The sequence below is a fragment of the Sceloporus occidentalis genome, unplaced genomic scaffold (assembly GCF_023333645.1).
Source record: "Sceloporus occidentalis isolate IW3139 unplaced genomic scaffold, rSceOcc1.0.p SCAF_1, whole genome shotgun sequence".
Classification (NCBI taxonomy): Eukaryota; Metazoa; Chordata; class Lepidosauria; order Squamata; family Phrynosomatidae; genus Sceloporus; species Sceloporus occidentalis.
The window spans coordinates 184,529,439-184,817,796 of NW_028316981.1; the positions used below are offsets into that span (position 1 = coordinate 184,529,439).

At 42.7% G+C, this 288,358-nt stretch overlaps 5 protein-coding genes and 1 long non-coding RNA gene across 23 annotated transcripts in view; 4 read left to right on the top strand and 2 right to left on the bottom strand.

Moving 5' to 3' along the window:
• The first annotated feature begins 549 nt into the window (after window positions 1-549).
• Window positions 550-24,059, top strand: ICAM4 (intercellular adhesion molecule 4 (Landsteiner-Wiener blood group)). The gene is made up of 8 exons (XM_089535240.1): window positions 550-667; window positions 4,492-4,560; window positions 8,262-8,607; window positions 11,495-11,555; window positions 12,811-13,177; window positions 16,829-17,098; window positions 17,666-17,983; window positions 21,568-24,059. Exons 1-8 carry the CDS (start codon window positions 577-579, stop codon window positions 21,678-21,680), a joined length of 1,635 nt encoding a protein of 544 aa, XP_089391366.1. The 5' UTR covers window positions 550-576; the 3' UTR covers window positions 21,681-24,059.
• Window positions 24,060-41,077: 17,018 nt separating this feature from the next.
• On the top strand, window positions 41,078-79,340 carry ICAM5 (intercellular adhesion molecule 5). The gene is made up of 12 exons (XM_089486259.1): window positions 41,078-41,166; window positions 46,215-46,487; window positions 49,242-49,559; window positions 56,341-56,619; window positions 58,079-58,357; window positions 65,446-65,688; window positions 67,168-67,410; window positions 67,622-67,864; window positions 68,618-68,857; window positions 71,645-71,887; window positions 74,743-75,006; window positions 76,565-79,340. Exons 1-12 carry the CDS (start codon window positions 41,091-41,093, stop codon window positions 76,780-76,782), a joined length of 2,919 nt encoding a protein of 972 aa, XP_089342385.1. The 5' UTR covers window positions 41,078-41,090; the 3' UTR covers window positions 76,783-79,340.
• A 13,618-nt stretch (window positions 79,341-92,958) lies between these two features.
• DNASE2 (deoxyribonuclease 2, lysosomal) lies at window positions 92,959-104,017 on the top strand. The gene is made up of 8 exons (XM_089535376.1): window positions 92,959-93,051; window positions 93,832-93,952; window positions 96,504-96,570; window positions 97,723-97,900; window positions 98,784-98,862; window positions 101,258-101,422; window positions 102,591-102,788; window positions 102,935-104,017. The coding sequence occupies exons 1-8, from the start codon at window positions 92,959-92,961 to the stop codon at window positions 103,303-103,305; spliced, it is 1,272 nt and encodes a 423-aa protein (XP_089391502.1). The 3' UTR covers window positions 103,306-104,017.
• A 921-nt stretch (window positions 104,018-104,938) lies between these two features.
• On the bottom strand, window positions 104,939-192,358 carry LOC149323029 (SWI/SNF-related matrix-associated actin-dependent regulator of chromatin subfamily A member 4). Of its 16 annotated transcripts, none has more exons than XM_089486267.1 (36): window positions 191,956-192,142; window positions 177,035-177,123; window positions 174,261-174,510; window positions 173,047-173,179; window positions 171,036-171,428; window positions 170,623-170,721; window positions 168,437-168,695; window positions 166,944-167,070; window positions 165,068-165,241; window positions 163,074-163,247; window positions 162,757-162,924; window positions 158,783-158,833; window positions 154,303-154,433; window positions 150,718-150,775; window positions 146,872-146,990; window positions 137,812-137,962; window positions 137,477-137,640; window positions 135,468-135,534; window positions 133,704-133,814; window positions 131,551-131,793; window positions 130,075-130,188; window positions 127,726-127,833; window positions 126,612-126,698; window positions 125,439-125,485; window positions 124,606-124,772; window positions 122,979-123,142; window positions 121,948-122,175; window positions 121,642-121,740; window positions 121,090-121,167; window positions 117,531-117,749; window positions 109,768-110,021; window positions 108,521-108,629; window positions 107,130-107,231; window positions 106,256-106,388; window positions 105,596-105,735; window positions 104,939-105,024 (listed from the first exon to the last, which is right to left on the bottom strand). In XM_089486267.1, the coding sequence occupies exons 3-36, from the start codon at window positions 174,480-174,482 to the stop codon at window positions 104,992-104,994; spliced, it is 4,926 nt and encodes a 1,641-aa protein (XP_089342393.1). In that variant the 5' UTR covers window positions 174,483-174,510; window positions 177,035-177,123; window positions 191,956-192,142; the 3' UTR covers window positions 104,939-104,991. The 16 variants fall into 16 exon arrangements, with proteins under 16 accessions (XP_089342393.1, XP_089342392.1, XP_089342407.1 ...); XM_089486266.1 differs by having other exon boundaries at window positions 117,522-117,749; XM_089486281.1 differs by lacking the exon at window positions 121,642-121,740.
• On the top strand, window positions 108,568-127,944 carry LOC149323030 (uncharacterized). Of its 3 annotated transcripts, none has more exons than XR_016272366.1 (5): window positions 108,568-108,656; window positions 109,821-110,052; window positions 112,940-112,992; window positions 114,602-114,784; window positions 127,478-127,944. It is a non-coding gene; the product is annotated as an uncharacterized LOC149323030 (long non-coding RNA). The 3 variants fall into 3 exon arrangements; XR_016272364.1 differs by having other exon boundaries at window positions 108,588-108,656; window positions 109,501-110,052; XR_016272365.1 differs by lacking the exon at window positions 108,568-108,656 and adding an exon at window positions 110,285-110,500 and having other exon boundaries at window positions 109,898-110,052.
• Window positions 192,359-200,493: 8,135 nt separating the features above from the next.
• The window catches only part of VAV1 (vav guanine nucleotide exchange factor 1), an 89,818-nt gene continuing 1,953 nt past the window's right edge, over window positions 200,494-288,358 (bottom strand). Inside the window, exons 2-28 of the mRNA XM_089535511.1 lie at window positions 287,428-287,637; window positions 249,886-250,002; window positions 246,061-246,119; window positions 245,074-245,139; window positions 242,763-242,871; window positions 242,109-242,201; window positions 239,842-239,910; window positions 239,525-239,628; window positions 236,859-236,958; window positions 233,900-233,995; window positions 233,256-233,324; window positions 232,388-232,474; window positions 227,087-227,172; window positions 224,082-224,214; window positions 223,545-223,654; window positions 222,265-222,366; window positions 221,886-221,983; window positions 220,495-220,517; window positions 217,457-217,502; window positions 216,625-216,761; window positions 214,114-214,179; window positions 213,171-213,202; window positions 210,709-210,825; window positions 209,155-209,242; window positions 207,532-207,646; window positions 204,443-204,594; window positions 200,494-200,793 (exon numbers count right to left, since the gene is read on the bottom strand). Coding sequence (XP_089391637.1) covers window positions 200,740-200,793; window positions 204,443-204,594; window positions 207,532-207,646; window positions 209,155-209,242; window positions 210,709-210,825; window positions 213,171-213,202; window positions 214,114-214,179; window positions 216,625-216,761; window positions 217,457-217,502; window positions 220,495-220,517; window positions 221,886-221,983; window positions 222,265-222,366; window positions 223,545-223,654; window positions 224,082-224,214; window positions 227,087-227,172; window positions 232,388-232,474; window positions 233,256-233,324; window positions 233,900-233,995; window positions 236,859-236,958; window positions 239,525-239,628; window positions 239,842-239,910; window positions 242,109-242,201; window positions 242,763-242,871; window positions 245,074-245,139; window positions 246,061-246,119; window positions 249,886-250,002; window positions 287,428-287,637 — 2,538 coding nt within the window. The 3' untranslated portion in view covers window positions 200,494-200,739. The remainder of the gene's footprint in view (window positions 200,794-204,442; window positions 204,595-207,531; window positions 207,647-209,154; window positions 209,243-210,708; window positions 210,826-213,170; window positions 213,203-214,113; window positions 214,180-216,624; window positions 216,762-217,456; window positions 217,503-220,494; window positions 220,518-221,885; window positions 221,984-222,264; window positions 222,367-223,544; window positions 223,655-224,081; window positions 224,215-227,086; window positions 227,173-232,387; window positions 232,475-233,255; window positions 233,325-233,899; window positions 233,996-236,858; window positions 236,959-239,524; window positions 239,629-239,841; window positions 239,911-242,108; window positions 242,202-242,762; window positions 242,872-245,073; window positions 245,140-246,060; window positions 246,120-249,885; window positions 250,003-287,427; window positions 287,638-288,358) is intronic.

Genomic DNA, 288,358 nt, shown 5'->3' on the forward strand with positions numbered 1-288,358 from the left:
CTAAAGACATTCTGCTTTCCTCTTCATTGTCTATGTTGGCTGAGGCACCTGGGAGATGTAGTTTAATAACATCTGGAGAATCACATCATTCTCACCCCTTTTATTAAATGTGCCCAAGAATGCAGCCTTGATTACATGCTGAATTCTTCCACTGAAATAAATGACACTTAGGAAGCATTTACACTGTAGAAATAATGCAGCCTGACACTTTAAGTGCTTTAGTCCCATCCTATGGAATCCTGGGGTTTGAAGCTTTACAAGGTCTTTAACTATCTCTGCCAAATAGTGCTGGTCCCTCACCAAACTACAAATCCTAAGATCCTGTCAGATGGAGCCATGGCAGTTAAGGTGGTATCAAATGGCATTATTTCTACAGTGTAGATGCACCCACAGACTTGCTTAACTTTGGTTGGGTCATGCCTGCAATTTTTGCGGGTGGAAAAAATCCCTCCCCAAGCGTTGTCTGTGTAGAAACCCAACCTAATGGCTTATCTCCCCCAGCAGATATAGTATACTATCCACCCTGCACCACCAGCAGAAACGTGCTTGTCCTTCAACCCATAGAAGATCAGCCTCATGAATGCCAGCTACACTGAACTGAACTCAATTCGCCTTGTTTGGATGCCTTTTTTCCTTCTGGCCACGCTCATTATCATTATTACTTCAGGTAAGTGATCCACACATCACCTTGTTGTCATTTTGTGATCAGTGTGTAAGGGAGAATGCATGAACCCTGTACATGAAGCTAAATTGAATTGCCAGAGGTAGCTTGCATAATCTTCTTCTTGTTGTTGTTGTTGTTGCTGTTATTGTCTGTCTCCAAATCATTTTTTACTTATGGCAACCCTAAGGTCAAGCTATCATAAGGTTTTCTTGGCAGGTTTCTTCAGAAGGGGTTTGTCATGGCCATCCCCTGAGGCTGAGAGAGAGTGACTGGGCCAAGGTCACTCAGTGGGTTCCCATGGCTGAGCCAGGGTTCGAATCCTGGTCTGCACAGTCAAAGTCCAGCACTCTTACCACTAGGCCACGCTGTGCCATGGGTGATCTAGGAGCAGTCTATACCAGATTGGGTGATCTATACAAATATTATTATATTATTTTAGCATTTTATTGTGTTGTGTTTTATCATTCATTTTTATTGCATATGATTTAATATACTGCCCTTTGTTGAAAAAGGCATTATAATCATCATCATCATCATCAGTCATTCTTTCTCAATTTAACTTACCTCACAAGGATGTTGTGAGGATAAAAAGGGATATTCACATATACATGGTCCTGAATTTTGTACAGAAAGCCAGCCTGGAATAGTGGTTTTGAGTGTTTGACTTTGACTCTAGAGACCAGAGTTTGATTCCCAGCCTGGCCATGAAACCCACTAGATGACCTTGGGCAAGTCACATGCTCTCAGCCTCAGGGGAGGCAATGGCAAACCTCCTCTGAACGAACCTTGCCAAGAAAACCCCATGATAGGTTCGCCTTAGGTTCGCCTTAGGATCGTCATAAGTAAAAAGTGACATGAAGGCACACAGCAACAACAGGAGTTTTGTACAAGAAGGAGAAGGGATAAATATACAGTAAGTGAGTTGAAATGACTAAAGAAATTTATAATATTTGCTATTAATAATAATAATAAAAATATTTTTTATTTATACCCCGCTCTTCAGCCAAGGCTATCAGAGCGGCTTACAATTCGTAAATTTTTTAAAGCACAAAATAACATTAGCATTCTTATATGCCTACTTCACCTCCTTTACCAGGCTGCAGAACCCAGTGTTAAAATGTAAAATCAATGGGAGAAACGTTTTAAAAGCAAGCAAAAACCAAAAAAGAGGAGAAAAGAATTATATCCAAGTATTTAAATATATATATATTACACTCTATTCTTCTCCTGATAGGGAATTCAAAGCAGTTTCACTGTCTAAGGAATACAGATCAACAACAAAAGGTATCAAAGAGCAAAAATACACATTAATGACACGAGTATCGGTAGCAGCGATATGAAATATAGCACAAAAAAGAAGCAGCAGTAAAACCATGAACATTTTTTTTTTAAAAAAAATCCTGTCAAAGGGAAAAGTTTTCAGTGTTGGATGAAAAAATACCAGAGTGGGAGGAAGACAGCCTGACCGACCTTCACAGGGAAGGTGTTCCAGAGCTACACCTGGATAAGATAAATCCAATGGTGTGATTCAGCACAAGGTAGTTCCATAAATACCTGGCGTGCTAGTTTTACTTGCAATGTGCATGAGTGTGTGTGATGTTGTTATTCTTGTGTGCCTTCAAGTTGTTTCCAACTTATGGTGACCCTAAGGCAACTCTATCACAGGGTTTTCTTGGCATGTTTCTTCAGAGTGGGTTTGCCTTTGCTTGTCTCTGAGGCTGAGAGAGTGTGACTAGCCCAAGGCCACTCAGTGGGTTTTAACGGCTGAGCCGGGATTCTAAACCTGGTCTTCAGAGTCCTAGTCCAACACTCAAACCACAGCACCACACAGGCTGTTTATCGTGTGTGTTATACTCTCCAACATCTCACAGATAAAACTGGGACATGTTTACCTATGCAGCATCAGAATGTTGTCAAGATAGCAGATGTTACTAATAAGAAAGAAAAAAAAGCAGAGGCTTTCAGTCCTTTGTTCTCCCCTCCTGCTGAATTGAGTGCAAACTACCTTTGCACTTTGAACTCAGTTTGAAGTAACTGAAGTAAACTGAGGACAAAGTGGAAGAAGGGAAGAGAAACTGGGACATTTCAAAAGTAGCTGGAAAAGTGGGATGATGGGGGATTTATTAGAACTGTTCCTGGAAGATCAGAACAGTTAGTGGGCATGGTTTGTGTAAAAGTGGGGGTGCTGAAGCAAGGACAGACTTGTTTCCATACTTATTTGTCAGGACCAGAGTTTGGAAAGTTATTTGCCTGGGGTACAGTTCCCATAATTAGTGTGCTGGGTTGGGGACTTTGGAAATTATAACTCTGGAAGTTATAATTCCCAAATCAGCTTTTCCAAGCCATGGTCTTGACTCCACACTATGAAGCGCCAGCACCCCACACTTAGGGACCCAAATTATATGGAGTTGGACAGGTGCATCAGGCAGCAGATTTTGAGTGTCATGAAGGGGCAACAAATTGTTAGTTATAAATCATGAGTCTCAGCCTTCTTGTTATTGTCGTTTTACTGCCAGGAAGGGGGGAGCACTTGGTGGTGTTTTCTCCCACACATGCCGGAATTACTTGGCTACTTTTATCACCATAAGGGTGATGAAGGGGGCACCAATTGCTGTTCCAACTCAGAACAGAAACAAATAATATTCTTGTGGTAAGTCCCTGGAGAATAAGACCTGTAGTAAAAAGTTGCAGTTTATCTAGGAAAAGCCATATCAATTCACTCTCAAGGAGCTTAAAATTAATAGTGTGGATACATCTTTAAAACTACCATGGCCTTCCAGGTTTTATTATTTCACAGCTCCCAGGAAGGCAGCAAATGAACCTATTGTCTTCCCTATTCAATTTTCCTTCAGTCCCCAGATTTCTAACATTGAAGAAAGTGAGACAATGAAAATTCTTCATCTCTGCTGGATTCTCATTCCAATGGTCTATTTCCCTGTCTCTTTTCTTTACATGATTACACTGTCTTTCTAAAAGCACAACTGAAGTTTGGCCACCAAACCCTTGAAATTTGGGTGCCAAAGAAAATTTCACTTGGGGACCACAATTCTTTTTTGGGGGGCAGTGTCCTCAGCAGCTAAAAAGACCAATGCGATTCTAGGCTGCATCAATAGAAGTATAGTGTCTAGAATAGATCCAGGGAAGTAATAATGCCACTCTATTCTGCTTTGGTCAGGCCTCACCTGGAACAATACTGCGTCCAGTTCTGTGCACCACAGTTCAAAAATGTATCTTACTGCTGCTGAATTCAATTTCAACTTGGGATACCAGCTCTGCAAATTGGCCAGCTGAACTAGGATTCTAGCTAGATTTTATCCGGGATGCAGCCTCCCAAACCCCCCTCCCCTGTGGCATCAGGAGCAATAATCCATGTGATAAAATCCAGATGTATCCTGAATTCCAATTGAATTCAGCAGCACAAAAGATGGTTTTTTTTAGCTGTGCGCTAAGCTCCTCGGTCTACTTCCTCAGATGGATGGAGTGAACTGGTGCCCAGGAAGGAACTTTATAACCAGACCATATAAATAGTAACAGAATTGCAAAACCTGTGGCAATAGTGATGTGGTGACAAAAATGCTTCTCTAAAGCATAAAATACAACCTTGGATTTGTCGTTTATTGGGGCAGCTACTACAGTAATTAAATGGGTTGTTTTGTAAGTTAAAACCTTGCTTCTGTTTTTACCATGGTTTTTAATAATATTGTTATTAAAATTATTTTGTAACTTTTGAAAATTTTGATTTTAATTTATTCTTGTTTAAAATTTCTGGGAGAAAGGTGGGGCAAACAGTCAATAAATTATTAAATCTAAATCCTTCCTTTTTCCAGTCATGATGAGACCCTTGCAGCTCTGCATTGTTTTTCTGGGATGCATTGTGTTCTTTCCAACTGTTGCAAGTAAGTGTCCTGACATGTATACTATGCTTAATTCCAATTCAAAGTGCTGGTGCTGTTCTTCAAGACTCTTCACAGTATGGGGCTTTGGTTGTTGATGGATTGCCTCTTTCCCATATTTAATTATCTGACTCTAAGGTTGCTGCCACACTGCAGAAATAAAGCAGTTTGACACCACTTTAATGGTCATGGCTCTACCCTATGGAATCCTGGGATTTGTAGTTTTCTGTGGCACCAGAGCGCATGGACAGAAAAGGCTAAACATCTGAGCACACTACCAGTCCCAGAATTCCATAGCATGGAACCATGGCAGTTAAAATGCTGTCAAATTGCATTAATTCTCCAGTGTAGATACAGGCCGAGATCTTCATCTCTACACCAGGATGATGACGTGTGTTTACTCCACATGACATTGAAGCACTTTGGATCTGTTTCAGTTGTAAAAGTGTAGGGGGCAGTCATGAAAGTGTCCCTTTTGCCAAGCTGGAAAAATCCATTTGGCAAAAGGGATGGTTTTACCATGGTCTCCAAACAAAAGTGTTTTGGCAGCATGTGGAGACAGAAAGATAAACATGTTTTTTGAATACAATAAGGCTCTTAGTCCAATGCTCAAACTGCTATATTATGGTGGCTCAAAAATGAAAAGGTAGAAGTAATTATGATGAAGGGGTGCAGAGTCACATTTCAGAAATGACAACTAGCTTAAAACAAGATGAGAAACAAGGGACTTTACTAATGTCACAAGCAGCGGTGTAATGGAGCCAGAACATGCAGGAGGGAAGCTCTAAGACATTTCAATTGGCTGAAACTGACATCATATATCACTCTCCTTGGATTTGTCTTTTCCCTCTCAGCTTATTTGCAATCCCCAGAGTTTCTGAAGGAGAGATGGATTCTCCCAGCTATAACAGTCATCCCTGTTGTAGGCTCAACCACTAGAAAGAGGTCTTGCTCTACTGCTAATCTACTTCCATCAATAAGTCGCCTTCAGGGAGTGTCTCAAAGCCAAACTGTTATCACAAGCAGCAGGGAGCAATGTCACATGGGTAGAAGCAACACATTTCTCTAACAGACTGTGAGGAGATGTAGTACAGAAATAATACATTCTTATTCTCTGGTGTCATCAAATGGAACAATGTGCAAATGCACCAAAAGTGGTTGTTTTGCAGTCTGTGTCCAGATTTTCCACTAAGAAAAGTATGTGTAGTTTGGTGGATTTCCAAGGAACTCAAGACATCCTATGTGGAATAATCCAATTTTTTTTCCTTGCCATGAACCTGTGAAGTAGGTTAGGCCAAAAGAAAGTGACAGGAAGAGAGCTTTAGGGCTAAGCTCTATTCTTTGTATGACAATATGTGCACCGTTCCTGGAGATCAGTAAAACATTTCTCTCAGTTCATGTTTGAACAGAATTTTTACACCTTACAGACATGACTTCATTTGTGATCAGAAATCCATACATTTTTCAGTTTGCAGCCGAATATATATGTACACCTAAATGTGCGTGTCTGAAAATTGTGTATGAAAAAAAGGCACACATATTGAAAATGCATGTAAACATTTTTTCAGTCTTTTTGTGATTTGGGGGATTTGATGAGGACTGGAAGTACATTGGAGGTGTAAGGCTTAAATCAGGCATTTGCATCCTGTTTTAATCCAGTTTTGCCATTTGGGGCCAAAACAAAAACAAACAAACAAAAAACCGCAAAAAACTCTGCCTGAAAATCGGCACAGATTTTTAAAAGAAATCCATTTCTGGGAAGGTTGAGCACCACATAGTGTAGTGCAGGGCCCAAAGGGCCACATGCTGCCCACAAACAGCACTTTGCTCAGCCCTAATTTAACCAATGGAAGGAAAAAATATGCATTTTAAAATATACAGATTGAGTCTCCCTTATCCAGAATTCCAAAATCCGAAATATTCCAAAGTTCCAAGCTGCCAACATGAATGGCTGAGATAGTGACACTTTTGCTTTCTGATAGTTCAGTGTACACAAACTTTGTTTCATGCACAAAATCATTAAAAATATTGAGTATAAAATTACCTTTAGGCTATGTGTATAAGGTCTATATGAAACATAAATTAATTGCATGTTTAGACTTGGGTCCCATCTCCAAGATATCTCATTATGTATATGCAAATATTCTAAAATCCAAAATCTGCTCCACCACCATTCATGGGTCAGAACAGCAATGAGCAGTATTTCCAGATCTACTAACATACTGGTATCCACTTTTGCCTCATTTAAAAGATGCACAAACTGAATCAATATTGAACCCAGGAATTTATTTTGAGTACCAGCACTGAAGTGCATGTTGCCTTGGGTTCCATTTTGAAAGAAAAATGGAACAGAAATAATAATTTAAAAGAATTTGAGCCTACAGTCCTTCCTCCCTCAAAAACACTCCCAGTTAGACTCCTGGCTTCTCCAAGCTTTCTCAGTTTCAGCAAGATAGCGGGCCCTTCACATTTACTTGCGTTAAAAGTGCTGGACCCCTGTGAAAGTGGAAAAACTGCAAATAACAAAAACACTAATTTTTTTTAACCTGGGAGACAACCTATCTAGGAATCTCTAGGTACCCCAGCACATCTCTATGGTCAACATCTGCCAAAAGTTGACCATAGCATTGTGCTACAAATGCCTAAAGAAGTGTTCTCTCTAGGAACCTCTAGGTCCTCCAGCACAACTTCTGGCTGACGTTGACCATAGAGTCATGTTGGAGGAACTAGAGATTCCTAGAGAAAGCATATTAATCAAATCCAGGAATAATCAAATACACAAAAGTCAAAGCCACAAATGTGGAGGACCAACTGTATAATTTATACAGGTATGTGTCTTTTAAAAGAACGAGATCAACAATTATTGTTAAATAACTATTTGTGAGAAATCCTTGCTGTTATATAGCAAATCACCAGAGATCTGCCTTCAGCCTACCCTCCACCTGAACCCCACTTGGATCTGGAGAAACTAAGGACCAGGTCCTTTGGTTCCTCCTGTCCTCACTGCTGCAAAATGAATGGATACTGTGAACTCAGGAATAAATCAGTTTTAAATTCCAGCACTTCTGGTAAACAAGGGATTGTGGTTCAGCCCTGGAGAAGGGAGAGAAAAGGAGTGATGAAGTCTTGCCTTTTCCAATAAGTTCAGACAAATACAAATTGTTGCATTTTTTCCTAGCATGTGTATTGTTTCTCAGTAATAATTTTGGCCACCTTGCTCACATTTCTGTGAAAGGAAAGGAAAACTTATCGTAGATGTGGTGTACTCACTGAATGCACACCTGAAATGTTAAAATATGAATATACATGAATATGTGAATGAATATGTACACTAAGCAAACAAAATAATTTTATTTTTATTCATATAAAATAAATCTACATCCAGTTGGAAGTCAAGCAAAGGGGCCACAACATCTGGATATAGATGTAAAGGCGATCACAAGGTTAAAAAGTTTGAAAACCACTGATTTAAAGTGTGATTCCAATTGGATAAAAGAAGATAGATCTTAACAAACGTATTTATTTTCCTGGGAAGTGTAGTTTACCTCCTTACCTGCTGTATTCCCACTTCCTACCTTTCCCTCAAGTCCAATCTATCTTTCCTTTTCTCTCCTATTTCTTCCAATATCATTTTATGCTGGAATTTTATATCCCCTTTTATGATTGACTGTGTTTTTAAATGAATCACAACCTTTCTTTTTCAGGAACTGAGAAGAACTTTGTAAGAATTCGGCCAGAAAAGCCCGTGGTGGAATTTGGTGGCTCCGTTGTGTTGAACTGTAGTTCAAACTGTCAAGATATTGGTATTGAGACAACTTTAAAGTGGGTCTTCCTGGTAGGAAATGAGACTACTGAGATAAAATGGAAAGCCTTCAACCTCACCAGTGTTGACAAGTGGACAGTCACCCTGTTGTGCTTTGCCCGCTGTGCCACTGGGGCTGCAAAACCTCACCATGTAAACTTCACAGTCTACCATAAGTCATGTGTCAGTCAGAAGAATCATTCAGGGAAGGCTGACATTGCAGGGTGCTGCTCATCTTTAAAGAAAGGGCAATGAGTGGAACAAGGGAAGGATACTTCTTTGTGGTCTCTGTCACTCACAAAAACAGGTTACCTTGAGCCTGCACAGTGTCTCTTTTGGAACCATCTATACCATTCTGAAGAGTAGCCCTGCTCACTTCTTGCTGACACTGACAGTTCATTTTTGTCTGTCACTGCAGCTGTTTTGTTTTAAATAAATTTTTATAATACAAGCACAAACCTTAAAGCAGTGCTAATATTAACAAATACCAGCAAGTAAACAGATGTTAAATTTGAATCCGTATTTACATTTTACATCTTCCCATTGTTGCTTACATAACTTCCCATCTAGGCTTGTCAGTGGCTCCATGTAACATTTTGTTCTTCCAAATATTTCCCCCTTTTCCATTACTGTTCTCTCTACTTAAATTACTTTCCCTTTTGTTTTAAATCTCTTTGCTGTTTATTTGTTTTTTATTTATTTTAATTCATTATTTTTTCCCCTGAGTTTCTTTCTGGTTTTTCTCTTTTTCATCAGCCTACTAATCTTTCATCATACGTGTGTGTGTGTGTGTGTGTGTGTGTGTCCATTTTTCATTCCAGAATGATAGAACTGTTTTCCATTCTTTATCTATCTTCTTTCTAGATTTGTCTCTAAGCCAAGCATATCTACAAGTTTGATTTTCTATTAATCTGTCTGTGGTGGATCTTGGGATTTTCACTTTTGAGCACATAAGATTCTTGCTGCTGTGATCATATAGAGGATTATTGTGCAGATTCTTTTCCCCAGTTTTTTCTATGCCATCTGTCATATTCAATAAATACAGTACTGGTTGGAACAGAGGTTCTTTACAAATTATTTTTGTGATCAAATTGCGAATGTGTCTCCAATTTTGTTTGTTTTTTGCTACTGAGCATGTCTATCACATATGATGGAAGAATCCCACACTTTCAGCATATTTCCAGCACATATTTTTTCCTGGCCACTGCAACTGTTTTGAGAAGAATCATATTCATGTTCATTGATGAACAGGTTCTTTGGATTCATACTTCATTGGTGTTGGGTTTGGAGCCAAACTAGCTCTCTGGGCAACTTGGTCTCGCTGGTCTTTCAAAAAGTGTCACCTGCAGAACCAAAATCCTGGGACAAAGAGCCAGGAGACAGAGCTCCCTTTTGCATGTCGCTTGTGGTGTGAAAGCACAGGGTAGGAAGCAACTACATGAGATTCACCCAGGTTGCTTCTGAGCATTCTTTTCATGAGTATCTAGTCTCTACTGAGTGTGTAGTGTCTAGTTACTACTAATAACTAGTTACTACTAGGTACTAGTGACAAGTTACTACTGAAAACCAATGTAGTGAAGAGTTGGCTCCTGATGGGGAGATTCTAGAATCGTTTTCTGCAGATTTTTCAGGCTATGTGACCGCATTCTAGAAGAATTTACTCATGATGTTTCACCTGCACCTGTGGTTAGCATGTTTGGAGGGTGGTGGCATGGAAGTATGTGGGGTATATATACACTTGTGTGACTCTTGGTTGGGGGGAAGGGATTTACATGTTAATCCATATGTTGGTCTGTTATCGAATGGCAAGTCCTCAGGGTGGGAGGACATGCAAGGTGGATGTATGTCTATTTAATTAGCAATACATTGTCTGTGGGGAAAACCCCTGGCCCTAGGTGGTTCATTTGCATGAACCGAGTCTTGATTTTGGTGTTCTTCAGGACTGGTAGCTATACTTTGTTTATTTTCAGTGTTTCTTCTTTCCTGTTGATGTCCAGGTGTTTCTGGATTTCAATGGCCTCTCTATGCATTCTGACTTGGTAGTTGTTGGAATGGTGCAGAATTTCAGTGTTTTCAAATAGCATTCTATGGCCAGGTTTGTTTATGACATGTTCTGCTACTACTGATTTTTCTGGCTGGCTCAGTCCACAGCATCTCTTGCGTTCTTTGATTCGTATTTGGATGCTGCATTTCATGGTCCTTATGTAAACCTGTTCATAGCTGCACAGTATGTGGTAAACTCCTGTGGCAGAGAGAAGGTCTCTCCTGTCCTTCAATGAACACAGCATTTGATGGATTTTCTTGGTAGGTTTGTAGATCATTTGGAGGTTGTGTTTCCTCATCATTTTCCCTATTCTAGCTGTCACTCCTTTGATTTATGGTAAAAATACCTCCCCTTTAGGCGGTTGTTTGTCTTCACTCCTGTGGTTTTTTCTGCGTCTGGCAGCACTTCTGATGTCTGAGCTGGAGTAACCGTTAGCCATAGAGCCCAGTCTTAGGTGCTTCAATTCATCTTCCAGGAAGTGGGTTTCACAGATCCTTTTTGCACAGTCTACCAATCTTTTTATTGTGCTAGATTCTAGAATTCTAGACTCTTCACCTGTTATATGAGTGATGTTTTCACCATCACTGGTCCAGCTATCTGTAACCTCAAAGGCTCTACAGGCTTTACCTTTGCCCCATCACTGATGTCAACACCAATCCCGGTCCTATTAATGTTCAACGTCAAGATCTGCCTCTGATATGTCATCTTCCTATGGTAGATATTGTGGGGCACCTTGGGTCCCTTTTTGGAAGAAAGGTGGCATAAATATCAAATGATGATAGATAGATAGATAGATAGATAGATAGATAGATAGATAGATAGAGATATTGTCAACACAGATGGTACCAGTGCTCACATCATGGAGATAGTTATGGCTGGAGGTATCAAGGCCAGCACAGGGTCAGACATTCCTGGTTGTTCTCATTTGACACATCCTATTTGGGTTCCCAGAGTTCTTTGACATGTGATGGCTGTGTGTGGCTGACAATATACTTACTACTATAAGAATGATGCTTACCTGGGACATCAGACACACATGATACCATACCAAGTGTAAGGGACAGGTATCCATCCTTGCTTTGGTCCAGCAGGGTACAAGGGGAGATGAGCATGTCTCCTGAGAGGACACCTCTACTACTCAACATGAACCAGGTTTGTCTAAGACTGTACCCATCCAAGATATTATGAAGAGCATGGGCAAGGCTCATCCTTCTGCTCCTGCCATCTCAGTTTCTGATAGAACCACTGCAGCAGAACAAGCCACGCAGGCTCTAACAAAAACTGCTACATCTGCTTCAGGTTCAGACTCAGATTCCATGATTGTTCCTACCAGGAAATAACTGCCTATTCTGTAGGGCACTATGGAGCCTTCTTCTCCTACTTAGCATACGTAGATACTTGTGATTGAAGAATTTTGATGTGAATTAATATTTCTTTTTGTGGTGGGAATTTCTTTTGTACTTCCTCTTTCTTTCTCATTTCCTCCATTAGTCTTTTTGGGTGGTCTGTATCCCGCCACTCTTGCCCTTCTTTTAAGAAGAGAGAACATGCAGAGGAGGAGGAAGAAGGGTAAATGCTCATCCTGCAAGGCTCCTCCACTACCCTGTTTTCTCCTGAGGAGAGGGCCAGGCAGAGGATGAGGAGGATGGAATTAATATTAATTAATTAATATTGAATTAAAATGTATCTGCAGCCTGAAGAAGTTTAGCCTGGTTTAATTTTGGCCCCTACCTATGGCCAAGTTGTGCAGGTCTGCTCTAGAGAGCGTCAGGCAGAGATCTTTTCCACCATAGCTTCCTGGGATCCAGTAATTCAATGGTCTGGTTTCATTATTCATTCTTTAGAGAAGCCCACCCTGATATTTATTCCCCCCACTCCATTTTTCAGCATCTGTTTTCTCTAGGGGTTTGAAGTCCAATATTAATTTGACGTGCTGATATTTGATTTCAGTTTCCCATTTTAAACACTGTACAGTCTTATTGTAGATGAAATAGTTTTAGTTGCTTTTGGCAGTTTATTGAAAGCCATTTGGTAGCTGTTGTTACATACCTTGAAATCAATTAATTGTTTGCAACCCTCTGATAGGTTTTTTGGGGGGTTGGGGATAAGATTTGTTCAGGGGAAATTGCCATAGACTTCATCTTAAACTGAGAGAGTGTGACTTGCCCAGGGTTACCAAATGGGTTTCCATGCAGCAGGTTTTCAAACCCTGACTTCCCAGTATCCTAATCCAACACTGAAACTACTATCCCACACTTACTCTGTAAACCATTGCAAATTTTCATTGCAAATGGAGGGGGAAAACTGAGGTAAGGGGCTGGTTGGAGACAGCAGAGGCCTCGTTCACATTGTGTGGATGTATGTGTCATCCAATTTCCCTAGATTTAACAGTAAAGCTTGATTCCAGGGCCGTAAAATATTTTGTGGAACATTTGCCCTGTTCTTTTCTGTTCCAGGAGCTCCTGAGCATGTAATTCTGGATCCAGTGCCAAAGATGGAGGTTGGCAAGGAGTACAACTTGATATGCCGGGTTCCCAGTGTGGCCCCCATCCAGAACCTCACTGTGACCTTATTCAAAGGGGGGAAAGAGCTTCAGGTGAAAACATTTGAGAATTTTACTGACCCACAAGCCAGAGAGGTTGTGGTGACCCATGGCATAACTGTACAAAAAGAAGACCATGGGGAGAAAGTCATCTGCCAGGCAACTCTGGATCTGCGACCAGAAGGGCCACTCTTTGAAAAGACATCTCACAGTGAATCACTAACACTTGCTGGTGAGTTTACATTCACTGACTTGGGTCCTTTAAGACAGGGGTGGACAAAATGCACCACTCCATTGTGTTTTGTGGCCCTTGGCCTCTCCAAACTCCTCAGACCACTCTTTTTCTGAAAAAATAAATAAATAAAGATGAATTGTTTGTCTTAGGAGAATCACTAGTGTTTTTGTAATGAGTAGATCTGGGGAGATTGGATGATGCAATACCAAATCAAAGTTCCTGATCAAATCTCTCTGTGGCAATTTAACCCTGATGAAATTCACATTATCATTTGTATCATTTTAAAATGGAGCCGCCATTTCAATTGTTCTTGGGTTTTTAAAACTATCAATCAAATGATGCTCATCTATGTCACACTCTTTGGGGAAATGTCAAGCAAATCATTCACACCTTTGTCATACTGATGACATGAGTGTTTAAAGATGCTGTCTACTGTGGCCATGTAATAGCATGTAATAGCAAATATGTAATACTGTGGCCATGTAATAGCAAATATGTGCACAAACTATCAGATTTTATTTAAAAAAACAAAACACAGCCTAATGATGTTCCCAGGAGAACCCCTCTCTGGCTTTGGTGAGCTCTGGACTAGGAATGAGACATCGGGGCAGATAAGGGGATTGATGGGCAGAAAAGAAGAAAAGCTGGGCTGTGCTTTAAAGAGACCACTTTCCAAAGCGTGGGAAGTTTGAATCCACTGCATTTCTGCTTTTTTCACTCCCGCAACCAAGTGCTGAGATGGAAAAAGAATAGTGCTTGGCTGGCAGGGAGAGAACAAAGGCGTGGGCATGATATGCCCCCTGCACATGGGATTGGCAGTAAGTTCCTTTTGGCGGCACCTCAATAAAACCTGGTGTTTTGGAAAACAAATGGGGAAATTCCAGTTCCTGAAAGAAATGGGTTTAGGGGATTTGCCACAGTGCCCTCCTTGAATTCAGGGCAAAACCGGCACAAGTGTGACTGACTCCCTTTTAAACCACTTTGCAACACAATTTATAATATAGTGTGAATGCAGGGTTGCCATAATTGGCTGCCATCAAACTGGGACTAATTCATTCATTAATTAATTTTAAAAATTAATTTTTAAAAAAAAATGCAGGGAGGCCCAGGCTGAAGCGCTGAGCGTTGTGCTGCTTCCTGGGCCTCCACCAGCCCCGGGGAGGCCCAGGTGGCTGTGCAACACTCAGTGCTTCAACCTGGGCCTCTTCCAACTACGGGGAAGGCCCAGGCCTAAGCGCCAAGCGCGCCACCATCTCTAAGGTATCCTCGGGGCTAGCGGATGCCGCACAACGCTCGGTGCTTTGGCCTGGGCCTCCTCCAGCCACGGGGAAGCCCAGGCCGATTCGCCGAGCACACCGCTGCCTCTGAGGTTTCCCCGGGGCTGGCGGAGGCCGCACAATGCTCGGCGCTTCGGCCTGGGCCTCCTCCAGCCGCAGGGAGGCCCAGGCCAAAGTGCCGAGCGCACCGCCACCTCCGAGGCCTCTCCAGGGCTGGCGGACACCACGCAACGCTTGGTGCTTCGGCCTGGGCCTCCTCCAGCCGAAGCATCAAGCACACCGCCATCTCCGAGTCCTCCCCAGGGCTGGCGGAGGCTGCTCAATGGTCTGCGCTTTGGCCTGGGCCTCCTCCAGCCGCAGGGAGGCCCAGGCCAAAGTGCCAAGCGCACCGCCACCTCCGAGGCCTCTCCAGGGCTGGCGGACACCACGCAACGCTTGGTGCTTCGGCCTGGGCCTCCTCCAGCCGAAGCATCAAGCACACCGCCATCTCCGAGTCCTCCCCAGGGCTGGCGGAGGCTGCTCAATGGTCTGCGCTTTGGCCTGGGCCTCCTCCAGCCGCAGGGAAGCCCAGGCCGATGCACCGAGCACACCGCTGCCTCTGAGGTTTCCCCGGGGCTGGCAGAGGCCGCACAATGCTCGGCACTTCGGCCTGGGCCTCCTCCAGCCGCAGGGAGGCCCAGGCTGAAGTGCCTAGCACACCGCCACCTCCAAGGCCTCTCCAGGGCTGGCGGACGCCACGCAACGCTCGGCGCTTCGGCCTGGGCCTCCTCCAGCTGTGGGAAGGCCCAGGCCAAATGCTAAGCCCAGCTTGGTGGCGAGGGCTTCTGAGAGGCGGAGGATGCTCCTCTGCCTCTGGAGAAGGCCTTGTCTGGCCTGGGAACTGAGGAAGAGCAGGACGGGACCATGCCCACCTCCCAGAAAGAGGGATAGTCCCGCCAGTTCCCGGGATTTGGCAAGCCTATGTGAATGGCCCCAAGGAATGGCAATCCACTTTTGAATCAGTTGTATGACACATTTGAACTATCAAAAATGCCCTTCTTTCAAGGTGGAAAATGGACTTCAAGCTGCCAAAATGGGGAATGAGCTCCCAACCACTTCCTTTTGTTTTGTAAGGGAGGGGAATTCTTAGCATTCTTATGGCGCAGGTGTGTATGTGTGTACCAGTGTAGAAAGGGAGGCTCCAGAGCCACCACTGTTGCCCATTCCTGCTTTAATGGAGTGCCACAAGACAGAAGCCATACATTAATTTAACCTCTACTGATGAGCATCAATCTAGTCACAGATTTTGATGGCAAAGGTTTTTTTTCAAACTCAAGAAGTGAAAGATCTCCTTGCACTAGATTCAAATCCGCCAATATAGCTCTTCAAAGAGACTCTTTAGTTTTTTGTTTTCCATTCATGATGCAAATACTTCATTTGATTAATGAAATGTTGTTGTAATTGGAAGAGACCCTCTGTATTCCCAAGAAAGCATACAAAAACAAAGAAACATGCACACAAAACTTAGAGCTGATGAGACGCTCATTTGGCTCTTGCGTGATTTTGTTCAAAACTTATTTCTATTTGAGCCAATGCAGAGAGGACAGTAAGTGTACAGAAACCCTGAAACATCAACATCAGCTTTCCAAACAGGACCACAAATTGTGTTGTCATTGGAGTTTATCAAATGGGAGGAATTTCTCTTAAATTTGAATGAAAGGAAAGTGAGGCCAGAACGCATTCACTTAAAGTCACTAGTTTCACGCAATTATATGAATACGCATTGCATTCGAACTGCCTCCCCATTGCCCGAATTTGCATGTGGCAGTCTATCACACAATAACGTGAAACCCCATGATTGCGTTCGGACTGACTTCCCATTGCCCGAATTTGCATGTAGTGGGTTATCACGCAATAACATTAAACCCCATGATTGTGTTCAGATTGCCATCAGATTATACTTCCAATTCCCCTTGTCTGATAAACTTCATTGTGCGCCTTCAGGTCATTTCAGTCTTCTGTCTATCATGGGGTTTCTTTGCAAAGATTTATTCTTTGCTCTGAGACTGAGAGAGTGTGACTTTCTCAGTGTCAGCCAGTGAGTTTCTCTGGCTGAGCGGGGATGTGAACCCTGGTGGAGCCACTGTACAACACTCAAAGCACTACACCACTCAAATGTTGGTATGCCACTTTCTCCCTATTTGCCCACCTTCATATTCCTGCATTGGCCATTTGTGGCACATCATGGTTATTTGAAAGAAGAAAAAAAGAATCTCTCTTATAATTTAGAAAAGCTTCTTAGGCTAGTTGCCTGGCAGCCATTCTTACCATAGGTGAGTGGCTGGTGGCAAGTTTAGTGCAATAACTGAGCCTATGGTTTCTGTCATTCCAGGCACTTCTGAAGAGGTATTTGAGGTAACCCTTTCTCCACAGATGGTTGCTGTGAAGCAGGGAGTTTCTGTCTGGCTAAACTGCAGCTTCACCTGCAAATCCACCCCCAAAGTGAGGCTGGAGACAAGCCTTCGGAAGGGAAGAGTATTACAGGGACCTGGCTGGGTGTCCACTCAGCTACAGAATATCACAGAGCAGGCATCACTTGCTCACTGCTTCTGCACATGTGAAGGAAAAAGCAAAAAGGCAACAGCCACAATACTAACATATGGTGAGTGACTCCTAAGAGTGTGCATATGGGGGGGGGAAGCACCTATTGAGGAATTTTGGGGAGCTTACAACCTTCAGTACAAGCCCCACCACATCACACAGACACAGGGTAAAGCAGCCAGGGTAGTAAGTATACCTGCCTCCTCAAACCTCCTCAGAAAATTAATGGCTGTAAAGATGCAAGAAGATGTAATGGAGGATGTGGTGCTGCTGACTTATAGCTCACTCTAAGGCCTTGTCGGCACATGCCATGATGACGCATGCCGGGCACAGCGCCCAAACGGCACAGTGTGGAACAGGCATTATCATGATGCGCTCGTGCGCCTATGGTGCCCCTTTTAGGATGAAACAAAAAAGCCCCTTTTCTGGGCTTCTTTTTGCTAACTCTGGAGGCTGCAGCATGTGGTTACCATGGCCTGAATCTGGGGCAAACAGGGGTGGTGTCCCACCGCCCATCTGTACAGCCCCGAAGTCTCCTTGATTCTCTGGAATGGAAGCTGTCATTCAGTCACCCCAGTTACCTTTGTAATTTTTGTTTGAAAAAACCCTGTAATCTCATGTCTTCCAGAGCAGATGGACATTTTGCTCCAGAAATCTTCACCCAGTCATAGTCTTCACCAGGCCTACAACCTGACATGCCGTGTTATAAGGATAACACCAGTTCATAATCTCACTGTGACTTTGCTGAAAGGGACCGAGAAGGTGCATTCCTGGAGACTCCAGAACATCACAAGGCCTGGACCTCAGAGCTTTAACGTCACTCATGTCATTGCCCTTCGGCCACATGACCATGGACAAGAAGCTGTTTGCCATGTGACCTTGAATCACAATGCACATGAGGAGGCCCTCATTGCTACTTCCTCCAAATTGGAACTCAAGACCCCAGGTGAGTTTGTAGGCCCAATGTGTGCTTTTAGAGCAGCATTTTGAGTTCATTTTTAAAAAAATCTGACTTCATGTCCCACCCCACCCTCTTGTTCAAAGAGGACTTTCAACATTTAAAATGTTTTTACCACTTTGGGATGTAGAACCCTATTTTCCTTACAGCTAAGGAAATAATTCTCTTTCGCGATTTCTTAACCTCCATATACCCATGTTTGCCACAGATAATTTAACTGGAGTTTGGAAAGTCATGTTAGGGATTCTGGGATCTATAGTCTGAAAAGTTAACTGCTCCAAGCTCTACAATTGCCTATCATTGGTTCTTTTCTCCTGTACGTATTATTTTATCCAAGTGACATTAATACAGCCAACAATGTTCAATAGTGAAATAATTGCGCAAGGCTCAAATGTAGGCTGCTACTTAAATTTAATGATGAGAAAGTTTGTTATGTCTAATAATGCCAGCTCAGATTGATAACATCACTCCACAGTCTCAAACACAGATCAGTTGCTGGCAAGTGTTAGCCGAGGTCCTTTAAACCGGAGATGCGAGTGGCTCGTAGTAAGAACTGCTCTTTGCAGAGTGTGTGCTGGCACTGACCTTACTGTGATCTTAAAGACCACTGTGATCTTCAAGATTTTTAAAGTGTTTAGGGTCAAGAGTTCCATCAAGAAAAGTCATGACAATTGTTTCTTTTTAAAAAACAAAAAGAGACACCAGGACTTAGAACTGTGTGGGAGTCATGGCATCTGTGCAGGAAATCTCACCCCACAATTCCGTAGGAGGAACAGGCTGCATTTGGGGAATATGCACTAAAATGTGTCAGCATGTAGTTCTTATTTATAGTTCTAGCTAGACCACTGGCTGTGCCCATTTTTCAGGGCACTCCATTCCATTCTCATTTCCTCTTTACTTACTGCTCCCTGTCTCCGAATAGACTGGTATCATTCTGCACCCACAAAGCATGCACAGTCTTAATTTGGATGTTTGGGACCCCAAACTCCCAAGATTTATTATTGAAGGCTGGCATTCATTAGGCTGTTGCAGTGTTGTAAGCAAGGCGTACATTCAACTTTGTAACTGTTTGGTATTCATAGCCATGATTGTGGTACCATTGCCACAACCACAAATGCTCCCAGGCAGCCATACAGAGCAAAGAAGTTCTGCAGTATTTATATGCAGGTTGCTGAAGGGTGACACATCCAACTTCCTCCCACAACTAAGTGACAACATAATGAGGAATTGAGGCAGGACCCACTGCTTCTGCTTATTGTACCACTGTTTACTGCCAGGAGGGGGCTGGACATGTCAATAGCCCTTATCAGATGAGTCTGGAACTGGGGGTCTTCAGCACTGGGCGGTTCGAATTCACGTTATTTCGCACAATACCATCATACCAGCATTCGAATGGCCCAATCCGAACTCACGTGAATGCGCGAGATGCCGAACTGAATGCGTACTGGCTCCTCTTTTTGGAGCGTGTTGGCCAGTGCGCTGATAAGGGGATTGGCAATATCCTGGATTGGGGCTCTGTTCGATCTCAGTGCGAATGGCTCTGGTGTGACTACCCAATCCTGAATTCCATCGCAAGACCCCCAGATTCCAATTTTAACTTCCGGTGGGTCTTTCCTCTTGCCGGTTCCAGGGAAGCGGGGGGGGGGGGGCGGTTCCAGCGGCCTCCTCCTCCTCCTCCCGGCTTGGGAGCCAGCATAAGCTGCATCCCAAGAAGGGAAGAGGCGCGGGGGGCCGCTGGAATCGTGGTTCCGGCAGCCTCCTCCTCCTCCTCCCGGCTTGGGAGCCAGCATAGGCTGCATCCCAAGAAGGGAAGAGGCGCGGGGGCCGCTGGAACGGCGGCGATCGCCGCGATTCTAGCAGCCCCGCGCCTGTTCCCTTCTTGGGATGCAGCTTATGCTGGCTCCCAAGCCGGGAGGAGGAGGAGGAAAAAAGCATCCCCATTTACTTAGATGGCCATCCAGCCTCTTTGACAGCCGCTGGAACTGGTCCTCCCCCCCCCTCAGAATACATATTCACACACTCACACACACACACGTACAACCGGGCATTGCTAATTTGTTGCAAGGGAAGGTCATGGTAACGTTAAAACCAAGCAGGAATGTAGAGAGGAAACAGAGAGGAATGTAGAGAGGGCACGTTGTATCGCGATTGTTAATGTGCATGAGCTGGCTCTCCAGCTGTTTACCGGGCTGTCATGACGTGACCTCCCCTTTCACCCCGGAAGCGTTTAAGGTCGCAACCCATGCAGGGCACCACTGAGCATGTGCGAGGGGGCCGATACGAATCGGCCAATCCTCATGTTGAGCACCGGTGTGACAAAACATTCTGCACTGAATGCACTTCGCGCGAATGCGTATTGGCCAATTTGAATCATGCCAATTCGGAGGGGCTCCCAGGTATGATGGTATTGTGCGAAATAACGTGAATTCGAACCGCCCAGTGCTGAAGACCCCCAGTTCCAGACTCATCTGATAAGGGCTATTCTTTGATGCTTCACTCATAATCAGGGCTGAATGAGTGAAGCTTTTTCTCTACCATTCATTTGTATATTGTCTTTGTTTATTTCTTTACCATTATTTATAAGCCCTATGTGTGTGTGTCCGTGTGTGTGTGTATGTTTGGCTTACAACAACCGTTAAGCATAAATTACAAGATGACACATCAAATTAGTATGTAATAGCTTGAACTCTATTGGTTTGTCCCCCACTAGAGGAGACCCACATATGATGAATGGTGAATCAATGCATAAGTACATTCAACTGATTCAGTGGCTCTACTCTAGATTGAATGGGCTTGAATGGGCTGCATGCTGTTAGTGCATTACGACAGCATGATTCCAATTTATGTCATCATAACTAATTTTTTGTTGTGGAGATGAGAATTCTGTTCCAATCAGAGAATAACCAAAATCCTGCCAAGAAACTCTGCTTTTCAGCATGGCCCTTCTTAGCATGTTCATTTCCAGCAGAGAGCAGAGGCAGGGATGGAGAAGCATCCAGCTATTTTCCTATGGCTGGAAAGACAGCAGCAGGCATTCTCTGAGATTTGTTGGGAGTCCTCTGGAGATGCCTAAGGATTATGGCATTTCTGTGCATCTAGCTGTAGGAACACAGTCGGATGTTTCTTTGTAGCTTTTTCTGTTCCCTACTGGCCATGATAGCAGACAAAAGGGTTTTGTTTTTGTTTTTAAAAAAAGACGGAGATGCTGTGTATCATAATTACACATGTGCAATACATATCCCCATACAGGATCTCAGTTTAGGACTTAGGCCAACATCTGTGTTATCTAGAAGTGTTGGATACATGATAGCCTGAATTACATCAGGAAGATCTGCAAGAATAAGTCTTCCACATGCTCCTAAAAAGTCAGAGAAGATTTTATTTCTAATACCAGGTTTTGAAATGTAAAGTGTGCCCTGGTGAATCCAGTCCAGCCATGAATATATATTTTGCTTATTAATGTTATAGAAAACTTCAACCTAGCTCAGGGACATGATGATGAGGGCTGTTAGTGGCTGTCTTTAGATATTTTGCAAGCTACCTCTTTGTGATTTTCTGTTTCTCACTTTCAGAAACCTATAGGGGTGTGATTGTGGCCACTTCTGCTATAGGCACACTAGCCACTATGCTCGTGGGCATTGTCATCTACTCTCTAGTTGCAGCACATGGATCCCCACAGCTGTAAGAGCCCAGCTTGAGCCGAACAAGACAAAGAAGGACAGAATGATTCTGAAGATAAAAGAGTTGGATAACATTTGCGTAACGACAACAGACAAGACCAGAGCTCCTTCTTTATGAACATTTTGTACATAAGCAGTGAGTCATGATTTGTGAAACTACTGTCGATCACTTTGTATCTAGTAAAATGCCATGGGTTTAAAAATAATGACAGTGATAATTAAAAGTGAAGTCAGGCCTGGTTTTCAGTCCCATGCCTATGGAAGCTGGGGGTCAGAAAAGTGACCCCCCCCTTTTTGGCCTCAAGATTGCTGTACCACCACCATATGGTGTGACTTGCGTTATTCTTCCAAGTCTTCACAGTGGCGACATGCGCCATTAAACTTCATGATGTATCTAGCTGGGCTTCTCATAAGAATCAAAACCTAGTATGTTTTAGAGGAGTGACAAATCACACATCACAAATGAAGTATTACCTTCTTTAGGGAAAAATGACAACCTACTTTGATGTAGAGCCCCCTGAGTTCAGTGGGACTTACTGTCAGTTAGATCTGCATACTGCTGAGGGGGTGAGGGCAAGACTGTAAAGTAAGCTCCATCAATGGGACTTTTTCTTCAATAAGTATGCCTTAAAAACAAGCTTTACAATCAGCCCGTACAACAAACAAATATCTATATCTACCTATATCTATCTACATAAATTACAACTCTTATTATTACATCATTACAACACCCGCCCAACTAATATAGCCCCTCCAGCACCTTCAATCTTTTTAAAATAGTTAACCTAATATGTAATGCCTTTTAAACTATTTTGCAGGTTGCATTATCACCATGTTTTAGCATTCCAGAAACAGGTGCCATTTTGGCCAAATTAAGTGCATTTGGCCAGTTTTCAGGTGAAAATTCAATCCCAAATTGGTGTGAAATTCTTTTAAAACATTTTTTATTTGAATAGGTGCTTTGAGGGGCTGTATTTTGGAGTCCCTGTGATGCACTTTGCCTGAGTGTAGGATTACATACCCTGAATATAACATCAGATGTAGAACTACATCTTCTACTGACATAGCAAATAGAGTTACCAATAGACTAAGTCCCTTTGATACCAGAAAGGGAGATTTGCTGAAAAGGATTTGTTCTTGTGTACCATCAAGTTGTCTCTGATTTATGGTGACCCCAAGGCAAACCTATCATGACATTTTCTTGGGAAGATTTATTCAGAGGAGGTTTCCTCTGAGGTTAAGAGCATGTGACTTCCGAAAATCACCCATTGGGTTTCCATGGTCAAACAGGGATTTGAATCCTGGTCACTTTTTTTACCCACTTCCCCTCTTTTTCAGTGACAGTTGAATATCTTTTCTTTTTCTCAGTTTTTCACAGTACAAGACTGTAAAGTAAGCTCCGTTAAGTTCAATGGGACGGTCTCTTCAATAAGTATGCCTTAAAAAACAAGCTTTACAATCAGCCAGTGCAACAAACAAATATCTATATCTACCTACATCTATCTATATAAAATACAGCTCTTACAGTAGCTCAGCACACCAGACAACATTAACATCAACTCTGTAGGTTGCAATCTCTGTTTTCACTTTCAAATAAATATAACAATAACAACGCAGATTGCAATGACTGATTCATAATCTTTTGTAGACCATCACTCAGCTGTGCCCAGAATCTGCCCACTTTGGGATGGTCTAACCACATATGATTAAAACTTCCCATGGCTTTGTACCCATTCCAACAACTTAATAATAAATTTGGATTTATTAATTGTAACTTCTCTTGGGTCAAATGCCATTTCTGGGCAATTTCAAAAGAACATTCTTTACTACTACTACTACTACTAATAATAATAATAATAATAAAAATAATAATTCCTTAATGTGGGCTGAGATCATTCTATTAGGTTGAGCAGACCACAACTTACTCTATTAATTGTCCTTAAGAATTATTGAAATATCTACTTCCCAGGCTGCATTAACTCCATGTCTGTCTTTTAAGTTGATTAAACTTTTGTTTATATTGCCTTCTAAATGTTTTGTAGAGCTATCAGAGGAGGATTGTTGTAATCCCTTTGATTCCTTTGCGAAAAAGCGGAATATAAATAAATACTACCACTATTATTATTATTATTTCAAACTTTATTAGGGATTTGGGAGGGCTTTTGGTTATGTATATGTTGTTTGTAAATGTTACCACCTTGTAGCAATATGTTAACTTTCTCTCAGGTTAGTGTTATTTTGCAAATGGATCATGTTTTATTTTTGTAATGCTTTATTTGTTTTATGGCTTTATTTGCTTTTAATTGTTATTACTAGCTGCTCTGAAAATGCCTGCTGTCTGATGGATGGGATATAAAATCTATAAAATAAATCTTTAAAAATTCTCTGTGAGCTGCTTTGGGTCTGACTATAGGGGAAAGGTGGCATATAAATAATTTAAATTAAATAAAAATACTGTGAAAAATACAGTGAAAACACAATACTATGCAGTCTCTGCAGAAATGTATATCCCCCCCCCCCAAAAAAAAAAAAACATGAAAGCAGAAAGAAAGGATAGGAAAGACTATGGTTTTCGGAGACATTTAGCCTTCTCTGTAGAGAGCTCTGGTGCCACAATAAACTACAGTTTCCAAGATCCATTAGCACCGAACAAGGACAGTTAAAGTGATCTCAAACTGAATTATTTCTGCAGTGTGTTTTGGACCATAGATAAATCCAGTTATTCAGAGGATCTACTCTAGTTGGTACTACTAAGAGGATTCAGGTTTACATTTCTTTTAGAGAAGAGAACGGGAAGGAATATATATATTTGGATTTCAGAGTCATCCTTGGGCATGGCATTGGATTAAAGAAACTAGCAACAAAACCCCTGCTGTGCTATTTGTCTTGCTGCCTTGATGCAGTGGATGGTTTGGGCTATCCATAACTGTCCATGCTAAAAGAGAGCAAGCCTATATTTATCCAGAAGGTCACACTAGGATACAATCAACCTTCTGTATCCATGGATTCTGCATCTGTGAATTCAACCATCCATGGTTTGATAATATGTATTTTTTTAAATATCCAAAAAGAAAACTTTGATTTTGCCATTTTATTTAGGTGACACCATTTTATTATGCCACTGTATATAATGGGGTTTGAGTGTCCATGGATTTTGGTATCCATGAGGGGCCATGGAACCAAACCTCAGTGAACACCAAGGGTCCACTATATAACTACCCATACCACCATGATATTCTTTATAAGCAGACATTGTAAAAGACTAGTGTTAAACCCAGTGGCTGGTAAAAGTTCTGAAGTGCGTATGCTCACCATGACTGTCCCCACAGCCTAGTCTCCTCCAAGAAGGGTCAAAAAGTTCACACAGGTGTGATGCTCCATATCAGCAAAACAGTTTTAGCAGTTTTCATCTCCACCAGGAATTTATACACACACACACACACACACACACACACACACACACACACACACACACAGAAGTCAGGCTAAAGCATTTTAATTGCCTGTTTAAGGTCAAGCCATTTGAGGTGGGAGGAGATGCAGCCTCTGGAACAACTTCCATGGCCTAGTGTCAGGAAACTCACTGAAGTTTCAGGAAACATCATTGAAACATGCTAGAAAATATCTTATCTGTTACTAAAGAACAACAGCAACATGCCATCTCTATTCGAACCAGTTTAGGGCCAAATACAACACAGTATGCTGTTCAGGGTTTTCAAAACAGGATGCTTTTCTTTTGAAGAAAAAACAGCTGAAGAGCCTTGTTTGTTTTGGAATGTGCTCCTGGACTAGACTGGGGCTCCGTGCCAGTTTCCCTTCCTCCTACCCTTCATAAGCATGCACACGCGCATACACACTCTGCTGTTCATTCCCAATGATGCTTTTGTGCACTGGTGTTATGCTAGTGAAGTCAGAGACCGTGGCCTGGTGCCAAAAGATTTAAGGTTGCAATAAGGCAGGTTGCAATGAAGGACAGGACTGTAAAACAAGGGTGAGGGAAGTATGGCCTACCCCAACCCCATTTTGTGCACTCCCCAAGCCAGATGAGATGTCCCTTGGATCACCCAAAAATTATTAGGATTTTTCTCCAAATTGGTGGCTTTCTCCAAAGTTATGGCATTCAATTAGCACAATGAACTAATCAAATTAAATTTTGCGGGGGACAGTTTTTTAGAGGAAATCACCCTAACTGCCTGCAAATGTGATCTGCCTTTTCCATACGGTCTCCCACATCCCCTCAAGCAACTGAATATAAACCAGAAATGATATGACACTTCCCAATTTGCTACCGACACACTAGTATAACCTGCCAGTGGTGTGGATGTGAAAAATTGGCCTCGTCCTGCCGCACCCTATTGCTCACGCCTAATGGAAAAAATGGTACTCAGATTTCTTATCCTTGAAAAAATAAAAGGTGTCAACATATTGAGAGCTCCATAAAAAAATGAACAATTGCTGAGATTTTCTGCCTCTGCATGAGCTTCTGGGCTGGAACTGGTTTCAGTTCCACTCTCCTGAGGACTTTGTTTAGTACGGAAGGCTGACACATGTTATCTTTATTGGATAAATTTTATTGACGGCAATTGATACAGCAGGGGGTCTTCAGCAGAAAAGCATCCCAGTCCTTTTGTTTATGTGTTCCATTATGCCCTTATAGCCAGTGGTAGAAATCGGACCTGAAACAACAAATTCTAAACAGACTCATACCCGCCAACATTTCACACATGAAAAGTGGGACATGTCTGGCCAGGCAATGTCAAAGTGTGGTCAAGATGGCAGAAGATACTAATGAAGATGAACAAATATGTGAAGAGAGACTGCATCAGTTTCCTTTTGCCTGACCTGCTGCGAAGGACAAGATTCTGCCTCCTTCCTTGCCTCTCCCTGAGTGAACTGAGTGCAACCTGTTTTTATACTTTGAATGCAGTTTGCCATTATTGCAGTAAGCTGAAGACAAAGGAAAAAAGTGGAAGGAGGAAAGGGAAACTGGGACATTTTAAAAACAGCTGAAAATGTGGGACAACAGAGGATTAATTAGGATTGTTCCTGAAAAATCAGGAAAGTTGCATGCTATGGTATCTGCTATTGAACAATTGAAGGGCAGACTGTCCTACAGCCTGCACTCAAGTTCCCTTTGACTGGTTAAACAAGGTCCTTGAGCAGAAGTGCATCCTCACCTGGGGAAGATGGATTCCCAAAGTTGATACGGTGCAGAAGCAAATAAAGGAAACTGGATTGTGCATGTGTGATCTATCTCCCACCACAACAGCTACAAGGAGATTGGTAACAGGGGAAGGTCCCCTCCCACATTCCATTTCTCATACTTCATTTTGTTTCCCCAGTCTAAAGTAAAAGCATCTAACAAAACCTTCAAAATACAAATCAACCCTTTCAGCACCAATGGACAATGTTGGGCCATATTGCTAACAAGGACTCTAAAGCCCAATATTCCTGATGGCAGAGTCCAAACTCAATACACTGCCACAAGAGTGATATAATGAGAATGCTATTGCCGGACAATTCCATCAACACAGCTGCCTGGACCTCTTTTTTTTCCTTCCATTTTTGGGGGTGATAAATGTCAGGATTATCACTAGAAGATTAGGATTGTGTCGTAAAAGTGTCCCTTTTACCAAACTGGAAAAATCTGGCAAAAGGGATGTTTTTACCACTTTCTCCCATGCTTTTCGACTGGAAGAGAACAACGTCATGCACAGACAGAAAGAAGAAAGCTTCTCTCCATTTGTCTGCTGGGTTTGTTTTTAATGCGATATGGCTCTCAGGGAAGCCAAAAAGTAAGATATGGAGCACAGGAGACACCTCTAGGAACTAGAGATATTAACACTTTGGGAATACCATGGTTTTCAGGGTGTGATCTAAACTGCCCTCTAAATATCTTAGGCAAGTCACACTCGCCCAGCTTCAGAGGATGGCAATGACAATGACAAACCTCCTCTGAAGAAACCTGCCAAGGAAACCCCATGATAGGTTCCCCTTCAGGTTGCCATATGTCAGAAACAAGTTACTTGAGGACACAACAACAATGAGGCATTGGAGCTCTCTGGATGAGAATTCTAAATTGTTATTGTTAACTGCCCTCAAGTAAACCTTGACTCATGGAGACCCTATGTATGAGACATCTCCAAGACTTTCTAAATTTAGAATTCCACGAATACTAAATGCCCCTTCCTAAACTACAAATCCCAGGATTCCATAGGACAGAACCATGGCCATTGAAGTGGAACCACTGTATTATAAATAGGTAGTGTGCTAATGCTCTAGAGTAGCTTTACTACTCTTTCTACCAGCACACATAAATCACACATTAATCCTAAGGAAGAAGCATACAATATGCGATGTCCTTTGAGATTATAGCTGCACTTCAGTGTGTAATGTTTTGCTGCCTTCTGATACTGGCCATGGCAAATGTATGTGGCAGATCTGGGGTCCTTTATCTGGGCTGGCAGCAAAGTAGAGGGCTCTCTGTAGGAATGGATAAAATAAAAGCACCGATTTTATTTCCCGAGCTGCAAGAGAAAGCAAAACTCCCGAAGCTATGAAATTTCAGGGAAAGGCTATAAAGACTCTGTGTGATTGCACATTATGAAATTCCGGCATGAAAATTGCTCAAGGGTATGAATTAGCATGAAATCCACAAAGCGTTCACTCTGTCAGACAGTCTTCCATATGTTTTTTTCACTGTGTGCACAGATGGCAGGAAGGTGCAAATTGGCTAGAGTTCTTTGTGCGGTGTACAATAGACACCAAATGTTTCCACAAACAGTGAAATCCTGCTCCTACGTTATTTCACACATGGATTTCCACAGTGCTTTCCACATTGACATTCTGCAAAGGGTCAAAAGACCTTTAACAGTCAAAGACCAAGAATAAAGCTCTTGCCTCTTAAGGGAGATATCCAAAGAGTTCTTGTAGCACCTTTGAGTCTCACTGAGAGAAAGAAGTTAGCAGCATAAGCTTTTGTAGATTCCTTCATCAGATGCAGTCGGGTGCATCTGATGGTTGCACTTGATAGTTTAATCTTTTAAATCTGTTTTTTGCTTATTTAAATTCTTGTTGTTTAAAACTATTTAACCTGTTGTTTTAATGTTATTTGTAAGCTGCTTCGAGATCTTTTTGATATAGGGTAGAAGAGAATTTAATAATAATAATAATAATAATAATAATAATAATAAGGGCCACTTTAACTGCCATGGCTCTGTGCTCTGGCATTCTGAGATTTGTAGTTTTGTGAACTATTTAGCCTTCACTGTCGGATAGCTGTGATGTCACGACAAAGTACAAATCCCAGGATTCCATAGCAGGGAGCCATGGCAGTTAAAGTGGTGTCAAACTGCATTATTTCTGCAGTGCAGATTAGACCCAAGTAAACTTCAGAGTGTGATGCTCCATTTTAAAACAGAGGCTGGATGGCCATCAATCAGAGGTATTCCTGCATGGCAGGGGGTTGGACTGGATGCCCTTGTGGCCTCTTCCAACTTTATGATTCTATGATTCTAACAGTTTCCTATTCAGATTTATGATCCTGTTGCAAATGCCCTGGACACCCACCTGAAAATCTAGCCAGCTTCACTGAAGGGTGGAGTTCTGTGTTGATGGCAAGTGGGGTGCTGCAGGATGAGGTGACCATCTCCCTCCCACCAGTGAGCAACAGAGGAGGAAGAAGGAGAAGGAGAGACACCTGCAGGAGAGTCAAAACTCTTCATTGCACTGTTAAATGCTGGTGGGAAGGGGCTGGTCACATCCTGCAGCTCCCTGCCTAACAGTGCTACAGGACTCCATCACTCAAGATGGATAACTGGCTTTTAAGGTGCGTTTCAGAACTGGATCAAGAGATGAAGTGCAGCTATGGTCCAAAACACACTGCAGAAATAATCCAGTTTGAGACTGCTTTAAAAGCCCTGGCTTAATGCTAGGGAATTCTGAGAATTGTAGTTTGTTGTAGCACCAGAGCTCTCTGACAGGTAAGGCTAAATGTTTCACAAAACTACAGCTCCCAGAATTCGCTAGCATTGAGCCAGAGCAGTTAAAGTGGTCTCATACTGGATTATTTCTGCAGTATGTTTTGGACCTATGATGTCGTGCCTACACTTCTGATGCAGGATCTTGGCCCACATGTTTTTTCCATCCTGGTTATGATTTTTAAAATTGGTGGATGTTAATAAAATCTTATTTGAAATGGGGATGAAATTCTCACCTGATAAACAGAGAAGGAAGGGAGACAGATTATAGCCTAAATATCCAGAACCTGTTTGAATCCTGGCATCCTGAGCCTTTTTGGCAGTAGTGTGAGAAGATGGGATTCATGCTTAAAAGGAAAGCCCCCTGCTGCAACAGTGTGACTATGAATTCTTTTCTGATGAAGGGGGAGTGGGCTGAATGTGAACCAAGCTGGGCAAAAACTGCGGAGGCTGCTGACTGTGCCCAGCCTCTTAATCTCTTTCTTGCTAAAACACAGTTTGTGGTGCTTTGCTTTTGACTCACGGCACTTGTGAGTCACGCTCTCATGCTGCCTTGAATAGGCTTAGGAGGACCTCCTTTGCCAGGGTGTGACAAAATGGCACTGCAGGGCACACACTCAAAGAAATGTTAACTGCCAGGAGGGGATGTAGATTTTAGTGGGAAAAGAACTTGTGGGTGAGAGGCCAGATAACTGCAACTATGTATGTGTATGTGAGAGAGAGTGAGCATAGAATGAAAGGAGGTGCAGAAGAACTGGGCAATCAGTGGCTTTACTAGGGGGTACGAAGGTTGCGGACCACATCAGGTGGCACTCTAATGGGGGTGAGCCGCTACTTCCCAAACATTTGCTTTTGAGCAGGAACAGGTTGTGGCATTCACCTGTGTCATATTAAAATACTGAAGGGATGGTGTGAGTCGGGTGAGACTCATTGGGAGGAGAAAGGAGAGGCCCCAGGTTTATTGGTTTGTTTTTTAAAAAATTAAAACGCCAAATTTAATTTTTTTTAAAAAAAAAATTCTTTAAAAACACCACATTTAACCAAATTTTTACTTCAAGCACAAAAAGCTATGTACAGTGTGCCCATGTCATATGCAGACACCTTTTATTAGGCTTTCAGCTTAGGCTGAAAGCTGCACGACAGAAGAAACAATGGCATGCATGCCTGTGGCGTGCATGCTACACCACTCGTCATGCACGAGCCCCATTATATCCAATAGGGCTCAAGCATATGCACTATTTGCCTTACGCAGGGAAGGGGGGTCCAGAATGGATTCCCCACATAAGGCAAGAGTGCACTGTATATGTAAATACATTTAGGGTGTGCATATGATATTGTAATTTAAAAGAATAATTTTAATTGTGCTAGTTGTTTATGTCACAATTACCATTGCATTTGGTGATATATGGGAATTACAATTTATGAATAACATGACTACAAAAAATCTTACTAAGGATTCTGTATAGTATGGTATGGGAGGAGGAGGTCAATGGTGGGTGGGTGGGTGACACCATGAGTTACCGCACCGGGTGACACCAGCCGTAGTGACGCCACTGTAGGCAACTGCAGGTATGCATGTTCAAACACATACTTACCTACTAGGGTTAACCCAAAGCATTTAGGGAAATCCAAAAAGAAAAATCCATGGTCTCTCCCTAAGGAACATGGAGGACAATTATCATGCTCTTGCACAGCTCCCATTAATTTCAACAGACTTGGGCAGAAAATTGTGGTAAAACCAAACACTTGCACATTGATAAGTACCGAAGGGAATACATTCCTGTTTTCAAGCACATTTTGACTTGAGCATATGGATACTGTGGGGAAAGAGTGGCTCCTAGCTCTCTGACCATCATCTTGCCTGAACCTTTTTTTCAGTACCACAGCTCAGGTCAAGAACAGAGACATATTGCATCTTGTAGAATTGTTTACCTATAAAAACCATATAGTAATCTAGACCCTGATGTGACCCATCATCAGATTTTTAAGGACAGCCATAAAAAGGGGAAAGCGTTGTGAGTAAAAGAGTGAGTTACAAATGGAAAATGGCAACTGAGACATGTTGCTGAGGTGAAGGACAAAATGGCATTCCATTCCCCCCGTTCCACCTAAGTCACCAGGGCTAGCAGATGAATGTTCTTACAGCACTGGCAATGAGATAAACTCCTTCACTACTCTCAAGATCAGCAGCAGGACAGGTTAGGAGGTGTGACACATGTCACATTCAGTGATGTATTCAAGTCTTTTACTCTAAATCTGAGGTCACTATATTTTATATAAGTTTTACTCTAAGTCTCAGGTCACTATCTTCAAGTCTCAAATCGAGTCTCAGGTTCTTATAAGATAATTTCAAGTCAAGTCTCAAGTTGTCTCTCAAGTCTGGGAGCCAACATTTAACAGAAAAGAAAGGAGGCTGGGTGCATTACTTGGAGGGGAATAGCTAGTGCGTTAAGCAATGAGCTTGTTAGAAAGGATCTAATTAGAGGAATTTCTTAATTTAGTTCAAATTGCTGACTGGGAGGGTCCTACCGGAGGACCAAATGATCCCTTGAGAGACGACGCTGAGACAGACCGTTCCAATTAAATCTAAATATTTATTACAAAGGGAAACAAATACAAAGCAAGGACACGCACACACACACACGCACACACACTTCTCAATGAAAGTAAAGGAGAGAAATTCGGGAGAGAGAGTTGAGAGAGGCAAATCTATTGGAAATACTTACTTCCAAAGGATTCTCTGGGAACCCAATATGGATGTAGATGATGGAAAGACACGGCTGCCGAAACGTGGGGGAAATGGCCAAGGGAGCTAAAATCAGAGTCCGGTCTGACATGAAGCCAGGCTGTATTCTGACTATAGCACACCTGAATAAATGGATCTAAAGTCTATATAGGCAAATTCTAGCCTCTGGTGATGAAACTAATGGCTTGGCTGCAGCCAAAACAAATAACTTTATTGCACTGGCCCTGAAACAGGCCCAGTGGGTTTTAAATGTGCACGTGCGCGGGGGCGCATGAAACAGGATGGGGCCAAGAACCACATTTTATCGCACACTGGAATGCCGCCTTTGCCGCCGGGCAATCCAGTTGCATCCCTGTTCTGTCCAGAGGGCGCCATTTCTGAGAAAATGTTCTCAGAAATGGCGCTCTCTGGGACGGAACAGGGACGCAACTGGATCTCCCGGCGGCAAAGGCGGCATTCCAGCGTGCGATAAAATGGGGTTCTTGGCCCCATCCCATTCCGTGCACACCCCCGCGCACGCACGTTTAGAATGCACTGGGCCCGTTTCAGGGCCAGTGCGATAAAGTTCAAAGGGTGTAAAGACCTGGGCTTTTGTTAAGCCAAGGTGAAGAATAGCCTAATCAATGCACTTGAGTCTGGACACAATCGAGGAAGGCAAAAAGATGAATGAGTGGCCACTGATTTAATCACTGGGCCATCAAGTGTGAGTCTGAAAACAAACAGCCAGTATTGTGCTGGTTTTTGGAGGTGATGAAGTTTCCACCCATGGGTTCTCATCCTGCCATTTGGAGCAGCATATAATAACTCTGCTCCACCAACTTGACAGCTTTTCAAATATTTGAAAATGGCTAGGAAAGTTCCACTCAATCTCTTCTCCTCCTTGCTAAATATACCCCAGCACTGGATCAGACATAATTCCTTTAACTGAATCAATATGAGCACATGGAAAAAATTTGCAGAGTGCAAAAAACTCCCCCCCTCCCCCGCACCATTCCAGCCAGAGCACCGAGGAGTTTAGATGATCCAGGATGAAGACATTTATCCTTATACAATTGTATAGACATCTTTGACATATCCTGTGCCTTCTGACATTTAGCCAGCCTGCCAGTGACAGAGCATTTGGCCCTTATCTTCTATATTCCTGTCAAAACAGAGAGGTACCCAGCACGCATGGGTCTCCCTCTGGCAAGTGGTTTGGCCAGGGTGTCCTCCCTGTGTCCTCCTGTTTGCTTCAGTAGCCAGCCAAAGGCAAATTATAGTTGGAATTCTATCTAAAATGCTTAAAAACATTGGTCCAGCCTCAGGGGACAGCCTATCCTTCTTTCTTGATAGGGCTCTTGCTGAATGAGACCTGGGAATGAGACCAGAACAGCTGTTTATCCTCTGGCTGGTAGCTTTGGGGCCAGGTTGCCCTTTGCTGCCATGCTTAGAAATGCATCTGCTGAGATTATTGCAGGAAAAGCTCTTATTTCCCCCTCATTACCATCCTGCCTTCTGTTAATCATGCTTAATAATGAAGCTATCAGCTATTTCGCTTCCCTTCCCTTCTCCCTTTCATTGTCTACTTCTCTGCTTTCTTGATTCTCCTTCCTTCATTCCACCAATCATCCCCCCTACTGCTGTGCAGAAACACCTTTCCATTTACCTTTCATAAAAGCTGCACTTTAGTAAAAGGCTGAAATTGCCTCTCTGACACATCTGTTAACCCCCTTGCACTAGGAGAAAACACTTCCACAACGCTTACTGCGAAATATTGTCTGACCCTCCTGATAATTCCACTATATGGCTATAAGTGCCCCATCTCTCCCTCAAAAGGTTTATGTGTGCAGCAGAATCAAGAGTATTCAACCCAAACACCAAGAGAAAATGGGGTGGAATGGGAGGAAGATAAAATCAGAGCATTTTAAGTCCTTGTACATTATAAGCCGCCTTGAGTCCCTGTACAGGGAGAAAGGTGGAGGTATTAATTATTATTATTATTATTATTATTATTATTTTAAAAATCATTTCTTGTATTGTGGGGTATTTCTTCATCTGGGTGAACATCAACATCTACTACACCAAGAAATTTTGGGTCCCCTCCTCCCGTCTTGGGGCCAGCCCACTAGTGACCAGCATTTGCCAGTTCTGCTTTTGTGTATTCACAGGGTTTTTTCCTAAAATAATTACTTTTTTATCCATTTTGACAAAAAATTCATTCAACAACATAAGTCAATATTTTTGATGAGCCAGTTTTTGTCCCAGGAATTTGTTGTTGTTTTATTTAATTTTTTAAAAAATGGGCATGGCAAGTGACTGAAATTTGGAGATCTTGCCTGGCATCTTATTAGTGAATTACTATAACATAAGTCAGACTTACACCATTCTGTTCTGATCACACAATGGAGATTATCACACGATGGCCAATTCGACAATAATCGCGGCAATGAAAATAAAAAGCAGCACTTGTGCTATCATTCTCACTGTTATCACACTAGTCACACAATCGCACAATTAAAAGTAATATTGCAATAGAGCTTTGCACATATCCATAAATGAATTGTTAGCAAGCCATAATTGATTGTTTTGCACATGCACCGTTTCAGTGTGATGGTACATGGTACAAACAAATGGCTCCATGAACAGATCAAGCCAGAAATCTCCTTGGAAGCTAAGATGACAAAACTGAGGCTGTCGTACTTCGGACACATTATGAGAAGGCACAATTCATTGGAGAAAACAATAATGCTAGGAAAGGTGAAAGGAAGTAGAAAGTGAGGAAGGCTACAAGCTAGATGGATGGACTCTGTAAAAGAGGTCCTGGGTATAAGTTTGCAGGAACTAAGCAGAGCAGTAGAGGACAGGGCGTCTTGGAGATGTCTTACTCACAGGGTCGCCATGGGTCAACACCGACTCGAGGGCAGTTGGATGTGCACTGATGTTGTTGTTGTTTGTTAGTTGTTGTTTGCCTTTGCAATATATTAGAATAATAACAACAAAATGCCAGGATAACATGCTTCCATTGCAATTGTGCAGTTGCCCTGTTTCAGTCAGAGAGGGGGGGGGAAATATGAGGGTTGAAGTGGGAGATGACATGTTGCATTTTTAATTCTCTTTTTTCTATCACTTCTTTTACCTTTTTGACTTATCTGAAAAGGTTATGTTAAGGAAGGAAAGACAGAATAGTTGCATAATACTGGAAGGCCTCCATTAATGAGTATCTCAAAATCAGCCAACTGCTTTGTTAGAAAGTAGAGTAGATGAATTCACGTACAGGATGATGATGATGATGATGATGATGATTATTATTATTATTTAGGCCTGTTACAGACTGCCAAAATAAAGCTGCTTCGGGTCTCTTTGGAGGTATGCTATTTAAATGATGCATGGGTCCTAAGAGTCCAGAGGTCGCGCCAAAGCCACACTCCATTCCTAAGCACCGGAGTGCAGCTTTGGTGCAGCTTCCGGATTCTTCGGATGCATGCATCATTTAAACAGCATACCCCCAAAGAGACCCGAAGCAGCTTTATTTTGGCAGTCTGTAACAGACCGATGTTACAAATAAGAATAGCAGCTCTGGAGGATTCTGGGAACTGTAGCTCTACACTCACTTCACTGAAACAACACACCTGTACAGAGTACAAAGCTCAGTCTTCAGAACCATCTCACACTGTCAGTAGTTTTCTCACAACACCCATATATTCCTGGTCTATTATTGTTATTGGGATGCTCCTACCATCTGCTCCCACCCACTGCTGCAAACTATCCTTGAAGCCACATGTCTTCAGTTGTAGTAAGCCTTGCCGAATGTGATGAAGCTTATTCCTAAGCAACTGGGTTTAAGACTGCAACCTATGTTCTTTGAGGTGAACCCTTTTTAACTGTGTAGGTTGCAGAGGGAAAGAGGATGCAGTGTAAGGAAGCAGGAGGCATTGGTTTCTTTATTTATTACACTTGAATTTCAATAGATTTATAGACTAATATACTGGAATATGAATCTTCATGCTGATATACAACCTTATGTGTTATGTCCTCTTATATAACTTAGTTCATGGCATATACTGTAAGTTTATATTATTTATATCTCAGATAGCTCAGAAATGAATAATAGTCGTACTAAAAAAGCAACTCCTTTATATATTTATTTTTGAAGTATGTGAATTTCAAAATAAAATTCTCAAGTGGACATAAATCATATTCACAAAGACTCCATGTGGAGAAATGGGTGAAGTGTTGTCCTGGGACTTAGAAGATGCAGGTTCAAGCCTCCACTCACCACCAAATTCATTGGTTAACCTTGGGTCAAGTCATTTTTCTGAACCTGGCCTAATTCATAGAGTTGTTATGAGGTTAAAGTGTGGATGAAGACAACCATCTATACCATCTTGAGCTCATTATACAAGTGCAAGAAACATAATATCGTTTCTGCACTGGTCCACTGAGTCCGTATGCCAACTGGGAATGGGTAGTAATGAGTGCCCATACTTTAAACTCATGTCATGCCAACCATCATTATCTCTGGAGACTCAGAGAAGTATAGCAATCCCTTGAGACTTTGGCCAGCATCCTGAGACCTGCAACCTGTAATGGAGAGCTAAAGGTAGCAAAGAAAGATATTTCTCCAACTTGTTTACTTCACATACATGCATACAAAGGAAGGGACGATGGCTTGAAGAATCATTTGGCCCAAGATGGAAGCTGTCAGGGGATAGAAACTAAACCACGGCAGGGCCACTCCACAGCATTTTGCTGTTTGAGGCAGGAGAACAAATTCCACCCCGCCGATCCAAGTGAAGATACAAAGCATGTCATACCTAACATCAGAGTTGGGAAGCATTACATTCTGGGCTATAGCTCCCATAATCCCCCAACCAGTGTGGCCAATGATCATGATGGCTTGCAGATTCTATTAAAATAACTTTTCCAGGCAATATTCCCATTCCACTGAAATGGCATCCACCTTCAATCAAGTCTAAGTGCTTCGTATCCAAAGCCAGCCAAAGTATTTTGGTACATGAGTTATAACGTCGCAAATGGGGCAGAATCTCCCTTTTCCCTGTCAATAAAAATATAATAAATACACCGAGTCATTAATAAAGTGCTGGCTTTCAATAACATCTGTTGGCCAAAGCTGCTGCTCCCAAATTTCTCCCTACCCCAACTCCCCAACATTAGGTCCAGCCCTGGAGTTGGGTGCTCAGCATGTCTCCTAACAGTAACCTGGTTGCAACTGTGAGTCTGACAAAGTGGATGGTTTTGCAGAATGCTGAGCTCTTCTAAACTTTGCCTCATGGCCATCAGTGAAAGGCTAAAAAGGAGGACAGCAAAACACATCCAGGCAGCCATGCTTCTGTCTCCGGAGCATCCTTCCTGAAGGAAGCCTTGCCACGGTACCCTCTCCAGGAGCTGGCAAGATTCTCTCTCAGGCATTCAAGATCCAATATGGCTTCATACTTGTATACCTAAATGAGGGGCTAGCCATCTGTCACTGGAATGATGTCACCCACACCTCTTTTCGTCTTTGCAAAGGCTCCCCGGCATTTTCTGCAGGATATTCCAGAGCATCCTGCCCTTGTGTTTTAGATATTCAGGCTACTGGTAGAATGCACTTTCTCTCTCTTTCTTTCTCTTCTTTTCCCTCACTAAAGTATATCCAAGAACTAACAGTTTGGAATGTCAGTAAAGGCACGGTTCTGTCACTCAATACCACGTCATCTTTGTAAGGTTTCTTTCCGAGGCAATTTGGTGATAGACAACCTAGATTTTTCCAGATTCTCACCCTGGCGCTGTACCACCCATACAAAGCCAGTACAAATGCTACAGCTTTGGAAATGTGTGAAACTCTGAAGTGCGAGGGCAGAACAATATAGATGACAAGCACTACCACTACTGGAGCCAATGTGGTATAATGGTTTGGGTATGCAAAGGGATCTTGTAGCACCTTTGAGACTAAGATCCAAAGAACACAGCAGAAATAACCCAGTTTGATACTACTTTAATTGCTATGGCTTAGTGCTAGGGAATCCCGGGAATTGTACTTTGTTGCGGCACCAGAGCTCCCTGACAGAGAAGGCTAAATGTCTCACAAAATACAGTTCCCTGATATCCCTAGCATTGGGCCAGGGCAGTTAAAGCAGTCTCAAAATGGATTGTTTCTGCAGTGTGCTTTGGACCTTAGTGACACATTCCTTTGCATACTGATTTTCCAGACTAACACGGCTATGTCTTTGAATACTATCAAAACGATTTGGGTGTTGGACTAGAACTCTTGAGAGATCAGGTTCTGAATCCCTGCTCAGTCCTGGAAATCCACTGGGTGCTTCCTCCTAAGAAGAAATCAATGGGAAGCCTTCGCTGGACAAACCTTGCCAAGAAAACCCTAGGAGGAGATCACCATAAGTTAGAATCAACCTGAAGGTACATAAGAACTTACCATCCCCACCATCCCTCATCTATGTGTTAATTAAAAGGGGAATACAATCTCTTCAGATGTTCTATGCAACAGTCTTGTGGATATTTGCACATATCATTGCAAATATATAGAATTCAAAGACATACCCATGTTAGTCTGGGGAATCAGTTGCAAAGGGATCTTGTAGCACATTTGAGACTTAAAGAAAGAAGCCGGTAGTATGAGCTTTCGAAGGCTTCAGTCTGCTATGCATCTGAGAATGCAGACTTAAGTCTACAGATGCTCATGCTACCAGCTTCTTTCATTCAGTTAGTCTCAAAGGTGCTACAAGATCCCTTTGCAAATATATAGGCAGGGGAGGCAGGAAGCAAGCAAGCAAGCAGGGAGGCCCACACACAAAGAGGCAGAGCTAGTCTCAATAAACATCAAAAACCCTATTCCTCTGCAAGAATGCTCCATGCCAGCCAGCTTGAAACATTTACATGATTTAAATGTTTAGTCAGAGATTGCCCTTCCCCACCCTCTGCCTCAAATCACTAGCAAAGACAATAATGCTAGGAAAGGTTGAGCACAGCAGAAAGAGAGGAAGACCTCATGCCAGATGGCTGGACTGAACGAGGGAGGTCACAGGCATGGATTTGCAGGACCTGAGCAGAGCAGTGGAAGAATGGGGGGCTTGGAGGTGTCTCATCCACAGAGTCGCCATGAGTTGGGGTTAACTCAGGGGCAGTTAACAACAACAACAACAACAACAGGAAGTAGGGAGAGAGATCTTGTAGCACCTTTGAGACTAACTGAAAGAAAGAAGTTGAGAGCATGAACTTTCGTAGACTTCAGTCTACTTCCTCATATGAAGTCTACAAAAGCTCCTGCTGCCAACTTCTTTCTTTCAGTTAGTCTCAAAGGTGCTACAAGATCTCTCTACATCAGTGGTTCTCAACCTTCCTAATGCCGCAGCCCTTTAATACAGTTCCTCATGTTGTGGTGACACCCCCCCCACACACAAAATTGCGGAGTCTCAGTACCTAAGATCCCTGGAAAGATGTGTTTTCTGATGGTCTTAGGTGACTCCTGTGAAAGGGTCGTTTGAGCCCCCAAAGGGGTTGCAACCCACAGGCTGAGAACCATTGCTCTAAGTAGTGATTCTACAGACTAACCCAGCTATATCTTTGAATTCAATGACAACAAGTGTCATCATCATCATCATCACCCCAACATTCTCTGTCAGTGAGGCTAAATGGCATTGGCCAGAATAACAGAGCCAGTACAGACCCCTGTTTAAATATTTGAAGGGATGTCATATTGAGGAAGAAGCAAGCTTGTTTTCTGCTGCTCCAGAGATTAGGACACAGAGCAATGGTTGCAAACTACAGGAAAAGAGACTCCAGCTCAAAATTAGGAGGAACGTCCTGACAATAAGGGCTGTTTGACACTGGAACAAACCCCCTTGGAGTGTAGTGGAGTCTCCTTCCTTGGAGGTCTTTAAGCAGAGGCTGGATGGCCATCTCTCGGGGATGCTTTGATTGAGAGTTCCTGCATGGCAGGGGGTTGGACTGGATGGTCCTTGGGGTCTCTTCCAGCTCTATGATTCTATGACCTCTGCACAAGGGATTTGCAGTTTTGTCAACCACTGTCCAAAAGGCCCAATGGAGGGGTTGTACATCCAGATTGGAAGCTGACCCAGAAGGCTGAGAGAGAATCCCAGTGGGATCTGGGGGCTGCCATGTCAGTGTGTGGGGGTGTCTCCCTCTTAAAATGTCCCTCCTCACCCAGGCACCCACCCATCCTAATGCCAACGAGAAGATGAGGAGCACGGAGCCACCTAGCATGGGTCCTTGGTCCCCATTTAGACAGCGTCGGAATGAGCTGGCCACTGGAGAGCAGCCTCTTCCTGCCTGCCAACGGCGCGCGCTTGGTAACGGGATGCAGGAATGGATGGACCACTCGGCGGATGCTGCCACACAGAGCCGCCTGGGGTCTCTCTTCCTTATGAGTTATTGGCGGGGGCGGGGGGGGGGGGCAGGGATGGAAAAGACTGAAAAAAATGAAAAAGAAAGAAATTGGGTTTCCTCTGAGAGAGAGAGAAAGAGAGAGAGATCTCCCGCTGCCTCTGCGCTTGCTGAGCCGCCTCTGCTTCTTCTGCCTCCTCCTTAGATACCAAGTTACCAACGCTAAACCAATCCAGAGCCCCACTTTCCCCCTCCCCTCTTCTCTCTGGCTAATCTCTCTCCTCTTCTCTCTCTCCCCCCTCCTTCTCTCTCCTTCTCTCTTTCCCCAGCTCAGCTTTGCTTCCTCAGCCATGAAGCTCCAGAGGCATCTCTTTCACCCCTCCTGCTTTCTCCTCCTCTTCCTCCTCCTCCTCCTCTTCCAGGCCGGTAAGTGTCCAGTATCCCATCCTTTTCATAACCAACTGACCAGAGGACGATGCCCCATCCCAGCCTCCCCTGACCCCCCAGTCTCTGGTGATGGGGGCTTCCCTAGGTAGCAAAAGCTGTGGGGAGGGAGAAAGAAAGCAATGAAGCTTTGCCTTTTCTTGTTACAATGGGATCTGCTAGAGACAGATGCAGCTGGATGGAGTCTCCAAGGCTGAGCAAGGAGACCAGAACAAGGGGTGCATTCTCCATCCTTGTGTCTATCTCTGTGTGCAATTCCTCCAGACTATGCAGGCATCTCTGCCCAGATCTTTCAGGGATTCAGCACGTGTCTGTGGCCAGACAGCTTGTCGGATTTTTTATTTCTCTCCCTTCCTTGGAAATTCTCTCAACCTCCCAAGTTCTCTTTTTCTCTGCTGTGCTTTCCTTTCATCCTGAGAGGAAAAAAAATCCCCCAAGAATTATGACTCTTTGAAGCAATGTTGTGTTTTTTGCACTGTGGCAATGAGGACAGTCCAAGAGCGGTTGGTTTTTGAGGGTCAATATTTGGTAGGATGGGTGGATGTGTGCATGCCTGTGTGGACGCCTCTCAGAGTTGCTTCCAAGTTGTTCTTGCCATCAGGATGGATGGAGGCTCTGGGTGGCTGGGAACTTCGAGGAACCTCGCTTTGAGTTCCTTCTGAGATCTCATGACACTTGAGTTCTAAAATAAGAAATACTAGAGCTCCAGACCATCTGGATTGTTGGAAGACTCTCTTCCCCATCCTTTGTGTGCATAAGGTTGGTTCTGGTTACTCTGCAGTGCAAGAAAGACATTCTGCACATGGACAGTGGCAACAATCCTGACTTGTTTCAGCAAGACAAGCAAGGAATCCCTGCCTAGATTCATGCCATATCTATTGAGGTAGAGGAAAAGGGCAAGGATGAAGGTCAGGGTTCACAGGTTCCTGTCTTGACACAGTGATGGATTTAGGGTGGGAGATGAGACCCAGAGGGATACCCTTATTCTTACCATCTGGGATCAAACAGCTTGCCGTGTTTTAAAATTGCTGTCATTATATGCCTTGTTTCTTTATTTATGAAGACCCTAACCTATCATGGCGAGTGTACCATGGCAATCTCTTGGCAAGGTTTGTTGAGGGGGTGGGTTTGCCTTCACCTCTTTCTGTGGATGAGAGAGTATGATTTGCCCAAGGTCATTCAGTGATTTTCCATGGCTGAACGGGGATTTGAACCCAAGTCTCGAGAATTTTAGTCCAACACTCAACCCACTATGCCATGCTTATCTCCTAAATACATTCACATAGCTAGGGTGGTCACTCAAATGAAAAGCCATATGTGTGCGCGCAAAGGTGTGCATGCATACAGTTTTTGTAGGCAGCAACTTGTCATGCAACAGTGACAAATGTTGCTCCTGTCCTGTGTATTTATTTCCCACACATCCCAATAAACTTACAGGAACAAGTTATTTCTTCTGCATCAAATTATTCCACACCTATATACATATCACCGTAATACAATCATATACTTCTTGTCCAGTATTGATACATATAACTGAACAGATTGCATTCCTTCTCTTTCTTCCTCACACCTCCATCTTCCTTTCTGTTCTCATTCATCTCTTTTCTGATCATGTTTAGGATCCAAGTACGTTGGGTCAGGGAATGTTTTGTTGTTATTGTTTTGTTGTTGTGCCACATCCCTTGCATTTAATCTGTTTCACTTCTTCTTAATCAGCCAGAATGCATTGCCATAAACTCCTGGTCTTTTTGCTCCACTTGTGGAAGCCTCACCTCTCCATCATATTTGATTTTCTTTAATTCAGCTCTATCTATCTCTTCTTACATTTTATAGTGGAGGTTAAGCCACCTGCATGTTCCCTAGGGGTGTCTAGAATTTGGCAGCACACCAAGAATATAGACATCCCCATTTTAAGATTGGGGCTGAGAGAATGGAATATGTCCAGAAGAGGGATGACAAAGATAGTCAGGTGCTGGAGACCAAAGGCCTTTTCACACTGTGCAGTTCTAGTGTTACAATTACACTTTAAACACCATCCTGGGGTTTATAGTTTGATGAGGCATGAGAACTCTCTGGCTGAGAATTCTAAGTACTGTGCTCCTTTCTAAACTATAAACCTGTAGAATTTGGTTAGCATGGCGGACTGGTTTGAGTGTTGAATTATGACTCCAGAGATGAAGGTTCGATCCCCAGCTTGGCCATGAAACCGACTGGGTGACCTTGGGCAAGTCACACCCTCTCAGCCTCAAAAGATGGCAAGGGCAAACCATTTGAAGAAATTTGCCAGGAAAACCCCATGATAGGTTTACTTTAGGGTTGCCTTACGTTGGAAACAACTTGAAGGAACACAACGAGAACAACAACTATGGCAAATAAAGTGAAATCATAGTGCTATATGTAGACTACTTTTTAACATTTTTAAATGTTTTTTTGTAATGTGTTTGAAAAATGTTTTTATATTTGTGTTGTTTTAATTGTTTTTTGTGGGCTGGGTGGTGAAACAGAAACGCTTTAAATAAAAATAAAAATAAAAAATAAACCATGGCTGATAAGTGGAATCATAGCACTATAACTGTAGTGTTTGTGAGTGAACCCCCAGACTCCTGACCATCCCTTGCTTTGTCACCTCTCTGTCTCAATCTCTCTTTCTTTCTGGACTTTACCGTATCAGAAAAGAAAGGTGAAATGGATCAGGGCAGAGAGATGATATTACCACATGAGAAAATAAAGGTGAAATGGGCCAAGACAGTAGTGGCTTCTCCGTGCCACTCTGCATGCCATCTTAGCACTTTTGTTCTCTTCCCAAGGGGAAATGGTTGTCAAAGCATGCCTTCTGCCAAACAGATTTTTCCCTTTCAGCAAAAGGCATGCTTTGACTACCATCACCCCTAGGGAAGAGAACAGAAGTACTATGTGTGAATTGTATCATCTGCAGGCCACCGATTGCCTGCAGAAGTCCTGTTGGCTGTGGGCAACAGGTGGCCTGCAGGCCCTCCAAGAACTCCTCCATGCCCAGAAAGCCCCAACTCACCCCATCTATCTGGTTTTTGACATGTTAGTTGTCTGGTTTTAGAGGTGGAAGAAAAAGAATGAAAGGAATGGTGGAAGCACTGGGAAAAGATGGAAGGGTTACAAGGGAAAGACTAGTGATATCTGTAAAATTCTGCAAAATGAAACAGTGCAATTCCATACAGGTTTCCTCTGGACGTGACCCCATGACGGCAGCCTCAACGAGACAGATGTAGGCCTATGTTTTCTAAGGGTGTAGCTACACTCTAGAAATAATGGAGTTTGACACCACTTTAATTGTTGTAGGTTTATCCTATGGAATCCTGGGATTTCTGGTTTTGCAGTGTCTTTGGCCTTCCCATCCACCACTCCCTTCTCCTTTTGTGTCGTGTCTTTTTAGATTGTAAGCCCGAGGGCAGGGAACCATCCAATTAAAAAGATTGTATGTACAGCGCTGTGTAAATTTACAGCGCTTTATAAATAAAGGTTAATAATAATAATCTCTGTCAAAGAGTGCTAGTGTCTCACAAAATTATAAACCCTGGGATCGTGGCAGTTAAAGTGGTGTCAAACTGTGTTATTTCTACAGTGTAGATGCATCCTTAGTTATTGTATGGCCACAATTGTGCTTCTAACGTGGAATCTCCCTTTTTGTTAATTGCTTTCAAGACAGTGTTGACTTATGATGACCTTATGAATGAGATACCTCCAAGAGTTCCTGTCATCCACAGTGCTGCAAACTCAGGGTCATGGCTACATTAATTGAGTCTGTCCTTCTGTAATGTTATCTATCTCTTTTCCTACTGTCTTCATTTTTACTGAGCATTATTATCTTTTCTAAAGAGCCATCTTGTCTCATTATAAGCTCAAAATACAATAGCCCCAGTTGGGTCATTTTGGCTTCTAGGGGGAGTTCTGGCTTGATCTGAGAGAGCCGAGACCCTTGAGAGAAATATTATTTACAGTATCTTCTTGACATGTTAGCCTGAGATCTCTGAAGGAGAAAAAGAGAGAGCTGTATTGGGATTTTCAAGGATTACAGTTCAAGATGTTCCATTCTCTCTATGGTTTAGTCCTTCTGGGGCTCGTTTATATGTTAAGAGTATTGCTGCAGATTTTGGTACATTCACATTGGTGGTTAGTTGTCTTCACTTTTCTGTGCAAATTTGCACCTATTCGCAACTGTTCACTTTTCGTCTGCCGAAAATGTGCGGCTGTCTGAATCCATGCAAGCAGATGGACAGCCACAGATGTGATGATGCACATACCTGTAGATTTCCATGGATGCTCCCACAAAAACTATGAAGCCTTTTTCTGTGGAGTTTAAGGAGCTTATCACTCAGGATTTTAAACTGGCTCCAGCCTCCTGGGCTGGAGCTGGGACACAGGATGGAGGAGAGGATTGCTGTGGAACCGCTGGCCGCCTCAGCCTGGGCCCCAGCCATGCTCCACCAGTACCTTTTAGAAAGCTTTCCAATTTCTAAAAAGTGCTGGCGGAGCACGGCTTGGATCCTGCTGAGACCTGAGCTGATGGCCGGCGGTTCAGTAGCGATTTAGTGAGTGATAATCCCCAACTCCATCCTGTAACCTGGCTCCAGCCGGTTTAAAATCCTGAAGATAAGCGCCTAAGTTTTTTGGAAGCACCCTGAAAAAAGCCCCAAATCCTGTGAACTGTACGTGGCTGGGGCTGGATACACACTGCCGAAATAAACCAAGCTGATACTGCTTTAGCTGCCATAGCTCAGTGCTATGGAGTTCTGAGAATTGTAGTTTTGTAAGTCACTTAACCTTCTCTGTCAAAGAACTCTGGTGCCAGCACAAACTACAAATCCCAGAATTCCATAGCATTGAGCCATGGCAGTTAAAGCAGTGTCAAACTGGATTATTTTTGCAGTATGGATGCAGGCCAGATCACATTCTATTTGACTGGAATGAAGAACATTTTTATTGTGTAGGCCTGGGCTGCGCAACCCTTGTTTACCATCTTTCTGGCAAAAATGCTTGTGGATACATTATTTCAGGAGCTGAGCAGCACGTGTTTGATGTGACTGTTTGGCCGGAAAACCCTGTGGTGGAGCATGGAGGGTCTCTCTGGCTGAATTGCAGCACCAGCTGCCGGGAGGCAGATGCCAAGGGAGCCTTGGAGACGTCGCTGATCAAGGAGAGGAAAGACAATGGGACCGGCTGGGCAGCTTTCCAGCTTGTGAACATTACGGAGTGGGCGTCTGCCACCGAGTGCTCCTTCAGCTGTTACGGAGAGCAGAAATCTGCGCATGCAAACATCCTAGTGTATCGTAAGTGGCTACAAAGCAAAGATTTGACACTTATTTGTTACACTTGTTTCTCTCCAAGTAGCTTAGGACATCCTACTCCTTATTCAATATCCACCTAGGTTTGTGTCTACCCCTGATCAGCTTGGCCAGAAGGAACAACATCAAGAGGAAGGGAAAGTGGAGCTTGTGGATCACATATGACTCTCACCTCCCCATGTCCTTTTTTGTGGCTCTCCAAGACTCATATCTCCCAAAGACTATCAAATGATACCAGTCTTTTTTTTAATGGAGCAATTAAAAAAAAAAAGCTTTGACCATGTTGCGGACACACACACCAAAATGGCCCAAATCAGCTGAAAATTCAGGCAGTACAAGCAGGAAGTAGATTTCTAGGTTGCATGTTTTGGCTGTATTTCAGCTGAAATGTGATGGTGCAGACTCCATAAGTATGGTCAGGCATTGACTACCACCCCTACTGCATTTGCCTGCCCCAAATTCCATGAAGTGGATCAGACTGAGATTTTTCCCCCCATAAGTGACACAGACCGTCCTAAAATCCCACAGAGCAGCACTGGAAAGGCTATGTTCATAGAGAAAGTTTAACAGGGCACAGAGCTTATGTGTGCTGCAGCATCACAGCAAAGCATCCTGGGGTGTGTGTCTCAAATTGCAGGCAACATCCCAGTACCTTCAGAAGCAACAACTTGGGTTGCTCAGTAATTTGTGCTAATCTTTTACATGAGGTACTTTCAGAAAATTGGGAAACAGGTTTTGATAAGGAGCCTAGCTTCAGAAGTGACATTTGAGATGTATAAAGACATGCTGAAGCAGTGGCTGAATGATGTGTTGGAACCCTTCCGTTTTACAGCTTGATACCATATTCAGTCATAAAAGTAACAAGTGTCTTTGTGATACTGTAATCTGTCCTCTTAAAAGTAAATGGTATTAGCAAAATATTATATTCTGTCATCTTAAAACTAAATGGTGTCAGCATGATACCATATTCTGTCATCAAAAGTAAATGGTGACAACAAAATACCATATTCAGACATCTTAAAAGTAAATGATGACATCATAATACCATATTGAGTCATCTTAATAGTAAATGGCGTCAGCATGATACCATATTCAGTCATCAAAAGTAACTAATGTCTGTGTGATGCTATATTTGGTCATTTTAAAAATAAATGGTGACATCATAATACCATAAGCAGTTATCTTAAAAGTAAATGATGTCAGCATGATACTATATTTAGTAAATGGTGACATCATAATACCACATTCTGTTACCTTAAAAGTAAATGGTGACAACACAATACAGTAACATAGTCATCTTAAAAATGAAAAAAGGTGCTGTCAAACTGCATTATTTCTAATTATGTCTATTATTTATATTAGATGTGCCCATTAACATGAGTGCAAGAAGAGTGTGTGTCTGGGTATGGGTGCTGGCTGGTCTCTTCACAAAATTCTATACGCATTATTCATCATTAAATTTTTATCATGCTTTCAACCGTTTGAGATTTTTATAGTATCGTATCTACCATGAACAAATATTTAGGTAAGGCATTTCAAAGGATTTTTTTTTGAAAACTAAATATATAAAAGTGAGAGAAGGTTAAACTAAAAATCATCCTGAGATATTCTGGTTTTCTGTGTGCAGAGTTGCACAGCTTCTAGGGGGAGGAAACCCTCAGGCAGAGTTGGCAAAATGAAAGTGGAGGGTGGAGGAGGTTGAGCTGTTCTCTGCTTAGCTCACTGAGACCTTATGCTATTCGTTCAGCTTACATATACCTCAGGCTCTGTCCTTGTACAACCAGCAAGTGAAGCTTGGATCTATTCCCTGGCTTGCCTGGCTATTTGCAGCCACTACTCCTCTTCTCTGATTTGTCAATAAGGTTCCTAGATCTCAAAGTCTGGCCCTGAGTTTCAGAGCCTTGACTCTCTCCTAAGTTTTGAGAAAGAGAGGGAAGAGTCACAGGGCAAGAGCACTGTCTTGAAAAGTATGTCTCTCTGTGTGTTACGTTTGGTGTATTTTTAAAAAAACGAATGGCATACTTTATATCCTCCAACATTTCACCCATGAAAACTAGGACAGGTTGGCCAAGTAAAATCAGAATGGGGACAGGATTGCAAAAGTTATTATGAGGAAAAACACACAAACTAGAAGAGGCTGCACCTGTTTGCTTTTGCCCAAGTCTACTGGAAAGGGCAAGATTTTGGCCCTTTATCTCCTCTCCCTCCCTAATGAGTTAAGTGCAAACTACTTTTGCACTTCAAACTCAGTTTGCAGCAAAGAAAGCTGAGGACAAAGGGGAGAAACTGGAAAAGAAGAGAAAACTGGGACATTTTAAAAGTAGAGGGAAAAGTGGTATAACAAAGATTTAACTGGACCCGTCTCCTTGCCAAATCAGGACAGCTGCAGGGTATGACACTCTGTGTAACTGTGGCTGAGGTTTAATTTATCATGCTCAGTGATATCACCATAGGCTCCCCCTTGACACTGCAAGAGGTCATTTCCAGGTCTTACATTTTGAATAATTAAAATTTCACAAAGAACTCACAAAATGCAAAGGACAGAGGGAGAGATCATTGAAAAAAAGGTGCAGAAACTTTCAAAAGTATCTAGACGTGTCAAGACACCCTTTCTTGTTGGGGATGAGATTATATTTATGAAGATTCTTTAGCTCCCTATTTCTTGCCATGTAATTTATATTAGCAGCTAAGACTTTCATATACAGCCCCATCTCATTTGCCTATCATATATCTTTCCAGAGCTTCCAGAGCAGGTTGTTTGGGATCCAGTGCCAATGATGGAGGCTGGCAAGGTTTATAATTTGACATGCCGGGTTGCTAAAGTTGCCCCCCTTCAGAATCTCACTGTGACCTTGCACAAAGGGAAGGAGAAACTGTACGTGAAAACATTTGAAGATCACACTGCTCCTGAAGCCAGTGAGGTTGTGGTGACCCACTCCGTAACTGCTCAGAAGAATGACCACCATGTGGAAGTCAACTGCCACGCAGCTCTGGATCTCAGACCTGAAGGTCCACTCTTTGAAAAGGCTTCCCACAGCAAGATCTTAGAAGTCTATGGTGAGTTGCAAGCTTGCTATAGTTTTATATATCCTTCAGCTCCATTAGGCTGGAATTCGGTATTGAAATGATAGATTCACAACCTAGAGTTATGGATCTGTAACTGGCCTGTACAAGGTATTCACTAATTTTATATAGTCCCAGTCCAGCTAAATAACAACCTCAAAAGCCATTGATTGGATCAGACGAGGGAAAGCCAGTCGCCTTTCAGTTGCAAGGAGGAGGAGGAAGTCTCCAATCTTCTCATGCCAGTTAGTGGGACTGTAATAATTAGAAGCAAGACTTCTGTTGCATGTTCTTGTAGCCTTACTCCTTGGTGGAAGGGATGAAAACATCCTCCTTCTTAGATCCTAATTGAAAGATAAGCACATCGCCTTCACCTGATCTGGCTTCTGGCTCTTAAGGTCAGCTGGAAGCTACTGGAACAGGAGATATTATTTAGTTATGTCTTTGTAAGTAAGTAGATAATGAAGAATTCCAGCCAACAACTTTAATAATTATACATCATCATCATCATCATCATCATCATCATCATCATCATCATCATCATCATTTACTTTTGTGTAGACATGTTTTGAGAGTCAGTGTGGCATAGTGGTTTGAGTGTTGGACCACGACTTTGGAGACCAGGGTTCAATTCCCAGCTTGGCCATGAAACCAACTGGGTGACCCTAGGCAAGTTACATGCTCTCAGCCTCAGGGAAAGACAATGACAAATCTCCTCTGAACAAATCTTGCCACGAAAACCCCATGATAGGTTCACCTGGGGGTCACCATAAGTCAGAAATAACTTGAAGGCACACAACATCAGCCATGTTGAAGAATTGCACCATAAAATAGGGGAGACAGCAACCTTATACCCGCCAATATTTCAGAGGGTGTATCCACAGTAAAGAAATAAAGCATTTTGACAGCACTTGAATAGCCATGACTCTATGCTACAGAATCTTGGGATTTGTCATTTAGTGAGGCACCAGACCTCTCTTACAGACCAGGCTGAATATCTCGCCAAGACTGCATATCACAGGATTCTACAGGAGGGAGCCATGACAGTTAAAGTAGTACCAAATTGCTTTATTTCTGTAGTGTGGAAGAGGTAACAGAAGGAAACCAGGACCCATGTGGCCAAGTAACATCACAGTGTAATCCAGATGGCAAAAGTTATTCATGAAGAAGCAGATACAATCTAGAAGAGGCTGCAGGATTTTGCTTTAGTGAGAGTCTACTGGAAAGGGCAAGATTATGTCTTCTCTCCTCTCCCTACTGCTCTGTTAATTGTGTGCAAACTATTTATGCACTTCGAACTAAGGGCTTATTCCCACTTACAGTTTAAAGCACACTGAATTGATTCCTTACTGCACTTTGGAAGGCCTGCTCTTTTATTCTCACCTAAGGAACCTCTCTGAGCCAGAGAGAAGGGCTTCTCCAGATTAGCGATCTTAAAACCCTAATGGACTTATGCAGAGAGATATAATATGTAGAGAGATCTTGTAGCACCTTTGAAACCACAGACAGACCAAAATCAAGCTGCTTCAGGTCACCTTGGAGGTATGCTGTTTAAATGACACACACATCTTAAGAGGCCAGAAGCTGTGTCAGAGCTGCACTCTAGGACTAGAGCGTGGCATTGGCATGGCTTCCGGCCTCTTAGGATGCATTCAGCATTTAAACAGCATACCTCCAAAGTGACTCGAAGCAGCTTTATTTTGGCCTGTTTGTTCAGTCCCTCACTGAAAGAAAGAAGTTGTCAGCATGGACTTTTGTACACTTAAGGGGCTGTGCAGATGGGTGGCTCCATGTTGCCCATTTTTGCCTGGAAGGAGGCCATGGCAACCAGATGCCACAGCCTCCAGAAGGACAAAAAAGAACCCACTTCCCAGTGGGTTCTTTTTGCGTCGCTGAGAAAGCACCATTGGTTTGCTCACACATCATGATGACACCTCTTCTGCGTAGCACCATTTAGGCACTGTGCCCGAGGGACATCATCATGGCGCGCCCTGTGTGTATGGGCACACGCCAAGATGGTGCTCGGGTGCATGCTCCACCCTAGTTCAGACCTAGCACACAAAACACCGGTCTGTTCTACCTCTTAAATTTTCTTCCTCAGATGCATTTGGTGGAGATACAGGGAGATACAGTCCCTGATGGAGCCAGACTGATGATGCAAGTGATTTCCAATCTCAAGAAGATGGATCACTTAAGAAAAACATACTTGTTCTGATCAGAAAAAAAAGCACAGCCCCAGCTGACTGGATTTAAGGGCTCATCAATGGCTTGGAGGATCTCTAGCTCCTATTGCTCCTTCCTTTCAACCCCAATGAATCCCAGTTCTGTGCTCAGGAAAAGGCATTCTACGGCCAGTGGTGCATGCAGGAAATATGTAATTGTTATAATCCCATTAGTCGGAGTCTATTAATAACTCTGTGACAAAGAGGCTGCTTGTTCCCTTCAATCTCTTCCCCCTTTCTCTTCTCTCTATGCTCAGTGCTTTAATGACACTCCAATGGCTGGTTGACTCACGCAGGCTTTGTTCTGGTGCCCAGAGACAAGCCGCCCATGACCTTACCTGAGTGTTTGGAAAATACTCCAAATGCATCTTGAGTTGAGTGGCAGGTGGGGAAAAATAACTGCAGGTTTCTTCAAAGAGTTAGAAGCACACGGATGTATGTTTGGAGATAGAGCGGGAAGAAGACAGGCAGGGAGGGAGGGAGGGAGGGATGTTTATTTGTCACCTCCTTCTAGAAAAGTTCAACGTGATTTCTAGAAATAACCTTGTCGTCTAAATAAAACGCATCAAGCCCTACCAAAATATCAACTGAGAAGAACAAGGCAAGCAGCCATAAGAGCAAAACTGGGAATGAAATGTGCTCAGTTCTAAAAGTGTTGTTTATTTGTCACCTTTTTCCTCAAAAGCTCTAGGCAACTTCCAGAAATAAATGTGCTACATAATTAAGTCGCATCAATTTCTAGCAAAATATGAGCCGAGAAGAACAGGGAAAGCAGCCAGAGGAGCAGAACAGGGGGTGAATGCGCTGTGTTCTATAAGCCCGCTCCACATTTAGATTGGTTTCAGCAGATTGTGAAGGGAGGTGGGGATTCAGAAACAGACATCCCATTGACAGCAATGTGCGGTGGATGAACAGCACTGCAGGAAGCATTTCAAATTACATCTACGGCCAATAGTACAAATAGTTCATGTATAGAAGATGGATGGATGGATGGATGGATGGATGGATGGATGGATGGATGGATGGATGGATGATTTGGGAGACAGGTAGGCAGGTGAACCAGAGTGGTGTAGTGGTTTGAGCATTGAGACCAGGGTTCAAATTCCATTGGCCATGGAACCCATTGGGTGACATTGGGCAAGTCACACCCTTTTAATCTTAGAGGAAGGCAATGGCAACTCTCCCAAGAAATCTTGCCAAATCAGTCCTGTGATAGGTACTCTTTAGGACTGCTATAAATTGGGATTTACTTGCAGGGACAAATCAGCAAGATAGGCAGGCAGGTGTACATCCCACATTTTCTCCTGTGAGTTCTCTGCCTCTTCACTTTGTGCTTAGAATAATCTTGAAAGTTAGGCCTGTTAGAGCGAGAAAGTAACTCAGTGAGTCATCTGTTGAGTTTTCACAGTCTCCCAGTGAATTTCTTGTCTCAGTGGAAGACTCCCAAGCTAGGGTTGCCATAAGTCAGGACCTCCAAACCGGGACAAATGTAGGACAAATGTGGGACAACATTTTCAAATGTAGGGCACATTTTAAAAAATGGAGGACACGCAAAAATTTGATGATTTTTAAAAAATGTTAATATAAATGCATGTTTCATAGGCATGATCAAAATGGAGGACATTTTGGAATTATTCCTAGACAGATGGCAGAAATGTTCTTCCCTTTCTGGCCAAACCACCCCCCCTCCATTCCAAAACACACACAACAGCACATTTGTGCATTTCACATGGCTTTACTTAACATGGCCTCTTGCATATTTCAGAGGCTTATTCCATAACCAAACCCCTTGGGTTTAACATTTAGCATGGTTTAACATGGCTATGCATGTTGAACATGTCCAGGTGGTTTCATAGTTCTTGCACCAAGTGTACTTCTCAGAAGTGTGTACTTGGTCAAGGGACTTTCGTTTTCTTCACTGCGCATGAGTATGTAAAACTCAGAGCAACTTACATTGGCCATGCCACAGAGGCTTGCTGATATCAATATCACCATCGTCATCATCATCATCACTATCATTGTCCAAGCAAGGCAAGCTTGTTAGCATTCAAAGCACCAAAATGCACTATGGAAAGTTACACCATCTCGGCTTCAGAAACAGTGTGCGCATGCCTCAGAAGCTGACTGATATCAATATGATCATCATCACTATCATTGTCAAAACAAGCAGACTTGTTAGCATTAAAAGCACAAAAAATACACCAATCTGGATTAGATATCATTCACTGGAAATAAAAGTCCACAGAACATTAGCATTGAACCAAAAGCATTCTCTTGTGCCAGCAAACTACATGTCCCACTCACAAGTACGCTTAGCATTTGAAACAGAGCAGGCATTCTCTTGGAGGGGGAGGACTTAGAGAGAGGGGGGTAAATAAAGGGTTAGATAGAAGGGGGGTTAAATAAGGGGGTTAGACAAAGGGGGCTAGATAGACCAGTTATGGCCTTTTCTAGCAGTCAGTCCTGATCTGCTGGAATTTCTCAAAAGTGGCCTCTTCCACAGGGTTGCCATAAGCCAGAAATTCTGACATACTCCAGCTCCCAGAATTCCATAGCCTTGATTCAGAAAAGATTTAAAGCATTGCCAGCCAAACTGGGTTACTTCTCCAGTGTGGATGCAGCGTGATGGGCTCCCTCCTGGGCTCCCTTTTGCCTTTTGCCTGGTGCCTCCCCCTCAGCCCCCCCCCATGGCCCCCACAAGTCCTGGCTTCCCTCTTGATGGGAAATGCAGGCCTGGCCAAGGAGGGAATTGGGCACACAACAACAGCAGCAGCAGCAGAGGCAGAAGGGGGGGGGGGGGGGAAGAGACAAAAGAAAGGAAGGAGAAAGAAGAAAAGGAGGAGAAAGAAGAATAGGAAAAAAGATAAAAAGAAGAGGAGGAGGAAGAGAGGAAGAAAAAGAGGGTTAGATAGACGGGGGTTTAATTAAGGGAGTTAGAGAAAGGTTGGCTAGAGGCAGGGTTGCCATAAGTCAGAAAGGAGTTGTGCACACAACAACAACAACAACAACAGAGAAGGAGGGGGGGAGGAGGAGTAAAAAGAAGGGAAAGGAGAAAGAAGAAAAGGAGAAGAAAGAAGAAGAATAGGAAAAAAGATAAAAAGAAGAGGAGGAGGAGGAGGAACAGGGGAAGAAAAATAAGAGGAGGAGGAGGAGGGGAAAGAGGAAGAGAAAGAGGGGAAGAAAAATAGGAGGAAGAGGAGGGGGAAGAGAAAGAGGGGAAGAAAAAGAAGAAGAGGAGGAGGAGAGAAGGGGAACAGGAGGAAAAAAGAGGAAGCAGCTTGCCTGCAAAGCCCTCTCCAGGCTCCAGCCTTGGGCCCGTGCAAGGCTCGAAAGAGAGGAAGCTCCTCCTCCTCAGGCTGGCTGGCCAATGGGGAAGACTGAACAGGAAGAGCTCCTGCTCAGCCCTACGCGCGGCCGCCCAAGAGCGCGCAAGGCAGCCCAAAGAGGGCACAATGAAGAAGCGCCGGCTGGGGCCCGGCGGCGCACGTGAAGGCCACGCTGCCGCACCTCCATACACATACAAGGGCCAGGCCGGCAGGCCAGGCACGTGCAAGGGCCGCGCTGGTGGGTGGGTGTGCGCGCGCGAGGGCTGCGTTGGCAGCTGCGGCAGCAGCCATGTCAGTAGCGACAGCTGCAGAGTGGCTGTGGTTGCTGCTGCGGCAGCCGTGGCAACAACAGCCAAGTCCTGGGCAATGGCCAAAAGCGGGACGGGACGTTCCCAACCCACCAAAAAGCGGGAAAGTCCCGCCCCCAGGTGGGATATGGCATCCCTACCAAATCTTAATCCATAGTTCTAATCACTATGCCCACCTACTGTCTAGTTTTCTGCATAGGTCTCTTCTCTGGTGATGAATGAATTACTTTTCTTTAGAATTTGTGACTCTCCAGATGTTGCTGAACTGAGATCCCACTGCCTATGCTGGCTAGGGTTTCTTGGAGCTGCCATCCAAACATCATCTGTATAAAGCCACACAATTCCCACCCTCAGCGTAGACACAAGCCACAATGTACTGTACAACCAAAATCAAAACAAACAGAGTACTACCAAAAGTAATATTACAAATATAGCAGGGAAATCAAAAAACACAGAACAATACCTCAGAACATAATTTAGCAAGGGAGATAAGTACTGTGCAGTTCTGTTAACACTGTGCAGTGCTGTTTTTAAGGTTTATATATAGTCTTTTAATGAATTTTAATATTTTAACTTCATAAATTGTCCTGTCACTATAACTCTTAGATTTATACCTTTATTAATGACTTTATATAGGGTTTTTTATTGCATTGTTTTAAAATATGTTGTTAACTGCTTTTTTACTCATTATTGGGAGAAAGACGGGATATGAACAAATTAAGTAATGAATCAAATAAAGTGTATCTTCTACACTTAGCTCAGAGCTCGGAAGAGTTCCTTTTTAGGGACTACTGCTCCCAGAATCCACCACCCACCTTGTCTGTGTTTGAGAACTGCAGTCCAAAAGGGGAACTCTTATAGACACCGTATTAATGTGCACACTATTCATTCCATTGATGCCCTGGTTTTTCTCTTACAGATTTTCCAGTGGATCCACAGCTTCATGCGTTGCGCTATCTAGAAGCCAACACCACCATGGCAGTAGAATGTGATGCCGCTGGCATTTTCCCAGCTGAAGAGGCCCAGTTTGAAATGGCCTTTGCAGAGGAGAGACTGAACTTCAGCACTCATGTGCTGGGAGACACAGTAAGAGCCCAGGCTCCTGTGTCATCCTTATCAACTGGAAACTATACATTGAGCTGTGCAGTGTTTCTGGGACCAGTGACCAAATCTGTGCTGGAGACAGTGCATGTTTACAGTGAGTATCTGCTGAGATCTCTAGAGAAGTATGCTTTACATCCAAAGTGGCCTTGCTTGGGTTTTTTCTTCTTCTTCTATGAGACCATGAAGGTAAAAGATTTGCCACAAAGTGCTGAGTATGTTTAGCTTGCAGAGGTGAAAATTAAGCACTGATATGACAGCCATCTTTAAATAGCCCCAAAAGATGTCATGTCGATGGGGGAACAAGTTAGTATTTTGGTCCTCCAGAGAGCAGAACACAAACCAATGGGCTCAGATGGCAAGAAAAGAGATTCCACCTAAACGTTAGCTGCCACAGTGCAAAGAGCGGAGAAGGAGTTTAGAGCTGTATGTTCAGAGTGTTACCTTCCATGTGCATGATGCAGGACCTCAGATGCTGTTCCCTGTGCATAAATATTGCCTTCCCCCACCCCGGAAAAAGCATGTGCATGAATTAAGTTTACCAAAATAGTATCTAAGTGTGAATAGCCATGACAACTGTGAAGAAAAAACAAGTATTTGATGACCAACCATGAAATACTGAGACCAGACACAAGTATTTAGGTTGAATAAAGACCACTTTATTTTTAATCTTTTTAGTAAAAAACAAAAAGAACAGAAGATAAAACAAACACACACACACACACATTATCTCAAAATACCTTTTTATATAAATAGTGGACTGCAAAAGCTGACAGTACAACACATATACTTTACATCCTTCAGTTCCACTGCTGTGATTCTCTTCAAATCATTTAATCATTTTTACTTCCTTCCACCGCAGTGCTGGTTATTTCATAACATTTACATTTCCCCTTCCCATATTCTGTTCATATCAACTATTACCCCACACATCTATCCTGAAATTTTCTAAATTTTTACCATTTTGATCCTGAGTTTTATCATGCAAGTTGACTTACTGTATATACTCATGTATAAGTCTATAAATTTTAGTCAAAAAATTGATCCAAAGAAACCTAAGTTGACTTATCCATGAGTCAATGTAAGTACTATATTGATCCAAAGAAACCTAAGTTGACTTATCCACGGGTCAAAGTAAGTACTAACTCCTATATAAAAAGGAACCATCCCCTGGTGAAAGGCAAGAGCGTAATCTGTCCTGAAAGCAATAATGCCTTCTACTGTCCCATCCATCCACCCTTTGGCATTGTTTTGTCCTTTACATCCTTTGTTAAATGACTCTAAGTTTTACCCTCAACTTATCCATGTGTCATATTAGAATCCACAATTCTGGACCCAATTTATATATGAGGTCAATTTATAGTCGAGTATATACGGTAATCGCATGCATATATAAACCTACAGACATGTTCATATATATCGGACTTATGAAATATTTCTAGTTATCTATCTATCTATCTATCTATCTATCTATCTATCTATCTATCATCTATCTATCTATCTTTTAATGTTTTGAGATGCTGTAGGAATAACCATCAACTTTATGCTAACTGCAGGTTTTCTTCAGCCTTCCCTGGAGGTCCACCCGTCCCAAATCCTTGCAAACAACCCTGTGACCATTACCTGCAATTCTTCAACTACTCAGCCGCTCACCATTTCTCTTCAAAGCAAAAATGCTTCAGGGAGGATCTTGGCATCCAGTAACCAGCTCCCTCTGCAATTCACCTTGATAGCTCAGGAGGAAGATGATGGAAGGGAATTTGGATGTGAAGTGGAACTGACAATAGGTGGTGACACTATCATTAAGCGGACATCTGCCAATCTTACTGTCTTCTGTGAGTACAGAACCTCCTTTCTGGTAACACTGTTTTAAATTTTACATACAGACATACATATAGATATAGATGTATATACTACATAAGGTATAATGTATGTGCTACCTCTATGCACCTAGATCCTTTAAGTAGCAATGTACTGACTTTTAAAAAGCCCGGAAAGTCCAGAAAGCAAAGTACCAGTCTGGGATGCATTCCCAAGATACACTTTTTAAAAAATTGAATGAGACTGGGAATGATCCAGTACAATCCAGCATCTGAGGAAGTAGACTTAAATCTCTGAAATCTTACGCTACCACCTTCTTTCTCCTAGTTAGTCTCAAAGATCCTACAAGATCTCTTTGCATACCGATCCAGACTAACCCAGTTATGTCTTTTAATTCTCCCGGTGAAGTAAGATTCAAGTGACTTTTCTATGTGGAATGGAGAAGGAGGCACCATTTTTATCCTTTTCCTCAGGCAGCAAAATGTCTTGGGCTGGGCTTGATTGAGATTGAACTCCATCCCCCAGATGCCCTGACTAAGTTGCTCAATCCTAAAGCTTTATGTCAGACCCAGACACCTGGCAATCCTAGGGCACAAAAAGTCAGGTCCTTGAATGATCCTCATGTCTGTGGAATATTATTAGAGTATGAGGGAAGGGCTCTATGAAGGGAGAGGCCTATTGGAAAGGATTGGCAGGGGATGAATAGCCACTTGGTGGGGCAGAATAACTTGGTTGTGCCTTATGCCAAGATCAAGGCAGGCATGGCTGACAGACATGGTTATAGGATATTTGCATTCCATTGGTGAGGAATAATGGGAATTGTCCAGTAACTTCTCTGAGAGGTACAGGTTTCCCTAGCCCTGTTCTACAGATTAGAAGAATCATTGATTCAAGGATACAATGGGAGGAATATAAACAATAATGTCATGTTGGTAATCATAACCTAATTTTTTGGACGCCTGCTCTATTTTCCATGTTAATGGAACTGTCTAGGCTCCCTTTATGTTTCATGTGGCTTGTATAGAATGTAAACATGTCACTTTTGAGCAACAGATGGAGTTAAAAACAATGGTGAATAATTAGTGGTCTTTGTAGATGAACAAAGTTGTTCTTAAAGAAAAACTGAATGAAATGCAAGTTGTGATTGCTAGCATCTTGGTGGCAGGGATCTATTTTTTTATTATAAAACTATTGCCTGACGGCACTGTATAAAATAATTAAAAAGAACAATTTTTGACCTGTAAAGAAGCATCAAGCAACTAGTTTAGAAATCAGCCCTTTCCTGTGGAAACCAGCCTTCTCCAAACCCAAGAGCCAGTCTCACATAGGGCTAATCCACACAGACACAAATTCCTGTAGATTTTTGCACATTCACATCAATGATTAATTGTCATCACTTTTCTGCACATATTTGCATCTATTCTTCCTCGCTCTACTCAAAGTGCACAGCCATCTGAATCCATGTGAAGCAGATGGCTGGCCGCACATGAAATAATGCACATTTCTGCAGATTTCTGCTAATACCCAGCGAAACCTTTTGCTGCTAAGTTTAAGGAGTTTACACACAAATACACACAAAATTGAGCATCTGTGAATTGTGTGTGGCCAGATTGCATTCTATTTGACCAGAATGAGGAGCATTTTAATCATCTAGAGGAGTCCCGGGTCTTCCATGACACTTCTCCTGTAAGATAATGTGTGCAGAATTTAATAGCCCATGGGAATAAAGGAGACAGCCTCACCTCATTTGCAGCTTGGTGTCTGCCAGGAAAAAACAAGAAAATGTAATTATATGCTGCCTCTGTGTCAAGGACTATGTGAATTAGTACTAGTGGTTAAAAAGGGGGAAGGAAAAGAAGGAGTTCAGATTCCTGAGCTCAGCTTTTGTGTCAAACAGAGAGAAAAGGCAGCAAAGTTGGAATGAAAAAGAAGACAGGGGTTCATTTGGAGACCAGTCTCAGTAGCCAGTGGATGGCATGAGAAGCAGAACAGTGGTGGTCTAAGCATGGTCCTGTCATCACATGCGTGCACGTGTGCACAAACACACACACACCAGCTGGCATCATCATCATCATTTTCACAGTATTCCAGGTTTTACCACCTGGTCTTTTTGGACCAACAGATGTGCTGATTCTGTCCAAGAACCTAGGAATCAGTGAGCTACCATCAGACAAGGTGGCATGTTCCAAACAGTGCTGCTTTTTGTAATTGTCTATTGTGATCCTGTCTTTGGCCATTGCATTCAGATATTTTCTCAGTCCATTTGGAATTGCTCCCAGAGCATCTGCCACTACTGGAACCATTGTTATTTTCTTTCCCCAGAGGTGCTGAATTTCAATTTGTAGGTCTTGATATTTTTTGTCTTCTCTTTTCCCTCTCTTTAGGGCTGAATGCATGAGCAAAATGTCCTGTATTTCCCTCAGCCTGGCATCATTCTGTACAGGCAGTGCAGGCCAATGCCCCCGGCTGGAATTGACCAGACTGAATGCTGATCCAGCATTTCCAGACCAACCCCAGCCCAAAAGACCCTTAGCACAGTCTAAAAAGGCCAGTTGTTTGCAGCAGTGTTTCCTGGATATTCCACTGTAGGCAGACTATACAGCTGTGTACCCCTTACCTGCCGCTGCTGCCATGTTCATTCTGAAGGCCTGTCATAGCTGTGATGTTGGAGGAAGGCACCTGGACATGTGAATGTAGCCAGGCACCCTGTTTCTGCCCTTATGGGCCTCAACAAGGGCCTTCAGAGGGAACATGATGGTGATAGGTAAAGGGCATGGGGCAGCAGCAGCTCCACAGCATGGCAACAAAAGCCTGGAGAAAAGAGCAAGACAGAACCATGGGTGAAATACCATGGAATTGGCCTGTGACATCCTGCCTGTGTGTTTGGGCCTTCAGTCTTAAATTCTGCTGCTTCCAGGGACTGCCATACCTATAATCCAAACTTTCTTTTTCTCAACCAAAGTTATATCTGACACATGATGTTCTAATTGTTTGTCAGTTTGAATCTCAAAATCTCATAGGATATTTACAACACCATTTTGGGCATCTTTCTCAGACTTATTCATTTAAGGAACATAAGGAGGATGAGAAGAATGATGCCATCAGCCCTTGGGAGAAGCAAGGAAACATCCTCCTCCTTACACTCTGATTGGAACCAATCCAGCTGCTTATTGTTAAGAGGAGCTTGATGGGGATAGGGATGGGGGGTCAGACCAGGAAACATTACTTAGGCCTGTTACAGACAGCCAAAATAAAGCTGCTTCGAGTCACAGTGGAGGTATGGTGTTTCAATGATGCATGTGTCCTAAGAGTCCAGAAGTCGCACCAAAGCCACGCTACAGCCCTAAGGACTGGAGCATGGCTTTGGTGTGGCTTCTGGACTCTTAGGACGCATGCATCATTGAAACACCATACCTCCACTGTGACTCGAAGCAGCTTTATTTTGGCTGTCTGTAACAGGCCTTAGTTATGTGTAACTAAGGCTCAGTACACACGGCTGCTCTAGGTGGCTCCTTTTTTGCACCATCATAAGGGCTGTGATGAAGCCCTATGATGCCACGTGTGCTGACAGACATCTGTATGCAGCGCCACAGCTGCGCAGCTGTGGTGCCTGCTTGTGGATGGGCACGTGCACCTGTGACGTCACTAGGGCTGGTCTGGACGCCCAGCCCCATCGAGCCCTAATATCGCCACAAGGTGCCCGTCTGTACCGGGCTTAAGTAATGTTTCTTGGCCTGATCCCCATCATCACCCCTGTTGTGCAACAAGGATTTGCAACATAGGTGCTGCTTCTGATTGTCACAGCCTTGCTCACTGCCAGGAGCAGGTGGAAATGCCATCCTCTTTCCTCCTCAATTGGAAACTGAATGGATATTTTTCACCCAATCCAACTGCTGGCTCTTAAGGTTTGCTGGGGAGGTATTTACATAGTCTTACAGCAAGACTATGCCTGGTGGCGCAGTGGTTAAATGCCTGTACTGCAGCCGTTCACTCGAAACCACAAGGTTGCGAGTTCAAGACCAGCAAAAGGGCCCAAGCTCGACTCAGGCTTGCATCCTTCCGAGGTCGCTAAAATGAGTACCCAGACTGTTGGGGGCAAATTAGCTTACTTGCTAATTAGCTTACTTTCTGTTCACCGCTATGATCTTTGGAATAGCGGTATATAAATAAAACAAAACAAAAACAAAACAAAACAACTAGGTAGTCTGAAGACGTCATCACGCATGGCTTTTAAACCTCCATGAAAGTTGGATAATAGTGGTGTGGTGATACTATTTCACAACACTGCCATCAAAACCCCATCAATAAGCTCTCAGTAGCCCTGGTATAGCACTAGTACTCAGGTGTGGTAAATTACTCCTGTGGCAGTTCTGGAATTGTGTGATCATATTGTGTCAGTGTCTCCTCCTCTCCCCTGTTCCCCCTCCCCTTCACTATTTCAGAACAGCCATGTTTTTTAATTAACTGTCTTTTAAATTTTAATGTTTTATTTTGTTAGCATAACTTCAGAATTGCATAAAAATTCAACTACGGTCATTCCATTGTTTCCGCAGGGATCCGTTCCAGACACCCCCCCACCGAAAACTGAAACTCACCTATAGTCAAGCCCCATTAGCTTGAATGATGGTGTGTGCCCATGGGCACTTGTATGCAAGTGTCATAGGGGCACGCCCCATTTTGTCCCCCTCCATTTGCTCCCTGGGTAGCATGTTGGGTAGGGCAAAGAGCCATGAGGTAGGGTTGATGACAAGGGAAGACGAGAATGTGTGGGACCAGCTATAGCCCAGTTGTGTTAATAAAGGGATGTGCAATAAGGAGTGCTCCCAAATTAGTATGTAGGCACTTTCCTTCATTAATACAACTGCAGCTACAAATCCATAACTCTAGGTTACAAATCCATAACTACAATAATGAATGCTAGCTGTCATCATCCTTATTATCACTATCATTAATATTCAAGGCATTTCTTTATCACATCTCAACCTACCAGGGCATCCCAGGTGAGGCACAATCAATAAAAAATATTCTAAAAATATTAAATAAAGAACCAAAACACAATTTAAAACTATCCACACTCCTCTTTGACATGTTCTATGGCCCTCATCTTCTCCAGACCTCCTAGACTACTTTGTTTTTCTTCTTTTCAGGAAGAAGTGGGTCAGTAGCCAGGAATGGCTGTTCATCTTTTAAGTATCAAAATCAAAAGTTGACTTTCTTTTTTTCTTATTTGTTTGAGATTTTTCTGGCAGTCCATGAATTCCCTGATAGGTCCCAAGGGCAAAAAACTGATCCTTGGACCCACCGGAGTTGCCCACCTCTGGAGTAGTGACACATAGCACATGTGTGTTTTAAAGTGTGGGTGTTTCCAGAGACCGATAGCTAAAGGACCATACTAGAGTTGAAGCTGTGATAATAGCATCCAGACACATATAAAGGCAGGAAGAAGGAAAGGAAATTGGTTTTAGCACAATTAAGGTGCATGTGTGGTGGCCAGAAGTTGGAAGTAACATGTTAAACTGTAAGTGGTGACACTCTTTTGGCAGTACCACCTGCCTAACACTTTCTCCTGCAATAAAGGCAGCTAACAAAGCTCATGGATATCCTCCCCCCCCCCCCCCCAGAAAAGGAACAGAGATTCCAGCTATTAACCCATTTCATTCCAAGTCCTGCAGTATCCTCCACTCTCAAACTAGGGACGGGAGTCATGTGGCCCTCCAGATGTTGGCAGACTGAAGGTCCCAGCAGCCCCAGCCAGACTAGCCTATGGTGAGGGATGCTGAGAATTGCAGTCCCACAACATCTGGTAGGGGTTGTATGATTCCCACCCCTGCTTTAAATCATGCAGGTTGGAGGATTCCTGGACCTGTACCCCCTCAAAGGCCATGTTTGCAAGCTCTGCCTATCTGCTTCAACTTCCTCACTTGGTGGCACATGTGTTAGGTAGGCAATGAAGCATAGTACATGTGACAACCACTTAGAGGCAACTACTACTTATTATCTTGGTTTGGGTTCTGGCCTCTTTATATGATCAAAGACTAATTATGGGTTTGGGATTGCTTTCTGGTTCATCTCAGGTCATCCAATTTCTCTAAGAGAGCAAGGAGGGCAGCGGGATGTATATGCTTTCCCAGATTTTGGTATCTTTCTATTTGCTTGTTTGTTTGAACATTTCAGATCTCTGAAATGGTATATGTTTGTCTATGAAGGGGCCATATTGAAGGGCTCCTTCTGTATAGGTAAATGAAATTATTGGGACAGCTGGGACTTACATTTTCCCTGCCGCTTTTTCTTTTCCGAGGTGCTTCTAGTCTTAAGACCACCAATCCAAAGGTGTTGTGTAACTGTTCTGTCTTCTGCTCCTCGTCCCTGGAATGGCACCAATGTCATTCTGTTAGCGTCATTTTAGGGGCTTTTGGGAAAAGAGCAGGGAGGTCATGGCATCAGCAAGACTTTGTGTGCGGTGGTTTTTAACTTGTAAAACATTTAGGCAAAATGTGGCCTTCCACGTGTGGTTGGATTAAATTGCCCAGCTGTTCTCACCTACAGTCAACAACATCTAGAAGTAGGGACTGCCTGGTGCCCAAACAAGGAATTGTATTGCCCCCAAATATTTGAAATATTTAAAAAAATATTTTAGGGGGACTTGGAGGGATTTCCCCCCTTTCAAGCCAACCAGAATTCTTGGTTTGGTTCCCCATCTCCCCAAAGCCCTTAAGCCTCCCCAAAAGAGTAAAATAGAGGATAAAAGATGTCAAAAAGTTGCCAAATTGGTGGTCAGAAGTGGCATCATATTAGTACCTGAATCAGTGCGCTTAGGGGTCCGCAGGCCTTCATGTAACCCATGGGTTGAGCTTTGCCTCTCTCTATTTTAAAGATAGTCTAACCTTGCTGCCTGAGGAAATTACCTCCCTCTGCATCATATTAGCACCTGAAATATCTTCCTATGTCTTTGTCCATGTCAGGACAACTTCCCTTACAGTCTGCCCAATGATGCCCATAACGTGCCAGACCAGCATTCTCCAATATTAAACCTCCCCCTTTATTTCTTACCTAAAGAGAGAAGAGCCTGAACCAATGTGTATGTTCCCTCTGCACATTGCAGATGTGCCAGAAATGGATGAATCCGCTTGCCCCAGCAACCACACCTGGGTAGAGGGAACATGGCAAATGCTCCAGTGCACACCTAAGGGGAACCCCGAGCCATCTGTGGCTTGCATCAAAGATGGCATTGCTTATGACACGCAAAAGAAGGAGCAGGTCAGCCGGAGTCAGGATGGCATCTACAACTGCACAGCAACAAATGAGTTTGGCTCCAGCACAAAAGTCATCACCATCCATGTGGAATGTAAGTGACATTTCTGTGTCATTACCTGTGAGGGAAACAAGAAGGGATTGCCCATGTGTTACTCTGAGCAGCATTTTCTTGAAAAGTAGCATGATGTGGTTCAGATAGATGGGACAGCCTGTCATGTGCTGATCTCAAGACAGAACAAATTCCAGAAAGCACAATGTGATCAGCATCTTGGACAACTACTTACTCAAATGCAGGCTGAAGGGCTAGAGGTTAAGATACACACTAGTGCAGAAGGGAAGACATTTTGCTTTTTCAATCTGAACTAAGCTCACAGCAGGACTGATCCTGACTGGGGCCAGTGCATTCATGTAAGGGAGCTTATACCTTCCCCCTGCAAAATTTCCCTTCCTCACCCAATCTTTGCCCAGGTATTTTTTAAAAGAAAGAAAAACAACTGAACTGCCCTCAGAAGAGCTCATGCTCTTTTTAGCTTCCATGCCAGGTGTGGTGGTGGGGAGATCTAAAGAAAGGTATAAACCATGCCTGGTGAACTTTATCTAGATCAGTCCCACCATTTATTTGTTTCCGCAGGAACAGAAACATTTATCAGAACCTTATGAACTTAGCATACTATGTGTTTGGCACTGCCTGAGCCCTGAGATATTTTTCAGTCCAAACCACCTCCATCTCACTGGACTCTGTCCTGTTTGGGGAAATGGTTTCTTAAAGCAGGAATGGTCAACAACTTGAGGTTCATGGTGTGTGGACACCTCTCACCAAACCACAGAAGGTGGTACCTCATGACTCACCCCACTCTCTGAACTTTTAAAAATGTTTTAATTTTTAAAACTCAAAATATTCCCCTAGGCTCAAAATGTGAGGCACATGTGCCATACTTTTGCTTGCCCTATCCCCAGTTTTAAGCCCAGGAGAGGCCATTTTAAACCAGAAAGTAAACTAGAAGTCAGTTTTACAGGGGGATAGTTTGAATGTTTAAAACCCCGTTTTCTTTTTAAAGATCAGGGTTGGGGATATCTTAGAGACTCAAAAATGGCTTTAGGGACCATACATAGCCCAGACCCTACTTTCCCCATCTCCGTCTCAAAGGGACAGCTTCTTTATCTAAAGATAAGTGCTTCTATGTCTCTCACCTCCTTCTGTGTATGAGCAAATGCATTGTAATTATGTGCCTTCAAGCCAACTCTGTCTTATGGTGACCCTCTCATCAGGTTTCCTTGGCAAGATTTATTCAGAGGAAGTTTGCCATTGCATTCCTCTTGTTGTTCACGGAGTGTGATTTGCCCAAGTAGATCTCTATGGCTGAGTGGGAATTCGAGCTCTGATCTCCCAGAGTCCTAGTTCAACACTCAAACCACTGCATCCTGCTGCCACTTTAAATCAGTGAAGTCTCACTGCCATGACACACTATATAAAGATCACAGATAGTCCAAGAGGCCTTGTCCCATAAGGTGTATGAGTCTTCTTCCCCAGCCACCACTAAATGTATGGTCCACCTCATTTTTATTGCAGATGGGCCTCAGCTATATGAGTCTGGATGTCCTAGTAACCAAACATGGATGGAAAGTAGCCTACAGAAGCTCTATTGCCAGGCTGATGGCATCCCAGTGCCAGAGGTCTTCTGTGTGAAAGATGGCAAAATGTTTGATACCCAAAGGGTGCAGAATGTCACACAAAGCCATGCTGGCATCTACCAGTGCAATGCTACCAATGCACACGGATCAAGCAGCAAGACAGTCACCATCAAGGTAGAATGTAAGTGCAACTTGCACATGATGTGATGTAGGATATCTGGGCTGATATGGAAATCTCTTTTGCACTGTGGATGCTGGGATATATTCACTGGGGGTGGCAAGTTCTTTTCTCTGACTGCCCCAACTCTAGACGAAATGTGAGTTACTTGGGGCCTATGTGTTTATACATTTCCATTGTAAAACTGGATTCTTTCTTTTAAAAAATCTTCTAGATGAACCTGACATGGATGATTCAAGTTGTCCCTATAACTGGACCTGGACAGTAGGGGCAGAGCAAATGTTCACTTGCTTTGCCTGGGGAAACCCAGAGCCAACTGTGGAATGCACCAAAGATGGCACCAGTTATACTCCTGGGATTCTCCAGATTGTCACCAGAGAATATGCAGGCACTTACCTCTGCACAGCCACAAACAAGCACGGCTCTAGCTCCAGGGCTGTGAACATCCAGGTAGAATGTAAGTAAAGCTCTATATCCCAACTGAGTGGCCGTATTTGGGGCAGTTATTTTGACTGGCTTTTCATGCTGCTGAGTCCAAACTACTGATGGCATTGTGTGTTGTGCTTCCATGAGTATCCAGAAGTGCTTCTTATTTTAGATAATTTTTAAAAACACTTGTTGCAAACACATTCTTATGATTTAGATACTGTTCCTCCTCTTCCTCCCCCACTTTTTCTCCTTCTCAAGGCTTGCTTGGTCACATTTGTCCATATTGCCTCTTGACCAGAAGGTAATGCTGCCCGTACCTCATTCAGAACTTAATCAGTGGGTAGATTTAATGTAGAATGTATAGAATGTATAGCTAGTAACTAGCACAGTGGGTTTTAAATTTTCTAACAGTAGGAAAACATTCAACTCTTGTCGTGTGTGGCATGTTGAACCTCACTGTTGCGTTGCATCAGCCAAGAGTACACACTGTTCTCAGCCTTTGGTTCTTCATATGTTTTAGACTTCACCTCCCAGAACCCTCAAGTAACATCGTAGATAGTCAGGAGAGCTGTGATTTGTAGTCCAACTACATCTGGAGAGCTAAAAGTTGTGAATTCACAACCCTAGAACATGCATCCCAAACCTCCCTATATCTACATGTTCCAATGGAAGGGCAAATTGCCTGCCCTGTTTGATCTTCACAGTGAGGAATACCTGATAAATTTTCACCTCAGCAGCATGGGTAGAAAATCTCATATCACCCTTTCTTTTGATGTTTCAGATAAGCCAGAAATGGATGAATCCAGCTGTCCAAGCAACTGGACCTTGGTGGAAGGAGCATTGCCTACTTTTACCTGTACAGCTGAGGGGGTTCCACCTCCAGAGGTTGTATGTACTAAAGATGGCTTATCCTACCATCTTACTCAAGGGCAAGGGATCCCTCCCTACGGTGGAATCTTCTGGTGCAACGCTACCAACCGACATGGAACTGTGACCAAGACTGTCACAGTTGCAGTTGAAAGTGAGTGTTGATTAAAATCTGGAGCAACAACACCCTGAATCTATCAACCCCTCATTCTAAATTGGTTGAAAGAATCATCATAAGCCTTTCACTGGTTAATCCAAGTGATGGTCCATGTTTTATTGCTTGTGCCCTTTCTTGTCAGGTGAGAGAGAGAGGAAGAGTATTGTTGCTGTTGTGTTGTGCCTTCAAGTCATCTCTGGTTTATGATAACACTCTCATTGGGTTTTCTTGGAAAGATTTATGCAGAGAAGATTTGTAATTCTATTCCTTTTAGGCTGAGAGAGGGTAGCTTGTCTAAGGCCATGCAAACAGTTTCCATGATTGAGCGGTGTTTCAGACTCTGGTTTCCTAAAATCCTCGTCCAACATTCAAATCGTAAGCCCACACTAGCTCTTGAGAATATTGTATTCTGACAGACTTTTTTTCACATTTTAAGGCCCTTTGTTGTGGAAGGAGTGGGATTTTTTACTGAATGCTTTCCCCTCAAAGGTTGTGATTAACATTTCCCCCAATATTCTGATTCCAAATCTCTTTGTATCTCAGCAGTGTAGTTTCTAGTTGTCCAGAGGTGGTAGCCACCAGAACTGGACCCTCTCCCTTCAGAGTTTTTGTCACTGATAGACCTCCTGCACAACTGGAAGCTTTTGCAGGATGAGTAGTGGCAAACCCATGAGTGGATTCACTGTCTTTATGGCAGAGAACCCACCAGCTTCCCCTGGAGTTGTCTCTCAACCTAAGAGGGGCAGGCAAAAGTCAAGATGGCTTGTGCCAACTCCTGACCAGCAGAAATGAATGCTGCCAAACTGATATTAGTCCTAGAATGTATCCTAAATAGAAAGTTAAACTGGAAAAAAATACTGCCCCCCCCCCCCCCAAGTTGGCCAGGTGAAGTTTATTTAGGCTAACAGCACAAAATCTGTACAAAATATGTTATGAGACCAAGGTCACAATCCCACAGGCCCTGCCTGCATGGGTCAAATAAAATGTTCTCCCCCTATTTCCAAGGTGAGTAGTCCTGAAGAGCCCAATCTCCAGTTTTGGTGCAAACTGTCTGGATGATGTCTGATCAGTTCACCAGAAGAACCAGAAGATCTGCTGCAATGCTAGGCAGCTGCTTACGATATGTCCTGCTGTGCCACCCACTGCCACCGCTGCTGCCACACATCTCTTGCTCTGAGGTCAGAACAAGGTACACAGTTATGTGATTGATTCTGGATGCTTGTTCTGACCAATGAGTGAGTGACTTGTTCCAGCAATGGGGACAGTGGGTGTCACAGTGGGACATGTGTGTGATCAGCCACTTGCTGTCACAACAAAGTGTCCAAAGTAGCAGAGAGGCATTGCAGCAACTGGCTGCCCTCAGAGAATTCTGAACCATTCAAGCACCACCTTTGCCCAGCACAGTGTTAAGAATTATGTTATGGTTCCCCACTCCCCAACTTCAGGACTCATGGTTTTGCTGTGACAGCCCTTGAATGGTCATTCTTTGGTTGGTGGGGAGAATTGGAGAGGCATATTGCTATGTCCCACATCCAGAAATAGCCCTAAAACATTTTTGTACTAAGATCTTCTGAGTTCTCAGTGGATGGTGTCATCAAGCTACAATGGGCTATGTGGCATAACCAGATGCCTCTTTGACCTCCCACACTCTCCATCAGCTACAGAATGGCCATTCAGGGGACATGTCACAGCAAAAGCATAAATCCTGGTGGGGCTCTGGTCACTGTAGAGGGTGGAAGAGTAAATCAGCTTCTGTAATGACCAAAAGAAAAAGGGGGAAAAAGAAAGAGAGATTTGTAGGTATATGGTGAATTTACACTTGCGTAGATCACTAGGAAAATGCTGGGCGTTGTGTGTTAGTCATAGAGGATGAATGAAGCATAGCCTCTTCAATAAATCAGGCTTCTGTGATGCTAGTAAGTAATATTTCTTCCTTCTATAGTGATCACATGGAACATATTCCTACTTATGCCAAGAACAGGACTTTGTCTGGTTTTCGTAATTTGGGCTTCCAATTCAATCCATAACAGATAAAAGCATTGATGTATTTCAATTTTTTGTTTGTTTGTTTGTTTTTAAAATGTTTTTAAAATCAAAATTAAAGCACTCCCTAACCACCATGTCTGATTTTGAGAATTAAAGGTTTCATGAAACAATGTGGTCTTGGCTGCCTTTTGGAAGCTCAGGATGTGTCTACATGGGCCATTTAAACTGGTTTGCATTGCCCCCACCACAATCTTGACAACACATGGTTAAATCCTTGATTTGACTGCAGACGTTTTCACGGGGGAAGACCAGTTCCACTTCAAACCTGGACCATCCTTCCCTTTAACCTGCTTAAAACAATTTGCCTTTACTCTGGATCTTCCAGGAAAATCCAGATCACTTTGGAGTGATGCTGGACAACTGTTTACACAGCTTTTTACACAGCACAGCATAGCTGTGCTACCCAACACCAGTTCTGTTGATGTGAGTTGTTTGCTCTGAAGCTACAAGATCCCCAGTCATGTTGGGTACCTCATTTTTCAACCTCAGAGGGAGTAACTCATGCCAGTAGTGGTGGCAGGCAACACAGCAGGATGCATGTGTAGACATCCATGCAACATCATTCTAGAGTGCCCAGGTAATGGGGGGAAGTTGGGGCTACTTTGGGGTTGGAATACTCTGGTAGCAGCCTATACGATTCTGGCCAGAGTAGACCCACCCACAGTCAGGATGGAAACAGCTTGACTCCTCCTGGGAGCATGTTGGACAGTCAACTGTATTTCAATCAATGTGTTTCAGCCAAACCCAAGATGGACGACTCCAACTGCCCAAGCAACCAGACATGGATAGAGGGGACTCTGCAGTCACTGACCTGTGAAGCTAATGGTATTCCAACCCCAATGGTGTTGTGCACCAAACAAGGAGCCATGGAGGAGTTTTACAGTGACAGGAACATCAGCAGGAATGACTCTGGCATCTATCAGTGCAAGGCCAGTAATGGCCACGGGACTGAGAGGAGGATGGTGAATGTGCAAGTGGAATGTGAGTCACAACAGTTCACACATAGCCCCTTACCAGGAAGCCCACTGATGTTTGTGACTGGCTGGGTGGGGAAGTGGCTCTACTTCTATATCATCCCCGATTTTCACTATAGCACCTTCTCATTGTAATTATTGGACTACTCTTTATTGAATGAGGAGAAGAATGAAGGAGGCAAGTCCTCTCAACATGTGATGTCTCCCCAATACACAATTTATTCTCTTCCTATTTGAAAATTGTGTGTGTGATGCAGGCTGATGAAAGGGGAGAAGCAAGTGTACAAATTACTGGGGCCAGTTATCTGGAAAGGTCCTGAGGCCTCATTGTCTCGCATACATTTTTGTCTTCCTCTGTAATATCATTATTACTCAATTGCTTTTACCAATTAAAAATTGGGTACATTATGCTGCCCAACTTAACATCAAATATGGGCTTTCATCGGATGAGCTTAAGGGATGTAAACCAGTTACATTTTTTAAGAGATCAATAAGGGAAGTTGTTATACAAATGGACTTAAAAACAACTTATTTATCCCCATGTGCATCCCTATATTACAAATGTAAAGGAGCTCATGAAAGTGCTGATTATTTTAACAATTTCACATTTGTACAATTACAAAAGGCCTTTAAAGAGTTAAGGCTGAATATGATGGATATTGCCTCTAGAGATGGAAGGCACAGGGGTATTCTCAAAAACAAATGCTCTTGTGTTTGTAGCTGTCCTGAACTAGAGGACCTTATCCATTACATACTATTTTCTCCTTTATACAATCAGCCAAGGGCACAATCTGTGAAATCCCTAGTTGGTGTTGGTCTATGTCAAAGCCCACAGGACATGGCTTGTTATCTCCTAGTGGATAAAGATAAATTTGTCACTTGGCAACTTGCTTTGTTTGCTGTTGCTGCAAAAAAAGATCAGAAAGAAACACCTAGCAGAGATACATATAAACTGTAAAGGGGATAATTACATTTATGTTTTATTTATTTATTTATCTATATTATTTTCATTCTTTAAATTTTAAATTTTGCAAATTGTTTGATGATTATAGGTAGGATATTTAAAGTTTAATGCTTGAGATTATATGATTGATGCTTATATATTTTGTTGTTATCTTGACATCGTTTGATGCAAAGGCCTAATTTTTGACTGACTGACTGACTTAAAAATTGCTTTCGACATCCATGGTAAAACCAGTGAATTTCAAATAAATAATAATGATACACAGTCAGCTGGGGAGGCCCTCCTGACAATAAACTCACCAGGGCCTGAACCTGCAGAGGAATCAGCACAATAAAAAGGGCACTTTTATGTGAGTTTGCAGAGGTTTTATGGCTCTCTTTCCTCTACCAAAAAAAGAACTACCTGTAGATCTCTTTGCTGTGCTCCTTCTGTGTCTCTCCTATTGGGGGCAAATTTTGTCAGTTGCCATTAAGTTGGCTTCAACTTGTGGCAACCCGATGAATGTGGACTTCCAAGACACCACATAGTCTGTAGCCCTGTTCTGATCTTGCAAACTCAAGACTATGGCTTCCTTGATTGAGTCCATCCACCTGTAATGTTTTTCCTACTGCCTCCCACTTTACCACGCATTATAATCTTTTCCAATGAATCACACCATTTCATGATATGTCCAAAGTGCAATGACCTCAGTTTCATTATTCTGGGTGAATGCAGGGTTGATTTGCTATAGAGTCCATTTATTGGCCATTTCAGCAGTCCACCACATCTGTAGAGTCCTCCTCTGGCACCCCATTTCAAATGAGTTTATTCAAATGCCATCCTTCAAATGATGGTGGTACTCACCCTTGGGAATCATGTTGATTGGAATTAGCACATTTGGGCTTAGCAGCATGTCATTTGGTGGTAGAGCTTGAAATCATGGAAACAGACAAGAGACAAAGGAGAATATTTGTACAATAGTTGATGATATCATAAAAAAGGCATTATTATGGTTATGGGTCACTCATGGACTCAGTCCAGGCAGCATTTAAGGGTGAAGGGAAGCCATTGTCATCTGTGATTCTGCCCTTCCCTCTGTAGTTCTAATAAGGAAGAGGCTATTGTTGGGATTTTTCAGATGATAAGTAGATGAAACCCAATGATATTTTCATTTATGCCTTTCCAGATTAGACCAGATAAGACATTAGTGTAATCAGTCCAGACACTACTGAATAGCTGGTAACTATAAACCTCAGCTTGCTATCAGCTGTCACGTTTTATATTCCATCAAAAGGAGAGCCACTGAAAGGCAAAGAAGGAGCATTGTATTGTGATAAGACATGACATCAGGCTTTCTCTGCTGTGATGCACCAGTTGTGGAAAACCTTCCTTTTAGATGCCAATTAGTGCCAACACTGGTGTCATTCTGATGCCAAGTAAAAGCATGTGATTTTGCTAGAGGTTTTGAAGCCAAGTCGATCTACTTCAAATCTGCAACCTTGTATGGTTTTCAGTTGTTCTAATTGGTTTTGAACTGTTTACTTTTAATTTGTAAAATTGTTTCACTTGGTTTTAGACTACTTAAATTACTATTTAAAATTGTTCTAATTGATTTTAATTGTACATCACGCTAAGATCCTTGACTATAGAGTGGAAGACAAATATTTTCATAGAAGCCTAGTGTGGGAAGGGACTCCAAAGGCCATGTAGTCTAACCCCTTCCTCTTCAGGAATATAGAACTAACAAGTGATGGCCATCCAACTTTTCTTTCAAGGAGACCCTGCCGTTCTCCAAGCCAGTCCATTGTAATAAAATAAAATAAAACAAAATAAAAATCAGAGGAAAACAGGGAGGAGAGGACCCTTCTCTTGGATTTGCTGGTGACTGAAGCCACCTTTTCTTCTTCTTTTCTTTCCAGACAGGCCTGCAATCTCCATTCTGGCTGTCAATGCTTCTTTGCCCATCAGAAGGGGAGAAAACTTCACAATCACCTGCCATGCAGATGGGTACCCAGCTGCCAGCTATGCCTGGCAGGTCCCTCAAGCCCCCAACCTCAACTATGTTGGCAACAACAGCACAGTGACTGTGGTTGGAGCACATGGACAGAACAGTGGTGTGTATGAGTGCATAGCTAGCAACAAACATGGACAGCAGCACAGCCAGGTGGAAATCCACGTGGAAGGTAAGGCCCCAGAGGAAGAAGGTTTTTGAAATATAGAAGTTTATCAGACGTGAGTTTTTGGCGATTTTTCCTGCCTATCGCGCAATGTTAGCATCACCAACGTTGCGCAATAATGTGAAAGTGCGATGTTCTTCCAGATGCCATTCATTTCTATGGGAGCCCCTTGCGCAACGCTCCCGTAGTTTAAGCGTCATTCCTCCCCTTTTTGGGCATTGCGGGCAAAAGTGGAAGCCAGGCCATGGTCTCCCGTTATCTTGCGAAATGTGTTGCGAAATGGTTTGGTGTGGTAGGCAGCAGTGCAACGCAATGCTAAAGTTACTGATTGCAAAGTTCCCATGATGCTGGGCTGCTTTTTGACCCCATTCCCTTCCGGTGGCCTTCCTTTTCCAGGACAACCCCCGGGGAGGGGGGTGGCTCTGTCTTGCATGAACACCTAGGAGGCTGCCCCATTCCTCTGTCCTGGATGGACACCTAGGAGGCTGCAAATGAAAGGGGCCCCTAGGGGTCATCCATCCCAGCCCCATTCCTCTGTCCTGCATGGACACCTAGGAGGCTGCAAAGGAAAGGGGTCCCTAGGGGTCATCCATCCCAGACCCATTCCTCTGTCCTGCATGGACACCTAGGAGGCTGCAAATGAAAGGGGCCCCTAGGGGTCATCCATCCCAGCCCCATTCTTCTGTCCTGCATGGACACCTAGGAGGCTGCAAATGCAAGGGGTCGCTAGGGGTCATCCATCCCAGACCCATTCCTCTGTCCTGCATAGACACCTAGGAGGCTGCAAAGGAAAGGGGTGCAGTGACCTCTCTTGGGGACAAAGGTGATGAAGACTAGAGCAGAGGCAGCAAGACCTCAAGCCTGAAGGATATACTTTGGGTCTTTCTACAGAAAGCTCCAGTAACTGGAGCCAAGTGCAGATTAGCTATTTAGGAAAAACAACAGCCAGTAATATGCAGTACTTGAGAGTAAGAAGGCCAACTCAGTGTGGATCTTAGTGCAGACTCAAAGCCTCCTGAGACCTAAAGTAGAGTTGCTACACACTCCTTGGCCATTCCATGCTTAGTGGAGAGTAAGGAGACCAAAGAACCATCTGGCAAAACACTTGTAGCCAGATGCAAAATGATTACATCAGCTGTGGAGTAGTGGTGTCCCTGCCTAGAGTGTCACCTGGTGTGGAGGTAGGGCTTCTGTGGGGCATGGCCAAAAGGGGACTCCCCCCACATTGCTACCATGGCGCTTAGAATGGTACCATGGCAGCAAAGTGGGGGGCATGCTCAGCCGTCTCAGCAGTTGTTTATCTAATCTGATATTGCAAAAGAGAATAATCGAAGCGGCCCATTTAAAACAAAGGCCCATTTTTTTGTTTGAGGCAGGATGAATTTTTCAAAAAGGAACAGACTTCACCTTCATGCTAAATGAAATCTACCCAGAGGGGTTGGCAATGTTTGCATTTAAATTTTTAATCAGGTTTATGAAGGATTTCCCAGTTCTTATGTACACATTCATTTCTTAAGTCAGACAGCAGCTAACTATACTCTGTCTTCTGCTTCTTCCACTGCAGATCACTGGCTGTATATTATTGTTGTCATAGCAATTGCTGGCGCCACCATGTTGGTCTTGGGAGGAATGGCCGGGTTCATTTACTACCTCAAGTCCACAGCGTGTAAAAAAGGAGAGTACAATGTGCGCGACGCAGAGAACTCAACCGAGGCTACTTGTCTAAACCGGGAAAGACCTTGTGATGATGATATCTATGGTATACAGCTCACCAGGACCTGAACAAACCCTAGGCCTTGCTGGCCCAGGGAGAGAGAGGGAGGACATCCTTTTGAGGACAACCTCCTGCTACAGACATCATTTCTACCTCTGAAAGATGGATGTCTGAACCAAACAGTTCTTCATTTTGCTGTGGAATTTATTAGCAGCCAATTGATAGACACAAAGTAGAGGATTCTTCAGATGGAGGGCAAATTTTAATGGCTACAGCTTTGAGTGCTAGCCAGACTTTTACACAACACTTGCTCAGAAGAGTCTAAAACTATCCCTCTTCATCCAAGCTCCCTTTTGCTTCTTCAGCTGGAAATGTGGAACTGCACTGTTGTCTCTCAAAAACGTGCAACTTACTGCTATTTTGATAAAGGTTCTGTTTGTAGCTGTTAATGCCCACTTACAACCATCTCAGCTACATGCGACTTCCACTCGGGAAAGTCCCAGCTGATTGGTGCCTTTCCAAAATGGGAAACATCAGGTTTGGACCACAGAGTCTCATAGAAAGAGCAATTTTCACACTTTCTAAGAGAAGACGAAGATTGTAATTTTGGAGAAAATAAAAGAGCAACAAGGAACTTTAAGAGAATGCTGAATAAATGGAGTTTTGAACTAATGGTTATGCAGAGAGTAACTCTGGGAATTAGTCAACTGGATTAAGATACCATGGAGATATGCTTGATTTGGATTTATGTAACTTTGTTCCATTTTGGTTTAACTGTGATGCTAACTGATTTACACTGAACCAAATCAAACCCGCCAGGCTCTAAAATAAGGTTTAGTACAGTGGAAAACCAAGCCACACCATAGGAATCCTGTATTAATTAGAGCTTTTCATACATTTGATTTGATCGGTTTGCCTGTGAGGTCCAAAAGCACAGTTGTGACCACCATCATGTGTCCCCTCCCCATACCTAAGCATGTACAGGGAAGCACTTGTGCATTTTATGAATGTGCCAAAACAGTCTCTTCTTAAAGGTTAGTTAGCATGAGTTTTAAAAACCCACAGATTTCAACAGGATCATAAAATCTAAGGGCTTTGGGAACCAGGAAACCCTCCTGAGTAAGGAAAGCCCTACTGAATGGAAACAGACAGCAGGCAGCAGATGCTTCCTCAGCCATCCATCAGTGCATAGCAAGCTTTCTTGAAATGTCCAGAATTTCGCCTCCATGGCACTTGGGACGAAGAGGTTTCTTGAACACTCTGAGATGCTTTCAGATCACTCCCACAGATCAGTAGGGACAGAAATGTTTGTTCATGCCCTACACTGATTACATAGTTATGTCTATGTAACTAAGTAATGCTTCCTTATCAGACCCCTCCAGCCACCTTAACAGCCAGCACTCACAGGATGCAAAGGGAATGAAGTTTCCAGTCTCCTCTCATTGACAAACAAAACTGCAACAAGTGCCAGTGACAGGAGGTCCTGCTCCTGATTGTAACCCTTTGCTTTCTGGTGGGAAGGAGCTGGAAACATCCTCCTCCTTCTGACCCAATCGGTTGCAAAACAGACTTCCTTCGCCCAGGATTTTGCTGTTAAAGCAGGCATGGGAGGCATGTATATATATTTTACAAGACTATGTAGTCTTACAGAATACAGAGCAGTTATAGATCCATAACTCTCAGTAACAAATCCTTAACTGTAATACTGAATGCCAGTCTGTAAATGTATTTTCTTATCCTCATTGATGAGGAAGGGTTTCTTAAAACATTGAAAGGCAGCATTAGGGAGAAATGGTCAGCCGCCCCAAGGCTTCCCACCACTATCCAAGAATAAAAAGACCAGGGCCTTATTTTCAACAACAATGGGGATGGGACAATCTGTCCCCCCCAAAAAAATATTTTGTTCAAAATAGTCAGTTTTCAAAACATGTTGAATTTTGTGCAAAAAGCAACAACCAGATTTTTCCCTCAAAACAAGCACTGAGTGCAAAAAAAAATCTTGAAATGTTAAAATGAACAAAGATGCAGAAAACTCTTGCAGTCTTGCCCAGCAAAGGAGTAAAAGTTTGTCTTTTCTAATTCCAGTTTGCACTGTATGGTACTTTTGTCATCATCTCCCTTAGTACTTTTAAAAGAGACTCGACAAATGCATGAAAGGCTAAAATCTACCAATGGGTCTTCGCCATGATAATCAGAATGAATCATGAGGCAGAGGTATAGCCTTGAATATAAAAGACTATTGGAGCCCTTGGCTAGTTTCTGTGGAGTGGGGCGAAGAGAAGGAAAGGGATACAACCAGATTGGGAGGAAGACATGTGAGAAATCCTTGCCATCAGGTTTCCCCCTGATTTGCCCACTCCTCACCTCTCAGAAGGAGAAGTGGACCAGAAGCACTCTGTATTTAGCAACCAAGGTACTTCATAAGCAAAAATGTCAAACCCTCCCCCAAAAAATCCCCCCAAAATATGCATATTTTGGAAGTGTGCACAAAAAAAGTCTACATTTCTAACAGCCATAGAAACACAAACATTATTCAATGGATGTTAGCAAATAACATGTGCTATGTGCACAATATGAAAAATGTTGATAAAATAATGCATAAAGAAAGGATGGATTTTTATCTGCTAAAAAAAAGGAATAAAAGCTCTATCAGTTTGAAAATGTTTTTTATTTTGGGAAGATGCAAGAGTTGCACACTTTTGTTCTTAGCAAACTCAGTTTAATAAAACGTGATTAAAAAAGGAAAGGAAAAGATCCAGACTGGTTTAAACCGAAGTGGCAATGAGTGCAAGGTCTCCTAAGTGTGCTTCCAAGGGCCCCCTGCGCATGGCTGAGCCACTCTGGAGCCCATCATCCACAGAGGCTCCTTCTCCTCCTGCTGCCTTTTGCTCTGAGAGGGGCTCCCTCAAGGAAGGCCTCCAAAGAACAGAGCAGGAGATCAAGGACCAAGGATGGAGGCTCTGCTCTTCCTCAGGTCAAAGACCCCAAAGGGTGAAGAAACATTCCTGTCAAGCAATGGCCTCACTGCATGAAGTAAAGGCCTGGATAACATCTGCTCCACGTCAGCCATTGGAATTTCACTTTGTAATGCCAAACTTTCCACTCAAGTAAAAAACCTATTGAAATACAGAAGAGCCTCATAAGAAATGCCCACTTCCTTGGCCGCCCAGAGGCCCCTCTCCTTGGGACGTCCTTCGAGGCCAGAGTGAGACCTTGGCCTGGCCTCAGACCTCCCTCCACCTGCCTCCACCTCCGCTCCCCCTCCAGCCCCTCCAGCCCCCTCCACCCTTGGCCCTCTCCATGGCCCCCAGCCACGCCCTCCCTGCCTTCACAGCCTCCCCTCCAGGGGGACTCTGTGGCCCCAGGAGAGATTTTGGGGCTATCCTCCCTTCCCATTGGTCCAAAATTTGCATGGCCCCACCCTCAACCACGCCCACTAGTCATCTGAGCTTCAGGTCTCTCCTTGGTTCAGTTCCATGGCCACTGGGAGGGAGGCGGAGCATCAGCCTTGAGGGAAGGAAACAGCGCCACCACCTGGCTGGTGCACAGGAATTGCAAGACCGGCTGAAGAAATTACATTTTCTCCTCTCTCCTCATCTGTCCAAATTTGCATGGCCCCGCCCTTGGCCCCTCCCACCGCTCTCTGCCCTCTCCCCGCCTTCCATTGGGTCTCTGTCTCTGGGAGGGAGGCAGGGCCTCAGCCTTGAGTCTGGAAAGAGGGAAGCAGCGCCACCTGGAGGCAGGGAGGCTCTGTGCAGGAGAATGGCAGCTTCATGGAGATTGATTGATTATTCCCAGGAGCTCACCTCCCTTTTGTGGGTCCTTTTTTCTTTGCATCCTTTCCACAGAAGACACAGAATTGGAAATAATGTGTATCTCTCTCTCTCTCTCTCTCTCTCTATATATATATATATATATATATATATAAATCCATGTCAATCATCTGTGTATTATCTGTAATGTAAACAGCACCCCGGCTTGGGAACTATATATATATATATATATATATGTATATAATTGATAGATTTGATTCATTGGTTTTGCAACTACTTGTCTCACTATGAGCTGTTGTCAGATCGCCTGGGTAATTGAAAGCAATTGCAAAACCAATGAATCGAATCTTCTATCAATATATATATATATATATATATATATGCATGTATATATATGTGTGTGTGTGTGTATATATATAGTGTTCCTGAGCCGGGCTTCCCAGGTTGCTGCTTACATCCCCGATGACACACAGATGGTTGACATGCATTTTGAAGCAGCGCAAACTGTTGGAGATGACAACTGTGCAAAAAAGAAGTGATTAAAAGGGGAGAATGACAAGCTCCGCTTTCATGGTGGGAATGATGGGAGGACTGGGTCCGAATGTGGATTGCAAACCAGTTTAAACGTAAATGGGAATGAGCCCTAGGTCTTCCTAAGGGGCCTCCTGCGCATGGCTGAGTGACTGTTGCACCCATCATGCACAGAGAAATCTTGCAAGACAAGCAAAGCCAGCCAGGCAGCAGCAGAAGCAGCAGGTGCTTCCTCTCCCGCCTTGCTCGCCCTGGCCGAGCTTTTCCTGAGGGAGGACATATATATTAATCAAAACTGCAAATAATCAAACCTGGGAAAGTCAAAGCCGCAAATGTGGAGGGACAGTGGTAGTCCAACGTTTATGTAGTGTGTTTGTCTTTGTTTAGAGTTTGTAGAAACCACTGAATAATAACTTCATTAAATAACATCAAGACAGAAAGCATCTTATGTAGGTTACGTCAAGCCTAGTGTGGTTACATTAACAACAAACAATTATCAGGCTTTTAAATACTCGGTATCCTAATCTCTCGCTCTCAATAGGAAGACCAACCAGACCTGGCTAGTTTAACTGAGGCTGTATCCCCACTGCAGAAATAATCCGGTTTGACACCTGCCATGGCTCAATGCTATGGAGTTCTGGAAAGTGTTGTTGAACAAAATTCTACTCCAAATGCATCTCAGGAAGCAGAATGAAGTCTAGGAAAGCTCATGATGGCAACTTTTCTTTCCTTCCTTCCCTCCTTTCTTTCTTTCTCCAAATACATCTGAGGAAGTAGACTGAAGTCTAAGAGAGCTCATGCTGCCAAGTTCTTTCTTTCTTTCTTTCTTTCTTTCTTTCTTTCTATCTCCACATGCATCTGAGGAAGCAGAATGAAGTCTAGGAAAGCTCATGCTGCCACCAACCTCTTTCAGTGAGTCTCCAAGGGGCTACAAGATCTCTCTGCGTACCAACCCTAGCTGTGGATAGGATTTTGACTATTCCTTAACAGTGTGGGTAGGGTTGCCATAACCCGGCGGCCCCCGTGACAATCACGCTTTTGGGGGGTCCCTCCCGGTCCCGGTCAGGTTTGGGCCCCCACCCGTGCCTTGTTCCCGGTTCAGGGGCCCGCTCCGGCCATTGCTGCTGCTGCTAATGCGGCTGCTGCGGCGCCAACCCACCTCCTCCTTGTCATCTTCGCGGTGGGCAGCGCCAACCCACCTCCTCCTCCAGCTCCGCCTTCCTCCTCCTCCTTGGCGGCAGAAGCTTGCGCTTGCACGGGGCTCCAAAACTTGCTTTGGCCAGCCGGCCATTGGCCAGCTGGCCAAAGAGGACGGACTCCTCAGCGCTCGCCGCCCAGGCCTCAGCAGGGGCCAGTGGCAGCGCGTGCGCCTGCCCTGCTTCCATCTGCGCGCATGCGCGCGCCTGCCCCTCTTCCCTCCGTGCGCACGTGCCTGCCCCGCTTCCCTCCGTGCGCGCCAGCCATCGTGAGGAGGAGCAGGGGGGAGAGGAGGAGGAGGAGGAGGAAGGAGCCGGAGGAAGGGTGCCTGAAGGCCAGGGGAGAATTGGGCCAGAGGAGGAGGAGGAGGAGGAGGAAAGCTGAGTCAGTGGCCATTAGGTCTGCCTTGGTATTTTGGGGTTTTTAAATTATTTTTAAAAATATAAAATACTTATTTATTTAATTTTTTAATTTTTATTATTGCTTTTTATTTTTTATTTTATTAATTTTATTATTGCTTGTTTTTGTTTTATTTTATTAATTTTTATTATTGCTTGTTTTTTATTTTATTACATTAATTTTTATTATGAAATATATACACCCCTGCCTTGTTTTTTAATTTTTCCCCATTATTTTTTATTATTAAATATATGCAAGTGCATTTTCTGTGTATTTATGGCACTTTGAATGCTAACAAGTCTGCCTTTCCTGGACAATTATAGTGATGATGATGATGATGATGGTGATATTGATATCAACAAGCCTCTGAGGCACGGCCAATGTAACTTGCTGTGATTTTTACAAGCTCATGCGCAGTGAAGAAAAACCACAGTCCCTTGCCCAAGTACACACTTCTGAGAAGTACACTTGAACCCGAGGGCAAGTACATTTCTGCCATCTGTCTAAGAATAATGCCAAAATGTCCTCCATTTTGATCATGCCTAAAAAACATGCATTTATATTAACATTTTTAAAAAAAAACTCAATTTTTTGCGCGTCCTCCATTTTTATGAAAACGTGTCCTACATTTGAAAATGTTGCCCTACATTTGTCCTACATTTGTCCAGGTTTGGAGGTCCTCACTTATGGCAACCCTAAGTGTGGGCTGCTATCTGGTGTCTCTCTGTGTGTTGTGTGTGTTTGTGCATCTTATTGTTGTTAACTGTCCTGAGGTCCTCCCTTAGAGTGGCCAGGAGCTGGAAACGACTTGGAGGCACACACCAGCACTAGCCTCAGTAAAAGCAGGCAAGGCTTGCTGGCATCTGGTCTTTTGGAGACTCTCCAAAACCCTCCCCTAGTCCCAGGGCACGTGATGATGGCTGCCCAGCCTTTAGGGAAGTAGTGGGGCTCTGTGTTTCCTTTCCTTTCCTTTCTGCAAAGCAGAGCCTTTGGAGGCAGGTAAGGCAAGAAAAGACAGCAGTTGGCTGCTGGGGAAAGCCTGGGTCCCTCTTCTTCCTTTCCTCTGTTAGGCGTTTATGGAGCAGGGGAAAGGACTGATGAATGGGGGGGAGAGATTCCTTCCTTCCTTCCTTCCTTCCCTTTTCAGTGGGTGCATCTGCACTGCCCAAGCAGAGCTCTCTGGAAGAGAAGACTGGAAATCAATTCATAGATGAGAAAGAGTCTAAATATAAAAGACAATGCAGTTCCTAAAATGTATGTTTTGGAAACGGTAACAAATGAGCATTTAGAGAGAGAACATGGGAAAGTCATATTCTATATGACTATGGCCACTTGAGTGCTATAATTAGGCAAGTAAATGAGGGAGAAAAAGAAACATCCAAATGTGGAGGAATGGCTTCTTAAGTTGGAAACTGACAAACTGACGCAAATGTTAAAGTAGAAACCATTAGATAAATTTGAATTAGAATGGGAATCATTAATAACTTACTTTTAAAAAGCATAGGGTTGTACTTGGCTTATACTTAGATATAGTAATAAATGGATGCCGGGGAAGTTTGAGACATATAATTTTGGAGATACATGATAAGTGCTACAAGATTTAGAAGAAATGAAAACTGATCGGTTAAAAGAGAGGGGCGAAATCTGGTAAGTTTTGTTTGTGATAGATGTGAAGTTTTTGTTGTTGTTTTCAACCTCTTTTGTAAGGTGGTTTACAATTATATGTTGGTATATGTTTATGTTTATATTTATGTGGATGTGTTTTAAACATATATATATATATATTAAATTAATCGTCTTGGCTTCCAGGGAGAGTTCTGCCTTGATCTGTTCAAAGACCCATTTGGGTTTTTGACCATCCATGGGAACCTCAGCCCTTTCTTCCAGCATCGCATCTCCAATGAGTTGATCTTCTTTCTGTCTGCTTTCTTCACTGCCCAGCTCTCGCATCCATACAAGGTGATGGCGAATACAATGGTTTGGACGATCCAACCTTTATTAAAACTTCTCTTTGGTACAGAAGGCTAAAGGCCCCTTTAAAACTATCAATCCTAGGAGCCCATAGGATGGAGCGACAGCACTAAAAGGGATGTCAAACTGCATTATTTCCACAATGTAGATGCACCCAGTGTCAGCTGAGTCTATGAACCATGGGTCTATGATGCAAAAACCTCTGAGCATGTGCAGAGTGCTCAGTGTGCTGAAATGTGAGCCTGTACAGTGAGCTGGGAAGAAAAACAGTAGACTGAGGAGGCTACACATGGTGATGGATTCTCCATATTGTAATTCACACAGGCAGTCGCTGATAGATGTTCTGTATATGTCCAGAGGCTTTTCAGTATCAGCTAACAGGCTGTTCTGATGTCAAGAAGAAACTGTACCTGGTTATAATATTTATTTTAGGCTTGTTTTCCACTCAGGTGTGATGTGTATTTTGGTGCTTTGGGGCGAAGCATGTACCTGTGCACTTTATTATTATTTGTTTATTATATTTGTTTGTATCCCGCTCTTTGCACTGCTTCCTTCATTTTTAGCTCAGTGCTGATGTTTTCGAATTCCCTCACTGGCTGAAAATTGTAATTTATTTAATGCCAGGTTTTGAAAGGGAAGGACTAGCAAAATTCATGCAGGATTGGCAAGTTTCTGTCTTTATGAACATTCATACCTGGATTCTTCCCCCCTCCCCAACAGTCCTTGAATTCATTTTAATCACCTTATAGTTATCTGTACTGGCAATGAGTTTCAGACTTGCCTCTTTTCTTAAAATGCTCACACCTCAGATGCATCTGAGGAAGTAGGCTTTAGTCTATGAAAGCTCATGCTGCTAACTTCTTTCTTTCAGTTAGTTTCAAAGGTGCTACAAGATCTCTCTACATACAGGTATTAATAGATGGAAGTTAGGATGTTTGTTAATTAAAGAAATGATGTGATGGAAGACTATATGGAAGGTATATGAATAATATACATTTGTGTTGTGTTTTATAAGGTAATGTATGTAGGATGTTGTTATAGTGTGCCTCGAAGTCGTTTTCGACTTATGAAAACCCTAAGGTGAACCTATCATGGGGGTTTCTTGGCAAGATTTGTTCAGAGGAGGTTTGCCATTGCCTTCCCCTGAGGCTGAGAATATGTGACATGTCCAAGGTCATCAAGCAGGTTTTCGTGACCGAGCTAGGATTTGAACCCTGATCTCCAGAGTCATAGCCCAATAAACTACTATGCCACACTGTTTCCCCATGTATTTCATTTTTTTAAAATAGCAATTTTATTAAAATTTTATGTATGTAGGATAAAATTTAATTAAAATTATTATTTTAAAAAATGCTCTCTCTCTCTCACACACACACACACTGGCTTTTTTGGCATCCCAGTCAGCCTATATACAGTCAAACCTCCACATTTGTAGCTTTGACTTTTGCAGCTTGGATTATTTGTGGATTCAATTAATATGTTTTCCCTAAGAATTTCTAGGTCCTCCAGCGCAACTCTGCTGGAAATTGACCATTGAGTTGTGCTGGAAGATGTAGAGATTACTAGAGAAAACACTTCTGTAGGCATCTGTAGGTCCTCCAGCATGATTATATTGTCAGCACCTGGCATATATGCTGGAGGATCTAGAGATTCCTAGAGAGGTGTTCTCTCAGGTTAAAAATGTATTGTTTTCTTATTTTCCAGTGTTTCCACTTTCACGGGGGTCCTTTGCCCCTAACCCCAGCGAACGTGGAGGGCCCACTGTACTTTCCAGACCTCAAATAAGGGACATGATGAGGAACTCCTGGCAACCCTAGGTTCATTCATGGCTGCCTTCTCTTCCTCCTGATCCCAGTGTTTTCAGGAGGTAAGAGTAGTGATGAATCATTGTTGTGCGATGAAGAACAGCTAATCAGAGGCAAAGCCAAAGCCTGAGAAAGATACTTTTTGAACTACAAGTCCCAAAATCCACAGTCATCATGGGCATGCGCTGTGTTAGTTGAAGATTCTAAGAGTTTTTTTTAAAAGGTTTTTTAAAAAGAAATTCTTTTCCAAGGGGTTTTCTTTGGGGGGGGGGGGGAGGCAGGGAAACTATTAAGGCAGTCTTGTTGGAACAAGTTGGTGAGAACCGTCCTAACAAGTATTGTAATCATGCAGAACTCATATTCTTACTCACTGCTGTTGTAAAAGAGGTGAACGGCGATGAGAGGTGTGGCTCTTTCACATTACACAATGATAGCATTATGATCCCACTTGAACTGTTAGGGCTGCCTCTTATGGAATCCTGGGATTTGTAGATGAGTTGAGGTCAGTAGAGCTCTCAATCATACATAGGAATTGGAAATATAATGGCATGGACAATTCTAACATTAGTATTTCATGATATATCTTTACACATCAGTATCTTGTCTAGTCCTTCATAGCTGTCCTTTCAAGTCCTAATTTTCTTCTGATTTCTTGACCACAGTCCCCATTTGTATTAGTGACTGAACCAAGGTACAGGGAATCTATCTCAATGTCTTGCATAGACTTGACTAAGAATTGAGCAGTTCTAAAGGATACAGATTTAAGTGCATCAGATAACAGAACTGGCATAAGATGAGAGACCCTTAGATGTTTTTAAGAGAGGAGCAACGTATGTGATCTTAAGGCATTCTAGCGGAATGTGGATTTGATCTTCAACTGAAACAAAATTGTATCCACAGACTCTGTCTATGCAAACTGTTATAATGGCCTGTTCGGACTGCTAAAAGAAGGACATGTAATCTACCCTGAGTAATGCCTATCCTCAAATTAATATTTACTATGTCCACAATTAGGGTTGCCATATGTCCGGACCTCCAAACCGGGAAAAATGTAGGACAAAATTTTCAAATGCAGGACACATTTTTTGTGTGTCCTACATTTGAATAGGAGCCTCGCTGAGAGAGGCTTTCCCTCGCCACCTGGGCCCTGGGCCTCGGCGCGATCGCAGCGGGGAGCAGAGCCCAAGCGGTGAGGGAAAGCCTCCCTCAGCTTGCCATATCCCGCCCGGGGGCGGGGGCAATCCCGGGGGCAGGGGCAAACCGGGGCAGGACCGTGCGGACCCACCCCAAACCGGGAAAGTCCCGCCCCCAGGCGGGATATGGCAAGCCTATCCACAATGTATCTTGGTAGAGATAGGTACAGTGGGATAAAGGAAATATAGAACAGATTGATTTGACAAGATTTGATTGCTGTTATCTGTGATTGCATCTCAGTATCCTTAAGTTTTTGCAGCAATAAACTTTTGGCTTTATCATGGCCTTGAGACAAAAGAAAGGATATGGAGAAACCCAGATTCATAGTAGCCATTTGCATTTTGGACCGGGAACTTCTAGATGCTTTCCAAACAAAGGTTTTTAAAAGAACTTTCCCACCAGAGGCAGGCAGGCCTAGGAGATGCTGGTTAGGCTAGGGAGGCCCAGCTCCAGCTGTCCATCAACATCAAGGACTATATATCCCATCTGATTGTGAGTAGCTAGAAATGGATTAGCTAGAGTGGTTAGGCCTGTTCTGTTTATTTTATTTGGCTTGATGGAAATGATTGTATTTTCTGTAACTACATTTCTCTGCCTGTAGGACAATGAGGTCTTACATGTAAATTATATCTCTGCTGTAGAATTCCTTAGTTAGAATAAAGCTTCTCTTTTAAAAATACCTTGGCTTTCTCTGACACTCCTTTTTCATGCGCCTTTAGCTCGGCTGTTGCTTGCTTAAGTTAGCAAGGGTAGAAACTAGAACTCCCTAGCAAGTCCTAGTATGTGCTAAGGGATGCATGATAATCCACTAGGCAGTAGCAATTGGTTTGGATGGTCTCAAAGGGTCCCTTCAGCTCAGCAGGAGTGGGAAGGGTGACCCAGGAGACCAGGGATTAATGATCTACTGAGGGGAAAGAGCCAAAACAGGGAGGCTGTGCTTGGCCATAGGGCCCAGAGATCATCACAACTTGTCAAAAGATTAATTTTAACTAAAAAAGCAGAACCAATCTGAGATCTTCAGCTCTAATTGTCATGACTCTTAGTTCTGCCATGGAGGAGAGCTAGGTTTGTAGAGATGGGCACAGCCTAGGGATGCCATAACCCGGTGGCCCCCGTGACAAACCCGCTTTTGGGGGGCCCCTCCCGGTCCCGGTCCGGTTTGGCCCCTAGCCCCCGGTTCGAGCTTCCCCTGCCTCCTCCCCGCCGTCCTGCGTGCGGCTGTGCGCCTCTCCCCCCACCTGGCGCACTGGCGTAGCCTAGAGAGCAGCTCTTCAAAACATCTGCCACTCAGAGCTATTGGCCAGACCACTTGGTATATAAACCTTGCAAGAGGCATTACTTTCCAGGTTACAGTGAGAAAAGGAAAAAAGGCCATAAATCATTCATGTTGTCTGGGAGTTTAATTGCCTCATCTTTTAAATGTATACCACGTCAGTATTCTTGTAATTCTTTATCACAGGATCGTTTTTGAGGCCCTAAACACCTTTACTTGTAATATGCAAATTTCTCCCGAAGCTGACCAATGGGAAAGAAGCAATCAGCCCCCCTCCACTTGGGTTGGTTTTCAATGGCTTGGTGAAGGAAGAGATTTTGCTTTGGGGTTTGGGGTAGCAAAAGGCTGCAGAAATAGTTTGATCCCCCCTTAAACATCCATGGCTCAGTGCTATAGGATTCTGGGAATTGTAGTTTCTTGTGGCACCAGAGCTCTTTTGACAAAAGGAGGCTGAATGGTCCACAGAGGAGGCGTTGCCTGGGGGCAGAGCGGTGGAAGAGAGGAAGCTGCGATGATGAGGAAAAGCAGGGGCTCCTCCGCATGGTCCTGGCACTTCCCTTGGCTCCCTCCCTCCTCCTCTTCCTCCTCCTCCTCCTCTCAGAGTAGCCACAGCCTGAGCTGCTCATTCACACTCCCTGGCTTTTCTCTCCCCCCCCCCCCCTGCACTTTGAGACCCCTTTAACTGCCAAAGCTCAATGCTCTGGAATTCTGGGGTCTGTGAGGCATTTGGCCTTCTCTGTCAGAGAGCTCTGGTGCCACAATCAACAACAATTCCCAGGATGCCATAGCACTGAGCCCTGGCAGTCCAAGCAGTGTGTTTTGGACACAGAGATCCTCCAAATGAATCCAGTCCCTAGCTTTTATATCTCTCTCACACACTGCAGGAGTAATAAACCACTTTGAGACTGATTTAACTCAATGGTAGGGAATCCTGGGAATGCTAGTGTTTGGGAGACATTGAGACTTCTCTGTCAGTGATGGCTCTGAGGCCACAATAGACTACAATTCCCAGGATTCCCCAGCACTGAGCAGTCTCAAACTGGACCATTTCCTCAGTGTGGATGCACCTGGGGAGGCATTCTGGGCACTGCAGTTCAACTACGTTTGGAGGGTTATGGGACTCCCTGTCAGAGATAGCTCTGGGGCCACAGTATACTACAATTCCCAGAATTCCCCAGCACTAACCCAGGACAGTTAAGTCACTCTCGAACTGGATTATTTCCTCAGTGTGGATGCAGCTTTGGTGAGGAACTCTGGGCATTTCAGTCCAGCATTGTTTTATTTCTGCAGTGTATTTTGGACCAGAGACAAGGTGACCAGGCATCCTCCTCCTTTTCCAGGACATGTCCTCTTCTGTCACATTTCAAAATGTCCTCCATTTGGATCATGGCTAAGAAGCATGGATTTATAATTACATGGGTGTTTTTAGCTTTTATTTTTGGCCATGTCCTACATTTTTTTGCTTGGGTGCCTACATTTTGGGGTGAGGGCATTGGTCACCTTGGTCAGAGAGCTTTCCAGGGGTTTAACTGCCATTCTGCTGTGGAGCTGGAACAGAGCACCATTCCCAGAATTCCATAGCATTCAGCCGAGGCAGTTAAAGTGGTCTCAAACCAGATTATTTCTCCAGTGTAGATGCAACCCAAGCCTTTTGCCTCTCTTATGCCTGAGATTTCAAAGCCCAGCCTTGGCACCACAACAAACTACAAATCCCAGGATTCCATAGGATGGAGTGATGAGAGTGAAAGCAGTGTGGCAGCAGCCTAAGTGTGCTTAATGCAGTTCTTAACATGGTGCACTTCTTGCCTACAGAGTCTCCCAGGCCCCAGCGGGGCTTGGGAGAGGCTGTCTCCCAGGCCCAGCGAGGCCTTGGAGAAGGTTTAAAAATGTAGGACCTTTTTTTTTTTTGTTAATTTCCTGGCCAGGAAATAATAATAAAAAAATGCCCTACATTTTAAAATCTTGTCCTACATTTTCACCAGTTTTGAGGTCCTCTGGGATGGCAACCCTAGCACAGCCAAGAGACTGCAAAAACTTGTTTTGCACTTTTCCCATTTTGGCTTAGTTGGTTAAAGCCCATAATGGAGCTCCATATAAGAGCATAGGTAGAACCCTGGTTTTATAGAGTTCCAACGCCGGCTGGATCAAATTACTCCCTTTAGTAGAATCTAAATCCAAGTTCACCACAACTAATCTTGTTCTTTAAATATCCAGACTATGAATGATATACCTTTTTTTTTCATTTAAAGGCAACCTTTTATAAGTTCTTATTAGCTGCTCTTCCTTGGGGGTTCTAGAGATGCTAGGTAATATGGCTGGTAAAATGAAATTCTCCAATGAAAAAATTTGGCCAAAAAGGTCATTTGGAAACTGAGAGTTATTGGAGGACAGAAAAAGTAAAATAGGTTTCCTCACTGTATTGAAAATACTTGATTGGGAATAGTATTAAGGCGGGTTACAGACCGCCTGTTTGGGGCGGGCTGTACCCGCCCATTTCCCTGGTGTTTCGGGGCCTCAGTTGTTAGAACGGCAGCAGCTGAGGCCCCGATCCGCCGCTTTCCGGGCTGCGGGGAAGTGGCAAAAGGCCGCTTCCCCGCAGCCTGGAAAGGGGTGTCCTTGGGGCTTCAAGCCCCAAGGACACCCCGCGGCGGCGGGGAGGAGGAGAAAGGGGCCGCTTGGCCCCTTTCTCCTTTGGTCCACTGGGCGCAGCTGTGTGAAGGCTGCGCCCAGCGGACCAAACCAGGAAGGAGCTCCAAAACGGAGCTCCTTCCTGCTCCGCGCTAAGGCCGCACTAAGCGCCCTGGCACGGAGTGAGGACGTCATGTCTGCGCTGCCCCGTATAGAGGCGGCGTGGTCATGACGTCCTCATGGCGGCGGCCGTATGGAACGGCTGCTGCCATTTTGTGCGCGCAGAGAGCGCACTAGGGTTAGGGGGGTGCAGAAGCACCGCCCCTTTCTAACCCTAGTACGCGCTCTGCGCGTACTTTGTGGCCCGTATGTAACGGGCCCCAATCTGGCTAAGGAAACCTTCTTTTTCATAAGCATTGAGGGTACATTACCGGATGTAAACACCAAAATATGTTTTTGTACCAGGGAAGGAATAAACAACTTATCAATAGACACTAGATCTATTTCCTTTGGTGGTAGTTGTAGTGGGTGTAACTTAAATGTTTCTGTACAAAAGAAAATAAATTCCTCTGAACGAAACATTTCTGGTAAGGGTATGTGGTTAGAACAACCTTCTTGGTCCTTAGAGAAAAAGTTACAGCTGCCAGAGATTTTTTAACTGGCACTAGCTCAAGGGACTGTGCCAGTGCTATTGAGTTATATGTCTTAATGCCATAAAGCTTTCTAATAGGTAAAAACAGAGGGATTTTTTTTTTACGTTTAATATCAGTTATCAAGCTGTCTACTCTGGTTGAGATTGCTCTAAGTTACTTATAGATGTTTTCAGTGGTTAGAGTCACCAAGTTGTAATGCTCTTCCAAAAGGAGCCTACCATTAGGAAGACATGTGGCCTTTCCCTTGACTCCAACTGCATTCTCATTAATATAGCACCCATTAGTAGTAATGTTTCCAGAGTGGTAAGATTGGGGCTCTGAACTTTCCACTTCTAACACACATAATCTATTTGAGGCAGAAATTAAATGATAGGCTTACAGGTAACTAATACAGGCTTATCACATTTAAAAAACTCATCATTTCTGAATTGCTTGGAATGAGGATGGGTGGGATAATTTGAGTCAGAATTACTATGAATATGCTTTCTTAAACCGATTCCAGATGATAGTTAATAAACAATACAGTAAAAGGTCTCTTTAAATACTCACAATAGGTAAGACAGTGCAAATACATCAATAATTTACTGCTGAATTCAGAAAACTAATTTGCTTGAGGGCAATAAGTTTATAATTGTATAATGATATACAGTAGTAAAATAATACAGCAAGGTGATAATAATAACAAATGGCTAACCAGCTTAACACCATACTACTAGCAGAAAGCATCACAGACTTGGAACCATCACTAAAGAAAGTCAAAGAAGAAAGTGCAAAGGCAGGCCTAATGTTAAGCATAAAGAAACATAAAGAAACAAAAATAATGACCGTGGAGGATGTACATAAATTCAACCCAGATAATGGGGAAATGGAAATAGTTAAAGATTTCCCATACCTTGGATCAGACATTGCTCAGGTTGGAAACTGCAGTCAAGAAATCAAAAGATTAGGAATGGGAAGGGCAGCTATGAAAGAATTATACAGAATCCTAAAGAATAAAGATATACAGTTGAACATTAAAGTCAGAATTGTCCAAGCCATTGTATTCCCCATCACCGTATATGGATGTGAGAGCTGGACATTGAAGAAAGCAGATAGGAAGAAAATAAACTCATCTGCGATGTGATGCTGGAGAAGAGTTTTGAGGATATCATGGACAGCCAGAAAGATAAACAAATGGGTCCTTGAACAGATCAAGCTTGAACTCTACCTGGAAGCCAAGATGACTAAATTGAGACTGTCATACTTTGGCCACATCATTAGAAGGCATGACTCATTAGACAAGACAGTGATGCTGAGGACGGTAGAGGGAAGGAGAAAGAGAGGAAAACCACATGCCAGATGGATAGACTCAATCAGGGAGACCAGGGTCTGAGTTTGCAGGACCTGAGAAAGGAGGTAGGGGATAGGGGGGCTTGGAGACATCTCATTCACAGGGTCACCATGGGCTGAGGTTGACTTGAAGGCACCTAACAACAGCAAACAACAACCAGCTTAAGAACAATCACCAAGGATAAAAGGAAAGTGCAGGCTGATTGAGTTTAAAATTCTGTGGAAGTATAGTGTATGGTTTATGAAAACCACAAATAGAGCACCAAGATCCAGGCTGCTGTGTGCCGTGGAGTTTTCACTTTCAGTTCTCTTTTCTCGATTCAGCCTTATCTGCAAACAGCAGCCAACAGTTCCTTGACAGCAGATCTTACAGAAACACCCACAGACTGCAATACAGAGCGACCCGCCATCTAAGCAAGCCTCCAGGACCACTTTGACACAGTGGTTAAAATCCTTTGCACGAGGTAATAGAATCATTCCTCAAGGTAGGTGCCCCTGTTCTGCATGGTTGTGTGCTCCAGATAGAGAGCTTAACTCCTAGTAAATGAAAGGCTTTACTCGCAGGGAAAGGCAAACTAGTGAAACCACCCCCCCAAAAGGTTTCATCTGCTCCAGAATCTCTGGGGCTTTGAAATGTCATTCTAAATCAGTGGTGTCACTAGGATTGGTGTCAACTGGTGTGTGTAGGGTGGGGACTGCTTTGCCCCTGGTCTGGCCACACCACTGCCCCCCACGTAGGCCTTTAGAGTCCCATGCGGCAGCTGCCACACGGGACTCCGAAGGCACTGAACCACCACCATCAGCCACTACTGAGAGGGACAGTGATGTGGCCTTTGGTGTGGCTGCTGGGCAAGTGAGAAAGCATCTTTTCCCCCTTGCTCAGTGGCCATGACAGTCCCTTGGGCTGTAGCACCCCACTGGGTGACACCCCTCTCCGAGGTGTCACCCGGTGCAATCTGAACTACTGCCACTACCCTAGTGATGCCACTATTCCAGATGCCCTCTCTTAGCAATCGACAATCAGCAGCAGGGCAGCAAAGTGCATTTGGGAAGGAGTATTCTCTAACGAGATGTTTGACATCAAAACCAGAAATGTCCCCCATCTCAAGATAAAATCTCTCCCTCGAAAATACAAGGTAGCCTAACTTTCAGTGGTAGTCAGGCTGCTAGGGGGCAGAGTTAATTTGCTCTGTCGCATTTGTACTCAGAGGACTATAGCCTTTTAGCTCCTTTTCCTTTCTGTCTTTCCTTCCTTCCCTTAACATAAAAAAATATTAATGATAAGACAGAAATCGATCTTGAGCCTGCATCAGCAAAAGCCTGCGTCCAAAACAAAGTTTGTTGTTCATCAAGGAGGAATGTAACACAGGCTCTGACGAACCATAAAAGTTCTGTTAGTGGCCACTAATACACTACTGGCACTAACTCTAAAAAGAAAAAGAAAAATACAAGATAAGAACAAAAACCGTTGAGGAACTATTAAAAACTGTGAAAAATTCTGAGCCCAGATCTCTAAACTCTGAGAGTAACTCTAAAATTGTAAAACTACAAGGTAATAAAAACATTTCATTAGCATAATGAATTGTTTATCACAGGGTTTACCACAGGGTAATAGAATTGTAAAATCTAAAGATTAAAAAAACAACGCAGGCTGCAGAGCTCCAAAGAGGAGCTGCCTCTTTCTTCTTAGTCTGCAGCTAAAACTGAGCTGCCTTTGTTCAGAGGAGCTTTGCCATTGCCCTCCCCTGAGGCTGAGAGCATGCGACTTTCCCAAAGTTGCCCAGTGGGTTTTAAAGCTAAGTGGGGATTCAAACCCTTGTCTCAAGTTGCAAGCCAACAACAAACCACTTTGCCACACTGACTCTCTAATAGTATATAGTACGTACAGTATTACCATATACTATATGGAGAACAAAGCATAGGAGAAAAAGTTGACAGATCTGGTGTGTTCATTCTGATGGAGAAAAGACTGAGGGGGTGATATAACTGCACTCTTTCAATACTACAAGGGCTGTCACCGATGGGCAGGTTTGTTCTTTGCTGTCCTGGAGGGGAGGACCAGCTTCATTGGGTTTAAGTTACAGAAGGGTAGATTAAGGTTGAACGTTTAACATCTTGATGGTAAGAGCCTTAAAGAGGTGGTGGAGTCTCCTTCTGTGGACATCTTCAAAATAAGTCTGGACCTGCTGGACATGCTCTGGTTCAGGGGTGGGGAAAATATGGCCCATGAGTAACATGTGGCTCCCAGGGTCTTTGAGGGGCCAAAAATGCACTTGGCAATGGAGGGTATTTCCACTATATTCAGAGCCCCCCACCCCCAGGGTAAAAAAAAAAAACTGCAAAAGAAATCCCTTCAATGCTCCAAAATGTCCATTGCAGGCATGGGTTGCATTTGCACCATATTTTGCTGGCCCGCTATGACAATTTAGGCCAGTCAGCCAGGACTAGGTTGGCAACTGGCAGCCACAGTACTTTTTCTTCAGCCACCCCTCAACTGTGGAATGACCTGCTGGAAGAGATTCGACAGCTGAAGATGCTGTCTGAATTTAAAATGGTATTACAGATCAGTCTTTTCCAGTAAGCTTATCCAGATGATTTTTAAATTGTGAATTTAGATGCTGAATTTTAAATGTGGACTCTTTTAAAATGTGTATGTCTTATTTGACCTTTTAACCTGTTACATGTCTTAATTAATGTGTTATAACTGATGTTGTTCATTGTTGATGTGTTGTTGTGCCCTGCCTCAATCCATGGGGAGAGGGGGGAGGTGGTGGTCATAATAATAATAATAATAATAAACCCCAAACATGATGCAAATGCTCCCCTACTCCCTAGAGGCATTTAGGTCTCCTTGTGGACTGAGACATCCCCCTAGCCTTCCACGGTTGCCCACTCTGCTCAAGTTGGAGTTCTGCCTTTCAGAGGATTGTACTCAGTGGCCTATGGACCCCCTTCCACCTCTATGATTTTATGATTCTGTGTTCTTTTAAGGGATTGCCAAAGGCCTCATGTTGCATATTCTGGTCCTGTCCGTAGTCTTCCTCCACAATGCTGTTGATGGGAGTATTTCCTGCTATGATGACTCTGGAAAGCCTGTGGATTGGTGAGTCTGTTATACCTGGTTTATTTTTCATTCCATTTCAAATATTTATGTATTGTCCTCAAGCGAAGTTTCCAGGAGGGTTTGGAGCAGCTGGCCCTTCACTTTTTGGACCTCCCAAAATGCCAGCCAGCATGGGTAAGGGTGGGAAACTGTTGGAGTTTGAGACCAAAAAATGGATGTTCAAAGTTCCCCCACCCTGGGCTTACAAAAAGCTAAGATAAAATAGAGTTATCTTTTCCCTTCCCCTTTTCAGCCTTCTTTTTTTCTCTGACAGTTATGAGCTTTCTTGATGTAGCCTTTGCACAAATCTGCCATACATTTTTGGCATGGGTCCTGCCAGTTGTGTATTCAAATCTTTTACTCCAAGTATCAAGTAAAGTCTTGAAGTCTCTACCTTCAAGTCTCAAGTCTTAGCAAGATACTTTAAAGTCAATTCTGAAGTCTTGGAGCCAACTTTAACAGGAAGAAAGGAGGCAGTGATGGAGTGTGGTGATGGGAGGGTGGAGTTTCAGGAACTAGAAATTCAAGACAACATGCACAAAGTTAGGTAAAAAAAAATCTCAAAGGGGAACATCAATGCATTGGGCAACAAGCTTAAGGCAGAAGGATCTTTCGAAAGCTTTTCAAAAGCTTTAGAAGGCTGCTCTGATGTGCAGCAGGGAGAGGCTGCTGAGTAGACCTCACCCCCCCACCCCCCACCTCAAGTCCATTGCCTAACATTTGCTGTTTCTGGATGAAGTTAGACCAATAAATTGGTTGCTATAAATATACAAGTCATGAGTCGAGGTGAGTCAGTACATCATTTATTGCTGAGTCAAGTCCAAGTTGAATCACGGAAGTGACTTGAGTCAAAGTCAGTTGATCTGAGTCTACATCACTGTGTCCTGCAACCATGAGAAGAACAAATCTGCTTTCTGTGTTGACCTGGGATAAAACTGACCATATTACTGTTAGAATCCCATTGAGCTTCTCTGCTCCCAGAGTTCATTCCAAGATTTAACACCCCAAACAGTTAAAATCCCCTTTGTAGTCTCCTACCTTTGTTAATGTTACTGCCATGTTGCTCAACTGGGGCTAAGGGGGAAAATAAGTAAAGGCAGATGCAGGTTTATCTGTGGTAAATTTATAATCTGCAATGGGTTTGGGTTTCAGGTTTATTGTTTACAAGTTGCCACAACCCTGTCATAGTCCCCCGACAGGGGGCATGCAGTACATGTACCAAGATGAACATACCCAGGGCTGGGTGCAAGGCAGGAGTCTGATGAACACTACTAAGGGCGCTGTGGGCCGGACCCTGCAACAGCTGTACACAGAGGCAGTGCGGAGACAGGTGAGTCTGAGAGGAAGGGGAAGAACAAAGCTGCCCTAACAGTAACCTAAGCTAGGGGCAGCCAGTGGAAGACATGTTGGCAGAGACCCAATTTCTGACTTGATCAAGCTTCTGTTCAACTCAAACTAGTTGTCCATCAAAGGCAGAGCAGTTGGAGATTGTTGGTTTTTTGGGTGTAGAGAAGAGGTACCCTTCCAGATGATTTTGGTTTACAACCCCCTTCATCACAGGTGCAGTGGCAAATGGTGCTCTGTCACAAGTGTCCAGGAAAGAGTCAGTAGCATAGACTAGTCAGCTTCTGAATATGGAATTGGATATGAAATTTGGGGGGGGGGGGCACCATTTTTATTTTGCCCCAGCCCAAAATCTCTTGGGCTGGATCCTAACTGAGGATGCATCTGCACTGCAGAAATAATCCAGTTTGACACCTTAGCTGCCATGGCTGTGTGATTCTGGGAATTGTAATTTTATGAGATATTTAGCCTTCTCTGTCAGAGAGCTAGCATAGCATAGTGGTTTGAGCCTTGGACTATGACTCTGGAGACAAGGGTTTCGATTCTGGCTCAGCCATGGAAACCCACTGGGTGACCTTGGGCAAGTCATACTCTCTCAGCCTCAGAGGATGGCAATGACAACCCCCCTCTTAAGAAACTTGCCAAGACAACCGTATGATATGGCGCCATAAGTAAAAAATGATTTGAAGACCCACAGCAACAAACAACAGTCAGAGCTCTGGTGTCACAACAAACTATAGTTCCCAGAATTCCACAGCAGTGAGCCATGGCAGTTAAACTGGTGTCAAACTGGAATATTTCTGCAGTGGAGATGCAGCCTAACAGAGGAAAGTCCTTTTAACTATTCCTCCATTTTCTTTGGTTTCCAGGAGGAAGAAACAGCCTATGTCCTGTACAATGATGCTCCTCCAAAAACTGTTTCTTCCAGTAACAAGGGCCATACAAAAGGTAGAGCTTGAGCTCCAGATGCACCCTCAGAAACACACCAAAAATGTTTTGTCCTGAGAGTGGATGGGATTTCTTCTCCATTATAGCCAGTCAGGTCTTACAGTTGCTGTCTTTGGCACAGTCTGGTGGATTCCTTATGGCCTGGCCAGTTGTGAAGGCACCTAGTTGTTGCATTCCTAGGGCCTCTGAACTTATGAATCACAGAATCATAGAGTTGGAAGAGACCACAAGGGACATGCAGTCCAAACCCCTGCCAAGCAGGAAATCACAATCAAAGCATCCCTGACAGATGGTAATCAAGCCTCTATTTAAAGACCTCCAAAGAAAGAGACTCCACCACTCTCCGAGGCAGTGTGTTCCAGTGTCGAACAGCTCTTACTGTCAGGAAGTTCCTCCTAATGTTGAGGTGGAATCTCTTTTCCTGGAGCTTGCATCCATTGCTCCGGGTCCTAGTCTCTGGAGCAGCAGAAAACAAGCTAGCTCCCTCCTCAATATGACATCCCTTCAAGTATTTAAACAGGGCTATCATATCACTTCTTAACCTTCTCTTTTCCAGGCTAAACATCCCCAGCTCCCTAAGTCACTCCTCATAAGGCATGGTTTCCAGGCCCTTCACCATTTTGGTCACCCTCCTTTGGACATGCTCCACATCCTTTTTAAATTGTGGTGTCCAGAACCGGACACAGTTTTGCAGAATACAATGGCACTATTACTTCCCTTGATCTAGATACTATACTTCTATTGATGCAGCCTAAAATCACATTGGCCTTGTTAGCTGCCACATCGCACTGTTGACTCATGTTCAACTTGTGGTCTACTAGGACTCCTAGATCTCTTTGACACTAAGTCTCATTAAGCCAGATGTCCCCCATCCTATATATATCCATTTCATTTTCCTGCCCTAAGTGCAGTACCTTACATTTCTCTGCCTTGAATTTCATTTTGTTAGCTTTGGCTCAGCTTTCTAGTCTATTCAGGTCATTCAGAATTTTGATCCTGTCCTCTGAAGTATTAGCTACTCCTCTTAATTTGGTGTCATCTGCAAATTTGATAAGCATGCCCCCTATTTTTTTTTTTTTTATCCAAGTCATTTATAAAGATGTTGAATAGCACTGGGCCCAGGACAGATCCCTGTGGTCACTTCTCTCCAGGATGAAGAGAGCCATTGTTGAGCACCCTTTGGGTTTGGCCAGTCAACCAATTACAAATCCACCTAACAGCCACATTGTGTAGCCCACATTTTGCCAGCTTGTCTGCAAGGATATCATGGGGGACCTTGTCAAAGGCCTTACTGAAATCAAAATATGCTATATCTACAGCATTTCCTTCATCTACCAAACTGGTAATTTTATCAAAAAAAGGAGATTAGATTTGTCTGGCATGACTTGTTTCTCGGAAACCTATGTTGACTTTTTGTGATAATGGCATTGATCTCTAAATGTTCACAGACTCTCTGTTTAATAATCTCCTCTAGAATCTTTCCTGGTATTGATGTCAGACTAATTGTTGGGATTCTCTTTTTTTCCCTTTCTGAAGATGGGAACAACGGTTGCCCTCCTCCAGTCTGCTGGGACTTCTCCTGTTCTCCAGGAGTTCTCAAAAATTATTGCCAATGGCTCTGAGATTACATTTACCAGTTCTTTTAATGCCCTTGGATGTAGGTCATCTGGTCTTGGAGACTTACATTCATTTAACAAAGTACTCCTGTACTATGTCTTTACTTATTTTGTGCGGCATTTCCCCTATTGTGTCCTCTGCTCCATTTTTCTCAGCCTACCCAGGGCCTTATAATCCCTTATGATATTCTGAAGGCTGTGCCTTGTAGTATCATTGGTTCCCACATGAAGTAAAAGAAAGGGGTAATGGTCAGTAGGATTGACAAGTCTTGTCAGCCTCTGTCATATCACAGATCTTTGCCCTACGGATATAATACAGCTCTTATCAGTCCCACAATCCCCTCAGCAAGGAGTCCCCCACCACCACCACATGCCTCAGCGGCTTAGAAGTGACTATTTCCCGTGGTGGATCTCCCAGAGTCCTCTGCATTGTCCCTGAGGACTGTCCCTGCTGCTTTTCCTTGTCATCCCTGATAAGAGAGAGAGAGCTTCAAATCGATTCTGTAGCTGTAAGCTCACAGAACAACTTCCCTACTTATGCATGTCACCTTCCTCCAACTGTCTACCTGCTGTGTATGTGAAGTGACCTTCTCTGTAGAAACTGCCTGTATGTGTTCCCCATCCAGGACCGTCCATTCCATTCTGTCCAGGAAAACCTCTTGCTCCCTAATATGCTACCTGGGCCTCCAGTTGTGAGACCTTCTCTTCCAACAGGATTGCCAACTTGCACTAGGTGCAGGTAAAGTTACTTACAGTTCATTGTTTTTCCTTCTCTTTAGGAGCCATCCTTCTAGATCGAACCCAGGGCTTCTGGCTTCTTCACAGCACTCCCCACTTCCCTCCCAGTCTAGATGAAAAGGAGTATGCTTGGCCTCACAGTGCACTGCACTATGGGCAGACCTTTCTGTGTGTCACCTACCCATACAGCCAGTTCAAAGAGATTGGTAAGTGTGTTATATTCATGCACGAGGATATAAATGTGTACAGACTGCATCTTCTGTACATGACCTACGCAGAATAGTGGAGGACAGGGTGTCTTGGAGATGTCTCATATACAGGGTTGCCATGGGTCAAGATCGACTCAAGGATGGATAGCAACAACAACAACAACAAATATAGCATTATCCATGCAGAGCTTGGAGAATTACTTTTTAAAAGTAATTTATTCCAGTTGCTTTTTGTCATGGTTCAAAAGTAACTTGTTGCCTTTGCTCATTACACTATTGCAAAAGCAACTTGTGTGCTCATTATTTTGTTGTTTGCTCCTTCAGGGTAGGAAAATGGTGCATCTTGAGAAAGTCTATTGAAATGCCTCTAAAAGTACCCCAAGTAATTTTGAGAAGTAACTAGAAATCATTATTTGTGACATCACAGAAGTATTTGTGTTTCCACTCATTTTGTAACTTTTGGAATAGCTTTTTAATGTTCTTCTTTTAAAATTAATTTGAAAATTATATTATTTCCAATTTTACTTCCAACTGGTGCATCATGGTACAAAGTAACATGGAAAGAATAGATAAATCCTTGTCCCTATGATGTTTGCAAAGTGAAACAGGTCCATGGGCACATAAAACTGCCAACCTCCCTCCCCTCTTGAAAAACGTCCTGAAATTTTTCTTAGTCAGGAAGCCCCTGTAACCTATTTAGAAGGATTCCAAGACCAGCCATTTCCCCATTTTTGGTAGAAGAAAGTGAGTCTGGGGGCGTACCATGAAAATAGCTTTAGAAGAGGCTAATTTGGCTCCAGGGCCACACTTTGGCCACCTTTGATTAAAAGTCATTTTTTTCTAAAGAAAGTTCAAAACAACTTTGCCAGTCTTTTCTAGAAGGGCAGGATGTCATTCATCACTTCTTGTGTGCTGTTCTCTGCAAGTGTGGCCCTTCACATTTACAAAGGGTTAAATCATCTTGACTGGGTAGCTTCGTGTGCTTGGAGGGCTCTAGCATTTCACTTGAAATGGTTCCCTCTCCCTTGTTATTTTTGGGTGAGACCTGGAACATCTGGTTGCTGCTTGTCTTTCTAGTTCTGTTTCATGAATCCCTGTTTTGTTTCTGCATAGAACTGCAGCTCAACCAGCACACCTGGCATTCTCCATTGTCTATTTGTTCTAGGAAATCAGTTGCTCTTCACTGAACCTGAAGTCTATGATTCCCGTGTGGAAGGTACTTTTGCCCAGGATCTACCAGCCTTGCTGAATGCCTCGAAGGGGAAGCATGTCCAAAAGGAGCCGTGGAACTCCAGTGTCCCCCTGACGTCCCTGGGAGGCAAAGAATTTGTCAGCTTTGCCAAATTTCGCTTCTTCAGTGACGGTGGGTAATGGATTGGGATGAGTGAAATGGAAGTGACGGGAGCTATAGTGAAAGAAATGAAATGTAGAGGAGGGTGGGTATGACCTCCTCATGACATAAAGTGTCTCTTAAACTGTGTGTATGCATATAACTCTTTCCCTATCCAGATTTGTACTCTGGCTGGTTGGCCCAAGCTCTTGCCAGTGATCTCTATGTCGAGTTCTGGCACAGGTCTCGAGGGATCTTGCCTTCCAACTGTTCTGGAGACTTCAGAGTCTACAATGTGGAGGAAGTGGCCTTCCAGGAGCCATCCAAGCACTTCCCCTCCACATCAGACCATTCCAAGTGGTGCGTGGGGACAGAGAGTGATCCTGGCTGGGCCTGTGTTGGGGACATGAACCGTAATAATGCAGAAGAACAGCGTGGGGGTGGCATCATCTGCTGTCGTGATCCAGCTGTTTGGAAAGCCTTCCACTCCTTGGTACAGAATTATACTGACTGTGATGGTGCAGGGTGCCATTCATTATGTGGGCTGTAATTGTCCTAAGAGTCATAGTCATGTAAGGGGGGTGGGGTTCAATGAACTAGGACATGGGAATAGGGATGAGCTCAAGGAGTGGTGGGTGCTTAACTTCAGATACTGTGTAGTAAGAATTCAAACCTTGGTTCTTTTGAGAACAGATTACCCTTCAGGTTGAGTCTCCCTTATCTGGAATTCCAAAATCTGAAATCCACCAAAATCTTTTTCATGGGTAGCTAAGATAGTGACACTTTTGGTTTCTGATGGTTCAGTGTACACAAAATTTGTTTCATGCACAACATTATTGTGTATAAAATTATATTCAGGTTATGTGTATAAGGTGTATATGAAATGTAAGTGAATTTTGTGTTTAGACTTGAGTCTCACAGCCAAGATATTTCATTAGGTATATGGAAAAGTTCCAAAACCTGATAAAATCCAAAACACTTCTGGACCCAAGCATTTCAAATAAGGGAGACTGAACCTGTACTACTTTATTCAACCAAGGTTTTGGTGGAAATGATCCCTGGGATCAAAATCCCTTGATTTTCCAGCTAAGACCCCTTACCCTGTGTTTTCTATGCTTTACATTATGCTCTCTTCCATCAGTACCCCCACCCCCACCCCTGTTGTGAAATACTTCCAGGGAAACCCACATTTTGTCTGTTGCTTTTTTAAAAAAACAAATCAGTTTCCACTGCTAAATGTGAATACAAGTTAGTGTGACAAATGGGTATTCCCTACCTGTTGTTTTTTACTCTGTTCAATACCCTTACCCTACCCCACTAAAATTTACTCTTATTTGGTGATCGTATGGGTGGTTGCCTTACATGCAGCCATTTCTTTGTAATAAAACTGGTATCATAATACAGGCAGGGAAATCGGTGGGATTTAGTATGGGTTGTAAAAAACAAACCAAAAACATCTTGAATAGATATTCTGTGAGATCAGCTTGATGTAGTTGGAGTAGAACAGAAAGAGATAAGGGTTCAAATCCCTACTTGGCCAGAAAACCTACTAGATGAGCATGGGTAAGTCGCTGTCTCTCAGGTTCAAAGGAAGGTCTTGGCAAACCCCCTCTGAACAAATCATGTCAAGAAAAACATGACATGGTCACCATAAGGCAAAAATGTCTTGAAGATGCACAACAAGAAGCATAGTATGACAGGGGCAGTGTTTGAAGGAATAGGGGATCAGATGTCAACTTTGCTTTGCAATAAGGGAAAACAAACAGTTTTTTTTTTGTTTCTTTTTTAATTTATTACTATTTGAAATCCAGTGACACTGACACAGTTGCCACTGCTACCCTTCCTGGCTTGGTGGGCAGCTGGCCATTCAGTCTGTTTCATAAAATACAGTACTAAGAAGTGGACTGCTACACACATGCACCCACAGGTTAAAACTACAGTGATTCAATACTGCAACTGAAAATAGGACTGCCATAAAAAGAAAAAATATATATCAAGTGTTCCCCAATTCATAATTTTTTTTAAAACAGTTAATGCTGTTACAAATGCTACTGATGTGAGGACAAGGCAAGACACAAACAAGTCCTACATCTTCACTGCAGTATAAATATGGAAGAATTTTATACAGTTTACCCACATCTGACACTATGCTTCTTGCTACCCGTTGCAGCTAAGGGGATAGAGCATCTCGGCTTTGGAAGGACTGATGCTTGAAGTGTGCGCCATGGAATGTCACTTAATCATCTTCTGTGCCACTTCCTGAGCGATCCTGTGGAGAAAGGATTTTTTAAAAATGATATGTTTATATACTCTACCTGCCACCCACTCATCCCACATACAATTTATTCTTACAAGCCTATGAGTTGGGTAAGACAGTGACTTAACCAAGATCACCTTGGTATGGATGGATACATATTCAGTATTTTCTGCATTAGCCACATGCTGAATGGAAACATTTATAGCAAGAAGTGGGTCCACTTTTGTGCTTTGTTGTGTGCCTTCGAGTCATTTCCATTGCTAAGAAAAACCTATCACTGGGTTTTCTCTGCAAGATTTGTTCATATAGGGATTGTTTTGCCAGCACTGTGAAGGTGAGATTGTGATTTGCCCAAAGTCACCCAGTGGGTTTCCATGGCCAAGTGGGGATTTGAACCCTGGTCTCCGGTCATATTCAATGCTCAAACGGCTATGCTGGCTGTCACTCACTTTTGTGCTGCCTAGCCAAAATGAAGACCTCCCCCTTTTTCTTTCACCAATCACCACAATTGCACAGCATTCTCCAGAGTCCATTCCTAGGACCATTGACAACTGTTTTTGAGGAAATGAAACTGTCCAGTTACCTCTTCTTGTTCTTCTTCACTATCATCATCACTAACTACTGGCTTGGCCCGGGACCCACGGCTGGTACGTCTCCGACCCTTCATTCGGTCTTGTGCTTTCTCCTTTCTGCCCAGCTTAATCTTCACTTTGACAGAACGAGCTGGAGAGAGAAAGAGAAAATTGTCAGACTGAATACCTAGCCTAAAGAAGAGTCCTTCCTGTGCAACAGAACTTTGTAATATGATAGGCTCAATTTTCAGTTTCATACATACACGTCTGCATAATCTCTTAACCAGGAGAGAGGTCAAAAAATTAATGGGGTGTCAGATTTTTCAGTTGTTTACTCCTTCTCTCTGTGGATTAATATTCTTTAATATGTCATCTGAACTTCAGTATTTTTAAATTTCAAAACCAATACAGGCAGAATCTGAACAGATGCACATGGAAAGCCCTTTAACTTTTCTCCCCTTACCGACAATGAAGGCCTCTTCTGTTCACATCCAGATCAAGGATGGAACAATCAGTGGCAGAATGTGTACTTTGGAATTGCTTCTATGCCCCAAACCCACAAGTATCAAACTTAATCATTAGAGAACATATTTGACAGGGAAAATCCAAGCACTAGCAAAGACATGCATGCATAGAAACTTAGCAGAGAAAGTAAATACAAAATTACTCACACTCTGATTCAGATCCTTCCTCTTCTGCCTCCTCTTCTTCTTCACTCTCCTCACCTTCACTGTCTTCTTCTTTTTCAATTTTCTGTCTCACACTAGTGAAGACAGACTGCAGTACAATTGAATCCTCATAAATCTTAAGGAAAGCATAAAGGGAGATAGACATGAAAAATCACATTTGATGCAGAGATCCTAGTTCCACAAAAGTAGTTCTTAGATTGATCTGCATTTTAATACTTAGGACATAGCTTGCTTTTCTGAGCATTCAAAGCTCTCTTGTTAAAAAAAATTTCCAACAATGCTAAGGCATACTAGTGTTAATATCCATATATTGTTTGTGGGAGGGCTGAGATATAAGTAGCCTGTATGCTGAATTCCTAGAAACAGTCACATTTGAACTTACACACAACTAACAAGTATCAGAACTATTTTAAATGTTTTTCAGCTAGATTAATTGGATAACCTGTTTATGTAACTTCTGTTACATAAATAAGGAGAAAAGATCATAACAAAAAGAAGCAGTTTTATAATTTAAGGTTAAAAAAAAATACAGACTACTTAAGTCCAAAAAAATCTCTGCATCACAGCAAAGGAGTACAGTGCAGATTCAAAAATTGCTGCATGTATACTCTGCCCACACCTCCCTGGGAAGTGTCATCCTTGTTGTCTCATGGATAGGCAGCACATTTGTCACAATGATAAAGAGCTTCCCATCAAGTCTTTAACAGTTCTCATGCATTTTAGGGGGATGGGTGAGAGGTCTAGTTCATGCTTTGGAGGTACTGAGAGAGATGTGAGTCTTTCAAAAAAAAAAAAAAATGAAGGAAGGAAGGGCTTCTCCTAGTTGTATACTTGCCATCACTGAAAAAAGTCTTACCAGAGAGCCTTCAAGGTTGAATGTTTGTGCATTCTGGCACAACAACATGACATCCTTCTCCAGATCATTCAAGCTGCGGTACTTATGGTTCCGGATGCGTTCCTGAAGAGGGTGAAATAGCATAAAGAGGTTAGATTCCTAACATCATTTGCTCACTGACTACCAGCACCAGACGACCCCCTTTTCTTGTCTGCTGGCACCCTGGTCTCCTCACCAACCTGTTCAAACATTTACTTCATTAATATCCCACCTTTTTCCCAATCTGGGACTCAAGGCAGCTCGCAGAAAAGGTAAAACAAGCATACCTAAAACTATAATACAGTAATCAAGAAATAAATAACCATTCCTATTAAAAACAATAATTTAAAACAGTATTTTAAAAATGTACAAATAGTGAAGATAAAGGTACGACTCTTCCTACTGAAAGATACTTCTGCAGCATCCTGTAAACAATCATAAAAAGGTCTTTGCTGGCTGGAAGATAAACATAAAAGATTATATTGTACAGAAAATAATCCCGAAAATCTTAAGATCTGCCCACTGTGAACACTTTGCTTTGACTGGTCCCTTTCATTTGCCTTTGTGCAGATGACTGACATTAAGTTATAAAGCTCACATACTTTGTAATCTGACCTTTGAAATCAAGAGGGAAGAGAGGAACATGTCTGCACCTGTGATCAGGTAAGTAGGGCCCTGCGTTTCCCCAGCAAAACCACAATGCTATCCAAACTTTTTTCAGCACATGACAAATGCACACAAGTTGGGGAACCTCAGACCCTGGGACCAAATCTAGTCCTCCTTTGTTGTTACAGTCCAGCTGAGGTTCCCCCAAGGGTCACTGTTTGATGGTTTCCCAACATCTGTTCAGGATATTTCCCTTCCAAAAGTTTGAAATGTCCCCCAATGCTTTGTTACTGGCAATAAGCACTTTAAGCTAAAATATATGTTGTTTTTTTGGGGGGGTGGTAGTGTCTTATATTTTTCCTTTGGCTTCATCTTCCACTAGAATGTGGATCCCAAGAAGCTCTCTAAAAATGAATTAAGCCCTCAAGTTGGAAGAGCTTTCCCACCTGTGGCCTAGGACAAGACTGTAGCAATGACATTAAGTGCTATTTTCCTTTTTTACTTCTCACCTAAAGGCAATTAGCCCTTGAATTCAATTGCATCATGAATGACATAGGAGGTATATTTCATGTCCTCCTTTGGATGGGCAACAGAAATGTAACAGAAGTGCCTTCATCTGGCACCCATTTTTAAATTGTGGAAAGATTAGAACAGTAAGATCTGCTATAAGCAGTTTCCTTGTTTTAAGCTGCTTTGGGTCCCATGTCGGAAGAAAAGTGGATTATAAATTACATTAAAAAATGAACAAAAATAAATGAAAAAATTACCTTTATTTTCTTGAAATCCACTGGTTTGCGGATGAGTTCATAGTACTCTGGAAGCTCCTTGCGGGAAGGCAGTTGGATGAAGACTTCGCTGAGCTGGCGTCCACTGCTGCTACAAGCCAAGAAAAAAAGGAAAACGGTAAAAGAACACTGGTCTCCCTTGGAATAGGCCAGTTCACCTGCATTAGTTGTGAAATCCTGACAGCTTACACTAAAAAATCTGCTGGTGGCTCTAACCCAGGGGTAGGCAACCAGCGGCCCGTGGGCTGGATCCGGCCCGGCAAGGCCTTGGGACCGGCCCCAGCCCAGTCCTGCCGCCGATTGCCACCGGAGCCTTTGGGGGGCAATTGTCTATAGAAGCCTCAGAAACACGTATTTATATTAACATTTTTTAAAAAATTAGCAATTTTTTTCACATGTCCTCCATTTTTTTTAAACAAAGTGTCCTGCATTTGAAAATTTTGTCCTACATTTGTCCCAGTTTATTTATATATATATATTTTTAAAATTATTTAATTATTTATTTATTTTTTTACTTCGGCCCCCCAGTTGTCTGAGGGACAGCAACCCGGCCCCCGGCTCAAAAAATTTGCCTACCCCTGCTCTAACCTGAGGAACAAGGTTGTTCACTGAAAAATCGTTAACAATGTAAATGACAAGCTTTAAGGGTGGTTCACAATAAAGGAGAGAGATGTCCTGCAGGAAAAAAATGTACCAAGTCTGGAGATATATTATTTTCCTCTAAGCAACAATATAGTCAGTCCTTCTTATACACGGATTCAAGCATCCACAGTTTGAAAATGTTCAAAAAAAGTATAAATTTCAAATATCAAACCTTGATTTTCCATTTTTTATAAGGGACACCATTTTGCTCTGTCATTATATTTAATGGGACTTGAGCATCCACAGATTTTGTTATACACGGGGGATCTTGGAACCAAACCCCAGCATATAACAAGGGTCCACTGTAATGTGTTTGGCAGATGGACAGCCGGCACCCTGGATTGCCAGAATTCAGCCATGTCCCAGGGCTGCCAAATATTCAACTAGGCAGCTGATTTGAAAAAACCTTTATAATCACAATGTGTGACACATCCATTAGAGCACAGTAAGTTGCCTATCTATTTCCTTAAAGTACAGTGCACAGTAAACGGGTGTCCGGAAAGTAGAAACATGGATGGATGAAAACTATGACAAAAATAAATAAATATTTTTTTTTGGGGGGGGGGGAAATCCCCCTTTGCTGTTACCTGTCCTTGTATTTGATCACAGCATCAACTATTTTCTTCATTTTCTTGGTGAGGTTGGGTGGATTTGGTGAGAGCTTCTCCGCAGGAGGCCTGCCACGCTTCTTCTGCTTTTTGCTGTCCTCATCTTTGTCCCGGCTACGTGTGCTGGTGGTTGGGGTGGAAGAGCTGACGTCCACATCTCTCTTACGTTTGCGAGAGGATTTCTTCTGGCGCACCTCCTCCTCTATCTCCTCCAGGGTGCCTTCTTCGATGGCCTACAGACAGGAGAAGCAGCCAGTCAGCCAGGTACAATGAACAAGCCGCATGGACACACTACACTGTGAAATGGTTCAACACAGACGTTCACACACACCCAAGCTGTCTAGCACAGTGAAGAATGGGATGTCTACATGGGTTGCTTCCCAAGACACTACAATCTCAGGTTGTCCAGTTACAGATCATGGAAAGCTGCATCTCTATAGGTGGGAGAGGAAAGCTGGTTCTCTTACCAATGAGCTTTTCTTCTCGTGTTAAACAGGGCCAGCAGACAGGGACTCTGCAAAGTCATCTGGAGAAACAATGCAGAGCAGAGCCTGGGGGTGCCCCCTTCCAGCCAGCTCAAGTTGTAAATTCTTCCAAAGCTGCAAAGAGATCTGCGGCTCCTAACCACCAGTTAACAGTAAAGATTAATGCTTCAGACTGAACAACAGGAGAGGAAAAGAAGCGGGTGAACTGCAGGCCATGGATAACAGAAGTAGGAAAACTCACAAATGAAACTGCTTATTTTCCCAACTTTCCATCTCTTCAGACTTACATGGCTCGAGGCTCTCATCACCCAGAGTAAAGTAACCTAAGGTTACTATTCTGACACTACCTGTGTAACGGCAGCAAAATGGGGAAAGGTTTTTTAAGAGAAGAATGGCCTGCCAACATGGTTGTAGTAATCAATCCTTCACAGTTCCATCATTATTTTCAGTCCTTTACAGGTTTTCATAAAACGGAGGCCCAATTCTACTTCTATCATCAGAATTAGGGTACATCTGTGCAAGAGGGATGCACTGATTCTGATACCACAGGTTTCTCTCTCCTGTTCCTATTCTATACACTATCTGTGTCACCATTAGATAATGGGTCAAGAAAATATATTTCTGGTAGCTTTAATGTTGGGATAAAAAGCATTACTTTTAATTCCTAGGAGCCAATCGCAGAATTTTTAGAATCATTTAGCTTACTATTAGTATCAAATTTTAAGAATCCTGGTGACTGGATGTTTAACATTTCCCCCACTCCAGTTCTGCTTCCACATACAACACTTGTTACCTTAAGGCAGGGGCAGACAGAAAATCTCACTTATTCTATTAAGGTGCGCAATCCTCCACTATGTCTAGCTTCTCTTTATGGAAGATGGAGATTTGGGAGTTTAAAACTGAATCAAAACTGATTGCACTGCATATTCTGTATAGGGGACTACAAAGAGACAGGTGGTTTATAAACCTAATTAGTTATAATTAGTTCAATCTGTGCACTGCTCTACACTGCCCCATTTGTACCCCAATCTTTTGAGGTTTAAACGATGGGCAGGGGAGTAATCATTCTGACCCCTTACCCTGCAGAAGCACAGGGCTCTCTCTTCTTCCCCTCCTTCCATTTTGATTCCAAGTATGAATGTATACTCATGAACAGCCAGATACTACAAATATTATGGTACAGGATAGACAGTGGAAACAAATCTTTAGATTTGGGTGCTGTAGGCGTAACAGCATCAATTGCTGAGAAACTGAGAGCTAGTGCCTGCAGATCTCATACTGATTTTGGTCAATTTGGGTAACAGAGAAGGAACAATCAGGATGTAAATATACAGCTCTTAACTCGCTGTAAGCAAAAGACTAGCCTGTTAACACTGTCTTGATTCTTCTTTACAGTTTGGCCTTTTGATTAATATTCACTCCCTCTGCCTTTGGTGGTGTGGAGGTTTGAGTGTTGGACTATGACTCTGGAGACCAGGGTCTGATTCCTAGCTTGGCAATGAAACTCACTAGGTGACCTTGGGCAAGTCACATGCTCTCAGCTTCAAGGGAGGCAATGGCAAACTTCCTCTGAACAAATCTTGCCGAGAAAAACCCAGGATAAGTTTGCCTTAGGGTCGCCATAAGTAAGAAATGAAGGCATACAGCCCTTCCTTTGGTTCCCCACTCGCCCAAAATACAGAGGCATTGCTTACCTATATGCATAATTCTTGGCATGGTCCTCTTTAATCACACTCTGTGTACAGTATCTCAGTAAACAGTACCCAGGTCATTCAGAACTTATACTAATATTAAATGATACAGAACTACTGCTTTTAGCTTTTGCATGGCTCAGTCATAGCCATCCCCAGAGAACAGGGAGTAAGTGTCAATTTAAGACCGATTAAATGCATACCTGGAAAAGAAGTAGTAGGATGTTCAGAGCTATGAGACAGGATGTTTCCTTCCTATGCTATACTCTCAGGAGAGAGCATCAAGTCACTTAAATTTACCAGAAGCATGTGCTGAAAGCCAAGGTATATCCTAATGAATATGTCTAGCTAGGAAACCATTCAGCTATGAGTCATGGTTATAAACACTATTAACTGGATGGCTTCCTGGCTAAAAATGCTTATAGACCATCTAGGAAGCACCTGGTTCCTTTTCTTTGCCTCCTTAATTTCTGCCTAGTTTGCAGTAGAATAACACTGACTGTTTCCAGCTGCAAAGGCGGCTGCAGCTGCTCAGAGTTCCTACAGATATCAGGGTGAGATCTTGTTTAGGGTCTATGGCTGGGGTAAAATGTACTTTTGCTGTCAGTAGAATGTCTTGAGGGGGGTTTCTTGAGTATTTCTCTATTGTTAAACATTCAAGTGAATTATTGGTGGGTTGCTTCATTTTAGTGTATCTTTTTTAATATGAAGTGTTTACCCAAATGTTGGCCTTTTTAAATTCTGAGCTATATTTCTTCAGGAAATGTTATTGTATTTGATGGTACCATAAGCCACTTTCAAGCATGGCCTTACCATGGAAAAGTGGCAAATGAACTAACTATGATAACATTGATATTCATCAGAAATGCTGCTTGGCTCTAGTGGAAGGGGCCTTACAAGAGCACAAGTATAAAATGTTAACAGCAATGAAAATTCTTCAGGAGCTAAATGCCTTCCCTTTTCTCCCTTTCTTAGAAACAGAGTTCTTATCCAGCCATAAATACTGAAAATTCTTCTCACCTTTCAAGGTACATAAAACCCATTTCTTTTACTTTGGACTTCCCAAGCACAGACTTTAAAATATTTCCTAGGAAACACAGTCTTGCAAATTGTTTTGCCACTCTTCTGGCCAACATATCCACTGCCCAGCTAGGAGTGTCCAAAACATGAGTAGGCATAGCCTAAGCTGCATGTGTTTTGTAGTGAAGAGGTGGTGGCGGTTGAGCAGGGCTTGTCATCAGCTGGTGGTGCTGACATGGAGAAAGGGGCACTAGGGTATCTATGCTGGTACAAGGCAGATGCTAGCTTCAGCAAGGTTTCGGAAGAGTCCTACGACTCGCACAATATGGACTTTCCTGAATGTAAGCCTCAATAGGATCTGGGTTACTGTCTCCTTTACAGCCACAATTCTCTTGGATCCATAGAAACCACCAGGATGAGTCCCAAGTCTCCTATTTCCTCCAACTGTAGGCAGCCTAAAAGGTGTAGGCTCCAACCACTGAAAAGAAGCTTTCTGGCCACACCACAATGTGGTGCAACTGCCTGAATTGCCTATCAGACCAGTGGGGTCTGATGCACAAGCTTGATGCAGGTCAGTTTAGGCCTGATCTTACCTGCTAAGTGTCCACACACCACAGCCAGGTTTATTAGAAAGAGAGCCTACACAAAGATTCTTTAAAAATGCCTCTCTCAACCAAAGGAGGAAGAAGGTACCCACCAGTTTTGCAGGAATGGACTCCCCAGGATGCTGAAGCATGGAAAAGGCATGCCCATGAATGCTGCATACTCTGCAGAAGGGCATATATTTTCTAAAACAAAGTTGATAAGCAAACCATCTATATGTTGCCAAAGCACTGTCTAAGAGACACCTCTATGATCAGTGGGCCTGATGACCAATGGATTTGCCGTCACATTTCTTCTCAGAGATAGAAGCCATGTAAGCCCATCCTGTGCTGTCACAAAGTAGAAAAAAGTGGGCAGCAATGCACATAAATGCACGTACACACACACACACACACTTGTATAGAGGAGGAGAACACAACTATGAGTGGTTTCTTCACTGCAAAAACATTGTGTAAGTTTGATGCTAAGCTTCACTGATGCTTCATACAAAATATTTAGTGTACACACTTCATCTACTTTTGCATGTGAAGTAGCTAGTAGTGTTTTCTTCATGGCTTTCTTTAACTTTAGTTCCCCACACATCTGTAATTTTAGTGGAAGAAATGACCCATTCCCAGGTGTTTCCACACCACCATCTTGACCTTCGGCTTTACCCATCAGAGGAATTTGACCCTTTTCTACAAAAGCTTATAAAGCAATTAATCTACACAGAACAACAACTAATCTGGCTACTTGTCTGGAGTTTTTTAAAAGGGAACATCAGATCAATTAAGAAAGAAGAAAAGAAGTGATCTACAGTAAAAGAGCAAAGGCCATAATAACCTTGCTTGGCAGGTCATTCTGATTTCTTTCGTTTTAACGGAACAGATGTTATTCATTATCCTTTACTAAAACCTCTAACTCATGAGGCATTTTGTGTAGAAGCAAGAAGGTTAGGTTATTTTCTCCCTGCCACACTCAAACATGGTGTAAAACAGAAAACTTGGTCTTACCTTCTTCGTTTCTACTTGTTAGATAGGCAATGGTCCAGACATGGGGCACCTTCCCTACTCAGCCAGTAGGAGGCAGATGTTGAAGAATATGTCTCTGGGCTGGAGTAAGAAAGCATCTCTTCCTCTGGACATCCAGTCACTCCTAGACTATCTTTGGAGACTCCATTCAACAAGCATACCACAGACAACAGGTCCTCTAACAAAGGTAGGTTCTGGGTTATTGTGCATTAAATGAGCAGAAGGGCTATTCTTAATTAATACTACATTCCCTGTTCTCTCTGGTGTTGGGCTGTGGTCTGATCACTGTGGTGGTCTGGAAGGCACTTAAACAATCTTACATATACAGTTGGCCCTCCTTATCCATTGATTCTTTATTCATGGATTCAACCATTCATGGCTTGAAAATATTCCAAAAAAAAAAAAAATACCTTGGTTTTGTCATTTTATATAAGGGACGCCATTTTACTACACCATGATATATAATGGGACTTCAGCATCCACAAATTTTGGTATCCATAGGGGTCCTGGAACCAAACCCCAGTGGATACTACTACAATTTTTCTCCAAGCGGTCCACAACAGCTTCCTGAATACGCCTGAATAGTGCCCAAAACATCTGGGGGGCAGCCATTTGGCTATCCCTGATGTACCAAGAGTTTTGCAGTGCCATCTTTACTCTTGGAAGATTATTTGATTCACTGACAACTGCTAGACACATTTTGACTTCTACCTCCATCAACAGCTATTTTACAGCTTTCAGGAATTAAATACATACCATCTATATTCCCACAGAATTACTCTCATCTTATTTTAAGAAAAAAAGTACTGTTATTCCCATGAATCTTTAATGCTAGATCTCCCAAGTGAAGATATATTTTCTCCTTTTTTCTAGAGATAATAAAATTCACATCCAAAGCTTTAAGATGTTAAGAATGTTCTCAGCAATGTTTCAAATTATTTAAAACCTAAATTGTGGCCCGCTTATAATACCCTACTTGGTAAAAGTGGTCTCCTAAGTTAGTTGGGGAGAATATGAAAAAAATCTCTGGACTGATGTACAAATGTTCTCTATAGAAGCACTGGAACATTATGCTTGAGTACATTCTGAAAGTGTTGTACTCCAGCCTTGAAAAAACCCTGGACTGTAAGTATCTTACTAAAATGTCCAGAGTGAACTGGCCAAGCCAAAAAGCAGTATTCAGTAGAGTAATCTGCTTTGTGCCACATCAGGGAAATGGCCCTTGTAGTTCAGCAGTTTATGCTGAATGCCAGGAACTTTCCAATGTTTCAGGTAGAGGTTTCGATCCAGTATGTGATCCATCTATGATTCTTCAGCTGGACTGAATCTGAGGCTAAGTATGCTCCTCCACAGAGCCTCAGTTCCCTTCCAAGGTGATCATTTCAGGAAAGAGAAATGGTTGCAAAATAAACCATGACAATGACTTGCAAGATAGGCAAATCTCTCTCCACCACTGACAATTACAAGGAGATGCTGCCTTGTACTGAGTCAGACTGCTGGTCTACGTATCCCAGAAACATCTACTCTGAGAAGGAGCCACGTTCCCAAAGTCTCAGGCAAGGCCTTCATAGCATATCTTGTCTCCAACATGATAGATGAAATAGCACACAAATGTTGGCATTGTTAAAAGTCTGTAGACATCACAGAGTTTCTTGAAGATGGAACACTCTTCTTTGAGAAAATAGTTTCCTCTCATGAATTTGCAACCACCTCAATGAGTCTTGACAAACAGGAAGAGAATAGCTCGCTCAGCAAATATCAGAATTTGCACCAGTAAATTTATATCAGTATGATCTGCAACACTTCAAATTCTTAAGGCAGGTTGGGATGTTTCTATTGATAGACACCATCTTAACAACTATATCTGTAAACTCTAAGGATCTTAAGGGCAGATTCATCTTTCTGTGGCCCTGGTCCAGAAGACTGGATGTCTCCCTTGGGCAGCAAGCAGGAGTCTATGATGAGGAATGCAGAATCTTCACGTATTTTAGGTATTAAGAGTAATAGAAACTCTGGGTGGGACAGACCAATGATGAGTAGTCTCCCTTATTTGGCGTTATCCCTAAGAAGATGTAGGAAATATTCTGAAATGTTGTCTCATGGAGATGCCTGGGACAGAAGGATGGGATGCAGAAACTTCAATACTGAATTTCATAACAAGATCCTTTGGTTCCAGGCTTGCATACTGATTCTTCATTAAAACCTCTAGGATGGCTGAGCAAAGAAGCACGTCTTCTGTGCTGCAAAGTTTTGCAGCTTGAATTACTTCACTTTCTTCTAACTCAACACCTGGGTTACTCTACAAAAGAAAATGATCCTAACTAACACACTGTTCCTGCAATAGCAGACATGTGACTAGCTCTCAGAAGGAAGGGTAATGCCTCCTAACTTAGCTCAGAGCCAGCTGCTTCTTCTCCCACCCTTCCCAGCAAGGTTTGCCTCCTACTGGCTAAAGAGAAGGAGCACACCCAATGTCTGGATAACTGCCCAGTAACAAGTAGGATGAAATGTTTGCTGGGACAGCAAGAAGAGGGTACACTCAGCTGCATAGCAAGTAGGCTTTCTGCATCTGAAATGTCTGACATCTGTCAAGGAGATCAATTGAATTTAAGTTTAGCAACATGGTTCCACACAATTCAGTTGCTAATACCCAACAGAAGTTTTGTATGGTGAATTAGGATTTTTTTTTTTAAGTATGAAGGCTTTAAATGCAAAAAAGAGGTTGGATTACCAACTGAATAGCTACACAATATGTTTCTGGTGATATTGTAATGTTCCCAAATTGGTTATTTGTTAGCGCCATCTTGGATAACCATCAAAACTTCTGATACTGGGTATTTTCTCAACATTCAGACACACAGACAGACAACATAGACACACATAGAAATAAAAATATAGAAAACAATTGGAGAACGATGCTGTACCATGTATACCTTGAGCCACTGCTTCTCAGTCAGCGAATCACTATAGTCCACTTCCTTACGGTGACGAGAACCCCGCCCAAACATTTTCTCTTCCTCTTCTTCACATGTGAGTCTTTCCACCTCAGCATCATCTTTAATGATCCAAGATGGCAATTCATCCTCTTCCATTAGACGTGGTTTTCGCTTTGGATTGCGAGCTTCTTCTCGCCTGCGATCCAAATCCATGCGCTGTAAGGAAAAGTATGCGGTGAAGGCACCAAACAAGACTGTACTGACCATTTTGTTTATGAACTCAAAATCCTTGGCTTGGGATGGTGTGGCTTTGCCATTTAAAAATATCAAAGTCACATGCAGCTGAGTGATCTCCCAGCACAGGAAAGTCATCAATGCATATGTAAATAAAGCTGCATTAGGAATATATTGACCAGTCTATTAAGAAAGTAGCTGGTAACAAAAGCAAGTAAAGAATCTTAAGTTTCTGAAAGAGTCTGCAACAACTATTCCAGGGACTGGAAAGAAAAGACTGACAAGCAGTACTGCAGAGCAACTGTGTGTAGCTACAGTATGTGCCTCCAAGTTACCTGACTTATAGCGAGGCCATGAATTTCATAAAGCAGCAGAAGAAAATGAGGGCTAAAAATACAGTTTGTATAACTGGCTGCCACTTGTTCACAGCCTGAGTGACATTTCTGCCCAGTGTTAGCACAGCTACATTAGTATGCATCTTGTGTGAGATGTGCCACCAAAAGCAGAAAGAGCCCATCCACAAGGTCTGCCTATGAAGCAATCATGTCATATGCTGTGAGCAAAGCTACAGCCATTGCTGGGATTTTGCAGCTATCAATTTTCCTCAGCTGCTGGGTCAGCACAAAGACAAGAAGGCTGCTGATTTTCTGTGAATCTGAGATTGGGAAGAATATTGTGTGTCCCTACTGAGCACCAGAACAGGGAATCTGGCAGGGCAGCGCTCCATCAAGAAACATCACAGCAGTCCTTGATGTGAGTGGATTGCCTGAAGGGCCACATTGAAGCTCCTGCAGCAGCTGGCACTCTGGTGGTTACTTAGCTTTTACTTTACTTTACTGGTTACTCAGCTTACCGCACATAAGTTTTCCTGCACTCTGGTGATTTTACTCAGCTTTACCCCACATGGACTTTCCTGCTGGTAACTCAGTCAGGGCAGATTTGCCTACTCTACTCCATCATCTGAATGGCAACAACAAGGGAAGAGCACATGAGTGAGTGATATGTGCAAAAAAGTGCTGACTTGGTCACAGAGAGCTTTACCTGTCCTGTACCTTCCCGAATAGGGGAGAATTCCAGAGAATGATGTACTGAGCTGTACAGGCTTCAGAAACACTAACTGAGGTTCACAGATGAAATGGGAGCCAGCTTTTCTTCCACATAATGGGAAAGCAAGGGGGAGGAGAGCAAAGCAGTGACAATTCACAGTGGCCTTGAAGATTCTCGGGACATATGGCCCACTCCAGAGTTTCCACTTCCTTTTAACCTTTCCTAAGGGAAAGATCAGAATTATGGGTGTGTGGCCCATGGAAGCAGAATTCTTCCCAAGCTGTCTCACGAACTAGACTGGGGAGCATCCCAGGCTAAATTAGTCCCATGCAATGGTTGATTCCCATCCTTGTACAAGAGAATACAGTAAAATAGAAATCTAATGTAAATCTAAATAAATGAACTGAATTCCTGTACTTGGTCTTTCTTCATCCCAGTTCTCAAGTGCCTCTAGAGCAGTGGTTTGCAAACTGTGCCCTTTAAGAGATTTTGGACTTCAGCTCCTAGAAGCCTCAGCCATGTTGGCCAATAGTCTGGGATTCTGGGAGCTGAAGTCCAAAATCCCTTAAAGAGCACAGTTTGGAGACCACTGCTCTAGAGTCATTCAGGATCCTATCCTGTCTTGCAAGGCCCTCTCTTTCCAATATGGCCAAAAACCATAACAGAATTAGATACAAAATAGAACGTATTCCAATGTGTTAGATTTTAAACAAATGCTCCTACAGATCACATAAGCCAGGCATAAATGATAGGCTTTTCATAAGAAAGATGGCCTGAGAAACAATAACATGTAACTTTATGCCATCCAATTATGACTACAGCTTTCATAATCCCAGACCACTGGCATGGGGGCAAATTATGAAACAGCAGTAGCCTCAAACATATGGAGGGCACCGGGCTGCCCACCCCCAGCCTGGAGAATGCGGGTTGGGTATATGTAGTCCTTAAGTATGCTTAGAAATAAGCCTCACAGAGGTTAGCAAGCTATACTGCCAAGCTAACTGGATTCAACTGTTGGCATGCTCTTAATGTCAGAAATGTTTATATGAAAAATTCGAAATGAGCTCTACCTGAAAGAGCTCTGTTCCTATGAACATCAGTCAGAGAAGTCCAAACACTGGGGCAAACATACCACTTCGGAATTATTAGTTATATGGACAGCAATGTCCATATACTTACATTAGGCACTGCAGATAGGGGGTAGTTTCTCTAGAAGCTCTCAGCATACACTTCCCATCCCCTCCAGTGTATGCAACAGCAAGAAAAAGAGAAAGTGGGGATCCCCTTACCTGTTATTATCCCCCATCTTGAAGAATATTTGACTACTGTTATATAGATTTACATACACTGGAGGGCAGTGGTTTTTCTCCTCCCCATCATTTACTAACTTTCTTTCCATGTTCTGAAGGAGAGGGGAACATAGTTATAGAGAAAGAGAGGAAAGAAAGGAATTCAGGCATTTCTCTGGTTAAAGTTGCCTTTCCTGTCCTGTCCTGGTGACAGGCTCTGTGGAAGCAAGAAAGATAGGTTACCAAAACAACACAAGGGCTCCAGATTTGGTCTTTTCTGTTCTATTGCTTGCTTGGGGTCAAGTTACTGGCAGAAAACCAAAAGGTGCTCAGCAACTACCAAGCCCTTGAGACAAAATAATCTGGCCTAGAGGAAAACAGCTGTAATGTATTACTTGCCCCACGTCTTCAGACAAGAAATACATTTATATATAAAATAAATGTACTCAGACAAAAATCTTTGATTAAGAAACTTGCTTAGCCTTGTGGTTCCTCGGTCTTTAGTTGAATGTTTTCACTAAGACAGTTCTCTTCTCACTACTCCCCACCAGCTCCTTGCTCTCCCATTTCTACAGTAGGAGGCCTAGGCAAGCAGTTCTCATTTCCTCTCCAACACACACAGAACACCACAGACATGCAGGAAATGTTTCTCAAGTAATTTCTTTTTGTAAAGGAACTTATGAAAGATATATTGAGGAGTGTGGTTCCTGCTATCTGCCACTCAGATATTTCCACCAGTAGAATATTTTCCACCAGTTAAAAGACTGTGGCCTATTTTACAGGGATGCCTGTCATGTCACACTTGTACTAGAAGGGAACGAACATGGAGGCCTTGTTCAGAATCTGTGCAAGGTTCCCTCCACTCACTTCCATTCGCCTTACATTTCTCTCTACTTCATGCTCTGACTTCCAGACCCAGAAGCATGTTTTTACTTAGGTCTCCTTTAGAGTATCTTAAAATTAGGCTGATAAAGAAGGATTCTCACCATAAAAAGATCAAACTCTTCCTCATGCCGAGCAATCATCTGGTTTACTGTTTCATCATCAGGAACTTCATCTTCCTCCTGAAAGATTTTAAGATTCCCCCATTTATCTTGTGTGGGCAGACAATCTGGTGGCTCACATGTTGTGAGTTTGAAATCAAATGTGGTTTTACTATCTCAATATCTGATTTGGCTACTCATGTGATAATGAGTTAAGTGGTCTAAGTCAGTGGTTCCCAACCTTCCTAATGTCGTGACTCTTTAATACAGTTCCTCATGTTGTGGTGACCCAAACCCATGAAATTATTTTCATTGCTACTTCATAACTGTAATTAAATACGTGTTTTCCAATGGCCTTAGGCGACCCCCAAAGGGGTCCCGACCCACAGGTTGGGAACCACTGGTCTAAGTGGACAGTTATTCATGTGGCAGAAGCTCAACTTCTGAGCTGACAACTTTGCTGACAATCTTAAACAGTAAGGCTAAAATTAGCATGTGGGATATTAAAGGATGCTAAGGGCTGGGCAGGCGCGGCGACTGAATGACCCCTCTCACCTTTAAAGGTGGCTCCTCCAAGTCGGAGTTGAGGCACAGGGATGAGGCAGTGTGGGGAAAGCTTGCGCTGCCACTGCCGCTGCCCGTGCTGTATCTGGTCTGTGGATAGATAGAGGACTTCAGTCTCCAGGGCTGTCAAACCCAGCACCTTTCACTGACACTCAAATTCACTTCCTGGGATGACAAGAATTCATGCCATTTCCTTCCAGCCCACAGTCCCTTGCCTCAAGATCATACAGAGCACAAAGCCAGGCAATGTATTCAGCAGTCACACACTGAAGGAAAAGAAGGTGAACTGCCCCTTACCTCATCTTGCTCTTCATGTTCTAAGATAGCTTGGAGGAAAGCTCTTCTTTCATGACTGGAGGATTTCTGGTCAAACATGCCAGCCTGGATAACCTTCTGATCTACATTCAGCTTATACTTGGCTGCAGCAAGTATCTTCTCTTCCACACTGTTCACAGTGCAGAGGCGCAGCACACGCACTTCATTTTGCTGACCAATACGATGGGCTCGATCCTGGGCCTGCAGATCCTGGGAGGGAATAGAAAAACACAAGTGTTCTCATTGTCTATAGCATGGTTAGGATTGATTTTAACATGCTTTTGCTTGTAAAATTAACATGTGGAATTCACTGAGTTGGCAGGACCTCAGCAGATTATGTTGCCCCTACATGAATTTTCACCATAGCTAGATATCTGACTTACAGACTTCATGTAATGGACATGCTAATGGCACTAAGATGTCTATGGGTGGGGAGCATTTTAACCATTCTCCTCCAGGCTTTTCAGACTCAGCACACACTTTTAATTCAAACATGTTTTAAAATTTAGCCCCATCCATTATTGTGGTGGCAATGCTGCTGTTACAACCCACTTAGCTCAGCTTGCAAACTAGCTACATATCTCAGTCCACCAGCTGAAGATAAACATCTTATTGTGTGAACCATTTTAGAGAGCACCTGTCTTGTCATAGCTGTGCTCAGTGAGCAAATTATAATCCATCACAGTTATTAGATAGTTCTACTTTTCCTCCAATATTCTTAATGGCAAGAACCTGTATCTCCTGACTCCCAGTTCAACATTTTAGTAACTCCATCAACCATGCCAAAAAGCTTTATAATCTAGATAAATTAATCTATAAGAGAAATTTAATGATAAATAAATCTATGTTTTCTGTTTTCTGACCAAATCAGAGCAAGGCAAACAAATAATTTTCTTTTGTATTAAAAATGGATAAGCATGTCACTATTTTACCATTATTCCTCCACACCCACCTTCCACCTTCTGTTTCAAAGCTATTTTTTTCTGAAGCTGGGTAATTTATTTATTTGTTACCTGATGAGGATTCCAGTCACTGTCAAATATGATCACTGTATCAGCGGACTGCAGGTTTAGTCCCAGGCCCCCTGCTCGAGTGCTCAGCAAAAAAATGAAATATTCAGAGCCCGGCTCATTGAAGGTTTTCAGCAGCATGCCACGATCTTCTGCTTTAGTGGTCCCTTTAAAAGTCCAGAGAATAAAGGATTTTTCCTCCTGCTATAAATAGTTTATTTGCATGTAATGGCTGTCACTGGAGAAAATTCAGAAGTCTAGAGGAACACAGCATCAGTCCACAGGGGGAAAATATTTTATGCTGGGCACTAGAATAACTGAAGAATGTCTGTATATAAAGTGTAAATGCAGGGCAGGTTTCATTGACAAGGGAACTTCTCATGTATCTGAGGCAAAAAGATAACCTCAAGGCATAGGTGGAAGCCCCTTGTCACATACTGAGACATAAGAAGACCCCTCATCAATGACACCTGCCCAGCATCTACCCTTTATACACTTTCCCTAAATGTATAAGGACTAGGTGTCTTCCTCTTTTAAGTTTTATATCTTTGGCAGCATGTATTGTGTGCCTATATGGTTGTGAATTCAGTCAGGCAGAGGCTTCTTTTGTAACAACAAATCACAACTTTTTAATAACACATAGCAAGAATGTAGGTTCAAATGTGGTGTGGTTACAATAATTGAACAGTGCAGGCATTTTCCCATTCAATTTCTGTTCACTGAACTCCCATAAATAGATCTCTGACCTATTTCATTTGCCTGAACCGTCCTCTCCCTCAACTGAACTCTGAACTCAATCAAAGGAACTCTGCACTGTACTTCAACTACATTGCACTTCCTCCAACAACCCAGTAATCCTATCCCTGGCTGAAGAAAAGAAAATGGGGAGTGGAGGGGGGGGGAGATGGAAAATGAAAGGAAGGGTTCTCTTAAGCCTGCATTCTATCACCCTACTTGTTCAACTTGTATGCTGGAACTATAAGAAAAGCCGAGCTAGAAACAGAAGGAGGAGGAGTGAAGACAGGAGAAAGGAACATAGACAATCTAAGGTACACGGATGATACCATAATAATGGCGGAAGACATCACAAACTTGGAACGGTTACTAAGGAAGGTAAAAGATGCAAGTGCAAAGGCAGGCTTAATGCTGAACAAAAGAAAACAAAAATTATGACCACAGATGAGATGTATAAATTCAATCTAGACTATGAAGAAATCAAAATAATTAAAGAAGCCCTGTACTTTGGATCAAATATTGACCAGAATGGTGACTGCAATCAAGAAATAAAAAGAAGATTAGTGATGGGAAGTTGAACTAAGAAAGAATATTTGATCCTGAAGAGTAAAGATATACATTGAGCACAAAAGTTAGAATTGTCCAACCCATCATATTTCTCATCACTATGTATGGATGCTGGACAATAGAGGAAGCAGACAGAAGAAAAATCAACTCATTTGAGATGTGGTGCTGGAGAAGAGTACTGTGTTCCACTTTTTTACAAGTTCCACACAAACCTTACTGAAGATATATAGAACCCCTTGATCAAATGTATCTAACTAACCATCACCAAGGTTTGAACAGGTACAAAGCAAAATTAATACGAAGTTGTAAGTTCTAATATTAAACTCACCATCTAGCCTGAGGTATTTGAAGCCACGGTAAGCAAAATAGTCTTCCATGATGGTCATGAGGGAAGTCATCTGACAGAACAGCAGCACCTTGTGGTTGGTAGCCCGTAACTTGGGAAGAATTCGGTCCAGGAGTTCAAATTTCCCTGAAGCACGGTACAGGTCAAGTCTGGATTGTGCATGAAGAGGAAAAAACAGAGGAATTGTGGCTTTCCCCCCCACCACAGTAGTTTTCAAACATTCCAACCTGTGGATCCTCTTTTCACATTGGCCTATCTGCTGTTTGGGTATCTGCCATGAAAGACATGTATGTGCTTAGGGAATTCTGGGACAATTTCTAAGATACACAGGTCAAGCCTACTGGATATCATTGTAATGAACTAACAGGGCAGCACTGGAATATAACTAACACTGCACCTAATATTTGCAAGGAAAAGCCGGAAGTGACTGACAACCTGATTTGCAGGGAAGTTTTCTGATTATCTTGTAATGAATGCATTTCAATAAGGTTTGCATATACTGACAAAGTAACCCAGATCACAGAATACCGTTTGAAGGTCAGTGCTCTAACATAGTAAACACATCTGAAGACACACATCATAAATTCCCAGCTAAATCATGCCAGAAATGCAGCCCCCCTCAGTTGCAAGGAATGGACATCCAAATGCTTCTGGAAGCTCACAAACAGGACATCAAAGCAACATTTTGCTACTCTTCAGCATTGTTTTCAAATATTGCCAAGCAAAATCTTTAGCTCCATTACTGGCTCAGACTATGGAGCCTGTCCTTAAGAAAACGTAACATGCATACTAAATGTCTGGTGTGGCCAACTTACCCTTGCACAATGCCTCCAGTGAAGCCTAAGTGCTCAGAAAAGGATTCCTGCAACAAATGTATGAAAACTAGTGTAATGATGAAGAAACCAGGCCAAACTCAAGTGCAGATAGTGTTTCCTCTAAAAGACAACTGTTAAAATTGTGAATGCCATTTGTGTGGAGGGACTGTGCTACACAAAATTACATTGGCAGCTAATGTAGTAGGTCTTCAGTTTTTAAATGAATGCAGTAAAAATGTTCTACAGATAAATAAGACATATTGGTTGCATGTAAAAGGTGTGAATATTTTACAGAAGTACAAGGCAAACAAGTATTGCAGGATCTCATAGTTTTAAAATTTACAAATCCTCCTATGTGACAGTACTGCAGCATTCAGTCATAATTAATGTAGTCTCTACATTTCATAAACACTGCACTAAGTCTATCCACAACATTAATATCTGAACAGTTAAACTGGCTTCTCCAATTATGTGGTGAACCTGCTGGGGCAACATTTGTGGTGTGGAGAGAGGGAAATGAAGGTGAAGACGCTTGCAATAGCCAGATGTTAAGCAGCTGGAAATTGCTCCCACTCCAGGCACAGATTTCTAGAAGTACCAGTCTGGAGATGGAGCTGTGACCTTCAGCTATCAGATGCCAGGCAGGGCATAACATGGGGGAAGCTGTTAATTCAAACTACTGGACCAACTGGCCCAGCAGGATCCATACTGACTAGCAGCAACTAGTCCAGGGTTTCAGGCAGAGGTGTTTTTCAGCCCTACTTAGCAATACCAGGGCTGGAACTTGGGTTCTTCTGCAAGTGCTCTACTAATGAGCACTCCTGCCAAAACAATCCTTAACACCTACTTGTACCAAGCCACAGTTTCTTACTTGTGGCAACAGCACTAATATGCATGCAACTGCCTGTGAGAATCTGCATAAAACTGTACAGTAGACAGGACTGAAGGGTTCCAGAAGTCAGAATGAACTGGGAAGTGGAGTTGAATTCAAAAGACTGGAGAAACAGTGGGCCAGCCTGCCATCTACAAAGCATCCCACACTAAAACTATATGGAAGAATAATCAATCCAGGCATTGGTTCTGGCCCATCACTTTCACTCTAGTTGCTCTCGGTGACTTACTACATAGAATAGGCTGAAAATGTCTTAACCACGCATGCTTTTTCTTCTTTACCTCTATGTGCTGAAACATGTATGGATGGTTGCAAATCTTTCTCAGCTGCATTATAGTGTTCATTAGTGTTTTTGTACCACCTTTTCCCTGAAAGAATAAGAGAGCACAATTCAAAATCTTCTGGTTAAGCAAACTACAGTGATTATATAAGTGAATGCAAAACACTGAAGGAGATAAATGATTTATTAAGTAAAATATAACTCCATTTCATGACATTATTGTTATTTCCTTTCTGAGGATCAGACCGCAATAGAGCTAAAACTGGATAGTAAAGGGAGCATGACCAAAACTTTAAAAAGGGATTTGAGTAGTCCCAGATGTTCAACTTAGCAAGTCTTAGTTTCCAAAATTTAGGGGGGGGGTTTTGTTTTTGCTTGGGCAGTAGTTCATGTAAAAGACACTATCAGCTAAATTAAGTGAGTTAAAAAAATATTTAAGTGTGCAAACATTCACATCTTCACAAAGTTCCTCAAGTAACTATGTTACAGCATAGCACTGCTAAGGAAACATCATTTCAAAAGTGCATCTCTGGGGGTGGGAGGTGGGGGTAGAACACATCCAAAAAGAGTATCTGAAAATATTACTACCACAAGGAGAAAACCTCCCATAGTGTTATAGCTTCAAATTGGGAGGCTAAAGAGCAATTTAAATATTATTGTCTAAAATAAGATGATAATCAGAGGCAAATCTGGTTTAGTAGCTGGCATCATGTGAGCCAATGGGTCTTGGTTTAAGAATCTGAAGGCCATCATCCTTTGAAAAATGCATACATGTGCATAAGCACCTTTCTGGAGTTTATTGGGGAAACTCACATATTCAATATCCATCCATTTTCTTGCTGAAGAAACATCTTGTGTTTGCATTAGAGTGAACTACATAAAAGGAGAACCAGAAGGAAGAGCCATCTTATATGACATCTCTCATTTCCAAGAACTCCTCCACTCTTGGCCTATATGAAGCTCCTAGAAAAATAAGTTACCTTGCAGCAAAGAACTGAAGCTTTTCCTCCCTCCCTCAGTATCACGAAGACGACTATAAAAACTTTTAAGGAACAGATCCAACTATGTTATGCCCATCCCTATTGCATATTAAAGGGAAAATATGTCATCCAAACCTTTTTGTCCTTCTCTGATCCATCTGTAAGAAGCACTCCTTTGGCCTGCATATGTCTATAGAGTACCCTTTGTAATGCAGACATATCACACTTAATGACATATTCTACCTGTTATGAGTAGAGAGAAAAGAGAAAAAACTGGTGAAAGTCTAACCTGTCTTTGTAATCCATGTGTCCAAATAAAATGTATTCCCAAAATAAAGATTGGAAGAATGCCAACCTCCCCAGTGATCAGGCTGTCTGCGGGATTCTTGGAGTGACAGTCTCCAAAAGTAGTTTCTCCAAGCTCTGTCTCCAGATAAAGGCATTCCATTGTGTTTTAGACTTGTTCTTTAGCTTCAATGAGTGTTTTATTTTCAGAGTCATCTCTGACATCTCAAATGAATATCTTTAAGTTGACACCTGAACAGCTGTTTCCAGTGTCTTTATGGACAGTAGCCTCCCAAAGTTTCATTTGGGGGCTAGGTGCTAGGCAGACCAATGCAACAGCAGCCTCTCTGTTTTTCTGTTGCTTCCTTCTCCCAAACAAGAAGAAGTGAAGAAGGGGCTGTTATTCGCATTGGAATGTCTTCCAACAATTTGCAAAAGTGTTTTTGGAAACTGTAGCATATCTTGCATTACACCAAAAGTGTGGTAAGTTTTTCAGCCTGAAGGCCACATTCCTACCTGGCTAGTCTTCTGGGGACAGCATGTGAATGGCAAGGGGGTCTAGCTCACACTCTTGTGCACTCCTACACACACACACACCCCTCTCTCCCATGCACACTTTCTCACTCTCATAGCCCATGAAGCAACTAAGTCTAGGGGAGAAACACTTCCTGCTGAAGTCAACTCTTTTTTCCCCAAGCCTACTTGCTACATGCATGTTGGGGCAAATATAGCAATGAGTGGGGAGGGTAAGTGGCAACGTTAGACTGGGAGGCCATGAATTACATTTGAACTCCAAGTGGTAGTCCATGGAAAGAAAGAAAAAAGCTTGCTAATCAGCACAACATGGTACCAGTCCCTGGCACACTTGGGGCGGGGGGATTGCTGATACCAATATCAGATAGCTTGAAATGCAGTACACTGGACAGTGCACTGACAGAAGCTTTAGAAACAGCTTTGAAACTGAACGGCTCCCTCCTCCATGGAATGACTTAATAGGGTGGCCTTCTTAAATGATACACCTGACAACTGTTTGCATATATTTTTCTCTGATTTTAAAAATATATTCTGGATATTATTATAGAACATAGTTTTATAAATGAGTTGGTGAGAAAGGTATTGTTGGCTAGGTCCTGAGGAAGGGTAAGGCAAATTAACAGAGTTGGGGAAAGTCTGAGATGTAGCACCATTTTAAAGATGTTCCCATTAGTATTAATCATAAGTACCATCATATACATTCAGGTTAATTTCTCCATAGACTGGTATGAGAGACAGAGAGAATATATGTGTGTGTTTCTAAAGGTTGGTAGATTCTCAGTAAATGTTGTATGTGATAACAAAAATTTCCCAGTAAAACAGTATTTTCATGAGGTCAAATTTTATGACAGACTGTCTTTTGTGATGGGGTGTCACATCCCTTGGTTCTGTGTAACGATCAGTTAGCAGAAAAACCACAAAGTGTGGCACAAAAAAGTATGTGACAACTGCACCTTAGCAGCAGTATTGCAACCTTCTTCTATACTACACTTTATTTTCTACAAAAATGTCAGTGGATTAATGCATTCCTCTTCACATCACATTTGCTAAGTCAGGCCATTAGCCTGATTAGTCTAGTATACTCTACTCTGGTAACAGTGATTCTCTAAGATTCCAGGTTCAGGCCATTCTCAGTTCAGCTGCTCAAGAATCTTGTACCTTCTGATGCAAACCAAATACTGTACCAATTAGTGATGGCTTCACTGTTGATATTATATGTGCTTCCTTTGATCAAGAGGCTCTCCAGCAGACTTTTCAAAATAAATGAATTGGTTATGATCATACTCCAAAGGGACAGCTTACAAGAAGTCTTTCCATTAGCAAGAGAGATTTATGTATGTTCAACTACTATCTGCCTCAGTATGTAGAGAGATCTTGTAGCACCTTTAAGACTAACTGAATGAAAGAAGTTGGCAGCATGAACTTTCATAACTTCAATCTACTTCCTCAAATGCATTTAATGGAGTGGAAATGAGGGACAGACAGACACACACACACACACACACACACACACACACACACACACATATATACACACACACACACCATTGGTATGTGAAAATGTACATTCAGTTAGCCTCAAAGGTGCTACAAGATTCTCTACATACTGATTCTACAGACTAACATGGCTATATCTTTGAATACTATCTGCCTCATATGTGTTACCTTTTCAGGCAGCTGTGCTTCTACCTCCTTCTTTAATCTTCTTAGTAGGAAGGGACGCAATACTTTGTGCAAACGGCGGATAATTAGAATTGTTTCTTCCTCATTCAAATCGACCTGGTTTTAAACAGACAGAGATGTAAGGGAACCATTATTTTTTCTTGCTTTAAATTTTATATAAAATTTTATATAATTGTACATAAAAGCCCATGACATCAGTTGTAATTTTAAAAAAGTATCAACATATGATACAACAAAGATTTTACAAAATTATAAAGCATCATGGAGATTAAAAAAGAATGGTGCAAAACTGAATAATAACAGCTTTACTTTTGTACCATTCTTTTTGAATCAAATGGTATTACAATTCAGTGTGGGAAACCAGATATTATAAAATTGTCTTATGTTTGGTAATTTTTACGCATATAAGGATAATAAAGATTCTCAAATATAATTTTTAATATGCAAAATAAAAAAAAATCTGTTCTATCATTAACTATATAAACTAAAAGCAAATATTTTAATATGAATGAGATAAATGTGATAAAATGTTGAAACCTCAAGGACATTTGGTAGCAGTTTTACTAAAAAGCTGGGAAAGGGCTAATAAAACATGACTATCAGCAAAAACAAGTTAAGTGAGCAAAAGGAGATTTTTTTTTAATCATCAGGAAGTATAGCAATAGCAATAGCAAGTACATTTCTATACTGCTTATCAGTGCACTTAAGCACTCTCTGCGTGGTTTACAATGTGTAAGCCAATTGCCCCCAACAGTTGGGTACTCATTTTATTGACCTCAGAAGGATGAGTAGACCCTGAGCCCCTGGCTGGTATTGAACTCACAACCTTGTGGCTTGTGAGTGGGTGGCTGCAGTACAGGCATTTAACCACTGCGCCAACAGGAACCAATCTACACTGTCTGAGTTATAAAGGGCCTCTCCTGGGTCTGAAACAGTAAGGGGTGAGAGAACTACCCCTACCCTCACAAACCCTAAAAGGTAGGGGGAATGACAATATAGGATGCAAAAATACTAACCTTACCATTGACCTTTTGGGGGAGTGCAACCCCTTTCACAGAACTGATGGATTGCTGTATTGTTCAGCAGGCAAATGATCCACTAATAACATTTAAACCAAACCAACATACATGTTTTAGAGAATAATGGATGACAAGCCCAATACATTATAATAAAACTACCAGTATATGGAATCATACAATGTGACAATATTTCCTTAAATCAGAAACAGCCCCTCTGTTTTGTCAAGGAATGCTGGGAACAGGTTATTACTTTCTGAAAAACCTTGGTCATTTTCTTGTTGACTCTCCCATGCATAAAGAAACGTAAAGACTGGTATCAAATTGGGGCATCTAGCCAGCACATGAGACTAAAAACATCCTGGGTAATGGTTATAGAACCCAAAGGCCCAGGGAACGCTAGCTGAAAAAGAATGACTTAGATGCTTCTTCCTGTCCATACCTTTTCTCCAGTCATGGCAAATGGAGCATTAAACCACTGTTCAAATGTGCTACAGCTTTTGAAGATAGTTGGAAGGAGGAAGTTGAGCAGAGCCCACAATTCTGGGAGCTTATTCTGTAGTGGCGTCCCTGTCAGCAGCAAACGACGTGGGGCTACGTAGTGTGTGTTCAGGACCTGGGTCAGCTTGCAGTGGTGATTCTTCATCCGGTGGCCTTCATCAACTATCATGTACTTCCAACGAATCTGAAGATGGAGGACATCACTGGTGTTAGAGTCTATGTGAACATACTTCACAGAGAATGCACAACTCCCTTCCCATGCATGGTTCTGAAGTACAGGCCTTCACAGTAAGGAAATCATTCAGATGTAGCAGGCTTCCATTAACCCAGTTCACTAAGCATAATTTTCACATATGAAAGATGTATACCACTAATCTGTAGAAATTACAATGCAGAACCAGGTATTTTAAATAAGAAGGAGAAAGTATCCTCTCTCTTCACAGAGGCTTCAGAGAAATACTTTTTGTAGATTACCTCATATTATGTGCTTCAAACTAGTGGTATGCCCAATATGAACAGTCACTCCCTCAGTTTAATTGAGGCTTTAAAACTGTGGGTGAGCAACCATGAAAAACCAATATCTGAAACATCTCCTGAGACACTGCCGCAAAATGACTAGAGCCCACTGAGCAAAAAGAACATCTCCCACCCACTCAATTGAAGTTGAAATTAGTGAACTATGAAAGGCAGCTGGCATGTGGGTTGAGAAAATCTGCTACTTGCATGTGCCTTTTGCACTGGCTGTGCAATTTCTTTCATCACACATTTCCTTCCATATCCTTTTTCTCTCCCTCTCTCTCTCATTACATGTAAGTGCTTGAAAATTACTTTCTAGTTTTTCTTAATACGGGATGGAGATGCCTGCAGCTTTAAATTGCTTCAGAACAGAGACTGACATAACTGACATGATCTGTCCTGACGTTTAGTGCTACACAAGAGATGGAACTGTACCATCACTGCTTAAAAGAACAACAGAAGAATTCTCTTTGTCATTCAGCAGGATTACATAAACCTAGGCCTGTTACAGACAGCCAAAATAAAGCTGCTTCGAGTCACTTTGGAGGTATGGTATTTCAATGATACATGCGTCCTAAGAGTCCAAAGGCCGCACCAAAGCCACACTCCAGTCCAAAGGACTGGAGTGCAGCTTTAGTGAAGCTTCCAGACTCTTAGGACTCATGCATCATTGAAATATCATACCTCCAAAGTGACTCGAAGCAGCTTTATTTTGGCTGTCTGTAACAGGCCAATGAATGCTTCATCCATGTTTTCAAATATTCACAAATGCCTATTATTTAAGTTGCTGGTTTTGGAAAAAAAAAACCTGCCTAAATATAGCATTAGTGTAACACAGACCTGAAACACATGGGCAAAAAGCACCAGCTTCCAGCCAATCCGGGGGTGTGGTGTGCAGATCATGCATGACCCTAGACTGTTTGGAAGTTAATGAGACCCAAACCCAGCCACAAAAGGAGCACAAAAAACCCACTCCTTGCCGGCAGTCTGTTTTGGATAGCTTTACCATTATGATGTTGCTGCATTTTTGTGATTTCTGATTATTGGGCTGCATGCTTTCTCAATGTTAGTGATGGCTGCTGCTGCTGCTGAATTTTATTGTGACTGCATTTTTGGCATAATTATGACTACTTTGATATTGCTATTGTTATTGCTGCGTGCGTTCAAGTCATTTATAAATTACAGCAATCCTACTGTAGCAATTTTTGGGTTTTGTTGTTGATGTTTTCTCAAAGATTTGTTCAGATGGGGTTTGCCACTGCCTTCCTCTTTGGAGGCTGGAGAGAGTTTGACTTGCTTAATGTCATCCAGTGGGTTTCCATGGCTCAGCAAGAATTCAAACCCCAGTCTTCCAGAGTCCTAGTCTAACACTCAACCACTACACCATGCTAGCTCTCTATTATTATTATAATATCAATTCAATACTTATTTAATTCAATAGAATGTACCAGCAAAATGTCCTGATGAATGTGAAATCAAATAGGTGGCTTGCCCCCCCCCCGCCCCCACCTCTGGTTTATATGAAAATTTAATCCATTCAAGCACAATTAAGGGAGCATATGAACAGCAAAAACTCACTTTTGCAAGGATGTGCTTATCTTTGATGATATATTCATATGTAGTGAGCAAAACATTAAATTTTCCACTTCGAAGCTGAGGTACAAATGCCCGCCTTGCAGCTGGAGAGCCCTAAAAAAAAAGAATTAGAAAAATGAAGCATAGCTTTTGGCAAAGTTATCTATACCACATTGAGCTCATGGCCATCACACTGATTGTCGAGGGCGAGAACACTCCAAATGATAAGAATCCTAATTTCCTGTAGCCCAGTTAGAATGGAATTAAAAATTCTCACAGGCATTAGGGACAGGAACTACTCTGTGGGACTGTCCAAGGGACTGAGGAAGCCAAAACAAATAGTTCAAAGACAAGGGGTTTCAAGGAAAGCTGCAAAGCAGAGCCAGCAGTAAGAAACAGGAACATGAAAAGTAAGTGGAAGAGGCTTGAGGGGAAAAGGAGGAAGAAAATGGAATGGGGGGAAGGTGAAAATACATGGAAATCTTAGTGAAAGCAGACAACATTTAAAGAAGGGAGTGAGATAGCATGGAGCTATGCTTGTGCACATCAGTCCAATGACAGGAGGCACTGGCAGGAGAGAAGCAGACAAGCAAGGAGTTGGGGGTTAGTACTATGGATCAGGCAAGAAGCATTTCGAGCCTGAAGAAAGCAGATTTTCTTAAAAGAATGTTTTTTAAAGTAAGGGTGGGCAACTTCAGAGGGTTCAAAAAACATTTTTCTTAATCTCTTGATGTTCCATGTATCACAGTATCTCCACTTTATGGGGAAAACACTCCTGGTTTTTAGATTAAATAATGTATGTGGAGAGTATGCACTGTTCAAAAGAAGCAGACTTCCTAGAGACACTTGGAGGTGTGATTCTCCTGATTTTCACAAATATGGGAGACAGAGCTCTGAGGCCCACACAAATGTCTCTGAGGGTGTATATGGGGCTGGTGAATCCTGTGACCTCCACCATTTAAAAGTCACTAAAGCAACGTTATAAAATAAGCTCCACTTGATATGAGGAGCCCTGCCAGACCCCTCCTCTGTGACTGGTCAGCAAAGGGCAGTTCAGGTAATAGGAAATTGATCTTCCTATATTTGAGAGATGTGTGGCCCATGGACCGCATATGGCCCCTAAACGTAATTTTGCAGCCACTAAATCCCTTTGGCAATGTTCCAACATAGAAAAAACAAGATGCAATTTTTGGATGGCTCTCCAACCTGAAAACCACCTCAAAATGTGTACAAACATGGCAGTTGCCTAGTCATTCTAATCCCCCCCCCCCTTTTGGACATTTATTTTTTGTCAAACAGCAATGAAGTGACATGATGTCACTTATGAAGGTATGGCTCATCCACACAACTATGAAACCTTGCCCTGTAATACAGTTAGCCCTCCATATTCACGGATTCTTTATCCACAGATTCAATCATCCATGGTTTGAAAATATTTTAAAAATATGTAAATTCCAAAAAAGCAAACTTTGATTTTGCCATTTTATATAAGGGACACCATTTTACTATGCCATTGTATTTAATGGGACTTGAACATCCACAGATTTTGGTATCCACCGGGGGGCGGGTGTGTGTGTCCTGGAACAAAACCCCAGCAGATACTAAGGGTCCACTGTATCACAGCTGCTCTTGAAAGACATATTCAAAATATTATTTCTTATACCTCTGATGAAATTCTTTACCATAAACTTTCAACTGACACATCCTTCTATATTAGCAAGGTTTTTGAATAACATTTGAAATGGAAATCTGAACCACCGCACTTGCCTTATATGAGACCTTAACCACAGAAGGAGCCCACTTGTCAAATTCATATGCCCAATTTGATAGTGTCCTATAAGAGAAAGAAAATGAAGATTGTTTTGTATAGTCACTTTTTATACACATATATAATATATGTAGGTACACTCCTCAACTACTTCAACAATTTGACTACATAGTTAAATAATGAAGTCATAAAATGCAGAAATGTGTGTAAAATTTCAGAATATCAGAAGTGCAGTGCAAAGTTGCATTCACAGCTTCCAGATGATCTGGTCCTGGTCTCACCATATAAGAGATATAGGTTGCTGCCACACTGAATAATTTATGCAATTTGACACACTTTAATTGGCATGGCTCCATTCTATGGAATCTTGGGATTTGTAGTTTTCTGTGCCACCTGAGCTTTCTGTCAGAGAAAGCTAAATACAACACTACAAATTCCAGAATTCCACAGCACTGAGCCATGGCAGTTAAAGTGGTGTCAAATGGCATTAATTCTGCAGTGTAGATCCAGCCATAGACAGTTCTACTAATCTTGAAATTCCCATTAAGAAAGAATCATTAAAAGCCTTGGAAGAATAATACATTGTATGGAAATTCCTTATGCCATTTCAAGTGAAATATTTACATATTGAGATATCATTTTGCAAAAGTTCTGATGACAAGGTTTAAGCCAAAACACGTATACAGAGACCAAAAAAGGACCAAATGACTCCCTTTTGGGAAACTTTCCTCTATCCTCTGCCTCCTCACTCCAAAAAACCAGCCTTATGCCAGAGGAAGTAGGGAGGTTTGGCATGACTAAAACAGCGAAGAGCACTCCAAAGGTTTCCAAGCAATCATATCCTCAACTGGAAAATCCCAAAGAAACAAACTAGCACAGTGGTCCTCACAGTTTTTACCTTTGGGAGCCCCTTTTAAATGTATGAATGTATGAATAAAATTATTTTGTTTATTTGGTGTGCATATTTTTATTCATACATTCATGGATATACATATTTTAACATTTCATAAGGAAATAACATTGTTCAAATTAGAACAGTTTTATTTAAGTAAATTCAATATTTAACTCAACACATTTGTACATTTTACACACAAAAAGTTTGGGAAGAGGCGACGGGGGGATCAGGGCCTCAAAGTCTCGAGCCCCCTTTGAGCAACTCTCATGCTCCCCAGGGGTCCTGAGCCATCATTTGAGAACCACTGAGATAGCACATGCTATGCTGTGTTGTCTGCAAGAGAAAGACAAAGTCTTTCTTTGGGATTTGCCAGATAAGAAGAGTGCAAACCATGGCGGTACATAATCTGTTGTTTGATTTCTACACTGAATTAGAGCAAATCAAGTTAGTGTGTTTGAAATGAGCCATACTTTCAATGGAAAGACTCTCTCAGTCTTTTCTTACTATACTTAAATGCTCTACAGGGGTGTGAGAGGTGAAACCTTCAAACCACATGCAGCTCCTGGACCTCTTTCATGGCTCCTGAAGCCTGCTGCCAAGCCACCAAAATCCTCCAACCCTTTGGGGTGTTTTTTTAATGACATGATTTATGTCTGAAAAATACACATAAATAGATGTCCAAATACACAAAAACATCTCCAGTACCTCTGTTTTCACTAACGTCTTTTTCAGACTGGTGACAGGAAGTGACACAATGTCACTTCAAATTTCCATTTTGAGAGGGACTCTGAAAAAGGTATTTTGGCATGTCATGGGAGTTTGGTAGGGGGAATTCACCTCTAGCCCCCAACAGGTTCTCCCTCCATTTCTAATCTTTAATGTTTCCAATCTGATAATTACTACAGTACCATACAATGAAGATGTTCCTGTACATGCTCCTATCATGATTTCATAGAGGTGATGTCCACTGATTGTTTCAACTTTTTGAGTACAGAGAAATATGCTGACTAGCATATTCTTTTTAAACATAATAAAGGTATTTGACATGGTACAGAAATTTCTGAACCTGATCATCTTTCTGCAGTGCCAAATGAATCCAACAGAGATACTTACGACAGAGGTACTATAATGAGGAAGGGTCCATTGATACGTTTGTGCTCCATGAGGTATGTAATTAAAGCAATGGTCTGGATTGTCTTACCCAGGCCCATTTCATCTGCCAGGATTCCATTTAGATTATTATTATATAATGACACTAGCCACTCTAAACCTTTAATCTATAGGAAAAGGGAAAAAAAATACACACCCATTACTGGACATATGGAAAGAATATGATGTCAAAACCTGTTTTCTGTTCTGCAATATTCACAGCAGATTAAAGCAGCAGGCTTGCTCAGCTACATTTGAGCAACTACACTCAACTAAAGGTCCTTCTTTCTGGTTCTCACCTGATACTGTTTGAGGACACCATTCACCATAAGTGTGGACTGTTTATCCACCCTTTCAGTAACTGCATGAGCCACAGCATAGTAAGACTGCAATCCCCTTGCCAGAGCTTGAGATACTCCGTACTCATCATCAACATCTTGCTTAGCATTCCTGAGAAGGGAGGGAGGGAGGGAGAGAGAACAGAATTGGATCATGCACTTTGCTAGCAAGGTCATTATCATCTTAGCAGTGGCATCAGTAGGGGGGGGGGCTGCACTAGGTGAAACCCTAAGAGGGGGTGACTCCACTGCTCCTCAAACATCTGCCTTTTGGCAGAAACAGCTGTGGCTTTTGCCTGTGTCCCATTAAAATGCTGAACAGATGGGGTGAGTGTGGTGAGGCTCAATGGGAGGAGAAAGGAAAGTCCAGAGTTTTTTAATAAAAATAAAATTTCAAATTTCAATAATAATAATAATAATAATAATAATTTAAATATATTTTTATTTTTTAAAAAAATCTTTAAAAACATCACATTTTACCAGATTTTCACTTTAAACACACGAAACTATGTACCATACATACTCGACTATAAGTCAACCTCATGTAAGATGAGGACAGGTTTGAGGAGCAAAATTATGTATTTTAATATGATGCGTGGATAAATCAAGGGTAAAACTTAGGGGCATGTAACAAAGGATATAAAGAATGAAGCAAAGTAAAACAATGCCAAAGAACTTACAAAATTTCATCAGGCATAACTGTTTGTGCTCACACTAAGGTTGGATGGATGAGAGAGTAAAGGTGGGTCAGTGGTTCCAGGACAGATTATATTCTTGCTTTTCACCAGGGGATGTTTCCTTTCTTAATAAGAGTTAAAGTATAGAACTTACACTGACCCGTGGAAAAATCGACTCACTTTTTTGGGGGTCAATTTTTGACTAAAATTTCTAGATGTATACATGGGTATATACAGTATGGACAGGTTGCTTACCTGTAACAGTATTTCTTCGAGTGGTCATCTGCGAATACATACAAATGGGTTTCACTGCGCCTGCACAGTGCTGTTCGGAAACTTCTGGAATCACTGGGCAAAGTTTACTTTGCAACATAAAGAAACTTTTTGGCGGTAACTCCGCCCACCCGTTATAAGGCCCCTGCCTTCCCGCTCTTTCCCCAGTTCCGCATTTTTCCGCCAAGCAGGCGATGGAAAGAGCCAATCAGAGCAGGACACTGAGGGGATGGACGGGTGGGATTTGTATGTATTCACAGATGACCACTCGAAGAAATACTGTTACAGGTAAGCAACCTGTCCTTCTTCTTCGTGGTCTCTGCGAATCATACAAATGGGTTTAGACTGACAAGCTTAGGTATGCGGCGGAGGGAGTGTCCTGAGACCAAAGCTATGGTAAACCAAAGGTACATTTATTACAACAATGAACACCTTGAACTATAAAAAAGAAGTCAGCCTTTTTGTTCTTGCACCAAACAAACATAGCAACAACACTGCTAAACCTGAGAAGGGGAGATAAGGTCGTGCAAGACCCATCCCAATGAAAATGTGCAAGCCAACATTCAACAGAATGCAAACGCAAAGGTATTATATACACAAATGCTGAAAATAACCATCAGTAGTGCAATCAGTGCAACCCTGAAACCAACACAGCCCTCCCGAAAGCTGCGTCTCGAATGGCTCTGGTGTCCAACCTATAATGTTTGATAAAAGTCAGAGGTTGGGACCAAATAGCAGCCTTGCAAACATCCTCTAAGGGAATCCCCGACAGGAATGCAGAGGATGCTGACACTGCTCTTGTAGAGTGGGACCGAACTCTACCAGGGAGAGGTTTGCCCAGGAGTTCATAGCAGAGGTGGATGGTACCGGCCACCCATTTGGAAAACCTCTGCGGAGACACAGGCAACCCCTTTTTCAGTTCCGAGTAGCATTGAAAAAGTCTCTCGGACCGACTGGAGGCATCAGTTCTGTCCAGGTAAAAAGCCAGCGCCCTCCTGACATCAAGAGAGTGCAGGCTCCACTCCGCATCCGAAGTCGGGTTGGAAGCGAGGGTCGGCAATACAATGTCCTGGCACATGTGGAAAGCAGACACAACCTTAGGCAAGAAAGTAATGTCTGTCCGCAGGACCACCTTGTCCTTGTGAAACCTCAGGAAGGGCTGGTCCCTCCGTAAGGCACAGAGTTCGCCCGCGCGGCGGGCAGAGGTGATGGCCACAAGGAAGGCGGTTTTCCAAGTCAGTAGTCTCAAGTCCGCCGTGGCCATTGGTTCAAAGGGCTTGGATTGGAGTGCGGACAGTACCGCCTCCAAGCTCCAAGCTGGCGCCGGTACCGACACAGGAGGATGTAAGTTGGCACATCCCTTAAGGAACCCCTTCACCAAGGGATCCCTAAAAAAGGAAGCCCTCCCCCCGAATTGGTACTTAGCACAAATGGCAGACAAATAGCACTTGATGGATGCGAGGCACAGCCCCTCATCCAAAAGCGCCATCAAAAACTCCAGCACCACTGGAGTGGACACCTGAGCAGGAGACAAGCCCTTCCGATCAAGGAAGAGGGTAAACCTCCTCCATTTCAGGGCATAGGACCGCTGGGTGGAAGGTTTCCTTGCAGCCAGGATCACCGTCCTCACCGCCTCCGGCAGGGCAGTTAGGGCTGTATCCTCCAGGCCACCAGCGGTAGGCTCTCGATGTCAGGGTGGAGAATCCGTCCGTCCTGGATCGACAGCAGGTCCGGGCGGGAATCGAGGCGGAGAAAGCATCTCCTGGAGCGGTGGAGAAGGGATGCGAACCAGGGCTGTCTCGGCCACCATGGGGTGATCAGGATCGCGTGTGAACGGTCCGTTGTCATCTTGGACAACACCCTGATGATGAGAGGGAACGGAGGGAAGGCGTAGAGGAGCTCTCCCGTCCAAAGGAAGGCGAAGGCGTCTCCGAGGGATCCGTCCATTCGTCTCCTGGAGCAGAACTGGGGACAGTGGCTGTTCCATCTGGTCGCGAAGAGGTCGATCCGGGGAGTTCCCCACCGGTCGAAGAGGTCGCTGACCGTCTCGGGATGGAGCCTCCACTCATGGCACACCGACGGAGGTCTGCTGAGGCGATCGGCCAACTCGTTGTCCTCTCCGGGGAGATGAATCGCCTGGAGGAGGACCTGCCGTTGGATGCACCAGTCCCAGATGCGAAGAGTGAGGTCGAGCAGGGTCCTGGATCTGGTGCCTCCTTGCTTGTTGATGTAGTACATCACAGTGGTGTTGTCCGTCCTCAGGAGGACCACCTTTCCTGCGACAGCGGATTCGAATGACCTCAGTGCCTTTTCCACTGCCAGCATCTCCAGAGCGTTGATGTGGAGAAGCTTGTCCTGGGCAGACCACTTGTCCTTGACGACCAGGTCGAGCAGGTGGGCGCCCCATCCCTCCAGGGAAGCATCTGTTGTCAGAGTCAGTTGGGGCTGAGGCTGATGGAAGGGCATCCCGGTGGACACGTTGCGGCAGTCCAACCACCACCTTAGGGAAGCGGCTACCAGTCTCGGTACCGTGAGCCATTTGGACGGGGGGTCCTCCATCGGGGAGAAGACCGAGAGGAACCAGGACTGTAGCGGCCGGAGGCGAAGTCGTGACCAAGGCGTGACAGACGTTGTCGATGCCATGTGCCCCAGGGCGACCTGAACATCCCTGGCCCTCACCTTCCTGTAGGAGATGAAAGGCTTGAGTGACGCCGCCAGGGCCTGGAAACGGTCTGGAGGGAGAAAGGCGGAGCATCTTTCGGAGTTGATGATGGCCCCGATGAATTTGACCTGTCTGGTGGGTGTGAAGTGGCACTTTTCTCGGTTGACGACCAGTCCCAGGGAGTCCAGGAGGTGCAAGGCGAACGAGACCGCTTCCTGCAGTTCTTGTCGGGACTCGGCGGCGAACAGCCAGTCGTCCAGGTATGGAAAAACCATGAGGCCTTTCTGATGGAGATATGCTACCACCGGTGCCATGCACTTCGTGAAAACTCTGGGCGCCGTGGCCAAACCGAAGGGAAGCACGTTGTAGTGGTAAGAAACGGGACTGACGGCGAAAGCGAGGAATCTCCGGTGGGACTCCCGAATCCCGATGTGGAAATAAGCGTCCTTCAGGTCGATCGTTGCGAACCAGAGGCCCTGATGAAGCAAGGGAAGAATGGAAGCTAGGGTTACCATTCGGAAACGCCGGTAGTCAAGACAGATATTCAGATCCCTCAAGTCCAGGATGGGTCTGATGCCTCCATCCGATTTCGGTACCGTAAAGTACCTGGAGAAAAAGGCCCTGGAATATTGGTCGGGCGGTAAAGGGGAGATTGCCCCCTTGCTAAGCAAAGTGCGCACTTCGTCGAGAAGGGTGTCCGAGGGGGGGGGGGTGGACATGAAAACTCCGGTCTTGGGGAGTTCTTGGAACTCGAGGGCATATCCCCTACGGACGATGTTGAGTACCCACGAGTCCGTTGTGATGGAGGCCCAGGTGGTAGCAAATGGCCTGAGTATGTCCAGAAAAAATGGGGAAGAGGAGACGAAGCGCGCTAGACCCCATCAGTCTCTTTTCTTACCCTGATCACCGTCCTGCCAGCGGGGCTTTCGGTGCCGGGTAGGAAAATTCCGTCGGCCAGGGGAAGATGATGACTGGGACGCGTGCCTAGATCGTTGAGCGCCCTGTTGGTGAAATTGGCGGTCCTGGCCAAATGGCCTGTAGGACTGGCCTTGGGATTGCCATGGGCGCTGCCTCTTGAGAAACGGGGCTGACACCGAGGATGACATGCCATGTTTCCTCGCGGCTGCCTTCATCTTAAACTTGCGATTAAGACGGTCGTCGGTGTCGGTGTTGAAGAGCCCAGACTCATCCAGAGGCATCTCTTCGATAGCCGACTTGACTCCAGGAGTGAGATCTGTGCCCCTCAGCCAGGCGTGACGGCGGAGCGCCATTGACGCCGACATCGCCCTTCCCACACAGTCAGTGATGTTGCGGCATGCGGTGATGAGCCATCCCCCTATGGAATGGGCCTCATCTCTGACTTCAACCAATTTCCTCTGGACATCATCCGGGACATCGGGGATCAGGGGGGAGATGGTCTCCATCAAGGACTGCACGTAGGCCCCCATACATGCAGTGTAGTTAGTGGCCTTGACAGCTAAGCAAGAAGCTGAATAGTCCTTCTTAGCCAATCCGTCGATCTTGCGAGCCTCCCGGTCTACTGGAGAGGTGGCCTGCTTGTGGGTGGAGGCGAGCTGCGAGCCCTCTACAATGGCTGAGTTCTGTCTCGGATGGGTAGACAGCCATGGACAGGATGTTGGCGAAACGCGGTAAAGGGTTTCCACCTTCCGCGAAGTGCTGACTAGGGCCGCCGGGCTATCCCAGGACCGCTTGATGATGGTCTCCAGGGACGGAAGGAGAGGGATGCAGGGTGGGGTTGGAACCCGACCATGGACCCTTTGTTCTACCGGATCTCGGGCCGCCTCCTCAGGGTAAGCCAGCTCAATGTCCAGAGCCCTGGACATTTTGATGACGTGCTCACTGAAGGATTGGCGATCGTCAGTAGGAGACGCTGGCTCAGGGTGGTGCATGACCTGTGGAGAGTCCTGCGGCGACAGGTCATCATCAGAGGGCGAGTCAGGTGAGGTCGGCGACGGTATCGGCACAAGGTCCGACTCGGTGTCGGAGTGGATCACCAGGTGCTCTAGTCTCTAGTTCAGGACGGTCCCGGCCGGGCCCGTGAGAGCGTGATCCAAGCTCAAGCCTTGATGAGGAAGGCTTAGCTGCTGCGGTGGAGGGCTTGGAGGTGACCACCGTGGCCTTGTCCCTTGGGGCCCGATGACGGCGACCTTCATCAAACTTGCGGAGAGCCGTCTCTCGCGGGACAGCCATGTAATAACGGTCTACCTCCGAATCATAGAAGACATCGAGGTCCTCATGGGCGACATCCTCGGACGGTACGGTCTCCGGACATGGTACCGAGATCGGGGAGCGGACAACCATCGGGGAACGCTGAGGCGGAACGAGTTCCTCATCATCTGAACCGACGAACTCGGCGGTGGTCAGCCCAGAGAGCGGCGGAGCTAGACGTGGGGCATCATCCCACCCGGAAGAGCCCTGTGGCCGCGGAGTGGGAGTCTGGAGGGTCGGAGCTGGTACCGAACGCTGCGGAGTAAGAGGCTCAGCATCCTTACGGCGGCTGTGTCCGTCGGAGGACTTTGAGGATTCCTTGCGAGACTTCTTCTTGGGTGGCTCAGAAGAAGCGGAGTCAGAATGTTTAGCTTTTTTGACGGACCTGGGCGCCTCCGGAGGAAAGAAGGGGTTCTCCTGGAGTTCCCTCATCCGGGATGGGCCGGCTGAAGACACAGAAGCCGCCGGGGCAGAGGTCGACGGAGTGGAGACTGCTGCCGTCGGAGTGGTGGGGTCTCCTCCCTTAGCCTTTTTGGAGTGCTTGGGCTTACGGGACGGAGCCGAGGTTGAGCGGTCGGTCCCGACCTTGGAGGCGGAGCCAGCAACCGATGTCGAAGCCATTGAACCCTCGGTCCCCGACAGTGGGCAGGGGCTCTTTGAGGGTTTGGTGGTGGTACTGGACCTGTCTGGGCCGCTGACCACGGAAGACGACTTGGTGGTGGCACTGGGCTTGTGGGAGCCGCGGTCCACTTTGGCAGGGGTTGATAGCGCCGGAGGAGCCGAAGCGGCGCTTATAGGACTCTTGCGCGGGGCCGAGGCGGGAGCGGCAGCTGGGAGGGAAGGAGCTGAAACTGGGCGGGAAGTCTCCCCCTGGACCTTACCCTGGGCAATCGCCGACGTCAGGCGGGATTCATGGTTCTTACGCGCCTGCGACGTCACAGATTTGCAGAGTGAGCAGGATTTCATGTCGTGGTCGCCGCCAAGACAGAGAAGACATGAAGAGTGAGGGTCTTGGACCGGGAGTTTGCCCCCGCAGACATCACACTTTTTAAAGGGAGGTGACATCGTTCCGGAGAGATGGAGAGGAGACGAAGTCGAAGTCAAAAGCAGTCCGAAGTCGAAGTACAATGGGGGCAGTGGTCAAAGAGAATGGTCAAGAACGGTCCGAAGTCAATAGCCAGTGATCCAATAACCGAAGCAAGAGCGAAGTTCCCTGAAGCAGCTAGCGCGGCGGAAAAAAGGAACTGGGGAAAGAGCGGGAAGGCAGGGGCCTTATAACGGGTGGGCGGAGTTACCGCCAAAAAGTTTCTTTATGTTGCAAAGTAAACTTTGCCCAGTGATTCCAGAAGTTTCCGAACAGCACTGCACAGGCGCAGTGAAACCCATTTGTATGATTCGCAGAGACCACGAAGAAGAAATGCAAATACATTGAGGTTGTGTGTATGATTCAGTGATATATGGGAATTACAATTTATGAGTAACATTAATAAGTAAGTAAATAAATAAATATTATTATTATTATTATTAATACAAAGAACATTACTAAGGATTCTGTATGATGTGGTATGGGAGGAGGTCAAAGGGGGGGGGGGGGGTGACACCATGAGTTACTGCACAGGGTGACACCAATTCTAGGAATGCCACTACATTTTAGTACAATTGAGGGAAACCTTAAAATATTTACAGAGGCAGGCCACCAATATTAACATGCTTCCAAATGTTAAGGCTGTAAATATTTTTTTTAAAAAAACACTTGCAAAGTGTACCATTAGGATTGGGTTGGCTGGATGTTTTTTATTCATAAGGATATAAGGAAAATCTCCAAATCATTTCTTCAGCATATTTTTGATGTTTGGCTAATTTAGCAAGGATTATCTCTGTACTGCTGTGTTAAGGTTTTGTGAGATGTACCTGGGGGAGGGAGGGCTTTTTAAAACCCAAATGCGCCACCTCACCCACATCTGTGTTTAAGTGGGGGGGGGGGGGGATGGAAAGCTCTGCAAAGTTTGATCACAGCCCCTCTGGCTTATATAATTTAGCCCTGACTCTTTATATTAGATGATGATAATGAATTTTCTGGGTCTACAACTAGGATCTGGTTTGTGTTTTCTTTTGCCATTAGGGTAAATTCTGCTTGCTCTTCTAGTTTTATGAGTGGGTGGCGACCTCCTGTAGGGGCATGCTAGTGGGGAGAGTAACAGGTCTAATCGTGGCTTTCCTCCTTTGGCATAATTCTAAGGGATACTTAATCTTTTCTCTCTTCAGGGTCACTGTCTGAGGGCTTTGATACTGCCTATCCTGATGTGATCATGTGTGGCACATGTGAACAAGAACCAAACTAGGGTACTCAAATTTCCTAACATTGTCCCACCACAGCATTCATTAACTACCCCAATGCCCAAGAACAGGCAAGGAATGCAGGCTTTCCCTCTGCTCAGGTGAGGAAGTGCCACACTCATAACAACCACATCACCTGGTGCTACATGATCCTGGTTACTATCCCCTGGGATGCCATTTCTCATCATCATTCCTTCAGAATCTTGCCTTGACAATAATTTCATTGTTCTTACGTATAAATATTCACTTACTGCCAGTTGATCTGGACAAAGAAAAATGCCTACAACAAATCTTGCCCAAACTCTTTCTCCTGGAGTAGCTTGCAATTTGGCTAACTTTTAGTTCTGCCCAAGCAAGAGCACTTCCAAGGCTTGAAATGTTTTGACCCAGAGGTTTGTGGGAAGCATTCCCTGCTGTCTCTTTGGACAATGTGCAGCAGAGGAAATTGAGAAAGGAGGAGGAGAATATAGCAATCTCTGATCATCCCTGTTTAGCTTGCACTCCCTCTCTTTCTGGTGCTGGCACTTGTATCTTGTGTACCTGTGCACATCAGTCATATCTTGTGTACCTGTGCACTTTACATATGAACTTTATCACATTAATATATTTTTCTGAAGCATGTGTCTTTTTGAGAAGGGAAGCAGGAAGTTATCCTGGGTAATGAGGGGTGAGCCTCCTCCTCCTCCACCCTCCCAAATCTGGGGGCAGCTTTTCTGGATACAGAAGACAAGCCTTTCCCACTGCTAGCTGCCCTTCTCCACCTGGGGGTACAGCTCTGTACCAACCACATTTAAAGGAGAACTTAATACAAGCACAGACTCTGACAGGTAATGTGAGCCTTACTCAATAATATGCCTTGCATCCACTTCTGATACATCATCACTATCTGGATCTGGAATCTTTTTCTTCTCTTCAACAGGCAAAGCAGTCTGAGAAGGCTGTGGCTGTTCCTCATCTTCCTCCTGTCAAAAGTTGAGATCTAATCAGTCCTTATCGCACATATAATATGATCATCTACAATGCTTGGAGAGTACAGACTCACTCCATCAACTCTGCTGATAGTATAACTCCACTGAGTTTCTGCCTTAAGCAGCAGCCATTCCATCCCTCTGCAGCAGTGGAAGACTATAGGATTTCCCCATTGGCTTTGCTAAAAGACCAATTCCACAGAGTTAATCTTCTCCCTGGACTCATTCTATTCAATCTGGAGGCTGTAAGAACTTTGCAACTTGAAAACAGAGATGGGGAATGTGTGGCCCTCCAAATGATGGTGCACTGCAACTCCCTAGATCACTGACCATTGGGTAAGCTGGTGAGGACTGATAGGAGTTTCACTCCAACAACTAGTCACACGCTTCTCAGCCTTACTTATAGAACTGTGGCCTGAGATTGTTTCCCATTTTTTCTTCATCAGTCTTTTCTATTTGCAACATGTCTTTTAAACAATAAGCTTGTTTCATTTGCTGCTGAACTTATATAAACTTCTCCTGAAGCTTTCTGGACAAAGATGGGGGCACAATTTTAAAAAATAAAAATAAATGAACAAATAATATAATATTAATGAATGCAAAAGAAGCCATACAATCTCACTCAGCTCTTCAGCTTGTATGTATCACAACAAACCAGAGGTTATGTGGATATAATTTGTTGGCAATGGCCACAAAAATACAAATGACTGTCACAGAACAGACAACATGTAGATTAGTTGAAACAATGTAGTATTTCCTATAAAAAGGAAAACAAACCTGAGGTGCATGCAAGATTGCTATTCCATGCCTGTATGTACAACGATCTTGTAGCACCTTTCAGACTAACTGAAAGAAAGAATCTGACAGCACGAACTTTCGCATTTAGTGCAAAAGCATCTGAGGAAGTAGACTTAAGTCTACAAAAGGCCAAAACAGACAGCCTTGAAGGGGGCAGCTTCACGCTGCCTCTTTGAACACCGAATCAGAGCCATGGCCACAGCCCCAATCGGGCTATTTGCTGGCTCAAAAAGAGGTGGCAAAATGCCGCTCCTTTTTGAGCCAGCAAAAAACAAAACAAAAAACCCCCCAGCTTTTCCTGTGCTGTCATGGCTTTGTGATGCTTGGGCACAATGTGGCATCTAAACGCCATGCTGCCAGAGTGCCGTGAAGCTAGCCCACGCGTGGGCTGGTGGGTGGCTTCTGGGCGACATTGGGGCATGCGTCAAGTGTACCACCACGCCCCCACAGTACCCGCAAGTGGGTGCCAGTCTTTACTGGCCCAAAGGTTCATGCTGCCAACTTCTTCCTTTCAGTTTGTCTCAAATGTGCTACAAGATCTCTTTACATACTGATTTTACAGATTAACATGGCTATATCTTTGAATCCCATGCCTGTGTTGCTGTTACATCACAAGCATTTTTAGAGACTAGAGAAAATGGATGGGAAGGTAGGAGAGCAGACTCAAGCTAAGAGGCAGGATATGGTTCTAAATGTCACTGAAAATGATGACAAAAGGTAGTCTAAGGAAAAAGATTTGAGGAGACAGGGCACTGGAGTTGGGGCTAGGCTGAAGAGACAAGGCACTGATTGAGGTGTAAAGCAGTAAGAGTCTATTACAGCAGCAGCATATTTTCCCCTCACTCACTGTTGTGGCACTGCTGAATTCAGTGAAACACTACTCAGTATTGGTAGCTCAAAAGCATAGTGGTTAAACATGTGACACCACTCAATTTTTGACAGAAAACAATATTGCCTAAAATGACCCCTAGATCCCGTGGAGGCACTATTGCCCTTCTGGGTCTATTTTAGCCCTTGGAGATGCCTTTTTTTAACCACAGGAAGTGACCTAGAGGTTGATATATGGGTCACTTCCTATTGAAGAAAAACTGCACCTGAGACTAAAACAGTCCACAGGGGGCCAGAAAGCAAAACTCCCCTAGGATGACTTGAGAGTTTATTGGAGAGCATTTCGCAATTGTGGGGGAGGACAATGTAGGGTGCAACACTGTCCAATGTCCTTTGTGGGGCCAAATGCAGACACTTAGCACAACAGTTGCCCACCTCTTAAAATGTGATGTCTAAGAAATCTGAAGAGGGGGAACCCACCCTCCATTGCCAAAGAAGGGTACACTCCTATCTCAGATGGCTGTCATCTTCCATCAAGTACACAGCTTTGGGAGGGACAGAAGGGGACACCTGTCTAGCCAGGCAGATCAGCTGAATCAACCCAGGCAGTTCAAAACAATTTTCCGAGGACAATTTTGGGACTTTCCCAGGGCACTCCTGCTTCACATTTAAGACTGCAAGTTGGGCTACCTTCAGTTCATGTAGAGTTCACATGAAACTGTTAAAATATTTTAAAGAACTGGCCAATTTTTCTGGAGACCGTTAAATTTTGCTTTTGGCACTTTAAGAAAGGAGCTAGTATGCCTTTGCCTGTTTTACAAATTTATTCTTTGCCTTCACTAGAAATCATTAAGATGTGGGATATAAAGAAGGTACAACTGGCTATTTGTCAATTAATCAAGATGTCAGTTTGGTCCAGCGCTCAAAATTTTCCATGTGGTACCCTCATTTAAAGAAAAATATATGTCTCTTTTGGTACCATTGACCTTACTAGCACCCCCCTACAGAAGCATTTTCCAGTCCAATTTTCCAAAGTATGCTCACTGCATACCTTGAGGGCAGGTTTAATAAGTTCCCTGCGAAATGGCAACTGTATTCCTGTGCTGGGTCAAGAGGAAGGCATTAAACATGAAAGCTTTATATTGTCATTTTTATGGCAACAAAACAGTTAGATTTCTGAGCCAGATTATACTAAGATTGTCACGTTCCGAAGAGGAATATGTCAACTATTTACCGGCAGATGACCTTCTGCATGTTACTAATCAAGTGGCAAGTTTTACTTTCTTATCCCTTAAAATCAGAAGGAGAGCTCTTCCGTATGCATCTTTGGCCATACCGTAGCAGTCATTTTAGATTTCGTATATTCATTGTTTGTTTAGATTATATGTTGTAAATACCATCTTGTATTTATTTAATTGGCTCTGAAGTTGCTGTTTGAATGTTTATGCATTTCTATCACTGCATGTTATGGCTTGGAGTTACTACATTAATTTTCTTACACTCCCAGCTGCCTTGTCAACTTGAATGTTGGTGGCATGCAGTGAATTGTGGTGAGGTGACTGTAGCAAATAGAAGAATCCGGGAACCTAAAATTGGGCCCACCAAAGTTGCCACTCCTGGTCTATCAAGTCTGCTTTAATCTGATGTCTACTTTACACCTTTCCCACAACTGGCAAATCATGTGCCTGCCTGGGGAAGTACATCTCTCGCCAACATTGATAGAATAGACTGTCTGGTTAATATACCACACCCATCAAATTGTGCCACCAAGGCACATAACACAGTAATCTACCTTAATGAAGCAGACAGAAGTTTTATACGATGAAGCTGCCTAGAGGCAGTTTCACTCTTGTGGCTTGATTTACGTGTTACTTAAGCCTAAGGCAGCAATAAGAAATAAGTACCACCCCATGAATTATGTCTTCTGTGCATATAAGAAATCTTTGTCTGAAAAAAAGAGACAGAAGAGCAGAAAACACACTGAAGTGACACGTATTAAGCAAAGTTAAAATGTCTTCAGTACAACATACTTTTATATTTCATTTTGCTTCCAATAAAAAGAAAGCAATAAAGAAGCCAGATCATTTCTTCTTACCTCTTCCTCCTCCTCTGATCCACTTTCTTCACTATCAGATCTTGGTGCTACTTCATATCTATTTAAACATATATTGAAATTTAAGATTAATAATACTGGAAAAATTATTATATATGAAAGTTTTATGCCTGCTTATAAACAAGGAACCAAACTGAGTAAAGTTGCTATATCCTTCTTTGTCATTTGGGAATTTCAGGTAGAGGAGGGAGAAGAAAGAGACTATGGGACTATACAGACGGGTGGCTGAATGCCACCCCTGTATGCCCTGGATTGGTGCCACAGCAGCTGCATGCTGCAGCACCGATCCACGCCCCCCCAAAAGCTGCTCTGAACAGCTTCCTGGAAGGAATGTCATTGGCGCGCTTGTGCCCATGATGATGCGCCTTCCAGCCAGTGCCGTTTGGGTGCTGCATGCCATGGATGCCATCATGGATGGGCGCGCACCCTGTCAGAGAATACCATTTTGTTATTCTAGAAACATTTATTATTATTATTAACCTTTATTTATAAAGCGCTGTAAATTTACACAACGCTGTACATACAATCTTTTTAATTGGACGGTTCCCTGCCTTCAGGCTTACAATCTAAAAAGACACGACACAAAGGGAGTGGTGGTGGGGAAGGGGCCTCTCTAGTAGGATAATACATATAAAATACATAGCAATACAGGAAATGATTCAGTAAAACAGGCAACAAAAGAACATCAAATAGCAAGTGACAATTATGCAATGCCTGGGAACGCTGCCCTGAACAGGATGGTCTTCAACTCCGTTTTGAAGCTGGTTAAAGAGGTGATGGCTCTTGCTCGTGGGGGAAGAAGGTTCCAGGAGTGAGGGGCAGCGAGTGAAAAGGGGCGAATCTGAGATGGGGCAGAGGAAATCCTGGGCTGAGACAGCAGACCTTGACTACCAGAACAGAGGGCCCGAGTGAGAAGGTGAGGAGAAATAAGGTCTGATAAGTAAGGAGGGGCCAGTCCATGGAGGGCTTTAAATGTCGACAGCAGGAGCTTATACTGAATGCGGAAAGGGAGGGGGAGCCAGTGAAGGGATGCCAACACAGGAGAGATATGGTCACAGCGGTGGGCAGATGTGATAATGTGTGCAGCTGAATGCTGGACAGAAATTAAGGGACGGAGGTGAGAAAGAGGAAGCCCTGCCAGAAGGATGTTACAGTAATCAAGTCATGAGATCACTAAGGCATGGACTAGGATCTTGGCAGTAGAGGCGGAGAGATAAGGTCGGATTTTAGCAATATTGTACAAAAAGAATCTACAAGCCTTGGCTGTGGTCTGGATCTGAGGGATACACGACAAAGAAGAATCAAAGATAAAACCAAGACTGCGGGCTTGTTGGACTGGTTGAATAGAAATGTTGTCCACAGAGACAGAAAAGGGGTGTTGAAGGGTGGGCTTAGGAGGAAAGACAAGAAGCTCCGTCTTGGACATGTTGAGTTTCAAACGCCAATGGCGCATCCACTGTGAGACAGCTGTGAGGCAAGACGAGACTTGCTGTTCAAGCCTTGGAGAAAGGTCAGGGGTGAAAAGATACAACTGGGTGTCATCGGCATACAGACGGTAGGAAAAACCAAAAGAGCTGATGAGTTTTCCTAAGGACAGCGTGTAGAGAGAAAACAGAAGGGGACCCAGAACAGGGCCCTGAGGAACTCCAACAGATAAGGGAACAGAGGACGAAGTCTGACCACCTGCAACCACTGCAAAAGATCTGCCAGACAAATAAGATCTAAACCATTCAAGAACAGAGTCTGAGAACCCAAGGTCAGAGAGTATGTCAATTAGGAGAAAGTGATCAACGGTGTCAAAGGCTGCAGACAAATCGAGAAGGATAAGAACAGAGTAAAGGCCATTAGCCTTGGCCTGTAAAAGGTCATTCGAGATCTTAGTGAGAGCTGTCTCTGTAGAATGCCTTGGGCGGAAACCAGACTGAAAGGGATCAGGGATGGAGTTGGCTTCAAGAAACTCAAGACAGCGAGAATAAACAACCCGTTCCAAAACCTGAGAAAGAAAGGGAAGAAGAGAAATCGGACGATAGCTAGACAAAGAGGAGGAGTCAAGAGAAGTTTTTTTCAGAATTGGGGAAATGAGAGCATGTTTGAAGTCTGACGGGTCTGACGGGAAGGCGCCTGTAGAGAGAGAGAGAGATTGAAGATATGGAGAAGCGAGGGCAGAAAAGAGGGAGCTATAGAAATTTGGCATAATATTGCAATGTTCTATATATTAAAAGTGGGGTGTGTCTGTGTGTGTCTTACGAATGAAGCTACAAAGTCCTGAACTGCTCTTTGCTTTTGCCAATCTGAGGAACAGAAAAAATAAAATAAAATAAAATAGAAGAAATAATCAAGATTAGTAAAACAAAGAAAATTATTTTATCCCTTCTAATCCTTTTTAATGCCAGACAAATATGAAAAAAATAATAATTAGTATAAAAGGAAATGAGAAAAGGAAACCAGGTCAAGACATTTTAATGATCTGATACTGTATATATTCTACATAGTTTTTAAAAATTATTTTGGGGCAGTAAGTATGTGAATACCCTGTCTTAGACATTTTATTCATCATTCTATATGAAAATATTCTATAGTCTGGTTTTTCCCAATTTTTCTGCAAAATATGGCTTTTCAGGTGAAAAAATAGAACAGCTTAGTTTTGTGTAATATGACAAGGCTCTGAGATAGTTATTCTATCTTTAATGGAGTTCTTACAATAAAACCTTTGGGGGTTTTAGCCATTGATATCTTTACTCCTTAATCAGAATAGCTAGCTGATGTACAACTATGTCATAACATTGTAAGGTTTGATATATTAAAAGTATAGTTTATTCAAAATATATTAATAAATTATTGTGGATATATTGTCAGACCTCTAGATCCATGGGGGATCTGTTCCAGAACACCCACCCATCCCATGAATACCAAAATCTGCACATGCTCAAGCCCTGTTTTTAATAGTGGTCTGGCACACGTATGCATACCTGCTAGCATAGTCACACACACGCACTGCCATTAAGAAAAAGGGGGGCTTGCCATCTCCGGATGGTTAAATCCATGGATTGCAAGTCCACCGAGGGCAGACTACATATATATATATATATATATATATATATATATATATATATATATTGCTACAAATGAAGCTACAAGGTCCTGGACTGTTCTTTGCTTTTGCCAGTTTGAAGAACAGGTAAAAAAAACCAAAACACTATCACAGAAAGTCTACTACCACTTTATAGGGAAATCCAAAGCTATTAACCCATACTCCATGAATTGTCTAATGCCTTTTCAAAATCATCAAAGACAGACCAACCTATAGGCTAGCAACTCTTGAAAATCACTGAATATAATAACAAAGAAGAAAGGTGACCAAGTTTCAAAATATCTTCCAGTACACATACTGCATTCCCCCCCCCCAGCTCTTCTAGCTTTTCTAGAACCAAATCAGGGCCACAGTTCAAAATATGGGGATAGTGGACCATCACATAGTATGATATAAAAACAAAGAAAACCAAAAGGCTTCATTTACATGTGTTTTCCTGTTAAAATGTTGGAGTGCAATATCTGATGGAACCTTACCCAGGATTCATTTCTAACCAGGTATCCAGTTGTCCTGCCTTTGGTGCATCTGTTCCAGTAAGAATTTTCCCACTCTCTACATGGATCACTTTCACAGGAAGGTCACTCATTTGGCTGGTTTCATCTAAAGGCTGAGAAAGAATACCTGTATGTTAAATGTATTTCTCTCACTTCCATAAAGAAAGCATTGCCCAAATAAAGTCACCCACTAATTTAAATCTGTGACAGAAAGGGAGAAATGGACCTAGAAGGGAAGGGAGAAAGAGCCAAAATGGCATCATTTAAAGTAAAGTAGTATAAATAATGTTTAGACTTGGGTCCCATCTCCAAAATACCTCATTATGTATATGCAAATATTCCAAAATACAAAACAAACAAAAAACCAGAACTAAAATACAAAACACTTCTGGTCCAAAGAATTTTGGACAAGGGAGACTCAACCTGTATAGGATGTGGTGTTGGGGGATAATTGCCAATGTATGCCATTCTAAATTCCTTGGCAAATTCAAATTAGTAAAGAATAGAATACCATTAAGGAGATACACCTACATGATAGACCTAAGGAGTTCTTAGAGCCATTATGAGTCAGCTCAAGAGTCAGCGTATTGGTTTCAGCCTCTGACTATGACTTTGGAGACCAGGGTTTGAATCCCTGATTGGCCATGGAAACCCACTGGGTGACCTTGGGCAAATCACACTCTCAGCCTCAGAGGAAGGCAAAAGCAAACCCCTTCTGATTAAATCTTGCTAAGAAAAGCCCATCACCATAAGTTGGTAATGACTTGAAGGCACACAACAGCAGTTCTTAGAAATTACCTTTAAGCATTAAGAATAATATACGAAGCACATAATCTTATATTTACTCAGGGGTCTAATTGAGATCAATAACATCTACTCTCAAGTAAGCAGATATAAACTTAAATCTTAGGGCTCTGCTACATTTATCTGGAAGTGAATTCAATTAAAGTCAATTGGACTTCTGAGCAGAAATCTTTTGGACTGACTGAACTTGCAAGTGTATCCATGGCATACATTGGACACATACTATTAAGGAGCGGGTTTGTGTCCCATAGCAAATTGTGGAACAAGTACAGCAAAGTACAATGGGCCCTTGATATCTACAGGTGTTTGGTCCAGGACCAAATCTATGGATTCTCAAGTTCCATTAAATACAGTTGTTTAGTAAAATGTCTCCCTTAATTTAAAATGGCAAAACCAAGGTTTGCTTTTTTAAATTTTTATTTTTATTTATTGACTATTTTCAAGCTGTAGATGGTTGGATCCATGGATAAAAAAACCCCAATGGATATGGAGGGCAACTGTATATGCACACATTGTGGCAATGCCATATAGGTTTGTAAATTAGAAAGAATTTCTAAATGTATTAGAATTATATTGTTAGCCACAGATTTTTTTTATCAACAGATTCAAGCATCCATGGTTTACTTCTAATGGGGCTCAAGCATACACGGAATTTCTTTTACGCGAGGGGGTCCGGAACAGTTCCCCCGCGTAAAAAAAGGGACCACTGTATATAGCAACCATGTCTTTTTATTCATCTTGGCTCATGCTTCCAGCGGCATGTGTACACCATGTGCGCATGCCCCATTACTTATTCTGGCGTGCGGCAGCGCTTCTTCCATCGCTGCTTTCAGCATATGCTGAAAGCAGCATATAATGCGCCCATGCAGGTGCACTATATACTCTCAGAGGTGAAAAGGATAGACACTGAGGGTAGAGCGAAATAGCAGAATGCGATGGATTGTAATATTATGTCAGTGTAACTGCAGAATAGACAAGAATGAATGACACTTCCGCCATGTAAAGATATGATCTTGTTGATTCCCTCTAAGGTGCTCTAAGTAATGAGATGACTGACACTGGTAACCCCTGAAGAGCAGGATCCTCCAGGCTGTGAGTTGCAATGTGTCTAGATCTAGATGAAGAATTTTGCTCTACACTGGGTCAGTAGGTTCTGAACCTACAGTGTGTTATGAATAAACTGATGTTCCTCAAGTCTAGAATGGGACGAAGCTCCCCTTGCCATTTTGGGACTGGGAAATATCTTTAAAAGAAACTTTGGGGAACGCTAGGTGGTGGCACCTCTTGATAGCACCTTTCCTTAACAGAGTGGATATTTCTTCCTGTAGAACTGGCGATGCTTGTGTTGGTCAAAAAATCCCCTAACAGGTGTAAGCTGTCTAATTGGGCTACATATGTCCTGATCATTATATCAATGACCCACAAGTCCATTGTGGTGGAATCCTGCAGAAGGAAGAAAATAGAAAATAGAAGGAAGAAAATGGGAAATACAGTCTCCAAAAAGTGGGGAGAGGATGGATGAAGGTTGTACACAGGCAAAGGCAACATTTAGAAGAATCCTTTCCCCCCCTCTTTTTAAGAAGAAAGGTATTTACTGAACAACTAGGATTTAGATGATGAAGATGCTTGGGAATGCAGCTTTTGATAACAAAAGCAGCAAATGGGAAGACTGGGAAGAAGATCACCACGGCAATGACTGTTTTTGCTGATATGCTTGCTACTTCAGACCATACTTCTTAGCAATGGTGCACATCTTCTGGGCATGCTCCAACTTTTTGTTAGCCTTACTGTTCAAAAGACCTCATCAAAGGAGATACCTGAGATAAGTGTTCTTCCTTCTGGAGAAAGGCTTGATGATCTTAGCCATGCTTGATGCAGAAGATAAAATTGACCACGTAATAATAATAATAATAATAATAATAATAATAATAATAATAATAATAATTTTTATTTATATCCTGCCTCTCCCTATGGATCGACATGCCATCACTATCTATTGGGCTGCTAGTTTACGTGCGTCCACATGGAAAAAGCCCACAACTCTCTTATCTTCTTCAGGCAGGTGTTCAAAAAGGGGAAGCATCTTTTCCTACAAAAATTGCTGTAGGCTACTATAAGAACCTGACAGTTCACAATATGAAGAAATAATTAAACTGAGGCTTAGGCCTTGACCGCTGCCTTGAGCTTTCATCCCTCCTTATCTGAAGGAATAGAATTAGGGTTCCCCAATGACTTGGACAGAGTCGCTTCAACAATAATTAAATTGGGTTTAAGGTTTTTTAAAAGCTTGAAACAGTTATTATCCTGGACCTGACACAAGTTCTCAATTTTTCCTTATGAAAGAGGAATAAATGACTGTGACTTCCAGAATCATCTTGACCCTCTAATAAAGGCGGAAGGAAGAAGGAGATTGTTTCTGGAGGTAAGGACTTTGATTTGACCCTATAAAATACAGGGTCAGAAAACAGACAGAATACATTGCTGAAAGTCCAGTTCCAAGACCTAAGACATCCACTTATTCTCTTATGCAGAGACTGTCCTATTTGTCCAATGCAGAGGGCAGAGAGGCATTGTTGACATGGGATGACATATGGGATGACATATCATATTGGAGGATAAGTAAGTAATGCACTTCTGACATTGTGGGTGACATTGGCACAGTACACAGCACCTGATTTTCCTTCACAGGCAAGCCGCCACCGCCAAACCTGCGAAAAGCAGGTTCTATTTATGCCGTGGCGGCAGCATAACAAGTGCGCCACTGGCACACCCGTTACATAAACACTATATGGCGCCATGCGGATGCCGTGCGACACTTACGTAACAATGGTGGCACCCATGTATACAGGGCGCTGCCATTGTTACGCCTTCGTCACGTGTGAAGGTTACGGGGCATGTGGGTGCTCTGCCCCCAGGCAACCCTAGCACGTGACGCCCATGTGTACTAAACTAAATGCCCATGTGTACTGGGCCATTATTAGTAATGCTAATGCTGCTCCCAGAACAGAAATGAGGGCAAAGTTGGCATCTGGCTTTGTAACATGATCTTCTGCCTATATTACCACTATATTACCATATTATATGTTATTCACTATTGTTAGTAAATAGTTATTTAAGGTTGGGATGTTGCATGTAGGCAACTAAAGCCTGCCACTTAGAACCTCTGTAGGTGACAACTAGTGATGTTCTGTCTTTTTCTTTTTCTCGCAATTTAACTGGCTTGGATTCAGAGCAACTGAAATGTCTTGTTACAGCATTTTAAATATGTTAGTCATTCTAACATACACACAAAGTCCAGTATATCTAATGTTGACAGAAAGGGTTGAATTTGTTTGTTTCTTACTGCAAAACAATTTACTTAACTAATAATTCCCGAGTGTGTGTCTCTTTTTAAGAGTGTAATTTGTCCAAAATACTGTCCAAATTAGGAATGTTTTCTAACAGCACACATTTGTAATAGGACATCAGAACTGTGCCACAAAGACATAAGAAGTCAATAATTAACCTTAAGGGGAGGCATACAGTGACTTCCAATCTGGTCCCTTTCCTCATTTGAGAATCCAAAGAAACTGGTTCTTTCCCCCACTATACAAAACACGTTCCTAGTAAAATAGAATCATTTCAATTCTGAGTTGCATTTTTTTCTCCAAAATCTTACTTCACCATCTGGTCCAATTGCTGCTGTCTGCCCTTCTGCAGTCTCAGGCTTCTAAAAGGAAAAAGATATAATTAGTAGCATCCATTGTTGACAGAAATATCAGTCACAGGTATTTAAAACAGAACATTTTGGAGAAATGCTCTTTTTCACTGTTAATAACAATAGTAAGTATATGTCTAAACTGATTATTAGTGAACTTAGGCACTCCCTGAGCGGTTTACAATGTGTAAGCTAATTGCCCCCAACAAGCTGGGTACTCATTTTAACAACCTGCAGAAGGATGCCTGGCTGAGTTGACTCTGAGCCCTTGGCTGGGATTGAACTCACAACCTTGCGAATTATGAGTGAGTGGCTGCAATATAGGCATTTAACCACTGCTCATCAGGGTTAAGGAAAAGCAAACTATAGAAAACTCAGTCAAAACCTCATTTTAACAAATGTTTAAGAACATCCTCCATCTATCTTCATTCTCCTGTTCTAGTTAGAGGAATTTCCTTTCCCTCCACAGAGAAAGTGCTGTGACAGTAGTATATAAATCAGACAAAAGGAATAGAGAAGAGGGAAGAACTGCAATAAAGAACAACAAATACGAGATCCCAGGTATGCATGTACTGTCAACCAGCAAAGTAACAGCAGAGTATTTTCAGATGTGTAGCAGTGGTCAGAGTGGCAGTAATGCTTAACCCTTTCTACTACAAGCCCTCCCCTCTCAGTGTCTTCCTCTCCTCTTGCCTAGAACCACATCTGGGAATCCTTCCTGTGGAAGGGGAATCCACTAGGGAATGATTTGCTGAGAATTAATACTGTATAGTGGAAACATTAAGCTCATCCTCACTTCTCCCCTATTATATGCGTTTTTGAATTATATTTGTAGGTGTGTTTTTTTAAAATGAAGGCTTACAGGCCACTTTGATTTCTAGATTTCAGAACAAGGTACAGTAATAATGAAACATACAATATAAACAGTACTTTGTCCATTAAATATCATCATCTTTACCACCACGACCACCACTTGTACCCCACTTTTTCCCTCAGAAACAATACTCAAGGCCATGATGAACTTCCCAACGAACTACTCAAGGTTTTATTGTTAGTTGTACTGTATATGTTTTACACACTGACTAGAGTTATGGAGTGGCTATATAAACTGATTTATTGATGGATGAATAAAATCATGCCAACATTAGATATTCTGTAAGAAGCAATAAGGCACTCTGTGTCTAGATCTACCCTAATCTATAGTCACATTATCAAAAAGAAAAAGGTGTTTTGTATTACCTGTAAGATTAACAGGTTTATAGATCTGTCTATCTTAAAGGTACCAAAAGACATCTTTTCCTCCCTCTCCAGTTTTCCTCCCTGTTTTCATTCTTGTCGTCTATTGATATTGAAACAGACTTCTTTGAAAATGGAAAATCTCTGTTTCCTGTTCAGCAGAGGTGGTCACTTCATGATCAGAAACCTTTGCAGTCCTGTACTGCTTGTTGACTTCCTCTAGATATCTTATTTGCCTTTGTGTGAACCACGTACTGGATTACACAAATCCCTCCTTAGATCCTACAGGGCTGTTCTTCATAATGTATGAGCATACTAGAGAAGAACCCTTCAAGCACCACCTACAAAAATACCAAATCCTCTATACCTCAGAATACTTTGTTTCTTGCACATGTAGCAATTATGCAAATTTTCCAGTCTCATCCATAAGATTTCACCCTGCGTATTCTTGAAAAAGTGATCTTATTTTCATTTTCATGTGTGTTCTCTCCTAGGCACAAGGCATGGGTCTCTAGATCTGAAGGAGCCCAAAAGCTAACTGAGACAACCATATCAGACACCCAGGTTATTCCAAACGAGTTATCAGCACTGCTTTTGTTCCCACTGCACATAACAACTATACCTACAAGTATCACCACTGCTTTTCTCCACTGGAATACTTACCGAGTATTATTGCAACAAAGGAAAGGCAGGAGTGATGGCAGAAACAGGACTTAAAGTGACTAGGTGGGGAACAATGTAAAGGCCTCAACTAGATGCTCTGCAATCTAGACAAACCACTGTTTCCAAATATGTTGTGAATGCAAAAAAGTCCCAACTGTGGAAATGTCAATCTGCAAACAGATTGGGGAATGGCTGCATGTCCAGATGCTATTGCTACTAATCATTCTGCTGTCACACTAGCAATTCCAGCAGAAGACAGTCCTGTTCAACATCAGTTGATGAAAGTCAAAGGCAGTATGGTTGTCATTCTTGGTTTCTAACCAAAGCTAGCAGGAGAGATGTGCTTTAATAGACTGACATAATTCTCACAAGAGTACATTCTGTTAACAGTCTCCTTAAAACACTAAACAGAACTAAGCACACTCAGTACAGTGGACCCTTGTTATACGCTGTGGTTTGGTTCCAAGATCCACTGTGGATAACAAAATCCATGTATGCTCAAGTCCCATTAAATATGATGAAATAGCAAAGTGGTGTCCCTTATAAAAAATGGAAAATCAAGGTTTGATATTTGAAATTTATACTTTTTTTGAACATTTTCAAACCATGGATGCTTGAATCCATGTATAAGAAGGGCCGACTGTAATTCACAAGTGGCCTTGTGGCTATTTGGTCACTGTTTACAAGTCCATTTCCTCCAAACGCCATGCTGGAAGCTTGTAATGCCAATCAAACTTTACCCGATGCTGAACCAGGTTTTCTACTGGGACTGCTTACTACACAGTCTATTCCTCTTCATCTCCTCCTCACCAGACTCACCCGGAAGACTGAGCCAGGTTTACACTACTGTTTCAGATCCTAGTCTGGAGTAAGAGGACTGGACTATGCCTAGACACCTCAAGATGTTAGGATTTGACAAGATAAGAAGTGAAATCACCACCTGAGTTCTTTCTGAAATAGAATATTGTTTTCTTATTCTACTTCTTGCTCAGATCATCCAGTTTTAAATACATGCATCTTGGAAGTGCTTCTAACAAGAAGCTTTGCACAGCCCTCAAACATTTAGCATTCTACTACTTAATTCTGCAATTTGAGAAAGAAAGAAGAGCTATGCCAGACCAAAGACCTATTTAGTATTAAAACTAGAATTCTGTTCTTATAGATTCCAACCAAATGCATTTAGGAAGCCTACAAGCAAAGCATGAGCATAACAACACACTACTATTCACATCATCTGTCAGCTAATCTATAGAAGCACACTGTCTCTGATACTAGAGAAAATATGCAGCCATCATGACCAGTTGCCATTGATAGCTTTATCAGTCAGACTGCTATGAATATGTTTTTATGCTTGGTTAAGAGTGAAACACTACTATTATTCTAACCAAACTTTGGTTCTATAAACAGAGATGGACCCTAGTCAGAGGCAATAGAAATATGAATATGACAATGAGAAGCATATAAGCCAGGTACTTGAATCTTGTGATCTTCCACATGCTGCTGGGATGTCCACTACCATCAGCCCTAGTCAGCATGGCCAATAGTCATTGATAGTGGAGTGTAGCCCAACACCACCCAGATGGCCACTGGTTCTCCACTCCACTCTAATGATTTAATCCAGTGGCACTCAAGCTTTTTACCCTTGGGACCCCCCTTTACATGGATATGTGGACATCACACCACTCCCTTGACAGAGTATATAAATAAATATATTTGTTTATTTAGTGTGTGTATTGTCATTCACACATTCATGTATATTCATATGCTAAGATTTTATAATAACATTGTTCAGATTAGAACAGTTTTGTTTAAGTAAATTCAGTATTTAATTCAACACATGAGTAACTTTTACACATAAAAAAGTTTGAGGAAGAGGAGGGATCAGGGCCTCCAAGTCTCACATTCCCTCCCCCCACCCCCCTTGAGCAACTTTCTGCCTACCCAGGGTCCTGCCCCACTATCTGAGAACAACTGATCTGCCTACACACAGATTTGGTTTCATCTGCATTACTGAACTTAAACTAGTCCCATATTACCTTCTTTTTCTTCTTCTTTTTCTTCTCCTTTGCAACTTGTGCAGCCTTGTGCTGCCTCACCAGCTCTGTGAGGTTGGCCACATATTCATCTGTCTGCTGAAGCAGGTAGGCTAAGCGTTTATCTTTCTTTTGATCAATAAGCTTACGGTAACCTTCTTCATCTTCAGCCTTTTAAAAAAACCACACATACAGTATTTAATTTCTTTAGACTGGGGAAAAAAACCCTCCAACCATTATCAAACTGTAGCCTACACAACTCAGCCAGGTACATTTTATGCATAAAAGCTTAAACCTGTGACAAAAACAAAAAGCCTTACCATTAACCTGCGCATTCTCTCCTTCTCAATTCTTTCATTCTCCTTTTTTTGCTCACGCTCAGTATTGGCATGATAAGTGGCCACAGCCTTTGTAAGTTTTTGAATCTTGCCAGTGACAGATCGGTGATATTCTTTGAAATCCTTGGCATGTTGGAGAATGCTATTGAGGTACTCCTTTAAAACAAAAGGAATGAAAGACAGGAAGGGATTTTTTAACATATGTACCAGAACTTGCCATTTTTTAATATACAGAATTTTAGAACTGCACTATCAGCAATCATAAAAGTATTCTCTCCAGTAAAGAGCAAAGCAAGAAAAAGGACTTAAATATTTATTGGTGGGTAAGAAGCTTTTTCTGAGAATCAGTGTAGTGTAGTGGCTTGGGCATTGGATTAGGAACTTGGAGACTAGGGCTCGAGTTCCCGCTTGACCATGAAAACCCACCAGATGACTTTAGGCAAGTCAGACTTTCTCACCCTCAGGTGAAGGCAAATCCATTCTGAACAAATCTGGCCAAGAAAGCTCCATAATAGGGTTGCCTCAAGGTCACTAAATGAGTTGAAGGCTCCCAAGAGCAACAGAGAAGCTTTTCTTATTCCTTTCCTCTGCATATTTCTTCTAACTAAATTGGTCACCAAAGCTATTAGCCTCAGCACAGAAAAAAAAGTAGGTTTGGGGTTTATAGGCATCTTTGCTGGGGCAATCTTAACTGGAAAAAATGGTGATGGTGGTGGTAGAAAGATTAATCCACTACAAGTATGGCTGTTTAGATCACACTTGGAGCCTTATGCACCTGCTTTTCAGTAAAGCATTAAAAATATGAGGAATTCCTATTAGATTTCCTGTGCCATGTGTTATTTGAACCTGAAAGCACATGTCTCTATGGTTCCCATGGATCAGACCCATAATGCTCTCTGTCCATCTCCAATGACTTGACCACTTTATTTTCTATGCACTTTAAATCCACAAATGTCCTCAGGCCACCTCCTTCCTACTGTCTCTGCTATATTCCATCTCAGCATTTCAGCAGCTATTAAGACTTTCCTGTAAACTAAATGAAAAGTCAGGCATCTTGTCAGCAACTTCAAAAAATATTATTTTTGAAATCAGTGGGTAGCACTGGATCACTATCTCTCACCCTATAATCTACCAAACACGAAAACAGTGAGAATGACACACAGGCAACATTCCTCAGCAAAACAATGCAATGCATTTTTCAATTAAATCCTAGGTTATATGTCTGTGTCAATGAAACTTCCCAGACATTATCCTCCAGATATGCAGCACTGTGGTAACAGGTTTGATTTTATAGCACTGGAAATTTTATCTACCGGTAGCTCCCTTTGTGGACAAGGGTTCAGTAATAAGTTAAATCTCTATGCTAATCAAATAATTACCTACAATAGGAGAAATACATAAGATGTGCAGCTTTGTATTTTCTGCATATTTCTTAACAATGATACCCTCTTCTTATTTTCCTCTTCTCTTAACCTTCTCACATCTAGAGAATAACACCTTTCCCACCCCTGCACTAAATCATGTGTTAGCATGACATAAATAAGCCTAGATTAGTCTTGGGCTTGTGGACCCACCCATTCCATCAGAAATAAGAAAAACTTCAGATTCAACTTAACTGTTTTTATCCCCGTCTATTTTTTACTTAACCATGATTTGCAGTTTTGTTCAACCCAATAGGGTTAATGTTAACTACTAATTGTTTGAAACAAGCCAGCCAAACTGTAATGGCCATAGCTTCTTTTCAAATCCCTAAGAAACCATAGTTAACATTAATCACAGCCCATTGAAGCAAATGAAATGGAAACCCATGTTTAAACAGACAAGAAATCTTTGGAATTCCTTCTTCCAGCCACATGACAACCTCCCAATACCAAATGCAAATGCTATTTAATAAATGCAAATACTCTCTGGCACCTCAGATTTCTGTCATCCTTTTGCCTAGCATAATTTTGAGTAAAAGTAGAAGAATGACATACTTGATGTTTTTGCCGGCGTTTACGTTCTTGTTCAATCTTCTGCTGTTTCTCTAGCTTCTCAGTGATGCGAGCTTCCCTCAGGGATTGCCGTTTGCTACGTTTATATGCCTTGGCATTCAGTGCTGTCTCCAGAGCAGTATCTCTTCTCATGCATACCACCACTTCTTGACGCAGCTGTTGAACAAACATTTTAAACCAAACATTGAACCCTTAGCTACAAGTCGAGAACAGAGAATAGACCAATAACATGTCAATCCTGTCATCCAAGACACTCCGACCACGCACTTTATAGTGTCCCAAGGGCTACTGCCAGTGTATGAACCAGGCTAGATGGAAACTTTGATGTAACTGATACAGTGCTCCCTTGCCTTACGCGGGGGTTCCGTTCCGGACCCCACCGCGTAAGGCAAGTTCCACCTATGCTCGAGCCCCATTGAAAATAATGGGGCTCGTGCACGCAATGCGAGCACCATACAAAAAATGAGGCAGGGCTTTCAGCATAAAAGTGAAAGCTGCATAAAAGGCACCAGCATATGATGCAGGCGCACTGTATAACTGATATAAATGCACAGGTAAAATGAAAGGAAACAGAACTACATCAGATATCCCACCATTGCCACCTTTTCAAGGGAAAAAACAATATATAAAAACTAAGGCCAACCACAGACCATGATAATGTCATAACCTAGGAATAGAATCAGAAAAATTAAGACTTATATGAAGTGGAGATGCAAGGGTTAATGCTGCACTGACAGCAACACCCACTTAAACAGTGTCAACATAACTGATATTTTTAACAATATGAAACTGTATTAATTTTTACTGTACAATAGCTAAGACACCTGCCAATTTCTAGGTATGTTTTCTGATATATAGATAATTCTTGAAGCTATTTTTTACTCTCACCTTAAGCATAAAGCGACACATTCTAAGTGACCCATTGGTTGAACCTCCTAACATTTCTCTTTTGACTAAAAATACAGGGACCTGAACTGAAATGGCCAGAAGGCTACACCATTAACCCACTCCTACCATACCATCTAAAATTCCTTACGAAGTTGTTATTGGCTACAACTGGAAAAGTGAAAGATAATACCTATAACAAGAGTGCTTGCTACACATAAGCTAATAATACTCTCTTTTTCTGCTAAAACAAGGTGTTGGGATGAATTATTTCTTTTAGAGAAGAGTGGAACATGCTGATAGTGAAATTCTCCTGTTTGGGGAGGGGAGGATTATTTTACTGGAAAATTGGGGTGGTGGCAGGGATCCACAAAGATGGTTGCATGCAGACCGAAAGGACACATGATTCCCATCCCAGAATTTAAACAACATCCATCCAGCAGTGAATGAGGTCAAGCTACCTCCAACAAAGCAGGATGCAACATTTTTTTGAGAAATCTAGGAAGAAACAAGATTTTTAAAATCTAGACCAAAGGAAAGAGCCAAGAATATGAGCAACCCAGTGAAATGCTGGGTTCCGGTCTCTTCTCCTACACACGTCTGCAAGCAGAGTTTTAACTGAGATGTTGCAGGGCTGAAATTTGCCAGCAAGTCATAGCCTCTGACTTAGAAGTTCCACTTTCAGTGAGCACTGATAATTATAATGGCATGCTGCTGGAGGAAAAGCATTCAGCCTCTGCCCACAACCACTCTCAGCCACACATTAGTATTATTATCTACACCTCTGCTCCCAAACAAACAAACAAGGTCTCAAGTTTGGTTTCATTTTTCAAAAAATTCTGATTTGATTTAAATGAAATCATCCAAACAGAAACATTGTTTCTTTTAGATTACAGACGTCTGAATTAATGCCTCAAATTCTAGTTTCTCAAATAGTCATGAACAACAGTATTAAATCCATGGCACAACCTACCTGCCTCTGGAAATTGAGCAATCGTAGTGCTTTAAGTTCAATGGTTGCTTTGGTTCTCAGGTCACCAGCCAGGGACCCAGGAAGGTTTTCAAGTTCTTGGATTCTGTGGGCAATGCGAGCCTGCAATCTGTACACCAGAAAGAGTCAACATGAGTTTATAAAGCTTTTATATCTAACAAGAGATTTCAGAGCAGTGATTTATCAGTCTAGGCAACAGGGCACACTCCAGATGTTGAGTTATGTTTCTGTCCGTGCCAGCCAAAATGGCCAATTGTCAGGGGAAATGGGAACTATTATCCAGACCATTTGGAAGGCTTCAGACTAAGTAAAGACTTCCAAATAAGAAGCAACAAAGTTTCTAAATTACTCAGTCCATTCCTCTCCAATATGAAAAAGTTTAATAACCAAAGTTATAATGCTTTGTTTAAGTGCAACACAGGCTTGCTAACAGGGGCCCCATACAGACTGGCCAAAATAAAGCTGCTTTGAGTCACTTTGGAGGTATGCTGTTTAAATGATGCATGCGTCCTAAGGGTCCAGAAGCCACGCCAAAGCCACGATCCAGTCCTAAGGACTGGAGCGCAGCTTTGGCGCGGCTTCTGGACTCTTAGGATGCATGCATCATTTAAACAACATACCTCCAAAGTGACTCAAAGCAGCATTATTTTGGTCTGTCTGTATGGGGCCAGTCTCTCCTGCCTGTGGCAGAGCAGGCAATTTAATCCAATTAAGCCCAAGATTAGGTATAGTAGTTCCAAGAGCCCCAAACAAGTTACTCATCTTAATCAGAAGTACCAATGGGTGGGAGGTTAGGTGGGTGAAATAATTATAACTAATGTTACGTTTATATCTGAAAATGGGAAATTACATTCCAACTGAAGATGATGTAAAATATTATTTGAATAAGGCTTAATAGGACAGATTAATACAGATAAGAAAATGTACTTAGAGGCAAAGGAAATGAAGAGGAAATGAAGGCCAGATAGATTTATGGTGTGCACCCAAGCTTCCAGAGAAGGAAGTTCCAAATAATTTACATTGTTTGTACTCCATCAATATGAGAAGCTGTGTAACTGTTGTTTGTATGAAGTATTGGTTTGAGGGAATAATTGGTTAGTGTAATTGATAATCTATTTGTGTAACTGCTGAGATATAAATGGTTGTGTCCTGTTTTAAATATTAATAAAAATGAATATATATTGGGGGAGGGGGAAGACGTCCCAGTGAAGTTGTAAAAGCCCTAGTGGCACAGTGGTTAAATGCTGGTCCTGTAGCCACAATGTTGTGAGTTTGATTCCAGGGCTCCAAGGCTGACTCAGCCTTCCATCCCTTCATAGGTCAGTAAAATGAGTACCCAGCTTATTGAGGGAAATTGGCTAACACACTGTAAGCCATTTAGAGTGTGCTGAGTTCACTATTAAGCGATACAGAAATGTAAATCCTATTGCTATTGCTATTACAGAAGATATAATTTAAGTGCCCCACAGTTTTACCGGTATTCTCTCTCTTGAAGAATTTCCACAGGATCAAGTCCTCTTGGTTTCTGGATTGGGGTGATACGATTCTGCTTCTGATGGAGCTGTACCATTGGGGCAGGTTGGGCTGGTTGCCCTGGTGACTGAGTTTGGGGAGGCATTACAGGGGATGCTGCTGGAGGTACCGCTGGAGGTGCTGGTGAAGGACGGCCTGTTGGCTGAGGAGGAATCAGTTTCTGAGGTGTGCTAGTAGGGGCTGCAGCATTTGCCATTGGTCCTATTGAAATACATAATAAGCAAGAAAACAGTAAGTCCCTCTTCTGACAGCATGATATGAGCACAAAATAGTCAAAGCCAAGCTTGTCTATTTCAATGACCAAAAAAGATATTTTATGTTCATTACATTTAAAGCCATCCTTCTTCCAAAGAAGCAATATACACTGGTGTCCCCATCTCATCTCAAAACATTCCAACCTTACAACCTGGGTGAAATAAATTAATTTGAGAGACTGTAACTGGTCCAAATATCAATAACTGATTTGATCTTTTCCATAGAAACCTGTCTTTCTGTCCAGGACATCATGCTGATACTCAAGATAAAACATGATCTCAGATGCAGTTTCCTATGAACATACTCTATGCAGAGATGTCTAAAAATGAAAGTTACAGAAAGGACAGTAAATATCAATAATTATTTCACCACTATCTTGAACATATAATGGCTTCACAGCTTGTTGCTTTCTGGTCATAAGGTTCCTCTAAGCCACTGAAGTAAGCTGCAGGGATGTCATAGAATGTTTACAGATTTCTAACTTGACAGAACATATCTATGCAAGGTAAGTGAACCAGCAAAGACGACTCTTCCCAAACAATAACATGTCTCACAAAACTGCAAACTCATCTGGCTTGTTGTAAAACATAAGGGTTAAGAAACAAAAGGAACTATACGGTGATGTGGGTGCAAGGAAGTCAGAAACAGAGCCCAAACTATACAATGTAAGTCATCAGTGAGCAACTTCTTAGGCTATGGGGGACATTTTCACCATTTCCACCCAGCAGGTGGTACTCATATGTACAAACACAGCAAGTAACTTCACCCACAAAATGGAAAAGAGCAAATATACCTACCTAACGAAGCCTTGCAGGAGTGCAATATTCCATTCATCACCTACTTTGGGATGCTCAGGGTGTATTTCAGGCCTGATACAGCCTTCTATGGAAATAGGGAATAATCTTCCATCTCCTCCAGTTTTTTAAAGCTTTTTTGGGCCTGCCTAGACACAAGATGAACCTCCAGCAATAGCCTTTCAATAGCAACTGTGTTGCCTAAGGGCTTAGAGAGGGGCAATTTACTATTTTTAATTCCCCCACAAAAATCTGAGGAAAGGAGGGGACAAAGAGCCAAACTAGGGGCACTGGTGGGCTACATGCAACCCATTATTATTATTATTATTATTATTATTATTATTATTATTATTATTTTATGCTTTATTTATATAGCACTGTAGATTTACACAGCACTGTACATATAATCAGTAAAATAGATAAAAAAACAATCACGCAATGCCTGGGAACGCTTCCCTGAACAGGATGGTCTTCAACTCAGTTTTGAAACTGATCGAAGAAGTGATGAGGCCATGGGACAGCACTTTCCCATTCCTGATTTCCCATCCTGCAAGTCCAAACATTTAACCTTCCTGTTGGTTAAAAAGGCTTTAAAATTCTAGGGCTCAGAAGTGGTGGTGGTGGTTCTGAAACCAATTCATCTTTTTTGAGGGTGCCAGTGGATGCAGTCCCCACTCATCGCCATTCAGTTCCCCAATCTCTAAGCAAAATATATATTTGTATCTCCTAAATAAATAAATTATACACACACACACACTTTCTGATAAATCAGATATCCTTGATCGTTGAAAATATGTCTCTCCCCCTCCAAACAACCCATTTGAAAACATACAATAACACCCACCACAACCTATGATTAATGAAGAAGAATCAACTCTGAAATTTAATGCCATTTTTCAAACAGGTAACATTTTTTATGTTAACATTACTGTGCAACCATCTCAAGAGAGGTCAGTTCAATTTCCTGCAAAAATGGCCAAACAGGTACTACTGAAAGAGTGTGATATGCCATCTATGTTTTATGGATATTGCACTGGGGCAGCTTTGTTGGTCTGCCCACTTCCCACTGACAATCTCACCTTCAGGCCAGGGCTTTGGGGGTCCACCAGGGGGCTGTCCTGGCATTCCTGGAGGAACTCCTGAGGGTCCAGGAGGAGGCATGTTAGGCCCTCCCATACCTGTATAGACATTAGACAGAAATATAAACAAAGTAAGACTTATTTCTGAGACAGTCAGACCTGAGTTCGATCCCTGTTTGGCCACAGAAATTCACTGGGTGACCTGGGGTGAGTCACACACTCTCAACCCCAGAAAACCGTGTGATAGGGTTGTCATAGGGTCACCATAAGTTGGAAATTATTTGAAGGCATACAACAAGACTTACTTCTACACAGTTTACTTCTGTTCCTAAAACGAGAGGAAGCCATTGTTCTAGCAGTAGAGAGACAGGTCACAAAGCTTCAGCACTCACCCCAGGAGGGTTCTGACTTACCATGAGGTCTGTTGTAGTTTGGAGGTGTCGGTCCCGGTGCAGGCCCTGGGCCTTGCACTGGTCCTGTTCCAGATACAGAAGGTGGAGGTAGAGTTGGCATTTGCTGCTGCATTCCTGGCATTGGTCTTTTTCCCTGCACTGCCATGTGAAGATGATCAGGTAAAGGCTGTCCTCTGGCAAGCATCTTGTAGGCCATGATTTGAGCCCTCAATTGATGCAGCTGATTCTGGTTAAAAGGAGTAGGGCCCCGATTCTGCTGCCCCAGTGCTTGTGGGTCAGTACCATCTAATGGGACTCCGCCAGGGCCGGAGGGCATCTGGGGGCCAGAAGAAGGACCATTAGCTGGAACTGGGCTTGATGCATGCTCAGAACCACCAAGTGGAGAAGGGTAACCTAAGGAAAAGAGATAGACATTCATTTTCAGTGTACTTCCTGTCATTTAAGTTAAAACAGAATTTTAAACATACTTGTGCATGTTAATAGACATACTGCTTCTATTTTCTAACTAACATTTTAAACTGAAAGTAATTATACTTTTAGTGTCTGCTAGGATTCAAGGTCTATAAACATTCAAAATATATATACGAGAAACAGAGTTTGCAGAAGATTATCTAGATACTGAGCTTTTTCACACATAGCATTACTTTTTGGTACAAGACATTTGGGCAAGTGTTAATGAGCCTAACATCTGACTCACCCCCAACACCCCTCTCTCTTTCTGTAAAGCCAGGTGCAGGACATCTGTGAAGTTTATTTTTACTTTTAAACAACAATCTCAGTTTGTGTTACCTCTGAGCCCGGGATCCTGCTTCAAAAACAAACCCTAGTTTAAAAACCAGCTTCAGAATGTGTGGCTTGAAATTGGCTTGTTTTTACAGTGACAAAAGGAGCAATTATATTTGGGAGGGAGAGAGGATAGAGGGACTTCCTTTTCTTATGTCTGTTGAGCTAGGGGGTGGGGAGAGATGTCTTTTTTCCTTTTTATTTGGCCTTTCACATACATTTCCCTTTTGGGGGGAAATGTTTCCCTTCCACTGTCCTCAGTGGAAAGGTACTAAACTACACCAGCTCCAGAACTGATGTAGTTTTCCTTCCATCTCAGGTACATGTCAGGGGGACAGGACAGCTTTGGATCCTGCATATCCACAGCCTCCTCCAGCATATCCCCTGGTGCACCTCCTTTTTGTCCTCCTTCATGGTGAAGTTGTGATGCCTGAGAAGCATCAGTTATCCACAGCTACATGTGGGAGATTTGGAAAGTTGGATCTTTAACATTGTGGGTAGACCTGTCTCCCTCCTCTTAGTGAAGAAGAACTGAAAAAATTATAATGCCATTGTCCCAAGGAACATAGAACTACATCCCATGGTTCATTTTAAAATTGGGATCCCTTCCTGAAACCTAAGGCTAAGCCAAGATCTATTAAAATGGCACTAGCCCTGGTTATGCAGAAGGAAGTGAGTGAGGTGGAAATATGTGTACAATACATCGCTCAGATTTGTTAGTATGTATTTATATACACCATGATCTAGGGCAGTGGTCCACAAACTGTGCTGTTGAAGAGATTTTGGACTTCAGTTCAGAGAATCCCAGACTATTGGCCAACATGGCTGAGGCTTCTGGGAGCTGAGGTCCAAAATCTCTTAAAGAGCACAGTTTGGGGTTTTAGATCTAGGCCCTTAGAGCAAACACTGGCAGAAAGCAACTGCAGTACTATTACCACCTGCTACATCTGCCATTCCACCCCATCAAAAACACATTTTTATGATGTCCTGACACACTGATTTCTTGCTAAAACACTGCTCTCCTATACAGCTTTGATTGATCAACACAATGTATCACATCAATAGCAACACAAAACTGAAGACTGAATGGTCATGGAATAAAAATGATTTATACACATCGTGGCAATTTTTCTGTTCTTGCCATTTTATCTCAAATTCAGTAATTTCTATCAACAACTCACAACTTAACCAGCAATTTGACCCACATGAATCCTGAAGGAAAGTGTACCTTGGGAATGCTGATCCATAGGGCTTGGAGGAGGCCCCATTCCTGTGTGCCCACCAGCCCTCATCCCCATGCCTTTCATTTGGCTGTAACGAGGGTCTTCAGATATTCCCTTTTCATGCATGGAATCCATTGGCTGCAACAACAACAACATAAAATCAAATTTCTAGAATCCATGTAAACAGAATCTATTCTAATGAAGGAGCTAAACTACATCTGCCTACAGGACACAACCACCAATTCAGCAAATTTTCACGTGAAACTGCTGATAAATAAATCTTAGGTATTCTAGAGAAATCAAGATTCAATCTCCATTCCTGAAACTAAGTCCTACTGTATACAATGCATTGTAATAAGTATTCATGAATATGGGTGTATATGTTAAGCTGCTGGGGAGGAAAAAAATTCTTACACACACACCACATACATCTCAAGATATTCTTATTTCCCCAGTATCATGTGACTGAGGACCTAAGTATTCCAAAGGCACCAAATCCCATCAGATCATGGAACCTGAGCAGGATCAGCCCTGGTTAGTACTTGGATGGGAGACCGCCAACAAATACTAGGTGCTATAGGCTTTATTTTAAAGGAAGGAACTAGCAAAACCACCTCTGAGGATTCCTAGTTTAAGAAAACCCTATGAAATTTATGAGGTTGCTGAGGGGCAACTTGAAGGTATGTACACACGCACTACACCATGTGATTAAAATATATACATTCAATTGTACGAAATACATTTAATATTATTTATCATGTTTAATGTATTTAACATTTAGTCTTAAATACATTTAAGATTAATAATCTCCTAATGTCCTGTGCTATTGTTTTAACATCAGACTTTACTATTCCAACGGAAATGCATATACTGAAAACAAAAAGAATAAGTTGAATGCTATTGGCTGGAGAAAGCTTTGTCTAAAGAAAGACACCAGAACTCAAAAAACAAACAAATAGATAACTGTCTAAGGACAACAAAATAACAACAAAAGCAGATTCCAAAGGGAAGTAATTTCCCGAAGCCCTATGTACTAAAGGCAGAAAGATAAATAACTGATTTTCTCATCATAATAGACATGAGGGGAGGGAACAAAACCTTCAACAAATAAATTCTCTACACAGAAAGATAAGACTGAGAATATATTAAATTCTATTAATGACAACAGTAGAGCAAAGCAATTCCACCAAATATACATGCAGATGTTATGTTTTACTACCTTATGCATCTGGTGCATGTTGTCCTGAGAATAACCTCCAGGCCCCTGAGGTGGTATAGGGTGGCCTGCCGATGGCGGCCCTGGGCTGGGGCCCATCATGCTGTGTGCAGAACCAGGGGATGGTCCAGGACTGGGTCCCAGCATAGCACCAGGAGAAGGCCCAGGCCCCGGAGAAGGCCCAGGACGAGGTGTCCCCCCCATAGGAGGATCAGGAGTAGACATTTTCAATGAGGGTATTTAAAATAATATCCTAGTGGAAGAAACAGCAGTATTAGGGGACAAAAAGCCACAATTATTTCACATCTCTCAACAAAACACAAGCAGTGATTTACAACAGTGGTTCCCAAACGGTGCTGAAGGGGAACAGGAGACTTGGATCCAAAACACATTGCAGAAATAATCCAGTTTGAGACCACTTAGAATCACAGAGTTGGAAGAGACCACAAGGGGCATCCAGTCCAACCCCCTACCATGCAGGAAATCCAAATCAAAGCATCCCCGACCGATGGCCATCCAGTCTCTGCTTAAAGACCTGGCACAATGCTAGTGAATCCTGGAAACTGTAGTTTTGTGAGTCATTTAGCCTTCTGTCAGAGAGCTCTGGTGCCACAATAAGCTATAATTCCCAGGATTCCTGAGCACTGTGCCAAGGCAGTTCAAGCAGCCTCAAACTGGATTATTTCTGCAGTGTGTTTTGGACCTTGGTGACCCTGATCTTTCTTCCTTCTCCTTATCTTCCCAAATTTTTGTTCCTGGAGGAGAAGAGAAAGGCAAGGCGGGTGCTTGGAGCCTCTGCCTGAAGGAAGAGGAGAGCTATTTCCTTATAAAAGGTTAAAAAATTTGAAAAATATTGAAAAATTCAATATCCAGTCCAATACTTATAATAACTGCAGATAAAAGGAAAAGAAAAGGATTACATCGTTGGGACTCATATAAAGTAGCCTTTACACTTTTTTGTGTACTACAAACCCATCTGTCTGCATTACTACTGCTTTATGTACCGCTCTCCTGTTAGATTATGAGGTGAATAGGACCACCTGTTTGTATTCTGGAAAATGGGTTGCATAAGTTTAGATTCCCCCCCCCCCAGCTTTGTCAATTATTCATCTGACCACAAAAGAACATGTGGTTAAAAAAGTCTACCAAGCTAGAGAAGGAGTTCAGCTGTATCTGCATTGCAGAATTAATGCAGTTTGGCACTGCTTTAACCGCCTTGGCTCAATGCTTATATGGATTATACCATTATCTACCAGAACATCGATTTACAAATTTCCCAACATTTTGTAAGAATTTGAAAAGACTACCGAGGCGGATTGTGTTTTGGGGAAATTATGTTGCATTTTCCTCAGCAAAGCTAGATCTTCTATATGTTTAACAATTCTAGCATTAAGTTTTTCCCCATGTCTACTTTATCAATCTGTTTCGTGGATCTTTTTCAAAATTATTATTGTATCCCAGTGAAATAAAATAATTAGGCTTGGCTTTGGAAATGGGAATGGAGAAATCTTGCACTCTGCAGGCCACTGAGTTGGTGCCAATTATTCAAATACCACAAAGGTGTGAAAAGCTGGAGTTAAAAGGGCAGCCAAAGTCTAGTTGAATTTCTTTCACAGCAGTTGAACTCTGTCAGCCCATTCTGTTACAGTGTCAAGCAAGCTTTGGTATTTGCATGCTCTATCTGCTGAAAGGGCACACCGCTTGAGTGCATGTACTTTACCATGCATAGTGGCAAGCTGTAATTGGCAGCTGGTTCTGCACTGTTTCACACAATAAAACAGAAGTGTGTCACATGTGCAGGTTCTCTCTTACATCTATGTATACTATTGTAAGAAAAGTAACATGAAACAATCCTTACTGACGTACAATAAGAAAGTGGATACATTATCATGCATTAGAACATTTAGGGCAGGGTGAGCAGTATGTGTGGGCTTAAGACAGGGTGAGAAATGTGTGGCCCTCCAGAGGTTGTTGGACTACACCTCCCAGCATTCCACACCACTGACTACATTGCTTAGGGCTGCTGGGACTTGGGAGTCCAACAAATTGCTCACTTCCAGCCTGGGGACTGGTCATTAGCCCTAAGATCTTTTGGGGTCCAAATAAAGTGCACATTTAAAAAAATAAATTTGGAGCTGTTTGGATGTCACCTTCGGATTCTGACTTTGATTTTTGGACAATGTGTGCTTTTTTGGAGGGGAGGCTGGTCTTGAATAGTGGGAAACATTGAATCTCTTTTTAAAAACCTGGAGCCTTCTGAGAACGAAATCGCCTTTTTTGCTGGAACAACTACAATTTTAGGGCAGGTGTCTGTGGATCCAAAGGCTGCAGTCCAAAGGGGGCCATGCAGTCACTGGGCCTCAACTGCCCAGTCCTGGAGTGAAAACTTTCCTTTCCTTTCCATTTCCCACATCTGATCTTGCTTGCCACTGTTTTTCCATTTAGGAAATCCCCAAAATTCTACTTAAGGTTATGCCCCATAACATTCCCAACATATTTCTACATATATCTAACAGTTTCATATTTTGGGGGAAAGCATAATTAATGTCTGTTTATAACAAAAACAAGTAACTTTGGCTTAATTGTAGTAAACTACTTAACACAAATCACCAGCTTCCTTCACTATCTATAAAGAATTAGTAACATACAATTTTCATTATTTTAGGAAAGACTTTTCCAATGCTTCAGTCACTACCAACTCATTAAAAAAATTAAACAGTATATACATAATATTCACTTCATAAACAGCTCAAGCCTAAATTTGAATTTTCACCTACCTGTAAATCCCAATATGCTTCTTAACTCATAGCACTGGTCCCAAGAGACGATTAAGGTTTTCTCCAAGTTGCCAAAATCTATTCCAACACTGTTAGGGAGGGGAGAAAAAGTTGTGTTCATTATTCTATTTCTAAACTCTGCATTCTGCCTGCATTTGTAGATGTAAAATGGTTGTCTTCTGTATATCACAAATTTAACATATCAGTCTATGTATAAATGTTATTTATACATAGGGCCAGTGCTAAGAAATGCTACAGTCCATTCTAAGAAGCACATACATACACAATCATATACAAACAAGCCTATTCAAAAGTAAGACTGATTGACTTCAGTAGGACATTTCCAGGTCAGTGTGTATAACACTGCAGACTAATAACATAGAAAACCCAAAAATGAACACCAGCACCACACATGTATACTATTTCAGATACATCTACAGCAACAACATTCTTAATAAACATACTGAAAGAAATTATGTTCACATTAATAAACCCATACATTGGGATGTGCAGAGGGGCGGGATAAAAATAAGTTTTATTATTATTGGTATGCAACATTATGCACATATCATAGCAGTTATCTACAAAATGAGCTTTGTTCCTCCTCCCCCACCTCAAATATTCCCTAAGAGGATCGTGGGGCAAATAAAAGTAAAAGAAGGCATCCGTATTTCTCTTCAATTCCATTTACTAAAATATAAATTTTGCAAAATGTTCTGAGTGCTGGGTAGCCTGGATAGAGAAGGGGAAAATAAGACCTATTCATCTTGGAAATTATAGCATGCACCATAGGTCACCTTTCCTTCCTTGTTCATATACATCCTCAAAATTAGTTTCCCATGAAGTGTCCCATTAGTTACCTAAGCACAGATCCTGCATTTGCTAATATTTATCTCTTGGACTCTTTTCTTCATCTTTTCTTCTCTCCCTATACCTATTACCCTCTCATTTTGATCACTCACATCCCTCATTTCTTGTCACCCTTAGTGTACAAATTTGGATCAAAAGACTGGGGTAAAGACCTGACCTGCTTTACTTAGTTATTGTCAGAGATATGATGGTCTTGGGGGGGGGGGGCATCATTTCTTCCTCATTCCCCTCACCCAATTCTTTTATTTTCTAGAAAATTTGAAAAAGTAGACTTGGGATATTTTTTTAAAAATGACTGTAAAATACTTAAGAAAATTAGTTTGCACATTTTGTTTTGTGTTTATGAACTTCCAAAACAACTCTGATTTAAGCTTTTTTGCCAAGGTTTATTCAGAGGAGGTTTGCCACTGGCTTCATCATAGGTTGTGCCCAAAGTCACTCAGTGGATTTTCACAGCTAAAGGGAGCTTCAAATTCTCGACTCCTAGTCCAACACTCCAACTATTACACCATGCTGGCTCTGTTCATAAATTTACTCCCCCAAAATTACATCGAAAACTATATTAACAGAAGGTGTTTATGTAAAAGAAGGCACAGTATCTAGTCATTGCAATTCCTGGTCTTCATCTCCTTTTCTCAGTTCATTCTATGGGAATAATTCTTTACGTCTGCTTGCCACTATGGAAAATGTGTTGTTGTTATCTGCCACTGAGTCATCTTCAACTTATGGCAAGCCTATGAATGAGTGACCTCCAGCAGCCCTGGTCATCAACTGTCTTGCTCAGGTCTTACAAATTCAGGACTAAGGCTTTCTTGGCTAACTCAATCCACCTGCTACTACATTCCAATTTACCAAGCATTATCATTTCTCATTATTCTTATATCTCATGATATGTTCAAAGTAGGACAGACTCAGTTTAGTCATCTTGCCTTCTAGCAAGAGTTCAGGCTTGATTTGTTAGAAGGACCCATTCATTTCTCTTTTTAGTGGTCCGTGGTATCTATCTGTAGAACTCTCCTTCAGCACCACATTTCAAATGAGTTGATTCCCTTCCCATCAGTTTTCTTCACTGTCCAGCTTTCACAACCTTACGTAGAAACAGGAGATTCTATTTCATGGATGTTCCTTCTCAGATGTCTTTCCAAGCTTTAAGTTTTCTTCTAAATATTGTCTCCATTTTGATTAATGACTAAGACAAAGCACTGAAAAATCTTCATTACTCACTTTAGTATTACTCTCTAAGGTCATCATTTTCTTTTTCTTGATATTCAGCTGTAACCCTGCTTTTGCACTTTCCTCCTTAATTGTCATCGAAAATCATTTTAAGCCTTTGCTATTTTCTGTAAATAACAGTGTCGTCTGCATATCCTAAAATATCGATGTTCCTTTCCCCAATTTTCAAACCACCCTCAACTGAATCTAATCCTGCTTTATATGGAAGGCTAGACGAAACAAAATAGTGTGGGTTGTTTTACTAATGCTGATGGTTTCTTCTGTGTTTATTGTTTTGTGCATGCTCCTAATAAAGTGGGAAAAGCAAAGAAGTTCATCAGACTATGGCTCTGGAAACCAGTGTTCAAATTACCCAATACAGCCATGGAAACCCACTGAGTGACTTTGGGCAAATCACAGTGTCTCAGCCTCACAGGAAGGCAAAAGTAAACCCTTCCAAACAAATCTTGCCAAGAAAACCCTTAGGGTCACCAGAAATCAGAAACAACTTGAAGTCGCACAACAACAAAATTATCAAATGCTGTATTTCCTGCTGCAAGCTTCTTAAGAATGAGAATGCAGGAGATAATCCTATATCTTACAAAGACAGTCCACTGAGCCCATTTCAATGAGTCTGTGTTCTTAATTTCTACCTCTTAGCACCCCAAGCTGTGCAGCACTTATCTCTGCAAAGTTCTGGTCTGTTAAGTATTTAGGTAAGGCCAAAACTAATTGTACCATGCAGACATGTGTACCAGAGCCACACACCCATTTTGAACTGGAAATATTGCTTTGCAGTGAGTGCACTGGGGAGCAGACAAGCAAGGGAAACCATATCCACCATCCTGATCATTTTCAAAATAGCTCCTTCTGCCACAACATTTCAGATGTCCACAAAATCTGCCCTTTGAAAACAGAATTGTGTCCTAAATCTATGGCTCTTTATTATGCCCACTGATGCATATTGCAGGACTTCCTCAAGGGTTTCCACACCATGTCAACCGTCATCCAGCCACCAAAGCACTGTTAAAGTACTATTCCTTTCAACGGAAGTGATTTTGCTGTTCCACCAAACCAGTGCAACTTAAAAGTGCTTGCTTTTAATTTAGTCTATCTTCTCTGGAGTGAATGGGAAAGTCTTCTCATAGGAGCATTCCATATCCACTTAAGACTGCAAAGCACTGGATTACAGAAAACATTCCTGATTACAGAAAAGATACAACAGCTGTTCTGATATTCTTTAGCCTCAGCATGCAGAAAATTATGTTCATTTTGATCTTCTCTCTAACATCTAACTGTTGAGTTACAACCTGACAACCTTATAAACTGGAGTATTTAGAGAAATCCCAACAAGCACCACATGTCTAGAGACCTTATGTCCTTCTCCAAAACAGTAGAACCACTCAGAATGTCCATCTAATAAAATGATTTTATATCCACAAGCAGAACACAGCTGGAAAAGTACTTTCAAGGCCACCTGACCAAGGTGTATTATTATTATTATTATTATTATTAAACATTATTTATATAGCGCTGTGGATTTACAAGAAGGGGAGAGCAGAGAAATAAAGATTATTTTATTTATTTATTTATATAATAGCCATTGTAAAATAAATGTCTTCAGGGACTGAAGACATTTATTTTGCAATGGCTATTAAAAGTAGAAGGAAAAAATGAAAAGAAGAAATGGAAGAGTAAAATAAAGAGATGTGGAGAAAGAAAAAATTCAACTACTGAGGAGAAGAGTCCTAGAGATGCAACAAGTGCAGCAGATGAAAAATGAACTGAGGAAAGAGAAACTGAAAAACACGAATGCAGTTGCAATGTAAAGGTAGGGGCAGTGTTTCCACCAAAGGTCACTCAGCAATGGAATGCTCCAAAATGAGCTACTGCACAAGTGTCAAAGGTTGCCATTTGTCCCAGAAAACCTGGAAAATCCCAGACTAAAGGGGGAGTAAAAATGTCCTGGGCAGCTGGGCCAGTTGAAGCAGTAAATCCCAGATTCTTCCTTTATCATAGGCCAATGGATAAGTTAAAACACAGCTGTGGTGATGAAGCAGGAAACTGCAAGAGGACTGGCACTGGAAGGAGTCTCATCCCGTCCTGCAGGCTCTGGTTGCTACTGCAAAGGCATAGCATTGCCACCGTGTTCTTCCATTCCTTCCTCCTTCACTTAGGAAAGGAGGTAAGTAGAGATGGCCTTGTGTTGTGCAGTGAGTGTGTTGGCTGCTTAAGCCTAGGGCTTGGCAGCATGGTGGAACTTCACTTCCAAGCAGCCTGGAGAGAATCAAGGTAGTCCCTTTACTCTCTTGGGGCTGCTTGGAACTTTCCCTCTTTTCACACCAGCTAGGGCAGGGATGGAAAACTTATGGCCCTCCAATGTTTTGCAAACTACCATTACCATCACCACCAGCCAAGCTGAAGGAGGTTTTAGCCAGCCTCGTGAGGGCTTGGTTGTAGTTCCTCCCTTATAGTAATACTACAAGTAGGTTACCATGATGAGAGTGCTAGTTCATCAGAACCTGGAGGACCATGGGTTCCCAGCCCCTGAACTAAGGGAAAAAGAAGAAGAAATGAAGAGCTCTTAGACTGGTACTGGTACTAAGGTTGAAACAGTATGGTAGGAAAAATACAATGATTAATGTGTTGAATTTTGCATAATCAGAGTGCATAGTTAGGTAAGTTTCAATCTGTGTAGCCGGAGGATGTGGACAGGATCCTTGGTGAAGTGAGGGGCACCACATGCATACTCGATTCTTGACCTTCCTAGCTCCTGAAAGCAGCTAGAGGGGGGCTGGCCGAGTGGGTAAGGGAGTGGCGAATGCTTCACTGCTGCAAGGCAGATTTCCATCCTTTCTAAAGGAGGCTGTGGTGAGGCCACTACTGAAAAAAGCTTCCCTGGATCTCGCCATCCTGGATAACTATCGGCCAGTCTCTAATTGGGCAAGGTCCTGGAACGAGTGATGGCCTCCCAGCTCCAGGGGTTTCTGGATGAAACAGATTATCTAGATCTATTTCAATCTGCCTTCAGACCTGGCTATGAAACAGAGACAGCTTTGGTCGCCTTGGTGGATGACCTACACAGGGAGCTGGACAGGGGGAGTGTGTCCCTATTGGCCCTGCTGGATCTCTCAGCAGCTTTCAATACCATCAACCATGGTACCCTTCTGGGCCGCCTTTCTGGGATGGGACTTGGGGGCACTGTTATGCAGTGGTTCCAGTCTTTCTTGGAGGGGCGAACTCAGAAAGTGGTGTTGGGGGACTCCTATTTGACTCCTTGGCCACTGGCCTATGGAATCCCACAGGATTCTGTTTTGTTCTCCATATTATTCAACATCTACATGAAAATCCTGGGAGAGGTCATCTGGAGATCTGGAGTGCGGTGTCATCAATATACGGATGACACCCAACTCTATCTCTCCTTTCCATCTGACTCCAAGGAAGCTATCTTGGTACTGAACCAGTGTGTGTGGTCAATAATGGACTGGATGAGGACAAACAAATTGAAACTTAATCCAGACAAGGCAGAGGTGCTCCTGGTCAGCTGTAAGGCAGATCAGGGAATAGGGGTTCAGCCTGTGCTGGATGGGGTTACACTTCGCTGAAATCTCAGGCACACAACTTGGGTGTGCTCCCGGACTCCATTCTGAGTCTGGATGCCCAGGTTTCAGCAGTGGCTAGGAGTGCATTTGTACAGTTAAAACTTGTGTGCCAGCTGCACCCATTCCTTGAGACGTCAGATCTGGCTACTGTGACACATGCCTTGATTACATCCCATTAGGATTACTGCAATGCAATCTACATGGGGTTGCCTTTGGAAACTGTTCGGAAACTTCAGCATGTGCAAAACGCCGCTGTCAGAATGCTGACTGGGGCCAGTGATAAGGACAAGAACAGGAACCAATTCATGTCTCCCTACAAGGGTGGACCCATCCATTCCTTCTACACAACCCGAAAGGATTTCCCCCATTGTGCAATCAACCATTAACTCCTCATCAGAAGACAGCTTTCTAACATCTTCCTGGTAAAAAGCAAGCTGGGTCTAAGTGAGGGGTCTCACCCTTAAATGTTAGGATGAGGTGCCCCCAACCATGATTGCCAAGGTAGGAAGCAAAGCATATTATAGATAGATAGATATTATAGATATGATCAAAATTACACTGAGGAGTTGTTGTATTTGACTCAAGGGAGAAACAAAACCTTTCTCTTCACCCAGTATACAAAAAAAAAAAGAAAAAAATAGAATTGCAATGTTGAAAACTATAAAGAAATCACTATTTACAGACCTCAGAATACTTCCAGCACAATCCTGTACATATCACTCAGATGTACAAGTGCAAGACTTAATGAACACTGTTATTAGAGACTTGTAACATAATGCTTTAAGCATATATAACTTTGCCCATGGCTCCACACCCTACTGCCAGCCAAAATCTAGGGAACAGATTAAGGCTTCTCAGGCCACATCATCCAGGCTGTGGAATTACTGGGACGTTCATTTGGTCCCCTACATTAGCTTTTCAGTCCTCTCTTCAAAATTTCTTCACCAAGCCCTTAAAATTGATTTCACCTCCCCCCATCCGAGTCTGGAGTTGTAAGTTACGTTTTTAGCCTGCTCTGGTCTGTGTGCTACCTTGGAGGCTTTCTTGAGTCAAATGATGGAATACAGATTGTTTTATAATAAATATTCACATTCTGAACTCTGTTGTATACAAGTGAAAATGTTCTCACATTTCCATACCTGCTTTTTAAAAAGTTGTAACAAAATATGTTATCACAGGTTGTGTCTCCATTACCAGAGTCATGCACTCCCTACTGCAGGGACTGAAGACATATGACACTCCAAATGTTGTTAGGAGTGCAATTCTCATCATCCCACATTACCATCCATGCTGGCTAGCACCAGTGGAAGTTGTAGTTCAGCAACATGAGAAGGACCACAAGTGTCCCAGACCTACTACACTGACCTATTCAGGGTGATTCAAAAAGACTGATGCAAAAGTAAAGCTGGCTTTATTTGGTTTTGCACCATTCTTTTAGAATCACCCTGTATATTGATTAAAATAAAATTAGCTATGCCAAATTTATCGTGTTACAGTCAGCCCTCCTTTTTTGCAGGAGATCTGTTCCGGACCCCCCACCCATCCCCCACCCCGCAAAAACAGAAACTCACAGATATTCAAGCCGCATAGGCTTGAAAGTGGGCAGGTGCCCGCAAGCAGCCTCGGGCATGTGCCCCATTTTAACCCCCTCCGTTTGCTCTTCATGAGTAAGTGAGGGTCACAGATCTTAAATCTGCGAAAAGGGGCAACTGTATAGGGCTTTTAGGAAGCTAAAAAGACTGAAAAACAAAATTGAAGATAGCATAAGATGTTTTATAAGCCTCTTTTTTCACCTTCACTGTTTAAAAGGACAGTGTGAGAATTCTGTTATTTTAGAATAGTGAACCAAAATATCCAGCTTAATGTGAATGGTATTCATATCCATTATGTTACTAATTAACTTTATTAAACTAATCATTTTTAAAAGTGGAATACTTTCCACAGCCAAAAAGAAAAGAAAAGAAAAGGTAAGTAACTACACTAGTTGTTGCTGTTAAATGCCTTTGAGGTTACCTCAACCCATGATGACCTTATGTATGAGAGACCCTATCCCCAACCTCCCTGCTCAGCTCCTGCAGATTCGTGACCATGTCTTCTCTGATTTGAATCTATCCATCTAGAATGTGGTCTTCCTCTTTTCCTATTGCCCTCCATTTTGCCAAACATTATAGTCTTTTCTAGTGAGTTTTTTCTTCTCATGAGTTCTCTCTTCCCAAAATAAGACAACCTCAGTTTAGTCATCTTTGCTTCCAGGAGATCTGCTGTATGACCCATCCATTAGTGGGGTTTTTTTTAGTGGTTCATGGTATTCAAAACTCTTCTCCAGAACCACATCTCAAATGAGCTGATTTTTCTCCTATCAGCTTTCTTCACTGTCCAGCTTTCATAACAATACATAGAAATGGGAAATATGATGGCATGGACAATCCTAACTTTGATATGTAATTATATATCTTTACACATCAAGAACTTGCCTTCCAAGTCCTAGTCTTCTTCTGATTTCTTGATTGCCATCTCCTCCTATGGAAAATCTTGAACTATTTCTATCTCTTCTTCATCATCTACTTTAAACTTATGTAGATCATCTGTGGTTATACATGTCTGTGAATGTCTGTGTTTTCTTGACATTCAGCTGTAAACCTGCCTTTGCACTTTCTATCTGGAGCTTCTTCAATAATCCTTCCATATCCCTGATATCTTCTGCAAGTATTATGCTTATCTTAGATTGTTGATGTTCCTTCCTCCAATTTTCACGCCTCCTTCCTCTAAGTCAAATCCTGCTCAGCATACAAATTAAATAGGGTGACAGAATACAGCCTTCCCTGTGCCTCTTTCCAATTGGAAACCATTCCATTTCTCCATATTGTCCTAAAAGAAGTCTCTTGTCCTGAGTAGAGATAAGAATTATCAGATGTTGTTGTACACTCATTTCTTTAAAAGCAATCTTTAGTTTCTCATCATCTATACAATCAAATATTCTGCTATACTCTATAAAGCACAGGCTCATCTTTTGAAAGGCCATAGTATGTTCCCTTATCCAGCGTATGTTTGCTATATGATCTCTAGTTACCTCTTCCTTTCTTGATCCTTACTTAAATATCTGGCAATTCTCACTCCATATATGATAAGACTCTTGTAGAATTTTAAGCATCACTTTGCTTGCATGAAAAATTAACGCAAGGCTTCTTGGATTACTGCAGTTCCTGGTGTCTCTTTTCTTGGGGATTGGAATATATACTGAGCGTCTCCAGTCTGTGGTGAAAAGTAAGATGTTATAAGGCAAGGGGATGGTAGCACTATGTTTCTGAGTCTATTAGTTACAACAACCTGACAGGCTTGTGGAAAACAAAATGGAAAATAGGAAGAGGATATTTTATAACCTATACCATCTTCACGGGACAGTGCAGATAAAGGTGATCTTCAACCAAATTAATATATGTCTGAATATCACTCTTTCTCTTGTATGAAGTTTTGCTGTTGCATCACATTGTACATGACATCTATGTCACATTACACAGTGACCCAGTTTCAACAACAGTATATATTAGTGTATACACTGGATTGATACACTGTACCATACTCCCCTGCTCTCTATTCCTCTGGTGTAACTGGTATAATATAAGATCAGCATTTCCTACAAACTGGATTATTTCTGCAATGTTTTTGTACCTTTGTAAAGGCAAACACAACCAGTGTTACTAACTATGATTACAAAATTATATTCATAATCTAGAAAGTAGTTCAAATATTTCAGTTTTCTCAACAACAACAACAAAAACAAAAATTCCATCCGACAGAAGCGTGAAGGAATTCTTGGGCTGAAGACAAAGAAAATATTTCTAAAAAGTAAAATGTTCTGGGGAAAGAATGAAGGACAATGGTGACACAGAAGCAAATCCTCTTGGAGAAGACAGCGGAAGGAGGACTGATGAGCCAAGGAATCGGGGTGGAGCGGGGAGAAAAATAAGACAAATACCATCAGGTTTAAAAATGTAATTTTATCAACAAAAGCAAGGGAAAGGGGGAAGCAGCGAGCAAGAAGAAGAAGCTGGAATGAAAAGGGCACTGTCTATGAAGAGATTCGGGAATGATAACAAAAATACTCATGATTCAGAGCGGCAAAGCACCTGAAAAATAAAAATAAAAAAAGAGCTGGAACACAATTCCTAGGAATAAAAAGACAACCCAAATATCACAGAGATAGCTGGGTGTGTACATAGCAATAGCAATAGCAAGTACTTAGCTTACTAATAATAATAAATAATAATAAATAGCAAGTAATTAGCTTACTTGCTAATTAGCTTACTTGCTGTTCACCGCTATGATCTTTGGAATAGCGGTATATAAATAAAACAAATTATTATTATTATTATTACATTTCTATACTGCTTATCAGTGCACTTAAGCACTCCCTAAGCGGTTTACAAAGTGTAAGCTAATTGCCCCCAACAAGCTGGGTACACATTTTAGTGACTTCCTCGGACGGATGCAAGCCTGAGTTGAGCTTGTGTCCTTTTGCTGGTATTGAACTCGCAACCTTATGGTTTGTGAGTGAGTGGCTGCAGTATAGGCATTTAACCACTGGCCAGGGCTCATGGCTACCATTTTAGAATGGTTGAATTTGTCAAATGCTATATCTCAGTGTCTGGTAAGGGACCTATCTAGCCTTACACAGTACAATCATGGGCAAAACTGCTCCTGCTGTCTGCTGCAAATAGCAGGTACCGTTCCCAACTCCTCTGAGAGTGACAAGACCGTTGGAGCAGGGAACAATGGGGATTTCAAGGTGACAGATCATGCACATGTATTAGCACAGCAACTACTCTTGGATGGAGAAGCTGTAGTACTTTGAGCTACATTCCCAAGGATATCAAAGCAGCATGAGAACTTGCACTCCCTCTGACATCACCAGGAGCCACACACAGAGTTTCTTCTTCAAATGAGGCTGGTATCCCTATTTCATCCACAGCTTACATTAAGAGCAGAGAAAGGAAGGCAGCAAACACTCATGACTTCCAACTTTCTGGACATTGGACACCAGGCAATAAGGGACCTCATTCTCCCAGAGCCCTTAACAATCCAGAAGATGCTGGGAGGATGCATTAAAGTCATATGAACCAGGTGAGAGCTTGCCGAAGAGGAACAGAAGAACGGCAGGAGAGCATCAGCAAAAGGAAGATAGGCTCAAAAGAGAGAGAGAGTCCAACTCCTTTGAGGAATACAAACTCAAAAATTAGAGAATATCACAGAGGGACTAGACAATATCATAGAAAAATTAGAGAATATCATAGGCAAAAGAATCAGGGGAACACAGAAAACCTCCACCCTGTGAAGCTGGAAATGAGTCTCTTATTGGTCCAAAACACACTGCAGAAATCATCCATTTTGAGACCGCTTTAACTGCCCTGGCTCAGTGCTAGGGAATCCTGGGAACTGTAGTTTATTGTGACACCAGAGCTCTCTGACAGAGAAGGCTCAATGTCTCACAAAACTACAGTTCCCAGAATTCGCTAGCATTGAGCCAGGGCAGTTAAAGCAGTCTCAAACTGGATTATTTCTGCAGTGTGTTTTGGACTAAAAACACCCTGTTTTTAGTCCAAAACACAGGAAATAGAGGAAGGAACGACAAAATGGACATGGATTGAGGCAATGCTGGGATGACAGGACATGAGAAGGGATGGGAAAATCTGTTCTTTTTTCCCTCTCTCCCGCCTACATTCAGATTTTATAAAACATTGAGTTCTTCTCATTTTAAATATGCAATTTGGGAATTTGGGTAAATTCCCCAAACTGAAACAAAATTCTCCCCTCCATGCCTCAATCAAATTCAATACAGAGAGCTAGAAGGGGGAGCAGCATGTTATTCCTGTGGGCCAAATGGATATAAAGGAGGAGAGGCCTCCCCAAACAAAAGAATGGCCACCCTAATTCAGAACTAAAATGGTTGAAGACACACAGGGTTTCAAAGCCACAGTCTTAGGGGCAAAACAAAGGCCTGGGCCTGGATAGATTAATCAGTTGTTTTCTCTCTCTCCTACATCTGTACCTTTTAAATCTCAAGGTTTTTCTCCAGCTGTGAATTTGATAAATCCTAATTTTAAAAATGGACCGAAATGAAATTTCTCACCAATGCCTGGGCATGAGCCAACAAACTGTATAAAAAGCAAGGTGGCAGTAGGGAAGGAGGAGAGGAATGAAAGAAGGAGGTTTTCTTCAGTAAGAACATGTTATGTTCGGGGGGGGGGGGGGTCATATTAAAAGGAAATATTCAGCAGCCTTTGGGGTTCAGAGGCAGAATGTGTGACACAGAAAAGTAGAGGTGATTCGATTTCAGTCTTGCATTGTCTGACTTAAATAACATAAAACTAGAATGTTGTTTAAACACACAAAGCAGGAATGCATGCATTTAACATTATAATACTGTAGTTTACATTCTATTTTAACAGTCACTTTTGGATGTTTTAATTGTGTGTGTGTGTGTGTGTTGCGTGCCTTCAAGTCATTTCTGACTTATGGCTACCCTAGGGCCTGTCCCCTATCATGGGGTTTTCTTGGAAAGGTTTGTTCAGGTGAGGTTTGCCCTTGACTTGCCCTGAAGCTGAGAGTGTGTGACTTGCCTAAGGTCACTCAATGGGTTTCCATGGCTGAGCTAAGAATCGAACCCTGGTCTCCAGAGTTATAGTGCAACACTCAAACCATTATGCCACAATGGCTCATTTTTAATTGCACTGTGCTTTTAAATTATAAGCCACTTTGAGTCCCAATATCGGGAGAAAGCAGGGTATAGATAATATTAAAATCCCTTGAAACATAAAGCACAACTAAAGCCACACTAGGAAATCCTTGGTGCATATTCTTAAATGCATAAGACAGTATCAAAGAGCTGCTTTAACTGCCCTGGCTCAATGCTAGGGAATTCTGAGGACTGTAGTTTTGTGAGACATTGAGCCTTCTGTCAGAGAGCTCTGGGGCCACAAAAAACTACAATTCCCAGGATTCCCTAGCACTTGAGCCAGTGCAGTTAAAGCAGTCTCAAACTGGATTATTTCTGCAGTGTGTTTTGGACCGTGATCTGCTTAGTCCAACATCCTCCAGGGAAATCCCAGTAGACACTAGATGGTCCACTAGCTAACACAAGCAGTCTATTTATTATTATTATTATTATTATTATTATTACTATTATTATACACACTGCAGAAATAATCCAGTTTGAGATTGGTTTTAACTGCCATGGCTCAGTGCTAGGGAATCCTGGGAACTGTAGTCTATTGTGGCATCAGAGCTCTCTGACAGAGACTGCTCAATGTCTCACAAAGCTAGTTCCCAGAATTATTATTATTATTATTATTATTATTATTATTATTATTACTATAATAATAATAATAATATTTATACCCTTCTCCCCCTCCTATAATTGGGACTACAATTTCCCTTTTACTCGGTGAAATCAATGGATAAGAGAGTCAGAAGCTAAAGAGAATTGCTGATGGTAAAAGAAAAAGCAAGTGCTGCCTCCAGAGACTTTGGGGTTGGCCTGGCAGGCGATGGGATGTAGCAGGGGATGACGGGAGTTAGAATCATCAAAAGGTCCAAAGGAGGAGAGAACAGAAGAGGCTCACTGGCAAGAGATGGGCAATGGTCAAGGAAGACTGGCCTTGGGCTGGTTTTTGACTCTGCAGTTAAGGGGGAATGGGTTTTAATGATGGGATTCTTATTCTCATTCTACCCCTTTATCGCTTTTATCTGAGCCTCTGAAATATGGACAAGACATCCACACTTATTTGGGATTTTTATAACACAATGTTCAATGCTGTGAATGTAAAAAACGATACCCATCTTTCTTTCCCCATCCCTTCATTTGTAGCTCTGCACCAACAGTCATAAGTATTTGTCATGGAGGGTAGAGGAATAAGTAGGGAGACAATGTGGTACAGTGGTTTGAGTATTGGACTATGACTGGAGACCAGGGTACAAATCCTGGCTTGGTCATGGAAACCCACTGGGTGACCTTGGGGCAAGTCACACTCTCTCGGCCTCAGAGGATGGCAAAGGCAAACCTCCCCTGAACCAATCTTGCCAAGAAAACCTCACGATAGGGTCGCCATAAATCAGAAATGACTTGAAGGCACATCACCATAACTAGGTAAGTCATACACGCTCAGCTTCAGGGCAAGGCAAAGGCAAACCTCCTATGAACCAATCTTGCCAAGAAAAACCGGTGACAGGTTCACCTTAGGGTCGCCATAAGTCAGAAATGACTTGAAGGCACACCACACACGATAAAATAAGTTGAGGGTCGAAGTCAAAGAGTGGGGTATATGTATGTGATATATACATAGTATATGTGTGTGTATGTACATACACATATACAGTATATATAGATATACACACACACAGTATATATGTGTATGTATATATATATATATATATGTGTGTGTGTGTGTGTATTATACACAGTATATGAAAGATCTGAAATAATACAAGGCATGCATGAATGAAGCCTAAATGATGTTGTGGGGGAGGCTGGGATGAGCATCCAGATATTTAGAGATTGGTTTTTAAAGGGTTTTTGTTGTTGTTTCTGTGTGTCTTCAAGTCATTCCTGACTTATGGCAACCCTAAGGCCAACCTATCTTGGGTTTTTCTTGGCAAGCTTTGTTCAGAGGAGTGTGTGACTTGAGCTCTAGCAGTCAGGTGCCTTAAAGCCATTTCTTATACTGTATACATACATACTGTATATATTATGGGAGAAGCTGTACCTGGCAGACTGGGGACCTTGTTGTCATTTGGTATATATGGCTCCCAATCAACTCTGATTTATAGTGACCCTACTATCATGGGGTTTTCTTGGCAAGGTCTGTTGAGAGGGGGTTTGCCATGGCCTTCCCCTGAGGCTGAGAGAGTGTGACTCACCCAAGGTTAGACAGAGGCTGGATGGCCATCTGTCAATGGGGATGCTTTGACTGAGAGTTCCTGCATGGCAGAATGGGGCTGGGCTGGATTAGGGCCCTTCCTGGGGTCTCTTCCAACTCTATGAAGGCCACCCAGTGGGATTCGAACCCTGGTCCCCAGAGTCCACCTCGATGGCCTTCATCCAGTCTGATCTCAAAGGATGCTTAAAGAGAGGATAAAAGAAGGATGCTGAAGGGAGGAGGGTGAGGTATGTTGGTAGAAGGGGGAGGGAGAACAGGGGACACACACAGAGAGACACACGCAGACACGGGTTTATCTTCTTACCCTCAAAAGGCGAGGTGGGATTTCTGGATTCAGCTGTAAAGGGAGGAGGAGGAGGAGGATAATGGTGCTCTCTTCCTTGCTTCCTTCCTTCCTAGTTAAGGTCCACCTACCCAGCCACCCACCCACCGTCCTCAATCCCGCGATTTCCACACTCCCGGGTGCGTTCACACGAGCGCTCGGACACGCGTTCATTCATCGGTTCCCCCCTCCTCTCGCGCGCGTGCGCAGTATACGCACCTTTCCCTCCGCGCGCGCTCCCGCCGCACTGAGAGTTCCAAAGCGGCTGAACAAAGGCGGAGCCGCTCCCCCTCCTCCTTTTGGCCCGCGCGCCCCCGCTACGCGCGCGCGCACCTCTCGCCCTTTCTTTCCTCCTTTCCTTTCTTTCTTCCCCGGCTTCTAACCGGCTCAACCAGGGCGAGGGAGGCGCGCGCGTTCCACACCTCCCGCACCAATGGGAGAGGCTCTCTCAAAAGGTTGTAACGCCCCCCCTCCTCCTCCTCCTCCTATAGGTTGACCTCCAAGTCAATCAAAGGAAGTAAAGCGGGGCGGACTGTATAACCTGGAGCATGACGCTTCTCCCGTCGCCACCAGCCAATCGCGAGTCGCTTCACATGTCTATGCCGTCAAAACGAGCCAATGGTTGTTGTGTGTGTGTGTGTGTGTGTGTGTGTGTGTGTTTTTCCCCCTAGGCCTGTGACCTGATTTGTTGAGAGCGTTCTTGTATGCAAATTTTCTTTTTCCTCTCGCCCACAAATCCTCGCCTCTTTCGCCTCAGCTTCAGCCAATGAGGAGGAAGGCTGAGCGAGGGAAGCGGGGGCGTGCCTAAGCGAGGCGAAGGGACGCGCGCGCCCGAGGTCTCTCTCAGAGACAGCTTTCTTTTCCCATCCCCCAACGAGCGCTCGCAAGCCGGCGACGGCCCCTGATGCGCATGCGCAGTGCTGGCATCACTGCGGCTGAGGGAACTAATGGGGGGAAGGGCTTTTCTTTTTCTTTTTTGTGAGGCGAGCCATGGAGGCTAAATAAAAGGGAGCCCTCCAAGAAGGAGGCTTCTCTGGGTTTAGTCCTCCCACAGCCTCTGCCTTGGCATCCTTTGAGGCCCACTTCAGCTGTGAATCCCTGAAAATACGGGAAAAAAATGTTTGCCACCACATTAGGGCACATTTTTAGGTGTACTACACCACATAAAACCAACAGATAAAATACAACAGGGTTGGCTGTCCATTTTCATGGGGGATCTGTTCACCTCCTGCGAAAACAGACTCGCAGATATTCAAGCCCCATAGACTTGAATGGAGCATGTGCCCGTGAGTGCACATAGCGCATACGCTGCAGGGGCGAGCCCCATTGAAAACGATGGAGGCCACCATTCAAGACTGGGTCTCAAGTCCACAAGAAAGGATGGGCGACTGCTCTATAAGGCCATTAAAATACATACGTGGGTGCTCTATACACAGCTTTCAGCTTACACTGAAGTTGCGCAACAGATGGCGCATGCATCCGTGGTGCAGCGCACCACTGCACCGATGTGCCCGCGCCGCATTATATTCAATGGGACTTAAGTCTTTGTGTTATTCACCTTATGAATAATGGGGGGGGGGGTCCGGAACAAATCCCCCTCATAAGGCAAGGGTCCACTGTACACTCATAGAATACATTCTTTAAAATATAACGATTAAAAAAGTCATGATTTATAACTGACAGGGTAGGCCTTCCGGAAGAGAAAGGTCTTCAATGCTGTTTTAACGGCAGCTGTCGTATCTCCTCCTCTGAAATAGCCAGTTTATAGAACCCTTTCCTGTATTGTTGTGTATTATTTATATGTATTATGCGGTTATTTCTTAGCTTGTACGCCATGGGCAGGTTTACTCTTATCTGTTTTATTGTTTGTATGTACAGTGCTGTGCAAATCTATAGTGCTATATAAATAAAGCATAATAATAATAATAATAATAATAATAATAATAATGTTGTTGTCAAGGTAGGTCCCTTGAGGCTGGAATCGACATAACTCCTTCACATAGCAGTGTGGTATGAACGACATACAGAGGGTATTTGCCAGGAGGTTGGGAATGAAATAGCATTTCCCTTTGGAGATGTCACTTATTTGCGTGAGACATTTGAACTACCGTTTCCACATATTTCTGGTCATTCCTCTTCCTGGAAAAACATTCTCAAACAACTGAGAAACCGCCCACATTTTGCCCAGAAATATGCCCATTTGTGCACCTTCGATTTAATCTAGTTTAGGACCAGGAAGGTACTCTGCCAGATTTTAGCGTGACTCCTCACTGTCACTGCCCATCCCCAACTTTTTAGGCAGTGTTTTGAGCAGTGTTGCCTAAAACAAGCCTTGAAGATGTTCCCCAGAATGTTTTACCAAAACTCCAAAATCCCTGGAATTCCCCAATATTTACTGGAATATTCAGTCAAAATCCCCGGAAAGAAATTAATTAAATTCTCCGGATTCTGGGGAATTCCCCGGAAACTGGCAACCATGCCTAGCCCAGAGGCAGAAGAAAGACACTTCTTCCATTTGAACAGCCATAGCCATGGCCTCGGAGAAAGAACAAGAGGCAGTTTCTGTTGGACTTGGTTGTCTCCCCCACTGCCATCCTCTTTCTTTGTGTGTCATGTCTTTAGTTTGTAAGCCTGAGGGCAGGGAGCTGTCTAATTCCCAATGTGTAAGCCTCTCTGAGAGTATTTGTGAAAAGCAGGCTAGAAATGCAATAAATTAAATCAATAAATTTATTCACCCATGGAATACATTTGTGGGTGCCCTTGGATTTTGGGTAACAATAGTTTTGCAAAACATTTAGCCTTGTCTTGTGCCACAACAAACTACAAAGATTCCATAGTATTCTACCATGGCAGTCAAAAGTGGTGTCAAACTGCATTATTTCTGCACTGCAGATGCAGCCACAGCCTTCTTATGTGCCTCCTCTGAGCTTGCAAGTAGTAAGAAACCACCTTCACACTATTTGCCTTCCTGGGCAGGAGGAAGGATTAGCCCCCAGCAGGAGGTAGAGCAACCTCAGGATTTCTCTAGGGTTTTCTTAGGCAGGGAAGATTCATAAGTTGTTTTGCCAGTTCCTGCTTCTGAAATATAGCCTGCAGCACCTGTTGTTCATTGGTAGCCTCTCATCCAAGCAGTGATGTAGACTTGAGTCAGTTTACTTAAACTCAAGTTGCTTCAGACTTGGACTTGGCAATAAATGATGCCATGACTTGACTCGACTCAAGACTTGTATGTGTTTACTGACTGACTGGTCTGACTTCATGCTGAAATAGTAAACATGTTAGGCAATGGGCTGGAGGCGGAGGTTGAGGTCTACTCAGCAGCCTGTAACACACACATTGGAGGAGCCTTCTAAAGCTTTTGAAAAATAAAGCACTAACCCTACCGCAACTGTTATGTTCATAGCGTTAAAGCCTCCGTGGCTCCACCGATACTGAAAAATAAAGAGATAGGTCATGTAGTTCAGCGCAGAAGTGGTAACTTTCCTGCAGTATGAGCAGGCAGTCCTTCATGCTGGGTCTGGCCCTTCTCTCATGCTTCACAGGTAGAGTTTCTGATCTGCCAGTCATCCATATCATCCAAAGAAGGAGAGTCAGTCCCACCTTCCCAATTCTGTCCTGCCTCAGCTCAGATCAAGGCAGGGCTTTAAGTGCTCCATTTAAGTTTGAGGTTGGGTCAGGATCACTGTCCAAACATTGTTGTTATTACCTGGGCCATTAGCAGCCTATGTCTCAGCTCTAGGATTTTCTTTAATTGGTTTTGGAACCGTTATTTACATCAGTCTTTAATGGGCATGGTCAGTCTAGGTGTCATAGTAAGTGCACACAGTTCAGATTTCTCTTCAAATGAGGAAGTCTGTAATTGACTGTGGTTGCAATCCGCACTGCAGGAATAATCCAGGCTGATGCCACTTTAACTGCCATAGCTCAATGCTATGGAATTCTAGGAGTTGTAGTTTGTTGTGGCCCCAGAGCTTCGACAAAGAAGGCTAAATGTCTCACAAAACTACAGTTCTCAGAATTCCGTAGCATTGAGCCATGGCAGTTGAAGTGGTGTCAATTTGGATTATTTCTGCAGTGTGGATGCAGCCTTTGAGCAAGATCTCACAGGGTCTTGTTGGTGGCACTGAGGTGGCAGTGGAGGGTGGCATAGCTTCACATGCTGATGCAGGCTGTGTGAAGGGACTGTCTGGTGTGACTTCAAGTATGTATGCGCGTGTGGTGGATGCTGCTGCTTCCCTCTCTCCGCTGGTTATTAATGGTCAGGGGCTTCCTTGGGAGTTGTGGGACTGGATCTCCTCCATAACCAGGGAGGCTGTGGGGTCCAGGGAATCAGGGTGTGCGGGGGAAGCAGCAGTGTCTCCGTCAACCCCAAATGGCAAGCACCACAAGAAAAGGCACAGAAACAATCACAAGTCTGGTAAGATGCAGCTCTCTCACACTCATGAGTGCTCTAGTGGTCAGAAGAAGTTAAACATCCCATAAAACATTCCCTCTCTGAGTCTTCATCCTCCTTTCATGAGGAGAAGGGGGAATATGTGAAACATACTCTTCAGTGGTTTCCCACGCACTCCCTAGAAAGTGCAAAGAACGATTAAACGTGCCTCTTCTCTTCCATCTGTTGTTGATGCCGAGTCTTCTGTTTCATTAGGGTTGCCTGACAGGAGGGAGAGCTATCCCCAGATGAGGAGGGGGATTTGCCTGAGTATGTTTCTTGCCATTTGTTTGAATCAGCAAATTCCTAACCTGCTACAGAAAACAGAAAAGGCTTTGAGTTTCGCTGCTGTTAGTAAGGATGCTGGTGTTGTTGTGGAAGGAGTAGTAAAAACCAGGGCTAGAGTTGAGTCAGACCATTCTGTGGTACCTTTGCCTGAGGTTTGTACTGAGGTTCTGGAAGGAGAATGGACTCATTCCAGAATGGCATGGTCACCTCCAGCTTTTGCAAGACATTTCTATTCACTATCACCCGAGGTGATGGAAAAGTTAAAACTACCTATTATCCATGCCCCTATTGCTGGTTTAGTCTCAGATTCTCTGTTTCCTAAAGATGGAGAGACCACATTTAAAAATCCTGAAGTAGAAGACTGGATAATTTTTCTTATGAGGCATTAGCTTCCATGGCATAATGATTTACTAGGATTTATATTTCTTGGGTGAAGGACTTGCTTTCCTTTGTTCCCAAGGAAGAGACTAAGCTCTGCCAGGGAAGTAATAAATTGACCAAGGCATCAACTTTTATGGCAGATGCCAGTTTGGATTTGCTGCAATTTGCTTCACAAGCCCTGGCACCTGATGTGGCTAAAACATTGGCACATGGACAATAAATGCCACTACATTTGATTGTCCTGATGCCTAACCTGTACCATCAGAACTGAATATAGAGAAACAGAATGGTTCCCAAGGCTACACACTATAACCCTATTTATTCAACTTGTATGCATAAAATATCATACAAAGTGCAGGCTTAGAATCAGAGGAAGGAGGAGTGAAGGTTGGAGGAAGGAACATTAATAACCTAAGATATGCAGACAACACAATACTACTACCGGAAGCTAACAAAGACCTGGAGTAATTACTGAAGAAGGTTAAGGATGACAGTGCCAAGGTAGGCTTAATTCTGAACATTAAGAAAACAAAAATAATGACCATGGAAGATCTGCAACAATTCATCCTAGATAATGAGAAAATAAAAAGAGTCAAAGTGTTCCCATACCTCGGATCGAACATTGGTCAGAACGGAGACTACAGTCAAGAATTTAGAAGATGACTAGCATTGGGAAGGGCAGCTTGGGAGCCCAAGCTAAAGGTTCTACTTTATGAGCAGACCTTAAAACCATCTATGCCTCCTATCACCTCCATTGCTGTGCCTCCAAGGTCAGCTTGGGAGGCTAAATTGCCCTGCCACTCAGCAAAAACATCAGCATTGTGCTGATACCGACAGACCCTTAAAATGCCCTGCTGAATCCAAGGAGCACTTGAAACCACATAAGTGCAAACGTACTGTTTTGAGCCTCAATACCAACAAGGTGCCTAGGAAAGACTCTATTCCTCCTTCTCTGCCTTGGGGCAACATCCTACAAATCTGGTTCAGTTCTTCTCTCTCGATTCTTCTGTCTCTCTTCATTATGGGGAGATAAGAAACAAAGAAGAAGCACTCCAAGCACTCATTTGAGGATGAGACGCATTCCAGGGTGCATAGGTTTCAACCGACTGAGCTGTAAGAGGGCACAAATCCACATCGATCCCCAAACCATTTTCTCCTAATGGATCCTTCCAAGTGGTCAAGGTTCAGGTGCTTTTGGCCTCGGAGGGTGAATTTGTGGATTCTCCTCAGTGTGCAGCTTCTCCATGGATGAGGTCCCCTGTCCAGTCTCCTGTGCTGTTCATGGTACTGACATCATCCAGGACACCTCAGGGGATTCTCTCGCCTCCTTGTCACTTGCTGGATCATTTCTCAGCCACATCTTCCTCCTGATCTCCTTCACTCGGTACCAAGGAGTCTCATTCCAAGGGCAATTCTGGCACATGTAGGAGGTTCTGTAATGATTCTCAGGACCATCAAAATGTCTAGAACTCCCTATGAATATGTGGAATGGTCATATCATCTCTCTCAGAATATTTTTTTTACCATCAGTAAAATCAGAAGAGGAGGATCCCTTTAACAGCTAGCCTGGATTTCTTCCCGACATCCTGCTCTTGTATGGGCAGCAATGTTTTTTTTTATTATTTTTCAGGAGGAAAAATAACATGAATTTACAACCTGATATGGTATACTGTTCAGGGACAACTTTTCTCTTTAATTCTGCTGAATGTATGAAGGCCGGCTCCTCCTTATTCTACCACATAAGACATTTTTCTTCTTTCACGTGTCAAGCTATGAAACAACTTAGATTTGTAAAAACTGAACTGCTCTCTAAAGATAGTACTATAGCATAGTGTACAATAGTATGTATGTATGTACGTATACACACACACACATGCAGGCATACATGTTTCCCACCTATTTTAAAGTAATAAGAAGAGTGTTCATATGTCAAACTGAATATTAATTTTAGGGTTAGTTGATAAAATGTTGGTCTTATCGATATGAGAGCCTTTTCTTCTAGGTACTAACAGTAGTACTTGTTGATGTTCTTTATTTTTGGCACATGAATATTTTCCAGTGTCTTGCCCTATATAATTGAGTCAGCCCACTATAAGTGGAAAGCACAAAGGACAGTATGGAAAGATCACTGGTATGCATTACCAAAACCAGCTGTATTAGTGCCCTCAAAGTATGTATCTGCACTGCAGAATTAATCCAGTTTAACACTTCTTTAACTGGTTCAATGCTATGAAATTCTAGGAATTGTATTTTGTGAGACATTTAGCCTGTCAGAGAACTCTGGTGCCACAACAAACTACAATTCCCAGAATTCCATAGCATTGAGCCGTAGCAGTTAAAGTTGCGTCAAACTGGATTATTTCTGTAGCGTGAATGCAGCCAAAGAATTCAGGCTGCAAGCAAGGCAGAAGTTTTTCTGGATATACCAGATAAGGAGAAAGTTAAACTTCCAACCTAAAGATTAACTTTAAAGTCAAAGAATTGTGGCATTGGAAGGAACCTGAAAGGTCATGCAGTCCAAACTCCTGCCAATGCAAGAAATCCAACAGTGTTGACACCTAATAGATGCCCATTCAGCCTGTGCTTAAAAACATCTAACAAAGGAGAATCCAACACATTCCAAGTCACTCCAGTCTGTTGCAAAGAGTTGATACCCATCAGAAAGTTCTTTTTAAACATTAATTGAGATCTTTGGGTAGGAAGTAATTTAAGTATTGTAAGTGACCTTGGTAGGATAGTCTACATTGAAAGTTAATTTTCAAAATCATTAAGTAAATAAATGCAATGAATTAGTTTGGGTTTTATGCACTAGAGCAACAGGGAAAAATACTGCTCCATCAAATATATTTTTGAGAAACCCACTGGGTCACCTTGGGCAAGTCATACTCTCTCAGCCTCAGGGAAAGGCAATGGCAAACTTTGCTCTGAACAAACATTGCCAAGAAAACCAGTGAGAAATGACTTGAAGGCACACAACAACAACAAAATCATTGGCATTTTACATCAGAGGTGCAGGGCATCAGGATACCAGACTTGATGTCCTAAGGTGCATAGCTGGGTGAAATAGGCTCCAATTCAGCATGACAAAAGGAACTTATTATGGGAAGGTGTGGATTGGAAATGCTGCTGTATTGAACAGTATCTCCTTCAGGCTTTGGAAAAACTTTGAAACTACTGGTCTTAATTAGTTCAATAATGGTTCCTCTCAGGATGGCTATTCAAGATGAGAGACAGAGAAGAGTAAAAAGGAAATGTGAAGGTGCCTATCTCTGAGTCAGATCACAAGCCCATGTTGCCTAGTCATCTCTCCACCAATCTGAAGGAACCTCCACAGGGGTTCAAGTAAGGACACTGGGAGTCGAGCCTCAGACTTGTTTAAAACAACTTTTCATAGAGGAGTTTTATTTTGATCTCCCCAAGATTTTGTGCTTTGTCTTTTTGGTGAATTCATACTCAGGTTCTCCTTGTCCACCCACTTTATTTGACACAAAAACACACAGCGGAGAGGAATTGATGGGAGATGGAGCAGGGGGATGAAAGAGAGTTCATAAATAATTGTAGTTTTTCAACAGCGATGGCTCTTGGAAAGAGAGAGACTGATTCTGCTTATTGTTCCTGGATGCACTGCCAATGAATCCCTTAGCGTACCCATTCAAGTGGTACCCTCAGCAATACTCTGAGTAATCCTCCTCCACATAATTTGCTGGGAACCAACCAACCTGTGGAAGAGCACATTGAGACAAAGAATTACTAGAAATGCAGTAAACAAGGAAAATGCCATAAAATCCTACTAATCATTTTTTTCTGATACAGATGCAGTCTTGTGAACTATGAACTATTGGTAAATATTAGGGATTAACTATTCAATGATATTCCATCATCTAGACCAGGGCTGGAGAACTGTGGAATGGCAAGATGCCTCACTAGGCCTCCAGGTCTTGGAAGGTTGCATCCACCGCTGCACCCATTCCCACAAAAAAGGGTGCCACAAAATGGACCTGGGTGGTAGATGCAGCCCAAGTGCTGCATTTTGCATATCTCTGTTCTGGGCCCTAATGTTTGCAGCCACAACCTAATCTCATTCAATGTATTACTTTTTTAGCTGGAGTCAGCTAGCAATGATGACGTTTTGTGGATTGACAGAAATGAAAAGCAGTCCTTTGCCTATGGAGATTATCGCACTGCGTTCTGAGAACGTTCCTATCATCACGTGATGAGAACTTTCCTGGAACAGATATTACTGCATTAGTAAACTAGAACGTGATCAGACCGTGATCAGAACTGCATTTTACCGCACAGCGATTCCTGAAACCGTTCCGAGAACATATTCCACCAAGGCCGCCTCCGTCTCCTGATTGGCTGAAAGAATGACAGGCAGGGAGGCAGGAAAGCAAGCAGGCGAGCGACTGCAGTGAGGGAAGGGGGGGGTGTGAGAGAGAGAGGGGGGAAAGGAGGAGGGAGGGAAGGGAGGGAAGAAGGAGGGATCGGGAGAAAGAGAAATGAGGAGAGATGAGCCTTGCCAGTTACATCCCAAATCTCCTTTGCAAGGCTGGGAAGAAGGAGGAGCTCCATGCAGGTCTCTTCAAGCCGAAGAAAAGCAAGTTGCCAGGGAGGGGACTGGGCCAAGGGCAGAGCCCCGGCAGCCATAGCAGCTCTTTAAACCGGTTAGAAAAGAAGAGTCCTCTGCTGTCATCCCAATTCCCCATTTTGGCTGCTTGTCAGCCTTTTGCCTCCTGTGTGTGTGCGCATGTAATGTGTGCCTTCATAGAATCATAGAAACATAGAGTTGGAAGAGACCACAAGGGCCATCCAGTCCAACCCCATTCTGCCATGCAGGAAATCACAATCAAAGCATCCCCAACAGATGGCCACCCAGCCTCTGCTTAAAGACCTCCAAGGAAGGAGACTCCACTACACTCTGAGGAAAGAGTGTGTTCCACTGTCGAACAACCCTTACTCTCAGGAAGTTCCTCCTAATATTGAAGTGGGATCTCTTTTCCTGGAGCTTGCATCCATTGCTCCGGGTCCTAGTCTCTGGAGCAGCAGAAAACAAGCTTGCACCCTCATCAATGTGACATCCCTTCAAATATTTAAACAGGGCTATCATATCACCTCTTAATCTTCTCTTCTCCAGGCTAAACATCCCCAGCTCCCTAAGTCGTTCCTTGTAGGGCATGGTTTCCAGACCTTTCACCATTTTAGTCGCCCTCCTTTGGACACGCTCCTTTTTGAATTGTGGTGCCCAAAACTGGGCACAATATTCCAGGTGGGGCCTGTGAGCTTCCCTCCCCGCTTTAATTCTTGTCTGGCTCTTTGCTATGGAATTCTGGGAGTTGTTTGCTTGCTTTTGTGTGTTGCTCCAAACAGAGGAGCTTTTGTGGGTTCCTTCCTGGAGGGAAGGAGGAGAAGGTCCTGGGCATTCCTGCCATCCTTGCCTCCTGCAGGCTGCCAGCACAGGAGCCCCGCTGGACATGACACTAGAGGCCCCCCGCAGAAGCAGCCAGACCCTCTCCCTCTTGATCTCTGCTCTGGCCCCCCTGTTTCCCTCTCTCTTTCTCTCTCTTTCCCTTCTTTCCTCTTCTCTCACTTGTCCCAACTTTCCTCCCTTCCCTCCCTCCTTCTTTCCCCCCTCACACACACACAGCTTCCCTCACTGCAGTCGCTCGCCTGCCTGCCTCCCTCCCTGCCTGTCATTCTTTCAGCCAATCAGGAGACAGAGGAATGCGAGAACGGATTTGAGAACACATAAGAATACCGCACACACCTCTGTTGGAACGTTCTCATCCCGTTCCAGCTCTCTGGGAACACATTCATATCTGTACCCTCCTGGAACACATTTGGAACGCATTTAAGCGTTCTGAGAACCCGATTGGAACACATACTGTGCGGTATACTCAAATGCGTTCCGTTCTCATCACGTGATGAGAACGGTCTCAGAACGCAGTGCGATAAACTCCTATGTTTTCAATTCAGGAACAACACTACTGAGCAACATAAGAGTCTAAAGATTATGTAGTTCTTGTTATCTCCTAACTTTGATGGTATGTGTATTGTTTGTTTCATTCAAATCTCATTCTCTCAAAACCCTCCCACAACTGATTAATACATTCATGCAGTGTCAGAAGCAACAGGGATTTGAACCAGGCATTTCCTGGGTTCTGCATTGATGTCACACTACTGTAGAGTAAAGAAACAGTGGGCAGTATCTTCTTATTGGATCTGACCACAGTGCCAACTTTTATGGCTTGACATGGGTTCTACTGATTCTCCCTTTGCCATAAATAGACTAGGTTTCCCTGAATAATGCTTCATTTTACTCTGGCCTGCAATCTATATTCCATACTTTCTATTCTATGCTTCTTGGCTCCTTGGTTGGAACTATCTGGCTTCTAAACTTGGCTCTCCTTGACTGTTGTTTCCCCTCCTTCTAGTTATTGTGTTCTGACCATCATACCTGGCTGCAGCATCTCATCTCTTAGAATCCTGAATCCAGCATGGACATTGTCCTCTCCTTGGTCTTGTTTGACCTAATGAATGTTGTTGCTGGGCTGCTTAACCTATTACAGACCTTGGCTTGTGAGTGACTCTGCTTCAGTTCCAATCCTTCAGTAACCTTACTCCCGGGGTTGAATTCAGCTTTCCTTTCAATCCTGTTGGGACTCGTGCCATGCTTCCACGTCCTCAGTTGTCTATGAGCAACACTTGAACCACATTGGCATGGAACCTTCTCGTGGCAAGCCATTTTTGTGAATGGCTTCTCCCTACTATTTATTCAATTATATCTCACCTTCTCCCCAATAATGGGACTCAAAGTGGCTTACAAATTATTAAAATAAGTACAAATTCAAAATATAAAAACTGATTACACACACACACAATGTGTGTATAATGCATTTGTCCATTTTGAATTTGCACTGGTTTTAATCATTCGTAATAATTACTTTAAAAACTACCAAAATTTCATTGAAGACAGATTATAGAAATAAACAAAACAGCCCACATTGCAGCTCATAACAGTCAATTCCTGAGAATGTGGGATAGTAGAGTTTCCAATTGCCGGTCTTCACTATACAGGATTTGAGTAATTCTAACCATCTCAGCATGTAGTGTGAAAAAGTTACACATTCCTTTGCTTAAAATTATGTATGGAGCTCACACAAACGGCTCGCTGCATGCAGCTCCCTCTGCTGAGTTGTATTTGTCATATCATGCTACTATTGCAATAGCGCCTAGAATCAGAACAGCAGCATGATGATTCTTCTGGCCTCAAATCCTTTTATTTTGTGTGTTCATATCAGTTGCATTTCTGTCCAAAGCTAGCACATTCTTAAGAAGCAGCTTAGACATATATGGGTAAAAAATGCTCACCCGGCCATAGATTTCTCCTTTCCACCACCCTGGCTGCCCTTTCTTATTCAGAATCTTTATGATGTCTCCCTCTGTGAGGGACAGTTCGGTCCGGTCTCGTGCACAGAAATTGTAGCGAGCCTTAGCTGAACCAAAATACTTCAAGCTTTTCCCTGGCAAGAAATCAATGGGTATGTTAATCATGGACAAGAGGAAAGTGTGTTTGCATCACAGCCATGGAAATGCTCACAGGTTCTATCTTATCCTACCATGCCCTTGGCATTTTATGAAATAACAGCTGGAAGGCAACGGTCAAACACAATGTATAAAGTGAAAGCTGTCATAGAATCATAGAATCATAATTGGAAGAGACCACAAGAGCCACCCAGTCCAACCCCATTCTGCCATACAGGAATACACTGCAACCAAGTTTAAAATAGGTTGATACCTTTCCTGTGCTAAACTTACAATCATTCATCCTCTGGAGGGGCTTTTTATAATCCAAGAGATAAAAATCCACAGCCATACTAGTCTCCCTTGGCTGTTTATTAAAAGTGTGGGAATGTCACCATAACAACCAAAGCAAATGCATCATTGCTAATGACATTTCAAAAAGGCCCCAACTATTCCCAATTCAAAGAAACAAACATTCCCTCTCTTACAGCTATATTCCCCCTGCAGCTGGAGATTCTCTTCTTAGTAACTACAGTCACCAGGAGCCTATAATCAATAAGTGAAGGAGGGCTGATTTAAAACACACAAATGTGCAGAGAAGTAAGCATTACATGACTCGCACCTGATGCTATGCACAGACCAGAGGATCTCAGTGTTCCAGTTCCTGCTTATCTCTCATTAACTCAGATGAATGGGTTAAATCAGAGGCCAACTAGCTCTGTCTGACCATTGCTGTCTTACATGGAGAATAGCCAAGTGGATGTGTGAGGTCAAGTCTATGTGAGAGGAGGAAGGAAGGAAGGAAATAGAGGCAAATAAGGAGCCAGCATGTTGTAGTGGTTTGAGTGTTGGACTATGACTCTTGAGACCAGGGTTCAAATCCTGGTTCAGCCATGGAAACCCACTACGTTACCTTGGACAAGTCACATGCTCTTAGCCTCAGAGGAAGGCAAAAGCAACCCTCTTCTGAAGAAATCTTGCTAAGAAAGCCCCATGAGAGGTTCACTTTAGGGTTGCCATATATCAGAAACAACTTGAAGACACACAACAACAACAGAGGGGAGTGGGAGAGCAGCAAATAACAATGAGAAAGCTTTTTCAAGTAAAGATCGTTTTTTGCAAAAATGATGTTGTTATATAAAAAAACAACAATATTAAAATGTTATCATTACCCTCTAAGGACCCTTTCATAAAACACCATTACAGCACTATGATTTCACTTGAACTGCCCTGGCTGCGTCCTGTGGAATCCTGGGATTTCCTGGGAAGCACCATTGGAGCTCTCTGTCTGAGGATTCTGAATGCCTCTCACTGAACTGCAAACTCCGGGATTCTATTATATCTTTTCCATGCAACGATTCACTATGGAATCATAGTGAATAATAGTGTAGTGTGAAAAGGCCCTGAAACACAAGCCCTCATCAGACGTGTGTAGAACTGGGGTTTTTGCGCACTGGGTGGTTCGAATTCGCGTTATTTCGCAAAGAACCATCATACCTGCATTCGAATGGCCCAATCCGCACTCACGTGAATGCGCGAGCTGCCGAACTGAATGCGTACTGTCTCCTCTTTTTGGAGCGTGTTGGCCAGTGCGCTGAGTAAGGGGATTGGCGGATATCCGGATTGGGGCTCTGTTCGATCTCAGTGCGAATGGGTCTGGTATGAACGCCCAGTCCCGAACTCCGTCGCAAGATCCCCAGATTCCAATTTTTACTTCCGGTGGGTCTTTCCAGGGAAGCGGGGGGGGGGGGGGGGGCGGTTCCAGCGGCCTCCTCCTTCTCCTCCCGGCTTGAGAGGCATCCCTGGCTGCATCCCAGGCAGGGAACAGGCGCGGGGCCGCTAGAATCGCGGCGATCGCCACCGGTCCAGCCGCCTCCTCCTTCTCCTCCCGGCTTGAGAGGCAGCCTAGGCTGGCTCCCAAGCCGGGAGGAGGAGGAGGCGGCTGCTGGAACCGCGATTCCAGCGGCCCCCGCGCCTGTTCCCTGCCTGGGATGCAGCCAGGGATGCCTCTCAAGCCGGGAGGAGGAGGAGGAGGCTGCTGGAACCGCGATTCCAGCGGCCCCGCGCCTGTTCCCTGCCTGGGATGCAGCCCAGGCTGGATCCCAAGCCGGGAGAAGGAGGAGGAGGAAGCCGCTGGAATCACGGCGACCCCAAGAAAGGCCATCCAGTCCAACCTCCTTCTGCCATGCAGGAACTCTTAATCAAAGCATCCCCATTGACAGATGGCCATCCAGCCTCTTTGACAGCCGCTGGAACTGCTCCTCCCCGCCCCCCCAGAATACATACACACACACTCACACACACACACGCAGAACCGGGCATTGCTAATTTGTTGCAAGGAAAGGTCACGTTAAAACCAAGCAGGAATGTACAGAGGGAACAGTAACGGGCACGTTGTATCGCGATTGTTAATGTGCATGAGCTGGCTCTCCAGCTGTTTACCGGGCTGTCATGACGTGACCTCCCCTTTCACCCCGGAAGCGTTTAAGGTCACAACCCATGCAGGGCACCACTGAGCATGTGCGAGGCGGCCGATACGAATCGGCCAATCCGCATGTTGAGCTCCGGTGTAACGAAACATTCTGCACTGAATGCACTTCGCGCGGATGCGGATTGGCCAATTTGAATCCTGCCAATCCCAGGTATGATGGTTCTTTGCGAAATAACGCGAATTCGAACCACCCAGTGCGCAAGACCCCCAGTTCCACACTCATCTGATAAGGGCTACAGTAACGACATTGCAACTTATTCTGTCACTTTTAAAAAGTAATGAGATGACTTATAACATGTTACTTCCAACTTCCAGACTATGCCTAGATTATTGTCACAGCAATGTATCTAGCCTATTTTGCTTTTCTGGGAGACTTCTTGCTTATTATTGACATTGCATTTCCCCATAATCTTAAAATGGTAGAGATGTAGCCCAGATTACATACCAGATGGCCTAGCCACATTTTTCTTCTCTGGCTCTTTGAAAGCAAACTGGAGCACAGTATCAAGGGTCTTGAAACAATCCTTCAGGGAGTTCTCTTGATAATACTCCACCAGTTCCTGGAGAGAGAAAGGAGAACAGCTTCTTCACACATGCAGTATCATGAAACATGCAGAACATGACCACTGGGGGGGGAGGGAGGTGTGCTTGGAAAGATGTATCCAACCAATGCGGTTAAAAAGAAACACACAGAAGGCAAGGTAGATATTGAGAACTATTTAGCTCACAAATGGGACATAAGAGCAAAACTCTTAGGCCTGTTACAGACTGCCAAAATAAAGCTGCTTTGGGTCTCTTTGGAGGTATAATGTTTTAATGATGCATGCATCCTAAGAATCTGGAAGCTGCACCAAAGCTGCACTCCAGTGCTTAGGAATGGAGTGTGGCTTTGGCGCGACCTCCGGACTCTTAGGACCCATACTGAAGGAGGGTTATACAGTAAGCCCTCGCCATACGCGGGTTCACTATAGGTGGCTTTCAGCTTATGCTGAAGCAGCTCACCAAAAAGGAGATGGGGCTTGATCCTACATACTTTTTGCCTTACACAGTGTGTGTGTGTGTGTGTCCAGAATGGATCCACTGTGTAAGGCAAGGGCCCACTGTATTCACCAAGCAACACAGTTCACCAGTACTGTTTGTTCTTGTTTCTGATCACAGCTTCGAATTACAGTCAGCCCTTCTTATACACAGATTTTTAATACACGGATTCAAGCATACATGGTTTGAAAATGTTCAAAAAAAGTATAAATTTCAAATATCAAATCTTGATTTTCCATTTTTATAAGGGATACCATTTTGCTATGTCATTATATTTAATGGGACTTGAGCATCCATGGATTTTGTTATACACGGGGGATCTTGGAACCAAACCCCAGTGTATAACAAGGGTGCACTGTTTAGTGTCTAAATCAATGGAAGTAATAGTGCCACTATATTCTGCTCTGGTCAGTCCCCATCTGGACTATTGTGTCCAGTTCTGGGCACCACAATTCAAAAAGGATGTTGAGAAACTGGAGCATGTCCAAAGGAGGGTGACTAAAATGGTGAAGGGTCTGGAAACCATGCCCTATGAGGAACAACTTAGGAAGTTGGGGATGTTTAGCCTGGAGAAGAGAAGGTTAAGAGGAGATATGATAGCCCTGTTTAACTATTTGAAGGGATGTCATATTGAGGAGGGAACAAGCTTGTTTTCTGCTGCTCCAGAGAACAGGACACGGAGCAATGGATGCAAACTTCAGGAAAAGAGATTCCACCTCAACATTAGAATGAACTTCCTGACAGTCAGGGCTGTTTGACAGTGGAATGCACTCCTTCCTCGGAGTGTAGTGGAAACTCCTTCTTTAGAGGTCTTTAAACAGGGGCTGGATGGTCCTTCTGGTCTTTTCCAACTCTACGATTCTATGATTTTATAATCTTATGAGAGATCTCAATTCTTCCAAATCCAAAATCATTAAGCTTTCACCAAGCTTTCTCTCATTCCCCTCTTCCTGATTCCCTCTCTCAACTTGCATTTTTTTGTAAGTTGGTACAACACTTGTGAAAAGCACAGAAGGAAAAAGATGCTTACTATGAGTCCTTTGAAGGCTTTCTTTTCTGTGATGCGATACAAACTATCCTTGGTCTGGATTTTGATATGCTTGACTTCACTGTTGAACCTGGGGCACAAACATCCCCATAATTATTTGTTACATGTTGCTCATTTTAGCACAGAAATTGCTGTAGATTTACAGCCCTACTGAAAAACTGGCAGCTCTAATTAAAAACACAGAATTAAGCATTCAAACAGGCTAGGCACACACATTCAAACTGAGTACTAAGAAAGGCGATGGTACCATTTGAAACAAAGCAACTTTTCAACTGTGAAGGAAGAAACCAAGGCAGAGCTTTAGACTGGCAACCCTCAGACAATTAATATATGTCTTCATGTATTACTGTCATATTTTCAGCAAATAGATATCAAAATATATTTCAGACATGCATATTTACAAACATTCATATGTATAATGTCGTGTAGAGAAATGAATGTGCGATTGGGATATGGAAATCTTCCATTTTAAGCCACAAAACTCATGAGGTAACCTTGGGCCAGTTATCTTCTCTCAGCCTGATGTATTATAGGATTATTCTGTGGCTAAAGTGGGGAGGACAGCTACATGTCCCCACCTTGATCTCCTTGGAGATCATAAATCTCCTTTAAATCATAAATAATAAAACCATTTGAGCTGTGACTCATTTCCCAGTGAGAGAGGGGGAACTACTCAACTCACCTGTTTAGAAACAGCAAAGTTTCTAAACGGAGGAGCTGCGGAGTTGTAAAGTAGCTGTTTATTTAGTAAGAATCCAGCATATCTGTATATAGGAGATGGAAGCTGTACTTGCTTCTGATTCTCATCCTGGCAGTGACCTGGACAGGTGGTTGTATGAGTTGTCCCCTCTGCCTGAATTGATAGATATGTGGCTAGCAAGGTACTTTGCCATTGGCTCTGAAGTATTTCAGCTGCATTAGTGCACTGTCTCCTTTGCTTCTACGATCCACTGGTTCTATTGGTCCACCAAGCTTATTATACTGAGCCAACTTGGATCCCTTTCTGGGAGAAAGGGAGCATATAAATGAAATAAATAAATAAATAAATAAATAAATAAATAAATAAATAACTATATTTATTTACTCAGATCCATACAACTCTGACAGAGAAATGCCTTTCCCAACCATGCTGTTTCTTTTAACTCAAAGGACAAGAACTGAAGTTGACAATCTTCTGCATGCAAAGCATGCTGTATGCATTATTCACTAACATCCAAATAAATCTGTACCACTGAATCTAGCAAGAAGGACACTGCGTGTTTGTGTTGGTGCAGATTTATTTGGATGTTAGCGAATAATGCATACAGCATGCAGAAGATCGTCAGCTTGGGTTCTTGTTTGTGTTTGTGTGTGTATGTGAAAAGAGAGAGAGAGTGTGTGTGTACTCCCTTCTATCCACATCAACTCTACCACATTTAAATGCTTCTTTCTTTTGTCTTTCATTCATTATACCAAAGATAGATATCCCCCAGAAGCTTCTCCTTCAACCTGGCTTGCTAGTGTGAAAAGTTTTTCTGGAGTTATAAAAAGGATTACTTGATGCTGATGGCAAATTCTGTTGCATCCTTGATTCTCTGCCGCACCAGGTAAGTCCCATCTGAACGACTGGAAAGGGTTTGTTCTGCTTCTGCCCGCTCCATGGGCCCTGCGTACCTGTGTGAGAGTATAAATCTACATTTATTTCATTCTAGCACACAAGAATATGTAATTTCAAAATTTTTCTCCCCACGAGGAGAGATGGCAAGAGTTTGTGTACATTTTAAAATTACTTTTCTTGTTTTGTGTGGGTTTATTTGGAAGAAAAGCTGATTGTGCATAAAACTTGGAGAAAAAGTATACTTTGTGCAAAGCACAGTGTTTTCCACACAAAAAACATTGTATGGGTGTTTCGTACAAAAGTATGTTTTTTGTCTGATTTTTTAAAAGCACCCCCTCAAATGGTATCTGGTCAGTGTGTTGAGACACTCTTTCTAGTTGAGGGCAAGGAAGTGTGTTGATTTTATATTTCAATTTATACCTGAGCAAGAAGGGGGTGTTTATTAATTGTAATTCATCATTCAGCCGCTGGGTGTCTCTATACTCCAGGGGTCGGCAACCTCCAGCCCATGGGCTGGATCCGGCCCGCGGGCGCCTTTCTGCCGGCCCCCGGTCCCTCCCGCCGCTGAAATTGCCACTGATTTTGGCGGCTTCGGCCACCATTTTGTCCTTCAAAATGGCAGCAAAATCTCTCGCGACCAAAAAGGTTGCGTGAGATTTCGCTGCCATTTTGAAGGGCAAAATGGCAGCGCCCATTAAGAGGCCCGCTGCGGCCTCCGGAGCCCTGAAACCGGGCTCCAGCAGCCACAACGGGCCTCTGGGAGGCCCATTGCCATCACTGGGGCCCTCCAGGAGGGCTCCGAAGGCAGCAGCGGGCCCCTGGGAAGCCAGTTGCCGTCGCTGGGGCCCTCCAGGAGGGCTCCTGTGACGGCAGCGGGCCCCTGGGAGGCCAGTTGCCATCGCTGGGGCCCTCCAGGAGGGCTCCAATGGCGGCAGCGGGCCCCTGGGAGGCTCATTGCCGTCACTGGGGCCCTCCAGGAGGGCTTCTGCGACGGCAGCGGGCCTCCCAGAGGCCCGTTGCCTTCGCCGGGGTCCTCCAGGAGGGCTCCGACGGCGGCAGCGGGCCCCTGGGAGGCTCGTTGCCGTCGCTGGGGCCATCCAGGAGGGCTCCTGCGACGGCAGCGGGCCTCCCAGAGGCCCGTTGCCTTCGCCGGGGTCCTCCAGGAGGGCTCCAACGGCAGCAGCGGGCCCCTGGGAGGCTCGTTGCCGTCGCTGGGGCCCTCCAGGAGGGCTCCTGCGATAGCAGCGGGCCTCCCAGAGGCCCGTTGCCTTCGCTGGGGTCCTCCAGGAGGGTTCCGGCGGCGGCAGCGGGCCCCTGGGAGGCCAGTTGCCATCGCAGCGGCCCTCCAGGAGGGCTCCGATGGCGGCAGCGGGGCCCTGGCGTCAGGGGCCAGCAAAGACGGGGAGGCCTCCAGCGCTGGCGGTCCCCGCCGGCTCTTTCCTGGCCTCTGACAGGGCCTGGGGCCCTGTCAGGGGCCAGCAAAGAGGAGGTGGCCTGGCCCCTGGGGGTGGAAGCTCCACCCCCAGGGGGTGGAAGCTCCACCCCCAGCACGCGGCCCTGTCCCTGAAGGGTGGAAGCTCCACCCCCCGGCTTTGGCCCCCCAGTTGTCTGAGGGACACCAACCCGGCCCCCGGCTCAAAAAGGTTGCCTACCCCTGCTATACTCCATAGTATTTACAGTATGACTACCCTAAGTGACTAGACATGGATGAAATATTGTTTCAGTGTGAATTTGCACACCCAGAACTTAAAAACAAATTAGAAAACAAATATTTAGATCCCGCCCTAGTATATACTTTTGTACCATTTGTGATGCAGTTTGCAAGAAAAATAAACAAATACAATTTTGTATTTTTCTGTAACGTAAGAGTAATGCACACATCTTGAAAATGTCCATAAAAATGCTGTTTTCCAGTGGGGGAAAAGCGCTTAAGGAAATGTATACATTTGAAAATGTGCTAACAAAACATATCAGCATTTTTAAAAATGCGTACAAAAATGCATATTTCTAACTATGTCTTCAAAAGTACACACAAAGTTTTGTGCAAGTACGATAGCAATCTGCAATCTGATGCTAAAATGAGACAGAATGAGCATAACAGTGGAAAGATTAGTTTTTCTCAGCCTGACGATAGCTTGAAGCAAAGTTGAGTGTGTGTGTCTGATCTTTATTCAAAACACTTATATTCTTATAAAGGAACTTAATTAATGGCTAATCTTCCACAAAAGTTTACTACAACAGTTTGGTGTTATAACATTGAACTTGAGACATGGGAGTTTGAAGAAAGCCTTTAAAGCAAAGAGACAGTATGAGAAAGCCCTATAACAAACGCTTAGGAAAACCAGACACATTAACTACAAATAAAAACATTGAAATTGTTTAATTCTGTGGCATTACATACCAGAGATAAACCAATAGATCTGGAGGAGGAGTCTGGGAGAGAAAAGAGAATATTTATTTTCATTTGGCATAAACTTTTATTTCCTGCAGAAAGTCCTTTTTTCAGAATCGTCCAGGGGAATCCACCCTTCACTGACTAGGTAGACAGTAGTGACATATTAAGCCCTCCAGTCACAGAATGATGTGGAAAGTTAGACTATTTAAATCTAAAGGCATAATCTTTTTCCAGTCTTTGGCATAAACCTCAAGCTGGATTTTCTTCCACTTTACCAAATACAGAGTATAGCATGAGCTTGCAAGATCCTTTCTTTGAGATCTAAGCAAGAAGGCTTTATCTCTTATCCATCCATAAAATTATCAAGGGCAACTTACTGCACAGCATGATGCAAATACATCATTTAGGACACAGGTTGTCAACATAAAGGCCATAGGGCGTCTACACCATTTTGTGGCATTGCAGCCAAAATTGCATTGCCAAAAACAGCAGTGCCACACAGCCCTGATAAAACCCTACTGCAACATTTATTTAACTGGGCTTTTAATTTTTCTTACTTTGGATAATCCCTTGCCAACATCCTACTCTATCTCTGAGAAACTTTATTTTCTTTCTGTTCTTCTTCCTGCTTCTCTAGACAAGGTGCAGATGGTTGCTTTACCAGTTCACACAATTATAGAATTCTGGCCACAGCTGCACTGGTGACAGCAAATTCAGTGGCAGCCCCCCAAACCCAGTAGCTGTTAGCAGCAATGAGCTGTCCATGGGTTACAGGAGATCCAGTGCATCCTTCTGATCCAGGGGATCTATGGAGATCTGTGTGATTAACCAACACACTGTGTGATTATCCAAGCCTCAGGAAAGCATACCACTAGTTTTAGGCATCCTCTGATTAATCAAAGCACAAAGAAATAAATCCCACCACTATCATCAGAGAAGTGTTACTCACAGAGACATAAGGCTTCACTTTCTTGCAAGGAAACCAGCCAACCTCGTTGGTAGATGTGTTCCTTCCCTACAATCCAAGGCATAAAGAAATGGTCACATCAGATAGAATGGTCACAGGACTGATTCCAGTGTAACGCAGCATCTTATTTATGAAACAGAGTATGACTCTCCCAGAAATGGCCAACTATGGCTCTATAGATCAATGAATCAATGGGGCCAAAATGAGCTTTTAGCAAATGCAAATAGCAACTGCAAAGGGGACTACCCTGGGGACTATGGCATTCTCAGAGGATTACCCTCCCTTATTCTAAATCTATCACAATTACAGATCAAGGTTCCTGAAAACATTGCTTAGTTTATAACAACAACAACAAGAACATTATATTCTAATCTGAATATAATCATTTTTCAGTGTTCAGGGGTGGAAGGGCTTTGAAAATCTGGCTGAGGTGTTCTGGTGCCAAAGTGGGAAATGGACGGATGAGCTGGGATTGTTGGCAGGACAGGGAGCAAAGAAAAGGGGAGGAGGCAGTGGTGTCACCAGGTTTGGTGATACCTGGTGTAGGGGGGCTGTTAAGGGGGGGTAGTGGCCTGCCCTGCCCCTCCACCTCAGATTCCTCCCTGGGAAGGAAGATGGGCAGCAATGAAGGCACAAGGGGTGTACTCACCCCTCCACAGCTCTCACCGTCATCTCAGATCCCTCCCTGGGAAGGAATCCAGGTAGCAACAAAGGCACAAGAGGTGCACTCACCCCTTCACAGTCCTTGCCATGGCCTCAAATCCCTTCCTGGGAAGAGAGCTGGATGGCAGCAAAGCCATGAGGGGTGTGCTCACCCCTTCGCCATAGCAGGAAAAGGACCTGACCAGGGTGTCACCTGGTATGGTCTGCACCCCCTGCACCTTCCAAATGACACCATTGGGAGGAGGAGAACGTATGAGTAAGGAGGTAAAGCTGGGTAAGCAACAGCTACAAAATTGTGAATCATCAAATTCACAAGAAAGAACAACATGAACATGGAGGGCAAGCTGTTTGGTCCTCAGAAACAATTTTAACGGAGCTTCTGCCTCTTTATTTTGTGAAAAGACAGATTGGTTTGCACTACAATATTTTTTTAAAGGGAAAAAAACCTAAGGGTGACAGGGAAACTATTCCAGTGGATTATCTTATATTGGAGCAACGGTATATTATATGATAATTTTGTCATAGTCTCATTCACTCCACAGAATAATTCACAAGCTGCTGCCAATACATAAAAGAAAAGGCTAGGTTGCCAGCCAGTCTGCCAGCCCTTGGATAATGTCACACTGTGAGCGGAGGTAAGATACTATGCCTGGGCATTCCAGTTCCACCCTGAAATTTCAAATTTAGCACTCTTAAGAGCCATTGGAGGAGTATGCCTTTTGCCAGTGTTCTTTTAAAAAGAGACAAACATCTTTATGGAGTCCTTTGTCTATTTCTAGGGAAATGTTAGGCAGAACATTGCAGAAATGCCAAATTTTCCCCTAGAAATTGGCAAAGGACTCCAAATAACCTGTTGCATGGGCCTTAAACATTGTTCCAATGGGATTACTGTTGATCACTTGCCATCAAAGAATAGAGGGCTGATTGCTTTCTAGTAGTTGTTGTCTTGTTGTTGTTATTGTGTGCCTTCAAGTCATTTCTGACTCATGAAGATCCTGAGACAAACCTATCATGGCAAATTTTTCTTGGCAAATTTCATCAAAGGGAGTTTGTCACTGCCATCCTTTGAGGCTGAGAGAGCGTTACTTGCCCAAGGTCACCCAGTGAGTTTACATGGCCAAGCCAGGATTTGAATCCTGGTTTAGAGGAAAGGACATTATGAGGCCCTTAACAGTGCTAAACCTCTAGAGGAAGGGACCCCTGTAGGGTTGCCATAATTGTCCACTAAAACCCAGGACACAATGTAGGACAAATTCTAGACCAAACTGTATGACAACTGCAGGACAAAACTCAGCCCAAAATGTAGGACATTTAAGGCCCTCCATTTTTCTTAAATGCCCTATATTTTGGGCTGAGTTTTGTCCTGCAGTTGTCCTACAGTTTGGTCTTGATTTTGTTCCACATTTTGTTCCGGGTTTTAGTGGACAATTATGGCAACCCTAGCGGTGTAAAAGTGATAGCCAAATGGGGTGCATCCTCTGCCCATGTAACCTCTGATACTCAGCAATACCTCAACCTGCACTTCATGTAATTAATGTCATGTAAAGGTGCAGATCTACTTTCATGATGTGTCAATTGGGCTGTATGAAATAAATATTTTGGGTTGCAAGAATGAAGTTTTGTCTCCCATTTTATTTTATTTTCAGGGGGATAAGACCCCTGGGTTAGCTATCAGAAGTCTGAGAAGCACTGCTTTATATACTCTATTCCAGTTGAACATCCACAATGAAAGCACACACAGCCTGTTCATCATTCAAGATATAGCATCATCTGCATGACCTGATGCCACTCCACAAGTCAAAGGCTAATCCTGGGCAGCATGACACCAACCTGCCACCACAGCTGCTCTGCTTCAGCTTTGCTTAGCTCCACAATATCCCCCACACTGAGTCTCAGTGGCGGACCAAATGCCACAGGTGGTGGAGGAAGACCATAATATTCTTGGCACACTTCCAACTTGGGCAGCCCTGAAAAGCAAAAAAGAGTTGCTGAGACTGAGATGAACTAGGTCCTTGCTTATCCTGAATGCATAGTATAAAGTCAAACTTCCTAAATAATTAGGAACCGTAAGCAGATGTTGAAAGTGGCAGACTTATTGTGTCTTGATCACACTGTGCTATGGACAAGAGATGGGCAATATTCTACATACGAGGAGTTGTACTGACCTTCCTAGATAACCTGCTGCTGGCTCTGGAAAGCTATTGCCAGCCTCCCTCCATCAGAAATGGTGGCAGCTCTACCTGAAGGCTATTGATCTGATGGAAGGATGAGAAGAAGCTTGCCTGAATTTGGCCTTCAGTCTCCCATTTCAGTTTCAAGAACTGAGAGCTACCATTCAGTCAGCAAAACAAGGAGAGATGCCACCAATGGGGTGAACAATAGAGACAATGACAGAGCAGGAACCTTATTTTCCTTTTCAAAGACAAAAGCTAAGCCATAGCAAGGAGGTTTGGGAACATATCTTAAAATGGCTCCATGCTGTAGCTGACAGATCTGCATGAAGAACATGTGCTCATTACCTGGCTCTCTTTTCTAAGTTTATTCATTTTCTACTAGGAGTTCCCATGACTCTTGGCCCCTTTTGCCCATGGCATTCAGAAGCCACCTGTCACCATCATCATCATCCTGGAAATCTAATAGTAAGGTACCAGCTGCAACTCACCCAGATCCATTTTCTCTCTCTCTGCTGAATGTCGATTTGATTTGTTCTGTATAGAAAACACAGAGAATTTGATTCGGATAACAGGAATAGGGTAAGAGGCAAAAGGAACTACAGGAAAAGATATCCCACCTAAACAGTAGGAAGAGGAAGACCTTCCTGACAGTAAGAGCTGTTTTGTTACCCATGCTGCTCCATATAAATTTTGGTATAAATGATAACCCTTAATGACCCCTAGATGAACTCTAGTGGCCTGTCCACCATTGCCAGCAAGGCATGAGGACATGCACACACACCCCTGAGGGGCACCCACATAATCATATCTGGGGAAGTCGCATAAGAGGATTATCATAGGACCAGGAAGAGCAAATATTTGCCTTGCCTGAGGCTCTTCCCCCTCCTTGAGTCTGTTGTCCGAGCAGCTTAAGACCACTAAGACAATCAGACAGGGACATCCAGGTGAAAAGAAAGTAATTAAACACCTTTGTTCTCACCATCAAGCACCTTTGCCAGAAGCAAGATTTTGCCTATAAATACTCCCAGATTTGCCTGTTCGCTGGGCCAGTCTGGATTTCAGGGGGAAGCTCTGTCCCCTTGAATCCTGGCTCCTGGCCAGTCATTCCATGGCTGAGCCTCATGCCATCCTCATCATATTCCATTTGGATTCCTGGAGGGAGTCTACATTCTGGTACGTATCACCCCAATGATGCCTAAAATCCTATTCCATGCTAACCTATGCTTTTCCTGAGCCTTGTATATGTGTGTGTATGCTAGTGAATCGTATGTGTTTTTCCCCTTATAAATAAATTGGTTATTAATTCTAGAAGTCTGTCTCAGCTCCATTTAGTGGGATCCCCTGGTCTACTCCGTATACATATCGGGAGACGATTCTGCAAGGGCCGTTGTAGCAGGCCCTCCTCTTGCAATTTGAGCTAAACTACAATAACAAAATTCCCCTGAACGGACCCTTGGCTACAGTTTGATAGTAGACTAGGCTAACTCAGTGTGTGGTAGAGTCTCTTTCTTTGGAGGTTCCTAAACAAGCTGGATGGCCATCTGTTGGGAGTGCTTTGATGATGTCTTCTTGCATGGCAAAGAACTGGACTGGATGGCCCTTATTGTCTCTTCCAGCCCTAGGATTCTATTATTCTATAATATAGATAACCGGGGCCCTTTTACACTACAGAATTGTAGAACTATGATTCCACTTTAACTGCCTTGGCAGCCTCCTATGAAATCCTGGGACTTGTAGTTTGGTGAGGTGCTAAAGCTCTGTGGCTGAGAATGTCCCTCCCTAAAGTGCCAATACCAGTATTCCATAGGAATTATAGCAGGTAAAGTGGATTCATGGCACTATGACTGTGTAGTGTGTAAAGACTTTAGTCACAATCCAGGTTTCAGAAACAATATATCATTTTGAACTCAGTATATTATTGTGTTTTACTAAATTATACAAAATATATATAAGCAAAAAGCCAGCTGCTGGCTTATGAGTTCTTTTTCAAGAACTTATTCACAGGCAGAGGTGCCATATGCCTAAATTCAGTTGTTAGTCCCACTTTCATAGATTGCCAACTATTTGCCATTGATTCCATATTCAGGTTGTGGTGACAATTGGATTTAGGACATTTAACATTTGCAAGAATACACAATTATGAGGAAGAGTGTTTAATTCATAGCAGCAGTGGCAAGCTGGCTTGAATTGTTTTTCATGTATCTGTTTTTATTGTAATTGTATTTTATGATGTTGTACACCGCCCTGGTTATATAGAAGGGTGGTATATAAATAAAATTTTTATTTATTATTATTATAGCACTTCCCAAAGAGAAGCTGAAGTAAAAAATCACTTTTCAGCTGGGTGGGGATCTTTATCTAAGGTATTCAGACAGGGGAAACTACTGTCAGAAAGCAATAAAGCAATATGAAGTAGGTAAAACTGAGGATGCAGAATCAGGCTGTAGAAGTGGGATAGAAAAGGCTATTGAATAGGACATGGAAATATGATGGAAGAGAGGTAGAACCACAAAAATATAAATAAAATAATAAAGATTTTGTTGTTTTAGCTGAGAAACTAGCAGAGCTCCCTGCACCAAGAGGTTTTACAAACGAAAGGGACAGGAAATTTTTAAAATGGGGGACCAAGGAGAAAGGAAAGAGAAACAACTGTAATTTTTCAAAGTATGGCATGCAACATAATCCCAGGATAATCCTAGGAAGCTCATATCAAGAAAAAATAGTGTCTAAATCTTATTTAAGTTATTATTTGTTTTGCATGTTTGCATGCAATTTTAGTGTCTTTTGGCTGTCAAGTATATAGACCTCTTATAAAAATGCATTAAAGTACAGTCAGCCCTTCTTATTCACATCTTCTTTAACCATGGATTCAAACATTCACACCTTGAAAGTATTCCAGAAAGAAATAAATTCCAAAAAGCAAACCTTAATTTTACCATTTATATCATGGACACCATTTTTAATAGGACTTGAGCATCCATATTTTTTGGTATCCAGAGAGATGGTTCTGGAACCAAATCCCAGGGAATACCAAGGGCCCACTGTACACACAACCTGCTGTTTTTTTCCAGATACAGAATCATGCATCACAAGGGAGAAATTATATTTACAACCCCATGTTTGTTTTTCTCCCCCAGTAATGTGAAGAGAAAGGCAGTTGCAGTGAGGAGTACTCAACTCTTCCAGCTCTTGCCAGTTCTCCTATTACTTGTTCCCTGGACTACCCTCCACTTGGTTCTGGGAATGAGAATAAATCTGGTTGTGGGTAGGAGACCTGGGCAGAGAGAATGAAGGTGAGAATGAGGAAAGGGGGCTAAGCACTCCTCTACTAGCCATCCATTCTTTTTAGGAAACACACCTTCCATGCCATGCAATCTTACTATTAAAAAGAAACACATATATAATATAACCAGGTTTTGGCTGAGTCAAAGTGTGGTTTTGTTCTTTGTCCACTGTTACATTCAAATGTAGCAATCATCTTTTCACAAAATAAAATTATTTTTTTCTTTCTTACTTTGTGTTTTACCTTTTTCATGGTAGATCCAGACTCTGCATTAAACAGATAAAAACATGAAACATTATAATAAGCACAGTGAGGGTGGGTGAGAAAACAGATGTTAAAAGGAAGTGGATAGAGATATACTACCACTGGAAAGGGTTCCTGAAAGAATACAGCCAGGCAATCCCTAGCAGCTTTGTTAAAACATGAGCCATTTCTTTGCTTTGCCAAGTAAGCTCAGCAAAGAGACTCCAAAAGCTCTGTTAAGTGTGAACCACCACAAAACCTATCTGACAATTTTGCCCTTGTTTTGTTTCACAAAACCCAAATTTTATGCCACTATATAAAAGTGCTTATTGGCACACTAAACTGGAGAGGAGCCCAGATTTTCCCTCTGCTGTTCATCTACTGAGAAGCTGGTTCTCTAAACTGAAGAACATAGGTTTCATTCACACATTAATGTATATTCATATTTTAACATCATATAATAGCAATAGCAAGTACATTTCTATACCACTTATCAATGCACTTAAGCACTCCCTAAGCCCTTTACAATGTGTAAGCTAATTGTCCCCAACAAACTGAGTATTCTTTTTAGCAACCTACGGAAGAATGCAAGACCGAGTCAACCCTGGAGTCGTGCCTGGGATCAAACTCACAAACTTGTGGCTGTGAATGGCTGTAGTACTGGCATTTAACCACTGCTCCATCAGGATCCCAGAGCCACCTAAGGAAATAGTTCTCCTCTTCCTCCTCCCTCAGGCAGAACCTCCAAGTACCCTCCCTGCCTTTTACTTCCACTCCAGGACAGAAAAATTTTGGGAAGCAGAGGAGGAGGACCTCCAAGATCAGGACCTCCAAGTCTCACACTTCCTTTGAGCAACTTTCATGCTCCCACTGTGGGTCCCACCTCACAATTTGAGAACCACTCTACTAAAAGATAGCAACTTGTCCAAAACCACACAGAACATTTCTAACAGAGCTGAGATCTGAACCTCATTGTCCACTAGTGCCTACTGGTGCTCATATTCTTTCATAGTCAGAAATATTGACCTGGGCTTAAAGAGAGTAGTCAGCAAAGTTGAATGAAAAGTAGGTGAGATGTTATATTTGTAAATACATTACTAAACACACCACACATCCTCCACCAGAGATAGATGAAGGAGAGAGAGAAATGTGAATACATGCACAGGTAGGGCAAATGAAGGCCAGTGAGATCCACAGCTAGTCTAGTCCTACTCTAGAGGGACATTTCGGGTGGCCAAGCTTCCATACCTTTCCCTATGAGAGTTGTACAGAAAAAAGTTTCCCTACTCCTGCCAAAGAGAATCTGTTTTCAGGATGCTGGGCACAGCAGCACAAGGTCAAAACACAGCCACAGAGCCTCCCTATGCTCAAGATACCACTCCAAAACTTACCTGTGCTGGACTTCCCACAGGGTGACACTCGACCCAGACACTCCTTGTGAGCAGGTGTTCGACATTTGCTGCAACGATAGCCCTGGTAGAAGGTTCCTCTGTGGCCAGATGGGAGGAAGAAGGAAAGAACCTCATATTTTTGACTCCTCAATATCAAGTGAAATCTTGCCTGACTGCCTTACAGGACTACCTTCTTCTGCACACTAAAGCTTAGAAGATGTGATTACCAATCATGCTTGGCATCAAGGCTTTCCTGCATTAACCATTCGAGTCACATTCCACTTCAGTCCTAAAAGTGGAGCCATGTAGAACTAGCAGCTGTATTATGCACATTTTTGTCCTACCCCAGAGCTTGGGCAGAGGATGGTAGCATACATACCTCAGCAGCATCTGACAAGCTTTGCAAGAGGTGGTCTCCTCAAAGGAGTACATGTGAAATTCATGTCTATTTGCCTTAGCATTTTCAGGGCAGATATTGGACCTGCAACAGGGAGTGAAAAACAGGCAGTCACTAAGTTTCATAAACAGCAACTAAAAGGTAAGGCTCTTCTACCTGCCTTGCAATAGATATAATTGAGCTCCCTTAAATGGATTAATGGTTTGGTTCTCTCATAGTAACTTTCCTATTTTATTTTCCTTCTTATTTGTTTATGTACTCCACAAGAAGTTGTTATCCACACTCCAGTTTGGTGTACATTTATTCACAGTAAAAGCTGAGATTTCCCACAATGTTACCCAACTGCCATTTTCTGTCCAAATTAAGAAAAGCACTTGTTTGCATTTCAGAAACTAAAAAATAACAGAACAAAGTACAGTACTTGGCAGAATGACCTTCTTAACACAACAGGTAACAGGAATAGAAAATAATGAGTAAAAAGACAGTTTCCCAAATGTTAAAGACTTGTGATGAATGGAAGCATCCACCTCCACATAGGCCTGATTCCCATTACCTTTTAAACTGGATCGCAAATTGATTTGAACCAGTTCAAATCATCCTGGTTCCCACTTGAACCAAATCGGTGAAGCGATTCAGAGAGGGAGGCCATGTACTAGACCCATTTAACCCATGTCTTTTTGATGCTGATTTTTTGACGCTGTCTTTCCTAATAAATAGATTTTGCGCAAGATGCAGATCAGTATCAGATTTAAATTTGCCCTTTGACCGGCTGGAGCAGATCCATTTTGAATCGATTCATTCGTGAATGTGAACCACAAGTGGGTTATTTTACAGGGAAAAATGCGACCGGGGCAAGTGTAGTATGAACCACGCTCCGCTGTCGAATCAATCCATCAGTTTGGATCACACACAGATTTATTTGTAAGTGGGAGTGAGGCCATACACCCTAAGGAACCTCAGAATAACATTATGAAGTAACTGTGTTTCCAGGCACATTTGGGCCCAGAAGTGTAACCAGGCTGAAGCAAACAGAATGTTTATATAAAGGAAAAAGAGAAAAAGTTCTTTGCGAAAACTAAATTTCAATGACATTTGTCCAATCGTCATGAGGTGTTTTTACTCCACTCCATGAAATCTGGCTGCTAACACTGAACCAACAGTAACGATAAAGATTTTTGCTGGGAAAGACTGATTCTCAACAGATAGAATGCTATGGATGACAAAGGAAGGAATACAAAAGTTAAGGAGTCCAAGAGACTTACAGAGCCATTTCAAATTGTTCCATCCACTTCTTTTTCAGCTCCCGTGTCTTGAAGTACAGTTCAAAGCCCGAGGGTCCATTAAGTTCAATTAGGACAAACATGTGAGCCCACTGACAAGAAAAAAGTAGGGCAGGGGATGATGGCATATTAGAATTAAATACTTTTTGGTACTATAGTTTTTTGTGGGTTTTTCAGGCTGTGTGGCCATGTTCTAGAAGAGTTTATTCCTGATGTTTCACCAGCATCTGTGGCCACATAGCCCGAAAAACCAAGAAAAAGCCATGAATGCCGGACATGAAAGCCTTCAACTTCACATTGGAAAACTTTTTGGTACTTTTTGATCTGTGCCCCTCTTATATTCACAGTCCCCTTTGAGTAGTGCCATGCAAATTGGAAGAAGAGAGTTGGGGGTAGGCAAAGGGGTGATCTCTTTGAATTAAAGCAAAACACACTACTGTTTCTATAGGCAGCATGGTGTTCCTATGACTCCCATTCCTTTCTTACACTTCTCTCAAAAAGGGTCTATACAAACATTACCTTCTTGTTGTCCTTCTCTGCACAACAGTCATCCCGAACCTGGTAGTTGGAGAGATCCACAAATTTCTTCATTTCATAGGAATCTCCTTTTCGCTTGCAGATGAGGAGAGCTTTATCCAGAAGGAAACCATACCTGTGAGAGATTTTTAACTTGAGAAACTCCAGCAAAACTGAGAGATAAAAAAACATGCATTTTATAAATGTTCTCTGTGATGAAATGGGCCCTAAAAGCTTGGAATCTACGATATCTTCACTGATTGCTATCACATCCAATTTCACTTGTAACATTTGTACAGAAATGGGTACTTGACCAATAGATATCATATTAGCAAAACATTCCATGGCAAAGATCATACAAGTCATCAATGGGGCCATCCAGAAATACACAAGGAGCCAAGATAATGGAAACAGATGTGGGAATTTACCTCTGCCTGAATTGGAAATTCTCCAGACAGAACACCCTCCTGGGTTTAAAAAGTCACAAGTAGTCCCAGAAATTCACAAGAAATAGACCAGGACAGGAGATACTGGGTTGACTTATCCACAGGTCAATGTAAGTACTATATTTTATCTCTTATCAAAAAAGGAACGATGTCCTGGTGAAAGGTGAGAGCTTAATCTCTTCTTGGAGCACCAAAAAGAAGCATTACACCCTGTATCTCATCCATCCAGCCTTTAAGGTGACCACAAACAGTTATGCCAGTCACATTTTTTAAAGGTCTTTAGCACTGTTTTCCTTTGCTTCATCCTTTACATCCTTTGTATCCATGCTGCTTTACATCTTTTGTATCCCTATTTTACCCCCAACTTATCCATGGGTCATATCAAAATCCATAATTTTGGCCCCAAAACCTGCCCTCAACCTATACATGAGTTTGACTTATAGTCAAGTATATACAGTACTGCATACGGATATTTTTAGACAAAGCCTAGTATCCAGAAACTGTTAATTAAAATTACAGTTGCCACTTAAAGCCTCAGTAGTGCCTTGCCTATCCATATTGGACAGGCTAGTACTGCAACTGCATTTTATTATGAACAATTAATATTAATCACCAGTGGTATCATTTAAAATAATTAACAAATGGTTCCTGCCCCTGATTCTCCTCCTTTCATAGAATCATAGAGCTGGAAGAGACCTGACCCTCTTGCCTCTTCATCCTCCTCTTCTGCTCTGTCTTTTCTTTCTCCTTCTTTTCTCTACCCTGGCTTTCCTTTTAGTCTCTCCAACTGCCCCCTTTTAACTATTTTAACAACTGATTCTGGCAAATTGGTGTGAGTAGGCTGAATGACATGACTAGTAATCACCACAAATCATGTGTGAGGAAACAATGCAGAAAACACCAGACTGAAGCGATCTGTCAGCATCATATCAAGATTGCATTAAAGTAAGTGGGAGGGGAAAGGATGGAAATTCCAGAGGACGGCAGAAAATGTTAATATGGAAAAACCTTGCTAGAGCACACTGACACAAATGTTCAGGACTCGGATATCAATACATTGGGAGCAAATAACTGGAAACATTTCAAGAGCAATCCTGTTCTTGCTGAATTGACTAGACCGCTGATGTCAGAGGCTCTGGCCCACTAGTATCCCACTAGGGTCTTACCAGCGGGGTGGAAATGAAAATGGAGTTGCATGTCAGTTTCTCTGCACCCCGGGGGGTATAGCTACAGGGGAGCAAAATGAGAGCATGGCCTCCCAAAAGAAGAAAACCCACCCCAGGATGGTTTCCTGTACCCAGTTTGCTAGCATTGCAGTAACGTAAAACATCAGTTCAGCATTTAGAAATATAAATTTAGGCATCCAAAGAAAAGAGGGTAAGCAAAGTGACCAAGAGAAGGCAAATACGACAAATATAAGATGTGAACAATTTTCAGTGTCCGCTCTCTGAAATGCTAGAAGTTCGGAGACTGAAGGAAAATTACATTTGGGAGCAGAATTCTTATTTTGGGGGGGGGGGGGAGGTCCACATTATGTCCCCTTGCAGGCACACCCCTGACTCCCATCTCCTTGCATGGGGCTTTTAAAAAACTTCAGTTAAGGTCCAGCAAGGTTATCCATAGAACTAGTATAAATTCTCCTCCGTGTTGGGTATGATTGTTGGTTGATAGGGCTGTGGCTTCACTAGGTCCAGATCCTGTTCCTTTTTATTCACAGCCATATCCTCTTTACAATCTTGTATAAGAAGCCAGAACAAATAAAAACAACAAACTGCCATGGCTGGGAAGGTACAGAAAGAGGGCCCCAATCCCCTCTCCTCCTCTGAGGTGGTCACATGTAAGACCTCAGAGGAGATTCTCAATCAGCCCTATGGCCCAGAACTGCACCTCGAGCACTAAGGACTAGAGCGCAGCTTTGGCGCAGCTTCTAGCCTCTTAAGATGCGTGTGTCATTTAAACAGCATACCTCCAAAGTGACCCAAAGCAGCTTTATTTTGGCCTGTCTGTTTGAGCCCTTACTCTTCTGTTTCTGTCCCACTCAGTATTTTCTAGCAAAAAGATATCCATCTGTTAAAACCCTTTCCCATTTTGCAGACACCGTTTTGTCCCTTGTCAATTTGCAAAATTTTGGCTTTCCAATATTCTTGGTACCATACACGAACATGCCTTCCGAGTAAAACTGGGTTTTGTCTCACTGGCTGTATCCTTTTGAATCTTCAGTTCACCCATGAAGCAGAATTTCCAACAGCTCTCAAGAGTCTGGTTCCTGTTTGGCTCTTGACGGCTGGCTTTTCCCATATTAATTTCTATTGATACAATAAAAAGGAGGAAGGGTGTGGGGAAGAAATGTGACAGCACTTTTAAGACTAACTGGTTTTCATTTTAGCATGAGTTTTCGTGGATATAAACCCACTTCTTCAGATACAGCATTGAGTACTACAGTTAGTGTTAAACATGCTGGCACTTCTCCACTTCCCTTCCTCCTTTTTTATGCTGTAAGAGACAAAACATGGCTATTTCTTTGAAAACTATTATACAATATATTTACACATGATCAGTCACCTGTCTATTTTGGAACGCTTCTCTCCACTGATGATCTTGAGCTCCCCATCAATCTTCGGCCTCCCAAAGTGAGCCAGGGATTGTGTCTAAGAAGAGAAACCATGTTCCTTACATCCACTTGCATGTGGAATACGGTTATATAGGATTAACCCATTTTGTATGAAAGAACTAGACTAGATCCTAAATTACAAAGAAATAAAACTGAACACAAAGGTCAGGATCATCCAAGCCACGGTTTTTCCCATGTATGGATATGAGAGCTCAACAGTGAAAAAAGCAGATAGAAAGAAAATCAACTCATTGGAGTTGTGGTGCAGGAGAAGAGTGCTGAGGATACCATGAATAGTCAAAAGACAAATAAATGGATCTTAGAACAGATGAGGCCTGAACTCTCCCTGGAAGCCAGAACAACTATATTGAGGCTGTCTTACTTTGGCCACATCATGAGAAGACATGACTCACTGGAAAAGGCAATAAGGCTAGGAAAGGTGGAAGGCAATAGAAAGAATGGAAAACCACATGCCAAATGGTTACACTTAATCAAGGAAGTCACTTGAACCTGCAGGTGTTGAGCAGAGCAGTGGGGAACAGGGGATCTTGGAGATGTCTCATTCACAAGGTTGCCATGAGTCCGGCTCAAGGGCAGTGAACAACGATATCAACAAATTTTTAATTAGCAGATGAAACTCCAAAATAACTATGATTTTATTTATTTATTTCCTGCCTTTTTTCCTGGTTCAAAAATCCAGGATGGAGCCAGCATGATGTCGTAGTTTGAGTGTTGGACAGTGACTCTGGAGACCAAGGTTTGAATCCCTGCTTGGCCATGGAAGCCCACTGGGTGAGCTTGGGCAAGTCATACACTCTCAGCCTCAAAAAACCCTTTGTCAGGGTCTCCTTAGGGTTGTTATAAGTCAGAAACTACTTCAAGGCACACAACAACAAACAACAAAGAATCCATGCGCTTAAAATTTACCGTTACTGTTAAACATGCTGCCACATTTCCCCACAACAGTTAAAATAAACTACAGCTAAACATTTATTTTTTTTTATTTTTATTATTAAAAATATAAATTCACATACATCCACCTTAACATACACTTTTACAAAGTACAACACTTGAGAATTCACATAAAAACATAATAACATACATCCACATTGACATACACTTTTACAAAACAACACGTATCGCTACTATGCCAAAGTAGCGAATGAACATAAATTGCCTTGTACATTATTATAACTGAATATTCCTAATTTACTTCCGAGATAGATTTTCCAACCTTCCTTTGAAGCTTTCTATGTATTTCCCGTATCATAATGTAAGCTTTGTGTCAACATGCTTCCTAGTTGCCTACAAGCGGTAGCAGTACATTTCTTACATATTTAAGAGGGGATTAATGTGCAATTATCTATGATGTTTGCAGACTTCTAATCAGAGGCGTTATACCCCTTTAACGATTAGAATTATTTTCTTATACTACATACAACCTAGTGTTGTGACTATTGCATAAGAAGTAAGAAAGGAGAACAGAGGAGAGAGCAGATAAATTATATAAATATCTTTGTTTCCATCTCACATTCTTGTTTTCTTTCTTTCTTTTTCTCTATATTTTGTTACGCACAACCAATCTTCTTCAATTTTTTCCCTTGTTTTACCTCTCATCAAGGCTGTTAATATGTCCATCTCCATGGCTTCATAAAGGTTTGAAAGCCAATCTTCTAACTTGGGTGATACAGGGTTTTTCCACGATTTGGCAAAAATGATCCTTGCTGTTGTTACCATGTACAGTGTAATGTACTTGTATCTCTTCTCTTTTCCAAAATTTAGATCTGGGATCATATTTAATAAGAGGAAGCAGGGGTCAAATGGGAGAGTACAGTCTAAGACCTCACACATTGCTTGATGTATTCTTTTCCAGAATTTCTCTGCTTCCTTACACGTCCACCATATGTGTAGGAGATTTGCATCTTTTTTGTTACATTTCCAGCAAGCTGCGTCTTGTCTTTTATATACTAAATTAATTTTATGCGGGGAGATGTACCATCGATGCAACATTTTCAGGAAGTTCTCTTTATAATTCTGACAAAGTGTAAATTTGTTGGAAATTGAACAAGTTTTTTCCCATTTTTCCAGTTCTATAACTTTCCCAAGGTCCTGTGACCATTTTATCATGTTGTGTTTTATAGTTTCATTTTCAAGATCTCTACTTTTTAACAATTTATAATATTTGGAAACATGTTTTGATTTTTTATCGAAGATAATCTCATCCAGTTCATTATGCTTCATACTTATTCCCATGTTTTTTATGTCTACTTTGAATCTCTCTGTCATTTGTCTATACATGAACCAGTCCTTTACTATTTCTTCCTCTTGTAGTTGTTCCAGTGATTTTAATTTAATATCCTTTCTTCCTTCTAGTATTGCGTTATAAGTTATATACTTATTTTCATGACCTGTTTGTGTTCTTTGCCAAAGAGCTTCATGGGGTGATACCCATGGTGGTAGCTTGTTGTAAAAGATATCCCTAATTTTGAGCCATGAATTTAATAATGCGTTTCTCACAAAATGGTGGGAAAAGTCCGTGTTCTCTTTCTGTTTTCCATACCATAGAAAGGCATGGAATCCATATCTTAATTTGACACTCTCCAGGCATAGCAATCTTTTGTTCTCTAGTTTAACCCACTCTTCTATCCATAGTAAACAGGATGCAAAGAAATATAGCCTTAAATTCGGCAAGGCACAACCTCCTCTTTTGGGGTCATCTGTTAGTACTTTCCAGCTTATTCTTGCTTTCTTGCCGGACCACAGAAACTTAGAAAGTTCTCTCTGCCATATCTCCAAGAAGCGCAGATGTGAAATAACCGGCAGATTTTGAAAAAGAAACATAAATCTTGGTAGAATATTCATTTTGATAACAGCTACTTTACCAAAAAAGGAAAGTTGTAATTTGGTCCATTTCACTAGATCTTTCTGTATTTCTTTCCAAGTTCTTAAGTAATTATTACGGAAAAGGTCTATGTTCCTTTTAGTTAGATTTATTCCCAAATATTTAACTTCTTTTTGAATTTTATATCCTGATAGCTCGGTGAGTTCTTTATCCTCTTTCTGTGTTGTGTTTTTGGTCAGCATTACTGTCTTTTCTTGGTTTACTTTAAAGCCTGAGACTCTACCATATTCGATCAGGATCTCTTCTATGCGTTTTATAGATGTCTTAGGATCTTCTAGGTAAAGGACAATGTCATCTGCAAAGGCTCTCAACTTAAATTGATATTTTTTAATTTGCACACCTTTTATTAACTGGTCACTTCTTATTTTGGTGTTCAGAATTTCTAAAGTCATTATAAACAGTAAAGGTGAAAGAGGACATCCCTGTCTTGTTCCCCTTTCAATGTTGATACTAGAAGTTCTTTCTTCGTTGACAATTATTTGAGCTTTTTGGTCTCCATATATATTCTCAATCCAACTCAAAAAGTTTTCTCCTGTGTTCATTCTCTTAATAGTTTCCAACAGGAAGTGCCAATTTACGCGGTCAAATGCCTTTTCTGCATCCAAAAGAACTATAGCCATTTTTTTTTTCATTGTGGTGTTCAAAGTATTCAATAATATCGATCGTTGTTCTGATGTTATCCTTTAAGAGCCTTCTAGGAAGGAAGCCACTACAGCTAAACATTTATGTCAGACAAAAGTTAAATGTGTAATTCATTGACTGATAAAAATTAAAGTCAATTAAAAGAATGGGTATTGAAAAGAATAAAGAAAAACAATACACATTACAACAAAGATACACGATGTATCTATTTTGTTTGATTCGCTCTGCCTCCAAACATGGGCATCTCAATCTGGATCACCATCATACTGTTAGTAGGAGGTGCAGGGGGTGCAACATTTGTACCATAATACTTTCCAATGCAAATCTTCTTTTCCTCACAAGACATTATTTGATGTGTTAGTAAAAACAAACAGCCGGTCCACCACTTATTCTTTACCCATGGATTCAACCACCCACAGCTTGGAAATAAGATGTAAATTCCAAAAAGCAAACCTTGATTTTGCCATTTTATATAAGGGACTCTATTTTACTATTGTTAACTGCCCTCAAGTCAACCAAGGCTCCCTGTCCTCCACTGCTCCGTTCAGTCCTGAAGGCTCAAGCTCATGGCCTCTTTGATTGAGTCCAGCCATCTAACATGTGGTCTTCTTCTCTTTCTACTTCCCTCTACATTTCCTACCATTATTGTGGCTTTTTTTCCTAGTGATTCATGTTTTCTCATAATGTGGCCAAAGTACAACAGTCTCAATTTAGTCATCTTGGCTTCCAGGGAGAGTTCAGGCTTGATTTGTTCTAAATTTGTCTTTTTGGCCATCCACGGTAGCACTCTTCTCCAACACCACATCTCAAATGAGTTTCTTAGAATATTCTTTCTATCAGCTTTCTTCACAATCCAGCTCTCATATCCATACATGGTGATTTTACTATTTCATTGTATATAATGTGACTTGAGCATTCATAAATTTTGGTATCCATATGGGGGTCCTAGAACCAAATTCCAGTGGATACCAATGGCCCATTGTACATTCTGCACAAGAATGTGAATGAAGGACTAAACCAGTGCTGGGAATGAAAGGACTGAATAGTTCACTGGGAAAGTGGAGCCAGAACTTTGAAAAGTTATGTTTTTTAACTACACCCATCAAAAATTCCTACCGAGCAAGACCATGCTGCTTGGGGAATCCTGAGAGCTGTAGTCCCAAATGTTTTACAATCTCTGAGTGAAGAAAACATGTCATAAATGAGGACAAGGATAACTATAGGTAGTGGCAGTACATTTTAATGCTGTACGCTTTTTAAATTGTATTATTTTAAATATGCTGTTTGCTGCCTTGAGTCCCTATATTGGGAGAAAGGTGGGATATTCAATTCTGATTGCTGTGGCGAGTTGTGTGGGAAGGCAAGACATCAAAATAGTAGCAGTGTTAGTGATTTAGGGAAAGGAGAAGAGAAGGATTTTGGCAACGCTTCAAGGAATACTGCACAGTCATGTGCCTTCCCCCTTTTTGATTTCATTCTGGGGATTTCCTGTGCCACATATTTTCCTGTTTTGGATTGAGGACATTATACCGCACATGCTGGGTGAGAAATTGTGGAATTTTTACTGCCAAAAGTAGCAGCAATTCTGGTGACAGTTGCATAGCTTCCTCCGCACTTGGGATAATTCATGTCTAATAGTATTCCCCTGCAATTGTTTCAGAAATGTTCAGACTCCAAACCCATCAAAATGTGTTGCAGTGACACTCACCAGGTTCTCTATAGACAGCTGGAAATTAGTGATTTGTTTCAGTGTTTCGTTGTCTCTTTTGACCTCATTTACACACTGAGCCAGGTCCTAGACCAGGAGAAAAAAAAATAGAATGGTCTTTATTCAAAGAAGATCTGGAAACTTCTGGGAGTAGTTACCAAAGAGATATGTTTAAAATCATGAGACAGAATCTTTGCCCCAACAATGCCGCAGCCAAACATCAGGTGCACAAGCAAGTATCCTTAGACAATCTTGATGGCTATATCAGTATCAGAGGTGGGCAACTGTGGAAGATTTGCATCCACACAGTCCTATCATTCTTCGCCCTCATCATACCTACGCATTCAGTCATTTCCAATTTTCCAATAATGGGATTTTTTAAAAGTCCAAAACCCGGTGTTTGGAGGTACACCTTGTCTTTTAGAAGAATAATGACCCCTATATTCTTTTAACTAATAACCCATACAGACAGACCAAAATAAATCTGCTTTGGGTCACTTTGGAGGTATGCTGTTTAAATGATGCATGAGTCCTAAGAGGCCAGAAGCCACGCCAAAGCCGTGCCTCAGGCCTAAGAACTGGAGCGCAGCTTTGGCACAGCTTCTGGCCTCTTAATATGCATGTGTCATTTAAACATCATACCTCCAAAGTGACCCAAAGCAGTTTTACTTTGGCCTGTCTGTACAGGCCCTTTATCACTCATTGATATTGGTCTTAGGCAAGCCCCACAAAAGGCTGGATGTGACTCATGGACTATACCATTCCTACAAATATTTATATCCTCCCCTTTGCACTGTGTCCCAGAAATCCTAAGCTTCGAAGCTCTCCCTTTTAGACTGTGTTACTTGGTCCTGGATATGTGTCTCACCCTCATATCATCTAGGGCTTGCCTCAGGTTCTCCTTTTCAGTTGGTTCCACTGTATATTTGGTCAGCTCCTGGCATGGAGAAAGGAGAAAAAAAGCTCTTAGATTCATGTTATATAAGGAATAAAGTAACTAGAATTTCCTTCAATGTGTATAGTAATACTCATGTGTCAGCAGCAACAGTGAGAGCTAAGACCAAACCCCCTTTTGGTGTTTTGTCAGTAAAATAAAACCTATTGAGGTCTGCACAGAATATTTATTATATCAGAACAAGGAAGTTGAGGCATTCCTGGAAGTTTTGTTCCACTAAACAAGAAGCCCCTTGTAGGGGGAAAAAAAAACCCCAGCTACCCAAGAAATAAGGAAGCTGGCTCTGAGCTAAAGCATGGGTTCTTGGCTCCCACTCTCTCCTTTGTTTTCATTCACTCACTATGCCCCATGCATCTCTTGATCTAGAGACATGAAGAAAAGGCTTTATCTACAAGGTTCAATCTATCATAAATTTATCCAGCACAAATGCAATTAAAATGAAGAGGCACCTCGCAGAAGAGGATCATACCCCGTATTGTCATATCAACCTTCAATTTTCTTCATCTCACTTTTCTACCTCTATGGTGTGGCATAATTTGACAGACAGTAGTTGTTACCTGTAGAAGCAGGTGGTATTTTAGTACCCGTTGCATGGGTACCATGAGGAGGTCCCGTAAGCTGAAGCGGCCATTATTGGCACGTTGAGAACATTCCTGAAAAGCAGAAATTTGGGCAGGATTGTGAAGAGTACTAGAACCACAATGCCATTGTCAGCATAGCTCTAAAGTAATATAATCATGTGGATAAGCTTCTGCTAGCTCCCAAATAATCTTCAGCAGAGAGAAAAGGCTAAGGGCTTTATCAGATGAGGTAGGTAAAGTACAATTACAGCAGGATCATGGGATCTTCAGTTAGAGCTTATCACATGATGTTGTTCCTCTTCTGTTGTTTTCCCAGTGGGAGACCATTTTGAAAGCATTTTTAATTAATAAAAAAATTGTAAGAGTTATTTCATTTGGGGGGGAGGGCATCTCTCTATGTGTGTGCACATATGTATGTGCCAAAGGGGCAGGGATAATTTCTTGGAGCAAGAAAGAACTGGATGGGCAAGCCCAGGTCCAGTGTGTGATAAACCTTTATTAGAGCAAATGAAGGCTGCAGTCCTGGAAAGGTTCCAGGTGTAATAGGAAAGACAGGAATCCTGGTTGCACAGCATTTTTAGAAGCAACAGTACTTTAGTGGGAGCAGTGGCATGGCCGCACCAGGTGACATCCTAAGCAAGGATGACACCATTGCTCTTCAAACGCCTGCTTTTTGGCAGAAACAGGCTGTGGCATTTGCCTGTATCCCATCTAAATGCTGAAGAGGTGGCATCAGTGAGGTGAGGCTCAGTGGGAGGAGAAAGGAGAGGCCCCAAGGTGTTGTTGTTTTTTAAATTTTAATTTAGTTTAAATTTTTTATTCTTTTAAAATTTTCTTTAAAAACATCACCATTTACTAATTTTTCACTTCAACCACATGAAACCATGTACACATAAATGCATTGAGGCTGTGCATACGGTATTGTAATTTAAAGGTATAATTTTGATTTTGCTAGTTGTTTTATGTTACACGTATTACCGTTAGATTCAGTGACGTACGGGGATTATGATTTCTGCGTAATGTTAGTACAAAAAACATTGCTAAGGATTCTGTATGGTGTGGTATGGGAAAAGGTCAATGGGGGGTAGCACCATGGATTACTGCACCAGTTGACGCCAACCCTGGTGATGCCACTGAGTGGGAGAAGAGCCTGATGTGATACAGCCATAAATAACTTAACACAAAACCATACACTTTGCAGCAGAGTCCTGATTTGTTTGAGTTTTGCCTAACTTGTTTGGCTTTTATTCTTTAGAATAATAGTAGTTAAATTCATTCATTCATCCATCCATCCATCCATCCATCCATTCATTCATATACCTTGAAGACACCAGATCCTATCTGATCTTGGAAGCTAAGTAGGGTCAGCCCTGATTAATACTTGGATGGGAGACCATCAAGGAATACCAGGTGCTGTAGGCTCTATTTCAAAGGCAGGAACTGGCAAAAACAGCCTGAGTTTTCTTGGCTTAAGAAAACCCAAGGAAACTCGTGAGGTTGCCATACATTGACAAGTGACTTGAAGGCATATACACACAGCTGGGTCAGCATTAACAGCCAACATCTTTGACAGTTGAATGAACCCATATGCTCCAATGGCACTCACTAAAATGAAGCCTGTCCTAGCCTTTCCCTGAATGGTGGCCATTTAAAATTTCCCACAGCACCCTGGAGCAAGATTATGGCAGGTGTTGCCATATACAAATTCATATATACAAAAAGAAAATATGTCAAAATATACATAACAAAACCAATATTCAGACAATCAATACACAAAACAAACCCAATATTCAAACACTCACTATAGTGCATTAGGAAACTGAGATATTATGATGACGAAGTCTTAATTAAATCAACAAGGTAAGTCTTGTGCCTATTTAATTGTATTCTTGTATCTTTTTCTTCATGGATATAAGAATTATATCATCATCAACCAACCCCTTTCCTGAATCTTGATTGTTTCTCAGGAGGAACACATGAAAAAGGATTAGAATTTATAAATAAAAAGAAAGATAACCAAATTTAATAAAAGTTATCAATTCCTTTCTGTTCTTTAGCTTGTTAATTTTTTCCAAAAGAGCAATTGTCCAGACTCTATTTAAACAAGGGCAGTGCAATAGCTCCTGCAATGTTTTCTGATGTCCATCTACCTTAGCTCTAGGCTCTACTTTGCATAATAAATGTTCATTTGCTTTGGGAAAGATTGCTAACAATAGACGTTTTCCATAAATGTGTATTGTTTGCCCAGTTGTCTGAGACAGAAAACTGACTATGTGTTTCTAAAAATCACAAACCTTTGGGTATTTCAACCACAGGGCTGAAGACCATTTTTAATTTTTAGCAAGAAAACAGATTAGCTGGAACAGTCATGGATAATAAATGACATTTATTTTAGAGTCATTTCACTGATCATAGAAAAGCTTCCTTTCAGTTAAATAAACAGTGAATTGTAACAAATGTTTTCTAGTACTCTATTTGAATACTGTGCTATAATTACTATTTTTTAAAATCCTAGTAAATTATGTAGTTTAAGTGAGGTGTTGTACTGTAATAATAAAATGTGTTTGCCTTTAGCCCAATCCAGTTTTAATAAATGGGTTTTAACGTATCTAACATTGCACAGTAATGACTGTGTTTTATTATGATTGTAGTTGCAAACTAGCATAATTTACAATATTGTATTTTAATGTCATTCCACTGCATAATTATGGCATGCATGTTGCTCAATACGAGGCAGTTAATAAAGTTTAAGTATTTAAATAAAGAATTTAATTAATAATTTGTTTTTTAAAATAGATTACATTGTCATAACATGGATACTGGATTATAATGAGAACAAACACCCACAATGAAAAATGTAAAGAAGAAAGTTCAGCAGTTTGGCATTGTATGATGGGAGTCCAGCACATGAATGACAATGAAGAGCAGTGCTCACCTCCAGTTTCATGCGCACATCCACACTGGTATTGGACATCTGGTCTAGGTATTTAGTGGCTGCTTCTACCTGGCTACAGTATCGTCCGTATAGTAAGAACCTACAGATGAAAGATAAGAAGTTGGTTTGAATGAAGGCCCAGCTACCTGTGGACAAACACTGTGGCTTGAACTATGGTCACTAAGGAGCTGGGTTGTGTACCACATGTGTTGTCACAGTTGATATACCTTCTGTCTTCGATGAAAATGTATTGAATTTCTACATCAGGGCTTGGCCTAGAATATGAAAAGCAATTAGAAGGCCACTTTTGAGCATGTGGAGAATGTCCTCTCCTTGTCACTGGGCTGTTAATCAGCATCAATATATTGATGTTAGGATAAATGCTGGGCAGAGACCATGATTTCATAGATATTTTAAACCACACTACAGAAAAGAGAGCCTGGAAAAGAATGCTTAGTATCAATGACATTCTTCAGACTTTAGATAACTGTGGAGGACCGTGCCTATGTTATAATACTACATCTAGAAGGAGAGGTAATAATTGAATTCTAAAGTCAAGATTGTCCATGCCACAATATTTCACAATATTTCAGATTTCTGTGTATGAGTGTGAAAACTGGACAGTGAAGCAAGCTGACATGAAGAGAAGCAGCTCATTTGTTTGACAATGCAATATGCTGCCTCAGGGAGTGGTGGAGTCTGCTTTGGAGGTTTTTAAACAGAGGCTAGATGGCCATCTGTTGGGAGTACTTTGATTGTGTATTCTTGCATGGCAATATGGGACTGGATTAGAAGGCCCTTGTGGTCTCTTCTAACTCTATATTCTATGATTCTATGAAATAGGGTGCTGGAGGAGAGTTCTATGAATAATCTGGATTGCCAAAATGTGGATTCTAGAGCAAACCAGGCCTGAACTCTCCCTGGAAGTCAACATGACCAAACAGAGGCTGTCATACTTTGACCATATCGTGAGATGACACGACTCATTAGAAAATATGATAATGCTTGGTAAAGTGGAAAGCAGTAGGAAAAGAGGAAGACCAGATTACTTATGGATAAGCAACCAAGAAAGCTGCAGCCCTGAGTTTGCAATACCTGAACAAGATTGTTGATAACAAGGTGATGTGGATATTTCTCATGCATAGGGCCACCATAAGTTGAAACCATTATCAACAACAAGAGGGGAGGAAAAACGCAGTCCCAGGACCCAGCTTTTAAACCAACCTCTCCCCCAAAAGCTAAAAAAGAAATCAGGAATTTCTGATTACTTCAGAATGTTTTATTTGTTTTGTTTACAGAACCTGGCATAGCCCACGACCCATTAGAACTTGTCTATCCGTCCCTTATAGAATATTATGTAGTGGTGGCTATTGGCTTCCATGTCAGTAGGGATGGTAAATCTACTTCAGGTTGTAGGCTGAACTATATATATATATATATATATATATATATATATATATATTAGAATAGAACATTACATATAAGAGAAAAAGAAATGTAAAAAAACAAAAAAGACTATACATAACCAAAAGTGTATAAAAGAGAAAAAAAGAGAGAAAACAAACAAACAAACAAATAGACAAATAAACAAAGAACAATGTTCCAAATTTACATTACATTACATTACAATCTAATAACAACATACATACATACCTATTTACAAAAGATATTCGAAATCATTGTCTTTCTAGTCATACTTACTTTACAATTGGGTATTGGCTGAAATTTAAAGGCACTATCCAAGGGACTGAATCTCTTTTGAGAATAGCGTTCTGTACGTTAGATGTCTAAAGCCCAGAGAAATTTCACCATCCCGCTGATACAGAAGCCAGCAGCTATCGCTGGTAGTGTAACTTCACTTTCTCACAGCAGAATAAACACAAGCACGACATTTGCAAACTACAGAATGTATTATTTTTGAAAAAGTGCATACTCTGTAATGGAGATACAGCCCCATGTAAAAACAGTGTGCATGAAATGGCCTTCTTAATAAATTACAAAACTGTCAGCGTAATCATCACCATTATCATGCTCAGGCTTTATATAACATTTTAATTTTTTTTCTGGTGGATTTTGTACACATTATTTCAGTGATGCTTGCAAAGACTGGCAAGTATGGCTCTTCAAATGTTTTTGGACTGCAACTCGCATAATCCTTGACCTTTGGCTATGCTGGCTAAGGCTGATGAGAGCCATAGGTTAAAAGACCTCTGGAGGCCTAGAGCTGCCTACATCCCTAATGCAATGTAAGTCAGCATTTGTTTCTCCTTAAGACAAATTGAGAAGAGATTAGTTTCTTATGTAATGCAATGAGCTCATGGCTAAGATTTGAATCAGCAACCTCCTACTTCACAACACCCATAATAACCAGCTCTCAGTATTTTGTACCTAAAAGAATAATAGGAAATAAGGATACTCAATTAATTTTGACACTGGGGCATAGTGAAGAAGTGGCCTTGGAAAAACAAAACAAAACAGCACACCTTTTCTTTGCAGCCCAAAGTAGAGAGGCTAATCAGAGAAAGGATTACAAGGGAAGAATGACAGGTTTGGACCATAATTCTAAAAAACCCACATCACACTGAACACAGAAGCATCTGGAAATTGTTTTGACCGGGAGCACCTTATTGTTGGATGTATGCTGTCCTATTGGGATACAGACTCACCTTTGTTTGTACCGGATGAACACTTGGTAGAGGTTCTGGGAGTTGCTAAAAGACAAAGCATTCTTCAGATCTCCTAGAAAGCAGCGATGAACCTTTAGAAGTTCCTGAGGAGGAATTAAAACAGAATGTAAGAATGCCATTCTTATAATTAATACACAATTAATATTTGATGTGTCTCCCACATCCTGTACCACTGGACCTTTTACTTTACAACTCCTTTTATACTCCAAGAATTGAAAGAATTGTTCCAAATAACAATGGGCCCAGACAGAAAGCTTCTTAAAACCAATATCACCAGAAACATAAAATCATCTTACCTCAATGTTAATAAAAATATTCTCCAAGTCCTGAGGTTGCAAAAACAGCTGCAGTGGTTTAAAAAAATGCTGAGGGAGGGAAACACAACCGAGTTGAAACAAGCTAATGGCAAGCAAAATTCAAGGCAAATTATGCATATTGAGTTGACAAAGAATATAACAATAACAAGTTTATTGATTAGTCAGCTGACCTTATCAATGGAATACAAAATACAGTTACAAAATACAATATATAAAATACAAGATAAAAAACAAGATTAAAAAATATCAAAATATCCACATACATACAGAGATAGAACTAGATCACACTTAAAACTCATATAGGGGGTTAAAACAAATACAGACTAAATAAAAGCAAACTTAATAACATGAGATACAAAATAAAATAGTCTAAAATAAAACTGGCTAAAACAGAGTGGGAGATAATGATAAAAGGATATAAACACACAATGTTAAGGGAATTACCACTAATGTTAGGGAGGAACATGGCAGAGCCAGACACAGGAAAAATATTTATATATGCTCTCAAATGTGAAGGAGTCTTCTCTCTATTCCACAAGGTAAGTCAACTTGAGAACCAAATCAAAACTACTGTTGTTATACAGGGACTCCCAATGAGGTATGTAGCTATGGGGTAAGGGCATATTCTTGTGTAGGACCTAACATCTTCTATCTCTGTATTAGAAATACCAATCATCAAAGGCCCGAGACAGACCACCCAAGTATATTTTACTCCCTGTTGAAAGCTCGTGCAGAAACAACAAACGGTTTAGGGAAGTATCTTGGCATTTTTACAGGACCAAGATGACTAATGCAGAGCTGGAAGGTTACTATAGGGGATTCTGGAAGCTATAGTGCAAAAAGTATCCTTTCCTTCCTCAAATTCTGAATACTTTAATCTTGTTAGCCACATAACACTTGTAAGCCAATCCATGTAAATCTCCCAGTGTTCCACATAGCAAGTGTGGTGAATACAGGGTGCTACAAAGCTGGTGGTACACAAAGCCCACATATATCACTTGGGCTACATCTGTACTGCAGAAATAATGTAGTTTGACATGACTCAGTGCTCGGCCATGGCTCAGTGCTATGTAGGCTTGCCATATCCTGCCTGGGGGCAGGACTTTCCCGGTTTGGGGCGGGTCCGCATGGTCCTGCCCCAGTTTGGCCCCACCCCCAGGACGCCCCCCCCCCCCCCCAGTGAGGCCTTGGAGGCGGCTCCGCAATCAACAAACTACAAATCCAAGATTCCATAGCATTGAGTCATGGCAGTTAAAGTGATGTCAAACTGCATTATTTCTGTAATGCAGAAGCAGCCTTGGTGAATTTCCGTCATCAGCTTCCATGTTCTACATGCCCAAGTTAATGCTAAATAGTTAAGGTGGGAGTGGAAAAAGAAGTCTCTATGGCAGAGATGGGCAAAGCTCCAAAGATGTGGGGAGACAGTTTTCTGCTCCTAGAACCCACTGTGGGTAACATCAGCCGTGAATGAACCATTATTAAAAAGGAAAAATTAAAGCCCAAAGTGGCTGAAAATTGACTTCTTGGGGTCTTGCTTTAATGCAGCCATTGTTCCTAAAGACTGCCAACAGTGGAAATTGATGTGTTTAAATTATTTTTCCCCAATGGGCATCCAAAGGAGCATAAATGGATTTCAGGCTGCTTACACTCAGTGGGCTGCACTATTTCCACCTTTGCTGTATGGAGATTCTGTCCTTAGTCTACGAAGCTTATGCTTCCACTTTTTCCTGCTACAAAGGGGAAAACAATAGACTTTATGGCAGAAGTGGGTCAAATATCCAAAGCAGCAAGCCTGGTTTGATTCTTCCCCCAATTTCTCATAGGGGTCAAGGCAAGTCATTTTGTGAATTGCTGTTACAATCCAGTAAATTTCCCTGCTCCAACTCTGAGCATCTATGTCTACCATTAGGAAAATCACAGTGTTATGAAATTGCTCCACAGAGAGATTGCACACACATGGAGAAAAACCTGGAGCCCTTTCACAGTACTGAATTAATAGCACTTTGATTGCCCTTTAACTGCCATGGCTGCATCCCTACAGAATCCTATAGGCAAGCACTATAACTGTATAGTGTGAAAAGTCTCCTAGTCATATAAGTATATTGCTTATGTGCACACTAATAAAAGTCTATTAAACACTGCTGTTCCCAAATGTGTGATGTGGAGAAATACAATTAAGTGGCTTGAGCTGCCATTATGTGTGTGTGGGGAGAGAAGGAGAAAAGGTGGCCTTTAAACATAAATACCTGATGAATAGATTCTAGTGTGCTTGTGTATTTCTCCTCTGTTTGTTGGATCTCTTGAAGGCAGCATTTCCTTTTATCCAGTTCAGTCATCCTCTGTTGTCATGGAATACAATGGAGAACCATGTTATCCAAAGAAGCACTGTGCCATGTTCAGATCCAAGCTCACTCAGTAGCCCCCATGCCTTAAACTGTTACTATCTTAATGGGCCAGGTGTCCCACATGGAAACTGGCCTATCCCACTTGGCCCCTCTATTTTAACTGTATTAGTGTATTTTAACTGCATTAACTGGGGAAGAGAAGGGAGCATATTATTCTGATACATTTTGGAATTAAAAAGAAATGGAATCACTGGAGGATGGGAATAAAATATTGCAGCTGGTAGTGGGAATTGCCAAAAATTAGTCTGGGAAAACAGAAGCATTGTTTGGATATTTTATTTAAAACCCGAGAACCACAGCAACAAATTCCATGAACTACTTAGAGAAGCCCATAGTTAAGGAAACTGATAAAAATAGACACTAATCTGATCTCACAAGAAGTGATAAATGATACAATGCCTATCTTTGGCTACATGGTTGAAAAAAAAATGGTTCCACATCAAGTCTTTTTTTACAATAAATTAACTAATCAAATATCAGCTACTAGCCACTTACTGGCATGACACATGGCTCTGATCTCATCAAGTCCTGGTAAATCTCATCCCCTTCCGCCTCCTCATTCTCCACACAGTCATAGAGGTCATCATCTTCATCCATGGTGTCACTGATAAAAAGGGAGAGGGGAAAAGTTTGACCCCATAAAGTAAGGCAAACTAGGGTTGGCCTTTCCTTGACAACAGCTAAACCAATCTGAATTCAGGGAGATTTAATTTAAGTTGTGATAAAGGCAAGGAATCATTTGGCTGCAAAGCTGTCTAGACAACTCTGTGTGGCATTGGGTGCTTCTGGATAAAGGGTTTCTAGCTCGACAAGTCAAAAAGCACTGCAGTCTTCTCCTCTTTAATTGATTTTTCTCTAATATATTTTAAAAGCAATGGAAGTAAAAAGGGGAGAAATACAGGTGGCCTAAAAGTAGAAGATGTCACAGCCTGGATTTAGCTCCTGTGAAGTTTAGTTAATGAGGCTCAGGGATTACACAACAAAAGCTACATCTGGAAGTACCCCTTTGGTTGAATTTGGTATGGGAAGACTCCCAAATAACACCAGACTAACAGGGGTCAAAACCTGAGATTCAGAGGACAGAACCTGGGATCTAGAAACTATGACTGGCAAATCAAGATGTGTAGGCAAGTCAAAGTTTGGAAGGTTTATTTTAAGAAGAATATGAAATGCTGAAGTCATCTACAGTATAATTGATTATTGCTAGAAGGAAGCATTGGGACACATGCTATCACCACTGCTCAATTACGGATGGGTTCATCATACCAATACCTTCATTCTTCTTTAAAGTATCTTGCTCAACTCTGAACCTGGTGTTGGAAACACATCTGCACTGTACAAATAATGATTTTAACTGCCATGGCTCCATCCCACAGAATCCTGGGATTTGTAGTTTTGTGAGACACCAGTGTGGCAGAGAAGGCTAAACTACAAGTCTCATGATTCCATAGGATGGAGTTATAGCACTTAAAGTGTTAGCAAACTGCATTATTTCTACAGTGTAGATGCACACTTAGAGACAGCAACAGGGATAGACTTAAATGTTTCAGTGACTTAAAATCTTCTCATGTGTTATTCACTTATCCTAAACTCTGTTAAAAATAGACTGATATCCTCACAGATCACTCTACCTCTTCATTTTGACTTTTTAAATTATTCTTATTATACTGCTGTTCCAAAAGTGAAACTAATTTAGTTGTGCTCCTTCTGTTCTAACTTAGCTTAACTAGCACCCCTAGAGAGCATTCCTATCTCTAAAGGAGCTTGCTTTCTACAGCCATTGGTGTCAATGCTCCATAATCACAATAGCTAGCTGCTTTATGCATGCACACAATCTCCATCCCCTGTTGGGACACAGAAAGAACTCAAGGGCACTGGATGAAGGTCATGGACAGCACCCAGGTGGTTGGAATGGGAACCTACCAGCCACTGGACAGCTATTTTGCAATTTTATGATGGGAAAAACATTTAGGAGGAGGAGTGGGAAGATGTGGGAGTTGGGAGATTACAGATGGAAGACGACAATGCTGGAGCCTCAACAACATTCATTAGGGCCTCTTATGTATACAGCCCAATGTTGCAGGAACCACATTGTTGATGAAAACTTCCTTTATTAGTTTTGGCTGATCTTCCCTTTGGAATGGTGAAGACCTCCATAGACCCCTCTTGGCACAGATAAGACTAACAACTTTTTTTTATTGGCGGGATTCTTGTGCTGTAAAACAGTGACAAAGTACAGTGAAGCCTTGCCTTACGCAGAGATCCTTTCTGGACCACCCGCATAAGGCAAATACTGTGTAAACTCAAGCACCATTTAATAGAATGGGGGTTGTGGTCGCGGCATGTGTGCACCACAGGTGTGTGCACCATTCAATGTATTGCAGCACAGCTGCATAAAGTGGAAGCCACGTATGGCACACCCGTGTATGGAGCACTGTAGTTGTCTATGGACCTATGCCAGACTATGAATTGCTGGTCCCTAGAGACTTTCCAAGAGATAAAATAAGTATTCAATGGGCATAAATATGGTACCAGTTTCTGGCTGACTGAAAAACAGAAACAAAAAACAACAATTACTAGTTCCACGTATCAGATATCTTAAGAAGCACTGGTTTAAAAAACTGTGTGGACAACAGAAATGTAGCAGGATAAAGTTTTCTTGTTATGCACAGATATTCAAAGTTCCATCTCCTAAATTTCTAATGTCACACATTTACTCAAAGCCCAAGAATCCTTCCAGAAAGCCATGTCAAATGTTGATATAAATGTCTTTTGCCTTTACTCTTAGAACAAATTTGCTCCTTACTCAATCTGATCTGATAAACCACTGTAGATATCATCATCAGCAATGCTATCCTCAGTAGGAAATGGCCTGTAAAGAAACAGAAATGTTTTTAAGATCAGATTGTAATTCCTGCATGCAGATGAAGTAACTAATAATATGGAGGGGAGGGATACTAAATTAGATTCTGACCTGAACAATGCTTAGAACAGTGGGATTTAGGCTAGCCAGAAATAATTTAAGTCTCATTGATTTCAATGGGGGTATTCTCAGCATGACTTAGGGCTGAGTCCTTAAAGACTAACTAATAATTCTCTTGCACCTTAAAGACTAAGAGATTTATTACAGACTAGTCCAGCAACTCCATTTGATGAAGTAGGGTGTTTTTTGAAAGAGTAAACCAGAAATAAACCTGTTAGTCTTTATTATTAAAATAATTATTTTCGTATCAATAACATTTGGGCTAGGGAAAAGTGTTAAGAAATGGATGCTTCCCTTAAGGGCTGCTGGGACAATTCCAAAGATGTACTTTGAAGAACCATACAATATAAAACGCTGGGTTATTCCCTGTACCCTGAATCCACTTGTTCTCCACCAAGAGTAATTCCAGGGCTCAAGAAGGCACAAATCATCCAAGCAACATAAGAGAGTGGCCCACTTTCCTTGTAGTCTCTGCACTAATATAAAATGAAAAAACTCTAGAAAAACTGCTGTAGTTTATGTCATATAAATACTCTTATGGGACAACAGGACTATTGCTTGCTAGCTACTTTTCTTCCTTGGAACTGCTGCCTTTAGTTGAGAGCCAACAAGTTGGCATCTAAGGATACCACAAAAGACAATCTCATGATCTAATTCTCTACCCATCTATCTACTCAAACCTATATATACTCACAAAAAGATAAAAGAGCATTATATGTGACCTCAAATAAAAAGATGATTTTAAAATCTCAAAGATGTATGCAACTATCCATTTACTGCCTGCTCCAAGTGAAAACCATGAACACTTACATGAACCCCTTATTCTGGGCAACTTGTGTCCATGATAATATTGATAGAGTGTCAATCACCTAGTCACAAAGAAAAAGAGAGAGAGATGTAGCATTTTGCAGTCAATAATATGTGATGTAATTTAATTACTTCCAGATGGGCTTAAAATATTTATAAGCCACCATTCTTTGTATTATCGAGATGATGTATGTTGGTTAAAATTATAAACATAAAAAGCAAAAGCAAAAAATACAAAATGCCATACCTCACAGGGTTACAGTGACGAAACATGGGAAGGGCATGTATGTACAGTGAGTCCACGCCATCCGCTATAAGTCAAGTCACCTGTTAATCTATGGCAACTCCGTGAACCTCATATGGTTTTCTTAGGCAAGGATTACTCAGAGGTGGTTTGCCATTGCCTTCCTTTGAAATATACTGTATATATTCATGTACAGATATTTTAGTCAAAAAAATTGGCCCGAAAACCCTGAGCTGACCTATGCACAGGTCAGTGTAAGTACTGTACTTTAACCCCTATAAAAAAATGGAAAAATCCCCTGGTGAAAGGCAAGAATGTAATCTGTCCTGGAAGGACTGACTTTTCTCTACTCTCTCATCCATCCAGCCTTTAGTGTGAGTGCAAACAGTTAAGCCTGCTGGAATTCAGCATTGTTTTCCTTTGGTTCATCCTTTACATCTTTTGTTACATGCCCCTAAGTTTTACCTTCAACTTAACCATGGGTCATATTAAAATCCATAATTTTGGCCCCCAAACCTGCCCATGACTTACACATAAAGTTGACTTATAGTCAAGTATGTATGGTAAACAACAGCACCTGGTATGCCTTGACCAGGGGAATACGTATTCCTTCCTAAATACTTTGGACTAATAGTTGGATATAAAAAAGAAATAGTAACAACAACACTCTTGTGCTTTTTAATATATGCCGAAAGATTGGGTGTCTGTGCACATCATTGCACATGATGAAGGTACTTCTCCCAGACAATTTAAGATGCTGGCTTCAGATTTCTCCACCTCTGTGACCTTTTAAACAAAACTAGCCCTTCACCTACCCAACACAATGTTTATATTAATAAGCTCATTAATAGGTTACCACTAGCTTAGGCCTCCATGTAAGACCACACATCTAGGGCCTAAGACTTCAACTGAATGACTAACTTGCTTCCCTTCTCATTCTGTGAGCTTCTCCTATGGTTGTCAGATTCAGAACTGGAGAGTGCTCCTGTACCTGTAATGGAACTTCATCAAGTAGAGTTTGTGACATAACCAAGCAATAAGCAACACCTGCTCAAATTTCCTCTTTGTTGTTGTTATTGTTGTGTGCCTACAAGTAGTTTCGAATGTATGACAACACTAAGGTGAATCTATCATAGGATTTTTGTGGCAAGATTTGTTCAGAGGTTTGCCATTGCCTTTCCTAGAGGTTAGGAGCATGCGACTTGCCGAAGGTCACCCAATGGGTATCGCGGGCAAGAGGGGAATTGAACCCTGATCTCCAGAGTCACAGTCCAACACTATGCCACGCTGGCCCTCTTCTACATAACCATTAAGGGTACAGGAGATATTGCCACTTTCCATGCTGAAACCCTAGTAGTATTTCACAAAATAACCTCCCATTGACAAGTTCTTTTTCTTAATAAACAGCCAAGACTGAAGCTATACATGAGCCATTCTAATCCAACTGGGGTTTGGGGGTGAGGGGAAGTGTTGGGGAGGGGACAATCTGTGGCTTTGAGAAAAATTTCTGTAGCAAGGCTTTACAGATCCCACCAGCTTCCTTCTCTAGGATCCGCCTACAGCAGCCGGCTGTGTGGTTCTGCTGCTGTATTTCACATCCTGTTGTGGGCAAATGTATGCTTGCTTTTCAGCCTTCTGGGTTGAAAGTAGGAGGTTGGGGGACACTGTTCACATGCTTCTGGACAGGCCCATAGCTTTGATAGGCCATGCCATCTCCCTTCTTAAGAGGTTGGGCCATGCTGCTTAATACCAAGCCTGGCACAAAACCTTTTGCTGTTCAAGCTATTGCAACACAGCATCTGAAAGATGGGCCCCATCAACCTCTGTGACACTAGATGGTATCTTCCTGAGCTGCTTTCAGATTGCATGTGTGATGCAGTTGCTTGGACTGGTAAAATGCAGGCATCAGATACAATAAGGATAGTATCCAGCTGCCTTTGAAAGTCTGGTGAGACCAATCTGTCTGGAAGACTGGGAACATAAAGTATGAGCTCAAGCCACAAAAGACTTGAGAATAACTTTTGAAAAATTGTGTTTCTCATGTATTATTGTGCCATGAGCCCATACTTCCTCCTGGAACTCCTGTGTGAAACCATTTTTCTCTTCTCCTTCAGGCTCCATTCTTGAGCAGAGTTTGTAAAAGTTACTTTTTTGACTATAGCATCCAGATTCTGGTAGCTATAATTAAAAAAGGAAGTTTTCCAGGTTCTGCCCTCAAGGCACCAAATGAGAATGGCACATAGTCAGATTCTGCCCCTCTCAGGGACCACTTTCTTAGGCTTTGAGCTTCAGAAACCTGGTTGGAAATCTGAATTCCCCAGATTCAAATGCCAGGACAAACAATGCTTAATACAAAGGAGGGAATAAATGTGCCTAAGGGAAGTGGGGAGGCATGCCTGAGCCTACAGCAGATTCTTGACAACCAAAAACCCATGGTTTCCCTGACAGAGGCAAAATATATATGGCCTCTGAACCTTGCTGCAGTCAAAAAGTATGTTAATCTATGCTACATCTCCGTGGTGGCAAATCTATGGCACACATGCCGGAGATGGCACGCATAGCCATTTTTTCAGGGCACAGGGAGGGCGGGGAAGAGAAGGAACAGGCACATGCTTATTCCTCCTCTTCCTGGCCATCCTGGGCTTTCAGCTGTCTCCAAAGAGGCAGCTGAAGTCCTAAGAGGGTAGGGGGAAGATGTCCTGCCCTGGAAGTCCTGCCCCAGGAGGGTGGAGGTCCCACTTAAGTCCCGTCCCTCCTGGAAGTCCCACCCCCGGCACCAGGTTACACCCAGTGCCAGAATGCCTTTTAGTTTAAGCATTCAGTCCCTAAAACGTTCACCATCAGTGCTATATCTCATTTATTTGCTGCCAGGGACAAACTATGGTAAATGATAATTGGCTCTTAGTTCCCACCTAAGTATATACAAATTGAGTATCCCTTATCTGAAATACTTGGGACCAGAAGTGTTTGATTGGGTTTTCCTGCATGGCAGAGGGTTGGACATAATAGTGCTTGTGGTCTCTTCCAGCTCTATGATCCTATGATTCTATTTATTTTGGATTATTTTTTGGATTTTGGAATACCTGTAAATACATATACATAATGAAACATATTTTCTCATTTTTAAAAAGGCACATTTCTAGCCCATACCTCTACAAGAGTGGAGCTTTAAATTCCAGTAGCCAGATAATGAGCAGAGTGTACCAGTAGCCAAACTTTGATGCTCTAATGCTTGTACAACCTCTCAGTTTTTCCTTTTGTTTGCTCTTATCTGGCCTCCTCCTCTGCACTGATTCAGTTTCAAAACAATCCTTCACCAATGACCTTAAGACCAGCACGCAATTGTGGCCACTAAATATTTAGGACAGTAACTCCCACAACCGTGCAACATTGACTGTGTTGGCTAGGTCTTATGCGAATTGTAGACCCAAACATCTGGAGGTGCACAGCTGCTCGCCTCTCCCTTAGGGCTTTGTTAGAAATGATGCAAACGCTCAGGAGGCAGGTATAGTCTGACATCTACCATAGAGTGCCTATAAAAACTGTATTTTTGTGGGGCTGGGGAATGAATGAAATAACCAAACCTTTGCAAAATCCTTCACATCGAACAAGTCAAAGACCTCAAAAAGATCACTCTTGCGCAGACCAAACTTCTCATAGCAAGTGGCGAGGAAGGTTCGGATGTTCTTGAGGCACAGGAACTATGAGAGAAGGGGAGCAGAAAGAAAGGAGAAAATGTTATAAGAATCATAGGCGATTCGGGAATGCCACCACCATGTAATGCAGCTCAACATGCTAAACATGTACTTCATTGAGGACCATCACTAGTATGCTGCTAGCTTCTCTTCAGCAATTCTCACCAATTCCCTTCTTAATCTTAAACCAAATGCCTATACTGGCTGGACTACTCTGAGAGATGTAATCCAGGCATTAATTTTTTAAGATTCTGCCAAGAAGTGGTACTGACCAATAGCAGACTGGCATATCCTGAACGACCCCTACCATGCCAATATTTTATAAATAATAAAACATAATAAAACATTACATTCTAATTCATCTCTGAATATTAGGAGAGAGTGACAAAAAGGGGACCGTTCAGATCTCAGAATATTATTGTAAAACACTGGTAGGCAAAATACAACCAAGGGCCATTGGGGTCAAAATATTTTTTTCCAGTTCTCCACCCCCCCACCCCCCATGGATTGGGCTCCAAAATGCCTTCTATGGGTTGTGGGGGCTATTAAACTATGTTTTGAGCCCCCCAGGGGTCAAACAATTTTTTGCAACATCCCCCCTATATAGAAATTTAGGTTTAAAGTGGCCTAATCTGGCTGAGGTGCTAGTCCAGCATACCAACCTAAAAGTAAGTTTGAACATTTCATCTCACCTTATTGAACAGGATGCAATACTTTGGGACAGTTACATTTTTAAGGTAGGAGGGCTGACAGAAAGTTTCTGCGTAATGAGTGTTTAGGGCACTGAGAGAGCAAGATGTAAGAGAATTGGTCCAGAGACTGCAAAAAGCAGTATCCCAAAATTTTCTGAGATTTTAATGCCATCTAATGGCCTAAGTTTAAGAGCAGGGATTCAGAGAGACCAATGGAGGCTGCTTTACTACAGCAACATGTTTAGTCCACCTGTTCGTACTGTATAACTCTCTAAAGCAAGGAGGTCAACCAAGCCCAAACCTAATGTTCTGATGCTACTTTATCAGTGCGATTCCAGCAGGAATGGGGGCCATGTGATAAAGTCCTACATTTTGACTTGAGGACAGTTAGCAACAGCAAATATTGGTGAGGCAGCATTACACTGAAGTTCTCAATATTCTGTACTACTAATTTCAAAGTCACCATTCTTCTACAAAATACTTTTCAAAGAGAAACCCCAGCCCGAAACTGCTGAATCAGTCCCAAGGAGTGTTAAATTACTGTAGCCCAGCTAAACTAGAAAGATAACATTAACATTATCCCCAACTGCTGATGCTGCAAATTGATGGCAAACATTTTTATGCTTCCAGAACAAGAGCTAATGTGTTGAAGAGTGTCAGGTGTCAGAGAATGGTGTGCATATCTTATTTGTTTGTGCCATTTAGCTTTTGTATATTTTTATGTGGCTTTTATACTGTTTTTAGATGATTTGTAACCATTTTGAATTTGTATTGATTTGTAATTTTTTCAAAAAAAATGTTTATTTTTTTATCTGTGAGCTGCCTTGAGTCCTTCTGGGAGAAAGGCAGCATACAAATTAAATATATATATATATATATATATATATAATGTTACAAATTAATGTTAAGGTATCATGAAAGCAGTGACTGTGGGATGGTGCATAGACACCACTCTGAACTCCTTGGAGAAAGGGAGCTACAGGCAATGCAGAATGCAGTGATTCTGCCTGCAATTTTCAATCAACATCATTTCTCTCAGTATGCCTCTCACTATACAGAGACAGCTAGGTTGGAGGGTATTTGTGGTACAGCCTTTTCAGTAGCATCACTCAGTTCTTAATCTCCATCCTGAAGGGTAGGGAACAGAGCAAGCCATTCCTTTCTTGTTGTGTTGTTCTTCTTTACAGAACAGTAAAACTATCTTGTTCCATCTAACTTTTAATGTTTAATATTTAATAATAGATTCAGTAAAAGATCTGTTATTTTAATTTTGTGTGGATGTTTAATATTTTAATTGCACATCTCCTTGAGCACCTTGAGTCAAAGGAAACAAACAAATAAACATTAACATAATTTTCTAAACAGGAACTAGGTCTCTGTCCCCTGACCTTTTGGGAAGTGTCCCCATTTCTCATAGAATCATAGAGTTGGAAGAATCCACAAGGGCCATCCAGTCCAGCCCCCTGCCATGCAGGAATTCCCAATCAAAGCATCCCCTTTCTGTGCTTTTCAACAGCAGATTGAGCTGTTGACCATTAGCAGAAGGCAGTCCTTTCAATGTTGTTAGCAGAAGGCAATCCTTTCTTTTTGGCCAGCTGACCAAACTGCTGTTAAAGGCACATGAACAGAGTAAACTGTCCCTATCCCCACTCAGTTACCTGGCAATCTAGCTGGTAATAATCCTGGCAGGAAGAAGCCTGGGAGCTTGGCCAGTTCTTATAAAACCACAATTGTTATCCAGTACAAAGCAAGCAAAGACTATTTTTGAATAAAATATTAGGAGTAGTATTCAAAGAGCAGAACAGGAAGCATTTCTAAAGTGGCACAAAATCTAGCCAAAAAGTTTTACCGGAACTAGGGTTGCCATAAGTCAGGATCTCCAAACCGGGACAAATGTGGGACAAATGTAGGATGACATTTTCAAATGTAGGACATATTTTTTTAAAATGGAGGACACGTGAAAAAAATTGATGGTTTTTAAAAAATGTTAATATAAATGCATGTTTCTTAGGCATGCTCAAAATGGAGGACATTTTGGCATTATTCCTAGACAGATGACAGAAATGTACTTCCCTTTCTGGCCAACCCCCCTCCCCTCATTCCAAACAGCACATTTGGGCATTGAACATGGCTTTACTTAACATTGCCTCTTGCATATTTCAGAGGCTTACTGCATAACCAAACTCTTTGGGTTTCACACTGAACATGGGTTCACATGGCTATGCATATTTAACATGTCAAGGTGGTTTAACAAGAAGTGGATTTGCCCTCGGTTTCAGGTGTCTTGCACCAACTATACTCCTCAGAAGTGTGTACTTGGTCAAGGGACTTTGGTTTTTCTTCACAGCGCATGAGTTGGTAAAAATCAGAGCAACTTACATTAGCCATGCCGCAGAAACTGGCTGATATCAATATCACCATCATCATCATCATTATTAAAGCAGACCTTTTAGAATTAAAAGCACCGAAAATACACAGAAATGCACTTTGGAAAGTCACACTGTGTAACCTTTAGAAAAAGTGAGTGCATGCCTCAGAAACTGACTGATATCATCTTCTTATTAATATTCCTCCTCCTCCTCCTCCTCCTCCTCCTCCCTCCTCCTCTGGTCGCTGCTGCCTTGCTAGCCCTGGGCCGGCCCACATGGGGACGAGAGGAGGAGCTCCTCCTCTAGAGTCTGGCTGGCCAATGGGGGCAGACTGGAGCCACAAGAACCCGCCCCCTGCCAGCAGCCATTGGCCAGCCAGCCTCAGGAGGACAAATTCCTCTTATTTAGCCCTGCGCATGGCCCTGAAAGCGCGTGCAGGGCAACAAGAAGCTGCCAGCCTGCACTAAAGGAGGCGGTGGCAGCACGCTGTGCACGCCGCATCCAACACAGTGCAGCACAGCGCAAAGGCTACAGGAGCGGCCACGCACAATGGCTGCCGACCCAGGGCAATCCCCAGGAATAAACCGGGACAGGGCGCCGATGAATCCATGGTGCTGACGGCCAGATTTCAGAGGAAGGAACTGGCAAATCCAGTTTTGAGTATTCCTTGCTGATGAAAACCAGGTGAAGTTAATTGGGTCGCTGCAAATCGACAAGCGACTTGAAGGAACATATATACACATGAAAGTAACAGTAAAGTCACATTGACGTCTAGCTCAACACGCTAGCATAGTGCAGTGGTTTCAGCATAGGATTAGGACTCTGGAGATTGGATTTCAATGCTCCACTTGGCCATGGAAACCCTTGGGTGACCTTGGGTGAGTAATACCCTCTTAGCTCCAGAAAACCTTATGATAAGGTTGCTTTAGGGTCACCATCAGTCAGAAATGCTTTGAAGGCACACAATAACAACAACAACCATGGTTAGATCTGCACTGTATAAGAGGCTGTAGACATGGTGCAGTATACTGACAACTTTCAGACATAGAATGGACAATCAGGAAGGATATATAACCAAAGAAAGTAGGCAACAGACTCTCAAGACCTGAGAGGTGATGTCTGAGGATCCTTCACAGTGCTGCAGAGAATTCTGGGATTAAACCTTTGGCTTCTGCACCAGCTGTTGTGTGCCTCAGGTTCAGTCTCTTTAACCACTTCCACTTGGCTGCAGCTGTGAGAGAGGTTTGCTTAGGGAGTAATAACTAACATCTTCAGATTGATAGAAAAGCAAAATTAGAAGCAGATATCTCACTCCCAATGATCTTCTTCAATTGCTTCCTGTAACATTTGAACAGTGGCGATTAGAGTACTATCCTGAGGTACACTACAGCCACAGACGATCCAATTATTGGCTATTTCCACCACATCTGTGGATGGGATATGACAGGCTAGAAAATATTAATGTAATTCTTGTGTTATTTGTACCTGGCCAGATTTTGTAGGCAATGCAATAAATGCTAAGAGATCTACTGAGCCAAAATCTTCTGAGAGTCCCAGCAACACCAGAAGGGTGTTAGCTGTCCTTTTCCTGTTAAAGCAAAAATCATCTATCAGCACTTCTAAATGAGTCACTGTCCCAATCGAGGCTGAAAGTCAAAGTAAATAGGGGGCCCTCTCATACTACACAGTTATAACACTATGGTTTCCCTTCATCTGCCATGGTAGCATCCTGTGGCATTCTACGATTTGTAGTTTGGTGAGGTATTAGAGCTCCAACTCAGAATTCTAAATACCTCACAAATCCCAGCTGGGCATAACCATGATTATTAAGGCGGAATAACAGTCCTGTAACTGTGTTAGTTTGAAAGGGCCTAGGGGCAGTGAATGGTTGTCATTCAGGAGTGTTCTCCTTCAACAGACTTAATAGTTTTCCCTAAAATGCAAGATCGAAGGCTGGCCACAACCAACCTGAAGGATAAGATAGACCAGATTTCCCCAACTTTGCATCCTTCAGCCTTGTCTTACTGCAGAAATGGTCATTCACAGCCCACAAAGCCATCACTAGCTAAGGATAATTCAGGCAAGTTTGTGTGTGTGTGTGTGTGTGTGTGTGTGTGTAATCATTCTTCATCATTCCTGGAAGTTTGCAGTGAGTGCAGAGAAAGATGTCTTTTGTTTCTAATCTTCCAATCTTTTTTCACCACTTCAGCCATTTTCTTTCTTAGCAAAAAACTCATTATGGAAGGAAAGATTGTATAGATGCACAACACACTTTGTTAGTGCTTTCTGTGGAGTTTAACACACGAGGCTAAAAAGAAGCATTATAGGAGGATAAAAGCATCTTCAGCAGTACTTATCACAGAATCATAGAATCATAGAGTTGGAAGAGATCCCAAGGGCCATCCAATCCAACCCTGCTTCTGCCATGCAGGAACTCACAATCAAAGCACCCCCAAGAGATGGCCACCCAGCCTATGTTTAAAGACCTGTAAAGAAGAGGTCTTTGACATTCACATGACATTGTGTCTGTCCTGCTGCTGCCTTGTATTCCATTTGTTACTGTACTACACCTTTTTATTAATAGGAAACCCCATCAATAGGCTCTCAGTCTTGCTTCTATTCAGTTACTGCTTCATGCAGTCATATTGTGTGAGTATGATTCTCCTCCTCTCCTGCTTTCTCCCCAGCACAGCAATTGTACTCCCAACAGCTTCTTGAAGCCAGCTATTGTGTGCACATTCACAGAGCAACCAGCTTTGGGAGGTGGTTGGTAGCCCCAAAAGTGTCCCCCCCCCAAAAAAAAGTGTGAAGCTGCTGTGTGAATGTGCACACAGCAACCCCGCACTTCAGGAGGGTGGTAGAGGAGCACATGCACACAGCAGCTGTCTTTGGGAGGTGGTTGGCAGCAGTGATACCTCATTTCTTCCTTCCAAAGGTGGCATTTGGATGCGCAGAAAACAGATCATGCGACCATGGATTGCCAAGACGCTGTCATGGGGAAAAGAGTAATAAGAAATGATTCCAAAATGGTATGATTTCATTCTTACACTAGTGTGATTGTGGTGGGACCGCAGGCTGGTGTGATAAATTCCTGTGTCCATTTGCACGGGGAGGGAAAGGGATGTGTACAAGGAGAAAGAGAGAGTGAATAAAAGAAAGAGAGAGATTTCATATCCTTCAACGTTTCACAGATTAAAACTGGCATATGTGTGCCAAGCACCATCAGCATGTGGTCAAGATGACGAAAGTTATTAATAAGAAAAAACAAATGAATTAGAAGAGGCTATAGCAATTTGCTTTTGTCTGATCCTACTGAGAAGGACAATATACCATATTTTCCTCTGCTCCTACTGAGTTAATTGAAAGCAAACTGCTTCTGCACTCTGAAATCAGTTTGCCGCAAATGGACAATATGGAAAGCGGAAGGGAAGAACAGAAACTGGGACATTTTAAAAGCCGCTGAAAAAGTGAGAGGACAGAAGATTAATCAGAACTGTCCCTACCAAACTGGGACAGTTGGAGGACATGGCTAGTGGACTGTAAGGATTAAATTGTCCTGTCCAAACACCATTTCTCCAAATAAAACGCCCCTCTCTGACAGCAGCTTCCTGATTCTGATATAAAAAACACAAAAGAAAACAGACAAGTAGCTGTATCTGACTTTCCTCCCTTGTGCAGATAACAGCAGGTTTTCTGGAGGAAGGACAGAGAAACTGTATGGGGTTACATGGGGTTACACTCATCCGCCATGGCCCTTATCAAAATCCCCTCCTCCCTCAATCTATGCTTTTAACCAGAAAGAAACATTTCAGCAGCTCTGATAATGGATCTTCTAGATAATACCTAAATTAGTCTTAAATCATTTTAACTACATGCCATTGATTCTACATGGGACCTTCTGAAAGCAAAGCATGCACATTGTCTGCCATTCACCCATGCTACCCATCCCATAGTGAAAGGCCTGAGCTTCATTTCACAGTGATGGTAATCTGTCTTTGCTCAGTGCTGCATGAATTATCTTTGCTCCCAATACTTCCTCTACCTCATTTTGCTCCTATCTATCTGTGTGATCTCACAATCCATCCTGTTATTTTTTTTTTAATCAAGATCATGTTCAAGCTCATGGCTTTGGTTGTATCTTTGACTGTAAGTTCTCCCTAAAAGCACACAAGCCGTCCATATAAACCTAGAGACACTCCAAACACCCAGGGCCTTTGTCTGTTACCTTTGTTACCCGAGCATACCTAAACTGACCCCTCCTCTTTGATATCAGAATTGCTATCAACTCAGCCTCTATGATCCTAATGTGGGCGCCATTATGTGGAAGCTAGCAGGTAACATCAGCTAGTTTATGAGTCACCAAGAGGATTTATGTTCTGGACATGTCAGAGGAGGTGAGGAAAAGCATGGCTAGGAAACAATGGGATGGTTTCGGTCAGAGTAAACAACTCAATCTACCTGACACTTTAAGCTGTCCTGCTGCAGGAATACACCCATTCACACCTCTATGTTACACTTTTGGAATACCCAACTTCAAAGTGTCACTTATACATATCAAAGATTTGGACCGTTTGAGCACATCAACTCTCTGGACTTTGCCCCAGGAAACAAATTTCCTATAAATTAGGGAACTTTTCCTTTGGTAGCAGGCTTAGCTGCCAATTTGTACTTTGCTAGACCCCTCTTTTACTCGCCAAACTCTAGTGGCCTCAGGAGCGATGTGAGTTCCATTTTTCCCATCCCAGAACATCATCAAGAGGAGCAGCATCCAAAAAGGTGTCATATTTTTTCATTAGAAAGCCTTACTCTGTTCCAACCTAATGCCTTTGTTTCTCGGTTCTTGTGTGCTTATGTGCGTGATTGTTAAGAGTACGTGTTGGCTTTCCCCTTTAAATAAAATACAATTCATTGAGGATTTGCCTCTGTGGTTCTTCTTGCCTCCAACCTTGGCATACATAGGGATGACCCCAAGGCTGTGTAACCCAGCCAATACTTTGAGCTAATATTTAATTCACCAAGGATGAGCTACCCTTAAGGTAGAACTCTGGTCTTAGTTATACTTTCAACAACCATAATTACTTACAAGGAAACCAATGTCACATATGCACACAATCTATCCAGTCCCATTGAACAATAATTTATTATTATTACTGTAATAGTTTCTGTATAAGAGTTGGATGTGCATATTGTACAAGGCTTGTCACCTTAGAGGCTGTGATACTGCACAAAGTAAGGGTCCTCAAAGCCGTTCCGTTCCTTCCTTCATTCCTTCCTTCCTTCCTCTCTCTCTCTCTTATCCCACCTTTCTACTAGCATGGCTGCATGGGACGCTAAATTCCAAGCTCTTCTCCAGGAATCAAGGAAAGTTACTTTTGAACTACAAACTCCAGAATCCCAAGCTCTGCCCCTCATCCCCTAATGGCAGAACAGGAAGAACTGTGGCCCTCTGGATGCTGCTGAACTCCATTTTTCATCAGCCCCAACCTTTCCAGCAAACCCTCCAACAGTCCCAATTTGGCAGGGATAATCCTAATTAATATTCTGTTGTTCCACTGATTCTGTTGCTTTTGAAACATCCCTGTTTTTCTGTCCTATCATTTTCCCCACTTTTTCCTGGCTTACACCAATAGCTTCAAACTGACTTCAAAGTACAGAAGTAGGCCCAGTTTAGACTGGTGCTTTGCATAGGCCTGGGGCCAAAAGTAGGGCTTGGGAGAGTGGAGCATCCACACACTCCCGAGCCCTACCGTGGATGCCATCTTGATGACATGCCTCATGCGCCGTGTCCAAACGGTGTGCCGCATGAGGGATGTCACAGTGCCGCTCCAGGGCGCTTATGACATTTTGTGGCTCCTTTTTTCCAGCACATTGCTGCCGTGCCATTTGGTTGGCGCGGCCACGGTCTGGGGGAGAAAGGGGCAGCCCGAAGTTTCCATGCAACTGTACTCACCAGGAGGGCCATAGTTTTCATACAACTAACTCACCAGGAGGGGAGAGGGCAAAAGAGGGTGGAATCTTGTCCTTCCCAGCAGGCTCAGACAAAAGCATACTGCTGCAACCTAACCTAGCTTGCCTGTTCTTGCTCATTGATAACCGTTGCCATCTTGACCATCTTGTTGCTGAGTCACACATGTTTTCATCTTTGAAACGTTAGAGGGTATGGAATAGTACTACATCAACAGCTGGGGAGCCAAAGGATTGCCAGCCTACCTCTAAAGGACCATTCCAAAAGAATGATGCAGCAGTATAGAAATGTTCAAGAAGCCACTATGTTCTCCCTAAGTAATTCTTCACCCCAACACTGACACAGGTATGTCCCCAGCCAAAACAGAAACAAAAACTGTCACCTCCCCAAGGTTTTTTTCACATCCAACCCACACTATGCACAACTTCCTGACTTGTTACAATTATTATTTTGGTGCCTCAGTGATCAGTGGAGATTAAAATATGTTTGCTATTTACATTTTGGTATTTCCCTTCTTTCACTGTATCATTGGGGCAGTTGGTACTGTGAGACGTGGACTTTCCACTCATAATATTTCCCTAGGAAAGACTTGCTCTATGGATTTTGTTCTTATTAAGGGTCTGGTAGGGAATAGGAAACAATCTCCTGTAGTTGACACCAACTGGTGATTCTGAATTTCTCACTCGGGGAACATTTTGCCACCATCACCCATCCCCTTGGCTGCAACATATCATCCAAGAGATCCATCACAAGATCCTTAGAAATATAACAGAGGATGCTGGGGTGCAACAGTCAGATCAAACATTTTCATGAACAACATTAGACTGGCATTCTGTCATCTTCTGCTACATTGGAGGGGTCCTTTTGCACTATAGCATTATAATTCCACTTTAACAGCCATGGCTGCATCCTATGGACTCCTGGAATTGGTAGTTTTTTGAAGCAGTATTGCGCTCTAGCTGAGAATTCCAAGTACTTCTCCCTAAACTATAAGATGGAACCACGCAAAGTGGTATCAGATTGCTACCCTCAAATCAGTACCCTATGTAATATAACTATAGCTACAAGAGGACTGAATTCTAGAAAGACAGAAGTCCTTGGGATAAGTGATTCCTAAAAACAGGACATGGGCAAGACAGCTGTCCTGAAGAGGGTTGCACTTCCTCTAAAGGAGCTGGTATGTATTCTGAGAGTGTGAACCTCAACTCTTCCTGGAACCCTATGCCACGGTAGTGACAGGGAGTGAATTCAACAGCTTTGACCGATGTGTCAGATGTGGTTGTCCCTGGGTAGGGCCACAGACAAGCTGCAGAATTGCTGAGCACTGCATGTGAGCCATTGGCATTGGCTAAGAACTGAGTTTCCAATGGGTGACTCAGAATCAGTGATATTGTCTGGTTGCAACAGAACGTCTTTGTATGCCTTACTGCTCACTTCAACTCATGGTGCTGGCCTGAGACTTTATGCTGCCTGAAGCACACAGCAGTTGCCAAATGTGGCAGGGACCTCAGGACACACAATGGTCCTGGTACTCTCCCTCCCCATTCTTCTTCTACAACCAACACTGTTCCTAGTGACTACCAGCAGTATGGATAAGACCTCAGCTGCACCATAGAGGCATGAAACAGTGGCTGCAAGTTGAAAACTCATGGGACACTAGGCAAAAGAGCATTAAGAGGACTGCAGGGCCACTGCCAGGCATGGTGGTGAATTATCTTTCAGGGCCTGACAGTGGTAAGTCCTGCATGACACTGGGCATGCAGAAGACCTAAAGAGAGCCTCCCCTCTGCTAGTGCCACTTTGAAAAGCATTGGTGCCCTCTTCAGACACTATTCCCTGCCTTCATCTATCCCAGGAGTTTATCGCACGCATTTTCCAGCCCGATCCATGCACTGGACGTGACTGGGCTGAAACAGGGAGAAATGGGTTCTACTGCACATAAAATTACTGCTGCCCTGCCGTCTGACCAAGATCCATCCCTAAGCAGTGCTGTGGAAGCTAATTTTGCTAAGGTGGAAAGCTTCCGCAGTAGCAAAATCAGCCACCAGAGCACTGCTTGGGGATGGATCATGGTCAGACGGCAGAGCAGCAGCAATTTCGTGTACAGTAAAACCCGTTGGTAAGCTTCCTTCCTTCCTTCCTTCCTTCCTTCCTTCCTTCCTTCCTTCCTCTCTCCCCCCTTGCCAACTTACATATTTCTGCATACTCAGGAGTCATCCCCACAAATATGAGAAAACCACTGCCTTATATTTGCATGATCCCATTTCACTTCCAAATGGAGAGACACTATTAGAGGAAAAGAATGTGTGTGTGCATGTGTATGTATGTGCCTTCAAGCCACCTGTAAACTTACAGTGAGCCTATTAATTTCACAGGGCTTTCCTAGGCAAGAAATACTGAGAGGTGATTTTGCCAGTTCTTTCCTCTTAAAATAGAGCCTCCGGCACCTGGTATTTGTTGGTAGGCTCCCATCCAAGTACTAACCAGGGCTGGCCCTGCTTAGCTTCCAAGATCAGATGGAATCTGGTGCCTCCCAGCCACAAAATGCTGCAGCATAACCTTTCCTCCTAAAAACAGTGTGCTTCTGTTTTGTGTTCCACTCAGTTATTTCCTCAAAATGTATTCCACCCTTTCCCCTGAATGTTCTGTTTTTGTTTTCCAGCTGTGTTACCTGATGTTCCATGGCTACCATGCATGTTGACTTCTCCTTGGCTTCTTCAGGAGTATTGCTATTTTAAATGTTATTTTTAAAGTTTGTGTGTGAAGAGAGTTACTTCTGCAAACTTCAGCTTCCCCTAAGCAGGCTGACACTTCCCCCTTGTTTCTCTGTTTGCTACAGTCCTGCTGGCATTCATCACCCAAGTTTGTTGTAAGAAAGAGTAAAGGTAAGGTGTAATGATTTGCGTGTTAGACTAGGACCCTGAAAATCCAGAGTTCAAATCCTGGCTCAGCCATGAATGAAACCCAGTGGGGGCCCTTGGGCAAGTCACACTCTCCCAGCCACACAGGATGGCAATGGCAAACCCCCTCTGAAGAAACTTGCCAAGAAAACCCCATGATAGGGTTGCCTTAGGGTTGCCATATGCCAGAATCAACTTGAAGGCACACAACATCAACAACAAAACCATATTCCTAGACTTAAAAGCAGTTTTCACAAATATTGGTGAGCCAGAAGTTCAGTTGTTGACAGTCATATCCCACATGGACCACAGTGACTAGAAAGAGGCGTCACCTCTACTATATGACAAAACAACTGCTCTGGAAGTGGGAAGAACAGATTTTATCAGATCTGTTTTGTCGGCATAGTGGGTTCTGGAGAATGTCTGTCATCAGAACTAGAAGGATTGCAAAGAACAAGCAACTGAGGCAAGCCAAATGTGGCTCTTTCACTGAAACTCCCTTTTGGTACACGCTATACTCTTCCCCACAGAGCGGCTCCCTCCCAGGCCTTGGCAAGGCCTTGGAGGCGGCTTTGCAGTTGGAGCTCCGGCCACGGGGTCCTCCAGCCTCACCGAGGCCTGGGAGGGCTCTCCATGGTCAGAGCTCCGGCCACGGAGAAATGTAGGACTTTTTTTAAAAAGTCCTACATTTTGATATTTTGTCCTACATTTGTCCCGGTTTGGAGGTCCTGATTTATGGCAACCCTACATGTGACTGGCTTTCAGCTAATTGTCTATCTTAGCATTTCTCAGTTGTCTCTCCTCTAGGCTAAACTAACCAGACTACCTTAAGTCAAACTGAGAGTGGGGAATTGCTTCTCACATAACTCAAGACTATACAAACATGGTGGGACTGGAAGTAGTTACACAGGCCCAGGAAGGATAACACACAATAAATATGCTCACAGAGTACTTTTAATGACTACAGTGGACCCTTGTTATACGCTGGGGTTTGGTTCCAAGATCCCCCGTGTATAACAAAATCCGTGTATGCTCAAGTCCCATTAAATATAATGACATAGCAAAAAAGGTGTCCCTTATAAAAAATGGAAAACCAAGGTTCAATATTTGAAATGTATACTTTTTTTGAACATTTTCAAACCGTGTATACTTGAATCCGTGTTTAAAAAGGGCCAACTGTATATATTAATGCCTAATGCTGTCTGAGTCAAGCTATTGGTCCATCTAACTTAATCTTAGCAGCAGTTATCCAAGTTTTCAGACACAGGTATTTCCCAATTCCAGCTGGAAAAACCAAGGACTGAGCCTTGGGCTTTTGCATGCATAGCATATGCTAGCCACAACTAAGTTGCCACAACAATGGCGAACAGAAAGTCCACATTTAGATGACCAGTGTGTCTTGCAGTACACAGTTATGAGTAAACATTTATTTTTCTATATATTTTGAGGTGAAACCCAGGTAATGAGAAACATATGCCTCATTTGTCTTTGATAGCTAGTTATAGATACTATATTGACCACTGCACCATTAAATTATAGTGCTACCTAACTGGGAAAAAACAGCTTGAGCCAGAGAATGCATAATTCTTTGAGTAATGGTTTGTTGTTATTGTGTGCTTTCAAACTGTTTCTGACCTACTGTCAGTTTTTTGGAGGGCAGCAAGATTTGTTCAGAGGAGGACTGATACTGAGCGAGTGGGATTTGTCCATAGTCACCCAGTGAGTTTCTGTGGTTGAGATGGGATTCAAACACTGGTGTTCTGCTACCATCTTGGGCATAAAATGTTGTTTGAAAACATTGAAATTCTGGACCATGCCAACAACTGTCAGGTCAGAATGCACAGAGAGGCCATTGAAATCCACAAACACCTGGACAACTTCAACAGGAAAAAAGAAATTCTTAAAGTGAACAAAGGGCCCGAACAGACAAGCCAAAATAAAGCTGCTTCGGGTCACTTTGGAGATATGCCATTTAAATGACACATGCATCTTAAGAGGCCAGAAGCTGCGCCAAAGCTACACTCCAGTTCTTATGACTGGAGTGTGGCTTTGGCGCAGCTTCTGGCCTCTTAGGACACATGCAGCATTTAAATAGCATACCTCCGAATAGTGACCCAAAGCAGCTTTATTTTGGCCTGTCTGTTCGGGCCCAAAGTTTGCCTACCAGTCCTGAAATGTGTATGTCACTCCTCTGTTCTCATGGACTTAAGATCCATGGTCTTGAATATTCACGGAGAAGAATTTCAATGAGGCATGCACATGCAGCGCATGCCCTGCGCATGTTTGCAGGCACACTCCCCATTCATTCCTATCGGCACATCTCTGTTTTTATGGGGGAGGGGGTCTGAAGAGACCCCGCAAAAATGGGAGGCCAACTGTATGTGTATACACACACACACACACACACACACAAATCCATCATTTGAAAATATTCCAAAAAGATATAAATTCTGAAAAGCAAACCTCGATCTTGCTATTTTATATAATGCACATCATTTCACTATGCCATTATATTTAATGAAACTGGATCACCCACAGACTTTTGTATCTATAGGAAGTCCTGGAATCAAACTCCAACAGATACCAAGGCCCCACTGTATTTTTTTTTCTGGTTGCTTGACAACCCTAATTGATAGTCCCATGTTTTCAAGTCAGTTGTAGAGTACCTGCTTTCCCTGGTTGGAGTGGATTGATCACCAAATCCTGGAGTGCTTTCACACCACACAGTTATAATAGCACTATGATTCCACTGTAACTGCCATGGCTTCATCCTATGGAACCCTGGAGTTTGTAGTTGTCTGGGTGACAATTCCAAATGTCCTCACTTAGGCTGCATAAGATGGAACCATGGTAGTCAAAGTGGAATCGTGCTGCTTTAATTGTGCAGTCTGAAAGGACTCCAGATGAGTGGAGCCCTGGTGGCGCAGCAGTTAAATGCCTCTCACTCACAAACCAGAAGGTGGTGAGTTCAATCCCAGCCAGGGGATCGGGGTCAACACAGCCTGGCATCCGTCTGTAGGCTAAAATGAGTACCCAGCTTCTTGGGGGCAATTAGCTTATACATTGTAAACCACTTACAGAGTGCTTATGTGCACTGATAAGCGATATAGAAATGTACTTGTTATTGCTATTGGTCAATGCTACCCTGTCACTTTGATTTAGCACCTACTCCCTCAGTTCTTCCTCAACCAGATTAGATGGGAAAACTGAAGCCAGTCCAGAGACTGGAGGCCTGAGGAGATGGGTTAGTCCCTGGGTTTGTACGACGCACACGTCCCTGCACCAACCCAGGTCTCAGGGCCTCTTCACTACTCTTCCAAAAGTTTACTTATGAAGCAGCTCACACATAAATAAAATAAAATAAAATAGACTCTTTGGGTTCTTAACTACTGACCAAAATGTTTAAGCACTTGGTTAGGGAGGGGAATAGAGTCAGCAATTCAAACAGTCTGAGAAACAGGTCTTATTCTTTGGAGTCAGATAGAGCACGCGCACACGCACACACACACACACCAAGAACATACACACACCAACAAGCTGCCACTAAATGCCACACAGTCTAAATGCACAATGAATCACAATGAAAGCCAAGAGGAAATGGTTGCAAGAAAATGGTTTTCCCTGGGGCTGTGCTGCTGAGATCAGGACACTGTGCACTTCTTCATTATAGCCTCCACAATGATCCATATACAAATAAAGAATTTGCTTAAACAAAGTATTTTTTGTCATCCAGATCATGGAAAGAGCTTATCACAGAAGCATAGACTCAGAGTTAAAAGAGACCTCAAGGCCATCCAATCCAACCCCCTTCTGCCATGCAGGAACTCACAATCAAAGCACCTCCGACAGATGGCTATCCAGCCTCTGTTTAAAAACCCCCCAAAAAGAAGACTCCACCACTCTCCAAGGGAGTGTCTTCCACTGTCATACAGCTCTTACTCTCAGAAAGTTCTTCCTGATTTTTGTATGGAAACTCTTTTCTCTTTGGAATCCATTGCTCCAGGTCCTATGCTTTGGAGCAGCAGAAAACAAGCTTGCTCCATCCTCAATATGACATCTCTTCAAATGTTTAAACAAGGCTATCATATGACCTCTTAACCTTCTTTTCTCCAGGCTAAACATACCCAGCTCCCTAAACTGTTTCTCACAGGCATGCTTTCCAGACCTTTCAACATTTTGTTCACTCCAGCCTGTCCATATCCTTCTTGCATTGTGGTTCTCTCTCCCCTCCCCCCCATACCTCCCAACAACTGCCACCTTTTTACAAATTCCTCATGTTTTGGAAGCATATTTTGGACTGATGACCCATATTTTTGCAAGAAGACTGTGTTCTAGGTCGGAGGTACAAAATAAAATAGGATTTCATATGATCCCACTAGATCATGCATGGGCAATCTGTAGCCATCTCACTGTTTTTGTATTGCAGCTCCCATCAGTACTAGTTAGAATATCCAGTGGTGAAATCAAATGGGAGTCATGGGAGCAAATGGAGGGCAACAAGTTGACCACCGCAATTCAGAGATTGTGATAAGAAAAGCGGCTGGAAGAGGGGATGATTTCTACTTGGCCATTTGCTTCACAGTGAAGCTAAAATACCCTAAAGGCACCAGATCCTGTCTAATCTTGGAAGCTAATCATGGTCAGCACTGGTTAATATTTGGATGGAAAACCACCAAGGAAAACCAGGTTCTATGGACTCTGCTTGAGAGGAAGGAACTGGGAAAAACAACTGTGAGTATTCCTTGCCTAAGAAAGTCTTATGAAATTCACAGGGTTGCCATAAGTCGACAGGTGAGGCAACATGGAGATACATATACACACATTTCCCTCCAGTTATTCCCCCATTCCTTTACTATGAGGTTTCAAAAGTAATTTTCTTAAGCATGCATCTTGAACATGAAAGGACAGAAAAGGAAACAGCTAAGAAACTACAGCAAAGAACAGACATCAGGGAAATAGAATTATTTGTTCATTTAGAGGATTTTACTCTAACTGCACTGAATTTAAGAACAAAACAAACAGGGAGCTTTCTTACATAGATATGGATGCATTCATATCATTCGTCCCTTAGTTTTGCTTAAGAAAACTGGCCTTCTGAAGGCAGCCAGTCAACACAAAATAGATTGTGAGCCGATAACCGAGACCACTCTAAATTCTATTAGACATGATACACACGTCTTTAGTTTTGCAAATTGAAATGCCTGACTTTTTTCTACTCCCTCTTCACATGTTTTGGAGAGATGCTCTATTATGGTTCTTGTCATTGTGTCAGCTGGAAACTTTTAGTTAATAATCACAGATTTGATAACGTTATTGTACTGGATCTCAGGGGTTATTCAGATGGTGAAAATAATCCAAGTTGGATCTAGGTTGAGCCTTTGTTGTTCCCATGTATTTTGAATATATCCAATTAAATGTTTGTGGTGCTGCCACCACTTAACGCGGGATAATCGATATCAGTTTTTTTCCTAATTCTCAGCATCTGCAGTGTGAATAACAGATGTGAATAGACCCAGATAAACCGGGATAAAACTCTGCATGCTTTGACTTCAGACCCATTCAGACTACTTTTTACCCCAGATCAGAACCTGGATTAACCACGGGAAGTTCATATTGGCCCTGATTCTTCCACAAGTGAAAACGAGGCTTTCACACCCATTCAGGGGCAAATGCCCCTTGGCGCGGGTCTTTTGAAAGCAGAGTAAAAGCTATATCTTTGAGAAAAACCGGATCCGGCAAATATGAACTTGGCCCCAGTCATGATCAGAGCAAGTTCAGGGGAGGGATTTAGATCAGAGGGAGGGCAGAGGGCAGAACATGCCTCCCCTTCATCAGGGCGAAGGAGGAGGAGGAGATGGACAGAGCCGGAGGAAGGGTGCCAAGGGCAATCAGGGTGATGGAGCAGGAGGAGGAAAAGGAAGGAGCCGGAGGAAGGGTGCCAAGGGCAATCGGGGTGACGGAGCAGGAGGAAGAGAAGGAAGGAGCGGGAGAAAGGGTCAAGTTCAGTGTAGGTCAGAGGGAGGGTAGAGAACGGAACAAGCCTCCCTCTCGCACCAGGCAGCTTTCTCTCTCTGTTTTTATTTTTTATTTTTTATTTTTGACAGACTATGCGAATGTTTTTTTGATACAGGGTGATACATATTGATAGAATGTGTCTGCTTGTGCTACATTTCCCTTCCATTTACTTGCTCCCGAAACAGCAGCCTGACTTTGCAAGAGGCATTATTATTATTATTATTATTATTATTATTATTTAATATTCGAATGCTACAATGCGAATGTTACAAATGTTTCCCTTTCAATTTGGCATATTGATACAAGAGTGAATGCTTTTGCTATACACAACACACACTCACACACACACACACACACCTTTGACAGAATATGCGCACATTGCCGCCAGTTTTTTTTTAAAAAAGGAGGGCGGGAAAGCATTCATCCAGTTTCCCAAATTGTTGTAGGAAACATCACCTTCGATGAAAGTGGAACTGAATTTGATTGACAGCAAAGGGGCCTTCTTTTAAACCAGTACCTGCAAATGTGAACTCTCCGCAAAGAGCTGCAATGGTATTCAGGGGTAAATTACCCCGATTAAGGTAAATGATAGTGGGCATTTGCTTCAGAGAGATTCAGGAGGGGGGGGAACCCATATCTGCCCAGTTCCATCCAAGGTAAATGGGCCAATGGGAATGGGGCCTTCATCTTTATTCGAGTGCTGGCACATGTGACCAACCAAACTCCAAGAGATGCACATAGATGCGGTTCCATAGTGTGAGTAACACTATGCAGGATTATCTTCATAGTCGTGCTAAAAAAATTACATCTGAATGGCCCCTCAGATATATTGTTTGTTGGTTATGTTTGTTTCTGAATTTTGTTAAAAATATAAATTAAAAAAGAATTTGTGGAAGAACAGGCCCTGTAGCAAGGCTTGCATCAACAAGAACAAAAGCAAGGTAAACATTTCAGACTGTGGTGGCTCTGCCATTAAAGGCAATAGAGTATCTGTCTCAGGATAGGTATTCCATTGGTATGTTGTTTTTTTCTTGCACAAAACATATTGAAATTAATATGAGCTGCACATGAACATGGGATGCTCCAGCGTTAATTGGTGGAAGGGGCAGGCTGTCTTTTGTGGATTTTCCACCTCACATACCATAATGTCTTCTAACAGTACTGAGGCTACCTTAGTGGAATTATACAGAGATGATGCCAGATGCTGAAGGCTACATTTCAGAGGAAGGAACTGGCAAACCCGCCTCTGACTATTCTTTGCCTAAGAAAATCCTGTGAAAATCATGAGGTCACCATAAGTTGACAGGCATATTGAAGGCGTGCACACACACACACACAATATACTGCTCTATTTGTTGTTGTGCTGTGCCTTCAAGTCATTTCTGAATTATGGCAACCCTGAGGTGAAGCTACCATGGGGTTTTCTTGGCAAGATTTGTTCAGGGGAGGCTCCCCTTAAGTCCAAGAGAGTGTGACTTGCTCAAGGTCTCCCAGTGGGTTTCATGGCCAAGATGGGAATCAAACCCTGGTCTCCAGAGTCTCAGTACAATACTCAAACCACTGCACCATGCTGGCTCTCATATTGCACTATGGGTGGTACCAAATGTGGATGATAGCAAATAAACATGGACTATACTATATTAAAACTTGCCTTACCAGATCAGGCCAAGAATCTAGTTGTCATCAATGTTTAGCCAAATGCTTTTGGGAAGTTTGCAAACAGGGGAACAATGACCTTCCTGGTTTTTCAATGCTTCCTCTTAATATAGCAGCTGCTTCCAGGCAAGGCTTTTACTGAACAATCAGATTGCTTAATTCACTGAGTTCAGGATCAGGAGAGGAGGGCAGACTTGGGTGCACCTACACTGTAGAAATAATGAGGTTTCACACCACTAAGTACTGTTGTTCCATCCTATGGAATCCTGGCATTTGTAGTTTTACGAGGTTTTAAGCCTTCGCTTTCAAAGTGTGCTGATACCTCATGAATCTACAAATTGCAGAATTCTGTAGGATGGAGTCAAGGCAGTTAAAGTGGTGTCAAACAGCATTATTTCTACAGTGCTGATGCACCCATACTCTTTAATTTGCAACCCTCCTCTTTTTCCCACCTGTTCTTTCTTTTCTCCCACCTCTTATGGGGAGGGAAATACAGAACAGCTGCACATTGCTTTTTAAGTCAAGTAATGGAATCTTGGTGTCTGGAAGCTCTTGGCATGTTCCAGGGATGTAGCCAAGGGGGGGGTCCATGGAGTCTGGATCCCCCTTCCTTTAGATACAATAAATGGTGAATGCCGCTGCACTGCTATGCCCAAGCCCCATTATAATGGTGGCACTTAGTCTGGACCCCCCCTTTCCAAAATCCTGGCTATGTCCCTGCATGTTCTGTTTATCTATCTTGACTAACAGGGCTTGGATGTCTGGTCACCCTGGGTGTATCTACCCTGTAGAAATAATGCAGTTTGAAACAACTTTTAGTGCTATGTCTTCATCCTATGGAATCCTGGGACCTGTAGTTTTACAAGGTCTTTAGTTTTCCCTGCCAAAGAGTGCTGGTGCATCAGAAAAATATAGATCCTAGAATTCTGTCAGTTGAAGTTAAAGGGGCGTCAAACTGCATGATTCCCACAGTTGAGATGCACCCTTGGTCATGTTATCTGGATGCAACTTAGGCCGTTGTCACTCCACATACATAACCTCCGGCTCTTTGGCAATACTCTCTATTGTTCCTCTTCCTCCTTTCAAAAAGCAAATTTAACCTCCTCCCACCTGCTAGCTGAGAGTGTACCACTAACCCCCACTCCCATCTCACAGTCAAAGCAAAAGGAGTAGACATCTGTCTACTGTCATGCACCTTATTAACCCCAACCCAGCTTGGAGCAGTAGACCAATACTCCCCACCTACACGTGTGATCACACTGCCATTACTTCCTCAGAGACAGGTTAACCCTTTCGCCCCACAAGCACAGACCCGACGGGTCCCATGCTCCTACAAACATCCCTCCATGCTCTTCTTCTGCTAGTACAGCTCCAACATTATATTTCTGTTCTCTTCCACTACTTTGGCTCACAGAGATTATTTTCTTGCACTTTGATTCCCTTGCCAATTTGATTCTTTTCTTGCAGTCTGAATCTCCTGATATGTTACTCCTTCACCTTTCTCTTATGAACTTGTTGGGAACAGGGACGTAGCCGGGGGGGGGGGGGGTTCTTGGGGTCCGGATCCCCCTTCTGTTAGATAAAATGAATGGTGCGTGCTGCCACGCCGCCACACTCAAGCCCCATTATAATGGTGGCACTTAGTCTGCCCCCCCTTCCCAAAATCCTGGCTACGTCCCTGTTGGGAAAATCCTAAATTAGAGAGAGACAGCAGAGGCTGTGAATCCCCTTAGTGATTCGTTTCATGATCGCTCTAAGAGTTTCTGGTGAAACAATATATCCCTCTGTTTCTCTCCATAAATAGAGGTATTTTGTAGTTGCGTGCCTTCAAGTTGTTTCTGACTTATGGCGATCCTATGGCAAACCTATTGTGAGGTTTTCTTGGCAGGTTTCTTCAGAAGGGGTTTGGCATTGCACATTACTCTTATGAACTTGTTGGGAAAATCCTAAATTATCGCACAGAGATAAAGAGAGAGAGAGAGAGAGAGAGAGCAGAGGCTGTGAATCCCCTTAGTAATTCTTTTCATGATCTCCCTAGGAGTTTCTGGTGAAACAATACATCTCCCCATTTCTCTCCACAAATAGAGGCATTTTGTAGTTGTGTGCCTTCAGGTTGTTTCTGACAGGTTTCTTCAGAGGGGCTTTGCCATTGCCATCCTCTAAGGCTAAAGTGGGTTTCCATGGCCGAGCTGGGATTTGAAGCCTGGTCTATAGGGCTGTAGTCAAATGCTCAAACCATTATGCCATGATGGCTTTTAACCATCTACATATTGCTGCTCCAGCAGAGCTCCCCCTCCACCTGCTCTTCCCTTACCTGGGACATTTGAGGCCGCAAATTGATCTCCCGTAAGTTGACCGCATGAGGCATGAGGTTGTTGAGAAGCTGGCAGAGCAGGACCCCATCACGCAAGGCTTGGGCCAAGTCACAGACCTGGGCACCATCAAAGGTCACTCTATGGTTGGGGGGCAGTACCCGGCACTGGATCAACCAGTTGGCACATTGCTTCCACAATTCCATCCCCAAAGCCCCTCAATGATGGCTCCGGTTGCTGCAAAAGCCACTTTCCACTGCCACCAGCAGCACCCTTCCTTCACGGCTGGGAAACAGTCACAGGCGACAGCTTCCTCTTTTGCAACTGACATAAGACCACAAAATGGTGGGGGGGGGGCTGGGAAGCATCCTCACCCCACCCCTGAGAAGGAGGTGCTAAAATGGGGTGGGTGGGGGGAAACCCAGCTCTTACTTCCTGCAAAGAATTTGCCTAGTTGTTTGGAGGGGAGACAAGTTGGAAAGGCTACCTGTCTCTCCATCATCCCTAGTAATAAAGACCTTTAGATTTCTGTGGGTTTTTCAGGCTATGTGGCCATGTTTTAGAAGGGTTTATTCCTGACGTTTCGTCAGCATCTGTGGCTGGCATCTTCAGAGAAAAACCCACAAAAAACTATGGATGCTGGCCATGAAAGCCTTCGACTTCACAATAAACACCTTTGTTTCCTAGCTGCCTCTGTAAGTGAAGCTTTTGTCAGGCAGAGCTGGCCCAGGTATTTAGCACACAACAAAGTGGCACACCTCAAATGACAAACGTCAAGACAGAGCATCAAGAACCAAAACATCTTGCATTCTCTCTGCCTCTTTTTGCAGACATTTCTGTTTAATTCTGCAAGCTGAACTAGTTTGGGCTGCTTGGGGTTTTGACTTTTTGATAAACCTAGTCATGATTTAAACATGCTCAGTCACCACGCTCAGAAAAAACAGATCAAGAACAGGGCCAAATAAAGATATTTCTAACTGTTTGCACAAACTTTCCATGGTGGCCACATGAATGGAGCTTGCCGATCTTGAGCGGACTGTGGACTCCATATTGACAAACTTTGCCCTAGATGCCTTTTGCAAGAAGAGTCTACAGCTGGCTCTCTATATCCACAGATTCTTTACCCATGAATTCAACCGTCCAAGGCTTGAAAATATTCAAACAAATATACTATATTCCAAAAAGCATGACTTAATTTTGCCATTTTATATAAGGGACACCATTTTACTATGCCATTGCATTTAATGGGACTTGAGCATCCATAGATTTGGTATCTATGGTGGCTCCAGATGAGACAGATTTGTTTTAAGTAATCTGTGGGGCTATACTTTGGCCGCACTCTCTAAGCCCTACCGCCACTGGCAGGAAGCCGTTATGGTGCACACCAGTCTACACGGTGCATGCCATGATGACACATCTCTGATTCAGTGCCCAAATGGCTCAGCGCAGAAGGGACTCCATCATGGTGCGCCGCTGCACCTATGACACCCCTTCCAGGGAGCAAAAAGAACCCACCTTTTGTGGCTTCTTTTTGCTCCCTGTGGAGGCCACGGCGTGTGGTTGCCGCGACCTCAATCTGAGGCAAAAAGTCCTGCCACCCGCCTGTACAGCCCCTATGTCTTTTCTTGTTGATTTGAGTTACCTAGTAGAGTTATGGATAGGTGGGATAATTTGTAAGGAATACATTGTGTCTCCTAAGCATATTTTTGCGTTGACTTCTTACAGCTTGTAGGACACCGTTCTGAGCAGTGAGCAGTGGCTGTTAACCTCTAATTCCCTAAATGTTAAGAATGAAATTAGATCTTTCTTTCCCCTTATGTTGATATAAGCCATAGCTATTTCCACATTGGAGAGATAAAACAGTTTGACACCACTTTAACTGTCATGGCTCCATCCTGTGGAATCCTGAGATTTGTAGTTTGGTGAAGTGTTCAGCCCAGTGCTGTCACTAGTGGGGTGCGGACCTCATCAGGTGATATCCTAAAGGGGGGTAACACCACTGCTCCTCAAACAGTGGCATTCATCTGCTTCCCTTTAAAATGCTTTAAGAGGTGGTGGGAGTGGGGGGGGGAGCTCAGTGGGAGGAGAAGGGAAAGGCCCCCAAATTTTTTAAAATTGCAATTTCAAATTTCAAAACTTTATTTTTTAAAAATTTTTCTTTAACAACAATCACATTTTAACCAAATCTTCACTGTGTATATGTAAATATATTTAGGTTGTGTGTATGATATTGTAATTTGAAGGTATGATTTTAATTTTGCTAGTTCTTTATGTCACAACTGTTAGCATTACATTCAGTGGTATATGGGAATAACGATTTACGAGTACAATCAGTACAAAAAACATTACTAAGGATTCTATATTGTGTGAAATGGGAGAAGATCAATCGGGGGAGTGACACCATGAGGTACCGCACCGGGTGACACCAACCCTAGGGACGCCACTGGTTCAGCCTGCTCTGTCAGAGATCTCTGGTGCCTGACAACAGCTCATTCTGAGAGGATCTTCTCTCAAACCTTAGGTTACCTTTACTTCTTCTCCACAGAAGGCCCCTAGTCACTGACATTTGCCCTGCTTTTACTTTATTAATGCTATTTTGAGGTGGATAAAGGTCAGGGTCCCAAGTGTCTTACAAACCAGTTAAATATCTCAGGTAGCATGCTTGCCTTTGGTTATAGCTTGTACAAATCACTCAGACAGAGACATCTACTGTAAAAAAATAAAAATAAACAGTAATTCTATTAAATAACATGAAGAAAGAAACTATCTTATGTAGATTACTTCACGTTTAGTGTGGTTACATTAACAACAAACAGGCTTTTAAATGCTCTGTACTCCACTCTCTCACCCTGTGTTGGAAGACCAACCAGACCTGTCTAGTCTAACTGAGGGGTTGTGCAGACCGCCCCTGAAGGGGTGACCTGCAACCGCCTCCATCTTTGCCAGATTGGGGCTGCGGCAACTGCACATGCCTCAATCTGGCCTTTCAGTGGCACAAAAAGGAGTTGGAAAGGACACCGTAGCTGCTGGCGCTGTAGCCGCTGGTGCTGTAGTCATTGGTGCCGTGGCTTTACAGCACTTCTTTGGTGCTGTGTCATCTAAACGCAGTGCCAGAGGAGTGCCGTGATGCTGCGTACCATGTGGTACGGCACACAGCATCATGCCATCATGGGGATGCAGTCAGGGCTTGCATTGTGTGGACGCCATGCCCCAACTCCACCCACAGGCCAGCTTTAATGACTTGTCAGCACAGGCAAATCTCAGTTCCCTCTGAACTAATTGAACTCAATTCTCCTATCAGAATCCTTATTTGATCTTAACTGAAAACCCTTTATCTCTTCCTCTCTCTCCTCAACCTCAGACACACTCCAATTTGACCACAGCTCTCCCCCCCCCCCCCCAATCACCACCACCACCAGTCTTCCCAAACTGTGAATGCTTTCCAGGAAGCCAGGTCTGCCTAGCAACTTTGTGACACTCATCATGTAATACAGTGCTTTTCCTAAAAACAAAATGAGTCAGTGGGGTTGTCTACATGATTTTAAAAAAAGAAAACTTCAACCACTTTGAATTGATAGCGAGCTGGACACATGATGTTCTAACTAATTTGCAGTGGGAGCAGGGATTTGGGGTGCCTGAGGGCTTAAACTTGCAAAAAAAATCTCTATTTTATCTGGATTTTCCTGGAAAATTCAGATAAGCAGATGTGCGGTTGACAGATTGATGTTGGCAGGAAGGAACTTGTGGTGGTTGGGCCAGGACATACAGGATCTGGTGGCCTCATGATTATTCCTGCTAAGAAGTGACAATTCTCAAGAGACAGGAAGTTTGAGCAGCTTGTTCGTCATTTTTAGGGTGTTGCATTTCTATGCATAACTGGGTATTAAAATATCTGATCGGTAGATATTTATGCAGTACCTGTATCTGCACATTAGTTTTTGTTATTAACTGCCTCCAAGTCGATCTTGACCCATGGCAACCCTGTGGATGAGACATCTCCAAGCCCCTCATCCTCCACTGCTCTGCTTAGTTACTACAGATTCGTACCTGTGACCGCCTAGGGTCCATCCATCTAGCATATGGCCTTCCTCTCTTTCTACTTCCCTCTGCCTTTCCTTATTGTTTTTTCCAATGAGTCATGCCTTTAGTGATGGCCAAAGGCCATTCTCCCCTTTGTAAAAGAGGAGGCAGAGGAGTGTTCTAGACTGGGGCAAAAATGTGTATATTCGCATGCCTGGCAGCCAGGGAAAAAATTAAGTGGACTGGCCAAAGATGTGTGACCCAAAATGATTCAGGGAAACTGGCTTGTAGGCCATCATTTTACAACATTTTGACCTCAGAACGGGGAGACGTGTGGCCGCTTGAGCCAAATTTGCCACAGTTTGCCTCAACGTCTGTAGTGACAGTGTAGACCTGTGATTCCCAAACTCTTGTCCTCCATGTATCTTGGATTTCAGCTCCTAGAAGTTTCAACCAACTTGGCCAATGGTCTGGCTGAAGCTGAAGTCCAAAATACCTGAAAGGCAAGAGTTTGGAAATCACTGGTGTAAACAATCCTCGGATTGCTGCAAATCCAGAAAACCTGGGGCCCACCTAGATTTTACAGTAAGTGTAGACTTGCCCAGTGAAATCTTTGGCTAAATTAAGGAGACGTGGTTTCAAATCATGTAAATATAGATGGTGGCCTTTGGGAGGTTATTCACTAGAAAGAGATAATTCCTTGTGTGTGTGCTCTCAGAAGGTCTCAAAATACTATTTAACTTTTTTTATAATGTTTATATTGTTTGTAAGGCCTAAGAGCTTTCTGTCTAAGAATTCTAAATGCCCCCTTCCTAAACTACAAATCCCAGGATTCCACAGAAGGCAGCAATAGCAGTTAAAGTGGGATAATAGCACTATAACAGTGTAGTATGATATTGTCCAGAAAGCTTACTTTAAAAAAAAACAATTACAAAGGAATGATTAATAAGTGATATTGTGGAGGAAAGTACTCCAAACTATTGACATTGTGTGCACATGTGCACAGCACACATTTTTTCAGACTTAGCCCTCTAGTCATGGCTAAAAGAATCAGAAGGGAAGACCAAATCGCCCATTTGAACCAGAAGCAACGAGTAATCAATCTGCTAGGTCAATATGTGTGGCTAAATTATATATTGTAGAGATGTACCTGGTTATATTGTCATACACATAGTTGTAGCTGGAGAGGTATGTGTGGTTTAGTGTTACTTTTCTTGCCTTTAAAAAAAATAATGAAAACATAAAAATTTTAAGATTCAGTTTGACAGACAACTGAAAAGAAACACAGGAACAGATTGCCCACCTGAACAAGGAACTTGAGATTAATGTAAGAAAATGATAAAAGAAAAAAGGAAGAGTTGATGTGCTCCATTGAAGAAAAGCAGGATGTGTTTTTGGTACCAGGAAAGATAATGAAAAACAGTGATTTGTTTTGTTGTTTTTTTAAAAGGAAGCATGGCAAGGTAGAAAAAGAAACTCACAGAAAATATGTCAAATAGGGTTTTTAAAAGTGGAGGACTATCTAGTAATGTGGATTATTTTAAGCAAGAAAAAGAAAAGCTAAGAGAAAATTAGATAAAGCCAAGCCCAAACTGTCCAACAAATAAGCATCAGGAAGATACCCATCTATTCAAAACTCAGGGGTTATTCACACTGTGAAGTTAATCCAGGATGAATCCAGGTTAAATCTCCATTGTTCACACTAATCTTGAATGCACTCAAGGTTTGGGGGAGGGCTGCCAGAAAACCCACTTAATCCAGGATAATAGATATTGGAGTTTTCCCTGAGGTTTTTGTTTTTAAAGATCTGCATTGTCGGTAGTGTGAATATATAACCAATGTGTACAGACCCAAACAGACCTGGGATAAAACACTGCATACCCAAAAAGGAGTTCTGGATGCAATCGAACCATTGACTCCATGTTTATTTGAATGCTTGCCCATGTGAGCAACCGAACTTGCAGAAATGAACACTGATGTGGTTCCATAGTATGAATAACAAACCCAGAATGCATGAGTGAGATGATTTGCATCGTCATGCTAAAAAAGTGATGTCTGAGTAGATATGCCGATGGTCAGAAAGCTTCCTTTGTTCAAGGTTTGGGACCATATATCCCAATGTGTTCTTCTCAGTCGTAGTCTCTGTGCCTCACACAAATGTGTTTTTTGTGTGTGTGTGTGTTTTGCATTTGTGCAGAAATCCCATTTGGAAAGTTCCAGAGCTGAGTAGCCTGGAGAGCTGGACCATGCACAGTGTGGAGAATGTGTAGAGTTTCCCACCAAAGCTACTCAGCTCTGAAACTTTCCGAATGAGGTCTCTGCACAAGTGCAAAAACCCATTTTTGTGAGGCACAGAGACCACAATGAAGAAGAACAGCTGGTTATGTATAACTGTGGTTCTTCGAGTGGTCATCTGTGCCCTCACATAAATGAGTTTTCACATCCATTTGTGTGAGAGCACAGAGGACCACTAAAAAAAGCCGCAGAGGTAAACAATCTATCCATCAGCTTCTTGGAAGAGTTAGCAGAAATTTAACCTGAAATAGATTTGAGGTTTGGCAACTGACCAGGAAAAAAAAATGAAACACAAATGTGGCATACTTTTGTTCATTTCAAAGAGCAAATCTGTGGAAATCCATTAGTAAAACTCATATTTATGTGATGTATCTAAACATGACCTTTGGATTACTGTTGGAGATCAAAATGCTCTTCAAGACAATGCTATCACCACCGCCACCCCTTACTTATTACCTTAGGAAGAATTCTATGCAGCTGCATGTTCATCTTCAAATTTGTAATCTTAACAATATAACCATAATGCTATCAGACGTTCTTGCTAGTTTTTGGAAAGCAGTCTGATTTTACCATAGACTCTGCATATAATTAAAGTACCTGTTGTGCAGTTTAGGATATATGCCCATTCAAAACATATGAAGGGGTTCCAAAGTAGGCTAAGCTTTAGTCCTATAGACATCTACTGAGATGGAAGTGTAAACTGAGTGTGAAAAGAGTTATTCCCAGGTAGAATTCAAAGGCATAGCCATGTTAATCTGGATCAGTAAGCAAGAGGATTTTGTAGCACCTTTGAAACTAACTGAGAGAAAGTTGGTAGTATAAATCTACGAACACATATGTTACCAACTTCTTTATCTCAGTTAGTTTTAAAGGCGCTACAAGGTTAGTGATTTAAAGATGGTTCACCATTACCTCTCTCTGAAGAGTACTATTCAAAGTGGTGGTCCCTGGACTGGTGTCAATCCAAAAACTAATGACTGGAGCGTGGTTTTGGCGTGGCTTCCTGACTCTTAGGACTCATGCATCATTTAAATAGCATACCTCCAAAGTGGCCCAAATTAGCTTTATTTTGGCCTGTCTGTATGGGCCCTTAAACACCCACAAATTGTGTTACTACTCACTTGTCCTTTACGATCTGTCCTTGTAAAGAACATGAGGTGGAATTTATAGAATATATTCTTCTACATTGTAAATTTTGTGTTGATGCCTGTCAGTAAACAATGTTTCTTTATTGGCCATACTAGCAGGAAGAGCTATTTAATTTTATATTAAATATTTGTTGACAGACTTAATCCCATAAATGCTAAATCTGTAGTCTCTTTCTCTCCCTTTTTTTAAAGTGGGAGTAAGATTAAGGAAGCAATTAATTATTTCTGAGTAGGGAAGGATGCTTCTGATGGATTACCCCATCATTTGTTCTTTTGTACTGTATACATGTATATTGGAACTGATGGTGGTTTACATTGTTTTGTATCTTATGTTTATTATTTATTGTTTGATTTTATTTCTGGCCTGTTGGCCCCTATCAATAAATGGAAGGAAAACTATGTGTCACTCTTTCCAGCTCTAGCTGCGATGACCATATCTAGCTACCAACATTGTTGAGCAAGCAAGACCTCACAATGGAAAGACATGAACATTAATTTCCCTCATGTGATGAGAATCACGTGAGGCAGAGCAGGTGCAAATGTGCTAGTTCCACATGCACTATAGTTGTCTTTGTCACCCTCTATACATTGGAGGGGCACAGTTGAAGGGACCTCGCTCAACATGTGTAGACTGTCTACAGCAGAGCTTGGAAAACAATTTCCAGAATCCTTGGTCATGATCCTTAAGGAATTTTGAGCTTCAGTCCAAAAAGTATCTTTTCCACTCCCTATGTGCATATAGGTTAGAATCCCAAGAATATTGACTTTTTCCAGTAGAGAAAACATTTACTGGATTTCATTGGCAATGTTTTGAGGTCACAACACAGGCAGAAATTTATGCCATGCTTTCCAGAGATGGATGGCACATTTACTACCTCATTTGAGCATCTTCATCCTTGAAAAGTCTCACTAAACTTAGCACATAGGTTAAGGGCCATGTAGACAGGGCAAAATATCAAACTGGGTGGAAGACACATCATTTAGTACACTGATTAACTGGATGTAGAGCATCTTGCTGCACCTTCTTCCACCAAAAAGCATACATTGAGTGCAAATGCAATAAATGGACTATGCTCAGCCAGCCCCCAAATGCAACTCAGTCATGGCAGAGGTTCTCAATGTCATTGCCCAGTAGGCTGTATTGATTCTGGTGTGCCTATCTTCCTTTACCAAATATCTTTCTTTGGCTCCTGTTTGTTCATATTTCTCTTACAGGTGGTCAGTATACTAATATTCTTTCCTGTAAAATTTATGGAATGACAGATTGAGGAGACTAGACTTGAGCCACTACTTTCCCCACCAAAATAATCTATACCAATAAACCCGGCAAACTGTATACTTTTGTTTTGCTTTAATTTTACTGTCAGTATTTGTTAATAGTAATGTTAATCTTAAAACACAGAAAATTGATTGGTTTCTTTATTACGGCTGTGCCAATACTGGTGGCCAAATCTTGTAAACATGGAAATTTAACTATTGATCATTGGTGGGAGAAAGTTTGGAACATGTGGTTGATGGGAAAACTTGCTAGTACAATGAAGTTTTGTAATGGACAAACCAGATAAGACATGTTTCAAGAGGACTGGATACTTTTTATTGAACATGTAAATGACCATCCACATCAACTTAAAGTTACGATTCACACACCATCTTCTGCAAATATACTTTACAAACTGACACAACTCCGTTAATTCCTGGACAAACCTGTTTTCTCGACCCTGCTGTACAATAATTGGGGGCCAGTTTTGCATCCTTTAGTTTTGATCTGTTCTGTTATGGTTTTTATATTGCAATATGCTGTTGTACACTGCTATCTTGAAAAAATAAATACTGTAAATTCAATTCAATAAAAGCAAATGAAACAAAAAATCTATGCCCTGTAAGCAAGTGGACTCCCTCATAAGCCTATATGCATCCATGTGAGGTATTTGGTGTGAAGCCACCATTTTTCAATAACATAATAATTTTTTCAATAAAAATAATTTTATGGGGCATCAACACCACAATGCCATCAATACACCTTATCTTCTTTTTTCTCTATTTCTATTTATTTGATTTATATCCTGCCTTTCTCCTTATAAATGAGTGCTTAGAGGCACTCATTTTTAATCTTTAGAGCTGGAAGAAGTGACAAGTAGTTTTCCATCCATAGTTTTTTGGTTTTTCAGGCTCTGTGGCCATGTTCCAGAAGAGTTTATTCCTGAAGTTTCACCAGCATCTGTGACTGGCATCTTCAGAGAGTTTTCCATCCATTTATTTACTGCAGTCAACAGACCAGAAATAAGATCAAACAATACATAATAAACATAGATGCAAAAAAGCAAAGCACCATAGACACCATCAACTCCTGTATGCATATGTTGTTGTTGTTGTTGTTGTTTTAAACTGCTGTCAAGCTGATTTTGATAAAGACCTTCAAGTCACCCTATCGTCCAACCTAGGAAACGCAGGCTTCCTTGAGTGTTTCCACTGGTACTGTGGTCTCCCTCTTTTCCTGCTACCTTCCATCTTGCCAAGAATTATCATCTTTTCTAGTGAGTCTTGTCTGACCACAGTATGACACTCCTAGTTTAGAGTCTTGGCTTCTAGCCATAGTTCTGGTCTTATTTATTCCCAAACCCATTTGTTTGTCTTTTTAGCAGTCCAGGGTCTCTGTAGAGTTCTTCTCCAGCACTACATTTTAAATGAGTTGATTCTCTTCCTATCAGCTTTCTTCACTGTCCAGCTTTCACACATATACAGAGCGCCCGTGTCATATGTGGCTCCCAGCATACGCTGAAAGCCACACAGAGAGGAAGGGGTGGCATGTCCCATAGGGATGAATGGAGTGCGTGTCCCCACACTACCACACCGCCACATGCGCAAGCCCCATTCATTTAAATGAGCCTAGGCAGTATTTGTTTTATGCGGGGGAGTCCGGAATGGATACCCCACATAAACAAAGGACGAAATGTACCTAGAAATGGGAAATACTATGGCATGGACAATCGTAACTTTAATATTCAGTTATGAATGTGTATACACAAAAGAACAAATGACAGGATAATCTTTCCCAATTTAGCTGGTTAATTGCTCCCTTAATCTCCATTTTCCTGTCATTCCTCACATCACAGAAATTCTAGCATTATAATGTTACCATGCTTTACTTCTCCAACATGGAAAAAAGGCAAGTGTTCTGAAAGCCTAATAGGTGTTTTTTTTTTTTTTTTTGTGTATCTTTGCATGCAGCACACATCCCTAAACATCATGCAATATGAGGCTACAGTTGGCCATGAACCCCAGCATGTTTCAGGATGCATGACTGCCACTCACATGGTTACTACAATAAAAACACCAGCAAAATACTAGGGCAAGCCAAGTGCAGTGTAGGGCGTGAAGTGGTTCTTAGATGTTGGAAACTGGGTTAGACGCTATGTCTGCAACAGTGTCCTTCTGTTGCAATTCTGTGCATAGTGCTTCCTCCTTTTTTCACCCCCCTGTACTTATTCAGCATTATAGCCACCAAATGTATTCACATCCTCCTGTCAAGTTTAAAGTTTGAACTTTGAAGTTTGGAGACAATTTTTGAAAGTCCCTTGTTTTAAATAATGTCAATGGTGTGCACATGTATAGCTATATAAATCAGGGGTGGGAATCATATAGATCTGTATATATGTTGCTGGACTGCATTTTCCAGAGCCTTTAGCCAGCTAATGGTGTAAAATGCTGGGAGCTGCAGTGTAACAACATCTGGAGCATGTTATGATTCTCATTCCAATATAAGCAATATCAGCAAATGGGATGTACACTTTGAGTTTAAAAGGAAAAGAAACAAAAATATTTCTCTGTGGGATTGCTTGGTCTGAGAATTTATGGCAGGATGTGTGTTTGAGTGGGAAAAAGTCTACTGAGAATCAATTAGGAGGTAGAGGTAAGAGCAATGAAATTACAGGCATGCCTCTGTTAACAATAACTCTAACAAAGAAGTTCCTTGTTACAAAAGCTTTTTATCTCCAGCCAGTCCCCAACTTTTTCTCCTTGTTTGCTGTCTGGCAGTTTTTTCACAGCGTCAACACTGAGAGGTGAAAGAGGGCTGAAGAAACAGAGGCTTTTGGTGCCAGGTTGCAACAGAGGGGGCATTCCCACTTGGCAGATAAAATGGATTATATTGGCGCGATTCTGATTCGGATTATGTTCCGGGAATAATTCAAATTTTTTCCATCGTTTCCATTACGAAAAGGGGCAAATTACCTCGATTCATTTAGACCCTGTTTTCGTTCCCATTTATTTTACATTGCTGTATTTTAAAGCGGATTAATTTGCTCCCCATTCCCATTTGTGTCTGCAAGCTGTCAATCAAGCGCTTAGGCTTCAGACATCATAAGTCTTGGGGCTATTGTTTTTTGGGGGGGCAACCAATGAAAATCGGCTGCATCCGACACTCTTCTGTTGTGTCTCCCCAGACTAGAAGGAGCCTCTATTCGTCCTAAACCCCTTGCTCTTCTGTGTCTCCCCATATTAACTGCCGTAACTCAGTGCTAGGGAATCCTGGGAATCGTAGTTTATTATGGCACCAGCACTCTCTGGCAGAGGAGGATAATAAATGTCTCACAAACACAACAGTTCCCATAATTCCTTAGTACTGAGCCAGGGAAAGTTAAGGGGTCTCAAACTGTATTATTTCTACAGTGGGTTTGGAACTACAGATGAGTTTTATTTCGTAAATTAAAAAAGTTGCTACTTTATAATTTACTTTAGATATATATATATATATATATATACACACACACAAATATACATTCATATGTGTATATATATGTGCGTACAAACACACACTCACAAATATGTATGTGTGTATATACCTATGTTTGTGTGCGTTTATATATATATATATGCATGTGTGTGAGTATCCATATATAAACATGTGTGTGTGTGTGTGTGTGTGTGTATTATCTATCTATTTAGTGTGCGTGCGTGTGTGTGTCAAGGAGGAGAAGGCAGTGGAGTTCAGTGGGTAGAGACTCTGCAGCCAAAGCCCAGGGCTGAAAAACTGGATCAAGGAGGAGAAGGCAGTGGGGTTCAGTGGGTAGAGACCCTGCATCCAAAGCTCAGGCTTGGCAAATCGGGTCAAGGAGGAGAAGGCAGTGGGCTTCAGTGGGGAGAGACTCTTTGGGGAAGAGAGAAGAGAAGGTTCGATCCCCTCCCTCAGATCCCTGGGCGTCCAATCTCTCCTGTGTCTTCCCATAGTTCCTCTGGGAAAGAGAGAAGAGAAGGCTCGATCCCCCCTCAGATCCCTGGGCATCCAAGCTCTTCTGTGTCTCCCCAGATTCACTTTGGGAAAGAGAGAAGAGAAGGCTCTATCCTCCCTCAGATCCCTGGGCGTCCAGGCTCTCCTGTGTCTCCCCAGATTCCCTATGGGAAAGTGAGAAGGCTCGATCCCCCCCTCAGATCCCTGGGCGTCCAATCTCTCCTGTGTCTTCCCATAGTTCCTCTGGGAAAGAGAGAAGAGAAGGCTCGATCCCCCCTCAGATCCCTGGGCATCCAAGCTCTTCTGTGTCTCCCCAGATTCACTTTGGGAAAGAGAGAAGAGAAGGCTCTATCCTCCCTCAGATCCCTGAGCGTCCAGGCTCTCCTGTGTCTCCCCAGATTCCCTATGGGAAAGTGAGAAGGCTCGATCCCCCCCTCAGATCCCTGGGCGTCCAATCTCTCCTGTGTCTTCCCATAGTTCCTCTGGGAAAGAGAGAAGAGAAGGCTCGATCCCCCCTCAGATCCCTGGGCATCCAAGCTCTTCTGTGTCTCCCCAGATTCACTTTGGGAAAGAGAGAAGAGAAGGCTCTATCCTCCCTCAGATCCCTGAGCGTCCAGGCTCTCCTGTGTCTCCCCAGATTCCCTATGGGAAAGTGAGAAGGCTCGATCCCCCCCTCAGATCCCTGGGCGTCCAGGCTCTCCTGTGTCTTCCCATAGTTCCTCTGGGAAAGAGAAAAGGAGCCTCTATTCCCCCAAATTCTTTTGCCTCCCCCATTGCTCCCTGGGCTGTCTGGGGATGTGATCAAACAGGGATGTACTGCAAAGCCCATCTGCTGCACAAGCGCTCAGGCAGAGGTGAAAAAAGAAAAAAATAATAGTTTAAAATGGTGTTCAATGGGTCTCCTCACACATCAGTCTATGAATGAGGAGCAGAGGAGAGGTTGCAATCCACTGGGGGAAAGTCTATGCAAATTGAAGAAAATGGTGCTGGCGATGCAGAAAGAGGACAAAGAGGGTGACACCCTCAGGCCAGCCCCTTGAGCGCTGCTCATCCCATCTCCAGGTTCCCGAATCAGACACCCTTTCGTTCCCATTCGGATACAGCGAATCGGACCCCGGGAGCAAAAATAATCCGCGTTAAAACCTACTGTTTTTTTAAACCAGTTTATAGGCATATAATCCGGATTATACAATAAAATCCGAATCAGATTAGAAACTGAATGGGAACGATTCCTGGGCAATGCGGATCGGATTCGGGGTTAAATGGGAACGATGCCCCCTTAATTCGCATCCTAATCCACGTTTTAGGCCAGTGGGAATGCCACCTTTGCTCTGAGGATACTTAGAGGCTCCAGATGTGCGGATATTTCTTCTTGCTCTGGTTGAGGGAAGTGCATGGCAAGGGTTGAACTGGATGGCCCTTGTGGTCTCTTCTGACTCTATTTTTCTATGATTCTATGGCTCTATACAGACAGGCCAAAATAAAGCTGCTTCGGGTCACTTTGGAGGTATGCTGTTTACATGATGCATGCGTCCTAAGAGTCCAGAAACCACACCAAAGCCATGTTCCAGTCCTAAGGAATGGAGTGCAGCTTTGGTGTAGCTTCCGGACTCTTAGAACACATGCATCATTTAAACAGCATACCTCCAAAGTGACCCAAAACAGCTTTATTTTGGCCTGTCTGTATGGGGCTTTTGATTCTACCCTCCAACTGCACTGATTTGGCAAGGGCTGTCCAAGTTAATCCTCTGTCATTCCACTTTTTCAGCTGCTTTTGACATACCCCAGTTTCTCTCCCCTCCTTCTTTCCCACTTTGCTGCCAAAGCTCTGAGAATTCCTTGCCTAAGAAAACTATGAAATTCCTGGGGTCCTCATAGGTCTCTTTGAGAATGCCTTCCCTCCTTAAAGATATCTATAAAGGTTGGAAATACATCAGAAGCAGCACCCACCATTAACCTCATTTGCCATATCAACAGCCACCTCTTCCTTGTAATATGTTTTATGAATCCCATAAAAAGAGTTTTATTGCCTGTACAGTGATACCCCGGGATACGAATGCGCCGCCTTACGAAATTTCCGGGTTACGAAAAAAATCTATTTAAAAAAACTGTTCCGCGTTACGAATGTTTTTTCGGGTTACGAAAAAACTTTTGGTGCTTTTCGGCGCTATTTCGCACCAAATCGCGGCTTTTCCCCATTAGCGCCTATGGGCTTTTCGGCTTACGAAGCCTTTCGGGTTACGAAAGCGGCGGCGGAACGAATTATTTTCGTAACCCGGGGTACCACTGTACTGAGGTCACTTCTTGGGGAGTTTGCATTTTAAGTGGAGCAAGCAACGGAGGAAAAAATCATGCCAGGACTTTTGAGGAATAAACAAGACTTTTGCCGTTACAACCAGGGAGAGAGAGGCAGGCTAGCTCCACCAGGCCTCCCTGGAAGAAGACAAGCCCTCCCTTCAGCCACCATCTTGAGGGAGAGAGAGGCAGGCTAGCTCCACCAGGCCTCCCTGGAAGAAGACAAGCCCTCCCTTCAGGCACCATCTTGAGGGAGAGAGAGGCAGGCTAGCTCCACCAGGCCTCCCTGGAAGAAGACAAGCCCTCCCTTCAGGCACCATCTTGAGGGAGAGAGAGGCAGGCTAGCTCCACCAGGCCTCCCTGGAAGAAGACAAGCCCTCCCTTCATCCTCCATCTTGAGGGAGAGAGAGGCAGGTTAGCTCCAAGTAGGGATGCCATATCCCGCCTGCAGGCAGGACTACCCCGCCCATGGCCACCTCCGCCGCCATGCACACCTTCTTTGTGGCCGCGGCCTCATGCAGCCAGCTGGCCACCCACCTCTGCGTCCGCCTCCTCCTCTGCAGGGGCCTGCCGAGTCCCGCTGGCGCCAGCGGCACCTGTGATGGCCCTTCCCCTTTGCGCGCAGCCGCTCCTGCGGCCTTTGCGCTGCACTGCGCTGCACACAGCACATGCAATGCACAGGGCGCCAATGCTGAGGCTGCCGCCGCCACCAAGGCCTTTCGCGCAGGTCGGCGGCTTCCTGTAGCCCTGCGTGTGCCTGCAGGGCCGCACTCAGGGCTAAATAGGAGGCGTTTCTCCTCCTGGGGCTGGCTGGCCAATGGCTGCTGGCAGGGGGTGGGCTGTTGCAGCTCCAGTCTGCCCCCATTGGCCAGCCAGCCTCAAGAGGAGGAACTCCTCCTCCGGTCCCCATGTGGGCCGGGCCGGGCCCAAGGAGGAGGAGGAGGAGGAGGAAGGAGGAAGGCAAAGGAGGAGGGAGGAAGAGGAGGAGGAGGAGGAGGAGGAGGAAGGAGGAAGAAGGAGAGTAGCAGGAGGATGAAGAGGAGGAGGAGGAAGAGGAGGAAGAAGAAGAGTAGCAGGAGGAGGAGGAGGAGAAGGATTTCCATTCCATTTGTACAGGTCAGCTTTAACAATAATAGTGGTGATGATGATGATGATGATGACGATATCAGTCAGTTTCTGAGGCGTGCACTCACTCTTTCTGAAGGCAAGACAGTGTGACTTTCCAAAGTGTGCTTTCTGTGTATCTTTGGAGCTTTTAATGCCAAAAAGTCTGCCTTGGATAGTGGTGATGATGATGGTGGTGGTGATGATATCAGTCAATTTCTGAGGCATGCACTGACTCTCATGCAAACTCATGCGCAGTGAAGAAAAACCAAAGTCCCTTGACCAAGTACACACTTCTGAATCCGAGGGCAAATCCACTTCTTGTTAAACCACCTTGACATATTCAATATGCATAGCCATGTGA

Coding starts and splice junctions, on each gene's coding strand:
- ICAM4 (XM_089535240.1), top strand. CDS start 577: ATGAATGCCAGCTACACTGAACTGAACTCAATTCGCCTTGTTTGGATG. Junction 668..4,491: donor CATTATCATTATTACTTCAG/GTAAGTGATCCA, acceptor TCCTTTTTCCAG/TCATGATGAGACCCTTGCAG. Junction 8,608..11,494: donor TGCTCATCTTTAAAGAAAGG/GCAATGAGTGGA, acceptor TTGGTCCAGCAG/GGTACAAGGGGAGATGAGCA.
- LOC149323029 (XM_089486261.1), bottom strand. CDS start 174,482: ATGTCTACTCCTGATCCTCCTATGGGGGGGACACCTCGTCCTGGGCCT. Junction 167,071..168,436: donor CTTCAAGAGAGAGAATACCG/GTAAAACTGTGG, acceptor TCTGGTGTACAG/ATTGCAGGCTCGCATTGCCC. Junction 124,773..125,438: donor ACTGGAGGCATTGTGCAAGG/GTAAGTTGGCCA, acceptor TGCACAATCCAG/ACTTGACCTGTACCGTGCTT.
- DNASE2 (XM_089535376.1), top strand. CDS start 92,959: ATGACCGTGGAGGATGTACATAAATTCAACCCAGATAATGGGGAAATG. Junction 97,901..98,783: donor CAGAGGCAGTGCGGAGACAG/GTGAGTCTGAGA, acceptor TTTGGTTTCCAG/GAGGAAGAAACAGCCTATGT. Junction 98,863..101,257: donor TAACAAGGGCCATACAAAAG/GTAGAGCTTGAG, acceptor CCTTCTCTTTAG/GAGCCATCCTTCTAGATCGA.
- ICAM5 (XM_089486259.1), top strand. CDS start 41,091: ATGAAGCTCCAGAGGCATCTCTTTCACCCCTCCTGCTTTCTCCTCCTC. Junction 56,620..58,078: donor GGAGACAGTGCATGTTTACA/GTGAGTATCTGC, acceptor TGCTAACTGCAG/GTTTTCTTCAGCCTTCCCTG. Junction 75,007..76,564: donor GGTGGAAATCCACGTGGAAG/GTAAGGCCCCAG, acceptor CTTCCACTGCAG/ATCACTGGCTGTATATTATT.